Source organism: Bos mutus, chromosome 14, assembly GCF_027580195.1.
Source record: "Bos mutus isolate GX-2022 chromosome 14, NWIPB_WYAK_1.1, whole genome shotgun sequence".
In the NCBI taxonomy this organism is placed as follows: Eukaryota; Metazoa; Chordata; class Mammalia; order Artiodactyla; family Bovidae; genus Bos; species Bos mutus.
In genome coordinates, this window is record NC_091630.1 from 55644334 (window position 1) to 55889154 (window position 244821).

Consider the following 244821-nt stretch of genomic DNA (forward strand, 5'->3'; position numbering starts at 1 on the left):
GTGTATCCGACTCCAGGAACTCGGAGGCCACCTTCACCCCAAGGCCCAAAGCCCAGCCACAGGCCCGAGTTAAAAACCCTTGTTTTAAAGCTCAGTTTTCCTGAAAGCAGGCCATCATCACTATTGAATCCTAAAATCAATTTAGAGGGGCGTGATCATTTTTAATGAAATAGAATACAACCGAGAAGAGTGGATTAGAGGAAGGACATGTTTAACAGTGCGAAGCTCGGGAAAATATTCGCATCCAATCGTGGATCTGTCCAGGTCCTAGTGTGCCAGCCGTATTTCTCTCTCATGTCTCAGAGCCAGCAGCCTGGAAGCCTCACCCCCTGCCTGGACTGCCTCCTCCAGGCTCTGTACTATTCTCGCCTGATGAGAACGGACCAGTGTTTTCAGGACAGGCATCAGCCTCGTTTCTGTGGGACTTTCCTTGCAGACCAGTCACCCCAGCCACTTCCTCAGTGCTTTTCTTTTTTAAAAAAATAATTTTTATTTATTTTTGGCTGTGCTAGGTCTTCAGTGCTGTTTTCTCTAGTTGTTGTGAGCAGGGGCTACCCTCTAGTTGCGGTGCACAGGCTTCTCATTGCAGTGGCTTCTCCTGCTGCGGCTCCCGGGCCCTAGGGCTTCAGTAGTTGCAGCACAAGGGCTCCATAGTTGCGGCTGCTGGACTCTAGAGCACAGGCTCAATAGCTATGGCTTAGCTTAGCACGGGCTTCACTGCTCAGGGATTGAACCCACGTCTCCTGCATCGGCAGGCAGATTCTTCACCACTGAGCCCGCAGGGAAGCCGTCTCAGTGCGTTTCAACTGCACCTTCTGTGCCGCTTCGCTACATTTCTGAGGGTGGTCTTAAAGGCATCCTTTGCTGCTGCTGCTGCTGCTAAGTCGCTTCAGTCGTGTCCGACTCTGTGCGACCCCACAGACGGCAGCCCACCAGGCTCCGCCGTCCCTGGGATTCTCCAGGCAAGAACACTGGAGTGGGTTGCCATTTCCTTCTCCAATGCATGAAAGTGAAAAGTGAAAGTGAAGTCACTCAGTCGTGTCCGACTCTTCGCAACCCCATGGACTGCAGCCTACCAGGCTCCTCCATCCATGGGATTTTCTAGGCAAAAGTACTGGAGTGGGGTGCCATCCTTTATTGAGTGTCAATTCAATGACAGGCTCAAAAGACTCTGCACAGTCACCATTTCTAATCTTCACACAGCAGTACAAGGAAGGCATGATCGTTGTTGTTATTGTTTTTATTCCAGGTTTACAGATGAGGGTGGTAAGGCTCAGAGGGGAGCCGAGCTCTGGCTGAGCAGGGCGGCCACACTGTACAGAGTGGAGTTGCCTGTTGGCTGTCATAATGTGGTAGAAAGATCTCTGGGTTTACAGTCCAAACACTTGCCTGTAAGACCCAACTAAGCCACCTCCTACCTCTTGGGATGGCTGAGCCTTCATTTCAGTTCAGTTCAGCCACTCAGTCATGTCCAACTCTTTGCAACCCCATGGACTGCAGCATGCCAGGCTTCCCTGTCCATCACCAACTCCCAGAGCTTGCTCAAACTCATGTCCATCAAATCGGTGATGCCATCCAATCATCTCATCCTCCGTCATCCCCTTCTCCTCCTGCCTTCAGTCTTTCCCAGCATCAGGGTCTCTTCCCATCTCTAAAGTCACAACTAATTTGTGGTTTCAAAGTTTTCTCAGTTAAGATAATGCCTACATACATGCTTTAAAATCTGTAAGCTGCAAGCAGATATGTGCTATTTACACAAACTATATCAGCAACATGCTAAGGGCCCAGACAGCAAAGACCCTGACTACATTCTTTGTCCCTTGTCCCAACCTTAGGCATACCCTCCAGCTGCACATTAAATATTTTCCAACTGATGGCTCGTGCTCAGTCGCTAAGTCATGTCTTGCTCTTTGCAACCCCATGGACTGTAGCCCACAAGACTTTTCTATTCGTGGGATTTCGCAGGCAAGAATACTGGAGTGGGTGGCCATTTCCTTCTCTAACCGTAACTGACGGCTACTTAAGAACAAGAGTGATGCCTATTATTTCCTTTCTCTAGCAAGCTTTACATAAGTGTCTGACCTTCATACACAAAAAGACTCCATAACATTTGTCCTTGAGAGAGAGGAGGCTTCATATAGAAAGCCCAAGCACCGAATGGCTGCCTGAATCCATTGAACAGGGTGTCCAGGTCCAGGAAGAAGTCGGCTGTGGACACGGGCAGCAGGAATGTTGTTCTCAGCCTTGATTGCCATCACTTTCAGATCACTGCCAGTGTGCCAACAAGAGGATTGACATCATGACTGTGTTCATGCAGGAAGGGCTGATATGTGAGCCATTTAACTGAAGTCTCTATTTTTGGGTAGGGGGGGGGCACCTGATGCTTAGAAAGATTTAAGGCAGGAGGATAGCAAGGTGACAGAGGATGAGATGGTTGGATGGCATCATCGACTCAATGGACATGAGTTTGAGCAAACTCCAGGAGATAGTGAAGGACGGGGAAGCCTGGCGTGCTGTAGCCCATGGGGTTGCAAAGAGCTGGACATGACTGAGCAACTGAACAATAATAATTCAAAAGTCTAGATGGCCTTGCCTTCGAGTTAATCAAGATCAGCTTAAGCTGCTCATACTCTGGAAATGAGGTTGTCAGGTGCAGGGAGCTAAAACTAGCTGGAGCTGAGGACAACCCACCTTGTCACCTGCCTTACTCCAGGGTCTGTGGGCTTAGGCTCTCCTTAAATATTCAGTACACTTAAGAGTCAACACATTTACAGCTGTCAATCAACCAGCTAGAATATTTTGGCCTGGAACAGCTAGTAAAACTCTAAGTCCAGGACTTCCCTGGTGGTTCAGTGGTTAAGAATCCGCCTGCTAATGTAAGGGACACACGTTCGATGCCTGGTCCAGGAAGATTCCACATTCCACAGGGCAACTAAGCCCACATGCTCGAGGCCCATGGTCCTCAAAGAGAGAAGCCACCACCGCAAGAAGCCTGCACACCACACCTAGAGAGTAGCCCCCAGCAGCTGACACTGGAGGAAGCCCGAAAGCAGCAACAAAGACCCAGCACAGTAAAAAATAGACAAATAAAAATTTTAAAAAGCAAACGTAAGTCTGTCTAAACCCTCAACATACAGAGGATTCCCGTGTCTCCTTGAGGTCAGGGAGAGACGTTGGGCTCCTGTAACCCACGAGCCTCATCAGCAGCATTTTCGATGATGGGGGCAGGGCGATCAGCAGCGCACCCGCCTACCATGCACCCTGCTCCCTCGTGCCTCAGTGCTACAACATCTACAAAATAAAATCGTGCGCTTTCCAATGTACACAAATGTACATAGAGAAATAAGTTTGAGGATGTTGAGAACATGTCAATGGGGAGATGAGTTTTTGGTCATTTAGTCATTTGAGTTCCAAATACAAGGAGAAATTGGAGAAGGGCATGGCAACCTGCTCCAGTATTCTTGCCTGGAAACTTCCATGGACAGAGGAGCCTGGTGAGCTACGGACCAGGGGGTCGCAAGAGTCAGACGCGACTGACCACACAATAGCACAGAACAAGGAGACACACCGAATGAACTGCAAACTGCTTTCCCTCCTGAGTCTGTTTGTCTGTTTCACACCTTGGTCTGCCAGTGCCCTCTCACCTTTCACAGGTCAGAGCTGTTGTGCTCGGTTGGCCTGCTCCCAAACCACATTAAAGAAGCAACAAAAACATAAACACAGAAAGCTTTTATTTCCCTGACATCACAAATGGTATTCGGGGTTTTGCAGTGACTGTCCCCAGTAGGAAGATTTTAATGGTAATAAACAAGTAACACCTGAGCGTCTCCTAGCACTAGGCAGCTTTCCAGGTGAATGGTAAAGGCACCCTTTCTGCTTTAACTGCATCCAGCTGTCGTGATGCCAATGGTGTTTTTTCTCAAGAGCCGGTGGGAGGCCCAGGGGCAGAGCCCAGCACCTTGTCCTTGAATTGCTACTGCTATTCTACTCTCGGTTTTCTCGAAGAACACACAGGTGCTGCACAGAATGAGGCTCGAAAGAAAAAGGGTTTGGAGTTGGCCTGTAGCCTTACATTTTGGAGAGTGAGGGGGAAAGGGAGAATTTTCAATGGTTTTATGTAACTCTTTGGGCTCCTGAGTCACCCAGCAGCTCCCCAGGCTGAGGCAGCAGACACCTAGAGGCTGTGAAGCAGGCCAGCTCTGTCCAGGCAAGAACAATGCCTCTGCAGTCAGACACAGAGGCCGCTCTCATTTTCCAGGGACTCTTAAAATCATATGGAAAGGATCCTGGAGGTACCTCAAAGGGCTTCCAGCCTCGAGAGAGCGAGCAGGAGCTGGCAGCTATATTTATGCAAATCCATCCTGAGAGCCACAGTTGCCCAGAAAAGTCCTGTAAGTGGGGACTGGGGCCCGACCAAGCTGCTGGGGTCATATCCACCCTCACAGGGTCTGCAAGTCCTAGACTCAGCTGGGGCAGCTGGTTCTGGGCCATTCAGATACACGACTCACGATCCAAAATCTAGAGAAGCTTCAAGAATGCACAAAGATATGTAGCCTATCAGCTGCCTAGGTTATATTATCCAATCAGCAAGAATGTAAATAAAGCAAGCTTGCAATTGCACACTTTTTAAAACTTAAACACCTTTCAGTCCTGTCCTGGGGTACTTTTGTCTCGTAGCATGAGATTCTAGTACCTTCTGGCTTGTTCTTCAGATCATAGCATTAGTTGTTACTAAAAGAGTGTGTAGCTTATTCTACCTTAGGTTGGGGGATTTTGTTTAAGATTGTAGATGTGAATTAATGTGAATGTCAGGTTTATACATAAGATGGACACCCCACTGCTGGACACAGCTTACACTGGAGACGTCTGAATACTAATTCTTGTCACCACACTTGTTTCAGCTCTAGACTTGAGCAACTGATCCTATCTCACCCAGTAAACAGGTGGTGGCAAGAACTTGGAACTAACTAGGGTGTGGTGTGGATTAACTCACAAGTGCCTATTAACAAACAAAAATGCTGAATTCTAAAATGGTAAGCGCTTCCTGATTCCCAAAGAAACATGGGGAAACATGTTAAACCAGATGAATCTTCCATTCTCAAGTGTGATGTGTACTCCCCCAAACTGTTACATTTACAGCCAGGTTAGGTTTCAGTCATTTTCCTACATCTAAGTGGAAGTCTCTTTAACTGCAGCGGACAATTAGGAGATGGTTTGGGGCTGCAAAGGCTGCAAACGCTGCAATATCTGGCTTGAGTCACAGAAAAGAATCAGGTTTCTCTCATTGATTAACTTTGAAATTGAGCTTTCAGATCAAAATGCAGAGGCGGGCCAGGGACAATGAAAGAAGCCACCAAAAGTGGAGTATTAAGTGATTCCCAAACAATATTTTGACTTAGCGTTTCTCTTTATTATACCTTAGAAACCTATTATGCTGTCCTTCATCTATAACTCAAATTCACCCGTGATATATTTCTCTCAGAGCTCAGTAAAGAGTGAGGGAGAAAGATTCACAGGAAGAAACCTACCAGGAGATGCCACTACACTTAAATAACATGTCTGTAGTGCCTTTGGAGATGGGTTTTGCCATCTTTGTTCAACTGATGAACATTTATTTCAACTGGTTTTCGAGCTACACAAATGATAGGAGTCAGTTGTTCTGGAGAGAAAGATGTCAGATGAAACACTACTTGAAATTTTAATTGTCGTTACCCTATTCTTCAATTCCATTTAAATGACATAGTAACCATTCATTAAGAAGATGCAAATTAAAATTCAACCCTGCACTGGTAGACTCAGAATAAGATCTACCGACCAGCAAGCCCATAAGGAGGGTGGAGCTACATTGCCAAGGCATACACACAGACAGTGTTTTAGTTTTGGCTTAGAGACTCAAGAATGGGAGTATTAGGAAAGTTCAACAGAAACCTTAAACACAGAAATGACAGTCGTGTACAACTGTTTGCTACCCCATGGACCATACAGTCCATGGAATTCTCCAGGCCAGAATACTGGAGACGGTAGCCTTTCCCTTCTCCAGGGGATCTTCCCAACCCAGGGATTGAACTGGGGTCTCCTGCATTGCAGGTGGATCTTTATTAACTGAGCTAACAGGGAAGCCCCCAGAAATGACTGGGAGAGCCCCAAATACTTTGAAAGTCACCATTCTAACTCCTACAAGAAAAATCTCCAAATTAGGTAACTCTCCCAACAAAAAAATGCAACAATGAAATACTCCCACAGAAAGAAGTCTTACGTTAAATATTCCAAATGGTAATTTATTCATCTATTTTGTCAAATGTAGTTTACTTTGCCATAAAATGTCTATAAAACCATAGTAAATTTTACCTGTGCTAAGAAGATACATTAAATTGCTCATTAGAGAGCCAAATTGAATGAGTAAGATATATTTCTACTTTTAAGTGCTTGTTAGTAGAGGTCATTTACATTGTTTTGCTTCTTAATTTAAATTTATTGGTGGCTCTGGAGACACACTCATGTTCATTGCACACACACGTCACTTCAACAACACACACGTCCATACCTCCACTATCTGTTAGAAATCATTTCTAAAAACTTTTCTCAAAGATGATTAAATAATTTTCACTTAACTGAAAAGATAACTTTCTAAGAATATGAATGGGTTTCTGTTCTTTGGATCTTCTCTATTAACACTAATCCTGGAATTTAAAAACAAAAGCACTGTGTACATTCTTCATCTGTTGGTTTAACCTTTGGGTATAATCCAGTAGGAGCAATCCTGAAAAGTTAATTTGAGTTATTCATGTAACACAGATTGGAAGCTCTATTTCTTTAAAACATATCCCAAATCCATTTACTGCTTTCCATCCCCATGCTGGGCTTGTCAGGTGGCTCAGTGGTAAAGAACCTGCCTGCCCAGCAGGAGACATGGGTTCAGTCTCTGGGTCGGGAAGATCCCCTGGAGAAGGAAATGGCAACTCACTCCAGTATCCTTGCCTGGAGAATCCCATGGACAGAGGAGCCTGACAGGCTACAGTCCACCGGGTCACAAAGAGTCAGACATGACTTAACAACTAAACAATAGCATCTTCGTTGTTACTGACTGCCTTAACCCAAGGCTGCTCTAGTAGTCTCTCAGATGGAGTTCCTGATTCTTCTTTGCAAGCCATTTTTTTCCCACATTGCAGTCACAGTGATTATTAAAAACAAACAAAACAAAACATGAATATGATAGCACATCTCCGCATAAAACCTTCCAAGGACTTTCTACAGCACTTAGGAATCAAATCCTCCATGAAGATCGGTTTGGTCGCTCTCATCCATAACTTCCAGGCAGACAGCTCCCTGCCCCTGCTTCTTCCAAGCTGTCAACTGTGGACCTTTGCAGTGACTCTTTCATTTGCCTGGAACAGTCTCCAACCAGCTTTGGCCATGGCTTCTCATCGTCCAGCTGTAAACAGAGTCATCCCCTCCATAGTGAGCTCCTGCCTGACTATTTCCTATTTAACAGTATGCCTCCATCTACAAGATCAAACCAGTCACTCCTAAAGGAAATCAACCCTGAATACTCATTGGAAGGTCTGATGCTGAAGCTGAAACTCCAATACTTTGGCCACCAGATGTGAAGAACTGACTCACTGGAAAAGACCCTGATGCTAGGAAAGACTGAAGGCAAAAGGAGAATGGGGCAGCAGAGGATGAGATGGTTGGATGGCATCACTGACTCAATGGACATGAATTTGAGGAAATCTGGGAGACAGAGAAGGACAGTGAAGCCTGGAGTGCTGCAGTCTATGGGGTTGCAAAGAGTCAGACTTGACTTAGCGACTGAACAACTCCACCTACAAAAATTGTATTTGTATCTGTTTATCATCTTTCTTTTAGCATATTAGTGCAATGACAACACACCTCTAGTCTATTCTTATTCTGTTTTTCATTATATTCTTGCCACTAAAACAGTATCTAACAAACACCCAGTAAATGTTTGTGGATGAATGTTAATTACCCCAGCACACAGGTTAAGTGCTTGGGCTCTGGAGTTAGGTCAACCTGAGTTGAAATACCAGGTTTGCAATTTACTAGCTTTGATGCTCGGTCTTTTATAAAGACTTGATTTCTTCATAAAATAGAAATATTCACGGGGCAAGATAAATCCAAATTTAAGAGAGGTAACTGAGATTCAAGTTTCCCTAGTCAGAGCTCACAGTCTTCCAGGATCTGCTTCATACAGACTGTCTCTTAAATCCCAATCTGAGATTTAAGGTCCCTTATGAAGGGGCAGGGCTTCCCAGATGGCTCATCCAGTAAAGAATCTGCCTGAAATTCAGGAGATGCTGGTTCGATCCCTGGGTCAGGAAGATTCTCTGGAGAAGGGAATGGCTACCCACTCCAGTATTCTTGCCTGGAGAATCTCATGGACAGAGGAGCCTAGTGGGCTACAGTCCATGGGGTCACAGAGTCAGACACAACTGACCGACCAACACTTGCACTTCATGGAGGGGTAAGAGAGGGGATGTAAAAATACAAAGCCCTAAACACTTCATTTTCAGAAACCCGAATGTGGTATTTCAAGAAACTATTAAGGAGGCTCTACAATCGGCCTGCCTAGATTCAAACTCAGCTTCCTGTATTTACTGTTGGCCTGTTACTTAAAGAGTCTCCAGGTCTCATTTCCCTCATGGAAGAACAGGACTGCCTTCAGCAATGCCGTGGAAAACACTTAGCACCTTAGTTCTTAATTTATACAGGGCACCCAACCAACAGGAGTCATGAAGGATCAGACCAAATTTAAAATATTTCTTACTTAGATAAATTCGAGATCTCATATCAAGAATTCATTCCATTAAAGAGAGAGAGAGAAAAAAAAAAAAAGAAAGAAATGCATTTTTCCCAACATGGAACCTTGCATAACTTTAAGGTCACCTTCACAGATCAACCGCTGATGACTCAGAGCCAGCCGCTGACCTACCTATCATGGCAGGGTTTCTTCTGGCCACAAGCAGTTCATGCCTCTGCTTTGAAGATCATCACTGCTCTCAGCATCTTCCTACAACAGGACAGAGTCACATCGTGTGCTCTGTTTACCGGAGGTCATAGGAAAACTTCGAATGCTATAACGAATTTCCGAAGAAGACTCTTTGGGACTCATTTTATGAAACATTTTCTCCTTATCTAAGGGCCTAAGTTACAGCTTAAAAAATCTTCCAGTTAGTTAAGTATTTAAGTTCTCTATATTTAGTGCCGTTCTAGTCTTAGTATCCATGATTTAAGAACTCCGCTCCAGGAGCCATCCTCTTAGAGGCATTGATTGTCTTCCCGTGCACAACGCAGGCGCTTTCAAAAAAAACAGAAAAGTCCCAGTGATGGATGAAACCACCGTGGGGTCTCTAAGGTGGAGGCTTCACTAAGCTCTTTTTCCAGAATCATCACGGGAATATTTTCACCTTGGGATGAGAACCCACAGAACCTCATTGTCTAAAAAGAACTGGGACAGTCTGTCTCATTCCACGTGGGGCGGGGGATGAGCTGTGTGCGTCCTGCCGGAGGGCGTGGAGAGAAGCTACCCGCAGACAAACGCCACCCGCTCACCAACCCCACTCGCTCTTCCTCTGCTTTTTAATGGCAAGGACAAGGCGCTTTGCGTTTGCTCAAGTGACATAACAAGATGAAAACAGTGGATCTCAAACTTCGGTTTACCTGAAATATCAAAGGTCGTACAGAGGTGCACCAATCAGCAGCTCCCAGGCCCCGCGCGTGCGCCCGAGTGTGTGAGAGAATAGGCATGCGTGCGTGTACCTGTCAATATACCTGCGCACGCTCGCAGCACTTGCTGAAACGCGTCTGTGTTCATTCCACGTTGCCTCTCCACCGACCTGGCTCGCAGCCTGGGTCCGCGGGACACTGGGGAGCCTGCCTCTGCGTCCCTTGCTGATCCCACACCTTGTGTTTTTCCGCCCATTAACTGGGGATAAATGACCCAGATACCGTGCCTATTAAAAGCCTCATTTTTCTTTTGCCCTTTTGTTCCTCGGTGTACCACATTATCAGATGCTGCACACGTGTTTAAGTGTTCTCAGTCTTGGATGCCCTTTTGAGGACATAATGGGAGGTTTTTGCATGCGGTTCTATTGAGATATACGGAGTAGAATTATGTAAAGGCAACTGATGGTTTTTCTTCTCGTCTAGTCTGAAGACAATTACTAAGAGCTAATCTGGTATAGGAGGATATATCAAGAAACTATACAAAGGCCAGAATGCTGTATTTGCATCTATTGCGAATACAAAAAATAGAGTGACCAGTTCCCCTACCCTACTACATTCTATAATTACATCTCTGGATATCGTGGGTCACTTTTATTAAAAGCATCATTACTACAGTTGGCAGCAATTTACATTTTATCTTACATGATAGCAGTTTTCAAAGAAAAAAAAATAAAAGGACATCACAACAAAGAAAAACAATACATTTACAAAGTCATGTTTGTAAACTTCAAGGCTAGTTTAGAGCTGAGGTAACGCTGTTTTAGCTTTGTGGCTAAAGTAACAAAGTCCTTTAATTTAAAAAAGGTACCTGATTCTCTCTTCTTTCACTCTTTATTAATTTCATCTATTTATTTTGTTTATACCAGTGCATTACAAGACCACGAGACAATGGAACTGCAGTTCTGTCTGGCAAGAACCCTCCCAGTAGGTTAATTTCCAAAGGGACCCTTCACATTCAACAGCTGCCTTATTATTGCTGCGCCTCGGGACAGAGACGTTCACACTAAGGTGGAGATTGTCAGAGTGTATGGATGTGTGTGATGCGTGAGTGTGGGAACCCCCCCCCCCATCCCCGTACAGTCATAAAGGGAAACAAATGAGCAAGTATGATATGTATGGTAAATTTCATCTTGACCTTCACAGCAAAAAAAAAAAATTAAAATTAAAAAATTAAATATATAACTTCATACTTCCTTTGAGCAGCACTTCCTTCCATGAGTGCCACTCGGTTACAAATTGCTCTTTATTATAATACCAATGGTACCAAAAGAAAAAGTAGAGAACAAGGGAAAAAAAAAAAAAAAAAAGCAGAGCATTATGTAAGTTTCCTTAAAAAGACAGGATCACCTCTCAAATTTCATCTCTCCTAGGGATAATAAATAATGCACTGCACAATACTTAATGACCAAGATACCTTTTGACACACCTGTATAACATGACTTGAGACTTTTTTTTTTCTTTGCTACACTATGTTACAGAACAGCTTATAAAACTAGGTATGAACATTAACTGTGAGTGTAAACAGTAGGACTACCACTTGTCAAAAGTTTTTAAACACTTTAACTGGAAACTGGTACTGGTTATTCGTCATTTTCATTGTTTTCTATTTCGTCCCCGCCGTCGAGGGAGTCCAGCTCTTCGCCCTGGGCGATCTCGTCTTCCAGAACGGAGGACTCGGCCGTCTTGTCCAGGCTCTCCTCGGCGTCGCTGCCCTCGAGGGGCTCGTCTTCCTGAAATGCGGCCCCCTCGGCTTTGTCGGGGGCCTTGTCTTCGCCGGCACCCACGGCGCCCTGGAGCCCCGCAAGCGCGGGGAAGCCGGGCAGCGTCAATCCCCCCAGTCCTGGAGGTAGAAACATGGACGGGTAGAAGAGGCCGGGGGCCATGGTGGACAGCAGGAAGGGGTTGAAGGCCAGCGGGTTGGAGGGCAGGCCGGCCGGGCCGGTAGCAGCACCCACTGATCCGTTCGCGGAGTCTGGGCCCGGGGCGGCTTCTGTGCTTTTCTCCGGGTCCTTGCTCTCGTCCTCGTGCTCGCCACCCTTCTCCTCCGCCCTGGATGCACCGTCCTCAGGATCCGTGGGACCGGCCGTGGCCGCGGGGCTCCCGGCGGCAGCGGACAGCGGGGCATTGAGCAGCCCCCCGAGCCCGAACATGCTGGGCAGCCCGGCCACGCCCGGCAGCATCAGGGGCAGCACGGCCGCCGGGTTCTTGGCGTCGCCTCCGGCCGCCGCGGCCGTGGCCAGTCCCGGAGGGAAGCCCATGAGGCCCGCTAGCTGGAGCGACTGGAGGCTTTGGAGGTTCTGCAGGCTTGTCAGGTCCATCCCTGCGAACAGGCTGTTCACCAGCAGCGGGTTGATCCCCGACGTGGAGGCCACTGCTGCGGCTGCCGCGGCAGCCCGGGCGATTTCGCTCTTGGGCCTCCTTCCGCGCCGGCTCGCCCCTTCTCCCCGCACCACGGGTCCAGTGAGAAGCCGGTCAAACATTGACTCGGGAACGAAGCCCTGAAGGGAAGGGAGAGGCAAACAAGGGCTGTCAAAGTTGGGGGACAAAACCTCATTTCCACCTGGGCCTTTGTGATGAACTGAACACTGATGGTTCAGAATGGAAATACACAAGCAAATTATTCCCATTCAAAAAGCTCAAGGATAGAACCTATGAAAGCAAAGCTTCTCTCTTTTCGCATTATACAGCTCGTCAGATTATGCTGAATTGCAGGAAAAAAAAATGTGAAAGGGTACTCTATCAGTGGGGGTTTCCCTGGTGGCTCAGTGGTAAAGAATCCACCTGCCAATGCAGGAGACCTGGGTTTGACCCTTTGGGTGGGAAAAGGAAATGGCTACCTACTCCAGTATTCTTGCCTGGGAAATCCCATGGACAGAGAAGCCAGGTGGGCTATAGTCCATGGGGTCACAAAGAGCTGGACATGACTGAGTGACTAACACTTTTCACTTTCAAGTACTACTTTAGTATTTATCCTGGAGAAACAAAAACTCATCTTCACACCAAAATGTATACACAAGTGTTATACAGCAGTTCTGCTTGTAACTGTCACAGTCTGAAAACAGCCCAGAGTCCTTCCACGGGTGACAGGGAACCACACCCAGGGTTATATCCAAGCACAAGAGTGTATCAGCAGTGAAACTTCGGACACATGTAACCACTTGGATGAATTTCAGTATGATGAGTGAAGGAAGCCCTATCAAAAAGGTTATGTAGTTTACACTTCTGTATACCTGACATTCTCAAAAAGACAAAACTCTAGGAATGGAGAACAGATAAAGGAGTGAGTGCCCTGGGCTGGGGGTGGAGACAGAGAGCAATACAAGGAAATCTGGGGCAGTGATGCAACTGTCTATATTCTTCTGATTATGCTGGCTGTTTAAGAAACTATCCACGTGTGAAGATGAATAGAACTGTTCACCAAAAGAAAAATAAGCACTTTTACTGTATACTTTGGACAAATAAAAAGAATCAAGACTTTATTAACAAATTAATTGCAAAAAGAAATAGTGAAATAAATGTCTAGGCAGAATTGCTGTATTTTTCATTTATCTTAAAACCAGAAATCACAGTTAATCTCAAGGATCTTAACCACCATAAACTCCATTCCACCGATGCTGTTAACCAGGTTTACCTGGGGCCTTTCTCCCTGGAGTAAGTCTGCCTCTAATACCGTGAGTGTGTATTTCTATACAGTCCTTTAAATCACAGCTGTCAAATTAATCCACTTTGGATTAATGACATATGGATACAAGGAATGATGATGTATTAATTATCTATGGAAATGATGTACTGTATCAATTCTTTTAAGCCAAGAATAAATCATTGAATAAGTAATGACAAGCAGAAAATAAAGAAAAATTCAGGAAAACAATTTTGTACAGATACCTTCCTGGACAGAGAGGCAGAGTCTATACTTACAGACTGCTTGACTATGTCCGTCCAGTCTGGGGCCACTGCAAACTCGGGGTTTTCTTCCAGCCACCGGGGCAGATCCTTCATCGGAGGAGCCATAGCTCCACCCATCTGGGGAGAGGCATTTAGGAAAAGACTTAGAAACTGACAAGTTCTTCCCTTTTCCCCCCTCCCCATTTGTGTATCTACACAGATACATACACACATCACATGTATTCTGGAAGAAATATTAACTTATAAAAGAGGTTGGAATAAAACATTTCTTGCTGGGAAAAGACATTCCAGAGAGATCAATTCTCTTTCCCAGGGTTTACCTTCTTCCCATTTCGTTTGTTCACGACAGGCACCCTTTCTTCTCCTGTCAAAGTGTTTATATCCAATTTATTAGGGTTTCGACATCTGTGTCGTTTCTGTTTCGGTTTCTGAAATGAGGAAAACAGCACATCTGCGTTCTTCTGCAAAAAACACAAAAATACAAAAACAAATTGCATTTAGTAAAACCATAGTTAATACTTATTCTTTCCTATATGGATGATAAGCAGAACAGTCAGGCCATTTTTAACTACTATGGAAATTTCAACAATCATTTTAAGGATCAGAAACCCCAGTTTTCTTTGAAAGGAAAAACTATTCTCCTTCTCCTGTACTTAAAGAACAAACTTGAAAGCTGAGAATATGCTTTTCTTCTCATCTCCCAATAACCCGCTTCAAGTCTTGTCTTCAAACGTTTCACTGAGTCATGGTATTTTAAAAGAAAACTTTCTCTAGCTCCTTTGCTAATCTCTACTTGATGATGTGAACGGATACAGGGATGATCTCATGTCTACGCCATGAGACTGTGCACGAGGAGAAACAGCCCAAGGGATAAGAGAGTCTATGCAGGAGGGTGCATTCTGAGTGGCAGGAACTCACCAAAATGCAAACTCCCACACTTAAGTTTGAAAAAATTCAATCACATAAGTATAAGACATAAAACATGCACTGTTTAAAGCTAGCAGCAGCTTAAGTGACAAATCATCTAGGGTTCCTGTCTGATGTTTAATAAATGGCATTGAGTGTTAGTTGTTTAAGAAAGACGCCAATAAAGCCTCAGGCTGCGTTAGCTGCTCACATCTCTTCAGGAACAGCTTCCTAATATTCTGTGCTGGGCAGACTCAGTCCAGAGACCAATTAAAGTGTGTTGGCTGGGGGAGGGGTGTGTGTTTTTCTATTAATGGGACCACCTGGAAACCACACCATGTGAAGAGCAATGGAAAAAAATCACATCTATTTGGTGGGAGAAGGAAAAAACAAGGAAATGCGTCTTCAAATAGCTACAAGGCTGCTCTTCACACTGGACAGACCTGAAGTTAGTTTCTCTAATGTGGAATTTTTGATGTTTTTGTTTAGTCACTAAGCTGTGTCTGACTCTTTTGTGACCTCATGGAGTGCAACCTGCCAGGCTCCTCTGTCCATGGGATTTCCCAGGCAAGAATGCTGGAGTGGGTTGCCATTCCCTTCTCTAGAGGATCATCCCAACGATCCAGAGGATCGAATCCACGTCTCCCGAGTTGGCAGGTGGATTCTTTACCACTTGGGCCACCAGGAAAACCCCTAATGTAGAATACAGAGTGATGAAAGCTTGAAAACGTTCACACTGACAAGACAGACTGAGGGACCAGGGATTTCCATGTTGTACGGGAGAAGGAAAAGGACTGACTGGGCAAGAGTCCCCTGAAACAAGTCTCTACTCAGTGATACTCACTGGTACATAACTTGGCATATCAACAGTATAAGTGGGATGCAGCTTCAGCCATTCAACTAAATCCTTATTTTTAGGCGCCTCCTCCCCCACCAGCCTCGTCCCATCTTCGAGATTTATAACAGGGATCCGTGTGTCTGGGTCCAGGTGTCCAGGAGAAGGAATGTTTCTTGTAGGTGGGGTCTCTATATCCTCTTCAAAAGCTTTGGTCACTTCAGCATCCTCCTGCAGAAAGAAGACAATGTTCTCAATTCTTGAGTGGAGAGAGCGGTCCTGACTACGTCCTAGCCCAAGAAAACAGGAGCTTAGTGGGGTGGGTCTCAAAAGGGAAAAAGGCTACTTGAAACAGTGGCAGTTTGGGAACAGCAATTAAATCAGAAGATGTAACTTATTCTTCACACTGTATAATTAGTAATAAGGTAGAAAATTCAGTCCATCTCTGTTCCATGTTTGAGACCCACTAGGAACACGACACAGGCAGTGGAGTCTGAGCCTGGTATGCCCTCAAGGCGTGGGTAGCCTCTCAGTCTTTCTTGGGGATCCCTGGAGAGTGTCATTAAAGAAATGAAAATTAGGGGACTTCCCTACAGGTCCAGTGGTTAAGACTTCCAATGCAGGGGGCACAGGCTCAAATCCCTGGTTGGGAAACTAACATTCCACAGACGGCACAGTACAGCGGGAAAAAAAGAAATTATCGAAATTATAATTCACGGAATGTTCCAAAAGCCAGTTCATTGTAGCTTTTTGGCTTTCTGTGTTCAGTACAATTTTGTTGGTAGTACAATATTTCATATTAGGCATGTGTGGCAACACTGGAAAGATGAATTAGTTGAAGCCGAGACCTGACCATTGCCCAGCCACTGGTCCTCAAACTCTGCGTTTCAACCTGCAGACGTGGTTCACAGGCCCATCTGTCCAGCCATGCTCCTGCTTGGGTTCAGGTCTCCGTCACTGGCCCCTGCATCACTGAAGTACTCCTAAACGGGCCCTCTGATTCTACTTCCGCCCTCTTTAATCCAGTCTCCACTCTGTAAGGAGGCAATCTGCTGAAATGCACCCTTCCTAGTTCAAAGATTATGTTACATCACTTCCCCTAGTTAAGCTAATTTTGCAATTGAATTCCCATCACCTTCAGGATAAAATCCAAGTTCTTTAGGTCGCCTACCAAAGCCCTCTGTGGTTTACACCTCACCTTGTGCCCAAGCTCCTCTCTGCTGAAGCTGCCTCCTCATCAAACTCCCTGGCCAGTAACTTTCAGTTCATCGGACACAATGGGCTCTCCCTGGCCACGCTCCCTTTGCACATGCTCTCCCAGCCCCCTCTTTTCAAATGACTTACTCCCATACAACCTGCAAAATTTAACTGAGGTAAGACCACCCATAGGGAAACTTTCCCACTTGTTTCTGCCCACATTCTCCTCCTTCCATTCCCATTCTTCTTTTGGGTTCTCAAAATATCCCAGGGGCACCTCACGACAATGAGAGGTTGTTATTTATCTGTCGCCCATCTTAAACACTGAGTTCTCTGGTGTAAGCACCTGTCAGGCTTTTATTCTCTGCATCCCAGTACCTGGCACAGGGCATGGCTGACTCCCACTATGCTGCTGATTGCAGAACGGCTGCATCCTTACTTTTCACAACCGCACAGTGATCTCCAGCATGATGCCAACGTGAGATTTTAGGATTTGCCTCATTCCACACAAGTAACCTTGCTGACCTCTACAGCTCTTCACTACTCAGTTTATTTATAGATTCATTCTCCTCCTGTTTTATGTGCTCACACAAAACCCTCTATAACACCAAATGAGGAATGTGAAATTCCAACATTTAAAAGTAAAAAAAAATAATTAAAATAAACATACATTCTCTAATATCTGTTAAGAGTTTTGAGCTAGGTTGCTAATAGGATTTTAGGGGAAAAAAACTAATAAACTCTCAGAGATAGCTTAAAATACGTGAATGAATAAAGTCAGTCGTAAGTCTAATACGGGGTTTATAATTACAATAGGAAATTGTAATTGCTAATTCCTGATTCTGGGTCCACAAAATGAAATTCAAATGGAAAGATGATTTGTTGATGTTCCCGGAGAAAGGATTTTCAGTGAATAAAACCTATCAAAGCATTAGGGTGGTTCCCAGCAGGGGACCACACACCTAGCAATGGCCTTTCTTTAACTTGGGGAACAACTAGTCAAATTGATACACTGTACGGCGTATTTTTACAAGATGCTAAAAGTAAATCACATGATCCACAAAAATGACAGTTACTATGACTGGTACATTTACAATAAGTTTTGAAAATAAATTACCTTTTAACCACCTGGATGCTTCTGAAACTCAGACGCATGGCTAGCCCACTTCAGTGTGTCTACTCTTTGTGACCCTGTGGACTGCAGCCCGCCATGCTCTTCTGACAACAGGACTTCCCAGGGAATACTGGAGTGAGCTGGCATTTCCTGCTCCAGAACCAGACCCGACTAGGGGACAAGTTTCAATGGAAGCTTGTTTGTTGTCACTTCTAGACCCTAACTCCACCATGTCTCCCTACTCTTTTAGGTTATTACGCTTCCCTTAAAAATGGGGAAATAATAATAGGGATGAAATAAGGGAAACATATTTAAACAAACTTCTCCCCTTGGTGTTTCTTAAACTGTGTCTATCGCCTAGGGGATGGGCCCACCACCCGTGTGCCGGCTTATCAGGCACCTCTGTGCTGATTCGGGTTTTGAATCCACAGGCTCACTGTGGTGGTGTCGTTTAATCTCTTAAGTTGTGTCTGACTCTTATGTGACCCTATGGGCTGTATCCCGGTAGACTCCTCTGTCCATGGGACTTCCCAGACAAGAATATTGGAGCAGGTTGCTCTTTTGGTGCCTTGTACCAGTCTCAGTGCTTTAGAGGGGACTTCCTTCGTGTATTCTGGTTCCTGGGAGAAACTCTCTAATTCTTAATGGGGTGGCACAGTTTTAGGTGAGCAGTTGAGATGGACCAGGAAACAGAGATATTTTGATTACATTGCACTCATTTCCTTTGAATTGAAGAAATAAATGCCAAAATCCACTGACACATGTATTTCCTGCAAACCTAAACTAGCACAGACCTCAATTCAGTTGAGATTTTTAAAATATCCATTTACAGAGGTGGGAGAATTTGCAATCACTAGCTTTGCATATGAACACAAATCTTCAGTCTGAAGCTGAACAAATCTAATAAATGCTGGGCCCCAAACATATTGATACTTCTAAGAGCAGAAGTGTTTCCATTTCGAAGTTCACAGGTTATAGGCTCAGAAGAACACATGTTTGTTTGAGGCTAGTCTGCTGAGAGTAATCAATACATTAGGACCTTGGGAAGAATAAATCCTCAAGCTACATGTGGTTCAGGCTGAGTGATCTGTGCCAATGCTTAGCACAATATTCCGGCTCAGAACCACGGCTCTGTCCACTGTGGCTCCTTTGGTGGGAGGAGTGGCTTTCACACCACATCATGGAGGGGCACATGCCCCGGCCCGGGCAGCAGAGCCAGGCCTCGGCTGCCAGTATGAACACCTGGGTGGGGGTGGAGGGGCACCATCCCCTGGACTTACTGTACTCAGTGATGTCCGTTTGTGGCTCATAAACAGCAGGTCAAGGCCCTCCACGTTTTTCCTCCTTCCCCGCCTCCGCTTCATGGGGGGCTCTCCGTCCACGAGGGAGCCATTGAGCAGATGTCTGGTGGGCGTGCGGGACAGGCCGGCCTGGAGCAGTTCCATCTGAGTCTTAAAGGCATCAGACACCGGCGTGGAGACGTTGGGCAAGATCAACTTTGAAGTGAGAGATGAAAAGTTTGAGGTAGAGCTTGCTGCCTCTCTCGAGGCCTTTGATAAATCGACCACTTTCTCTTGTCCATTCTCTGAGACCACCTGAGACCCCCGCAGCTGCGCCACCATCTCCATGAGGTTTCGCCGCTTGGCAGCTCTCTCCGCCTCGATTTCGATCTTCCTCCTCCTCCTCCTCCGCTGGCGAGGCACGGAGAGGTTAAGGGCATCATCCTGTTGAAAAAATCCCCACAGAAACAGTGAGCCCAGCCTGCACCTGCCGCACAGCAGAAACCAGGGATGAGAAGTTTAAGGGATTAAACGTCTGAGGCCAGAGCAGCCTTCTTATTTCAAATGGGACCGGCCAACACGAGCTTCCGAACTGAGTCAGGAGAGCTTATCTCTAGGCTCCCCGGGTAGGGCGCTCTTACTGACCTTGGACAGCTGAGGGGAGGCGGTGAGTTCCTCGCTCCCGCTGATGCTGGCCTGGCCCACGGCAGACAGCTCGGCCAGGCTCCTCTTCTGCAGGGGACTGTCGGCGGTGGGGGGCGTGTAGCCGGGGATGAGGCCTTGGAAATCAAACATCTGGCGCCTATTTACCGGCCATTTGCCTTTCAATACTGCTTCACAGATGTTGTCTAATCGGTTTATCATTACTCGGTCCTAGAGAGAGAAGAAAAGTCACACGAAACCGTAACAAAGACCTGGTGAAAATGACGAGATGGATACATCCACCAAGATGCCAAAGAGTAGAAAAGGCTTAAAAGTAAGCAGAAAGCAAACAAGCGAGAGAAGAAACCAAACCCACCAGAACCGCTTTAGTCTGCTGCAAGGTTCGAAGGTGGCCACAACACAGACCACTCAGTATTTCTCAGTTATGAACACTGAGGCGCATAAATGAGAGGGCATTACATAACCACTACCTCTAAAACGTCCCCGAGCTTTACAAGTCACTGCTGTTCGGGCTACATATTGCTGGTGTGTGTCGGGAGGTGACCAGGGATGGAAGCCTGCACTCAGACTTCACCACGTGCTGGTGCTGCAGTCCTCGGGCTGGACCGCAGCCTCTCCCAGGAAGTGGGACATCATTAGCGTCACTATTAATAAAGTTCAGCATTACGAATGGGCACCAACCTAGGAACACCTAATGAGTGTCGATTTGCATCCTCTACCTATTATCACTTCAAGTTTCATTGAAGCGTGGACGTTAAAATTTTCTAATTACAGCTCTTAGACCCAGTTTCCACAGATTAAAAGGGCCTGCTACTAGGGGCCTTCTGGCTGATCTGGGAAGCTCTCTTCTAAACTCAGTAAGGGAGATGAGCAAAACAAGGGAGATAAGGGGAGTGGGGCCAGGGGACAGGGGGCAACGTCTCTGATAATACAGTCTTCAGTTAAAAATTTCACATTGTTTCTTTCCAACGGACACCATGTGAGACCAGCCTGGGGATGAGTCCATAGAGACCTTTTTTTGTGTTGTTTGTCTTAAACCAGACAGCCCTGTTATGGTGATTAGGAAGATTATTTCCCCACCCTGAAAAACAGACCCAAATTACACAGAGATTTATTATAAAATTATACTAGTTAGCCAAAAGAGTAATTTCCACTTTGCTTTTGGTTACAGATAACTACATTTGTGATTATCTCATAATGTATTTGAGCAAATGGGTCAGCAGCCCATCCTCTCCCCAGTTCCGAAGATTACAGGGTTCCAAATATATAGCAAGCTGTCTTAGATCTGAAAGTTCTGCTTCAGGATATTAAAAACAAAACAAAACACAGTTTTAAAAGTCCACACATATTCCCTTGTGCACTGTTGCTGGGATTGCAAAATGGTACATCTGCTGTGAAAAACAGTACAGAGGTTCCTCAAAAATTAAAAACAGAACTACCCTATGATCCAGCAATACTACTTGTATGTATATACCAAAAAAAAAAAAAAAAAGCAAGCCAGGTCTCAATGAGATATCAGTAATTCCCATTTATAGCAGCACCATGATAAGCTAAGAGAAGGAAGGAGGCCAAATGTCCCAACGATGGACAGATGCATAAGGAAAATATGGTACAGACACAATGGACTATTATTCAGCCTTAAAGAGGAAGGAAATTCTGTTACATGCTTTCCCAAAGATGGACCTTGAAGACATTATACTAAGTGAAACAGGCCAGTCACAAAAGAACAAGTACTGTATGATTCTACCTATGTGATTATGTCAAGTTCACAGAAACGGAGAGTAGTATAGTGGTTATCCAGGGGCAGAGAGGGAGGGGAGTTGGATAATGGGTATAGAGTCTCAATCCTATAAGATACAAAAGTCCTGGAGATCCTTTTACAGTGTGGAAAAAAAAAAAATATGTATATATATATGATGTGAATATATGAATGTATTTAACACTATCCAACTGCACACTTAAAGAATGGTGAAGACTGTAAATTTCATGGTGTGTTTTTTACCACAATAAAATTTTTTTCAAAAAATCCACACATTTCGTCAATGGGTGAGTCTTCTGAAGCAATAATCCATAGACTGTACTAGACAAATAACCTAAAAGACCTCAAGGAACCAAAGAGCCCTATAAACAGTTCTTTTTTCTTACTTTCTTTGCTTCTTGTCACCTTTCCTATCCTATATGAAAGCATTCTACAGAATTTTTTTCTTTGTGCTTTTCCAGATCATTCTTGTAAGAAAAAAAAAAAAATCTAGTATACAATCTTCATACACTATGTCAAAGTTCACCTGAAAATTATTTGAAAAATCAAGCTAGAATGATTTTCTTCACCCCATTTATTATTTTGGTCATCAAATAACAACAAAATCCCACCAACCTTAGGCCAAAATGAGAAGGCAAACGTCCTTTCATGAAGGAGCTGAGCTACAGATGGGTCACCATCCTCCATGTAGAATCCATCCCGGGTCTCATCCCTAGCAGTGCTCATAGAAGCATTGCTCTCTTCATCAAAATTCTTCCCTCTAGAGACAGCCCCTGCTGAGAAATGAGTTACTGTGCATCACCCACAACCAGAATCTTTCTGAAAAGAAGTGTAGAGGGGAATGGATTTAATGTCTGAATGCTGACGAGCTCCTCTGTATCTCGTATCTACTATGGCTAGAATGGTATCCGGGATTTTGCAAATTCTGTCACTCAAAGCTTGCAAGGGCCCTTGCACGTAGCTGGTGTTACTCCCGTTTAACAGATGAGGAAGCGGAGGCTTGGGGGGCTATGTCACTAGTCAGCAGGCATCCTGCTGCAGACAGGTCTCAGGGGACGGTGGTGACAGCCAAGCCTCTGACCCACAGGACCCTCTACTCCTCCATAAGAAAGAGGACTAACGTGTTGGCCACGATTCCGAGCTGAAGCTCAGGTAGAAAAGTGTAGCGCATGTTTAATTTTTGTTTCATGGCAGGTACGGCAACCTACCTGGGACTTAGGAAGACAACTGGTTCTTCCTAGATTCTACTCCCACTCTTTATTTCTGAATGGAAATTAAATTAAGCATCATCTGCCTTAAAATTGTTATTGACTGTAAAACCTGAGAAGCTGCTGAAGTAGTGCGTTCACAGGTCACAGCAGGGCAAAACACACATCTAAGCATTACCCGTTATCATCCTAATGAAAATGTACACTCATTACCCTTTAAAAACCCAAAGAGGACACGGATCACATGACATGAAGACAGCTGCTGGGGTGGGCCCAAGAGAGGCCTGAGGGTCAGTCAGGTCTTACCTTCAGGCTGGGAAGACTCTTCTGACTTGTCATCATCTTCCAGCTTTTCCTCTTCGTCCTCCTCAGAACCCTTCTCAGAAATGGACTTGGGCCCGGAGTCCACACCGACCTCCACCCCTCTGGGCTCGCTCTTCCCAGCCCCCAGCTCCGCCTCGCGGTCCTGCCTCTGGTCCTTCCCGCTGCCCTCGGCCTCCTCTTCCTCCTTCCCCTCGGGCTTCTCGGAGGCCTCCCTGGCCTTGGCCTCGGCTGCCCCGGCCTTGTCCTCCTGACCCGGGGCAGCTGGGGTGGCGGCGGGGGTCTGGCCAAAGCCCAGGGCCAGAGGGTTCAGGGCAGGGGCGCCGCCCGCCCCCCGGGCCTGGGCGAAGTTCTTGTGCGCGTCCAGGAAGGAGAGCTCGGGGTCGTTGAGGATGTGGTAGTCGGTGCGGCTGACGCCGTGCTTGGCGGCGCCCACCAGCAGGTCCCGGTCATGCCGGCCGCACTCCCACCACTCGGGCAGGTCCAGGCTGGGTTGGCAGAGCTTGAGCCGCTCAGCCAACTGTGGGTGGTGCAGCACCTGCTCGCGGATCCTGCGCAGCAGCTCGATGCGGTACAGCGTGCGGGAGGCGCGCTCCTCCGTGATGGGCTCGATGGCCGACGACAGGTCCGGTGGCTCTGCGCAGGAGGACCGCGTGTCATCGAGGGGAGCAGCGGGAGGTCCCCGAGCCCGCCCAGCCTCTCCCATCCCAGGCTGTCCACGCACGGCCTGCATCCCTGGGGAACCTTCCGCCCCTTCCGGTCCCCGCCACGCTCCCATCCCCACACCACCGGCATCCCTGGGGAACCTATGCCCGGCCCTCCCGCCTCTCTGCATCCCTGGGGACTTACCGTCATCCGGCTTGGCGGGCATGCGACACACCCGCCGGCACATGGCCACAAAGCAGCTGAAGTACTTCTCCAGACTCTCGTCGGACTTCTTGTCAAGCCTGGCAAAGGCTCGGAACTGGTTCCAGTCGAACTGCTGCTTCGCAGGGTCAAAAATGACCCCGAATGTGGACACCACTCGATAAAAGTCCGCCTCCTCCCGCCTCGTCCACCTGTCAGAGAGATCTTAGCTGTGGACTGGTACCCGAGTAAAAAGGCTTAAAGGTTACTGCTGCTTATCCTTTAAACTGAATCCATAGTGCTTTTTTCTGCTTTGTTTTGTTCTGGGGGGCGGCGGGTTGGTGAGGGGGCTGGGTTTGATGGCCATCCTCTTGGATGTGATTCCTGCCTCTGCAGGCCAGGAAGAGTGGAGGAGAGAGGAAGGTACCAGGGACTAAGGAAACCCTAAGACGCTCACTTCTGCCGCTTCTCCGATATGATAGCCTCCCTTTCGGCTTCCAGGGCCCGCACTTCCTCGCGAGGCCGCCGCCTCCGCCGGTCTGTCTTCATCAGCGCCTCCTGCCGCATCTGCTGCCGCTTGTAGCTGCGCTGGTAGGCAGTGATGAGCCTGCGTAGCCGGGTGGTCAGCGTGGAGGTGCTGGGCCAGTACAGCTGGCCTAGCTCAGTGCTGCCCTCGCTGTGCTTGCCTGGGGAGGCGGGGAGAACATTCCTGAATGAGAGAACATTCCTGAATATGTAGCTATGACCTTTGCCATAGGCAGGGTTTCCCATCCAAACAGGATGACTTGCTAACATTCAAATGATAGCCTGGGAAAAATGATGGTGGTGCTCTCTTAATACTTTCCTGTAGCCCAGATGGTAAAGAATCTGCCTGCAATGCAGAAGACCTGGGTTCGATCCCTGGGTCAGGAAGATCCCCTGGAAAAGGGAATGGCAACCCACTCCAGTATTCTTGCCTGGAGAATTCCATGAACAGAGGAGCCTGGTGGGCTACAGTCTGGTATATGGTGCCCAAAGAGTCAGACAAAACTGAGTGACTAACACTACTACTAAGGAAGTATGGAAGTTTCATATTAGTATGAACTTATAAACCATTCTTTCTCAACTCCTTAGGGGGGAAAAAAAAAGCCAAGTTCATATATCAATCATACATAAAGAAACATACTTTGTGCCACAAACTACATGGTGATAATGCAATACAATAATCTTGAACATAAAAACCAATCATATAATTGTTACCTAATGATTTTATATCAGGGAAAAAGTAGGGTAGTAGTCTCAATAAACTGGCAGTTATTTCAGATATTTAACAAATTTCCTGCTTCCATGAGCTATGTTTCTATAGATGCTTAAGAGCTTTCATTAACTGGTATAAATCATAAATATATAAATTGTCTTTGTCCAAAAAAAGTTATTTTATCAAAGAGATTGAACATAATGATTAACCAAGAATCAGCAGGAGTTCTTCACATCAGAGAGCAGTAGATGAAATGGCATTTGGAGACACCACCCTGGTGAAGGAACTGCAGCCTGGCCATGGGGCCTGGCCTGAGTCCCACTCCTCAGCTCTGCTCCCCCCAGCTTTCAGAGTTGTACCTGGGGCGCGTATTTCCATGGGCTCTTCCTTATCTTCCGGAGGAGAATTTGCAAATTCCTCAAAAGCAAAGCAAGAAAGACAAGTTATTTTAATTTGGGGTTCTATTTTGCTTTGTCTTTTAAAGGAAAGGCCGTTATCTATAAAGTTTAATAAGTCTTATATGGGCATATAATATTTTACTGGGGCCATAAAACTGAATGTACTCAAGTTCTTACATCTATTTCATCCTTGAACGGCGTTCTGGTTGGTTTATATTCTGGGTCTTCATCTTCTCTATCAAATTCTCCCCTGTATGAAATGTTTTTAAAAAATGTTTAAATCACACTGATTATCAAGACACCGAAGGAGCCTGATAAAAAGGAACAGCTCGCCTCATGCTGCTTTGAATTCTGAGCCTGACATCCAAAGCGACTCTGTCGGTATTTAAAATGTGCAGCCATGAGGGGCGGAGGATGTGTGTGCACGCAGTGGGGTGTGTTCGGGCGGGGGGGGGGGGTCATGATCATTTGAAAAAGACAAGTTACAGATTATCTAGATCCTATATTGTGTTTAAATAGTCATCATGATACATAAACAGACTATACTGGTAAACACCGCTCAAGTCCAAATCAGATGCAGCACAGCGCGTGGTGTTGTGTAAGGACTGAACCCTGCCAGTGGATCTGACACTCTGACACTGACATAAAGTTTATTAAAATTTTAAAGTGTCCTTCTTACCCGTCACCGCCATCTGCTAGCATGTCTGTTCCTCTCTGCTCGGCAGCGATGGCCTTGGCATCGGGCATACCAACTCGTTCCAGGAAGCACAGCGCGGGGTCAGCTCGCATGGAGTTGTACTTCTCGTACCCTGCGCCGTCCCCCCAGCCCAGAGAGGACACACACAGAGACCACGAAGGCCCGTCACTCACAGAACCACAGCATGGCTGCCTCACACCAAGGTCGTCTCTTTATAAGATGATGGTTTATGCCCTATTTAAACTAACCAGGCTATAGTAGCCCATTCTTGGAATGCTCTTCCCGGGGCAGATTTGGGGGAGGGGGAAGGCAGATTACATTTTCACGGATATTATCAGAATGACCTTAGTAAATACTAATGAAAACATAGGCTCAGGGTAACTGCAAGATGCCCGGGAAGAGGTCTGACCCTGTTGTCCCCAAGATCTAATTTTGCTTGGCATTTAAAAGGCCGCATAATGTTCTTCGATGACCTCTGCAGTGGTCCATCCCACCCTCCCTGTGAGCGGCTTCGGTCCTGCAGGAAGTCCACTGCCGGCTGATACATCCCTGTCTACGTCAGGCCAACGAACCTGTCTGATCAGGTTTAGGATGATGCGTGTCAGTAAGATGACACTGTTCCCTCTATGGTTTTCAAACTGCAATTTGCTTTTTGACTGCCCAGGTTGACTAGATGGGAAATGGCAGATCCCAACAGTGCACTGCGGGAAGATGGTTTTTGAGGCTGAGCTCACAAAACACGGCTGCAGTACACAAGCAGAACGGCACAATTCAATTAGGGTGTGTACGACAACACCCCGGCTCCTAACTGCTGTAGAGCCGCCAGCCAAACTGTAATCATGAAAGGTTTTATAAGCCATCATTCTCCCCCTTAGTCAGGCTGGGCTGCCGAGAATACCTCAGCGACCTCCAGAGACTCGGGATTATAATCAGGAATCGTTCACTGTATATATCATGCCAGTTCTGCATCCCCGGCCTTTCAAAGTTAACAAGGCTGCGTCCCACTCAGGGGAGCCGCGGGTTCTCGGCACTGACATTTGTGAAATATTGCTTGGAACAAAGCCCAGGAGGCACTTGTACAGATTAATAGCAGAGGTTAAGCCCACCGTCCACTTTGACATGGGCTGGCAGAGCGCGCAAGGGGAGCCGTGCTGGAAGTAAAGTTTCCGAAGAGCTATAGGACAACTTGGCTATTATTAAAACAAATATGGTTTGGGTTCTATTTACAGCCAAGGAAGAAATGTTTTCTTCTCAAATACTCAACAAACATTCAAAAACAGCATCTGATATTTACAGTTCATATTAGATTTTTTGTGCGGGGAAACCGTAGACGCCAAGAGTCCTTTGGAACTAGCCTCATTAATATTATGACTTTGGAAAGAGTGTGCAGAGAGCTCTAAATAAAGACAAAGACACATGGTCAAGATGGGGTCTGATGCAGACGCCCCTTACCGTGCTTGAACACGCCAATGAGGAGGGACTTGTCTGCTTCCTTATCCCACCAGTCTGTGGGGACTTCCGCGTGGAAAGGTTCAGGTATCCACACGTCAGCTTCACTGCAAAGACAACCCCTGACGTGATATTTACAATAGACCCCACTGTTGGAAAAGAATGCTAAGTGAGGAGCATGACACTCGCCCCCTTCCCACGACAAGCACCTGAGCATCGTGGAGTGGGGTGGGGATGCTGGGGCGGTGCGAGCCAAGGTTGCAGGAAAGGGCAGAAGTCGGCCGCCTTCTGCTGGGACCAGAAGTAAACTTTATTCCACAGGACCCTGTTTTAAAGGTCACCTCACAAACACGAGTCATTTAGTTCACACCTTTTTGTACGTCCACACAGACCTACAAACAGGCTTCTCCCGATTCTCCTCATGTCCCCAGGCTCGTAGGACAAACACTGCATTCGAGATGCAGAAAGAGAGATGTGCTGAGGATGCAGGAGGTTTGAAGCACGCCCCCCACCCGTGACGTGGACTCTGACTGCCTGGATGGTCACTGCGAGGAGGAACACAGGCGCGTACCCACCTGGAGTCGGCGCCCTCCAGGATCTTCTCTGCCTGGTCTCCTATCACTTCTTGTCTCAGGTAGTAGAGCATGCGGACACGCAGCAGGACCCTGGAGAGGGAGACGGGGGAGGTGGGGGGAAGTTCTTAACTTCGGGACTGTTTGCCAACAGTGGCTTTTGGCAGCTGCTGCTGTTCATCCATCATCCTGCCAAGGCTGATTAGCCATGCTGTATGGTAGGCTTGAAGCGTGACAGATGGTGCCACATAATCACCTCTGCGTGTGCTTTCTGCTGGCTTCCAACCGGCCTGCCTGGCAACCGCGCCCCCTGCACGGGAGGGCCGGCGCTCAGCCCGGCCCGGGCGCACTTCATTTAGTCCTACCTAGCGCAGCTTGTGAAGTTTAGACACGTAGCCCACCACTGCCTCTGAAGTATTGAAGCAAGTTTGTAAACAACTGAGCAGATGGCTTTCAGTAACTGTTCTGCTTCATTATCTCATAAAATTTCCTCAGCTGCTGCCTTAATACCATTTTTGGAAGCACATCACAAGTTGTAGGAATAAACGAGATATAAAATCTGGTTTTACTACCTGACAATAAACCCTCAATACAGAATGTCAGGTTTTCCAGATTATACAACTTTGCTTCCGAGGAAGGAAGATGGTGGTGGGGGTGGATCCTTGCCGGGCCACCCCTTAAGGGGCTGTACCCATGTTTTATTCCTTCTAGCTTACATAACCTGGAAGCCCAAGTTGTCACTTAACAAATAATAATACAACATCACAAAGGAGATTAAAGTGTGTCTGGTTTGCTGAAGTTCTGAGTCATTTTCAAGGAATTGGTTTTTAAAAACTCATGGAATTCTAGGAACCAAATTTTCAATCTCATGTGGATTTCTTCAATGGTGTAAACTAATTCTTTGGATAAAGCCCACCTGGTAAACACCCCAAGAACTCTCAAGCCTAGCGTCTCCTGGACCGGCCCTGGTGTGCATTCAGGACAGACACCTGAAGACCACCGCCTTGTCCACGAGTAGACAAAATCAAGTGCGATTCCCACCACACACTTGGAGAACACTTCTCAATCCGTGTGTCGCGTGTACTACCACTAGTTCATTTGATCCTCACAGTAACTCTAGGGCAAAGTAGGACAAGTTACGATTTCCATTTCCTAAGCTAACAGAAGACAAGCGACAGACTTCAAAGTCCCAGAGTCACTTTAAGCACGGATCACTCAGAATTAGGCCATCTGACTCCACCTCTTTGTACTGTCTCTAGGGATATGGACCCTGTCCTTGAACACATCAAAATGGCAAGTAGGGGTGGCTTCACCACGACAGACCACTCCTGATCACACACAGACATCCTGTGTACCACCTGCCCCTGATCGCACACAGACATCCCCTTTGTCACCCGCCCCCAGTCACACACAGACACCCCCTGTATCACCCACCGCCGATCACACAGACACCCCCTCTACCACCCGCCCCGATCACATACAGACACCTGGTGTACCACCTGCCCTGGATCACACACAGACACCCCATATACCACCTGCCCTGGATCACACACAGATACTCCCTGTATCACCCACCCTGGATCACACACTGACACCCCATGTACCACCTGCCCCTAATCACACAGAGACAACCCATGTACCACCCACCCCAGATCACACATAGACACCCCCTGTATCACCTGCCTGCCTGTCCAGCATGGGGGCTGCTCCTGGCCAGCCTGGGTTCTCAACAGGCAAAACACAAAGCTGTAAAGACCTGAATGTGCTCCAAGGTAAGAGATCTTTTTGGAAAACTGGTTTTTATTAAGATTTCTTTCTCTGGATAAGATTAAAAATTGACTGTGCCACACTGAACCTGCAGAAGCGAAGTCAACACTGTGGGCAGCCGTGCCCAGCATGAGCAGAGTCTGCAGCCCAGGTCTCCTCACAGAGGATGCTCAGCCAGGACGCACCTTCCACCTTTACCTGGATCTTCTTTTATGCACCAAACCTCAGTGCAGCATCAGTAACCCTAGCAGTTTCTCTCCCTTCAGGAGAAGACAAGGTTTTCTACCTCATGAGGAGTTTTAGTTTTGTGGATGGAGGCTTTAACGAATGATTGTAACTGTGAATGTCATCTTTCTTCTAGAGGAAAAAATTCAAACTCGTGTACAGGCAAGCTGAGTGCCCCTGAGGAATATATGGTGGGTCCTGGCAGGATAACGAGGTGATGGAAGGTGGCCTCGGACTCTAAGGGGTTTGCATGTGGTGAGTCAGGATGCCTCTCGAGTCCCCACTGTTAATCTTCATTCTGGTGGCTGGTCCCACTAGGGTCTGTTTTCTGGACGAGCATCCAGGTCAGGACCACAGGTGCACTGAACTGTCCCACCCCTTCCATCTCCTTCAACCCAAGACAGTTCCTGTCTTTGTCTCCTGAAACTTTTGAAGAGGACTGGCCGGATATTTTCCAGAAAATCTCACAATTTGGGTCTCGTTTTTCTCTCTGACTGCTCATCCCAGAGAGGAGGTGGAGACATGGCCAGTTCTCTCGAGACCCAGGTAAGATGTTAAGAGCATGAGTTATAGCTCACGTACTAACCAGGGAGGGTGCCCTATGGAAGTCTGTGATTGACGCGGGAAATTAAAAACTGCTGTCTCAGTGAGGCCTGGGAACAGAAGCCTGCCCCCACACTAAACCCCTTCGGTTACGGTTTGTCTGAATCCAGAACTCCTAAGGTTATGGACCCCAACTTCACAGAAACTACAAAGAAATAGAAGTTTTCTAATAGCTATGAGTGGGGCGGGACTTGAAGGAGGACCACTATGCTATGACAGTAACAGTGGTTTCTGAGGTGCTAAGATGGTTTGAGGTAATGGTTTTGAAGACTCAGAAAGGAAAATTTTTGTCAGTCAAAATTTAAGAATCGTGATCAAAGATGGTCCCTGAAAGTACCATTACATTTAAAAAGGGATGAAAACCATGAGTCAGGACAACCCAGGAGAAGCAGGTGTTCTCTGGGAAATTATTTCACTGAGGCTTTAGACAACTCTGAGGGAAGACAGGCTTCAGACATGGGCGGGGGTGGGAGGGTGGGGGGTGGTCGAGAGCAAGGGCGGTGTCCCTCGACTAGCTGAGGGACCCTGAGTATCCGAGACTTGGTTTCCTTGTCTGGTAAAGGGGGGATAAAAGAGCAAGATGACTCGTCTTAGACAATTCAAACAGAAAATCCATAGGAAGCGCTTGGCGTGCTGCCAGTAATAGGTACTCAGACTTTTGTTGCTGCGATATAGACAGACATTTATTGAAGTTCTATTTGACAAGTAAGGAAAGCGAGTCTGAGAGGATGAGAAGCTTGCCCCAGGTGGCCCCAATCAGGAAGGGTACAGATGTGCACTGGCTGTGCTGCTGAACCCCAGATACTGAAAACACACGCTCAGAGGAGGGGAAGCACCCACAGGTGGAGGTGCTCAGCAGCTCACAGAGCTCCGAGCAATGGAATTAATTCAGGTCCAGTTCCCTTCAGCTACGTATAATCAGGTTCTAGAAATAAAGGTGAGGAATAGGATTCTAAACCTCGCAGGTAAGAAAAAATGGACCCAACAACCGAGGAGTCGTGCGAGTGTGTGTGCACAGGTGCACATGTGCTAAGTCACTTCAGTCGCGTCAGACTCTTCACGAACCTACGGACTGTAGTCCACCAGGCGCCTCTGTTCATGGCATCACAAAGCAAAAAATATCATCTAAACTCCTCAGCCCCTTCATGGGAAGCAGTCAGTTGAAGGCAGGATTATATAAAGCTAACCACAATTCTCTAAACACGTTGGCTAAAACTCAGTTATCCACATGTCCACAGCACCATCATTCACAACAGCCAAAGACATCCATTAACCCAAGTGCCCATCGATGCATGGATGAATAAAATGTGGTCTATACACACAATGGAGTATTACACAGCCATAAAAGGGAACGAGCTTCTGTAGAAGCTACAACATGGATGAACCTTGAAAACATTATGTTCAGTAAAATAAACCAGCTACAACAAGGCAAATACTATAACAAGATACCTAGAATAAGCCAATTCTTAGAGACAGATGGTGGGACGGTGTTGTCAAGTGCCGAGGGCAGGAAGGGTGAGAAATCATTTAATAGGAACAGAAGTTATACTAAGGTCCATGAAAAGGTTTGGGTTCTAGACAGTGGTGATGGGCACACAGCAATCTGAATATAATTATTGCCAATGAACTGTATACTTACAAATAGTTAAAGTAGTAAAACTGTGTTTATGCATCTTTACTACTGCCCCCCTCCCCGCCAAAAATCAGCCCTCTAAAGTCAGGCTTCCACCTGACCTGACATCATGTTTCAAGAAAAAAAAACAGTAAAGCTGCGCCACAAGAGTGCACTAGTCTTACTGATGGATATCTGGTGTATACGCATACTTGAGTACACGTACAGTTAAGAACCAGAAGGGCTGCCCGCTCCCCGCACCCGCCCTCCCTGACGTACTTGTTGCAATGGTGCTTCAGGTGCTTCTTGTAACTGTCCTCCTGGAACAAGGCGTCCGGGTTGCAGCCAGCCAGCCAGTCGGCATCCTGCACCACTGGGTGTGAGCTCTGGGCTTTCACCTTCTTGCCCTTCCTCCCCCTGGGCACCGGGGCTGACAAACCTAGAACCAGAGCAGTCATGATGATAATAACAATAGACACTGTCCACGACCCCAGTGACCGTGTCAGGGTCAGGAGTCAGGGACACGCAGGGTCTGGGGTGCCTCCGAGCTCCCCGGAGGCTCCCAGGACCCCGAGAGGGAGGTGCAGACCCACCGGAATGGTTGACCAGGGCCCGCGTCTGGCCATCAGCCGTTGGTGTGATGAGATCCCAGATGAAGCTCTTGATGTTCTCGTCCCCCCGGTAGTGGTTGAGGCAGTACACAAGGATGGTCCTGCAGATGGTCTCCACGTCCTGCTCGCTGAGTGGGCGCTTGTAGCGACCATGGGAGAGGATGTCCGTCCACCGCCCCCAGCTGCAAAGCAAATGTCCACATGTGGACGGTGCCTCCGACCTGAGACCTGGGGCTCTGGTTTCAGAGGCAGGTGGCAGCCTTAGGAGGGCCTGGGTCAAAACTAGCGACAGCAACATCAGGCAGTGGAAAAGCAATCCAGGTGCAGTAGCTAAACACACACACACACACACACACAGCCGCAGGGTGGGAGCTGACACCGCGTTTCCAGCAGGGATCTGAAAGCCCTCTGCTTCCCCTCCTCGAGGGCGTGGTTTCCATGTTCTGATGCTGACCCGTCATCTGAGATGGAAGGTGACAAGTGGCAGGTGTGACCACCCCCACATCAGGAAGCTGGTGGCTGAGGGTGTGGCCACAGAAGCAGCTGAGCGTCGTCTCCCGATACCCAGACGTGAGGTGGTCTGCTGGCTCACATCGGACCCTCGGCCCGGAGTGAGGAAGATTAACGACCAACCACACAGGAAGTTATTAGAAGCATCATTCATTAGAAGCATCATCCATCAACTTGAAGAAAAAAGTTATATGTGATTTTCATTTTGGTAAGATGCTCTGTAATGTGTTAAAAGGAAATTATAAGCACACCTCAATAATTAATGGAAAGCCACAAAAGATCTCCCTCTGAAACCAAGTCCCAAATATAAGCACTTACGTGTCCTCCTGTGAAACAGGGAGAGAAAGGGCCGTGGACAGGCCCGCATATGCAGCCCACAGGCAGGTGCCATGTGAGCACACCTTCCCCAAACTGCAGGTGCTCAGGGCAGAAATCAGCCCAGGCGAGGGGCCCAGCCTCACCGGTGGCTTTGCCTCTGCCCCACCTGGTCCTCCAGCTTCCAGATTTGTTCTCCCAGTTCCATAAACCACAAGGTTGGCCCCTAGCCTTTGGGCCTTCGGACACACAGCTCTTCTTGCCAGAAACTCTCTTCTCCCTGTCCAACACCCCACCCTTACTCCTACTCCAGCTAATTCAAGATGTTTGTTCATGCCACCTCTGTGAAATGCCTTCTTTGATTCCCCCACTTAGAAGTAGGAAACAGCACCCGAGCTGCCTCTTAAAGGAGAGAGGACCTGTCTTCCTGGGGTGGGGGTGGGGGTGGGGGTGCCATGACCATCCTGCTCACAGTCGAGGAGGGAAGGGCTCTACAGAAAGACAGATAAGCATATCTTCCAGCTTCGGCAGAAATTAATATGCTCTGTCGCTAAAGTCAGCAGCAAAATTCTCAACTTTGACGGCTTAGATCATGGAAACAGGTGAAGTAGCAAAAGGGTCAGGTGGAGGGTCTCCACCTAGTAAAGACGGCCAGGAGTGAACCGCCGGCACGTGGAGATGACGAGGAGAGGGGACCCAGCTACCAGGACATGGGACGGGCTACAGTGCATCTGCCTTTACTGTAAGCAACCACTGACCCAGCGTGCACTGTGCCTGCTGGCATCACACTCTGCCCTGAGGACAAAGAAGGAGCCCTAGGCCTCAAGGAGTCCTTCACTGGGGCTCCAGCAGGAAGGGACCATTAAGAGCAATCACCTGACGAGCTGAGTGTGACAGCACGTGCAGGAGACCCTTAGGGGTGGGAGGTGGGACAGGAAGCTGAGGTGATGCCCACTAGGAGGTCAAGTGCGGGAGGTGGTAGGCAGATCAAGTCTGGGCTGGCGGAGTCGGGGCAGGGCTGCTTGTGGAAACAGGGTGGAAAGAGCAGCCCTGAGTGCCCATGGGAAGACCCACAGGACCGACAAGGGCCAGGTAAGATCCCTGTCGGCCACGTTAGCAGCATGTCTGTGTTTCTTCTGAAACTAATGATGATCTATTAGAAGAAAAAAATCACAGAGCAGAAGTCATCCGATCTATAGAAACACTGTTTTCGTGGCAGGTTTTTCATTTGAGCGGTATTTGCTTACAGTCCCACCAGGTACGAGAGCATGCTTGTTTAGGAATTCTGATTTATGCCGAGCACACTGCCTTTGGAAGCCCTGTGCCATGGAGTTTCAGAGATGGATTCAATGTGGATCCTGAGATTGAGCAGGAGAAATACGACCCATTTAGATGGCTGAAATGGCCTCCACATTTCAGACAGGCAGGAAGAGCTTTACAAATGAGACCACTGCCTTTAACAAATTTTTATAACAGGAAAATGATGAAAGAGTACCGAAAGTGATGACAGAGCGGTAATTTTACGTGAAGGAGCCCTAGAAAGACTTCTGAGACTTCCTTCTGAGTCCCAGTGATCAGCAAGCGAATCTGAGCCTGACGTGACCCCTCAAAGGACACACCCCCTTCAAACCTCTGAGGATCTGCACAGCTTTGAGTTCTTTAACCACCTGGGTTGTGCCAAAAGCATTTGTGTCCTGGGCAGTCACAGAAACCCAAACATAAATTAGAGTTTTTCCTATACCACTTGGAATTCTAACCATTTTTTGAATGAAATTCCATTTCTCACGTGAGCTTGACTCACCCATAGACGAGCAGGTTCTTCTCAACTCGGAAGCACTCGCTCCTGGCATAGCCCTGGGACCTGTCTGGTGGCCGCCGCGGCTTTGTGCAGGGCTTCTCCTCTGAGTCGCTCTCCAGGTCTGAAAATTCCATCAGCTCGTCCTCCTTCACCGCGCTGTACAGCCTGGTTTGCTTCCTCACTCTTGGAGTGTCAATAACCAGGTTGTTCTGAAAGACAGCAGATAATGTGAAACTTCTGAAAAGGAAGCCCTGGGAGAGGTCAGACAGGGAGTCAATGAGACCGCTCACTCACCCTTCCGTTTAAGGCATCGATATCCAATTCTGCCTTCTTCGCCCACTTTTGCCAGAAATTTGGATCATCCAAGGAAATATCTGTCCTATTTCCAGATGCAACAAAGCTGGCCTAAAGGAAAAAAATGTTCATTACTTTGCGATGGTTTTCTCAGTGAAATGCAAAGCAGCTTTCACTTTCATTCACCCAAACACACAGTCATCCTTCCACTGTGTGCATGGCAGGTGTTATGGTCAGTGGGACTGGGACGAAGGACTGTCCCTTAGGCAGCTCACTGTCCAGGGGTTGAGACAGATCAGGAAATAAAAAATGGCAGCACAGCCTAATAAATGACAGGTGACAGAGGTGTGTACAGGTGCAGCCAACGTACGGAGGGGAGCCCCAGCCAGGCTTAGGTGGGGTGGGGGTTCCTGCTGGGAAGAGAGAATATGTCCTCCAGAACACAGTGCCCAAACCAACCACAGAACAGGGCTCCCCTGGTGGTCCAGTGGTTAAGAATCCACCTTGCAATGCAGGGGATATTGGTTTGATCCCTGGTCCACAGAGATTCCACATGCCAAGGGGGCAATGAGCCCTCTGCACCACAACTACCAAGCCTGTGCTCTAGAGCCTGGGAGCTGCAACTGCTGAGACTCTGAGTCACAACTGCTGAAGCCTGTGTGCCTAGAGCCCGTGCTCCACAAACAAGAGAAGCCACCACAATGAGAAGCCTGAGCACCGCAACTAGAGAGCAGCCCCTGCTCGCTGCAACTAGAGAAAGCTCAAGTACAGCAATGAAGACCCAGCAGAGCCAAAAATTAATTAATTAATTAAAAAAAAAAGGCCACAGAACAAGAAAGCAAGTGGAAATGTCCAGGATGGAGCATGTGCAAAGGCACAAGGGCGAAGAAAGGTGATTGTGTCACGTAGCCGTAGCCGGGGCTTCGGGTGGCCAGGGGGGTGTTGCCCAAGGTCAAGCTGGTGAGGCAGGCAGAAGGCGGGGCCGGCAGGGCCTTGTGTGTCCTGTTAGCAGAGTCCAAATTCCATCCTCAGGCAGCAGGAAACTCTTTGAAAATGGAAATAATCTCAAGAGGAATGAGACCATACGCAAAGTCACCTGTCAGAGGGACCACACCAGTGTCCTGGAGCAGGGGCTGGGGTCGGGGGAGTGCAGAACAGAACAGAACAAGCTGCAGCCAGGGTTTAGGGAGGGAATGGGGAAGATCTGCAGAAATGAAGAAAAGGAGACAGGCTAGAAGGTGGTCTTTAAAAGGTAAAATTAAAGGGGTTAGACTGTGAGGGCATGTAAAGGCTGAAGGAGGAGGAAGCCATGAAAACCCCAGCTTCAATTCTGGCATCTGAGAGGTGTGACTCAGGTGAAGAAAACAGGGGTGTGTGCACGTGCACACACGCATGCACAGAGGTGGAGGGGCAGAGATAATGACCCTGTTTTGGTACCGAATGAATCTTAAGTATCTGTGGGGACGGAGGAAAGAACCTGAAAAGAAGCTGAAAGATGTGAGGGAGAAGGTGTTGGGTCACTGAGCCCAGACAAGGAGAACCTTTCAAGACTGGAGTAGCTGTGCGAAGTGGAGCAGCTGAGACAAGTGGAGTAGTTTCAACAAGTGGAGCAGGTGGGACAAGTGCAGTAGCTGGGATAACTGGATATCCATATGCAAAAGAAGGGAGCTGGACCTCCATCTCATCACACACAAAAATTCACTCAAAAAGGGATCGGAGACATAGAAGTTAAGAGTGAAAACTGTAAAACTCTTAGAAGAACGAACAGGAGCAAACCTTTGCAATCATAGGTTAAACGATGTATCAGAAGCACACATGATAAAAGAAAAACATGGGTAACCTGGGCTTCTTAAAATTAAGCATTACTTTGCCAACAAAGGTCCGTCTAGTCAAGGCTATGGTTTTTCCTGTGGTCATGTATGGATGTGAGAGCTGGACTGTGAAGAAAGCTGAGCACCGAAGAACTCATGCTTTTGAACTGTGGTGTTGGAGAAGACTCTTGACAGTCCCTTGGACTGCAAGGAGATCCAACCAGTCCATTCTGAAGGAGATCAGCCCTGGGATTTCTTTGGAAGGAATGATGCTAAAGCTGAAACTCCAGTACTTTGGCCACCTCATGCAAAGAGTTGACTCATTGGAAAAGACTCTGATGCTGGGAGGGATTGGGGGCAGGTGGAGAAGGGGACGACAGAGGATGAGATGGCTGGATGGCATCACTGACTCGATGGATGTGAGTCTGAGTGAACTCCGGGAGTTGGTGATGGACAGGGAGGCCTGGCATGCTGTGATTCATGGGGTCACAAAGAGTTGGACACAACTGAGTGACTGAACCGAACTGAACTGAAGAAAGGACTATGAGAAATATTTGCAAATTACCTAATGAGAAACTTATATTTGGAATACTTAAAACTCAATTAAAAAAAAAAAAAAAACATAACTAAAAAAGGTTCAAAGCTGTTCAGAATATCTGAAGAGACATCTCCCCAAAGATTATATGTATCAATACTCGGCCAACAAGCACATGAATAGATGTTAAATAGTATCAGAGAAAGGCAAATCAAACCAGAGTGGGCTATCATGTCATACTCGGTAATAGGGTGGTCATTAAAAAAGACAGACAACCAAAAGTGTTGGTGAAGATGTGGACAAATTAAAACCCTAACCACTGCTGGTGGGAAGGGGAAATGGTACAGTCACTTTAGAGAAGAGTCTGGCAGTTCCTCAAAGGGTTAAACACAGAGTTACACAAGACCCAGCAATTCCATTCCTGGTATATAAGCACGCGAGATGAAAACAGACGTCCACACAAAAACTTGTACATAAATGTTCGGAACACCATTCGTCATAACCCAAAATTGGAAACAATCCAAATTTCAGCACCAGCTAGTGGATGGGTCAACAACAATCCAGGTCTATATTCAAGTGGTAAATAAGGTGGAGCCATAGAGTGGGATGTGGTTCAGCAATAAAAGGAAAGAAATTAGTGATAACGTGCTACAACATGGATGAGCCCCCAAAACAGGCTAAGGGAGTGAGGCCAGACACAAAAGGCCACATGTTGTATGATTCCATTTATATGAACTGTCCAGAGTAGGCAAACCTAGCGAGACAGAAAGCAGAGGAGTGGTTGCTGGGACTTAGATGGGGAGGGGGTGGGGAGAACTGTTAAAGGGTGATGGAAATGTTCTAGACTTAGATGGTGGGATACTTGTACACTTCTATATATGGTAAAGGTGCTGGATGGTACACTTAAAATAGGTGGTTTTTATGGTAAGTAAACTACATTTCCATAAAGTTGCTCAAAATGAAAGTGGAAAGTGTGGCACTAGGCTTGGAGGTGGGTGGGTGAAGCCTCAGAAGGGGCAAGGAGGGAGCCGGGGAGTGGGGGAGGGGTAGAAGCTGGAAGTTAGGAAATGAGTAGAGTAAGGCAGTACAGCAGCAGGGTCAATAACGCTGTGTGGGTTGCTGGTGTGGTTTTTAGCTACAAAAGAAGTTATGGGGTTGCAGCCAGAGACGAAAGCAGATGGGGGACTTTTTCAAGATAGAAGTGAGATGATTGTTCTCAAGGCTTGATCAGGAATCAAGATCCCAGGAAAGGAGGAAGGTGATGACAAAGCAGAGGCTCAAGAAGTGGAAGGGAGGGGGGCCAGGACACAGAGAGAGGACGAGGCTGGGGAGCCCAGAAGCAGGGACGGGAAATGTGAGGGTGACTCCGATGCCAGACACGCTGAACATAAAGCACGTTTTGTGTGTCAGGGGCCCCAGGGGGATTAAATCACTAATTTCTTAACATGCGACATAAAGCAGCTGTTATGTGTGCTTCTCACGAGCGCATTACACAGCCTCTGTTCCGCTTCCCCAGAAGACCTGCCTCCTGGGTGGGTGCGCACCTTAGCAAACGTGGAGCCTTTGCCCTCGGACTCGATGGTGATGGTGTGGGTCCGCCGGAGCAGGATCTGATCGATGTCTTCTTCGCAGAACTTGGAGCCCTCGTCCTCCTCATCCATGAGCGCACCGTAGGCCCCCTTCCGGAGAAGATCCTCTATTTCTTTCTTAGAAAGCTGTTGTACCTGTGTTAGAGAAGTATTTGAAGTGATTTAGATAAAGGAAACCAACCCTGAATATTCATTGGAAAGACTGACGCTGAAGTTGAAGTTCCAATACTTTGGCCACCTGATGTGAAAAGCTGACTCACTGGAAAAGACCCTGATGCTGGGGAAGACTGAAGGCAGGAGGAGAAGGGGATGACAGAGGATGAGATGGTTGGATGGCATCACTGACTTGCAAACTCCAGGAGATGGTGAAGGACAGGGAAGCCTGGCGTGCTGCAGTTCACGGGGTTGCAAAGAGTCAGACACAACTGAGCTACTGAACAGTAACAAAGAACTGAAATGTCTGGAGACTGAACAAACGCTTACTTTTTTCTCCAAGACAGTAAACCTCAATTATGACGAAGTAAATGTGACCAAATATGCTTAAAATATTGAGGCCAAAGGATAACCAGATGCGGATGGTTTCTCACTGGGAGCTAAACGAAGCAAGGAGCAGGAGTGAAGCAAGCAGGGCGAGGACAGCACAGCTTACCCCGTTGGGAGCATTCTCCCGTCCGCTCATGGACTGCAGGACTGCCTTGTCCAGACCCAGCTTCAGGCTGGCCTTGTCAAACATTTCCCTTTCATAAGAATTCCTGGTAATCAGCCTGTATATCTTCACAGATTTGCTTTGTCCTATTCTGTGACATCTAGCCTGAGCCTGAAAGAAAAAGGAAATGCATGGCCACCAGAGAAAGAGAACACACCACTGCCAGTTACAAGAGCATCTGTTCTGATAAACAGGGGTACCATTCAACACTGGAGGGTTAACACGCCAAGAAATGACTTTCACATTATCCATCAATTGATTACCGGTTGGTTCATTTGCCCCAATCATGGGACACTGCCTGAGCGACGGCAGGATTTCAATTTATTGGTCTGATGTAGCGGAACGACTTTCTAAAGTGGGGGAGGGGGGTACCAGGAAGGTTTTCTTGCATGTTTACCTGGAGATCATTTTGGGGATTCCAGTCAGAATCGAAGATGATGCAGGTATCAGCAGCAGTGAGATTAATGCCTAGGCCTCCTGCCCTCGTACACAGGAGGAACACAAACCTATCGGAGTCAGGCTTGGAGAACCTGTCGATAGCTGCCTGACGGAGGTTGCCTCTGACCCGGCCGTCGATTCTCTCATACGGGTACCTGGAAGATGTCAGTGTCAACAAGGAGGCCTGGCAGATGGCCACAGGACATGTGTTCCTTTCCTGGTGCTTTTAAAAACGTACTACAACATGGGATATAAATTTACAGGATCGGGCTTCCCTGATGGCACAGTGGTAAAGAATCTGCCTGCAATGCAGGAGACACAAGAGACTTAGGTTCCATCCCTGGGTCGGGGAAGATCCTCTGGGGAAGGAAATGGCAACCCACTCCAGTATTCTTGCTGGAGAAATCCCAGGGACAAAGGAGTCTGGTGGGCTATAGTCCATGGGGGTCACAAAAGTGTCAGATGCTACTTCAACATCAAGAAAGAGCTGTCCTCCTCTAGCCCAGAGAAAGAACTGGAAAAATAGAACTGCCTGCAAAAGCTTGCGTCATACGGGACAACTGCCGTGCCCATCCACAGCTTTCAAGAAGAGCTAAGACACAAGCCCCCACCCATCCCCTTTATCATACAGGCCACTTGGAGATGAAGCGCGTGGAGCCCAGTCCCACACCCCCCACCCCCGACCCCCAGGGCCTGGCCCTCACCGTCTCTGAATGAGGTAGTCTTCCAGGATGTCCAGGCAGCGCACCATCTGGGAGAAAATGAGCACCCTATGGCCACCGGCCTTCAGCTTCGGCAGCAGCTTGTCAATCAGCACTAGCTTGCCAGCAGCCTGGATCATCGCCTGGAGCTGAAAATCTGGAGAGTCGGCATTGTGTGTTTCTTTAAACTCTTCCAAAATTTTCTCTTCAGCACCTGCGGAGATTGGACAGCATAACAGGAATACTGTAAAAGGTTTTTTTCTTTTATTACTGAAAACAACGAACCTGCTTTCAACACCCACTGCAAACAGCAGGGCCCAGAACAACGCATTCGCGTTCACGCACACACATCCGTCCACCGGCTCAGAGTGCGGTCTGCAGGAAACCAGGGAGGTAGAAAAGGGATCAGAGTTTTAAGCACAACACATTTTCAAGCGTTTGGGGGGGGGACCCCCACATTTTCCAACAAACAAATGTTTGCTGTCTGTAGAAACTGAATTTCAACAACAGACTGTCAGAGCTAGAAGTGGCAGAAACAAGCCAAGGGCCGGATACCTACAGAAAATTTGGAACCTAAAATGCTAAAGAAATGAAGAGCTGTTTACTCACGGAAGATAAACACACATAACAAAATCTGTTCTGAAACCAAGAGGCAAGGGAACAGAGTTCTAACAATTGCTGTGCAGGGGCAGTCGTCTGTGTATCTAAACTGCCTATTAATATGGCCAAAAGCACTGCAGCAAAAGGGAGTCCCGCTTCGAGGATAATATTTAGAGATTTTTTCAGGAGATCTGAGCACACACTTTCACTGCAACCTCTCCATCTCCCTCTACATTCATTTTCATCTGATTAATTTCCTAAAGTACAAAAGTTCTATCTTGAGTTATCCAAAGCTTTAAACAACCAACCTGTTTCATGAAAGACATCGATACCTAACCCTCTTTTCTATTAGTCCCACAGAGACTTCTGCTTCCTGAGGGTGCATCAGAGAGACTGTCACCTTCCTAGAGACCGAAACTCTTCCCACCTCCGCCCCTGACCCCAGACACACTTGTCCAGGGAGTAGCCGGCTAAGCTTCCTGCAGCTGCTTAGGTGGCTTAACTAGAATTAGACAGCAGGGGTCCGGGGTGGGGTGGGGAGGTTAATCAGGGTCCGGCCACTGTGCTCCACCCTTGCCCTGGGGATGCAGGGTAGTCACTTCTTTGGGAAATACAGACAGACAAATCCATCTGATAGGATTACTTCCCAGCCTTAAACCACACCAGGAACCTGACTTCTTAACCACTGGTTTTTAAACACGAAGGCACTGTACTGATGGGGATACGAGACCCAGGTCAGGTCACCTGGGCCATCAGAGCTGCCAGGACGGAATGGGGGCATGCAGCCACAGGCAGGACGGCAGTGCCCCCACTTCCCTTTTCAGAGCACCTGTGGAAATGAAGTCATGACCTGGTCATATGCAGAAATACTGCCTGTTTGTTATTAATCAACAAAGAATCTTCCTGAGACCGGATTACAGTCACTAATGCCTGGGCCAGGCCTGGAGGTCTATGCATAGCAAGCCACTGCTGTTTCTCAGGAATGGCCCGGCAGAAAATGCCAGTGGGCTGGAAACTGCCACTTCTCACTCCCTCTCTCACATGAATAAAAGGCTAGTATTCAGGATTTCAATCTGAAGGGAATGAAAGGCAAAGGTTTCGCTAGGAAAAGGTAAAAACCAAACTGCTGTTGAAGAGCATCAGCACAAATACCCTTGAATGAAGCACGGTCTTGAATAAATGTTCTTGCATCCTACATACTTGCTAAGTCGCTTCAGTCGTGTCCAACATTTTGTGACCCCATGGACTGTAGCCCACCAGGCTCCTCTGTCCATGGGATTCTCCAGGCAAGAATACTGGAGTGGGTAGACATTTCCTTCTCCAGGGGATCTTCCTGACCCAGGGATCGAACCTGCATTTGTTATATCTCCTGTGTTGGCAAGCAAGCTCTTCACCAAACATCCCTGTATAAAGTCAAATAACGTTTTCCAAAACAAAAAATTTAGAAATCTAGGTTCTAGATTCAGGACAAGAAGGTCCTCAGGAGACAGGGGGAACTGATCATATCCACATATTACATTAGGTTTTTTAAAAACATTTCTTCTTGTTGGATAATATACTACAAGCAATTCAGAACCACACTTCACTTATAATATCTAGGTAGTTATTTTTTGTTAAAATTAAGATATTAATATCAATCCATAATCAAAATACACTATTTTAGATATTTTAGTGAATAGTTTTCAAAAATGAAATAATCATTTTGACAAAATTAACATGTTTGAACTATTTTAGCAAAAAATTTGAAAATATAAATTCAGTCAAATCAGTGGAGAAATTTTTTTCATTTTAAACTTATTTAGATGAGAAAAGTAACTTTCCTGCCTTTTCAATTCTACCAATAATACATCATCAAAAACTGTCAGAATTAAAATATATTATTTCTTATCTGACAAAAGTTCTTACTGAATTAATTCAGCTCTTTGCTGTGAATTCAGGCTCTTAAAGTGGCAGCCAGTTGTCACTAGTAATGCTTCCTTTAAATATATCAGCAAACATGTTTCTTATGTGATGCTTTTAGCTATAATTATACTTTGTCCGGGCTTCCCCGGTTGCTCAGCAGTCAAGAATCTGCCAGCAATGCAAATCATATAGGACATGCGGGTTCTATTCCTGGGTTGGGAAGATCCCCTGGAGGAGGGAATGGCTACCCACTGCAGTATTCTTGTCTGGAAAATACCATGGACAGAGGAGCCTGGCGGGCTACAGTCCATGGGGTCGCAAAGAGTTGGACATGACTGAAGTGACTGAGCACATATTTTCCAGAAAAGCTGAAGAAAGAAGGGCAGGGAAGATGTCCAGGAGGAAAACTAAACTGACCTCTAAGCCATTAGAGGGCCAAATTCTCAAGGTTATCAATTAAAGATTTACCTTGATGCTAGATCTGTAAACATCAATCAGAAAATTAAAAATTGGAAATAGGCTATAAAAAGCCCAAATACTCCAATAGTGTTAGTCACTTAGTTGTGTGCGACTCTTTTGTGACCCCATGGTCTGTAGCCCATCAGGCTCCTCTGTCCATGGGATTCTCCAGGCAAGAATACTGGAGTGGGCTGCCATTTCCTTCTCCAGGGGATCTTCCTGATCCAGGGATCGAACCTGGGTCTCCTGCATTGCAGGCAGACTCTTTACCAACTGAGCTGCCAGGGGAGCCCAAAAAATACTTCAATGGCACTGCCCTAAATTAAAGTCCTGCATTTACACTTAAAAGTGTGTTTGTGCGCACACGTGTGTGTGTATGTAGCAGAGACAACTTAAAGGAAGTACGGAAGTCTGTTCCCTTAAACAGATGGTCACTGTGAGGGCAGGAGCTGCAATGTTATCTAGTTATAGTAGCCGCAAACAAATAAATTATTTCTTTTGAAGATTACCCTTTTGCTCTCTGAAATTCATTCCATCACAAGCTCAGCCTTGTCTTCTTTCTGCCCACTGTTCTCCACATCCCTTCTCCCCAACAACAAGGAGGACTCATAAGTCAACCCAAACCATCGGGGACCCCACCAAGTCTTCAACATCACCTTCACTCTCACATGTGCACATGTGCTCAGTCGCTTCAGTCACATCTGACTCTTGCAACCCCAGGGACCATCATCTGCCAGGCTCCTCTGTCCATGAGATTCTCCAAGAATACTGGAATGGAGCCTCTTGGAGGCTACTGTTCTCTTGTCACAGACATCAAATGAAAAAACTTTGTGTGTGTGTGTGTGTGTGTCTCTCAAATTACACACACACACACACACCCACACACACACACAGCTTTACTCATACCATTGACCACCTTCGGCTCAGCTCCATCTCCTTAGCTCAGGACCAGGCTGCAGACACCACAACGGCCTCACGGGCTCTTACACACATAAGGATGAGCAAGCTGCAGCACTGAACATACAACAGTCACGTGTGAGTCTCACTTTGGAAGACCAACCTACAAGCAGAAAGTCTGAAGCAGAAATGCACCAAGGTCACAGCACAGCCATAACCTCAGGTGCTCCGGTGAGGCGGCTCCAGGCAGGGACCGCTCTGGCATTAGTAACTGCAGATTCCAGAGGTGAGCTGGCCCAAGGAGTATAGATGACAAAACGGGGAGAGACCGGGAACTCCTGACATCAGCTGCATTTGAACCTCACGGATTGTGATAGTGACAAAACAAACAAACGAACCTGGCTTGGTCCCTTCTCCCCTGGAAGCACCCTAACTGCACTGCTGGCCAATCATAATTGCATGCAAACACCCCAATTTAGACCGCCACCACTTTTCTTTAACCCATATTAACTCCCGCCTGGATGACAGCAGTAGCCTCCTAGTGGGGCTTTCTGTTTGTATATCTTTCCCTGCTCCCATCTGTTTATTCATATGACGTTTCCAGATCAATCATCTTGAATCCCATGTCTAATCATTTCTTAGCTCCATCAAGATCCCACAAGCTGGCATCTAGGCTTCCCATAACCAGGTTCCACTATGTCTACGGTTCACTGTCCCATTGTTTCACACACCTACTTTATATCCTGGGCAGGTTCCACTTTGTTCTGCCTCCTTCTCTTGTCTCCTGTGGTTACATCAGCCTAAATGCCCCTTCCTTTTGTAACTCTGATGGCAAAAGCCTGTCTCACTGTCATCGCTTTTGAATGGCTTTCCTGCTCTTATGTCTCCGGAGTATCTTACATGTCACAGGCATGAATTCCTCTAATGATTTCTGGAAGAGTACAATACAGGTTCTTACCCATATCAGTTACATAACACTATCAATTTAGTTAAGAAAACAGGAAGATCATGAACCATGATCTTGATTATCAATGCTCGAGATAACCTCTCGCTCTTAGAGAATAGATGCTGGAGGCCTCCAGACTGAGAGAAGTTCTTTCCCATCAAAGTTTTGAGGCATCCAACAGCTGCCTCTCACCCCAAAGGTGCTCTTTAACTTCTCTGATCTAAACACACACAAACACACACACACACCCCATTGGGGTCTAATTTTTCTTTAACTGTTAGCACGTTTGATGACTTCCAGCCAGTGGGCACCGACACCTCCTTTCAAGGACTGAGATGCAGATGCAGGACAGGTGATGTGAGGTCCTGCTTCAGGGACCATCGGGGAAAAGATGTTGCACCTACAGCTTCACAGAGGAGGCTTTGTGAAGAAGAGGAAGATGATGAAACTCACATTGGGGCAACTACAAACCATACAATAACACGAGTGAAGGGAGGCAAGGATTTCTGGGGCTTTGACAACGACTGAAACAAGGTGCCAGGCTTACCGTTGATAAGGTAGGGGTGGTTGCAGCACTTCCGTAATTCCATCATAGTGTTTAAAAGGTTGGGCACGTTAGCTTGCCCACCACCTTTGGAAAGAAACGCGAAATTCTTCTCAAGGATGGCTCGGTAATATTTCTTCTGAATGTTTGTTAGCTCCACTTCAATGATAGTTTCTTCTTTGGGGGCCAAGTTCTTTTCCACGTCCTCCTTGAGACGTCTCAACATCATTGGCTTTAGAATAGCCTGGAGTTTTTGCACCTAAAAAAGGATCTTAAGTAAATACTGGTGTTGGGACTTGCTAGCATGGTAAAACATAGTCTAACATAAAAAACCAGGAGTCTCTTATTTATCTACCTTTCACTTTCATTTGTCGAAGGGTACGAGGGAATTATCTTACAGCTCTCATAACAGGAGCACATGAGGGTTGAATGTCCAGTTTCTGATGGGCTAGTTCACCTGGCCAGAGAGTCCTGAACAGCCAGGAGGCTTGAACAGAACACAGCAGAAAATAACCCTATTCATTCTGTTAGTTTTCCCTTCTGTTTGTCTTAAGCCTTCGGGATGATGAGGAAGGAAGGGAGAAAGTCGTAGGAATGATTTGCTTCAGTTCTCTTCCTTTCTAGAAAGAGCTGATAGAATGTGTGAGTAAGCCAGGAGCTCTCTGGTCCCTCTCTGTTCTCATCTCTGTTGACTGGCAATAGGACACTGCACACCAGACAGCTCTGATTTACTCTATGAAGGGCAAAACAAAACAGACTTCACTTGAACTAAGAGAAGAGGTTTAGATGGTAAATTAGGGGAGGGGGCACGTGAAGACTAAGATTTCAAGTGTCATATTTTGTTTCAAATAGAGCTTAATAACCAACACCTACGTAACTTGAACGATCTATAAGATAACTGGCACTTTTCATACCGGATACTGTATTTATTTCTCATAGAAATCCTGCAAGGTAGTTAGGAACCATGTTTCTAAATGAAATATGTAGACTCAAGAAGAGTAAGCAATGTGAGCAAGCAGGAACTAAGACTAGAACTTCGGATCTCCAGGACGGACACAGCTTGCGAAATTTCAGCCTCTCCTGACACTACCCCCAAAAGCACACAATGAAAAACCACTGAACTCAACAGGACAGCAGCTGAAAAGTAGGTGGACAGGTACGGAAACTCTGTAAATCTCAACAGCCCTTCAGGAGGGCAAAGAGACCAACCAACCAGCCAGAACATCACCTTAATGAAGACTCAGAACATCCAAGCAAAGGAGGTGTAAATCTCTCTTGTCTACTAGGTGGGGGATAATTGACATAATTTACATTTTTAAAAACAATTATATCAACACTTTGGCCCTTTGGGAGTTAATCCTCAATTCAACGACTGAAACACAAAAGGAGCCGTGGTAAGTACCTGCTCTTCAGTTTTCAGATCACCAAATTCTTGCATAAAGGTGGTTTCCGAAGGAAAGCGAGTGGGTTCTAAGAAGTGAAGCAAGCTGAAGAGCTCTTCCACCGTGTTCTGGAGCGGGGTCCCCGTCAGCAGCACTTTGTGTTCCTATGGGGATGCGAAGATAACTGAGCAAATCATAACAAAATCATAGCCATGCCAAAGCCTCTCTTGGGATCAGCATTTCCCCAATTCCACTCGTGGTCGCTGAAATTCAGCATCCACCCAGCATAAAACACAGGAATAAGATCCGAAAGCACAGATACAAGAAATGTGGTCTCTGTCTTAGATTCCAAGACCCTGTAAACGTGGTCTGCTATTTTGATTTTTCCTGGGATGTTTAGGTCAATGTTTTGGTGGTGTGGTTCTGCACTCTCCTACGTCTTGTGGCATCTTTTCCCACCAAAGTTCAAGTTCTGCCTAAGATCCCTAGCTCAGATGAAGCTCACGTGCTCCTTTTCTGCTCTCTACAGGGCTATGCCCTCCCCATCTGCTTCCTGCATGACTCACTTAAGAGACAAAAGGTTTTCTACAGGCAACAGCACATGAAAAACTATTTTGTTCAGCAAACATTTCAATCTAGCAAAGAGGTCAGCTTGGTTTTAAATGCCATAATCATGTTTTGTTGTTTTTTTTCCCCAATAGATGCTATTTCTTACTTTGTCTCTTTGAACCAAGGTAGGTATTTTCTTTAAGGCACTTCTTCCTGTTAACGAGCTTTTTCTTCAGCTTTCTTTATGGATCCATACCCTTGTCCTCTTATTGCTATATATCCAACATGGTGACCAGTCTTAATGAATTTATTGATCTTAAAGGCCTTATTATGTTCTACTTTGGCCTTCTAGGACACCGCACAGTTAATAAAACTATTTCCAAAAGTGGCTACACCTTCAAGGAGGTTCAAAACAGATATTCTGACTTTACTGGAAGTCTGACAAGGCTTGGTTGCTGAGCAGAGTCTGTGCTCAGTAGATACTGGATGGCGATTCGCCTGAAGGCATGCTCATTTTTTCAACATCTGTTGAGTCTTATCTGTCAATGAAGCTCTTCGAAAACACGGTGAAGCAGTTAGATTTGCTTTTATTCTTCCTTTGGTTCCTTTTGAATAAAGAGGGTTCTGATTCAGGAATATACATAGATCACTGTCATCTTCTAACTCATTAAATTCATAAAGAGTAAGGAACTTGCAAACCAATGCAAGATTTTCTAATGTATAAGCATACTGGTGGGTAACATGGGCCAACGCCCCAATTTGTTCAAGTCCTGAATTACTTTACCCAAGAATTTTAAAAAATATTGCCATAGATTCAGGAAAACTGTTACTGAAGTGGAAGAGCTGTATCAATACTAAAGATCGTCTCTCAGTTTTTTAAATATCTTTTATGATCAACTGAAATACTGAGCTGCTAACCAAAATACTTCAGCAAAAGTCTTTTAAGTTATTAATTTTAAAATTAACTTATTTGAAAAATAGGAAAAGAACTTTTTTACGCTGCTTCCGTTCAAGTTCTTTTTAAAGCCAGTTCTATCAGTTACACAGAGGACCCTTTGGTAAGGTTGCACAGGTAGCGAAATTAAACCAGGTTTCCCTTTGAAAGTCATTATTAACATAAATACAAATAATATACAGGTGTCACAAAATGTCAAGTAAGAGACGGGCTATCAGGCTTATCACATCCAAGCTCAACTTTGCCAGCAGCTAAGTTTTCGGCTTGAAAATGTTACCATTCCTTTTAGCTCTGATGGAGTGACATTCACTTAATTTCATTTCAGCAGAGTCTTTAATTTGTGTGAGGCCTCTTGACAATGAATGATGAGCTAACAGAATCCATGAAGACCCTCCACCACTTTCAGAGGGTCCCCTCCTGTCCATAAGGGACAAGGAGATGGCCCTGCCTCCTGCGCTCCCATGGAGGGGGCAGAGAACACAAATGCCCCTCAGCCCAGCAGCTTCTCGAGCGTCTCCTTGGTGACGGGAGAGTTGAAGACACTGCCTGGTCCTTGCTTTCTGAGAATCTACCACTTTGATCATAAGCGCATCCAGTGCAGGTAACAGCCATTCTCTGTGACCTGCTCTGTGTTGGGGTAGAATTATTATTTGCCATTTTCACCATGATTTATTCCAGGAAAGATGAACAGAGACTGGTCAGTAGATAAGTTCTTGTGATGTATATTTGAAGTATGGATTTAAAGACTAGGCAAAGAGCAGACCCCATGGACTATAGCCTGCCAGGCTCCTCTGTCCATGGAATTCTCCAGGTCAGAATACTGGAGTGGGTAGCCATTCCTTTCTCCAGGGGATCTTCCAACTCAGGGACTGAACCCAGGTCTCCCACACTGCAGGTGGATTCTTTACCATCTGAGCTACAGGGAAGCCCAAGAATACTGCAGTGGGTAGCCCATCCCTTCTCCAGCTGATCTTCCCAACCCAAGAATCTAACGGGGGTCTCCTGCATTGCAGGCATTTTCTTTACCAGCTGAGCTACCAGGGAAGCCCCAGTGAGCAGTTCAGAAGTGGACAAATGTAATTATATTCTAACTCTGAACAATGATATTGCATTCTATCAACAACTCTTGATCGTTGGAAAAAACAATTATTCATTTGCTAATCAGAGCTTTCCGTGGTGAGACATGAATGAGTTATAGGTATGCCAGGTCCTTGGGGCAGCTGACAGGCTGAGAGTCAGGATCCCAGGACTGGTCACCTGTGGCAGTGGCCAGCCTTCGTGGCTTACCCCAGTATGATACACAATTATTATCATTTTCTATACGTGCCATTGTGTGAAAATGGTTAGGGAACACTACCGTATATAACAGAAAAACTATCTGGATAACAGATTCTAACCCATTAATAAAGTGTTGTATAAACAACAGAAAATCCTTTGGAATCTCCCAGTGACAATTCGATTACTGGATGTTGACAGTTAAACAAACTGTACTCACCAATGAAGGGCTATTTTGTAGTAAGAATCCACTATCTGGGAGCACAGAAACTAATAACAGACAACTCAGATGAACGCAGATGACTACACCTTCAGGAAACGGTGCCATAAATGTCTCTTATATGGACCACTGTGGAGATGGGTCCCTACTCAGAAGGCACAATTACGTTTCATAAGAAAATTAGTGTTCACCTAAACCTGAATGGGTTTCTGAAAGTGTGTTAGTCATGCAGTCAGTCCCACTCTGTGACCTCATGGACTGTAGCCCAGCAGGCTCCTCTATACATGGAATTCTCCAGGCAAGAATACTGGAGTGGGTTGCCATTCTCTTTCTCCAGGATCTTTCTGACCCAGGGACTGAACCCAGGTCTACTGCATTGCAGGCAGAGCCTTTATCGTCTGAGCCATTTCTTTAATTTAAGACTAAAACTACCATCTGGAGAGACTAGTTACAGCCATAGTGTTTCTCTTCCTCATGTTTTCAAGATTATTCTAAGTGTTCCAATTTGTTTTGTGGATTGAACACCAAAATAGTACAAACTGCTCTGAGAAAGGTCTTAGGGATGGAAAACTCCACCCTAAATAGGATAATTCAGTCAGACTTTTTCCTTTAAACAGAACTAGATTTTGTTTGTTTTTAATTAAAAGAATAGCTGGCTAATCCAATCCCATTAATTTAGGAATAAAAGAAGCTAATTCAAAGAACCAGCTGCAACAGAAAGCTTTTAAGTGCTCTTTTTGTTGGTACCAGTCTTCAGTAAAAAAATTTACAGCCATGAACGTACAGAATATTCTTTTCCATCTCAAACTCTCAATTAATAAGAGATCAAATTAATCTATAGAAGTCAACATTAAAGGATTTAAAAAATCTTTTTGTACCTTTGAAAAACTCATCTAAACACCCAAGACATGCTGAATAACAATATCTTTGCTTCTTAAATGTACATTAAAAATAAAAACAAGTGATCAAAACCCATCTTGTAAACTACAGAGTGAACAGAGGCCTGAGGGTGACAGAGTCACGTCATGTCTGCTAGGAAACCATACAGCACTGTGGAGAGGAAAGCCAACCAAACTCCAACCACTGCTACAGTATGTTATCCCAAGATACTCCTACTGGGGGAAAAAAAAAAAATCTAAAAAAAATCACAAAGTCCTGACCATCTCTTGGGAAGAGTATGTAATAGACCTGGTCTAAAACTCCAGATCAAATTCAAGGCCTTATCATGCACTAAACTTCTAAGTGTCTGCACAAATTGGGCCAATTCCAGATATCCACTTAACTTAGTGAGAAAAACTGCACCTACAAGCCCTTGGAGGCAAAAACCTACAAACCCTGGAATATAACTGGATCATCATCATGGAGCTAAAGTTTGGCCCAACGGCTTACAACACGGCAGTACTTACAAACAAAAGGGAAAAGCAAACACTTGAAACTCAGTGCAAGTATCATGAACGTACTCTGCTGTGATAACAAAGACACCAGCCAACAACAGAAGAGTCAGGAAGATAGCAGCAACTTTTAAGTAAACTCAGGAGCAAACATGTCACAGGATTTGACAGGCTTTGCAAACACCCTTTAAAGGGATCTGCTGGACTCAGAGCATCAGGAATACTGAGTCGGTTAACAATTTTATCCAGGTTCAAGGTAAGCACCAATATGATCACTGACCAAGTCCATCATCTTGAGTCCCTCCAAGAGCTTGCAGTTCCTGTTCTTCAGCCTGTGGGCTTCATCGATGACTACACATCGCCAGGGAATATTCCGCAGCTCAGGACAATCGGTCAGAATCATCTCAAATGTAGTGATGATGGCGTGGAACTTATATGACCCCTTTATCACTCGACCCTATAATAAGGACTCTGTGTTACTGTTTAGCATTGAAGATTACGTTAATAACTTTAAGGATGAATAAACAGCATAAGATAGATAGATAGATAGATATGTTTATCCTTTTGGGAACATATTTATACTTTGTTTTCAAGTTATTTTTGGAGATTTTAAGCTCTCACGGTACAAGAGAGTTTTAAAATCTTTCCTTTTTTTAAGGAAGTTTGCAATTTGTTGGTAAAATTTCCAATTGAGTTTTTTATAGATAAGATGCAGTAAGTGCGCCTATTCTGGTTACATCCTATAGACTTCAACAAGCGAAAGGCCAGAGGGACTATGTACTAAGGCAACGGTTTTAAAAATGCTTTTACTTTTTAAACTTTTTTTTTTTTTTTCATTTTGTGACTTAGTTTTCACTTTTAACGTGCTAACATGAAAAAAGGATTCAACTCAGGACAGAACTTTCAACAACTTTCCAAATGTAAAGATAAACACCAAAACACATTTTAATATTCTTCTCCTTTAAGTAATTGTAGGTCAGATTTTACAGTCAAAGCAAATAAATATAGAACACAAAACTCTGTCCTATTTCCAGTTATAGGACTTGCATTTCACCTATTGCTTAAAACTATTTTATTATAGCACATACTATTTATTCTTCTTTCTCTGTCACTTATAATGCTTCAGGGTCAACATCAAAGATAATTTCATACAGATAACTAGAATTAGTTAAAAGTCATAGCAACTGGTACTAAGAGCCACAGTATAAATTATTCCCTCTGGGTATATTCAATGCACCAGTTAATGTTAGGTGCCTAATATTTTTCACTTCTAGAAACAATAAAGAACACAATATTCTTCCCATTCCCATTTAATAACTCTTTTTTGGTTTCACTTTCTTTTAGGGTTTAAAAAATAAACCAAATTAGGCTATCAATGCATTGAATGATTTTCAGCAGTCATCCAAGGTAAAAAAAATTTCACGTGTTCTAATAATTAGAAAGACCAAGGCTATAAAAAGAAAGACCTGTCATCATAAGATAAGGAATTATAGTCCAAACATAAATTGAGTAAGAAATCTAAACAAAATTTCTCTAGTTCTGCAAAATCTAGACGTTCCCCTAAAAGGTCTGAAAAGCATTTGAACATTCAATGTGTTAAAGCGCCCCTATGTGTAAGGGCGGTGCGCCTGAGACACTTTACCTGGGGATCTTTGAAGTACATTTCATACAACTGAATGGTCCGACGACTAGCTTGACTCCCATGGTACACAACCACGTTCAATTCTGTCCAGGTCCGGAATTCCCTTTCCCAGTTGGGGATTGTGGACAATGGGGCAATTACTAAAAAAGGGCCATGGATTCCTTTCAAATATATCTCATAGAGAAATGTAATGGACTGGATAGTTTTTCCCAAACCCATTTCATCTGCTAAAATGCAGTTTCGCCTTTGGGAGGGAAATAAAACAAGGAAACTTTCATGAGTACACATACAAGACAGCACTTTCTCGTCACAAGGTAAGTGTATATATCCATTAAACTCATAAATGCATGCCTTAAATGCTTCTTTAAATACAATGAAATACATTTTCAAACAAAATGTTCGGAGACACAGAAAATTACTTCTACATACTTCAATCAGTCTCTACATTAGTACATGCTACTTAGACAAACATTAAGCATACGTCCAGTGTTTGCTTTTTTAAATAATTTTTATTAGCAAGTTAAAATGTTGCTATATTTGATCAGTATTCTCAATAACTGCAGAAGAGCTATTATAGGCTTTCTTTAAAAGGTGAAGAAAAATGCATTTTACATACATGTTGTACCAATTGAAAAGTAGCCAGTTTACTCCCTCCAACTGGTATTCCCTGAGTTTGTTATTGTTTTTATACTCCCTGGAACTCTCCGATTTCTTCCAGTCATCAGCAGGGGGTCGCTCCTGTTTCAAATACAGGAAATCCCGTTAGTGGTTTCTCACAGACCACACCACCTGGCTGTGTGCAAATGCGACCCTCCGCCACCCGCCAGTCCTCACCACACGCTCTGTCTCTGGCTCCCGGGACATGAGCTTTTCAAACTCTTCGATCTTGGCTTGGTCTATGTCCTGCCTCAGCTCCCACGTGCTGTCTTCATAAGGCAGTGAGCACCACTTCACCAGATAGTGAGTCACAGGCTGGGCCGGGTTTAAACACAGCAGAATGATGTATGAAAAACACGCACTCTACTTCACTTACGGACAGACACTATCCCAGCAACAGCAAGACGGAGCTGGGAGATGTTTTAAAACAGTGACCGCTGAATGAGGAGCCCTTGGTTAGTGTCTAAAGGAACTAAAAATACAGGTAAGTCCCCACATATGAACGAGCTCTATTCCAAGAGTGCATTCATAAGTCCAACAAAGTTAGCCCAAGTACCCAACTTGTGTGTGTGTGTGTGTGTGTGTGTGTGTGCATCTACTCCACTGGCAGGTGGATTCTTTACCACTGCGCCACCTGGGAAGTAGACTAATACAATAAGCTGTATATACCTCTGCTTTTACACTTGCTTCCAAACATCCTGGGTTTGAAATAAAGATACTGTACTCTATAACAGTACTGTACAAAAGGTCAACCATTTGTCGAGGATGCACACACATGACAACATATGCCAGACACATGAACTAACCTATGTGACTGGACATGCAAACACACGTCCACACCTTTGAAAATTTGCAACTTGAAGGTTCGTATGTAGGGGACTTACTGTAATATTATTAAATATTGTCAGAACAAATTCATTTTTATCTAAGCCACTGGTTAAGTCATGTTCAAAAGCCAAAAAGTATATAGAAATAGCTAGTAAATAACAAAGCTGAATCTGAACCTTATTATTATTTGTGTGATCATTAGGCAACTGATTCAGACTCACAGGGTAACTCATCTTGGTGTGTTTACATATTTACCTAACCGGCTACTTTCTTAAACAATGAGAAACAGGCTTGAACTTATTAGAATTTCTTCCTTTTTCTTAAAGGGATACTGTCTGCATGCAATTGCTTTAAAGTAATGTGTCTGAGCTCTAGAAAACTGGAGAGCAAAATACCTTGGGTAATGCAGACCAAGAAGATCTCCTTTGCCTTTCTTCTAGAAAACATTTGGGTTTTTGGATCTTCATTTTAGGACAGAGGTACTGATTATTAAGCCCTAAAACTAATAGTAAATTGATAAATCTCAGCTAAATTTAGACCAAGGCTGTGACCTGGCTGTGATGTTACAAACATTTGCTGTACTATATAAATATAATATGGGGGAAAAAATTTTTTTTTAAGTACAGCTAAGCAAAACAGAAAGGTAAACATCGTATTACAGATATGGTCTTTGAAACATCATGGACCCTGTGATACAGAATTTGGAGTAAAAATGGGACTTCACTGCAGACTCTCACTAGACAAGCAAGATTCAAACATCCAAACACTATGCAGTTTAATTTACAAGAAGAAGCTAAGTGACAGACCTCATGGTGGGTAGGCATATCCTTACTAAGACACAATGCTCAGAAGTCACTAGACGCGTGTTTATTCTTATGCGATGAGTAGGGTGCCTACCCTTTACTGCCCTTTACAACCTCTTTGGGTTCTTCAAAGAAAAACGGGCATGCTGAGACTCAGATCTCACAAAAAGAAGGATTCTATAGCATCCTCCATGTACCATGTTAAATGAGGCCCATCAACTTCATTAGTGATGTCTTCTGTTACTTAACACTGAACTGTGTTTTTGCTACAAGAACACTCTTACAAGGGGAATTCGTGCTACATAACAGATTTACACCAAAATATAGTAAATTCCTTATTGATTGTATCTGGAACTGTGCAAAGTGTCAGTGCTCTCTGCTTCACATTGAAAACTGATTTCTTTTAAAAAGCTCTCAGACTAAAACAAACAACATTTTTACTGTGATTATTAAGTCCCAAAACTAATAGTAAGTATATTTCAGTTTGGTTTAGACCAAGTGTGTCATAATACAAGGCTGTGAGCAGGACCAGATCTTGGGAGTTCATGATGGTTCTCCATAAACACACGTAAGCCGTCTGAGCCACTGCCCCCTAAGACAAACGGTCCTCTGTTACCTCTCCCCGGTCATCTGTGCTACGTGCAAAGTCCATTATCCGGTCAACCTCCACATAATCTGGATTAAAAAGCTCATCTTCAATCTACACCAACGGAGAGAGAAAAAAAAAAAGTTAAAATGTTTATTTAACTCCTGAGAATAAACACTATTTCACTTTTCATCAGGCAGTACTATTTGGGGTCACAGCAATACAAAATTTATATTTGGCAAAGGTCTGTTATATTAATTGAAATGCTATAATTTAGCAAAATCACTCCCCATGAGGAAATCAAGAGTTCTCAGACTTTGTTAACTGGGTCTTTTAATTACTGTGTGAAACCTTTTTACTGTGAGAGAATGTTTAAGAATATTTTAAATCAAGTGTGAAATTACAATTCACTAATGAGCAATCCAAAAGGCTTATGGCACGCAATGCATGTAGCATTCGAGACTGTAGTTTGCAAAAGAGATCAGAACTGTGCACAGTAAGTGCTACCAGAGTCTTGTAACTGTCTGATGCCTTACAGCATCATTTGCAGAATGTTATTCAAAAGCTAAAAACACTGAGACCAGTGAACTCCACATTTAAGCATGAACGGAGTTTATGTTGTTTGGTCACCTTTGCCAATCAGTATTAGTACCTTATTTGAATATAATCTTGGCGTACATCGAAGTGTTCTCACATGATTTATTTGTATTGAACACAGAGCATTTGGCTAAAAGTATTGAGGATAAAGAAATGAGGCTTTAAACATTGGGTTCTCTAGCTGAGACATTAACAATCTTTACAGAAGTCAAGTAACGCTGCTTGTCTGCAAACTGATCTCACGTAAAAGAAGAGAATTTGGCTCAAAGGGAAGTTACAGACTAAGCCATACTTTAAAGAAGTCAGAGTCAGATAATTTAGAAAAAAAAAAAAAAGACACATTACTATGTGTTCCCAAAGATTAATTTATCAGCAACATAACTTCATTAAAATGCTTTGCAAAAACATTAGATACTGTCCACATCCCCAGAGCTGCAGGTCAAAGAGCCGCCTGGTTACAGTCAACTTCAGGATAACAAACTTCCTCTGGGGTCCTGTGCCCACACACGCAATTTGGATGCTGTGAACTGTGAATCATGAAACAAAACCCAGAAATACCAAGAGTGTGTTTCAACTGCCTCAGGTCTTTACCTGGAGTTCATGACTAAGGCAACAAAAACCTCTGAAACAGTTTGTTAATTTGAAGTGTTTATATATTAAATGCATTGGCTTGTCAAAGCTTCTAGATTTAGGTGCCCAATATCTACGTATTATTCATGTACAGCATAAACACTAAACCTTTCCACAAACTAGGATTTTATGATAAAAGCTCTAAGGCAACTTGTTCTTAAACAGAATCCTCTATTGAATCTGAATTAAAATCCTTAACTTTACTCCTAAACATATTTATCCTTCAAGCAAGTAATCAATGCCACCACACCTGTGATTTCCAGTCTTAATAATTTTTCTAAATAGAGAGTTATAGTTGCAGTGACTTAAAAGGAAGCCTAAGTAACCCCATGGATGGAGGAGCCTGGTGGGCTGCAGTCCATGGGGTCACTGAGAGTTGGACACGACTGAGCAATTTCACTTTCACTTTTCACTTTCATGCATTGGAGAAGGAAATAGCAACCCACTCCAGTGTTATTGCCTAGAGAATCCCAGGGACGGGGGAGCCTGGTGGGCTGTCGCCTATGGGGTCGCACAGAGTCGGACACAACTGAAGCGACTTAGCAGCAGCAGCAGCAAGGTGAATCAGAAAAGGCAAAAGTGGTCATGACTAAAAATCTCAAAGCAGCAGAACTGGTGCCTGAAGCCAGGACCATCTCTAGGACACGACAAACAGGTGAGTGAGTGAGTGAGTAAGTGAGTGAGTGTGTGTGTGTGTGTGTGTGTAAAGGATCCAGAATTGATATCCTTCTCTGTTAAACCTCAGATCCTCTTTTCAGACACAAGCTTATGCTCCTATTCAGGACAAAGCTTAAGATTTACCGTTACCAAGTTACCAGGAAGATAATATATTTCAACCTTGTAATTGTCCCGTCGCTAAATGTCTGATTATTTGCAACCCCAGGGACTGTAGCATACCAGGCTCCCCTGTCCTTCACTGTCTCTCGAGTTTGTGCAAACTCATGTCCATTGAGTCGGTGATACCATCCAACCATCTCATCCTCTGCTGCCCCCTTTTCCTCTTGCCCTCAATCTTTCCCAGCATCAGGGTCAGGTGGCCAAGTTTACACTACACCTTTGGGGGCATGGAGTTCAGATTCCAGGAGACCCCAGACTTGTCACCTGAGAGGATAAGTCTGGACTCTATGACGTAAAAGTACCGCACACTCATCTGTCTGTGACCCCCTCCCCCATCTCCAACAAGGGGTCAGGGTGTGAAGTTGGCCGTGAAACAGGTATGATTTTGCATCAAATTTCACACTTTTTTTTTAACAGTTTACATTCTGTTAAACTCCTTCATGGAGAGGAAAATGAATGAGTCAGCCAGGTTAGTCTTTCAATGTGAAGGTTTCTCTTTTTATCTGCTCGAGGCTATAAATGAAAGCAAACAGGTGATCATAGGTCTAGGGACCCCTGGAGGCAGCCCGCGAGAGTCTTGTTTATGTAACTGACTATGCTGGAAGAGAACCATGGCTCTTCCTAAACTATGCAGGCATTCTTTCCTGCCCTAGATATTAGTCAGCCAGTCAGTGTTCGTTGCTCAGTCGTATCCGACTCTTTCATGGGCTGTAGCCCTCCAGGCTCCTCTGTCCATGGGATTCTCCAGGCAAGAATACTGGAGTGGGTTGCCATTCTATTCTCCAGGGGATCCTCCTGACCCAGGGACTGAACCCGGGTCTCCCACACTGGGGGCAGATTCTTTACAGTCTGAGTTACCAGGGAAGCCCTAAGTATGGGTACCTTGTTATCTTAATTGATAATCTAGGATAAAGGGGAGGGAGGTAAAGATATTAGATATTGTATCAACTTCTGTACCACAGCGTATCATCTGTGAAAAGGTCAGCAAACTCTCTGACTTTAACAAGAGAAATGTCACACACCTTCCCCAATCGAAACAAACATTTACATCCTAGACCTTAATACTAATCGTAGAGTTTTTGAGTTTGTAATCTGCTAAACCTTTTTTTTTTTTTTTTAATTTTCTTCTGGATGTGGACCATTTTTAAAGTCTTTACTGAATTTGTCACCATATTGATTCTGTTGTTTATGTTCTGGTTTTTTCACCACAAGGCAGGTGGGATCTTAACTCCCTGACCAGGGATTGAACCTGTACCTCCCGCAGCAGAAAGCAAAGCCTTAACTGGACCGCTAAGGAAGCCCCTCACCTGCTACATCTTAGTAAGCCTTGTGTCTACTTATTTTTTCACTGTCTATTAAGTGTATTTTCATTACAAGATTGAATCATACCACCATATTTCCACATAATCTCAGAAGGACCAGTATCTTCTAGACTAAGCAACAGGAAGAATGAGAAATTTCCTGTTTACAAATTATTTTAGCAATAACCAGTTACCAATATGCAAGTAACAGCACCAAATGAGGCAAACTAGTTTCTCTTAATAATATGCTGACATGAAATTCAAAATTTAGAACACTTTAAAAATGTAAATATTTTAGGAAATTAACCAGGTTTTCCATACCTCTGACAGGAATTTGTTCTGGCCTTGCTTTGCCTTAAATCGCTTAATCTTTTGCTGAATTCTCTTATCTTTTTCCAGATCTTCTATGGACGCCCATTGACAATGAAGATAAGAGCTAAAAAAATAAAACGATATACTTGAAACAGAAAATAATTGATCTTTATGATACATGTTCATTATCATTCTCCCCACAAAATCAACTACATAAATGATTAACAGAATAACCTGTTTAATTACTTACTCATAGAGGCTGCTGAGGCACATTTCAATATAACTACTAATGGTTAAGAATAAGAGAAAATAATCAATAACAGATACTAAAATTTGCCTTCTGTGCTGGGTCTGCAGTTCTCTTACCCATTTCCCATTAAAAAGAAAGAAAGAAAGAAAAAGACCTAATAACAAGCTATTTTCATAAGTGAATGGATTTTACTCCAACACAAAACAATTAGCACTACAAGGTGGCTTTAATTATGGATTTGTTTTGAGCCTTTTATCATTAATTGAGAAATAAAAGGTTTCTGTCAAGTTTAAAGAATTCAAATTTAAAACAGCAAAGGTAAACCTCATTTCCTCCTTCTAAAACAACTGGGGAGAAAAGGACCCCCCAGCTCTAGAACACCAGTACCCCCAGCCCTCTCCTTGTTAGTCCTTCTGCCAGGACCTCTGAGATGATGCCCCTTGGGTCCCTTGTGAATTGTTCACTCTCCAGTGGCTACTCTCTTCTCTCACTGGTTAGTCTCCTCCTGTTCAGACTCACCACCAGCCTGCTCTGAGCAGGTGCTGGGTCTTCTCTAACCTGAACTTGAATACTCCCCACCCCACCTTTCCGTTTTCATCCCCAAGACTCACAGGTATACAGTTAATGTTGTATGGTACCTTTGACTTCTTTCATTTAGTTATTTCAATATCCTTTAGTACTATCATCCTCTCCCTACCCCACACCCCTATAACCTTGCCTGTCTCTTATTTCTCTTTTTAGTGATGACATTTTAAAAAATGAGGTGCTTTCAAAATCAAGATACTACTACTCTTAGAAATTATGTGGCCACTACAAAAGTCTTTCAAAAAATGATTAATGATATGGAAAAGGCTGATGACATTAAATATCATATCATTTTTATTTATATAACATCTAATATCCATTTTCATAGGTAGGACAGATTTAGTCCTACAGTGGACTGAGGGAGATAAGGATTTTAAATACATATGCCTTGTATAGATATGAATTGATAGACGCCCTGTATGCGCATGCACACACACACACACACACACACTCAGGGAAAAGACTCAATGAAAATGCATCAAAATGCTAGTAATGATCATTCTGGGTGGTAAGATTGTAAATATTTTTTACTTTTGACTTGTATTTTCCAAATTTTCAATAAATAATATGCAATACTGTTATAACCAAAACTAAATATTATAAACATCACCTAGTCTAGTTTCCTAATTATTGGATAGAAAAAGGTATTTGAGCACTCAGCACCTTTGTCCTGGCTGAGGTGTACATGCCTTTAAAAGCGCTGCCAGGCCAGCCACGAGGGAGATGCAGGCCCTTCAATAGCTCGTCCAGCCCTGCTCCCCCTCCGGCAAACTAAGCTGAAATTTTGGGCAGTGAAATCAGCTCCCACTAAATGGAGAAAAACCACAGGCTTCTCCACCAGGATCACAAACAAGGCAAAGATACCTATATGTCCTCTACTGTACAATATCACATTCTAGGCATTGGCCAATGCTTTTAGATGAGAGAAAATAAGAGGAGTGGTAATTGGAAAATAAGAACTCTATTTGCAGACAATATGACTGCATAACTGGAAAACCCTAGAGGATCAATTAGGAAACTAATTCAAATAATAAAATAAAATAATTCAGTTACATAGCAGAATATAAAATTAACAGACAGAAGTCAAATGCCCCCATTTACACAAATAAAACAGAAGAAATAATGACAGTGAAAACCTCTTTTACAGTATCAACAGAGAAAAAATACTTAGTAATAAATTTAATAAGGAACATGTGAAACTTGTATAAGGAAGCATTTAAGATCCTCCTAAAAGACACAGAAAGCAAGTTGAGCCAAGAAAGACATACTTGCTTTCAGATAGCAAGACTCAATATCGTAAGTCATAAATTTGTTATTTAACACAATGTAAATAAAAATATAAACAACTATTTTAATGGAGTTAGACAAGTGAATGCTGCATTTATATATAAAAATCAACATGCTAAACATCCAGAAAAACCATAAAAAGGAACTGTCTTAGGGGAAACTCCAATAAACTGGATAACAAAATACTTATAAAGCCTCTGTAAGTAAAATAGTATGCTATAATGTGTGAAGAGACAGATCAAAGGATTAAAGACAGACATGGACCCAATAAATATGTATCTTTAGTCCATGATAAAGGTTGCATCTCAATCACCAGGGCAAAGACGGACTTTTTAATAATGAGGCTGAAACAACAATATTTGGAAAAGAATAAAATTAGAGTTATGCTTTACACCATGTACCAAGTGAATCAAGAAACTAAACAGAGAAGATAAAAACATGCAAATATTACAGAAAAACACAGAAAATTCCTCTTTAGCCAGGGGTAGGGAAAGGATTTCCAACTATGATTCAAAAGTAAGATCTAATAAAAAGAAAGATGAACAAATCTGAATATAAAAAACTTTTTTAAAAAAAGTACAACAACAAATAAAGTCAAATGACAACTGAAACTGGGAAAAGATAGCTGCAATATACAATATAGATTAAGGACTAATACCGCATACATATAAAGAACTGTTAAAAACTGAAGGAAGCACAACAGAAAACTGGGCAAAAGATCTGAACACATAACTGACAGGACAAGGTACAAAAATGGTCATTAAACTTACGAAAAGATGTTCTAAATCACTCACAATCAAAGAAACTGCTACTTAAAACCACACTGAAATACAATTTCCCACAAAAAGTAAACACACACAAACACACACACTCTACATTGGAAATGTTGTGCGGAAATGCGTGATCTCACACTTAAAACCACACTGAAATACAATTTCCCACAAAAAGTAAACACACACACACACACACACACGCTACACTGGAAACGTTGTGCGGAAATGCGTGATCTCACACAGTATTGGTAGGAATGCAAACAGAACTATTAGACATTGCAAAATTCCCTAGGAGAACTGCATTTATGTTTGCCTTTTGATCTAGCAATCCCAGTTCTAAAAATTCACCCTGAAGCTATGCCTCCAACAATTCAAAAATATGTAGGCATGAAAATATATATTGCAGCATTATCTGTAACTATTACATATCAGAAGCCATTTACAAGCCAGCACACATGGGAGATTGGCTGGGTAAGTTATCACGCAGATGTGCAGGGGAGTACTAGGCAGCTGTAACAAAGAATGAGGAAGACCCTATGAACTGATGTTGAGTAACGCAGTACTCGTAGTATTGTGAAAAAAGCAAAGTGCCAATGTGTACTGATGCTATTCTTTTGTGCTTAAGAAAGAAAGGGAAATAACATATAAAATAAACCAACCTATCGATTTGCCTATCTCCATATTCATGCCACAAATTACAGGAAAGATAAATCTGAGATTAATGAGAAGGTAAGTAGGAATGGGGTGGCAAGGAAGGGAAGACGGCACTTCTTTGGGTATCGTCTTGTGTACAATTCTGACTACTGAACCGTGTTAGTATTTCATGAACTTGAAAAAAAAAAAAAAATCAAAGGATGGCTGCTGCTGCTGCTGCTATGTCACTTCAGTCATGTCCGACTCTGTGTGACCCCACAGAGGGGGTGGAGCCTAAAATGGATTACAAATACAAACAGAAACTAAGGAGCCAAAAGTAGTGTTAGTCACTCAGGTGTGTCCAACTCTTTGTGACCTCATGGACTGTAGCCCGCCTGGTTCCTCTGCCCATGGGATTCCCCAAGCAAGAATACTGGAGTGGGTTACCATCCCCTCCTCCAGAAGATCTTCCCGACCCAGGGATCGAACCTGGGTCTCCTGCATTGCAGGCAGATTCTTTATCGTCTGAGCTACCAGGGAAGACCATAATGAGAAAAACTGAGTATCAAATAAATAACATCCCACTGAAGCAGGGCAGGAAGGAGAAGGACTAATCTGACCGAAAAGCACTTAGACAAAGCACTTAGACAACAAAAAATGCTAACAAATACTGAACGAAGCTGCTGCTGCTGCTGCCGCCAAGTCACTTCAGTCGTGTCCAACTCTGTGTGACCCCACAGACAACAGCCCACCAGGCTCCCCCGTCCCTGGGATTCTCCAGGCAAGAACACTGGAGTGGGTTGCCATTTCCTTCTCCAATGCATGAAAGTAAAAAGTGAAAGGGAAGTCACTCAGTCGTGTCTGACTCTTTGTGACCCCATGGACTGCAGCCTTCCAGGGTCCTCTGTCCATGGGATTTGCCAGGTAAGAGTACTGGAGTGGGATGCCATCGCCAAAGCTAGCAGGCTTCATTTTCACATAAATATGGTCTAATAATTCTGAATCCATTTCTTATATATTCCAGGATTAACAAATAAGAAAAGGTATTATGGATCCTATGTCTACTGTGACAGGTTTCTCACAGTAAAAAACAGAGAGCTATTAATATTAGAAGGGGAAAGAACAGAATGAATCCCGTGGTATTGAAATAAAATTGGAACTATCACTATAAAGACACTGTTCTTCCTTGTTGGCAGGTAGGCAGGTAGACAGAAATGTGTGGGTACATACAATGAACATTTATGTGTGTAACATGTTATGTGTATATGTCATACACACACACATTACCATATACACACGCACGTGGATGCCCTTCCTAAGCCCAGAAGCAATGACTCCCCAGCAGCAGTGAACACACCTAGTTAAACCTTGGTTTCTACATGCTCTTCTCCAGTAAAAACAACCAAGGCACCTAAGAGAAAGGACCAATTCCAGGACTTGAACAGGAAGTTTCGAGATGCGTCAGGAACATCCTCTGGTGCCAGAAACTAAGGAAGTGCTCGAAGAAGGACAGGGACAAGGTAAGAAGGACAGGGACAAGGTAAGCGAGGGAAGAGACAGCCCGATGGGCTTCCACCGGCCAGGTCTGGGATCAAGTGAGCAAAGGAAATAATGCTATGACAGTAAGGGATTATGATCCCCTGAATAACATAAGACTCCACACAGGAATTTTGTACTGCTGTTGCAATTTTTCTGTAAATCTATTTCAAAATTATGTCAAAATGAAAGGTTAACAAAAAGTTTTCATTTTATGGAAATTTTAACTTCCTTTAGAGCTCTATAACATCAGAGAGGAAAGCTATTTTTTAGCACCACGCTGCTTCATCTCACATGACTGATGACTCATCTCCCTGGCTGGCGGCCACGGCGGCACCTGGGTGAGGCCCTACAGGGGCCGGGGTTGGTTACAGGCTGGTTGAGAGGATTTCTGAGAGCCAAACACCACGGGCCTCGGCACTCCACACTGACAGGGATGGGTGTCTATCCAGTGGAGCTGTTTCTTGGCAAAAGATACTTAAACTTCTTGACTTGGAGTGCGATTTGATAAATCCACCAGAGCGCCTTCTCTCTGGCTTACTTGGTTGTCCCCTCCTTATCTAGTCTTTCCACCCACCTGATAAGACTATATGAAGCCATGTCATGTGCATCCCCGGCATGTGTGTGAGCTTCTCACGCTCTGAGTATAAAATGATGACGGCATCTGATGTTTACTGGGCATTTTTCATTTCACTGAACTTTTACAGTAACACTGATAAGAGACTCCTTCATCTTTTTACCTGGCGGAAGGTTCTGCTCACAAACGTCAGAAAGATATCCATCCATTAACACAGTGCCAAATGCGACAGGGGGTGATGACAGAAACCATGGGGCCTGATGCTTTTTTGAGAGTAGGGTAGATTTTCTTAGGCTGTTTTGACAGCTCCCTGAAGCCTCTCTTGAAACCCCGGAATTCACTAATATGACCCTTGAGTTCCTGGCCTTAAAAAGTTTAAAGTACATTTAACATTTACATTATCAATAAATATTTTTTTCTTTATTCTGTGATTGTTATTTGCGTTAGAGAATGGCTGCGGTCTTTCCTCGGCAGGATGCATACTGATGCTTCAAACTAGGCTGTCCCATCAGAGTGTGCTTGGTCCTAGCACCCTGCCTCCATCTATTAGAATCAGAACAACAACTCACAGTGGTTTGTGACTCAGTTTTTTAAAAGTTAAGCAATTCAAATTCACTAAACACAAATCAGAAATAACAACAGGTCATCGAAACCATAGCTCACTACATTTCAAAACGTGAGATGATGTCACGATTTTTCTAGCACTTTCACCCAGGAGCGGAGTTCTCATTTGGGCACAGATGAAGGCAGGGTACCTGGCTTCACAGAGCAAAATTCATCCTCAGAGGTCAAGCAGGTATCACTTTCTCTGTTATTATATGAGTTTTCATCTCCTCTAAAAAGAACTTGGTTATGCACAAAAGCTAGTCAACCTTTACACCAATTATACATTTTACAGAAAAATAAAACTTATCAACTATTCAAGATACAAAAGTTAGGAGGCAATGGCCGCCACAGCACTGAATAAATCATACCAAAATTTTCCCACTGCCAATTAAAAAAAAAAATTCCTGATTACTTTTTAATTTGGTACCTTGAAAATATACTCCCCCATTCAAAAAAAAAAAGTCACAATTTACTTACAAGTTTTTATATTTCACGTAGAACTCCTCAACTTCTACCTCCTCTCCGGATTCCTTCTGCAACAGAGGAAAATTTCAGGCATATACTTGAAAGCATCTACTAGAATGCTCCGAAAGTAATGATTTACTCCCGTGTGGACACACATAAGGCATCGCAGAAGTGGCATGGGACGTTCCTGGAAGGATGAGCACGTGGTGAGCTGGTGGGAGGCAGTCGGATGAGGACGGGCCAGGCGCTACCCGACCGGCTCCGGCTTCTCAGACATGAATCACTTTAACTCCTCCCTAACCACATGCAGCTTCATTCACAACAACCTGACCCCAAATCTGGCTTTCTGCCAAACCCACAGTGTTAAGTAGACGCCAAGTGTACCATTTTCGCAGGCAGCAGCCAATTAGCAACTGCTCTCCTGAATGCCATATGTATTATTTTTGGCTGCCTCATGGCAACTTTACATTGTGGGTTTTGTAATGTTTTAAAATATTTAAAAGACATTTATTCGTCCATATAGTTAATAACTCTAAACAAGAAACCATATAAAACTAAACCTTGTTCCTAGGCTGTAATTTCAGTGCATCACTATTGAGGGTTTTAGTTTGACTCGATGGTACAATTAAAATCTCTCAGACAAGATGTCTCACACACGTAGCAGCCAAATAAAATTAACACTCCAAATACGACGTTGAGGTAAGGTTAACGTGGTGACCCGTCAGCCAGACCGAGAGTGCAGTGGGCAGATTATCTAGAATCTCTCCCTTGATCCTGCCTACCGTCATGTCTGCAGAAGACACCACGTGGATGATATTTTAAGCATCTCTTTCAATATTTTTTTTTTCCTTTTGGTTTTAGGCTGTTAAACAAGTCGTAATATGTAATTTTCTTCTGGAACATTTGATCAGATAAATCAGGGATGTAAAACATAAACACCACTTACAGATGTTCGAAGATTGCTTTTTACACTGTTACGAGAGCACCTGCCTGGAGGGTCGCATTTGGCTGCTAGGCGGCCTCAGAGATGCCGCGGAGAAAACTAAGGCAAGTCAGAGCATGACAGACGATGAACAAAGGAAAAGACACATTTACTGGGTGACAGACTGGCACCAGGTCCATTCAAAGACACTGGGCTCGCCCTCAATCCTTAGCCGCCTTCTTCAAAACTCTTACAAGTATCAGTTAAACTTAAATACCAAGCAGCTTTTCCAGCTGCCAAGAGATCCCCAATAAGGACACTGAGAAGTACGGCCAAAAGCCATTTACACGTGGTCCTACCCTCCCTATAGACTGTCATACTAAGTGAAGTAAGTCAGACAGAGAAGGAGAAATACTGGGTGACATCCCTTATATGTGGAATCTAAAAAGAAATAATATGCATGAACTTATTTACAAAACAGAAAGAGACTCACAGACTTAGAAAATGAACTTATGGTTGCCCGGGGAAAGACTGGGGGAAGGGAGAGTTAGGGAGTTTGGGATGGGTATGTACACAGTGCTATATTTAAAATGGATAACCAACAAGCACCTACTGTACAGCACAGGGAACTCTGCTCAATGTTATGTGGCAGCCTGGATGGGAGGGAAGTTTGGGGGAGAATGGATACGTGTTGATATGGCTGAGTCCCTTTGCTGTTCACCTGAAACTATCACAACACTGTTAATCAGCTACATCCCAAAACAAAAAGTTTTAAAAATTAATTAAAAAATTTAAAAACATCTGGTCCTGCCCTATCATCATCCTAAAACATTTTCTTTTTTTTTAAGTATCACCAATTTTATTTATTTATTTTAAAGATTGTTTAAAATGCACACTTATTTTTTAAATTTCTATTGAATTTGTTACAATATTGCTTCTGTTTTAGGTTTTGGGTTTTTTGGCCTCAAGGCCAGTGGGTTCTCAGCTCCCCGGCCAGCATGAAACTCGCATCCCTCACACTGAAGTCTTAGCCACTGGACCACCAGGGAAGTCCCTACAGCAATGGCAGTTTCTTTTTTCTAAAAAAAATAATAATAACTTTGTTTATTTACTGTTGGCTGTGTTCAGTCTGCATTGCTGCATGAGCTGTTCTCTAGTTACGGTGAGCAGGGGCTACTCTCCAAGTGTGGTGTGCAGGCTTCTCGCTGCAGCGGCTTCTCTTGCTGCAGAACACAGGCTCCAGGGTGCGTGGGCTCAGCAGTTGCACAGGTTCAATGGTTGTGGTGCATGGGCTTAGTGGCTCTGAGGCATGTGGAATCTTCCAGGATCAGGGATCAAACCTGTGTTTCCTGTGCTGGCAGGCAGATTCTTTACCAGTGAGCCACCAAGGATGCCCCTAGAGCAACTTTTTAACCGATCTGCACAGAAAACCATCTGTGTCCCAGATTTTATTTACTTTTATTATTTTTATATCAATTTTTATTGGAGTATAGCTGATTTACAATGTTGTGACGTGTCCCAGACATTTTAGTTGTCCAAAATGAAATGTTTGCTAGATGCCTTCAGTATACACCAGCAACTACTGTATCGATAAATTCTGGTTGCTTCGAGTCCGACCGTCCCGGACTCATCTTACATTTTCCTAGCCCTAGTATTACCCGGTTCCACGCCCACATTTCAGCAATCATTTCAAGACACATTATCTTGGCATACAACCGGAGATTTCAGTAGAAAGCCAAAGATAAGACAGGGGCCATCCAAGGAGAATGAGAAGCCAGGAAGAGCCTAGATCTCATGGTGCTTCTCATAGCATATCATGAAATTTAAACCTCGAATGGAATTCAAATGTCTGGCCTGCTGTTTTAACCTTTTGATGTTAACTCTATTTCTTTCAATTCTGAAAAAGGTTTCCAAAATTACATACCTTGGAGGTAGTAAAAAGACAAGCTTTGTCCCTTCCATGCTATGTCATTTCCTGACTTCATTCTTTCAGAGTCTTCCTCCTGTATTGTCATTCCCATCTTACTCTTAAGCGGTCTCACCAACTGGAACTGCTAAGAGGGTCTCAAAGCCCACAGGATGATCTCTTGAACAAAGAGGTCATTTTCATTCTGCCTCAGTTCTGCTCCAGAAGGCTCAGACTCTTAAAGGTGTCAACACTGTGTCCCTGACTGTCACATAGACCCATTTTCTTCTTGGGATCAGCAATGCTTCAAGGGGGCGTGCTGTGAAGATCTCAACAAGAGGGTCTCGAGCTCTCTGGGAGCAGGTGATCGGGTTCCAGACCTCACTGAGCAGCAGCTGGAGCAGGTGCAGAACTGTTCCAGGTCCTAGTTCTTTGGGATGTTCTGAACTAGAACTCTGTGCTCTGTTCAGTGACCATTCATGTTGGATCATCTTCCTGCTCCCAAAACTGTAGGTAGATCCTCTTCCCGCTCCCAGAACTGTAGGTAGATCCTTTTCCTGTTCCCAAAACTGTAGATAGATCCTCTTCCCGCTCCAGAACTGTAGGTGGATCCTCTTCCTGCTCCCAGAAATGTGGGTGGATCCTCTTCCCTCTCCCAGAACTGTAGGTAGATCCCTTTCCTGTTCCCAAAACTGTAGGTAGATCCTCTTCCCGCTCCAGAACTGTAGGTGGATCCTCTTCCTGCTCCCAGAAATGTGGGTGGATCCTCTTCCCGCTCCCAGAACTGTAGGTGGATCCTCCTCCCGCTCCAAAACTGTAGGTAGATCCTCTTCCTGTTCCCAAAACTGTAGGTAGATCCTCTTCCCTCTCCCAGAACTGTAGGTAGATCCTTTTCCTGTTCCCAAAACTGTAGGTAGATCCTCTTCCCGCTCCAGAACTGTAGGTGGATCCTCTTCCTGCTCCTAGAACTGTAGGTGAATGGCCTTCCCGCTCCCAGAACTATAAGTGGATTGTCTCCCTGCTCCAGAACTGTAGGTGGAGAGCTAGAGAACTGTTTTGCCCTTCATATCATATAAATATAATTACACTGGCCTCTTCTGTTTTACTTACAGCAAAACAATGAACAAAAGTGTGTGAATTCATCAGCCCTAAGGGGCATCCTTTTAATTATTCACTAAGTGGCAGTCAGTTTGACCAGACTCCTAAGACAGTTGAAAACAGCCCAGTCCCCTATCTTCACTCCGCATGTTCAAAACTCCTTCTTCAATGGGCATATCCAATGAACAACTGAGTCCAGGCACCACCACTGTGCATGCACACACACACACACACAAAACACTCAAATTGACCGGGTGAGTCCAAAGGGCCTTTGGGGTTTTTCCATAGTCTTATGATGGAAAACCCCCACCAACTTTCTGGCCAACCCATTATCTCTAGGACAGTTACCAGTAAATTTGAGAGTGCTCTGAAGTAATTTTACATACTCAGTAGACTAGTTTTGAGAAATATGTTTATCCTTTTATTAGACGCCTAGAGTAGTCTATCAAAATCTTTATTATTCACTTGAAATTGAAAGTTCCAAATATATTAAGTTATACTTGTCCCACTGTTGCCATGAAACAGAACCTTAACCAGGCATAAATCAACTCCTCGGCCACCTGGATTCTAAAACTGCCATTCAGCAAATGATAATCCAAGCCTGAAAGACCTTTCCCAAGTACCCTATTACTAAATTAAGCAGTTGCATTGAGGAAATAAAGCTAAACTTTAGGGTGAAAAGGTGAAAATCTTATTAAATAATGCAGAAAAGAATGAGAAAGTGCCTGGATAAAAGTAACAATAAATCCATTCTTACTTCTGGCCCAACCTACTGTGTACTCTATCAGAGGTATCAAATCATGGTTTACTTAGGAAAAAAATAGGACATCATAAATACAGAATTCACTTTCAAAACTGTTTTTGACCTGATACAAAAAGGATATGAATTGTTTTCCCCCAAGGACAGATGGCTCAAGGCAGAAAGGGCTATACTATGACTCACTGTGCAAAGAGCATTAACCTTTACACAATCCAAAAGTCCATTCTTAAACCTATCTCAATATCCAAATACAAGTACCACCTATGTTCCTTCTACTGGGTCTCACGCTTGTGCATTTGGGTTTGCTGTTGTTGTTTAGTAGCTTAGTCATGTCTAACACTTTTGCAACCCTGGACTGAGGCCTGCCAGGCTCCCCTGTCCATGGGATTTCCCAGGAGAATACTAGAGTGGGTTGCCATTTTCTTCTCCAGGAGTCTTCTCCACCCAGGGATTGAACCGGTGTCTCCTGCTTTAGCAGGTGAGTTCTTTACCACTGAGTCATCAGGGAAAACCCAATGTGGGTCCAGAACAACATAAATGCCTGAGCCATCCCCATGTAACACGAGGTGCTGAACTAAGGAAGTTCTGCCAGATGAGTTCTGTGCGTTTGTATGGCTCCATCATAAGGGATGATCCTTCAGAAGCTACAGGGATGAGGTCAGCGGATTGTAAAAACCATTACCTTAGTCCCCACTACGTGTCAGCAGCGCCCAGGGGCAGCTCTGCAGCCCTCACAGCTTCCATAGTGCTGCCAGGGGGAGACAAAGGCACCTTCTCACAGCCACATCCTCAATTATTCAAGGTAATAGGAAACAGACTGGCCGGGCCAGCTAGAATCCACAGGAAAATCTCAAATTTCCTTTTGTTTCTATTTGCCACACTTTCCTCCACTGTTACTAAGGCTGATAACCAAAGTAACTATTTCGAGAACATCAGCAGTTTAAAAAGTGAGTACCTGCTAATGTTTACAATTTTCTGATGGTTTTTTATTGCCCTTTATGAAATACCAGTAATCTACAGGTAAGTCAATGAGCTCCATATTTCTTATTTTAAATCATACCTCAAGGCATGTCTCTCCTTCCAGAGAAAATTTCCCATTACTTTTCTTCATCCTAAAATTCACCAATTCAACAAACACTCTACTACCCTCAAATACAATTACAGTGATTTTTAATCTCTGGTGATAAGATGAGCCTGGTCATCTCTAAATGGTAGTAATACCTATTCCTAAACTGGGGGTAGCTTTCTTTTAAGGGTAGGAAAGAAGGAAAAAACTAGCCCTATAGTGCGCAAGACAGAAAGAAAAAGCAATGCCCTCCATCATGTATAGTCTAAGTAGCTCTGAGTAATAGAGCTGATTATAATTTGCAACCCCCAAACCTGCTGACTATGCCTACCAAAGCACTATCAATTGAATGAAAATTAATATATCCCATGCAAACCACAGGTTATTTACTCAAAACAAGTCACTTCCATTCAGTGAAGGGGATTATGCTTTATAGTATGTCAAGCATTTACATTCTGCCATATATCTACAATTCACAAATTAACAATTCTAGAGTTATTAGAAGGACTAAAACACAACCTTTCTAATTAGGTTAATAGTGCTCGTTTCTGCTTGAACAGGAGTGAAATTTGGTTGAGATCTTATATTCATCAGAGAGGAAATTCTCAAGGTCAAAGAGTCACCAGGTAGGTAATTCCATATATCTTCATTCTCTACACTCATTTCGAAAATATCTTTTGTTTTAACTTTTTATTTTGTATTGGGATATAGCCAATGAACAATGTCGTGACAGTTTCAGGTGAAGAGCGAAGAGACTCAGCCACACACACACATTCTGTGCATGGGATTTTGATCCGATGACACCCTCGGTTGGTAATAAAATATCCGTTCCATTTCACTGCAGTGAGCTGGGCTTGTGTCTCCCTGTCTGACTGAATACTCTGGCTCAGCATCACCCAGCAGAGCTCTCTGCACCATCCTGAAAATATCCTGACATGTTGCTTTTATTTTCATATGAACCAGAATGCTATCTTCTGATAAAAGTCTATGCCTTGAATAACACAATAGAACAGCAAAACAGTACTGGAGCAAAGGCAAAGAAGAATTTACCACTGGCACAATACCATTTCAAGGATCTCTAGAAAGTATCTGAAGAGTTGTTGTTAAGTCACTAAGCTGTGTCTGACTCTTTGTGACCTCCTGAACTGTAGCATACCAGGCTTCCCTGTCCTTCACTATCTCCCTGAGTTTGCTCAAACTCATGTCAATTGAGTTGGTGATGCCATCCAACCATCTCATCCTTTGTCGCTCCCTTTTTATCCTGTCCTCAATCTTTCCCAGCATCAGGGTCTTTTCCAAAGAATCAGCTCTTCACATCAGGTGGTCAAAGTACTGGAGCTTCAGCTTTAGCAACAGTCCTTCCAATGAGCATTCAGGCTTGATCTTTAGGATTGACTGGTTTGATCTCCTTGCTGTCCAAGGTATTCTCAAGAGTCTTCTCCAGCAACACAATTTGAAAGCATCACTTCTTTGGTGCTCAGCCTTCCTTATGGTCCAACTCTCACATCTGTACATGCTTCCTGGAAAAAGCACAGCTTTGACTATACAGACCTTTGTTGGCAAAGGGGTATCTCTGCCTTTCAATATATTATCTAGGTTTGTCATAGCTTTTCTTCCAAGGTGCAAGCATCTTTTAATTTTGTGGCTGCAGTCATCATCAGCAGTGATTTTGGAGTCCAAGAAAATAAAATCTATTACTGTTTCCGCTTTTTCCCTATCTGTTTACCATGGATGCCATGATCTTCCGTTTTTGAATGCTGAACGATTTTTTGAATGCTGAGTTTTAAGCCAACATTTTCAAAGATTTCACCTTCATCAAGAGGCTCTTAAATATTTCCTATCTGATAAACCCAGGAGTTCACTTTAAATCTTGTAATTCCTCCACTCCTCATCTCTCTCACTGGAAGTTACACTTTGTATACACTTTACATTTTTTTTCCCCCCAGGAAAAAAAAAAGGCTTATTTTACATGTCAAAACAATGAGGCTATACTTCCACACACCTTGAAAGCGAAGAAAAAGAAATAACTGTGCACTTGATGATGATTCAAGCCGGAAGACAGACACTTATACCTAAAGGAGACCATCTCTAGAGACAAACAAACCAAACACCGTTTGCTAGAACATGTAAATGACCTGGATGCCTATGTACTCCTTCAGACTAAAGCATTTTCTCAAACTGATGGAAAACGGGAAAGGTTGACAGGGAGTCTCCCTCAGTAACAGGCGCAGTGTTCCTGGAATTCATTGTCACAGTGTGTGTGCCCCTCAGGGACAAGGGCACCAGGCTAACAGAGGATACTTAGGGCTCGCCTTCAGGAATCAACATGAATTTCAAACAATTTGGAAGGATAAGGTATATTATCTTCAAAAATTATACTGAAAATATTTCAGTATTTCACTTCTGCAGTAACAAAAAAGAAATACTAGGGAATATTTCAATTGCATATGAAAGGACTTTCCTGGCAGTCCAGTGCTTAAGACTCTGCTCTTTCACTCTAGGTGGTACAGGTTCGATCCCTAGTTAGGGAAACTAGGATCCCACGCACTGCAAGGCACGACTGAAACAAACAAACAAAATCCCCCATCAAACAAACAAGCAAAAAAAGAAATTAGAATTCAACTGCACATGAAAAAATACTGTGAAAAGTATGAGAAAACAGCTACTTGCTAAAATGATAAAGAGAGCTTCCAGGGTTGGGGAGTGGGAGTAGGGACCTTCCTAAGAGAGATGACAGATTGATGTCTATGATTTTTTTTGAATAATATTTATGAAATAGGCAGCCTATGAGTCCTATACATTTCTTTTGAGATGTTTTGAGTTCCTGCCTATTCTAAATGCGGTAGTAAAGCACTGACTGATACATCTTAATTTCATTTGGGGTTAAATATCCCAAAGATTGATATTGGACTAATATCAATTAGACAGGATTAGAACCACCAGCAGAAGTTTTATTTTACAATAGTGAAATTTTTAAAAGGAAAATGTAAAACAAAAAATAATTTTGAGTCACACGCACACCACAAGTTTTGATGACTCCACATGGCGCTTACCTGTTTTTTTACTGAACGACTGCTCATAATTTTTTCTACCACTGGACCATCTGCATCAACAGATTCCTAAAAAATAAAGCAGAAGGAATGACTGCAAACAGAGAGCATGTCATTCTAAGCTATAAAAGTGAGAAACCATTCCCTTTTGCATCTCCCTCCAAACCCTTTAAATTCATACCCTTTAAATCACTGGGCAGGATCGCCAGTGGGAAACACGATTGAAAAGAACAAAAATCTCCCTCTATAGAAAGGCAAAATGGAAGATCTGTGTTTATTACTTGCGATTATGTGGTTTAATTGCATGGACTAGCATGGGTCCCCAAAGCCAAGGAGCATTCAGAAACTCCAGCTGCCAAGAGAAATGATCTCTGCATGATGGCAAAGACCTGCCTTCTCCCTGTCTGGACCCATGGGGTAAATATACTCATCATTCTGTTATTGTAGGCAGCTTTGATCTACGGAGGTCACACAAAACGTTACAGAACAACCTGACAGAGTGCAAATTACCAAATGAATTACAAAACTGCATTTAATATATTTTTCAGTGGGTTACCAGTTTGTTAACTAAAGCACAGTGATGGTAGGAAGAGGACTTTGGGGGGGGGGGGCGGGAGATCTTCACAATAATCAATCCTCCATCACTACCCATATTTTACAAGCTCTTTTATCCATCATTTACATTGCATGGAGAATAAAGTATGCCCTGCTGGGTACTACATGGCAGTAATTTCATAAAGGGGTTCTTATGATGCTGAGCAGCAGGAGACAAGCCTGAGTGGCTTATTAAAGTCCCAGAAGCTATACAGCACTGAACTCTCGAAGGGAAATTCAGTCTCCCTGCAGCCCAGCTCTGACTCATCCTCAACAGGGACCATCAATTCTCCAAAGCGGTGTCAAATTGTGTATCACAGGCTCACACTAAAATAAATTTCAGTGAACAGAGTTTTTTAAAAAACCTACTTCTAAACCACTGATTTCCCAAAGTATGTTCACCAACACGAGACGGATGTCCAACACTTCAAATGAACTTCTCAGATACCAGCTATAAAATCTCCAGCCTATTCTTTGAAATGTACGCGGGAACCCCACACACCTGGTCGCTCACCTGTGGCTCTGACTGTGAGGTGGTGGAGGGGGAGTCTCTCCCAGCAGCATCTGCGTCATCGGCCTCCTCATCAGAGATCTTGAACTCCAAGTCCTCGGTGTATCGCTTTCTCTTCACTTGCCTGCTGGACCGTCGTTTCTAAAACAAAACCCACCCGGGAGGGCTTAGAAAGCTGATGCTTATTTCTGTTTCTTAGAATGGCAAGGGTATATTTATATTATAAAACAACAATGATCTTAAAGAAAAGTCAGTGACTATAACCTTGTAAATCACACAAGACATCACATTGGCAACAAATATGATGGGAAAGGGGTTAATCTGAAGTCAGACACCTGGCAGGTCAAGGTCCTGCCACTTCCGGCTACGTGGCCTTTAACTGCGCAACGGTAGTAACACCACATCTTCCTCCTCATTCAGGTGGTGAGTTGCTCAAAAGTGAAGGCAATACTGAAGCTGGGTGGTGGATATATAAGACTTCATTAGGCCATCCTATTTTTGTATATTTAAAAAAATTTTTTTTTCATGATAAAAAGTCTAAAAAAACTGAAGGCATTAGAAGATACTTTGTGAATTATAAAGTTCTATATAACTACAGTTAGGTTATTATCCAAGGTACCAATAAGATTTCAGAGGTCCATTTAAATAGAAGGTGTGCATTTTAATCTTGGTCCTAAAAGAACATTTCTGAAGAGATGAAGGACTGAATGGTAGAATTTATGAGCAACTATGATAAGGAACTTTACTTTTAAAAGTTTGGACTGCACTAATTAAAATGCAAAGGACTGTTAACAGTATTAGTAGGAACACTGGCAAGATGCTGTCTCATCCAGTGGTCAAAGTAGAACCTAATACACTTTTGCAGGACCAGTGTGGTCAAAATGTAAAATCTGCCCACTCATCCTGGCAAGCAAACTCCTAGGAAGCTACAGGATGCATCCAGAAGACAAATGATTAACTAAAAAGAAAAGCAAGTCACATAACAATTGGTTGCTTACAATTCTAAGATTAGAAAAACCTTGTGTATCTATCTGCATGTGTGGCCCATCAATATATTAACTCCTCCAGAGAAACACACTGCATATCTTGTTTACTTTCCTATGACCCAATGAATATTTGTTTAAAAAAAATTAATGTATATGTGCATGTTTTCAATAATAGGAAAAAAATCTGAAAAGACACAACACACTGTTAAAGCTATTAATTCTGGGGAGTGAAATAAATGCAGCAGAAGGAAAGATTCTGCACTTTTCGTTCAAAACAATTCTAGACTGCTTGACCTATTTGATATACAAATAGGTTTGTCTGTTAATTAAAAATGGAGATAAATAACTTTCTCATTAATGTGTGTATGTGATAAAATCTAAGCTAACTCTAAAATGACTTGTGTAAGTTTTAAATCACTGACCAAGACAAGACTATTACAGATGAGCTGGCAAAGCACACAGAATAAAAAGAATATGGAGAAAAGTAACACTGATACAAACTGCTTTCTAAGAGTTATGAAGAAAACTTTCTGAAGAGCCTTGTAAGGTTTTTAAAGTTGGGACAGTAAGGCAGAGAGAAGCAAATCACCCCACCACATGGACCTCAGGAGGTATGGGCCAGAGACCGACAGGGCCCAAGTCGGGACCACCAAGCTCCAACACCCTGTACCATAGAATGGGACCCACTGCATTTTACTGTATTAAGTCTGTGATTCCCTTGCTCTCAAAAGAGGGTGGGAGGCCGCTCACAATACAACTGGTACAACAGGAGCAACAGATGGGTCATTGGAGACTGTGAACTTTTAGCTCTACATCTAGGTATTGGGGGGAGTTGGGGGGGGCATCCAAATTCTGACTTTCCCCTTTGACCTCCCTCTCCTCTCCGGAATAACCAATTCCATGTGGAGGTGACACAGAGGCCAGCGGGGGTCCTGCCACAGCCCATCCTGCCCCACGTCACCTTGTGAGTCCTGGCACTGTGTGTCCCCATGAGAATGAGCCTGGTCCCTCACTGTGTGACCTTAAGTGCATTGTTTTAGGGACCTCAGTTTCCCGATCTGTAGAATAGGGGTAATGGTAGTAGCTGCCTCATAAGTATGCTGTGACGATCACAGAAGGAAATTCACTGGAAGCATTCAAAATGGTGCATTCAAAACATGCTAATGCTACATGCAATCAGTAGCATTACGGTCATCAGCAACTAGCTCCACTTTTGCAAGGAAAGTCAGGAAGCAGTGAGGCTCTAAAGCCAGGCTGCATTACACAGCCTCCTTCCTCTCTTCCCACAGCTCATCTGAAGTAACTCCTCTTCTGCCTCATTTTATCACCTCCCACTTCTGGCTGTCAATTTCTTTAAGATGCAAGAGCCTATTATCAGGAACAACATTTTAATTTGGTGAGATTTAGCATAATCTCTGTATTTCATTTGATGTATCAATTTCGCTAAATGGAAACGGATTAATCTTTATTTTCATCTTTATGTCATTACTGTAAGGAGAATGTGCTACGAATGACACATCTGTGATGCTTTATCAGGTTTCCGTGGCTGGGGCCATTCTGCCCCAGGATTCTTTCAGTGCAAGTAACTAAACGTCCTTAGTTTAGTTAGAGTCTAAGACAGAGTCTAAGACAAATCCACTTTAAACCCCACTTTGATAATGAAGAAATGTTCCAGTGCAATAAGACAGGGACTTTTTTTTTATATAGAAATGTATGTATGGTGAATATAACTTTTATAATCAAAGTTTCTCCTCATATCAACTTTGTCTTACATAAGGGTAAAAAATATACAGTTAGAACTCAATTTTCTCAACTGTTTAAATGTTATATGGCTTCTCTACCTTTTAAATAATAACTGATCTTAAGTTCATTTATTTTGGGTATCAAGGTTCCTTTTCCAATTTCCCAACATAAAATAATTTATTACATAATAGGCTTCTTTAAGATCTCTTAGATTATTATTTAAAAGATTTGGGGAGTATGGATAATTCAGTTGATGTTTGAGAGAAAACAACAAAATTCTGTAAAGCAATTATCCTTCAATTAAAAAAGAAAAAAAAAGATTGAGAGGGGATCAAAATAAAATGTAAGAATTGCACTTAAAGCTCAAAACTTTTGAATTAACACAAAAATAACTTGTTAAACTTGGATTGTTTTAAGAATTTTCTTATAGCTAAAATAGGTATACTGAAGAGGAGATTTAAATGTGTTGTCACAATCTCACTATGGCAGTACTTTGTGACAATTTTCAGTTGGGTAAAAGAAAAAATAAGACATGGCATTTACTGGAGTTTAAACAAATCAATCATAAAACTCAAGAACTACACGCCCTTTACTGAAGCGTGTGCGACAGGAAGAAACACAACAAACCAGCAGGCAGCATCACTTCCTGTGCGGAGACACAGGAGGGACACTGAGAAAGAGTGACTTGTGTAGTTACTGACTTCAGCTGTGCAGCCCAGGACAGTTCAGCACCAGCCAATGAGAAAGGATGCATCGATGTCCCTTTGCATTGATTAGCATTTTCTATAAGTGAAATGCAGAAGGGGAAAAAAAAAAACACAAAACACTGGTATTTCATAAAGCCCATTTGGGTCTGCATTAATACAAATGGATTTTTAAGATTCAGTAGTGTTTGTGAAAGAACTACAGAATTTTCTTGACCTGTGTGAAAGTCTTCTTCATATTGTCCAAATACTACTACATGAAGGTCCTAGTTTAAGCAAAGACAATTCGGGGGGAAAAAAACTACCTGTGAGCATAAAAATTAAACTCAAAATCATTAAAAATAGCTTAAAACTCCCTAAACAATTAAAATATCTACTCACCTCCCCCATATCCTTTCACTGACACACATTCATTCATTCATTCATTCATTCATTCTCTCTTTCCCCCTTTCAGGTCCTCTTAGGTTAGGTCATTCTGTGACTTTATCGGTAACAGGGAGTTCTAGTTAAACACACACACACAAACAAAAGCTATCTGAAATTCTTTAGCACAGAGCTGTATATTGCAAGTACTTTGTTTCTAACTTTGAAGCAAATTAGTAGGTACAAGGAGTACTAAATATGCACCAAACCATTAGAAAAGGTCAAACTTGCTTCCAGGGGCTGCTTTCTATCCTGGCAGGATGCTCAGTAACTGCTCCTTGACAGCGGAGATGTCATTCACAGAAGCCACGTTCCCAGGCACCCCAGAGGACCACGCTGGCATGCTTCCAGGGAACGTAACAAGGAAATAATGTTCAACAGTCACGTGGAGGGATCCCTTACTTACAGTCCTCTCAGTGGAGGCAGTATGCTTTATACGCAAGAACCTGAATTCCTGATGTTTATTTCAGGGCCAGTCTTTCGACTGATTCCTATAACACTGTCCAAAAGTCAGAAGAACCTAACACTGGACAATTGTGCAGAGCTGCCATCCAGAAAGTCACTCAGTTGGTTCACAGAAACTTTAGTATTACACAAACACATCTCGACTCTGACCGTCGGATGTCAGAAACCTTAAGATGAGGTACAGATTACATCTTCAACTTTGTTCTGCAATATAATTGACAGGGAACCAAACTTAGGAGAAATTTAGAAATGTGGATGAAGCTCTTAATGAACCAATGTATTAAGAATACATTAACACTAACATATACATAAACATCAAAAGATACCTTCACAGAAATAAATGTAAAGAGCCTGTTTTATTTATCATAGAGTCAAAGATGGCAAAAACATGAAGTCAGGAGTTTAATTTCGGGCAGGCCGCCCAGATCTCATCACAATGGATATAATGTTCCAGACAACAAAAACCCATCTTTACAGCAGCTCTATAACAAAGACAGGTAGGTCCAGTGCACTTGATATGCAGCTACAGTTACCCACGCTCAACAACCATGGCTCAGGATCAGAATAAAGGTATTACCTGAACACCTGGGTCTTCATCGTCTTCGGGAGGAGGGGATGGTGGGGGTGTTTTGTCCAAGTCTGAATTTTCAGAACCTTCTGTTTTTCCCTTGTTGACCTTTTTCTTCAAAGCACTTGCTTCTGCATCAGGTTTCTTGTTACTAGAATTCAAAGTGGATCACTTAGTGTTCACTTTTTCATGAGGTATCCACACGCCCCATGCCTCTGTTTCCCACACAAACATCCCCGAAGTATCAATAACCGTGGATAAATCAATGCATGTTGGCCATCGAGAGTTACAGTACTTACTCTCAATTAATTTTTACAGCAAAACCCCATACCCATGACCTTCGGCAAATATCTGACCTAATTAAAAAGCAACGGCATGCAAAAACTGCTAATAGTCACACAGAGTACATTTGTTCATCGAGACAATGAACAGTCTCTGCCAATACAGCAAGCCCTGATGAAAAATCAGATTAAGAAGTTGTTTTGCTATCAAGTTTTTAAGGCACCAGACTATGTTTTTAAAACTTTCAAGGAAAGCTAGAACATAATGATCATTTCTTCGTATCTCCTGCGGATAGCTTTAAATACTCCTAAGTCCTTTTCTTGACCAGTAGTATTGCATGTCCTCTTTTACATCATTCAGCTACATTTTAATCCAAGTTATAATCTTTTAAAATATAACAAAATATATAACAATTTCCTCTTCTACACAGTTTTATTTAATGCTGTGTTCTTAAGTAAATATAAGCTTTATTTTGGTGCTAGGCGTTTTTTTTAAGGTGTCACAATAGCCTGTTTTTCAAAAGCTAGGTCTCCAAAATACAAAAACATAGCAGAGTGACCCCAATAATTCAAGTTCACGATCCATAGCATGTTTCCATCAAAGGTTAACAGGATTTGAATGTTACCAAAGTCAAAAGACAAGAATGAACTGTAAGAAAAAGAAAAAAAAGATTTTAAATTTAAGTCTAACATCACGTTTAGAACCTTTATTTGCCATTCTTTTAGAATGCACTCTGAGTGCCACCTTTCACAGCAATTTCCAAACCAGCCTCAAGGTTTCCTAACATTGTTTATTATCATTTATTATCCAACATTTAAAACAATCCAACCTCAGTAACTATTACTTTTTACCATTGAAAACAAAAGATACATTTCAAAAACCTTTAAAAAGTTTGAGCTTGTAAATTCCTAAAAAAAATATGCTGCCAGAATGCATTAAGTAGCATTTCTATTTCAGTCCCAACTATTACAAAAGGAAAAGAGGCCAGGATACCTACATGCTTTAATTTCAGTAAAGCACATGTCATGTAAAATATTTCAAAAGTATGTGTTAATATAATTGCACACCTAAAAGGGATTTTTGTAACGAATAAATAAGATATTTGATAATACTAAAGTAGTCATTTTCAAATCCTCAGAGCTTGTTTTTTATTTTGTGGTGTTAATATCTTAGCCTAGTAAATAGCCACATAAGGAAAAAACTTACAACGATTCAAGATTATAGCAAACAGCAGTTAGGTTTACAGACTTATTTTTAATTAAAAAAAAAAAAAGGCAGTGTCCTAAAAACTTTAGGCCCCCGAAAGATCCACAGAAAGCATAACATTTTTTAAATTAAAAAAAAAAAAATCCATACAAGAGTTCCTCATCCAACTATCCCAGTGTTTATGCTACACATGGACAGCAGTCTCCCCTACTATGAGGCTCCATTCCCAGCATTTATTTCCGCTCTAACTGCCACAAATTATACAATACTACAGCTGAACGCTGGGCCCCTTTCCTTTCATCTGCACGCCAAGAGCAATCAGATTACCCTGGTAACCAGCGGTCACATGACCAGCACCTGCTCTTTTGGCTGGATGCCACTGACTAAAGCCATCTGCTTCCCTCAATCAGCTTTCAAACATTCTCAACACCTGCGCTGCAGTGTTTTGTGGTTTCTTTTATCAAATCAGTGCAAAACTGCTTCCAAAACTTTACATATTTCTCAAATTTGTTTAATCAGAGGTAGGCCTGTCACGGAGTTGAACAGCTGCCAGGTAAAGCAAGTTGGCGGCTTGTCCTCTGCCCGTGCCCTCTCCACCCTGGAGTGCAGGACACCATTTGATTTACTGGGGTTACTGCACCCAGGGTGAACCATCCTCCAGGAGAGAAAGGCTCGCTGTTCCGGAGCCTGCTGGAGCCCAGGTCTGAGGAGATGTCAATCTGCCGAAGAAGAGACATGCGCATGCTTTTCCATCTGTCCTTGGCTGGGGACGCGCCCCATGGAAGCTCTGAGACCACCCGAGGTCGGACAGGACCCCTCCAAGCGCATGGACAGATCGCCAGCAGCACAGGGAAGTGCCCACCCCAGCTCCGATGACTGGAGGATTTCTAATCTCAGTAGATCCTGTGTTGTTCATGCTGCTCAGAGGCAGCTAAGCGTTTCCTTGCTAACATCTTCTCATGACATCAACATATAAACCAGGAACACACGAAGAAGTCAAATGCTACAAAGTCTTCATGTCACCCCAACACACGACAATCAAGGACCAGATTGCCTTTGCCACTATTTTGCAGTAAGCTCACTTGGACTTTCAACTGTTACATTAAAACTGCTTTGCCCCCAAAAAACCAGAATCAGAATTTTTTTTTCCCCAGCCAATGAGGGTAATCAGAGCACTGATTTCAGACAGCCCTCAGTTCACGTTCCAACTTTGTCACTGCTAACCTGTCTGTGATCCTGGATACATCTTTAAATTTCCCTATGTCTTTCCCTGAGCTTCAGTTTACTCATCTACGAAATGAAGTTACTAATTACACCCTGCTCCAAGACTTGATCTTTCCAGCGCCTGGCACCCACGGCTGAGAACTGTTCTCTGACTGTGGCAGAATAAGCAGAGGACACTTAAGGACAAGCCACACCACATTGTGACCGCTTCATCTAAGCCACTTGAAGAGAAGGAACATCCCGTATCAACAGAGCTCAACACCAGCTCAAAGGACAAACGAGCAGACCAGCCCAGCAGCCACTGCTATAGTATAGACACATATCACATCCCACCGTGACTATCACAACACCCAGACTCCTGGAAAAAGGACACAAATCCCAGGGCCACAGCCGGGACTCAGATGTGTGAGGTTCAAAACTGATCTTTCGTGATGTCAAAACCAAAACATACACATTCCTCTTCCAAGTTATAATCCAGAGAGTTTGAGCGCATGGAGAGGGCAGCTCTTCTGGTAGGGGAGAAGGGAATGGTATTAACAAGGATGTTACACCCCTTGACCAGACACTATGAGGTGGGGGAAGAGACCCCTGGGCTACTTGGCGCAGATCTACAACCTTACGGCGCCTCCAACAGCTGCAGTGCTGGCCTTGGCCCGGTGCCCCATCAGCAAGGATGGTGAGGAAAACTGGGCTGCATGGGGTCCCCCTGAGTGGCCTCCATGGAGAAGCCACATCTGTCCTCAGGCCTACCCTAGACCAGCTCTGCCCACCTCCTTCCCCGAGCTCTGAGCTGCGGTCCTGCCACCTGAACAATACCTGCAAACCCATCCTCCGGGCACCACCAGGGCAGCTGGCTCACAGGCAAACCTGACCGAGTCATTCTGCTGAAGTCCAGTCCCACATGTATTGACGTCTGAGATTCTGCACGCAGCTTTTACAGTTGGCGACGTCAACTTTCTTTTTCTACACTTTCCCACATCCTAAACCCCCCATCCTCCACCCTATGGATACACAGAAGCACTTTTGAAATCATACACATGTCTCCTCAACCTCCACTGCCCCTCGCTTACTCATCCACAAGGCTCAGGTGGACATCACTCACTCAGAGAACCATTTTCTGGCCACCAAAGTCTGGATTAGTCAGATCGCACACCCTCTACATGCCACACGACACATCCCACACACAAGGGATATTTAAAACACAACCCTGGGGGCTAACATGACTGCAATGCAGGGAAACCGAGGCACTATGTGGGTATGTTTTTCTCCAAATATCCTGTAAGCTTGAGAAGGAGCTGTGTCTTATTTATCTCTGTACTCCTCATGTCTGGTCAGGTGAGGTTAGCTGAGTGATTTAACTAAACAGTAAAAGTAACAGGGAAAACAACAAACACCTACACAGTCCGGACTATTTGCAGCTCAAGCTCTCTGGTTGCCAACGCATTTACGATAACCCCACACAGATTCTATCTTTACGAAGCTCAGTAAAGAGAGGCTAAAGTACTGCCCAAATAGAGTGAAACCTAGCAATGCCTCAAACCCTGTACATCTTTATACTTCCCCTCTGTACTCACACAAGTTCTTTCATTTCCTGATCCTTATCGCCCATCATTACTGGTGTGGCCGAGATGTAGGGCCGCCCCTTCGTCAAGTTGGGCGGGCCCCTGTATTCTTGGAAAGGGGACTTCTTTCTGGGGATGCTGCTGGCGGTTGGCAGGGCCACTGTCCCTCCACCAGCTTTACTCACATGTCACGTTTCACCATGAGAGGCAGGTCATGGTGGTGGGCAGAAGGAAGTGCTCAGGGTCGATGGCTGAGTGACACTTTGGTCACCTTGACAGACTGAGCTCTAAAGTTCTGTTCCCCGCCCCACGTGATCAAAGCCTGTACCACCCTGATGAGAACTCCGAGAAACAAGTGGTGGGTTCAGAGAGGAGGAATTTACAAAAGAGGATCAGCCCCTCAGAAGGATGGTATTCAGCATGTGGCTGTAAGAGTTCACAGCCATGGGCCAAGGGATGGTCCCTGGAAAGGGGCTGGACACATAAATCCCAGCTCAGATCAGCACATGAACAATGAAGACTGTCTTTGGTGAGAAACAGTACAGGTTTTTTAAACAAAACTTTTATGCAAAGGACCAGGACTTATAGGAAAGCCAGCTAGCTGCCCTGGTTTGTTACAGAGTGTAAACATCGATTAACATTAGCCTAAGGATCTAAGTCCTCCAAGGAAAGAAAGTTTGAAAAGGAACAATATTGTGGAACCAAATGGGATCAGAGGAAGACAGTCAGCTAGTGAAGCGGCTGAACAGCAGCGGGGATTCACCACACAGACCCTCAGACAGGACACGCTGGCAAAGGTTCTCCTCACACTGGGAAAAATCAACCATGAGGTTTGTGAACATTAAACAGGCCTGTTTTCAGGAAATCAAGCCAAAGTGTCACACTACTACTGTCTTTTAGGAGAACAAAGAGTATTGAAACATATCCTTATATTTTACAGACTCAAAAGGCTTTTCCGTAAGAAACCAAATGTCATAGATGAGAAGTGAGCAATGTTCGTGGCACAGGAAGTGTGTGACTTGTCATGATTCAGAAAGATCACATATGATACAATCCCTGAGCCACTAGGGTTGCAGGCTCAAGGCTGCTGGGAGGAAAGTGTCTCGCCTCTCAGCCTCACGTTTTCCTCTGAGTTTTTAAACAATAAAAAAGAAAATTAAAAGATAAAGAGGAAAACTAAAAAAGGCAAGATAAAGGACTGAAAGTTCAAAAGGATCAATGAGGGCAACATAAAATATGATGTATCATGAAGTAAGGCCAACTCAATAAAATAAAAATGTTAAACTCCTAAGACGTTTAAAATTTTTTAATTTAATAGCTAAACTGGGATGTGATAAAAATGCAAGTGACAGAATAAATTAATGAGGTTAAGCGTGAAGACAAATTCTGCACGACAGACAAGAAAACCATACATCACCACTTTCATAAGAAGGCAATCAGGGTTCCCTGGACCAAGGGCTCAGTGGCGGTCAGCAGCCAGTCCAAATGCTTGAGACTCCCCCCCAAGGAGAGTACCAGGGTGGGATGGGAGGACTGGAGCAAGGACCCCTTTGCCCACAACCTCCCAGCAATCGGCCCTCAGGTGCTGAGCCACCCCTGACTACTCCTCAATGCCACCCACAAATTCTTCATCCCATGCTCCTGTTTGAGAAAGAGAAAGTTAGGAGAGCTGAGACGTGAACGAGAGAGGGAATTAGAAAAAGGAATTCTGTTTTACTTCTGAACAACAAACTTCAATGACAATCATAAACTTTTTTAAGTTATTGATTACTTATTTATTAACTTATTACTTTAAGTAGCTTTTAGAGCATCAACTACCCCCTAAGTACCTTAACTGTGCTAAGTTTCTAGAAAAGGAATAGCAAAGGAGGATGGGAAAGATACAGAAACCTAACCTGCTTTCATTTAAAATGTCTGTTTCAGACTCAATACCACTCACCCTCATATCTTACTACCAAACTGTAACAGTCAAAGCAGATACACGCTCAGCCTAGTAAGCAGCCATCCCAGGACCCGCCTGGCTCCAGAGCCCAGGTTCTGGGGAAAACCTCTCCTGGTGAATATCTTCTGTTACTTGGAATCATCCCTGGGCAGGTTCCAATAACATCAGAACTCTGCCCTAAGGAGGGGCTTCCCTGGTGGCTCAGATGGTTAAGAATCTGCCTGCAATGCAGGAGACCCGTCCTGGGTCAGGAAGACCCCCTGAAGAAGGCAATGGCTACCTACTCCAGTATCCTTACTTGGAGAATCCCATGGACTGAGAAGCCTGGTGGGCTATAGTCCATGGGGTTGCAAAGAGTTGGACACAACTGAGTAACTAACACTGCACTGTCCTGAGGAGAGCTCCACCTGACCATTTTATAAAGAATGTTGCAAAAAAAAAAAAAAAGAAATGAAACAGAAAGTACAGCAGAAAGTCCTCCTGAAAGAGCTAAACCCGTTTTTAATGTTGAATAGATTCCAGGTGTTGGGGGAAAAAAAAAAGACATCATGCAGTCACAAATTATCACCAAAAGACTAAAGGCTATTGAATTTTATGGACTGAATCAATAAGGGCTTCCCTGGTGGCTCAGTTAGTAAAGAGATCGCCTGCAAGGCAGAAGACCCAGGTTCGATCCCTGGGTCAGCAATATCCCCTGGAGAAGGAAATGGCAACCCACTCCAGTATTCTTGCCTGGTAATAATCCCACAGACAGAAGAGCCTGGCGGGCTATAATCCATGGGGTTGCAAAGAGTCAGACACAACTGAGGGACTAAACCACCATCAGAAGTAAGACGGAAGCAAAGTCTAGTAAGCTAACGTGTCATCGGATCCCAGAAGCTCAGCAAACATCAGCATCAGCCTGCGGCTCTGCCTGGCACTGAGATACAGCGGAAAGGATTGGGCACACCACCCATCATACAACAAGGGCAGAAAGCAGGCCTTTCACTGCCCTTCTACCATGGGATATTCTTCCAAGAGCCAAACAGCAGGGCCGATATTTGGCACCTTGTGCCAAATCCTAAGATGCTTGTCTGTTTCATGAGCAGCATTACCATGACCAGGACGGGGACAGTGTGGGTGGTGGTAGCAGCCAGAGCCCAACTCCCCAGATTTAAGAGCATCTTCTTTGATGCGCCAGGGTGGCTAAAATCAACCCGGGAGATGGGCAGCCCACTCTCGATGTAACTGGGTGAGGTCCAGAGGTGGAGAATTCGGCTCAGTAAATTTAAGGCCCATGAGGAAAAAAAAATAAATCTCACCACCCACCCAGACAGGAGAGGCAGAACTCCCACGACATTACACTGTTCCTACAGGAATCAGGGTACACATAAAATTAGTCATCTAATGGAAGTTCAAGGGTGTTGTTTTTCTAAAATTAAAAGACAGAGAGTGAGAAACAGAGAAAGCAGTGTCTTTTTTCTTAATCCTGTACCCTCCAGCTCCCTATTCAACAGTGAGAGCTCAGTCACACGGGCATCTATGGGGAGGAGAGCTGATGCAAAGACTGGCCTCTCACGTGCCTGATGCTCTCACAGTGGCCGCTGGGCAGAAAACAACTAGCAGGGAGAGCTTTACATATCACGTGATTACATATCTGCATTAGTACAAAACTTCATACTTCTCAAGAACGTTTTCATAACCATAGAAACCTTTTAACAATAATTTTGGCGCTAGTGGTAAAGAACCCGCCTGCCAATGCAGGAGACTTAAGAGATACCAAGTTTGATCCCTGGGTTGGAAAGAGCTTCTGGAGGAGGAAAAGGCAACACACTCCGGAATTCCCGCCTGGAGAATACCCACGGACAGAGGAGCCTGGAGGGCTACAGTCCATGGGGTCGCCAAGAGTCTGACACGACTGAAGCGACTTAGCATGCATGCGTGATTCCTCCTGCTCCTCATCTTCCAACTCCGACGTCACCACCATGTCTCCTATGCTCCACCCTAAAACCCCACTTAGAAAAGACTTCAAAGGAATGCATCCCCAGGAAAACCACCCTTCACAGCCATCCCTCTGCCTTCTAGGGCCTCCTCACCTCTCCTCTGATGGGTGCAGTGGGACCTACTTCACCTCCCCCACACAGACCACAATGCCAGCAGGCCTCCACTCTGAATTCCGCTGCAGCTCCCTGGACAGTCAGGGCCAAACCCCCAGCAGGCCCAGTGCGGTCCATGCCTGCACCAGCTCAGAGCATGAGTCAGTGGAACTTCTGTTAAGGGTCAGTGTTGCAGGGCCTCCCCTGTCCCCAGGAAGTGTAAACGGACTGAGGTACTGTCAGACGTCCGTCTGTACTGAAAAGCAGCTGACCACTCTCCCTCCCTGCTTGTCTTCATTTAAGATAAACCAGAAGGGGGAAATGTCCTAATGTGGCCTGTCACTGGCACAGGAAAGGCTCCCAGATGGTTCTACTGAAGGAAAGAAGGATTTGGGATTAAGGAGACCCCATGGACATGTTTGCTCTCTTCTCACTTCTGAGTCCTTTTGGCTTCCCAGGAGGCCTTACTTGCCTGCCAATGCAGGAGACATGAGATATGGGTTTGATATCTGGGTCGGAAAGATCCCCTGGAGGAGGAAATGGCAACCCATTCCAGTATTCTTGTCTGGAGAATCCCATGGACAGAGGAGCCTGGCCGGCTACAGTCCATGGGGTTGCAAAGAGTCGGGCATGACTGAGCGACTGAGCACATACATGGCCCGTTTATCAAAGAGAAGACAATCTTTGAGATCAGCAGGTAAGGGGGTACCTGGCTACACCCCTGGCCCAGAGCTTGGATGTACTGACCAGGAGCAGACAGTGCAGGCCCGTGGGCAGGCAGATGGCATGACATTCATGAGAAGTTCTCAATCCTCACCAACACCGAAAGGCTCAACAGCCCCTTTGTGACCACATGCTAGAGAAACCTGTACACACTTGAGGCACAGCATCTAAAACACCTAATTCCGTCTGTACAACTATTCAGTGTCTTAGGTCAAAACCAAGTCACAGCACGTGAGTAGAAGATCAAATAAAAAGAAGAAGAAGAGCTGCTGGCTTAATTCAGTTTATCTGATGGGGAGATACCTACTGAGGAACTCTGTACTTATTAGTAAAATGAGTTTAATTGCTTGTTTTTGTGTGCGAGTAATTTTACATGTTTAAGAGCACATTATAAAATATGTATTAGTTGGTTGAAATACACCACCACTGGGCTTGCTGACTGAATGACTGAATAAAAGTATTTCTCAGGTAAATGCTGCTACTCTCTAGGATCATAATTGAGAAGACAGTATCTTAAAAACTACAGTTGTTAGAAGAAAGTCACAACATAAATTTTAATCAAAGTGTGGTATGCAAAAAAATACACTTTACCTGTTTACTTAATATATCTTTCTAAAACAAGAACAGTATGGTTGCTTTCCACTTTAAAATATCTTCACTCTTAATTGAGAAGTAGTATTTTTAGCTTCCTACTAACTTTAATACTTGGTGGTGGAGTGAGGGGGAGCGGGGGCAAGGAGTCAGATGAATTCCTAGAAACTGCACCAGAAGTGAATCTCCATGGCTTCTTTGAACTGAAGCTTCAACAGTCAAGTCACACTCTTTGGCCAAGTTCCCTTCTTTATGTACATTCAAAGAATCTTTATATAGCTAAATGTACCACTAAATCCTTCAAAGTCATTCAAAGGAAGCACTTCCTCCAAATTCTCTCATTGCACAAGGCCAGGCACACACAACAGAAAACGCATTGAAGGGAAGGCCACAGATCCTCCAATTTCAGCGTCGTGACCCCTTCCGTATGCAAAAAAGTATCCTTTCCAAGCCACAAATGTCTTAGCCCTTATTTTCAATATTAACTGACAACATTAGAAGGCTATAAAGACACCTGGAGAGCTCACAGGAAAAACATGTGGAAAAATATATATTTAAGGTAAAATGGAAAGGGGGAAAAAAGATATAGCTCTAATTAGAAAAGAGGAATATGGCCCGTACTTTTTTTTTCCTATCATTAAGATATTAAGTGACTCTTTCTGAAATGCTGACACCTTTTTCTGTTTCACTACCGTTCTATTATGCAGGGTTTCCCTGATGACTCAGCAGTAAAAGAATATGCCTGCAATGCAGGAGACGCAGTTTCGATCCCTGGGTCGGGAAGATCCCCTGGAGAAGGAAGTGACAACCCATTCCAGTATTTTGCCTGGGAAATCTCATGAATAGAGGAGCCCAACGGGCTAAATTCCATGAGGTTGCAAAGAGTCAGACATGACGACCAAATAGCGACCACCACCATTATATGTAACAGCTCCTGGACAGTTGTTTTAGGTTCTCCTGCATAGGCAAGACAGATTCAATCATATGTTGTTGCCAAAAGGGCCAGTTTGCTGGGAATGGCCACAAATTTAAACCTCAACAGACTCAAAGGAACGAAGTGGGATGATAGGTTGAGAGAATGAAGCCGTGGAAGCACGCAGGAAAACTGGTCCCACTGAAGACAACCATCCTTTCTCACGTGCTATGTTAGCACGAGTGTGTCAATGACGCAAAGCCCGTTCTCTGCTGCCTGGACACAATGCAGACCGCTAACGGGTCACTGCTGTCACCAGACGCTCAGAGCCTGAGTTTGTTACCAGAAATCTTGTGAGTGACCCAGTAGAGAGGGCCAAACGGGAGAGATGTGAGCAGTTCTACAGTAACTGTTTCCTTCCATTTCTGTTTATCCCTTCTGTTCCAGCCCTCTGTAGGAGAATTATTTTCTGTATAAACAAATTCATCAAGTTAACTTATTCAAGGATGGAAATAACTGGTATCACATAACGTTCTGCAAAACAAAATTGCCACTGCTGTATTCCAGGGCTTACAGCAACCTGCTCCAGCAATTCAACCCCAGCACTGACATAACCCAAACCTCCCATTACCTTCATCACTGCATATTCAATTTACATAATTATTCTGCTATGCTATTCAGAATTTACATGCAGTTGTGTGCAATCTGCTTATCCTTGCTTGGGGGACACTTTTTCCTTCCTAGCCTTAAACGAGACCACAACTCGAGTGTGTCTGTTCACCTGGCCAGCAGAAACACTGCAGCTCAGCAAAACAATGGGTTGGCTTGTTAATTAAGCCAATGACAATCTCTGTTCGGTTACCATATTCTCAGACAGCCACGCTCATCAGACCATCAACAACAGGAAAACCTCTCTCAGGCACGTCCTCACCACACTTCATCCTAAGTCGGCAAGTGGCCGGTTAAGAAGTCAAGTCACTGGGACCAGCAAAGGCACCACCGACGATCTTGGTGGCCCTCCTGGTGGCCACCCATACCTCCAGGGCATGGCCCTCCCCACTGGCAATCTCCAGACACTACAGAAGGGCCCCCGCATCAGTTACTGTCACACCACTTGGGGGAGAACAATTGTCACCTATGGCAGCCATTGACAGAAACTACTAGTCACAAGAAGAAAAAAAAAATACTAAGCTTTCTTCTTGGGAGAAGATAATCACACACCTTCCTCCTGCTAAAAGCGTGTGACTCTAGGGCACGGCTGCCACTCAGTCTCAACCATGCTGACCTCTCCCCACACACGGACACACACATCAGGCTGCGTGGCCAAGGCCACAGATGAGCATCACCGAAGGGTCTTCTGAGGATAAAGGCAGAGTCTGTACCTGCACCAAGGAGGTGGGGGAGGGGCCTGGAAAGACTGAATTTGATGCTCCAGGCTCCTGAAGGTTGTTTATGGCAACTAGGGATATTTCAACAAGTTTCACTGTTAAAACAGGATAATTTAGTACCTTCCCCAACCTTGGAGAAGGAAACAGCAACCCACTTCAATAATCTTGCCAGAAACATCCCATGGACAGAGGAGCCTGGCAGGCTACAGTCCACGGGTTCGCAAGAGAGTAGGATATGACTTAGCAACTAAACAATGTATCCTACATGGCCTAAGGATGTGCTAAAGTCCATTTTTAAAGACAGGGTCCGTCTGAGGTAGACTGAGAGCTTCAAAGAATACAGCTGGGAATTGATGACCAGTATCCAAGATACAGTGGGGTTTTTACATCAATTATTACCACTAGGTAATAAACTCAAAACACTAAGATAAAAATTGAAGACAGATATATTTTGAGGCTAGTTTTGGTGATATATTTTCTGAATTCCAGAAAACTTCTTGAGACTATACACTCTTTCACATTTTAAGTTAAAAAAAAAAAATCATTCTTTTTAGATTTTGCAGAAATAAAGCACATGCCTCTTCCTACCAAAAGCACAACACTCAGATTTAAGCAACTGTGTATTTTTAAAACCTCCTTCATAAATCAGACCGAAATTCTAACAGCATCCTCTTGGCTCACATCCCTGTCTTAACACAGTATCTGCAAATAGTAAGCCCCCAATAAAATATTTCCTAAGTAAATGAAAACGAAACTTATAATGGATTGTGAGTTTAGAAGAGTGTTCGTATGGAGAGAAAAAATAAAGGCTTTCAATTAAGAAACCGTTACCGAGGCATCAAAGAATGCTCGTAAGTAAATGCAAACATCAAGTTACCTATTAGACCCAATTACTGAATATATGGTTCTCCGTATCTACAAGGAAGTGGGCCCAGGATCCCAGCATATACCAGAATCCGAGGATACTCAAGTCCCTTGTGGAGGGCCAACTGTAACTCAGTTATTTGGGCACCATATAAAGTACTGACAACAAAAGGTTTTCTTTTAATTACTATGATTCAAATTTTCAAAACACTACAGAATAATGCATTGGGTTGTTTAGATATTTTCAGTGGGAAGTTGAAAATCCCAGTTTGTCCTTCCGCTTTGCAGCATCTCTCCAGCCACAGAAACCACACCCTCTTTGTGTTCCTGCTCTTGATACACAGGATCGCCCACAAGCCCAAGGCTGCCTGGCCCGTAAGCTCGCAATGAGGGGATCCAGCGCTATCAACCTCAGGGCTGACTACACATGAGCGCCACACACGTGCACATTCACACGTGGGGGGTTATGGGGGGTGCGTGCTTTCTACACGAGTTTTGCAAACAGGTTCGGAGTAACCAAGTCTGACCATACTTCCATCTGGAAACTATATTTTATAACATGAGCCATATTCTGAAAAATAGATTCAGATGTTTGGAACTGGTTCAGAACAGTTGTAAGAAATGTTCAGTACAAATGAAAAAAATTAGTCTTCAATGTCTTTTCCTCTCAGTTTTTCTTACTGAATAAATATGCCTCCTGGGGGGTCAGAGAGTCGGTGGGGGAAGTACGGAGGGGAAGGAGGGCATGTAGGAGGTTTTTCCCCTAGAACCTAAACTACATGGTCTTATCCAAGGCATATCTAATGGGTAACTGCTCTTTGATTTGTCCCACGTCGCCCGCTAGGATCTCTACCCTGCCCCTGGAAGGCTCACTCTGCCTGCCAAATGGGGAGAATTAATTCTCCTGTTTCAACTTCTGGGAAGCAGGACTGAAAAGCCTGCTGAAATATAGTGACTCCCCTGGCTTCTATAATCCTTCTTACCCGGTTTGGCATTGCCGCTGAAAATGAGGTTGGTGGTCTAAGCTTACAAACAATTATGCTGGTAACCTGGTTCTATTTGTTAAACGCCAGGTTTTCACAAAAATATAAGACAGTGATTTTAAATAAGAAACTATTCTTCACCCAGCAACATTTCTAAAAATCTACCACCCAAATCAACAACTCATAATAATGGGAGTCCTAAATTTTACAATGCGTTAACACCTTCACTTGCTAGTTTGGGTGTGAGAGAAAGAAGCTTAACAGTGAGGACAAAAATCAGAGTGACCCCCACCCTTGAGCTGCCCCTCTCCCCCCAATTCCATAGGTTGTAACTGTTTGGTGCTTGTGTCTCTACTATTTGGTGGCGGGTGTTTCTGCCCGCAGCCTACCTTGACTTTTTGCTGGATTTGGGTTTTGGCGTGGCAGTTTTTACTTTCTTTTCCTTTGGCTCTTTGGGAATCTTAGGGGCTTTCGGGGTCTTGGGTTCCTTGGGCTCTTTTTTCTCCTTGGGTTCTTTCGGTTCCTTGGGATCTTTTTTTGCCTTCGGCCTTTTCTTTTTCTTTTTCTCTTCTTGGGACCCGTCTAGTGAGTTCCTGTTTAGTTCTTGGTTATCAACCCCACCAGGGAAGTCATCTTTACCAAAGTTTTTACTGGGATCCTCTGCAACAATGTGGTTGTTCTTCTTTTTCTTCTTCTTTTGCTGTGGCTGCTGTTCTATCGACGGCAGGTAATCATCACTCTTCACTAGCTGAGCGTTCGGCCCACTAACCTGAGTCATATCCGGCACTGGTTTCTCTAGAAAGGGCTCCGATGGAGAATGCTAAGAGACACAAATAGGAATTGAAATTAGTTTATCATTCTTCGTAGTTTAGAAAGGAACTGAAAGTTAGTGCTGATAGTTCTCAAACTTACTCTATACTCAAGGTAGCAAACTTCACCCACTATACAGTTGTGAAACTTATCATTTTGTCTCATCCAAAAAAATAGATTTCTTCAACAAGAAAGCTTTTAAATGAATAGAGTTAAAGAGAGCAACTTAGTAATACAGTTAAAAAAAAAAAAATCTGTTCAGGAGAAAGAAAATTTCTCATTCAATTTAAAGACATCTTCCATGTCCTTAGCACCTGTGTAGGAACTGAGGAAGGATGAAACAGCAGCAAAAGCTAAGCCACAAAGATGGAATTCAAGTGGAATTTTCCCCATATAGGAACGGGAAATTAAAGATGGATAATCAAGTCACTTTTAAAAACAGCAGGCAAACTGAGCACTGTAAGAATCAAATACTGTGAAAGTTTGAAGTCCGAGTATAAACACACAAATCTTATACAGTACAAGTCATTTCTAATTTAAATGACACTCAAATGTCAAATTAAAAGCATATATGCCAGCCTATATGCGGACAGGGCTTCCCTCATAGTTCAGTTGGTAAAGAATCTGCCTTTGCAGGAGACCCAGGTTCAATTCCTGGTTTGGGAAGATCCCCTGGAGAAGGAAATGGCAACTCACTCCAGTATTCTTGCTTGGAGAAACCCATGGACAGAGGAGCCTGGCAGGCTACAGTCTATAGGGTCTCAAGAGTCGAACACAACTGAGCAACTAAGCACACACATACCAGCTTAATGACTTTGGGTTGGTTAGGTTTCTGGTACTGATAGGAAAGGCAGATAATGTTTTTATTAAGTTATTAAAGCTTTACATTTCCAAATCTCACACAGAGGAAGGGAGGGAAGAAGGGAGGCGGAGGCAGAAAGAAAGAGATCCCCCCCAAACAGTCAATCTGACATGACTTGAAGATTTTTGACATCCTCTAGGACCGTATCCTGGAGAAGGCGATGGCACCCCACTCCAGGACTCTTGCCTGGAAAACCCTATGGACAGAAGAGCCTGGTGGGCTGCAGTCCATGGGGTCGCGAAGAGTCCGACATGACTGAGTGACTTCACTTTCACTTTTCACTTTCATGCATTGGAGAAGGAAATGGCAACCCACTCCAGTGTTCTTGCCTAGAGAATCCCAGGGACGGTGGAGCCTGGTGGGCTGCCGTCTATGGGTTCGCGAAGAGTCAGACATGACTGACGCGACTTAGCAGCAGCAGCAGCAGCAGCAGAACCGTATCCAGAGATGGTCATAAATATGGTGGAGAATACCAACACCTGGGACAGGATGCTAACAACAGGGATAGAGGACAACCTGTCTCCACTGTGAACTATGACATCTAATGCGCCTTTACATTTCAACGCAATCCTTGAAAATGTTGCATCTGCAAGCGTCATTCATTTTCTACCTTTTTCATATGCTTCTCCAGACACTGGATAGTAACTATAATATAAAGAGCAACAGTAGTAACAGGCACAAGTGTGCACAGAAAACTCCTACCACACGGTGGGCCTGTGCTAGGTAAGCACTGTAGTCTGGGACACCGTTCGATCCCTGCGCCAGCCTGGAGAGCTCTCTGTGGACACAGAGGCACTCATGTGATGCATGTGTCCAACAGCTACAGAGGCAAGTGACAGAACTGGAGCCTGTGCCCGCCCACACGATCCCCAAGAGAGGAGCCACCAGAGAGGCCAGGTCTGCAGAGGATGTAAGAGGAGCTCAGACTGCAATTCAGATTCCAATACAACCAAAATATGATCATTTACCCCTGTTTTTCAGAAAAGAAGTAGAATTTGAGGAGGCCGGGTGGCTACCCGAGGCCACAAGGGTGGGGGGGCTCGAGGTGTCATCTGAATCTAGGTTTCCTACTAAATCCAGTGCTCTTCTGCCTGGCTCCTGAAACCTCACTCAGAGGCATCCTCCTCATAGGAAAGGTACTGCAAGCTTCACTTTCTTTCCAGTGTTCAGTGACCCTCCAAAAATTCAAAGAAAAGAAACCACTGCCAGGAAAGAAACTGGTTGTTCTGTTCCCACTCAAAGCTACTACAGTACTCGAAGAGCCTACATTCAGTTCTACAGCTGCGCTGGTGTAAGAGAAAGAGCCAGGGTTAGAGTTGTGAGATGAGAGAGAACATTCTAATCCGAACCCTGCCATGAGGTATATTATCTGGGGGGAATCATGCCACTTTTTCTTCCTCGGCAAAAGGAAGCATTTATCCCAAAGTCTCTTCCAACATCCTACGATACTAGAAAATCTTCAAATACATATTGCTGTTTCTTGGTCAGAGCTGAGAGGGGAAGACCCTGAAGGACAGAGGGGAAGACCCTGAAGGAGAGTGGGGAAACCCTGCAGGAGAGAGGGGAAGACCCTGAAGGATGCACAGGAGGAGAGTGGAGCCAGGGCAAAAGAGTGGGGATGCACGCAGCTGCAGGGCATGCCCAGCGGTGACAAAATGAGCACGTCCTGGGAAACATCACCCACCTGCCCTAACAAACAAATGCTTTCAGCAAACACCAACCGAGGACCTAACCAAACGGTCAATGGCTGGCATTCGCAGCAACACGGATGAACCTTGAGATCATCATACTGAGTGAAGTAAGTCAGACAGAGGAGAAATATTGTATGACATCCCTTATATGCAGGATCTAAAAAGAAATTATACAAATGAACTTATTTACAAAACACAAGAGAGACTCACAGACTTAGAGAATAAACTTACGGTTGATGGGGAGAAGAATGGGGAGAAGGAATAGTTCGGGAGTTTGGGGTGAAGATGTACACACTGTTATATTTTAAATGGTTAACCAACAAGGACTTACTATTTATTTAGCGCAGGGAACTCTGCTCAATGCTATGTGGCAGCCTGGATGGGACGGGAGTTTGGGAGAGAATGGTGTCTATGGCTGAGTCCCTTTGTTATTCACCTGAAACTCACAACATTGTTTGTTTATCACCTATACCCCAATACAAAATTAAAAGTCTTTTTTAAATTTTATTATCTGAGAATTAATGGGATCTGATTCAACAGTTTTACTATATGTAAGTTGCTGGAGTAGAACTAATTGTTAAATATTATTTCCTCATGTAAATACAATGGAAAAAGCCAGATCTTTTCCTAAGACACATGGAGATCAAACTTATTTGGAACAAGCTGTTTGTCCAGAAATGGAAGACAAGGCATTTCCTGGAAGGGGAAAGAAAGAGGAAAGTCTCTGAGTAAACAGTGCTTACAGCTTAGAATGGTGAATTAATTCCGGGTATGTATACCTTTTTCTAATCTGCATGGCATTAACTCGGGTAACAAGATGCCAGCTTCTGATGAGAGATACCTGTTCCACGGATGCGAGTCAGAAAAAGCATATAACACATAATACCAGAAGTCGGAAAATTCATCTGCACTTTAGCATACAAATCATTTTGGACGCTCCCTTCAGTAACAAATGAAGCCATAAATTAGTATCCCTTAAAAATTTAATCTTCTGTAAGAAGAGGTAGGGGGGAATGTAAAGACCAAATACAAAAAAGATATGAAGGCTGTTTGATAGGCAGCAGAATTCTGTTTGAACACTGCTTGAAGTCGGGTGGGAAAGGTGCTCGGAAATATTATAGTGTTTACCAGACCCACATCTCCTTAAATCTTTTAGAGAAAAGCTGTTTTTGTAAACATTTAACAAAGAACAGATGGCCTGCCTTAATCATGCAGGGGAAAAAACCTGGAGCTCAGAGTAATACCCTGACAAAGTCTCCCAGGTCCAGCCCCCTCACCACCCCCCCAACCCAAACGCATGGTACAGTCTTCTCTAATGCTATTTAATTTTACAGCAGACATTTTCCCATCATTTCCCACTGCCTGACAGGTAATCAATGCCATTAACATCTGATATCACCATATAGGGCATTCCTAAAACCTCTCATTTATTAGGGCAAATGCAGAGAATGTTAGATACCAAAGGTATTTTGAAATACACCCTTTAGGACTTCCTGCTTGACGCATTTTCTATCATAGTTCCATGTGCCTGTTGGAGAATTATGGAACTTGTGAGGACTGTGCCATGCGCTTTCGGAACTGAAACAGAGTGACTGATATTTGAACAATAAATAAAAATCATCCAAGGTGTGTGCTATCCAAAAAAATTACCATAAACTAAAGATGATCATTTTTATCAACTCTATGTTTCATAAACATATAAATTAGGCAAACACATTAACAAGTTTCCTCATGTAAAACAGCTGAACAGACTGTAAATTTAACCAAAGAAGAGATGGGTGAAGGAGGCAAGGCCAACCCCTCTGTTACCTTTAAGCAAAGGTGGCCCCAAAGGCTCAGGAACCTTCAATAGAATGTTAAAAAAATGCACAAGGGACTTCCCTGTCGGTACCGTGGTTAAGATTCTGAACTTCCCTGCAGGGAGCCTGGGTTCTGGGTTCAATCCCTGGTCGGGAAACCAAGATCCCACATGCCACTCAGTGTAGGCAAAAAAAAAAACCCCAAGAAGACACTTTACATCCAACTCCGCCGTGTTTTCCCTCCAACATGAACCACCATTTTTTGACTTCAAAGCCTATCTTATTTAACCATGTTTTTTCTTAATTATAGTCTTGAAGCCTCAACTTGCTCTCAAGGCCGATGACCATGAGTCAGTAAATAGCATGCAATGTTTCCAACACAGACGATCCCTGCAAACCCAACACCATTAGTAATATCGGACGTCTGTGGGCAAACATTCTACTCAGCGAGTGACACGATACATATAAAATCAAAATGCTACTTTATAATAAACAGAAGATACTACCAACTAGATGAGAAGACACAGCGCTTCCGGGGGAAACATCCCGCCCCACAAAGTAGGCTGAAGGCAGGCAGGCACTTGGGTGCTCAGAGAAACTGAGATCCATGGGGAGAAGTGGCAGGAAAACTGAGCTGCATGTGACAACAGGTGCAAGCTCAAAACATTCAACTATGATTGCAATGGCTTGTAAAAATACAAATATTAAGTAGCCATTTAAGACTAAAAAGTACAGGGACTTCCCTGGCAGTCCAGTGGTTAGGACTGTGCACTTCCACTGCAGGGGCACAGGTTTGATCCTTGGTCAGGGAACTGCGGTACTGCAAGCCACATGGAGTGGCCAAGAGGGGGAAGAAAAAAGACTGAAAAGTACAATTTGGTTGTTGGAGATTTTTTAAATGGCTTTGGAGACATGTTCCCATTACTGGTTTTCTTCACTTCTACTTTTCCAGTATTCCACAGGCTCTCAGTCCTTCCACACTCTTAAAAATGAATTCTGGTATGAACACTACAGCTCAATCTCCAGTCTAAATGTACCAGGATTCAACAGAGCATTTAGCAAAGGTTTCGTAAATTCCACTGAGATTTAAACATCTTTTTCTGGTCAATGACATTGACAGAAAGACCATCTCAGTGATACCTGGTGCTCAAATCACTTATTCATCCAACAAACATTTGAGGCTGTAACAGTGAACCAGGGAGCCTGGGTGCCTGCTGAGGGAAGGCAGAGCACATCACCCAGCAGACACCAAGGAGGCTTCCAGGTAAAAACATGGTTCAGGGAGGCAAACACTGGCCAGGGGCTCCTTCCTCAGTGGACCAGCTGGAGCAACAAACCACGCCTAGGATGTGGTGGACTAAAGACACAAAAATGCCTCACAGGGAGCTTTCAAAACTTTCCAACAGTTTTCAAAACTGTTGGAGAGGAGATCAAGATGAACAGGTATTAGTCTGAATGGTCACCTGAAATAATTTTTAACTTTCATCCTTTGATATAAAATTACAAGGACAGGAACAATCTTAAGAATCAAGGATCGGAATATTTTCTGTTGGACCAAATTTGCTATCAAGAGTCAGGGACTCAAGCTCAAGCCTTTCCTATACCAGTTAGTTTTATTCAGCTCATTTAAAAAGAACATTTCTAGGGAAAAAAATATCAAATGAACACTTTTATGAACACAGACACAAAAATGAATAGTGTCACACTTGTTGGTCATATGACTTGAGAAGGCAAAAAGTATAGAAAAATTTTTTTCTAAGTTTGGGATTTTAAAAAGTGTTCCGAGAAAAGAAGACTCTAGTCATGGGAGTTTTGAGAATTCTGGGTTAAACAATGTTAAGCATTTTTCTTTACTGCAAAACTCTTCAAACCCTTACTACACTCTGAAGAGGGACGGGATACAGTGTACCATACAGATATTTAACCATGGCATTCTTTGTCCAAGAATATCTTGAATAAAAATGTTCTTTAAAATGTACTCTGGATTTAAGCAGCTAAAGCAGAGCAAATCCATCACCTCTGTGGGAGGAATGTGAGAGAGAAAAAGGGCTTGTCTTAAAGCAGTGGTTACCAAATATTTTAAAAGCTAGTATATGACTCTATGAATAAATACAATTTTATATAAATGCACTGAAAACTGCTTACTCAATTATGGTCATATGTAGGAATAAAACAGGGACATTAGTATAATCATATAATCAACTGACTTATACAATTTCCATTATAATATATATATGCAGAGAAGATAAGTTAAATAAAATTAATTTTAAAATATAATAACTTATCTTAGTGTGTCCCTCAGAATCATTAATTTTAGACTTGAAAAAGAAATTTAGTTACTGTGATGTATCTCATTTAAAAATAATCCGAAGGCATTTTGACAGCATCTACACTGTAAGTGCATTTTGAATGAGAAGAGTCCAAAACAATGAAAATGTTGAACCAACTGGGCGTGTGAAATTCAGTGTTAAATAACTTCCCATCACTCAGTGAATCCTGACCACCCTGCAGTGCTAAGGGTGAAACTGCATCACAGGCAGCGTCACTGGCCTCTGTAACGCGTGACAGGCTGTGCTGTGGTGTTTCTACGGTCAACTGGACCTCAACAGCCCAGCGGAGAGACTCCATCCATGCTGACCCCCTTCCTAAGCGTCTGAGAAGTTCTGAGTGGCGTGCACTCCCTTCCAGTGCGGGAGAACAGGGCGTCTGGCCACTGTTCCTCCCTGTCGCCGCCCTCTCTCCGTGTCCATGCGACCAGACTGTCACGCTGGGCTGGGTGCCGCCCTGCGGCTGAGCGAGGTGCCAGCCGGAGGGTGCGGCTCTGTGGCCACCATGCCAGTTGGGTAACAGGTCAATTCTACTGCTTAGAAAAAGCACCAGACCAAGTAATCACCTTACATTTAAAAAGCATATAGTGAGACAACATGTTTGCCCCATCCAAATCACACACACACACACACTGAGGGCACAGAGTTAAAGTGATGTTAAAGTTTCAAACTTTTGTTTTGTTTTGTTGTTTCTCCATTGCTTCACAAGTGCCTGGGAAAAATTAGCTTAGCTGTTTAGACAAGACTTGAATGTTGTGTTAACATGTGTCAGTTCACCAAAGAGCCAGTGCGCTCATCAGACCATGCCCCTAACCTTGAGAATCTCCTTCCCCAAAGCACTTGTAATAGAAGGGAGATGCAGAGGGGTTGAGAAGAGCCTCACTCCTCTGGGCAGGGGAGAGACAGAAACCAGCACAAACACAACACGATTCAAAGCCGTTGAGTGACTTCCTGGGTCGCCTGGACGGCACACAAGGGGACAGTCCCTGCAGGCAGCAGGCCCGCCCACCCACCCATAAGGATGACACCCACTCTCCTCCCACAGCTGCCGCACCATCCCCCCACCAAAAAGAAACAGGGTCTGCAACATCACAGTGTCTCTGACTTCCAGTAAGCAACCCAAACTCTGACCCCATTAGAGGAATCTGAGACAGGGCCAAACTTTCACCCTCTTGTTCCAAAGGTCTTGCTTCCTAAAAGCAGTAAATCCTCAAGTGTTATCTGTTACTGGACATTACTTCCTAGAAGTAAAAACAGGAAAGATAACTAATATGCTTGGGGTCCTTAACAAGGTCAACTCTACTGTCTCTCTTTTCCCTCCCGTTTCTTCCTTCACCACCTTACACAGGGCACCCTGCCCTTAACAGCCTCCACTCCACAATCACCAGAGAATGAGAATCTGTAGAACTAATCCTAGTTACAGGGGCGTTCCTCTTCCTTATTTCCAGTTATCTCTAAGGTCTGTAATGTTCTCAAAAGGCTGTCTGGATGCTTGAATTTGGCAGCAGACACCCAGAGCTGAAGCCACCAAGCTTACTAGGGCTCAGGCTCAGCAAAACACAGGACAACAGTGCTTCCGGGCTGGTGAACATGTTTTGCATAAATAGATCCTATTCAAGCCACTATGGACAAAGACCAAATTTACATACCAAAAATAGTTTAGTTCAATTCAATCGTTTGGTTTTTGTTTTTTTTTTTTACTGTACACTTTCATTGTTGTTTTCTTCTTCTTTTTTTTGGCTATCACTGGTATACCTAAAGTTAGTTGATCCTTGAGTTAGAAAGGGGGAATGTATGGAGTTTGGCTCTGGAAAAGCAATTCATTCCACACTTGCCCTTTATAGACTTCTACTAGCCTAAAAAGGTCAGTGTTAAAGGTAGCTTACAATGCTGCTCCTATGAACTTAAAAAGTCAAACCTCAATAGACTGAAAGGAGAGGGTGTCTTTACCCAACACAGAACAATCCCAGGGGTTTGTGTAGAAATGTGAATAGAACAGTCTTTAAGGGGGAAAAAAAATCCATTTGTAAGGAGCTCAGTAATAAAGCTAGTTTACACCCAGTAAGTTCTCCAGGACTCAGAGCTTGTGAGGCTAGCAAAAGATCTAGTTGGCAATAAATGCTTAATGATAGACTACTTTGGTTCTATTAAAAAAAAAATTGTTCACATCTTGTAGGAGGCAGAATTCTAAGGTGACCCCACAATCTCCACCTGCTAGCCACGAGGGAGACCCATGGCTGCTGGCCAGCAGACGTGGCCAAGCTGAGAGGGACTCGCAGGTACGATTAGAAACCCCAAATCAGTTGGCTTTGAGTTACTCAAAGGGGAGATGACTTCGGTGGGGCCTGACTTAATCAGAAAGCTTGTAAAGAGGGTATGGGTCCTCCCTTGAGGGCCAGACACTCCTTGCTGCCAGCTGGGAGGAACCCACCATGGTCAGGAGCCAAGGGCAGCCTCCAGGGGTCAAGGGCAACCCCAGGCTGAGGACCCGAGTCACACAGCTACCCAAAGTGAATTCGGCCCACAATCTCAGTGGACACAGAAGTCAATCCCTGCCCAGCCAAGACTCCAGATGTAAACACAATCCCGACTCCTGATGGTAGCCTGAAGAGGCCCCAAGCATAGGAGCCAGCTGAGCTGGGCTCAAATCCTGACTCACAGAAACAGGGGATAAGAACACAGTATTGTCTGAAGCCACAAAGTCTGTGGCGATTTGTTATGCAGCAACAATGCATACCTTAAAATCCCCAGCCACTCACATCTTTATTTTTTTTCAGTCTTTCCCCCTCCCCATCCCGGATCTCCCTTGCATGTAGACATCCTGCCGACCACAGGAGGACAGATAACACAACAGGACTTGTTCATCCCTTCGTGATGCTGCTCGGCTCCCATTGACACTGAGCTCTCCTGTGCCAAGCACCACTCCAGCCTCACAACCACCTGGGGAAATTATCTCCATTTGATAAATGGGAGGACTGAAGCACACAAAGAGGTGACTTTTGACTTGTCCAAAGTCACAAAAAGCTGGTTACAAGAGTCAAGATTCAAGCCAGGTCACCTCTCTGCAGAGCCCACATCTTAGCTACTACACCAACTGTCTAATCACTGCAGCTCACCCATTCCTGTGAAAATCGCTCAGTTGTATCTGACTCTGCGACCCCACAGACTGTAGCCCGCCAGGCTCCTGGAGTGGGTAGCCATTCCCTTCTCCAGCGATTGTCCCGATCCAGGGATCAAACCTGGACCTCCTGCACTGCAGGCAGATACTTTACCATCTGCGCCACCAGGGAAGCCCATTCCTGTTGATGTGTCTTCAGAGAGGAGGAAGGCGTAATGACACAGATAGCTGTGTGTGAGGTACCAGCTAGACAGAGGTGGGACCCACTCCGACAGGAAGAACCCAGATGAAATGAAAGGTGTAGGTGCTACAGGCAGGCTGGAGTCTGACACTCTGAGATAGTCAAGCAGCACTGAAACCATCACAGGGAGAAGTTTTTTTTTTTTTTTAAATCGCTTTGTTCAAATTTTAAAAAAGAAGGGAAAAAAAGAAAAGAAACTGCATTACAAGCAATATTAAAGATTCCTGATGTGTATTTTAACAGAAAAGTTTCCTGCACCTTAGGAACAGTCGGTTTAACACTTAAAGGGGATTGTGTCCCCATGACTCCTTCCAGCTGGAATTACACATGAAACAGAAGATACCAAAGCAATTAAGTATTTTATAAACACTGCTGAGGGGTCAAAAAGAGGGAGGTTCATTCACTGACTAATAACGCAGTAATAAACAAACAGCAATGTTATGCAACTGAGAAAATTATTATAATTGAATCTACACAGCTGGGCAAGAAGAGAAGGCTGGTTATGTATATCAGCTCACAATTGCTTTGTGTGGGTAGGTTTTAGTTTTAGAGCTGGTTCAGAATGGAGACCCTTCTACAGTCAAGATCTTTTTTTTCTCTCAACCAAACACGATTCCACAATTACACCTGCAGGAGGGAAAAGAACTCAATGAATTGCCCACCAATTATTTGCTCCCATTTGTACTACAGAGGGGTCCCTATGTACAGAGTGGGCAGGAGGTGAAGCTTTCTCGTGATGTGCTCATTTCAGATCTCTTCCAGAGACATTTTACCTTGTTTGTGCACGGCTGTATGAATAATGAATGACTGTGACTGGGGGCCACATTGAGGGAAAGCAGCAGAACAAAGTCGCTTCTCACATTTTAACATTTGGCTCCCACTGTGTTCTTGGAGCTCCCTTTCCACCTTGATATCTGCCCCTTTGCAGAAGACAGGCAGAGAAACACCACCAATTACTGCACTTAAGTGTACACAGGTGTGTCTAACAGGGTCGGAAGAGCGACTGGTACATTTCCCTTGAATTGTTGAAGTTTTAGCATCAGAATCAGAAAAGCATCATTATTCTCTTGGGTTCAAGAATGAGCTGAGTAAAAATCCACCGTCCATCAGTTAAATGCATTTAAAACACAAACCAAAGCAAAAACAAGCTTCTTTTCTGAGGATATTTCTAACTAGATGTTACCCTTTATTACTACATGAATTCTTTTCTTAATTAAGTGACTCCATCTCAACAAATCTGTGATCTATGTCAGGTTCCCATCTGCCTAAAACCTAACTCGCCTGAAGCTCGGAAGGATGATTAGCTAACCACCAGGGCAGAGGTACCAATGTATTTTCGACAGGCACACATTTTACATCGATGATATCTATTTTTATGAGACAAAAGTACTAAAGCTTTAATGGTGGCAATTAAAACAGCCAAGAGTTTGAGCAGCTCGATGGCTGAGTCACAGACCTTTTACCTATAATGGGATCCATTATATCCCTGAGCTCAGTTTGAGGGAGTAAAAGAGGAACGGATTTTTAAATGTGGTGATAAAACAGCAGTACCCTCTGAACTAAGCAGCTTTAGTTTAAACTGCTGCGTGACCTACCCTGCGCCTAATGTCAACATCCAGTCGAGCAGCCTTCTTCAAAGTTCTCAGATACTTCTGCCTGTTTGAAACTATTTGAACACGCTACAAAGATGCTGTTACATCATGATGAACATCTGAGTGTATCTGTTTCTATTTTAACTTATCTGTATTTAAAAACATCACTTTTTTGAAAATGCGTAACTTCAGATGACTTATGACAAAATATCAGTTATGTCTAAAATAATAAATATTTATATTGATATTCCCTTTTAAAATGTAATTTAGGGGTGTGAATAAGAATGTAATTATTCACAAGGAGATGGTGTAAAGTTTGAGCAGTATTTATGGATGAACATCAGCAAACAAAGGAGTGGGGTGTTTTTCATGGCATTTTAACATTATTTGAAAGTATTAGGATCATAAGCTCTGTACTTGCAAAAATGTAATAATCGCCCAACATCCAGTCCAACACTGACCACTTCTCTAATTCAAGAACCCTAAAGATTTTCTCTTTTGCTATTATAGCACATTCGGAAACAGAAATGGAAATTATCTTGGGAACAATCTCACTCACAAGTGTTTGTATCTGTTACTATCTTGATCCCTAGAGAGAGCAGGCAAACAGGAAACAACATGCAGAAGGGATTTACCCCTGACCAGAAAGGATCCAGCTAAGGCTGGGGCAGCCATGGAGCCACCCTGGCCCAGGTGGCCTGAAGGCAGTCAGCCCCCTGGGGGCTGATGAGGATCTGTGCCCCCACCAAATACTCCGGCATTAGCCAGGTGCTCACCTGGCCGTGTTCCTCTGGGTGCTGGCAGCTCTTTCAAGATAAATCATCTGAAGGAAGAACAGTAGGGTGGACTAGTGGGTTCACTATTAGGCTTGGTTTTGAGCATTTTTCTCTGTGGGGGCTTTATCAAGTGTGAAGACCGATTGTCTCAAGATGCCTCAGCTTCCTGTCTACAAGACGAAGAAGTGGAGGAACTGGTCTGTAATGGCTTCCAACTCTAAGACTCTCTAGTCTGATATTCTCTACTGTTAAAATCTGGCGTCAGCCCTGTTTAAACTACCACCCCACCTGTCTAACAAGAAATGAGCACTCATAAAGTGAAATGGGAAGTGAAGATCGTTTCAGAGGGAAGTATTAAGGAAGTTTTGTAGATAAACACAAAAAACAAGTAAGACATTTAAAAACCTACAATAGAAAGCCCAAATTAAATACGATATACCGGAATTAGAGATGCAAATGAAATCTTAACATAAACAATTTACTTTCCCCATTTATAAAAACGAGAACTTTCAGAACTTCACTGCAATAATTCGTAACTTCATTTCATAGATACCTAATATCTACAAGGTTTTCTCCCAGTAAGTTTAGTCTCTGCTCAATATAATGTGTTGCAATATTTATTCAATATCTTGTGCACGCATGCAAGCTCAGTTGCTCAGTTGCGTCGACTCTTTTGCAACCCTATAAACTGTAGTCCACCAGGCTCCTCTGTCCATGGGATTCTCCAGGCAAGAATACTGGAGTGGGTTGCCATGCCCGACTCCAGGGGATCTTCCCAACCCAGGGATCAAACCTTCGTCTCAAGTCTCCTGCACTGACAGCTGGATTCTTTGCCACTGAGCCACCGGGGTATGCACAAATAATACTACTCAAGTATAAAAGAATCATTCACGTTTGTGAATCCCTGAAGTCATAGATCCACACCAAATAAACCACGGGCAGGTGACGGGAAGGGGAAGAACAAAGAGGAGGTGGGGAGGACAGAACGTGTCGTTCACAGCAGCCACAGGACCTGGAGAGGAACACACACGAGGAGCACTGGGCAGGGACCTCTCCCAGCCCTGGAAGGTCCGCTGAGAACTTCTGAGGGGAGCACTGTTGACTTCAGGGAGGTGGGGACCCCCAATTCCTCACAACACAGCTGACTGCAGCGTGTAGCACAGATGCTCCTCACCCAGGGCCAGGCCACACCAGGGCTCCGATCACCCGCAACGAGAAAGCCTGGGAGCGACCCTCTTTAAAATCATCATTTATAAGAAGCAGGCCTCAGGAACGATTTAAACAGCGGCAGCCTCCAAACCTCCGTCCCTCCCCACTCTGTCCCAGCCTCCTGCCTCCCACATTGGTCTCTCCACCTTGACACCCTCCACCCCTCACCCTTGCTCAGGTTCTCAGTGACCTATTGAACCTTTCTGGATCCTCGTTTCCTCCAGCTTTGCCGCCTCTCTTTGCTCCCCTTTATGACAGAATGCTCCAGGGAATGACAGCATTTGCTGCCTTCCCCTGGTAGGCAGAGTTCACACTCATATTCCACCTGAACAGCCAGCCTTCCTCACCGGGAACCCCCTCCCCATGCTCCTGAACTGTCAGCAGGAGCTGACAGCCTTACCCCCAGCTTCTTCAGGGACCTCACAGACCTCACAACAGCCTCCCCACCCCTCATGAGCTCCTTCAGTGCTGGTTTCCCATGAACCTCTCGGCCCATAACTCCCAAGGTGCTCTGGACCCTCACGTCTGGATCTGAGATCTCTGCCTTCTCCCTCAGCAGGGGTCACGGCTCGAAACACCACCCACCCGTGGCTGATGGCTCCCAAGGTTCCTTTGAGAGTCCGGGCCCCTCCCCTGAATTCCATACGGCCCCATGCAACTGGCAACCTGACCTGGCCACCTGCACGCCCCCGACAGGCATCTCACACTCCATGAATTCTAAACCAAACTCCTGATTTCTTTACTGACTCCAGCTCCACCAGCAGCAGAAGCCAGATATGGGGAGTCTCCCCTGACCTCTGCTTAGTCTCACCCTCCACTTTCACTCCACTATGTGGTTCCTCCTGGCTCCACCTGCAACACAGACAGGACACACCCTCTGACGACCACCCCCTCCCCCACTCTACCCTGCTAAGCACCAGGAGACCTGCCTGGACCACTGTTGCCACAACCTCTGTAACTGACCCCTATCTCCCAGGCTTGCCATCCAGCCCAGTCTATTTCCTACACAGTCCCAGTGATCCTTTAAAGATGTAAATAGGACCACAACACACCTCTATTCAAAACCACTAAGACCTTCTCCTCTCATTCACAGTGAAATGGCAAGTCCTCAGCATGGTCCACAAGGCCTCAAATGGACCCCTGCCACCTCCAAACCTCATCTCCTGCAGACCCACCCCCCAACCTGCTCTAACTACGCTGATCCATTGTCGCTGTTCAGTCACTCAGTCAAGCTAGACTCTCTTGCAACCCATGGACTGTAGCCCGCCAGGCTCCTCCGTTCATGGGATTTCCCAGGCAAGACGACTGGAGTGGGTTGTCATTTCCCTCTCCAGGGGATTTTCTTGACCCAGGGATCGAACCCGCGTCTCCTGCATTGGCAGGTGGTGGGTTCTTTACCACTGAGCCACCAGGGAAGCCCACGCTGATCCCTTGCTTACTGTCAAAGAACAAAGGGCAAAAGCTCTCCACCTCAGGATCTTTGCACAGGCGGCCTCTGTCCTCGGAGGACTGTGAGGCTCTGATAGACTGTTTGTCTATATACATGTTACCCTTGACAACGTGGATTTGAAAAGTGGGGGTCCACTTACTCGAGGACTTTTTTCCAGCAGTGCACATCACAGTACTACATACACACTTGGGGTTGGTTGAATGTGCAGGTACAGAACCATGGATACAGAGGACCCGTGGACACAGGGAGGACAAACGATAAGTTATATTCAGATTCTCAAGTGTGTGAAAGGTCAGTGCCCCAACCACCGAGTTGTTCAAGGGTCAACTGTATACATAGGCATATATACAAGAATGCGTGCCTGTCTGTCTCTCTCTCCAACACCTAAAGCAGGAACTGACACATACCATAGGCCTAGTATTTACTGATTATGAAACCTTCCCCAAATGTTAACACAGACGTCACACTTCCAGCCTCTGTCTTGATTACATACATGCTCTGTGGGAGCTCCTGGTGACTGCTGTACCGCCAAGGTGCCCACAAGGGTATCCTAGGACACTGTGGACTAATAAATGTGTGAGTGAGTGAGTGCACATTCTTCTGCCTGGTCTGAGGCAATGTTGAAACATTTGATGGCCTTTGAAAGCCGCACCATCTGCCTGCTGTCTGCACAAATTTCTCCTTCATTTCTCCTCTTTCCCTGACTTAAGTACCCCCTTTCTTCCTGACCCTGAAACAATTAAGTTGCATATCTGCTCCCATGCAAGTCTGCGCTTCTCTCTTCTCATTGCAGGGACACCACTATTTAACTAGACTTCTTTTAAGGAGAGAATACTTTCTTTTTATATCTCCATGACCTCACGGAGTGACTGGCACGTTACAAATGCTCCAAAACGCTGCCTGATGAATAAATGGAGAGTGGATGGATGGGTCGACAGATGTATGAGGTTCTCACCCTATCTTTAAATAATATCTTTAAAGAAGTCTCAACAGGCCCCAAATGCTGTCCCTCTGCTATGAAAGGATCACCATCCCTCAGCTCATTTCCAACAAAAGCACTCCTGGGGAACAGACCTAGAAAGAGTTCTCAGAATCTGGCCTCCAAAAATAACGTTAGTAAGTGCTGAACTACATTGATTGTTTATTTTTATCTAAGACAGCGTATCATTTTCCTCTATGTACATGTTTAAAATAAACTTTAAAATTCTAATGACTCTGAGCTGTGAAATATTTCAGTTGCTTTAGGTGGAAGGTTAAGGCATGGTTGCAAATTTTGACACACGCGTGCTTCTCTTTTTTGCTCTGACCACAGCCCATCTCCTGAGGGGGTGGGGGAATGATCATGTACCTTCTGCTGAAGCCCAGGAGGAGAAGCCAGGAGGCTGAAGGAGGCGTTTGAGTTGGCTGGAGGGATGAAGGACCCAGGGTCTGCACTGGGTTTAAGGAGCTCTGGTCTAGTCCCCAACCACAAGGTCATGAAGCTCTAGACCAGGCTGTGTCACCACGAAGCCCAATGACCCACCTGGCCACAAACTCCACAACTTCACTCACCATCTCACCTCCTCCCCCTCCACTGCTGAAGCAAGACATACCCAAAAACACTGTGCTCTCTTTGCTGACTTCTTCCACCAACCTGTGAGGCCACCACCCACCTGGTTAAGCAAGTGAGCAATGCGGGAGCCCAATTCTCCCTCCCTGACCCCAACACGCACACTGCCGCGGTCCTGTTTCCAGGACTACCTCCCACCCACCTTGTCCTGAGGCCTGGGGTGTCCGAGGCAGCGGCCACCAGACACACGCGGCCTTGGAGCACTGGAATCATGGCAGGTTTGAGCTGAAAGGGGCTCCACGTGTAAATCACACCAGAGCTCAAAGGCTTAGGAGGAAAATATGTGGATGATCCTGTTAATATTTTTGTATTAAATATTATTTGTTGAAAGGATATTCAATTATTATATGCTGAAACCATATTTTGGGTATCTTACATTAAATATGGGCTTCCCCAGTAGCACTAATGGTAAAGAACATGCCTGCCAATGCAGGAGACATAAGATACACAGGTTTCATCCCTGGGTCAGGAAGGTCCCCTGGAGGAAGGCATGGCAACCCACTCCAGTATTCCTTCCTGGAGAATTCCATGGACAGAGGGGCTGGTTGGACTATAGTCCATGGGGTAGAAAAGAATCACACAAGTGAACCGACTTAAACACACATGCACATTAAATATACAAAAATGAACGTCGCTGTTTCTTTGTTTCAATGTGATGAGGAGGCAATTTTACTCAACACCTGGGGCTCACATCCAATTCCCCCCTGGGCAGCACTGCCCAGGGAAGTCCTCAGTTTCTCTGCTGCCCGCTCCCCTCATTTCCCCACCCAGGGCATCTGCTCTTTCCTGCCTGATAGCCCTCCCCGGAGTCCTCAGGTGAGTGCTCCATGACCCTCGGATCTGGCTGCCCTCCACCCAGCAGGGACGACTCAGCCCAGAAGGCACCTCCTCCCACAGGACGCCCTCCAATAGCATTCTCCCCATGCCCCTCATGGCCCCGCAGTGCCCCTCTCTCCCAGGCTCTGCCTTGGGTACGGAGCACTGCATGGGCACCTGCAGAACGAATGTGCCCTGCCCTGGGGATACGGCACAGAAGGTGATGGACAGGAACCCTCAACTCACGCCACTTAGAACACAGAGTGGGATACAGAGTATTTTAGCAACAATACAGTCACGGAAGTAGTAATAATATAATAATGAGGCATTAATGGCAGCACTAATTTTGAACTGTGGTGTTGGAGAAGACTCTTGAGAGTCCCTTGGACTGCAAGGAGATCCAACCAGTCCATTATGAAGGAGATCAGCCCTGGGTGTTCTTTGGAAGGAATGATGGCTAAAGCTGAAACTCCAGTACTTTGGCCACCTCATGCGAAGAGTTGACTCATTGGAAAAGACTCTGATGCTGGGAGGGATTGGGGGCAGGAGGAGAAGGGGACGAGAGAGGACGAGATGGCTAGATGGCATCACCGACTCAATGGACGTGAGTCTGAGTGAACTCCGGGACTTGGTGATGGACAGGGAGGCCTGGCGTGCTGCAATTCATGGGATCACAAAGAGTCAGACATGACTGAGTGACTGAACTGAACTGAATTTACAAACAACGTATCATTGTTTGTAGGCACAGTTCTAAGCACACTAGTGTATGATCTCAGTCCCCCTAACAACAGTATTTGTTAATGTTGTTAAGTCACTAAGTTGTGTCCAACCCTTTTGTGAGTCCACAGACTGTAGCCTGCCAACCTGTTCTGTCCATAGGATTTCCCAGGCGAGAATACTGGAGTGGGTAGGCATTTCCTTCTCCAGGGGATCTTCCCAACCCAGGGACCAAACCTGTGTCTCCTGCATTGCACGCAGATTCTTTACTGCTGAGCCACTAGAGAAGCCCCAACAACAGCATTAAACAGATATGATTCCTACTGTATAGATGAGAAAACTGAGGCCCAGAGAAGCTATGTGGTTCACCCACAGTCACACAGCTGATTCCATAGTGATGAAACCAGCACTCCAAGGCCATGCTCTTCCACGCTGCGCCTGCTGCCTTCCAAGACGAGTGATTGCAACGTAGAGAGAAAAGACGTTACAGAGCAAGTGATCTCTAAAACTACAGGTGAACATTCTGGACACAAGTCCGGGGTGAGAGGGTCTGGGAGAACTAGGATCAATTCACCTTCTCTGGGGAGGTGAGAAGGAGAGAAGGCAGAGGAAGATGGGGCTCTGCTCACTTGCAGCTGCAGAAGGAACTTTTCTATGGGACCTGCACAGGATCCCTGAAGACACGAGACAGGATGACCCAGAAGCCTGGCCCCTTGCATCGCCCCTGGACACAAGAGCAGGGGGCCTGTAGTGCTCACTCCTTGTCTGATGAGTCAGCCTGGACCTACTGTCCTGACCAACGAGAAACCCAGTCGCCCTGGGAGGAATTCTCGAGGCCCTGCCTAAGGGCTTCTCAATATTGTACTATCTTCATCCAATGGACAGATACACTTACCTAGACATTAAGGAAATTTCTGATGACAAAGTTACAGAGTAGATATGTTACAAAACCACGAGCCTATGAGTTTACCCAAGCGTACATGGCAAGTAGCCAACAGGGATCCAAAGTAACCCCAAAAGCACTCCGTCCTTAAGAATCAGAATCGCTGCTTAAGGGGTTGTGGCCAAGGGCGAGTTAAATGATCAAACAGCCAAGCAGACATGACATACTTGAGTAGACTGCAAAGTTCACATTCATTGTAAAGATGAAATGTGAGATTTACAAGAAATGCTTATCTTGTCAATTCAAACAACATCAAAGGACTTCCCTCCACTCTTAGGTTCTCTTTTTTCTTTTTCCTTTTAGTGACAGCAGACAGCAGGAAAGTGGGATGAGCAATAAGCAAAGATTTCCACTGGTTACCTGGGAAGAACAGTGATTTTGTTTTTCAAGTGCAAGTCCTCCCATAAGTGTCTTTGTAAACTTCAACACTGGATACTTTTTACAGTGTGAAGATGGCTCTCGGCGGAGGAAGGAAAGTAGAGACTGTATGTCAGGTGATTCCGGTCTCAGCACCACCTCACTGATCTGTCACTAGCTCCTCCACGGCACTCAATCCAGCCCCGAACAGTTATCACACCAAGCACGGCACTAAGATGCTCAGGTACCTTCTCTCCTAAGATTGCAAGTCCGAGAAGTTTACAGGGGCTTCTCTTATCCACCTTCGACCTCAGGAGCCAACAACACAGCCTGGTACATGGTAGCTGCTAAGTGTTGTTACAACCATCTCTGGGTGCACTGCAACATCCTATTCAGAAGTCCACTAAAATTTCACAACTTAACAATAGGAGTTATGTAGGTGAGAATTATATAAGGGTATGAGAAGAGTTAACCTTTGAGACTGAAGCTGGTAGGACTCAGTCCTCATCTTATGGGACACCTCACAGTAAGACCGTGTGACCCCATCAAAGGTTCCCTGCTGGCCACTCTCTCCTCGCCTGGGATCTAGGACGAATGCCTGGTGGTGGTCTCTCCTCACTGCAGGTCCTGGGACCCTCTAGCCTAGAGTACCAACGATGGGCTGTACAGGGGCCCTGGCCTCACCTTCCTCTTCTAACCCTGTCAAGGCCTATGGCAGAATATTATCTACGCAGGGCTTCTCAAGTGGCGCAGTGGTAAAGAATCCACCTGCCAATGTAGGAGACACAGGTTCGATCCTTGAGTCAGGAAGATCCCCTGAAGAAGGAAACGGCAACCCACTCTAGTATACTTGCCAGGATAATTCCATGGACCGAGGAGCCTGGTGGGCTACAGTCCTTGGGGTCGCAAGAGAGTCAGACACAACTTAGCGACTAAACAACAACAACATCTATACAATTATAACTGTTAAACTCATCCCCAAATTCCCGTATCCAACTACCTATCTGAACTGGAATCTAGGAGCACCTCCACATTAACATGTCCAAACTAAACCTGAGTTTCTTGCACTAACCTGGATCCTCAGATCCCCCAACTGCTCCAGTCAGAACCATGATGGCTCTCATTCTCTCAAATCCCATTTCCAATCCACTGGCACAATCTGTCACTTCCTACCGCCAACCCCCTAGTCCAGGCCACCACTGCATCTTGCCTGATTGACAGCCTCTTTGTGCGACCGAATTTGCCCTTCTACCTATTTCTCCTATTTCTTAGAGACGCACAGAGAGAGCCTGCTAACATACATAACACCTCGTACCACTCTCAAGCTCAAACCCTTTGACAGCTTTGCCATCTCACTCGTGGTAAAACTCAGAACTCCTCACCATAGCTCACAATACCCTGCTTGATCGAAAACCACCCAGTCCCCTAAAACCACCCCAACCCCTGCTTTATTTACTCTTCTAACCAAAGTTCCTATCCCTCCCTCCCTCCACTCCAAACACACTGGCTTCTTTGCTGCCCTCAAGCGTTCTAAGCACACTCCTGCCCCAGGGCCTCTGCACAGGCTATACTGGCTTCCGCCAGGCGTGTATAAGACTTGCTGCCTTTACTCTACTGGGGTGTTCTGCTCAGTGTCACCTCCAGGGCAGGAGAGTCTTGGCAGCAAAGAGTTCCACTAACAAATATCAAAGCGGGCAGCGCCGGGGTAAACGTCTGCTTAGTGGTGACAGTCATGCAGGCAAACACTTTTTAATGTATTTATTTGAACTTTAAAAAAAAAAAAAACTAGAATTTTTGAAAGTTTTTTGTTTCAAAATTCTTGTAGGGAACAAAACATTTGAATACTTCTGTCTTATCAATTACGACTCTACAATTGCTCTGTTGGATGCAGTAGTCACCAGCCGAATGTGGCATTTAAATTACTTAAAGTCAGAGAAGGCAATGGCACCCCACTCCAGTACTCTTGCCTGGAAAATCCCATGGATGGAGGAGCCTGAAAGGCTGCAGTCCATGAGGTCGCTAAGGGTCAGACACAACTGAGCGACTTCACTTTCACTTTTCACTTTCATGCATTGGAGAAGGAAATGGCAACCCACTCCAGTGTTCTTGCCTGGAGAATCCCAGGGACGGGGGAGCCTGGTGGGCTGCTGTCTATGGGGTCGCACAGAGTCGGACACGACTGAGGCGACTTAGCAGCAGCAGCAGCAGCAGATAAAATTTAACTGTTCAGTCACACCAGCCACGGTTTAAGTGTTTGTAACCAACATGTCTACAGGCTACCATAATGGACAGTGCATAAAACACTTTCATCCACCAGAAAATTCCACTGGGCAAAGCTGCTCTGGAGTCTTGACTGCTTAACTGACTTTGTTTCTAGAGGAAATTCTGGATTTTCCCACAACCATTTTTATGCTCCCAAATGCCAGGAGCAGGTGAGAGATTTCCATCCAGGTGACAACGCCTACTAGGAACCCAACTTTCAAGACATAATGTTCATCGGATAACCCTCTTATCTGGTTTCTAAAGAATAGGGCTCTGGCTTTCCACCATTAAGATACAAATTGGTGCTTTGGACTCTTTTTTTAAAAATTGAGTTGAGACTCATGCATATAAAATTCACTATTTAAAAATGAATAATTCAGGGACTTCCCTTTCAGTCCAGTGGTTAAGAACCTGCCTGCCAATGCAGAAGACATAGGTTTGATCTCTGGTCCGGGAGGATCCCACATGCCATGTAGCAACTAAGGCCGTGAGCCACAACTACTGAGGCTGTGTCCCGGAACCCAGGAACTACAACTACTGAGCCCATGAGCCACAACTATTGAGCCTGTGGGCCTAGAGCCTCTGCTTCGCAATAAAAGAAGCCAATGCAATGAGAAGCCTGCGCACTGCAACTAGAGAACAGACCCTGCACGCCACTAGAGAAAGCCCGACTGCAGCAACAAAGACCCAGCACAGCCAAAAACAAATGAATATAAAACAAATAATTCAGTGGCACTGAAGATATTGATAATAATTTAGATTCTTGATTACCTAAACAACTTAACAATCTTCTGTCAAAATAATCTGTCAAAAGCCTATCCATGACCTAATTAACAGACCAGAAGTCTCGAAATGTGGAGATACCTCAGATGTGCAACCCATCACCTCAGGCATCCTTGGTCCGTGTACACCTCTGGGAGTGTCCCCTGGGCCACAGCACCCAGCCTGCGCCGTGTGGTCCTGAGCGCCACCCCCGCGGGCGGAACCATCCAGGGTAAAGGGAGGAACCATTTTGGAAGATGAAAAACAACCAGAAAAACCAAAACTATCTCCACACTTGTTATAAGACTACTCTTGTCAAGAAAGTATTTGTGATGCCTGTCAACACCTCCTATGTATAAAATACACCAAGCAAAAAGTTTCTCTCAGGATTTCATGCCACCCAAAAAAAAAAATCTCTGAGGAAAAAAAATTTCCTTCTTTCTGATGATGAGAGTGATCACCTCTCCGGCTTCCCTCTGTCCGCTCACCAGGATGCCCAGCCCAGCAGCTGAGGCTGTAATTAGCACGCTTCCTTGGTCTCCATTTCAGAACCCAATTTCCTGTTTCTATTTCTCACACACACACACACACACACACACACACACACACACACACACATTTTGTCAAAATGTCTCAAATCCTTTTTGGAGAAATACTAACTAAGGACTATAGCCTAGATTTCTATTGATTCCATTTACCCTCTGCCACTAACCATACATTAGAAAATTTGAGAACAACAATATTAATCTTAGGATAGAACTAATGCACCCTAAAGTAACATCTTAAAACAACTCAAGTTTCTCTGTTTGTCTTCAGTGCCAAATGAAGGCCTAGGGTCTCTTGGATCAAGAGATCCACGCAGGTACACATGCCCACCCCGAGGCGTGAGTTCATACACCCTTCAGGGCTGATGGTCAAGACACAGCCAGCAGTCACAGCCCTGGAGAAAGCATTCTGAAATTTCTTCTTCCAGGAACCAGGAGACTGAAATTTTACAGTTCAATAATCACATTTAACATAAAATTGTAAAAAACCTTTTTCAAGGGAAAAAAACAATTTTACCAACTGTAAGAACAGCTTTTCAACCAACAGAACAAGTAACAGCACACATTTTATACAAAGTACTTTCGACTGGAATGTTTTGGGGAAGAAAATTTAAACAACAGCTTTCTAAAAGATCACTTATACTTGAAAACAAGATGCTCTCCTCACATTACTAAAGAGACCACATCATGTTAAGCGACAATTGGCAAGTACGAAGCGAAGATTTACGCCAAGGATCACGAGGTGAACCTCGTCGGCATCGCCTTGCGTGCGTGGCTCTCTCTCACCGTATCATCTCACCATCTAGCCAGGCCCACGTGGTGAGAGGTGAGACAACAGCAGCAGAAATTCAAAGCTGACACCAGCTACACACCCAACAAAACACTGCCCTTTCTAGGTCTACGCACTACATCTAATTTTCCTGTGATTTAAATAATTTGTCTTGTTTGGTTATATACACTGAGCTGTCCAACATGCCTGTCACTAGCCACATATGGCTATCTAGATTTAAATTAAATAAAATTAAATTAAAATGTCCGTGCCTGACTCTCACTCGCCTCTTTTCAGATGCTCAGGAGCCCTACATGGCTGGTGGCTTCTGTACCAGACAGAGCAGAGAGTGACAATTCTCAGCATCAAATCAAGTCCACAGACAGCACTAGGCTAGACATTTTCTACCAAAAGGTTACCGTGAAACATCCAAAAACATGGCAAACTTTCTTGCAAAAATAATTTGGAAAATACTACTTTCTGACAAACTTCGGTACACAGCTAAATATACTTAGAGACACCCCCCGCCTTAAACAATGAATTAAATGAAAGAATATGACATGCCTGGATTGCAGCCACTCTACAGTAAATATTTCCACAATGTGAAGGGAGGGCTTCGCAGGTGGCTAGGTGGTAAAGAATCTGCCAGCCAATTCAGGAGACGCAAGAGAAGTAGGTTCGATCCCTGGATTGGGAAGATCCCCTGGAGTAGGAAATGGCAACTCACTCCATTATTTTTGTCTGGGAAATCCCATGGATGGAGGAGCCTGGCCGGCTACAGTCCAAGGGGTCGCAAAAGTCGGACACAACTTAGCAACTAAACAACAACAAACAAATGTGAAGGGAGCACATCATTTTACACACAAGTTGTAGAATATGGATCAAAAAAGTAATATGTATACACACCCTGCACATGATACTGTAGAAACACATTATATCTGGACATTAGGTAATAACCAACAGGTTTTACATTTACTTTTTTCCTATCTCATTTTTCAACCAATACTTTTATAAAATGTAAAAAACTGTGGTGCATAAAGCTTGAATATGATAAGCCAAGGGCTTCTTCTTTATCTTCAAATGGGAGCTAAGATGCAGCTGTGATCTTTCCTGAAGAACAAGACTGGGGCTCCAGCCTCTTCGGGGCTCTAAAGTTTCACAGCTCAAAATAGCAAACTTCAAAAAGTGGCTGCAGTGTTAGGAGTTCCATAAAAACCGTCGCCAAAGTTGCAGACCTTACATACTCTAAAATGTGAATTACCTTCTTAGGCAAAGCTTTTAAAATCCAGCTACTAAGTCAAACTACAACAAATTATTTTGTGACTGTTTCACTGTAAAACATGAAGTCACGTTCAGAGCTTCAGACGGTGCTCCTCCTCGGCGACTGGTACACACTCACCAAATAAACTCAACACTGCAGCTCAAGGTGGGTCAGAGCCTAAGGTGGAGACGCAGCAAGATATGGGCCAGGGTGACAGGGTGAAGAGGATCGCTTCAAGTATGGTTAACAGCTGTAAGTTTACATTTGTATTTAACCAGGTCAAGACTTACTATATATAGGTGTAAACAGAGGTCAGGGTTAACCGCTTGGATGCTGGAGGGAACACTAGTCAACTTCCCTCACAACACAAAACAGGATACTGGCTTCACCCCAGCAGCCTCAAGGTGCTGATCGCCAAGTGATGGCTTTCACCTTGGTTACAACGGAGAAGAAATTCAACACTGAGAAAGCAGTCAGTCTTTTATCTACAGTATCCAATTTCCTGGGCTTTCCCAGGAGGCTCAGTGGTAAAGACTCTGCCTGCCAATGCAGGAGATGAGGGCTTGATCCCTGGGTCAGGAAGATCCCCTGGAAAAGGACATGGCAACCCACTTCAGTACTCTTGCCTGGGAAATCCCATGGACAAAAGAGCCTGGTGGGCTATAGAGTCCATGGGGTTGCAAGAGTCAGGTGAATTAGTGACTAAATGGCAACAACAATCCCATTTCCCTGAGATTCAATTAAAAACTGTAATGTGGTAGCAATTTTTGCCCCCTCCCCTTAAAAATATTATCAATTTGCATTTGCTTTATGGAGAATCTGATATCTTGGGTGTTAAGACACTGACACACAATGTTCTATTTTACAAAATAAGGGAACGGTTTTCTACTTTAAGATGAAAGAGTAGACAATGGGAGGAAAAATTCCAAGAGCTCATTCCAATGACTACATTTACAAAAGTTATAATAAAATAGTTAACACTCCTTGGGGACTTAACTGCATGCTGTGTACTGTGCTAAAAAGTTTCAGTTCAGTTCAGTCGCTCAGTCGTGTCCGACTCTTTGGGACACCATGAATCGCAGCACGCCAGGCCTCTCTGTCCAGCACCAACTCCCGGAGTTCACTCAGACTCACGTCCATCGAGTCAGTGATGCCATCCAGCCATCTCATCCTCTGTCGTCCCCTTCTCCTCCTGCCCCCTATCCCTCCCAGCATCAGAGTCTTTTCCAATGAGTCAACTCTTCACATGAGGTGGCCAAAGTACTGGAGTTTCAGCTCTAGCATCATTCCTTCCAAAGAAATCCCAGGGCTGATCTCCTTCAGAATGGACCGGTTGGATCTTCTTGCAGTCCAAGGGACTCTCAAGAGTCTTCTCCAACACCACAGTTCAAAAGCATCAATTCTTCGGCACTCAGCCTTCTTCACAGTCCAACTCTCACATCCATACATGACCAGAGGAAAAACCATAGCCTTGACTAGACAGACCTTTGTTGGCAAAGTAATGTCTCTGCTTTTGAATATGCTATCTAGGTTGGTCATAACTTTTCTTCCAAGAAGTAAGCGTCTTTTAATTTCATGGCTGCAGTCACCATCTGCAGTGATTTTGGAGCCCAAAAAAACAAAGTCTGACACCGTTTCCACTGTTTCCCCATCTATTTCCCATGAAGTGATGGGACCGGATGCCATGATCTTCGTTTTCTGAATGTTGGGTTTTAAGCCAACTTTTTCACTCTCCTCTTTCACCTTCATCAAGAGGCTTTTTAGTTCCTCTTCACTTTCTGCCGTAAGGGTGGTGTCATCTGCATATCTGAGGTTATTGATATTTCTCCTGGCATTCTTGATTCCAGCTACAGCCATAATTTTCTTTAATCCTCACAATAATCTTATGCAATTGGTACAAATATTATCCTCAGGAAACTAATGTTTAGGGACGTGTCCAATTTTAGGCTAAGTCAAAATTTTACTAAGCAAAACACTGGAGAAGCAAGATTCAAATGCAACTCCTGTGTCCTGAAGCCCATGGTCTTCAGAGCTCCTCGTCCCTGTATGTCACCTTCCCCCCTCCGCAGCCCCCACCACCACCTCCTCCCACCCCAGCACCCTCTCCCCACCAGGTAGCCTGGTGGGGCCATGAGACCCAAGAGCAGGTGTGAAGCGTCTAAACAATGAGGAGGTAAACTCTGGATGAAACAAGTAAGCTGACGCCTCTTCCCATTAACTTAGTCTTGGAACTATATTTATGTTTAATATGAATTATTATTCTAGCAGCTAACGCGGCACAGCATGGAAAGGATGACCACTCAAGTCTGCAACAAAGGAAACACGAGGTTTGTCACATTTGGCTCATTTTTGCTCTATAAATGACTAGTTTCTTACTGGGTTTTTTGGTTATTTTTTCCTTCACCAATGACACCCTAGCTTAGAGACCTTATTTATGAGAAGTTATCAGTCATTCAGTCATATCTGACTCTTTGCGACCTCATGGACTGCAGCCCACCAGGCTCCTCTGTCCATGTGATTCCCCAGGCAAGAATACTGGAGTGGGTTGCTGTTTCCTTCTCTAGGGGACCTCCCCAATCCAGGGATCAAACAGGGCTCTCCCCAATTGCAGGCAGATTCTTTACCGTCTGAGCCACCAGGGAAGCACACTATTTGTAAGAAAGTACTGGTTTTCAAATTGCTTGCAAAAACTAAATCTGTGAGCTTTATGCTCAGCTCTACTAAGAACAGACCTTTTCCAAAATCAGACCCTGGGATGTTTCCTTCCCTAGGCTAGGTCTCCTACCATCATTTCCAAGGCAGACAGATGCCAGGCGGAGTCAGAGACTGAGTCTAAGACGCTGAGTATACCAACCACTGTGGCCTCTGACCCCAGCACGGAGGATGAGGGCGCCCTGTTAGCACCGTCAGAGTCTGAGGTAATGCGGTTACAGTGAAAAGGATCTCAGTCATTTGGAGGAATAGCTGATAAAGATAAAATGCTACCGAAGTTTTCACCAAATCACCACACTTTTTCCCTAAAGAACTCTTGCTTATCTCCTTTAATCCCTGGCACGCCTCCATGCATCTCATGGGTTCTCCTTCGTGAAAATGTCCTTGCAGCATGAGGAGAGCCAGAAACAGAGTGAGCTTAGCAAGGGGTCGATTTAAAGCAGCAGCAGCAGCAGCAGCACATTATAGCGGTAACTGTCCCAGAGCCCCTGCTGCCCACGGCCACTCCCAGGTCATCCGGAGGCTTACAGCCTGGAGCTGCAGAGGGGCACAGTAATGGCAAAATGCCAGGATGAAGGTAAATTCTCCATAAGTTCCCACCGTCCATTTCTAGCCACTTCTACAGTGCAACTCAAGTTTGGCCACTTCACACTGACATTTTGAGGGGTTTTTTTTGTTTGTTTGTTCTTTTTTTAAGATTTTTTGACGTGGACCACTTTTTAAGTGTTACAGTATTACTTCTATTTTATGTTTTGGGTTGTTTTTTTTTTTTTGCCAAAGGCACGTGGGATGTTAGCGCCCCCACCGGGGATTGAACCTGCGCCCTCTGCACTGGAAGGTGACATCTCAACCACTGGCCTGCCAGGGAAATCCCTTGAGGTGTTTTTTGCATTAACAGTGAAAACAGATACATCATGTGCTCAGTAATGTCTGACTTTGCGATCCTGTGGACTGTAGCCTCCCAGGTTCCTCTGTCCATGGGGATTCTCCAGGCAAGAATACTGGAATGAGTTGCTATGCCCTCCTCCAGGGGATCTTCCTAATGCAGGGATCGAACCCAGGTCTCCCACACTGCAGGCAGATTCTTTACCATCTGAACCACCAGGGAAGTGCACATCTGAATAATCTCACAATTTTATATAATTTTTTTCTTAAAGAGAATGTTCACATTGTACAAGTCCATCTAGGAGCCTGACCTAAAAAATGAACTTTAACTTCAAGTATTCCTATTTTCGATAAGAACTTTAAGTCTACATACCATCCCTTCATTAAAAAGTACATCCAGAAATACCATTTCCTTAACATCTGGGGAAAGGATGATCTGAAAAGTCACTGCCTATTCACTAGTAGGGAAGATCCCCTGGAGAAGAGCATGACAACTCACTCCAGTATTCTTGCCTGGAGAATCCCATGGACACAGGAGATTGGCAGGCCACAGTCCACGGGGTTGCAAAGTCTGAGATGACTGAAGCGACTTAACACACACACACACACACACACACACACACACACACACACACAGAGTCAGTCATAGGGAGATCCACCCTGCGATGCTCGTAACACTCTACAGTAAGCATGAGGCAGGGGCTTCATAGCCTATCTCAGGGAGAGAGGATGGGATTCTTTTTTTCTTTTCCCTGGGGGTGGGATTCTTATGCTAACGCTGCCCACCTGTCCAGCCAGACCATGGCCAGGGAGGCAAGCGTAAGTGAAAAGCATTAAAGGAACTCTTAACCAGGTTTTTCCACCACCACCACTTGCACCGCCTTCAATATTCTCCAGCACTTGATACCCATGGCCAAAGCAAACAAACAGAACAAAACAGCTCTCAAGATTAATACCTCTTCCTTACAACTTAAAACAACTGATTTTGCTTCCACCCGGTTAGCATTCAAGTCTAAGAATTCTCTTGCAATCAGTGGTACAAAATTGTCTAGAGTTAAACACAGTAGGCAACAAAGAGACCAAAAACACTATAAAAGCAGATCACGAACACCATGCTCTTCACAAATGGGCATCGACATGACGTGTTTCCTTCAAGTGACTGCCAGGGTGCTGATTTTAATTCAATCACTGAAAGAAGAATTAAGGATAGGGGGTCTCATAGAGTCGGACACGACTGAAGCGACTTTGCAGCAGCACCCAGTCTTACAAGATCATCATTCTCATCACTCAACCCAAACCAGAGCGCAAGCTAGTAGAACCATAGGCGCCTCTGTGCTGACTTTCAGCTTTTTAAAGTGCTGCTGACAGCTTAGCGTTTTGCCAACTTCCTTTAAGTTTGCCACCAGGACCTGGACCTAGTGCCATGGCCCAGGCCCTAGAAGGTCCTCTGTTTTTTTGTTTTTTGTTTTTAACAGTAAGTGAAGAAAAAAATGAAACCTCCCTCATGGTGATGCACCATCACCTACTAAGGTTTCGCAAGGCAAAAGCACAAGTTTGCTACTGACTTCCTTCGCTGATAAAGAGCTGCAGCCAGTAACAAGGGCAGAATAAGGGTCAGCTCCCCGTGGTTACCTAGAGATTATCTGCAGACTGACAGCTGTAACTGCAGAGGACAGAGACTGATATTGAGATGTCAAGATTAAGGTAAATTCTCCAAGTCAGGACCAGCAATGCTGTTTTCCTAATTGTCCCCCTGAGCCTTCTCCCAGCTCTCCTTCCCTGGCCAACTACCTCTCTGCAGTGCCAGAGACTGCCTTTCTGAACAAATGATAAAACGAAGAAGAAAGAGCAGCAGAGAAGAAAAGGTGAAAGGAAAAAAAGAGTGGGGGTAGAAGAGTGGCAGTGCATGCGTAATAGTGAAAACGAAGGACCAATTTCATAAAGAAACAAGCATTAGACACAGAGGGGCAAAGAAAAGTTAAAGGGGAAGGGAGGAGAGAATAACTATGAAAAGTATCCCCAAACCACTTGAAACTAAAATCTTAAAAATGGCTATAATTCATCTTTCTGAGAAAAAATGTTATTTTTACATTATTTTAAAATAAAGTAGAAAGATAGCTTTCTCTGAAGTCCAAATAAAGGAAATTTCACTTTGATAATCTATCTTTTTAGGAACTGATACTAATACTACACACAAACACATATACACACACACACACACCCCCCTGCAACAATAACACGTACTGTTTATACCTTTAAAAAAGTTACTAATTTCCCAACTTTACGAGGAGGGTGCTGACACCTGTACTGGAGGCTGACTCATTATTAGACTGAACAATTTTAAGTTTATTTATATGTGCATTAGTTTTTTACACTCTTGTTTTCCAAGATAACCGGAAGCAGCTGCTGTAGAAAGAATATAGTGCTGCAGTGTTCAATATGGCGGCTACCATCCACATGGACTACTGGTTTGCTTTATGCAGATACAAATGCAGATGGGCTCTGCCTGTAAATACATCCTAGATCTCAAATAGTCTGTAAAATACCCCGTTAGTAATTATTTATGCGTTGGAATAATATCCTGGATATATCTGGTTAATTAAATACATAATACTAATATATCATTTCTTTTTTTAATGTAGTGACTAGAAAATTTAAAATAACACATGTGGCTAGCATTCACTGCTCCTATTGTATTTCAGTTGGACAGCACTGGTCTAGAACATAGTAAGTACACAAAGAAATGATGGCCAGGAGATTGCACCTCAATGACAAAACTCCTATCCACCTCAGTGAAGGCCTTGGCCTTCTCCCTGCCTCCCGCCACACCACCAACCTTGTCCTTAAATAGGGCGTGGCACCTAAGAAGCACTCAATAAATATTTCTTTGATGGAGCTGAATGAAGGCAACCACGGTACATCGTAAAAAAGCAGTATCTAAAAGTGACTTCTTAAAAGTTAAGAAAATTCACTGGCTGCTTGGGACAGTTAGCAGATGGATCATATGCAGGCTGATCCATAAAGTCAATTTAAAAATGAACTTCTCGTTATCTATGATGGTTTTGAGAGTCGCAGAAAACAATACCCCTGTAGAAAATAAAAGCCGCTCAGAGGCAAGGCTACCTACCATTTAGAATTCGGCTCATTTCATGCTTTCAGAGTGTGGGGTAAAAGGACAGATGGGGTAGAATGTTTTCTTTGCTCTAAGTCTACACTTGGCATTTTCCATTTTAACCCCCTGAATCGCTGGCCTCTGGAATAAACCAGCTGTGCTCAGGGGAAATGCAGGCGGTGCTCACTGAGCAGTAAAATATACGGATAGGAGTGGTCAGAAGAGACACCTTCAGTCTTCATGAAAGACAGGGGGTTACCAGGAACAACTGGGGAGGGGATGGCTGCCCTAACCCCAGGTGTCTGAAGACCAGTGCCTGGGGGAGCGGGTGGGCTCCCTCTGAATTCCTCTGTGGGCTCAGCAGGGCCGCTACTCCAGCAGGCCTGACCCTGCGTGCCTCTCAGTGTGGACACACTGACCATAGCCCCCGGGCGCCACTCAGGTCAAATACACGTTTTCTTCGGAGCTGATCTGTTTCCCCATCTCCACCAGACGTCATTAGGGGTGTCAAAGTGTAAGTCTGTCCAGAGTGGTATTCACAGAGACACATCCACTCTCAATGAAAAAGGTCCTTTTCTCTACCCCTGACCACAATTTTCATAAATGAGGTAAAAGATGCAGGTTCACTTTTTCTATGACATGTATTTAGTAGTTGCCAATTACTCTGCTTGTGTCTGCAATTCTGTTATTTACCGGGTGAACTGAGAGGATTTCTCTATTTGACATTTACCAGGAAAAGGGTTTCCCAGAAAGGCTATTTTTTTTTTAAGCTATTCATAACACATCACGGAAAGACAGAATGGGAAAAGCTGCAACACTGATTCTTTTGGATCATTTTAAATCTCCCATGGGAAAATTAGGACACAGGAGTTATTATCCATCACCTCAATCTAAGTGGTCCTTTAAAGATGCATTCTGCTTCTGTCCTCCTTTACCATGACTGTATTTCAGGACAAATTAATGAGAGAAGCACAAACGCATCCAAAACATACTTGTTCTAAGGGCACAGTGGGGCTTCCTAGGTGGCACAGTGGTAAAGAACCCGCCTGCCAATGCAGAAGATGCAAGAGATACAGGTTCAATCAGTGGGTCAGGAAGATTCCCCTGGAGGAGGAAATGGCAACCCACTCTAGTACTCTTGCCTGGAGAATCTCATGGACAGAGGAGCCTGATGGGGTCACAGACTCAGACATGACTGAGCGTACACACACAAACACATAGGGATCCTAAAACTCTCACAAGGACTTGCCCACCTCAGAGTATAGTCAATGAATCTACACCTTTGTAGATTTGAGCAGGATGAGTCATTCAGAAACTCGGAAGTTCACCTGTGACCTGTAGGACAACCCACAAGCTCTTCAAGAGAAAAATGATATCCGGAGCTTTCCCTCTGGGTAGTTCTCACTGGCGTCCACCTGGCCCCATTCTCCGCTCTCTCCCTCCTCCCAAGGATGGTGCTGGGTCCCTCTGCACCTTCCCAGTGCACCCGTGGACACGGAGCCTGGTCTGAGGGTCATGCTGGAGAGAGGGGAGCCCCCTGGCCCTGGTCCCACCGTCCAGCAACACTGAGGGACATGCAGAGCCCTGGGCTCACTCTCTCTCTCTCTCTCTCTCTCTGCCCTCATGTCTCCTAGGCTTCCAACTCTCACCTTGCCTGCGTTTTCCCACCCTCCACTCAACTCAGTTGATGCTTCACAGCTCAGCAGACACAGCACCTGCCCAGAACACCCTCCCAGGCCCCTAGCTCGCCTCCTAAGACTGGGTGCCAAGCTGCCCCCCAGCACACAAGCTCACCACCGCAGCGTGCCTTCCAGAGGCAGCCCGCACCCCCCTCCACCCAACAAGCCCTTTTCCTCTTCCCCAGGGAGCAGCATGGGGAGCCTGGGCGTCTGTGAACTGCTCCAAGGAACCAAGGGAAGGGATCCAACAGTTCTGACCACACACAACCCTAGAATGAACGCTTGGCGTCATCCCCCAATTCCACAGCAAGCAATTCTAATGCCTGCCTGATGACAAAGGGTCACTTTTGAGTCCCTACCGTGCGTCTGACACCAGGTTAGATTCTAATGGATGCTACCACTCCTCTCCCTGTGCCTCTAACCAAGAGGGTGGGTCACCCCTCATTCTGGAGAGAAGGCAAGGGGCCCTGAGGTGGAGTCCCCTGGGGTCGTGGGGTCAGGAATCAGTTGGTAGTTCTCCTACCAAGAAACTGTAGACTCCAAGGTCTACACTCCCGCCTCCACACGGCTGGTTCTCAGAGCGGGGCTCCAGGAGCTCGGGGTGTTTTTTTAGGTGACACTGAGATGTCACCAAGCCTCTCACACTTGTTCTCTCCGAATGCACATGGACTTGGCCAGAGGCTCATGACTTGCCTGCAGACTGCACGAGGAAACAGCTGTTAGAACGCAACATCTCAGAAAAGGTAAAACAATGCCACTGAGGTTTTGTTCTCTTGGAACACAGCTGCTTCTCAGTTACAGATGTGATGAACATTAACACATAATGGTTTACTATTTTTACTCGTTTTACAAAGAAGTAACAAATATTTCAAACTGTCCTCGCTTTGAATTTCCAAAACAACAAATATTAACACATAAAACTCACGTAAAGAATCTTGAGAGTCAACTATATACGGCTGAGTCCCTTTGCTGCTGCTCACCTCAAACTATCACAACATTGTTAATTGGCTATATCCCAGTATAAAATGTTCTTGGTGTTAAAAACAATAAAAATAGAAAGAATCCTAGAGTCACCAACAATTTTAAGGAGCGTAAAAGGGACTGAGATGCAGAGAAAGACAAATCCTATATGATTTCACTTACATGTGAAATCTAAAAAAGCCAAACCAATGAACAAACACAACAAAACAGGAACAGAGTCACAGACACAGAGAACGCACAGGTGTCTGCTGGAATGAAGGGGGTGGAGGGGAAGAGAAATAGGTGAGGGTGACTGAGAGGGACAAACTCCCAGTTACAAAACAAATGAGCCACAGCTGTGAAACGTACAGTGTGGCGGATACAGCCCACGATTACCTAACATCTTTGCGTGGTGACATATTGTAACCGGACTTACTGTGGTGATCAGTTTGAAATGCACAGATATTTCAAAGCACCGTGTCGTGTAACAGAAACTAACACTACAGTGCTATAGGTCAATTACACTTGAAATACAAACAAAAATTCATAGAAAAAGAGATGAGATTTGTGGTTACCAGAGGCAGGGGCTAGAGGAGAAGGAATTGGAGGAAGGTGGTGAAAGGTACAAGCTTCCAGTTATAAGATAAATAAGTACCAGGGGTACAGTGTACAACATAATAAACATAATGAACACTGCTGTATATCATACGTAAAAGGTGATACGAGGGGAGAGCCTAAGAGGCCTCATCACAAGAAAAAAAATTTTTTTCTGTTTCTTTAATTTTGGACTTAGATGATGGGTGCTCACAAAATTTATTCTGACAATCACTTCATAACATATGTAAATCAAATCATTATACCATACTCCTTGTACACTTTATACAGGGCTGTAAGTCAACTATATCTCAACAAAACTGGAAGAAAAAAATTAAAATATAAATAAACTATTTAACGATTGATAGGAAGGAAGGAAGGAGGGAGTGTGGTCTGAGATGAAGAGGGAAACTACTGTCCTAAGCAGCTGTTGAAAAGAAAGAGAAGCTAGGTTTTCTCTTTCCCTCTAAGTTGTATCATCAAATCATCAAGCTAGTCTGGAGCTAACATTAAAGACTGCGTCCACACAATGAACATATGGCCCGATGAACTATGGTGTCTGTTCTAATATTCTCCTTTGCTGACTCTTCATTATAAAGTGACTTATCTTCAAAGATACTTAAACATGTGATAGAATTTTTAAAATATCTGTTCACTACCCATGAAACATCCAAAAAGCATAACTTCTATTAAAATGTAAAAAAAAAAAAAAAAAAAAACACTCAAGATAAAAAAGTCAATAATCCTATCTGAATGTGCTAATTCAGCAAATTACATCAATATTTCAACTTAATTTGGTAATTTCCCTGCTACACAGCACAGTTTTGAACGGCCATTGTGTCATATACGAAGTGTAAAATAATTTTAGTAGTTCTAAAGCAAAACATAATCAGACAGATGATTTGCTTGAAACGTGTGAGTCAGTCCCGGGGAGAGAGAGGTGTTGAGGTTACTGAACGATCCACTCCATTAAACTCACCACACCCAGAAACACGGGCTAAAAGGGGGGTGATATTTGCACAAGTCAAATTTAATGTTTCATAACTAAGGCCATATTTCATAACATGTAACCTGTTCCTTAAAAACAAAAGTGACTTTTTACTGTATTTAGTACACGTGAAATGACACGAATTACAAAGTAAGGTTCTCACTGCAGCAGATCAGAAAGTAGAACCTAGAAGAAAATTGACATGTACAGGTTTCCCTGATATATCGCTCAGATGGTAAAGAAGCCGCCTGCAATGCAGATGACCTGGGTTCAATCCCTGGGCTGGGAAGATTCCCTGGAGGAGGGCACGGCCACTCACTCCAGTGTTCTTGCCTGGAGAATCCCATGGACAGACGAGCCTGGAGGGCTAGTCCATGGAGTCACAAAGAGTCGGACACAACTGAGCAACTAAGCACAACAAGCATGCCCCATAAGCTAGAGATCACACTCTCACGATATGAGTATATTACCCTACTTGACCTCAAGGCCCTTTGAGATGGGCACTTTTTCCTCTCTTACTGATGATGAATCTGAGGTTCAGAGAGGGTAAGAAATTATCTCAGGTCACCAAGCAAATAAGGAGAGCTGTAATTCAAACACTCTTCTGATTTCAAAGTCCACGGTCATCTTGAGACTTTACGCCAGTATGATTTTCAGAACTGAGTGCTTCAAAAGCTGAAGAGGTTCTGTAAAGTTGAGGAGAAAGAAAGAAGCAAATACCATGCAAAAATGTTCAAAAAGGCAACTAAACTTAGATAATAAAAATACCTCAAATCTACTTGTTTAATATACCTCATAAACAGTTCCAGGTTAGTCTACGATGCTGTGCTCGAGAGGATGGAGCTGGAGATAAAGAGAAATGCATTTGGTGGCCACGGTTATCTACCAGGGCACAGACCCCAGGCACTAGGAGACTCAGAGCCCACATACTCATCTATGTCCTCTGAACCTCTGTTAAAACATCTGAGCTCTTAAAATGAGGGAAAGCTGGAGGAGATCAGCAGTTTCCACCCAGGGATGGGATTACTGTGCTTGTCCTCCAGGGAGGAGAGAAGATGCTGGGACCAGGAGGTGTCTAAGGGCCACTGCTCTCAGAAGATCCCATGTTCTGTAAGAAACTTTGGGGGAACAAGAAAGGACTACTCCCTGGAAACTAAGTCAAGCTCCTTTCTGCCCTAGGAGCCACCCAGGTGGGCCAAGGCCCCAGCAGCTGGTGGACAGCCCTCCTGCCCTCCCTCCATGCTGTCCACGGTCTCCGGAGCCCGTTGCCATCACTGCAGGTGAGGCTCCAGGATGGGAAGTGGCTCTCTCTGGGGGAGCACAGGTCAGGTAGCTGAGACCCTTGTGGCCCCCCAACCTCAGGACCCGTCCTGAGAATCCCCAAGTGCATCGGGCCTGTAAGCACAGCTTCCCCAAACCCCCACTGTGTCCTAAGGTCCCCCAGAGACTTCCTGATCTTCACTTCCCTAGTCCCACCAAGGCAGAAGCGTCTGAGTCTCTGATCTAAATGCCTCTCCACCCACAATGCCCCCTAAAAGGCTCTGTTTCCAGACCCCACCCTTTTACATGCATGTAGCTTCATTCTCTCCCATTCCCATTCCCCAATCCCTGGTCACACTGTCCTCACAAGGCCTGGGCTCCAGACTCACAGCTCATTTCCAGGTTCCCCCACCAGCCCAGGCACTGTCTAGTCCATTATCACTGGTGAAGTCCAAATTCTTTAAGCATAATATAGACCTCTATGCCCAGGCCCTGCCGGCAGCAAACTCAACAACCCATGCCCCCTCTGATGTACTTGCAATGCATCCTCAGTTCACACCCCTGGCTAAGTCCTAACCAGGTTCCAAGCACCCTCACCAACAGGCACTGCCTCTCTCTGGACACCTGTCACATAACCATGCATGGTCTTTCCCTCTGATTTATACTTTCACATATCAGTCATGGTTTCCCAAATTGATTACAAGTTCATTAGGAACGAGCATTGTGCCTTACAGCTCTAAAACCACATTGTGCCATCTACGCTCAGGGCTGCAATCACAGTGGAAGATCAATACATATTTCTGAACAGTACTCCAAATACTCTGTACGTACAGACATTAATTTATTTTTCCTAGACCCAGGGCACAAACACCAACACTGATAATGGAAAGATGTCTTTGGGAATACTAGAGCTTAAAACCTAAATCTGTCTGCTTATAAATTCTGTAAGATGAAATCCCAGCTGATAAAAAGGAAGACCTCTGCATTCAGTGCTAGGTATCCCAATCTGTTAAGAGACTGAACACTTTCTGTGGATTGTCGTTTCCTATGATTTTCTTCAGGGTGCAAGTTAAGTTCACACTAACATTCAACAACTGGTTCAGAAGACCACATGTTGTAAGGAAAATAACAATAAAATAAAATTTAATGTTTATTAAAAATATGATTTTTAATTTTTAATTAAATCATCACCAACTCAATGAACATGAGTCTGGGTAAACTCTGGGAGTTGGTGATGGACAGGGAGGCCTGGCCTGCTGCAGTCCATGGGGTTACAAAGAGTCTGACATGACTGAGCAACTGAACTGAAAATATGATTGATAAAAATTATTTTAAAATAATGATTTCCTAAGAGGTGGGAGGCACTACCACAAATACATGAAACATTGCTGGAAACCAAGGCTCAGTGTATTTTTAAATCGGAGAGAGGGGTAGAGAGAACAGCATAGAAAAATAAAGAGAAGGGAAAAACACTTGGGTCCAATATCCACCTCCCTGCTGGCAATGACAACAGAGCTCCTTGCAAGCAGGACCTGGGTTTGGCTTTTCTATGCACTCTTAGCTCCAGCACAAGTCCTCGGGCAGGGGAATTCAATATTTTTTATTTTTTTGAAAAAGTGGATAAATGCACAAGCAACTAAGTGAGAGAGTAAGTTAAGGAACTAATAGAAGGATGGTGACTGCAGCCATGAAATCAGAAAACGATTACTTCTTGGTAGGAAAGCGATAACAAACCTAGACAATATGTTGAAAAGCAGACACATTACTCTGCTGACAAAGGTCCGTATAGTCAAGGCTATGGTCTTCCCAGTGGTCACATACAGTTGTGATAGCTGGACCAGTAAAGAAGGCAGAACGCCAAAGAATTAATGCCTTCAAACTGGTGTTGGAGAAGACTCCTGAAAGTCCCTTGGACCATAAGATCAAACCAGTCAATCTTAAGGGAAATCAACTCTGAATATTCACTGGAAGGACTGATGCTGAAGCTGATGTTCCAATATTTTGGTCACCTGACGCAGACAGACAACTCATTGGAGAAGTCCCTTATGTTGGGAAAGATTGAGGGCAGAAAGTGAAGAGTGTGTCAGAGAATGAGACGTCTGGATGGCATCATTGATGCAATGAACATGAACTTGGGCAAACTCCAGGAGATGGTGTAGGGAAGCCTGACGTGCGACAGTCCATGGGGTCACAAAGAGTCGGATACGTCTGGGCTACGTACGTTCAGTCGGACACGACTGAACAACAAATAGTAGAGGGAAAAAAAAAGATTCCGGAGCAGGTTTCAAGAAAACAAAGGACCTGGAGTGAAGCAGCGTTCCCCCAAGTTAATGAGAAACCTCGCGAGAGCAGTGCATCACCGCGAGGCTGCAGGCCCCGCCCCCTCTTACCTGAGGCACAGGCACTTTCTGCGGGGTGCTCTGGGGCGAGGGGTGGAGCTGCGCCCAAGGCTGGTGGTGCGGGTGCGGGGGTGAAGACTGGTGGTGCAGGCCCGGGTGGGGCTGCAGCGGAGGGCAGCTGGGCAGCTGCTGGAAGGCCGGCTGCGGCCCGGGGTGCTGCTGGCCGGGGAGCAGGCGGTCCTGGACGGCCTGCGGGTCGGCGAGAGTCACACCGGGGCAGCCGTTGGGCCTCAGGTGAGGGGCCGGGGACATCCCCAGGAATGGGCGCGCCGGCGGCAGGCTCCGCGGGCCCAAGCTCCTCGGTCCGAGCCCCAGGGCGCCGCCGGGCGGCTGGTGAGCTGGCTGCGGGTGCGGCATGCTCGGGTAGCCGCCCACGTCCATGGGGGCGCTGCCGGGCCGCACCTGCGGGGGAGGCGTACCCGCCGCGCTGCTGCTCATCGCTTTCAGGGGTGACATGGGAGGCGGGGAGGCGTACGATCCCTGAGGCTGCGAAGGGTGCATAGTTTGCGCGTTCATTTGGTTCAGTGAGCCGCTGGGGTGGACGGGCTGCTGGTGCAGGAGTCCTGGGGCGCTGCCGGGCGGGAATCCCACCGCGCTGGGGTACCTCGGGACGGACTGGTTCAGGGGAGCGCTATTGGTAAGGCCTAGGTTCTGGTTCATCCCTGTACTGTTAACTAATCCCTGATTTAGGTTGCTGTAAGGATAGCGGGAGTACTGCCCTGAGTTGTTTATAGTGGGTGAGGGGACTGTCTGGCTCCGAGAACTAAAGGTGAGGGTCTGCGGCCTCACGGCCCCTTGCGGAGCAGGGTTGGGGGAGAACCGGGGGCTGTGGGCCACCGAGTCCCCGTGGAGAGCGGTGGGAGGGTGGTGGTGGAAGGGCTGCACCGCGTGGCGCAGGCTCGGGGCCACCCCGGGGCTCTGTGGGGGGCCGTGCGACAGGTGGCCCGGCCCGGGGCCAGCGATGAAAGGGTTTCCCTGACTCAGGCCCTCTTGGCCCGGGGGAAACTGGCCCATCCTCGGCTGTGGCTGGCCATGCTGCGGCATGGAGAAGTCCCCCCGGGCCAGGTAACCGCCTAGCTGCTGCAGGTGTGGGGGGTGGCCCTGCCCGGGGGGTCCCGATGGGGCCGGCTGGGGCTGCGGAGGAGGCGGCGGCGGCGGCGGCTGGTAGGGGGCTCGGATCTGCTCGGGCACCTGCACGGCCCGGGGGCCCCACATGGAGCCGCCGTCCACAAAGGACTGGCCCCCGTGCCTCTCGTTCTGCAGGCCCGGGTAGACGCCCATCTGGCCGCCGCCGCCGCCGCCCCCGCCGCCTCCATGAGGGACCTGGGGGACAGGAGGGGTGTGGTACTGCGAGTGAGGAGACGCCAGTCCGTTCCCGGGGGCATTGCTCAGCATTCTGTTGGGCTGGTCCATCAGGTGCATCTTCTGCGGCTCGTACTGGTTATAGTGATCGAAGTGGGTCAGCTTGCTTTGATTCTGGTTGGTGGAGGGATGGTGGAGGGAAGGCTGCAGGGAGGCGAAGCCTTGGTCTATAGGCATCTGCTGACCCATGGGGTTCACGGGGTTTTCAGGGTAACCACATTCGCCCAGGCCTTCCAGGCCCTCATTGAAAATATTCCCGTCCTCGCCAAAAAGACTCATCATTCCTGGATCCGCCATCTTCTCCCAGCACACGGCTGGCTCCTCCAGACCAGAGCGCGGGAGCTCGTCTGTGCTTCACTTCACTGAGGGCTTGTCCTCAGAGCCTATAATCCTGACTAATCTTCTTCATGTCACTCCATATTTCTTTAATTCTCTTGGACCCTGCAGTGTCAGGCAAAGTCTGGATCGAGGTCCTGGAAGGGATCGGGAGGTAGTGGGGAGGAAGGAAGAAAACAAAGAATTAGGGACAAATGATTAAAACAAAAACAAAAACCTGCCAGCATTTTACACGTTTGAATTTGGTCTCCACCAACAATACTAATCTAGCCCCCTCACTGAGCCATATTTTATAAATCTAGTTCACTTTAAGAGAAACTCATTAGCTTCTACCAAAAGCATTGTTATGATCGGTTACTTAGAAAGCAAGCAAAACACTAACCTTAACCTTAAATTAATCCATTCACTACACTTCCTCGCGTTCCATTCTTGGATGGAACAGAACAAAAGAACACAACATGAAGCAGCAGCAGCTGCCACAGCAGGCCAGCAGATGCATGACTATCGCCAAGCAGCCCATCTGCTGCACTAAAGCCCTGGAAATGCTCCGGTTACCAACAGCCCGCCCTTAACCTTATTCCCCTGAGCGGTGTAATCAGATGAGCAGCCGCTGCACCGAGGGCTGTGAAAAGCTCAACTTAGTTAAATTGACTAGAGGATTATACAAATACCAAAATCAGTCATTTCGTACAAATTGGATATTTACGGCCCACATACAACCAACAAGGAAATGGCAACAGGGGTGTCGAAGGAGACAGCAGCGGCAAAAATACTGGAAGGCCCACTTGCAAGTGGTGTGACCACTCATCACTTCCTTAAATCTGATGGCAGGAACAGACGAGGCCAGAGAGACCCTGGAAGGAAGACTTTCATTCTCCAGCATCCTCCACTCACCCCCACCAGAGGAAGACCTATCAGAGGTTCATCGCTCACCCACCAGCCCTGGGCTCTAGGAATGGGCCACTGTGTGACTGCTTGGACAAACTCTAGTTGGATGGACAGTTTCTAGATAATAACCGTTCTCCTTGGTAGAGACAGAAAACCTTTACCCAAACCGTTCAAAACTGAAACTTTTAACAGAATAAAGTTCAAAATGTCCCTGCAGCCCTCTCCCTCGCCCTGACCTCTTCTGGGACCAGGCAGGCCAGAGCAGGTGAGGGAACAGGGAGCAGGCCCACCCATCTGCATCCCAGGTTTACAGCACGTGATGGATACCAAGTAACACTCTGCTTTATGCAAACACTTCCTAAGGATTCTGTATCAGATGAAAATAACCAATTTAAACAATGTTTCCACAATCAAAACAGGAAAGTTTTTTTTTTCAATGCTAATTAAATCAACAGGCCTAATAAAGAACTAATTCACATAGGAAAAATGTCCAAAATCTTAAACATCTTTGGAATTTAACTCATTTTTTCCCCTCTTTCATAAGCACACGAAGCATTGTGTGATACTGCCCAACTTGAAAAAACAGTATCTTCTTGAAGAATTTCAAAAAGGATGTTATAAACAGGCCCGGCCATAAATCCTACTGACACCCGTCCACATAAGCATGGGAAAGGGGCCGGCTGGAGGGCTGGCCAGCACCTCCAGCACCGTTGAGAACTCACCCCAAGACAGATCGAAATTCAGATTCCACCCGTCCTATTCTAACACACCCCCAACAAGGGGGCGATCTTTGCCTACAGAAAATGTAAACAGCATTCCTGCTTGCTGTCAGAGCTATAGACAGAACACCTGAGAGGGTCTCCGGGTCGGCTGTGCTCAGGTGACAGCTGTCAGCTGAAGCCAAAGGTCTCTTCACTTGGCCGCTAACTGCCGTGAATTTTCTGATCTACTTTCTCCAAAAACAGGGGTCAGACGGGTGGAAATAAGGTGAGCGTGAAAGCCATTTTATTTACAGACACGCTGCTTCACTACACAGCTGCTTTAAAATTCAAACTCAGGAGCAGTCGAAATCTCCAGTGCCAAATGAAACAAATATTTATAAATTGAATTTACTCCTAAAAAGCCTACGCAGTCAGTCTTCATTTATTCAAGGCTCATTCTGGCTTTCAAGGAAATAAATACAGGGATGGACTTGATAATAGCTTAAACCAGCCGTGCAGACTAACCACTTACCAAAATAACCTTTCAAATTAGCTTAAGGAAGGTAGCATCTAAGTTGCATGTCCTGGATGGCCTTATTTTATAGGATAATGGCTTCATCCTCCCAGGCCCTCCACGTGTCACAGGAGGGCTATATGGGGTTCTCAGCCAGCCTCTAGGGAAAAACAGTCCCGAGGAGTGGATGACCTGGGACACCACACTCGAAGCACTGCTGGCCTGGAGAGGCAGCCGGGAGCTGGCATTCACTTTAGAAGGCTAAGGAGAAAGGGAAAGAGAACTTGCCTCCAGGCCAGGGAAGCGACAAAACAGAACACACACTGCGAGTAATCCTAGCCAACACTTGGGTCTCCGGTTCCCTGAGCCTCCCACCCAGGGGCCACCTCCCAGCAGTAGGGAAAACGGCAGTTACGGGACACAGTGAATGTGCCACCTACCAGAGCTGCGGCCCCAGGAAGGTGAAGTCCAGGCAGGGGAGCCCAAACACTAGGCTCCAGTCTGCCGCTGGTAACCACTCGCGCTTGCTGGGGCAGCCACCACCCAGCCTGCCCCTTTCCTGACCTCGAGACTCACTCTGCTGGCGACTATGCGAGGAATCCATCTGGTAGCTGGACTTCATATTTCTGATCTGAGCTAATCTAATTAATTTATTTTGGTCTTTTTTTTTTTTTTTTAATTTGATCAAGACCATTTGAATGCCCACTTTTCCCAAGTCACAGCTGCAACACTTAATTTTGTTCCTATCAAAGATATTCATATAAGCTTCCTTTCCGGAGGGCTGGCCCTTGTCTCCATTCACAGTCAAGTTTTCTGTGTCTACACCGGCACTGTCCAACGAAGCCACATAGGTGATTTTGAATTTTATAGTACTCACATTTAAAAAGTAGCCCCCAAAAGAGTGAAATTAATTTTAATAATTTTTATTTATCCCAACATATGCAAAATATGATCACTTCAACATGTAACTGATATGAATGAGAGGGTTTATATTTTCAGTACTGAGTCCTTGAAACCCAATATGTACTTCACACATACAGTATATCTTAATTCCTACTAGAGCCACATTTCAAGTCAGAAAGGTACATGTGGGAGCAATAGCTACCCTATAAGATGGCACAGGTATAGATTATTAAAAATAAGAAACAGAAATACAAGTTATCAGTGTTATCAAATAATTCTCATCATTATCACTTCGGAAGTAAATTTTCAAGTTGTATTTACATTTCATTTGGCTTTAAGTAAATATCAAGCTAAATCTCAAATCGCGTTTATGTATTCGAAACAGATTTACTGAGTCCCTACTGTGATCCAGGCAACTCATCACAATTGCCAGAGATGTATCAGTGAATAAAAACAAAGTTCCAGGACTTCCTTGGTGGTCCAGTGGCTAAGACTCCGTTCCGTGCTCCCAGTGCTGGGGGCTAGGGTTCGATGCCTGGTCAGGAGAACTGGATACCACATGCTGCAACTAACAGTTTGCCCACTGCAACTAAAAGACCTTGCACACTGCAACTAAGACCTGAAGCTGTCAAATAATAATAATAATTTTTTTTTAAAGTTCCCTTTTGTCCTCTTGGAGGTTACATTCATCTGTAGTTTAAAAGTTTATTTAAAACTTTTTAAATAAAAATTAAGATTCATGGGTTATGGTATAAAATTTAGGATACCATTTTACAAAATATTTCTTGGTAATTCATGATGACAAGTGCTTTAACTGTCTGATAGTTATTTACATTTTAGTACAGACACCTATAATGACACAATTACGTCCTTCTGCTCAGCACTCTACTTGCAAGTATTTCTGAGTTCAGAAGGCATCTGGAGGTGTGTTTGGAGTAAAGAGAGGCACAAGGAGACAGCCCTGCTGAGGGCGTCACAGACACCGGACCAGAGGCTCGCTGTGCAGCCAGCAATGAAAAGTTAGAGCTGGCCAGTGCTTTGCAGACCTCCTAATCCAAGCCCCTCTTCATTTTACAGATGAAGAACACTTCTATGGACTGAGAAGAGTAAACCTCTGATACAAAATATTTTAATGACAAACAGTTCCCAAAGACCAAAGAGAAATGTACAGATGAAATGTCAACTCGCCAGTGAGGGCAAAAGATTAAAGGTCTTAGACAGGGTCCTATTTATTCAGAGATTGGTCACTAAAATAACTGCTGAAACCACTAAACAGAAGAGAGTTTCCTCTCAAGAAAATTTTCACTTATACTCTCTGTTACGTTTAGGAAGCAAGCCCATACTAGCACTGTATTGAGGCTATTGGTTAATATTTTGGGGAGTAAGTAGGATGCAAACTAGCAACTCCAAAAAGCAAGTAAACAGCACCCAGAAAAGAGGGGTGGGCAAAAGCAGGGAGTAAGACACACCAGAATGAAAGAAACAAGCTGTCTGAAAATACACATTAATATTTTGAAGGGAATCTCTGACTTTCCAAAGCTTACATAAGCAACAATTTACTGCCATGCTCTGGTTCAAGGAGGATGGCGTCTGTGTCGTCAGGTGTTAATTTGGTGTCTCAGTGACCTGGAAAGCCAGACAGGAGAGAGGTGAACACAGAACACCTTTCATTTCCCCGGACAAAATACTCACTGCAGCTCAACCACTCTGTATCCGGCTGTGGCAGTCAAATGCCATCCGGGTGCCACCCACTTTTTCATAAAAATCCAACCCATGGGGCAAGTGTGAAGTCAGAGGCAGCTGCCCTGTAGAGGCCAGCGACCACCTTAGTGTAATGTGGCTTGATTCGCTTCCTTCTCTCTGCATTTCTCTCCCCCACCTCTCAGGAGCCTGGGGTTTGCAACATAACTTGATTGCTGTTCTCAGGACTCGGGCAAGCATGTGCCAGCATTTCCAAGGGAGTGTGGAGCAGCAGGAAAAAAGGCACCTCCCCACCCTCAGCACAGCCAGGGAGATACCTCAGACCACCAAGGCCACAGATCACACCAGAGGAGGGAAGGACCCCCGGCCAACAGCAGGGATGCACAGAAGAGAAAAGGCTCCAAATGGCTGGGCTGCTCCTCACAGAGAATCCTTCCAGCTCCATCACCAGGTCTGTGGATGGTGATCCCTGCACCCCACTATGGGCCCCCAACAACCACCAGGGAAAGCAGGGGCCTGCCCAGGCCGCCACTCGATGTGGGAGGAGGCACTGAGCCCACACACAGAGACCCAGAGGGAGCGGCAGGAAGACCTCTAAGTGACCAGCATCAGCTCCCCGCCAGTCAGCTCCAGGTTTGCCTCCTGGCTGGACCAAAGGATACCGTTCCTGGAGCCCCCACCCCCGTGGCAAGACCACATTTTCTCCCTTATTCGTGTGTCCAGGCCATGACTGTGCTGAGCCACACGGCAGCTACTGGCCACATGTTGCTATTTAAATGAATAAAAACTAAAGAAAATTCTAAATTCAGCTACTCGGTTGCACAAGCTGCCTTTCAAGTGCTCAACAGGCCGGCGTGGCTGGTGGCTGCAGTACACACGTGGAACGTTTATATCAGGGCAAAAAATTCTATGGGCGGCAATGCTACAGAGTTTTCTTCCTAGAGGTAATGTTCTTAGACGAAGACCATATTAAATAGTAGCAAATCTCTTTGATGAAAAAATATTTTCTACTGCTCAGAGATTAGTGTTCTTTCAAAGGTCCATACCTATCCCTTGTGATGAAATTCATAGTATTCTTTCCATATATCATATTCTATGCTAATTAACTCTTTTAACTATACAATTTACCCTTTCTGTAATATATACCAACATATATTTCTATTTCTTAATAACTCGGCTACACAAAATTCATACACTTAGGAATAATTAATTTCAAAGCCCTTTTCACTTATAGCTGTGCTTACATAAAGTATTTGCAAGCTTAATTTTAACAACCAAAAATCTAAGCCACTCCCTTTCTTTGTGTATTATGTATTGTGTATTATTTCATGAACTATTGTAAGAAAAAGATGCAGAAAGAATGAAAAAGGATGTGAAGTCTATGTTAGTCCAAGAACCACATGAAAAATAAAACCAAAACCAGGAAATAAGAGCTGTGTTTAGATCCATTTATATCACTAGGTAGCCTCCAACACTGCTGATAATAGCTGAAGAGACACATTTTTCGTTGTGTGGCTCAGCTCCCTCCACCCACCTCTTCCACCCCGCCAGATGATGGAAATCCACCCTCGATCCTTCCCAGCATTCATTCATTTAAAAAATATCTAATGAGGACCTACTTTGAATAAACATTTAATAGACACTGGGTAACAGAGTTGAATGAGCAGACGTGGCCCCTGTTCCAGGTAGCCTGCTGTTCTAATAAAAGCCCCGTGGACACCCTGCCCATCCATCCCCATCCAGCCTGGGGATGCTCCTCTCAAACACCGGACAGTCTACTGCCTCCTCCGGTTCACTGTCTCTGATGTAATCAGGCATGGTGGTTTGGTGAAGGATAAAACCTTAAAGGCTGAGGGTTCTCTGGAGTCAGGTCTCAATACGCTCACATGCCTGACTGAAGGATCTTCGAGGCCACGCCATGAGTCCTCTCTCGCCCCGGTTAAAATCCTTAAAGCAGTTCCCCAGCTCCCGGGATGGAACCCAAAGGCTCCAGCAGATTGCATGGCACTCTGTGATCAGACCCCATTGGCCTCCCCGTCCTCTGCTCCCCAGTTCCCTTCCCTTCGCCCCTGAAACCTTCACCAGCACCCAGGCCGGGTCCCTCAAAGCACTGCCAGTGCTGTGTTTTACTTTACTGGCCACCTCCTCACACCTGCCTCACCTCCACACCTGCCTCCTCACCCACCGGCTGTGACCGCCTACCTGGGAAGTGTCCTGCCCTTCAGCCCTCCCTAGAACTCCCACCACACTGGGGCAGGAGCTACAAAAGCACCAAACACACCTTGCTCTGGTTTCTCTACCTGCCTCTCTCCCTGCAGACTGCAGCCTTGCCATTGAAGCAGGGTGCTGAGACATGTGGAATCCTGAGCCCACTCTGACCTCCTGCCCCAGGGTCTGCATGTTATTAAGTGATTTCTGCACTTGTGGAAGTTTGGTAAGTCCGGCTCACAGACCCTGAGTGCCTCTTGAGCTACAGCTGTGATTCTCCTCAATTAACATAAGAAGGAACCACAAACAGGTTGTTGTTGTTTAGTCACTAAGTCATGTCTGACTCTTTGGCTACCCCGTGGACTGTAGCCAGGCTCCTCTGTCCATGGGATTCTCCAGGCAAGAATATTGGACTGGGTTGCCACTTCCTTCTCCAGAGGATCTTCCAGACTGTGCTGATGGAATCTGCATCTCCTGCATTGGCAGGTGGATTCTTTACCACTGAGCCACCTGGGAAGCCCTCAACAACAGGTAACAGGTCTCAAAGAATTACCACGCAAGTAAAACAAAGACATGCCGTCTTACATTTAAGGGAAGCATGTCCTGGCATTCATGACACACCAAGAAGCAAGACTGACCTCACCCAAAGGACTAGGAACAACCCTTAGTGACAAGTCTTAATCTGTAAGGGTTTACAAACAGTGGACACCCAAAAGTGGTTTAATTTTCAAGATATATCCATCCACCTGGTTGACAATCATTTTTGCAAGACAAAGAAAAAGTGCAGTTAACATTAATATCTAATGCTATGTTACATAACACACTATTTCACAGGTTTCTTGCAGAAATACTTCAGTTATTTCTACATAACTTTGAGGAGTCTGGACATTCTGAGCTGCCTTTCAGATAAAGGTAGGTTTTTTTCTATGTAAGAGTCCTGGGGCTAATAAATTTTCTTTCAAGGCAAGTAATTAAATAGCACTCATCTCACAGTTTATACTAAGTGCCCGGTCTCAGCACTTTTTTTTTTCTTTTCTAAATTGGTCAAAAGATGCACAGTATCCTATACGTAAGCTGCCCACTAAAGCACAAGAATCAGTGTCCTTTAGAGAGCAACCTTTACTACCTGTGATTCAACATTGAAACATCACCCCCTGAAATTAATCCCTTCCAAGACTAAGGCCACTGAGAAGACAGCTGAGCTGCTTGTCTCGCTGCAGACACTAGAACACATTCAGCGTGATCTTCCCACATACAGCTCAGAGTGCCCCGAGACAGAGCAGTTCACATTCCAGTAACACTTCAGATAAGCAGCATTATATGCAGACAAGGGGTGAGGACAGTGCTCAAACACAGAGCTGCACACTCCATGTCCACACAGGCAGACATCCATGTGAAAGAAGTATGTCGATCCATCCCTTATCTTTTTAATGCTACCTTAATTGTATTGTAGATAAAGGGGAAAACAAGAGAAGAGAAACCAGGTCCAGAAATAAGAAAATGGAAGTTCTGTGTGTGATTTATTTGGGATGGGGAAAAGGTCAACTTCAGAAACGTACTTCAACCCATTTGGCAAGGATGTGCGTGGGGCAGACTAGGGAAAGAGTAACACAAATTTTATGAAATGTGGTGACCGCTTACTGTGCCTTGCTGAATACTGTAAAAGAACCTGGGATAGTTTAGACAAAATCTGACTGGTGTATAAAGGTAATGATGCCATGTGCTTATTAAATTATTAACCCACTTTAAAAAAAATGGCATTTGAAAATGTATCTCCCCACTCACTCTAGACCTATTTCAAGCTACTGACTTGGCACGCACAGGTGTGCACACACAGACACACACATCTGGGTGGGGCCAAGCCTACAAGGAGTGAGAATAGGAGAGAAGGAAGGAAGGAAGGGGCTCCCGGGGACCACCTGATCCAGGGTTGCCCCAGTAAAGAGACCCTGAGTCACAGGAGGACGCCAAAGGCAACATGCTGAGCGGCTGGCTGAGAGGACAGTGCACGCCAACTGCTCTTGGAAGAATATTCGTGTATTCTTCCTGCAGTTGCCACTGATTAACTAACTGACCTGGCAATTCCCTGCATGCTTTTGCATTTTAAAAAGTTCTGGAAAGCTGTAAGGGGGATCCTGTTTCAGAGAGTTTAAAACTGTACCCCAGTTCAGCCTGGTTGAAAGGTAGGGAGACAGAGTGTGGTTAAACAACCTCCTCTGACACACACCTCCAACGTTCTTTTCCTTCAAGGAAAAGAAGGAAAAAAAAAAAAAAACTTCAGCAATACCGCAGCTGAAAATAATTTTTCTATTTTCCTGCGAGAACAGAGCACATGTGATGAGCAGGGAGTCTTATCCATCAACCTGAGCTCAGAGCCAGGCCGGGCTTCCTGGTGGCTCAGAGGGTAAAGAATGCAGGAGACACAAATTTGATCCCTGGGTTGGGAAGATCTCCTGGAGAAGGAAATGGCAACGCACTCCAGTATTCTTGCCTGAGAAATCCCACAGACATGGAATCTCAAAGAGTCGGACATAACTGAGCAACTAAACAACACAGCCAGGCCAACTGTCACAGGACACTAAGGGCAGAGGTCTCAGGGTAGCCTGGAGGGCGCCCTAAGGTGCCAAATTGAAACGGAGCAGCGCCATATAGTCCTTGCCCCTCAACCATGTCCTCTGCGTGCCTTTCGCCTGTGAAAAACTTTAGTCAAAGAGGAAGTTTAATCAGAAAAATGAAAAATGTGGGAACAAAAAAAAAACTGTCTAAGGACTAAATAATAATAATATAGGCATCAAGCATAGTCAAGGACCTTTAGTTCTTTCTCAAGGGCTATAGATAATATTCTGAGCCATATCCTGTGAGTTGTCTTGTAGAAATTAAAGTACCAGAAGTTAACTACATGATGACCAGACTGTACCCAGGACATGAGCTGCCACAATTCCAAGAACTGACCCCCCCCCCAAAAAATGGAAACAAGTGCATCCCAGAACTGAAAATTAACTGAACCTAAAACAACCAAGATGATGCTAGTCACACAACTCACGGCCAATCGAAGATGGTTAGAGATGACTGTACTATTTCTGCATGGACCCCCCACCCCCACCCCATTATGTCTATAAAAGCTCTCATACCCTGCTTGTCAGGGCAGGAGTAGGCCTTCGGACAATGTCCACCACCCTCCCCCCAGTTGACAGCATCTGAAATAAAGCAATCTTTCCTTTCCACCAACCTAGCCTGTTTATTGGCTTTTGAACCAGAGGCCCTCCCCATTCCCCGCTGTGCCCCGCCACACACACACACACCTCCTTTTGGTAACAATATTACAAACAAAAGAGAAATACAAAGGAATTACATAAATTCAAATTTCCATCTTGGAAATGAACAATATTAAAGGGAAACAGAACTGTTAAGGTTGAGAAGGGCTTTGGAAGAGCATTACAGAGAGTATTTGGGGAAACTACACATTGTTTCAAAAAGGTAAATCTACAGACAGAAAAATGGGACCAAACAAACTTTACTTACTCCGTGACTACAGTATTAAATTACTCTTTTAACAGATTATATGTGATGAAGGAAATGGAATTAAGGCTGGAATATACAGCAAACAGTTTGCATTCATTATTTCATAATTATTCTGACTTACATAACAAAGTTGGAAACTTTTTTCCATAAGTACACTTATGAATACAGATTCTATCAACACAATGCTACCATAAAACTATTTGCCAATCAAAACTATTATCAAAAACTATTACAATAAAATAACTATTGTTTATGGAGAAGGAAATGGCAACCCACTCCATTATTCTTGCCTGGAGAATCACATGGATGGAGGAGACGCGGGCAATACCCCATGGGGTCACAAAGAGGCAGACACAACTGAGCAACTAACACACACAACTACTGTTTAAACTATCCACTGTGTACAGCTAAATAAAGCTAATACCTCTTCTAGCCAATTAAATGTCTTCACTCATATTTGCATATAATAAAAGATGAAAGCTTTATCCATAAACTCTGCATGTGTGTATCTCCCGCACTCAGAGCAAAGGCTCAGCCCTAACTTGACCCCTCTCCTCATTACCCTGAAACCTTCTGAGCCTTTTCCCCAGTGAGCTGTGTGCCATGGGGAAAACTCACTTTCTGAAATACTTTTCATATTATTCTTAGTAAATTAATTCACACCTTATATCTGTTTACAAAAAGATTACAATATGCTCATAGCACATTCCTTTTATGGTCTGACTGTACCACCAAACTCTTCAGTGTCATTGACAGCCACCTGTAAAGATCTGCCTCACATATTTCCCCCCCCAGAAAATCAAAATCAATCAAAAGTACTAGCTTTAAGTACTTCTTACCTGAGCTTCCCTGGTGGCTCAATGGTCAAGATTATCTGCCTGCAATGCAGGAGACCCAGGTGCAATCCCTGGGTTGAGAAGATCCCCTGGGGAAAGGAATGGCTACCCACATCCAGCATTCTTGCCTGGAGAATCCCATGCACAGAGGAGCCTTGCAGGCCACAGTCCATGGGGTCGCAAAGAGTCAGACACAATTGAGTGACTACCTGAGTACTCTTTCACTTTCACACTTTCACTACCTCAGTGTGCAAGATCCCTCACAAGAGGACCTCATTCTAACTTGCAGGTAAACCTTACATTTCAGTTTGAAAGGGGATCCTATTATATAGTTATAAATTTCAAAACTGTGTCCACTTCGATCACAGATCGATAATAAGTTCACCCCAAACCAGCAAGCAGACTGTAATGGGCAAAGTGGGAAAATGAGCTACGACCAGGTGTGACGTTTGTTTCACATAATGAGGACAACTGAGATAATTTAAGGCTACCGATGACGCCTTATAACTGAATTTTGTAGATGGTTTAATCCAAGAATACAAAAACGACCAGACACCTACCCTGCTTTAAAAAGAGTCTACTGAAGCATCCACCTATCTGTACGGCTTTCATGAGCTTAACTCCTCGACATCAGTTGCTAATAAAATGATGATTCCGATGAGGAATCTGCGTGATTACGTTTCATGATGGTGTTCAGATCCATGGAGCCCACCCTGCACTGCTCAGGCTTCTGTCCCATGTCTAGGAGGCCTCCAAACACACCAAATTCTCTACTCATGCCTAGTTCTCAGAGATGGTTTGAAAATCTTCAAAATTTTTCCTATAAAATAATTCTGAAGAATAAGAAAGGTTTTAAACTATGCTACCACCGAGAATTTAGTGTCTTTAAAGATCAGCGGCTATGACAAAAAAGACGGCAGATTTTCTAAAACAGCCTTCTAGATTCTGAATGTAAATCTGAGTGCCCCATTAAATTGAAAACTGCCTACACTGTACTTTGCAGACTGCACCGCACACCTAGAAAGAGCAGAAAATGTTCTGACAGACCACATACCTCTTGCTTCTACTTCAGAACTACCCTCACAAGCCCTCGGTGCTCTGGTCTGGTCACTTGTCAAGTGCTCTGCACGTTCAGTTGCCAAGGATGCTTTGTCCTGGAACAGTGAGGACAAAGGGATTTTCTGACCACAGTAAAGGAGAAAATCTTCACCGACAATAAACTGCTTAGATCATCAATATCCAGTTAATTTTTATGGGTTGCCTATCAATTTGGTAGTTAAGTTTTTAACCTACCGGAATCATTTATCTCTTTTTTTATATTTTACCTTTTTTTGTGAAATGAATTTAAATGCTGCTACTTTACCATTAGAAGAATTCTTTCTGCTTTTCCCTATTTTTCTCTGAATAAACAGTGTCCTGCTGAGCGCCTTCACTTTCACTTTTCACTTTCATGCATTGGAGAAGGAAATGGCAACCCACTCCAGTGTTTTTGCCTGGAGAATCCCAGGGACGGGGGAGCCTGGTGGGCTGCCGTCTATGGGGTCACACAGAGTCGGAGACTACTGAAGCGACTTAGTAGCAGCAGCAGCTAAAAGGTTAACTCATGAATACAGACTGTATTTCAGTGTTTCTTTCATCATAAAACATCTAACTGTTGCCCTGTTGACTATAAATATGCCCAGCAATGCCCACAGAGGTGAGTGCCTCAAACAGGACTCTGCATTTTACATCTGTCATTTTACACCCCCAATGCCACACCAGGTGCCCCCAAAGTGTTTAAGGAATTAGCTCTTATGTGTAACATCCCAGTATATTCCTAACACCCCCTCCTCCCCACAAACTTTATAGGGAGAAGTCACCACGCAGCACTGCTTCCCAAGGTTCTGTTCACACAAGGGAGGCTAGAGGCTTGGGCTGGGGCAGGAAATGAGAGCACCTTCCGTCTCTCCACGGATGCTGTGCCATTTAAAAGGAGAACCACAAGCTACTGACAACTGTCTAGCTTTACAACTCCCCGTTTGTGTAAGGACCTGCTGCAGCCTTCAGACTGACCCTCCCAGAGCAACGTGACCTGGTGTGTTTCCCATCAACAGAGCCCAGAGGACCCACAGTTTCTTCCCCCTGCTTTAGGTGCTACCTGTGTGCTGTGCGCCCAAGAAAGGAGTGCATTAACCGCTGCTGTAGTGCTTATCGTAGGTGAAACACCTTTTCTCCAAAAGTCCAAAGTCCACACACTGCCTTCTCACCCATTTTAAGTTCCATCGATATATGCTAACAATCCACTATCAAGTACCATTAAAACCTATAATGTTACCTGGCACCCCAAAGCAAAATGTTTGAAAGAAATTATGATTATTTATTTCACCTGGCCTCTTTGGTCCGCAGCTTCTGTATAAGCAGTTCAGATGTAAATCTAGTATTTAAAAAGTAACCACGGGGACTTCCCTGGTGGTCCAGTGGCTAAGACTCTGTGCTCCCAGTGCAGGGGGCCTGGGTTTGATCCCTGGTCAGGGAATTAGAGCCCACATGCCTCAACTAAGAGTTTGCATGCCTCAAGGAAGACCCAGCACAGCCAAATAAATATTTTTTCTTTAAGTAACCCTGTGAACATGCTAAAAATAACTGGTACTGGATAAATCACTTTTCATAAAATTATTTTGCTGCATTATAATATTCTTGTGTGCTCATACAAATACTTTGGATTCTTGAGCCTGTTTTCAGTGAGTTTCTTCCAACCCCTCCAAGACTATCAGCAATTGTGCTGCTGCTGGAGAGGTGTTTTGGTGGAGATGAGCAGGAAGATCAAATACCACTCAGCTGCCCCTCCTAATGGTCCCTGTATTTCCAGTATAGGAGCCAGAAGCCCCATGTACCTGTGTAAATTTAAACTAAAATTACATAAAATTTAAAATCCAGCTCCTCTGTCACCCCAGTCACATTCAACTGCTCAGCAACCACGTGGGGAGCTACATGGAACTGGGCACAGCAAACACGGAGCTCGGGGGACTTGTCATCATGCCAGAAAAGTGACAGGAACTGAGACTGAGACCTAAAGGGCAAATGGGAGGGTGACAAGTGGAGGATCTGGCAAGAGGGAGGCAGAGAGGCCCAGAGGGTCCATGCCCGAGGCTCAGGGAAGAGAACACACACGGAGGTGTCTGCAAGTACCTCGATGTGGCTCAAGTGGAGGCCAGATTGTGAAGGGTCTTGTAATCATTCTGAGTTTGTGGAGAAGTCAGTCTAATGTTTTAAGCAATACTGTTTAGAAAGATGCACATTTTTTTAATTGAAATATAATGTATAATACTGTTAGTTTCTGTTATGCAGCAGTGATTCAGTTATATAAATGTGCGTGTGTGTGTGTGTGTGTGTGTGTGCGCGCGCGCGCGCATGCACTACTCAGTCATGTCCTACTCTTTGAGACCCCATGGACTATAGTCCACCAGGCTCCTCTGTCCATGGGATTCTCCAGGCAAGAATACTCACATGGGTAGCCATTTCCTTCTCCAGGGGATCTTCCTAATCCAGGGACTGAACCCAAGTCTCCTGCACTGCAGGCAGATTCTTTACCATCTGAGCCACCAGGGACGCTCCATACAGGAGGTACAGTTGTTGCTTATTTTACATACAGCAGTGTATGTCTATTAACTCCCAAATCCTAATCTGTCCCTCCTCCACTTCCTTTCCCCTTTGGTAACTATAAGTCTGTTTCCTTCCTGTGCCTGTGAGTCTGTTTCTACTTTATATATACATTTGTGTGTATTATTTTTTAGATTCCACATGTAAGTGATAGAATATTTGTCTTTCTCTGACATACTTCACTTAGTATGATAAACTCTAGGTCCATCCATGTTACTGCAAATGGCATTATTCCAGTTCTTTTTTACAGTTGAACAATATTCCGCTCTGTGTGTGTGTGCGCGTGCACACATCACATCTTCTTTACCCATTCAAAAAAATGTACATTTTAGAGAAAGAAAAAAAAAAACCTTACTAAAATACGGATCACATATTGGGAAGGTGGGACTAGGGCCAAGAGGACCAGTTCGAAGGCTCTTACAGGAACTGAGGTAAGAGTTGCTGCTACAGAAAAGAGGGAGATGGAGCTACCTGAGATAGGACTACCCATCAGCCAGCTGACCTGGCTTCTGCCTGGATGCTGGAGGATGAACAAGAGTCTGGGAGGACAGCTCTGACCTGGGTACCTGAGCAGACGGTAATACCGTGCACTGACATGTAGGGGACAGAAGAGAAAGAGAGTTTTGTATAGGGTGGGGGCAGGTGGAGAAAGTCCACCAGGAGCTGCGCAGTTAGCAACTCAATAAATATGAGTGCAAAGAGCACCCTAGGGAGAAAGCAGAGCCAAGGATATGACAACTCAAGTCACTGACAGACAGAAGAAAGGCAAAGTCTAGGAGCAGATGAGATTCCCCGGAAAGAATGACCAGAAACATTCTAAAGGAACCAGAGAAAAGACCCATGGCAAAATCCTGCAGAACACCAACACCAATAGAGCGGAGAGAAGAGCCAGCTAGTGAGATGGAAGCAGACACCCTGAAAAAGCTGCAAGGAGGAAGTGACGACAAAGTTCAAATGCTACAGAGAAAGAAGTGGCCACCAGACTCTATCAGTAGGAGGTTAGTCACTGTTAAGAGTGTTTCTACGAAATAGTGGAGGCAGAAGCTCAAGCACTCGGTCACAGCGATGACGGGAGGAGGGAACCAGTGCAGAGGCTCCCAGCTGTGGACTGAGAAGCTGGAGACCAAGTCAGGCAGTTGTGGAAGTGGACGGATCAAGGACGAGAATCTGTCTCCCTGGTGTGAGAAAAATGGTGCTGTGTTCCATCACAGGTCAGGTAACCCTTAGTCTCTCTGTGCCTCAGTATGGAAGAGGGATAATAAGGGTATTTATGTGATGGTGGGGGGTGCGGGGGGGGGTGTCTTAGAATTAAGTACATGAATATTTGCAAAGCACGTAGAACAGTGCCTGCTGCTCAGTAAAACACAAATGCTAACAGGAGGCGGCATGGAGAGTAAAGGGGCTGAGGAGAAGCACACGGAAGGGGAGATGCTAGGGCGAGGTCCAGAGCACCGGAGACAAGACCTGCCTCCTCTGCCAGGACAGTGAGGGGAGGGTGTGAGGCTGAGAAGTAAACGAGACAACGTGGTCTCATCCCCGTGGCCTCAACTGGCTTGAGTTCGGAGGGAGGCAGTGGTTGTGAAAAAAGAAACTGAAGAAGACACAATAAATGGGAAGCCAATCTGTGCTCATGGATCGGATGTATAGCTGAGATCCTTTGCTGTTCACCTGAAACTATCACAACATTGTTGACTGGCTAAACCCCAATATAAATAAAAAGTTAAAAAATAAAACAGATAACCAAAAGGACCTACTGTACAGCTCAGGGAACTCTGCTCAAGGTCATACGGCAGCCTGGATAGGAGGAGAGTTTTGGAGAATGGATACATGTATATGTATGGTTGAGTCCCTTCACTGTTCACCTGAAACATCACAACATAGTTAATCAGCTCTTCAGTTCAGTCCTCAGTCGCGTCTGACTCTTCGCGACCTCACGGACTGCAGCACGCCAGGCTTCCCTGTCCATCACCAACTCCCAGAGCTTGCTCAAACTCATGTCCATCGAGTCAGTGATGGCATCCAACCATCTCATCCTCTGTCACCCCTTCTCCTGTCTTCAGTATTTCCCAGCATCAGGGTCTTTTCCAATGAGTCTGTTCTTCACATCAGGTGGCCAAATTGTTGGAGCATCAGCTTCAGCATCAATCCTTCCAATGAATATTCAGAACTGATTTCTTTTAGGATTGACTGGTTTGATCTCCCTGCAGTCCAAGGGACTCTCAAGTGTCTTCTCCAACACCACAGTTCAAAAGCATCAATTCTTCAATTCAGCTATAATTGAATAGCTGATTCTATTATCAGCTACACCCCAATACAAAATAGAAAGCTCAAAAGAAAAAAAATACTGTTAAACTGTTCAGTTTGCCCAAAGCAATCTACAAATTACACAGTCCTTCTCAAAATTCCAATGGCAGTTTTCAAAGAAACAAACAACCCTAAAATCCGTATGGAACCATAGGAAACCCCAAGAATTGACAGAACCAAGGGGCAGGGTCAGAGGGCACTGTGAACCTGAGGTCTGAAGCCAGCTGTGAAATGACATCCTGTTCTCGAGCTTCCTTTTCTCATCTGTAAAGCACAGATGAGACCACCAACTCTAATTCATCAAGACTGGAGTGTATACGTAAAGCGCCTGGCACTGCATCTGGCACACAATACATTATGCACATGAGAAATTTCAGATACACAGACTATGTTGACCAGGCTGAGTGACCTTGACCCAGTTACTCAGCCTCTCTGTTCCGGTTTCTCACCTGTGGGGGCGGGGTGGAAAGGGGGCCCTCCATTCGAAGACACTAACCTACGTAGCTTTGCAATGAGACTCATGTCTGTACTTAGAGTTAGCTATGCTTAAAGTACAGCCGTCCTCTTCTGAAACTCACACTTTTAATGGGAGAAAAACAATCAAAATTTCAAGAAGCACAGATAATTGATAAAAAGCGATTACAAAGATAAATCAAACACACATATACTATGTAAATAATTCAGTGAAGCTTCAGTTCTCAATGTGAAATTGCCTGGACTCACTAGTAATCCTAAAGCAACTGCTCCCCAAAGATAAACCAGCACCAGTTTACACGGGACTGTAAATTTCTCAGAACATGCTCACTCGTCATGCCATGCAGGGGCATCACAGGCAATCCCTCAGCCTCAGCCCCCCTGGAGAAAGGCAGCGGGGGCTGCAGGGCACCAGCCGGCACCACCTCCACGAGAACAACCTCAGACAACCCCTGGATCTTTCCTAAATGTGAGGAGCCCCCGCAGCCACTGGAAGTGAATTTTCTAGAAGAAGGAAACCTTGCACTTCCTCTTCTCCACAGGACCAGAGGCGCACTCTCCAGGCTGAGCACCACCACCAGACAAAACTGCCCACACAACTGCAGCCTTCCCACTGAATTACCAACCCAAGGGCCCAGAACACAGCTTCGAGGCACCAGAGAGCTCTGATCTAAGAACCGGGCGCTGGAATATTGTATTTCCCATTCATCTGCTGAACAAACCAATACGAAGTGAACTAAACTTCTTTAAAAACCTCCTTTTCCAGTAACAAGGCACATTACCGTCAAATGTCTTCTTCAGGGATGCCATGAGGGTGACTTAGCCAATAACACATTTCATTGTACAGAAACTGTACTAAAATGCTTATTCTCCACTCGGATTCATCTCAGAGGTCTAACCTGGGATGCTTCTTTCCTCTGATGCCCTGACCACGCAGGTGGGAAGCCTCCCTCGTCAAGAAGCCATAGGAGATGAGATGTCAACTTCAAACCATCCTTGACCTCAGCTTCCACTCTTGTAACACAGAAGAGATCACAGAACATTTCTTTAGAGCATCTCCTTCCCTAATGACCCACGATGACCAGATGTTTCCCCAAGTCTAGAGTCCAGAGCAGGTCACCTCTGCTTGATGGGTCCCTGCATGGATCAACCCCTCCCAAGGAGCTGGGAGACCCCGGGCATGGCCCCCAGAGCCCCGCACAAGACTTGTCTCCAAGCTCATACTCAGTTTTCTGTGTCTAATCATCCTGGGTGGACCCCATTTCAGCACAAACTAAGTCATGTACAGATGTAAGAGTTGGACCATAAAGAAAGCTAAGCACGGAACAATTGATGCTTTCGAACTGTGGTGTTGGAGAAGACTCTTTAAGAGTCCCTTGGACTGCGAGGAAATCAAACCAGTCAATCCTAAAGGAAATCAACCCTGAATGTTCATTGGAAAGACTGCTGCTAAAGCTGAGGCACCAATACTTTAGCCACCTGATGCGAAGAGCTGCCTCACTGGAAAAGACCCTGATGGTGGGAAAGATTGAGGGCAGGAGAAGGTGGTGCCAAAAGAAGATGAGATGGCTAGATGGCATCAATGACTCAATGCAAATGAGTTTGAGCAACTCCTAGAGACAGTACAGGACAGGGAAGCCTGATGCACTGCAGTTTATGGGGTCGCAGAGTCAGACACGACTTAGCAACTGAACAACAACGGGTTCACACAAACATTTACCATCTTTAACTTCTACTGACTATTCTCAAACTTAAAGGTCGTTTGTAAAATTACCACCTCTCATCAAAGATGAACGATGCCCAATAGTGACATCTCTCTACACGTTAGAAAAGCCAAGAGAAACAGTCACAGAGAAATGAAGGAAGAAACGTTGGGGCCAAGGTGGGGAGGCAGAAAAGCAGCATCAAGAAATCTGGGGAAAACCAGCTTCCTCCGGCCCCCGACACTCTCTCTGCCCCAGGTAACTTAAAGCAGCTCTCTGGACCTCAGCTTCCTCCTCCAGGAGAGCATGACCATAACCATGCCCTCACTGCCGTCAAAGGGCTGCTTAAACATGATCTTGTTTACCTGCCGCAAGTGGCTCTTCGCAGACTGCCTGGCATGCGCTGGACGGACACTGACACCGGCTGTCCCCCAAACACAGGCACCCACCTTAACCTGCAACTTCCAGGAGGCAGACACAGGGCTGGCGGGAAGGGACAGGAGGGCTGCAGACGAGCCCCGCAACAGGCCACTTTCCCAGAAAGGCGAGGGGATGGAAATCTTGCTTTCACGTCTCCAGAACCTGGGAAACCCCAAATGGGAGCACTGAAAGACTGGAGCCCTAGTCCGATTGCTTGACCCTACACAGCAGCGGTGAGGAGGCACCTGCTTTGTTCAAGGTCACCCAGCTAGTCAAGGTCAGAATGAAGACTCGGCCTAGTGCTCAGACCCCTAGACTGGGTCTGGTGCTGTTGTAATGTATACCCCATAGGGCAGAAGAGCGAGCCCCCCATTCTCAGACTAGACAAGCAGTATTTGTAACACCATCGGGCCAATGTTAACAGGCAGGGGAAGCAATCCGGTTTTAAAACAGGACATCCAGACACAACCTGTGGCGTGAGCGCTACTTATAACTTGCAGCAACTCCAAATAAGGCGGCTTCTCAACGTCCTGGCCATCCTGTTATCACTGACCGCAGCGTTCTCTCTCCAAGGTCACTAAGCTGAAGGAAGGAACGTTCATTTGCATAATGTCTGGTGTATTGAGTCAACTGTGTTAGGAGGATTTTTTTCTTTTAACCAGCAGCGTATACTTGCTTCTCCAGAATGCTTCTGGGAAGCCCTTTATACACACACAGACACCTGCTCTCTGCACCACCGCTCCTGAACCCCTGCACCCCTCCAGAGGGTGCCCGGAACCACCAAAGCTTCCCTGGTGGCCCAGATAATAAAGAAAACATCTAATTCAGGGCAGATACAGAAAGAGGTCGTACAACCAAGTTGCAAGCTTTTTTTCAAAGAGCACCATTTTGACTTGGAGTGGAAAGGAAACTGTCAAACTATAGCTATTCAGGCATTTGGCAGGCGTTCTTCTCAAAAGTGAACAAAATAAGTCTGTCACTTCAAGGAAAACAATTGACAGTTTTGTTGCCAATGATAAAATCTGAGCTTCCAAAGCAAAAGCCATAATTTTGGAAAATCTCTATCTACCATGATGAACTTGACAGCCTCCCAGAACTTAAAAGACTTTCCTGATTAAATGGGTACTGATATTAACAAATGTGATTTTTAAAAAATACTGTCTAATAAAATGTGTTGACATATGAAAGATTTGTGTAATTCACTGAACCAATATTTTCCAAATTACCAACACATGATGTTACAAAACCACGCACAGATAAAAGGCCCATTCAAAGCGCAAAACACACCAACGAATTTTAATGAAACCAGAAACAAAAATTTCACTCATATGATTTCCGAGTCCACACTGCAACTAACCTTTAAGAAACTACTCCTTTTGGTTTTAGTGTAGTATCAAATTATCTGAAAAGGCTATTCAAATATTCCTCCCTTTTCAATTACAAATCTGCATACCAGATTTTCTTCATGTTCTTCAACCAAAACAGCATATTACAACAGATGGAATGTACAGCAGCTATCAGACTCTGTCTTGTCTTGAACCAGACATTAAAAGAGATTTACAAAAATATAAAGTAATTGGGGTAGGGGCAACATACCAGGCAGAGGACTAAGAGGTGTAAACCATTAGGTATAAGATAAGCTACAAGGATATACTGTACACTGAGCCATAAAGAAAAAAGGAAATAATGTCATTTGCAGAAACACGGATGAACCTAGAAATGACCATTCTAAGCACAGTGAGCCAGACAGAGAAAGATAAATATCATACGATATCTGTTATATGTGGAATCAAAAAAAACCACCACCAGAAAACAGGAACAAACTTATGGCTACCAAAGGGGAAAGTGGGTGGGGGAAGGATAAATTAGGAAGTTGCAATTAACATATCACACTACTGTATATAAAATAGATAATCAACAAGGGCTTACTGTATAGCACAGGAAACTATATTCAACATTTTCTAATAACCTATAAAGAAAGAAAACCTGAAGAAATATATATGTGTGTTGGTGTTGTCTAGTCACCAAGTCACACCCGACTCTCTTGTGATCCCATGAACTGTAGCCCACCAGGCTTTTCTGTCCACGGGATTTCCCAGGCAAGAATACCAGAGTGGGTTGCCATTTCCTTCTCTCTATATGTATAAACAATTTCTGTGCTATACACCTGAAGCTAACATACTAGTAAGATATGTAAAGCAAAACTATATACTTCAATTAAAAATAAAGGATTTTTTATAGAGGATATAACATACAACATAGGGAATATAGCCAACATTTTATAATAACTATAAATGGAGAATAATCTAAAAATTGTGAATCACTCTATTGTACACCTGTGACTTATACTGTACAGCAACTATACTTCAATTTAAAATATATTTAAGTAAATATAAAGTAAAGCCCTTCATTCTCACTAAACTTCTGTTTGGGAAAATAATTATTTTTCATAAAAATTATGTTGTTTATATTAACATGCCATGGATTTAATGTTATTTTAAATTAAATAAAATGTTTAAGCAGTTTTCATTTCAAATACAGTAACTACCAATAGATATAACCTACGTAAACAGCAGCTCTTTGGGGTTCTCAATAAGAGTGTAAAGTGGCCGCAAAACCACAAAACTTGAGAACCACAGCTCTAACTTGATGATGGAGACCCTCATCACTAGTCACTGCTCAAAATGCCACATACCAATAACCATATACACACCTGAAACTTTTATACCATGACACATTTTAAACATGGCAAAACAAAAAACACCTTTCAAATACAATACCTGGCCATGGAAAGCAAGACTTCTCCGTGGAGAACTAGAAACTCAGTAGTTTCCGATGCTATAATTGCCAAAAGGACCAGACGTCCTCAACAAGAGAGAATCAGACTGTCTGACCCAAGCCGCTTGCTTGGCTGGGCTGCCTGGCTGTCAAGGGAGGTTGGGTGAGAGATGCACAGAAGAGAAGTGGGAGAAGAGACAGTCCCCACAGCCAGCAAAGCAAATGCCAGGGCGGTGTCCAGGGTGTAAAAGGAGAGTTTACTATTAACATCCTCAGGCCTCCATCCACCTGCTCTTCTCTTTTTACAGGAATGTGACACTTCCTGCTCCCACCTTCTTGTCTGAAAATCGGGAGGACCCGAAGCTCTGATTCATGTGTCTTAGCATCCGTAGGCCTATGAGATGAGTGATGTAAATATTATCCCCATTTCACAAACAGCAGAACTGAGTTTAAAAGGACTTCTGTAACTGGGTGGGAGCACCCACACCCCAACCTCAAGTCTCTTGGGGTCTTGTCTGAAAGCCTTCCACACACTGCTTAATGGTTCTCAAGTGTGGTTCTACTCCAGAAGCCCCAACACCACTGGGAACTTATAGAAACTTGACCTCCCAGACCAACCAAACCTATTCAGTTCTAAGTTCTCAGCAGAGCCCAGGAGTCCGGGTTTCACCAAGCCCTCCAGGTGGTTCCAACGTCTGGACTAAAGGCCAAGAAACCACGATGCCACAGGCAGACACCCACTGGCCAGGACAGTGATCTCAGGTGTTAGAACTGCTACCGTCAAGTATCAATGCCACAGGCTGGGGGCCGGCACTCCAGGCAGACGGCTCACAGCTCTGAGGGCCAGAAGCCCAAGACTGGGGAACTGGCAAGGCAGGCTGCATCCTCAGGCTTCTTCCCTGGGCCTGTAAGCGGGTGTCATCACGTTGTGTGCTCACGTGACCTCTTTGTGCAAAAGAAGGGAGAGGGAGAAATAGTTCTTCTTATGAACCACTGATTCTACTGGATTAAGGCCCCAGCCTTGTGACTTCATTTAACTCTAACTACCGTCATGAAGGCCCATCTCCAGTCACACTGGGATTGGGGGTGGCCCTCAGCACACTGATGTGGAGGGACACAATGCAGTCTGGGGCTGACTTCAGAAGGAAGAATGCTCAGGCCCCAAGTGAGGCTGGTACTGCTGATCCAGGCCCTTGGCCTCAGAGCCTGCAACATGCCAGGACGAGGAGAAAGGGGTCACTTGCAGCTGCAGCACCTGCCGAGGGAACCCCAGCCCTGCGGGGACCCAGAGTGGCTGAGCAGGACACGGCTCCCCCGGGAGGCGACGAGGGAAGGAAAGGCACCCCTACACTGGTTCCTGATGCTGACGGTGGGCATCCACTCAGGTGCCAGGCCCTGTGGGAAGGCCAAGATGCCCTCGCTTGTTTCATCCTTGTCACCCCGTTACAGGAAGGAAATGGGTGGCTTAGAGATCAAGCAGCCTGCCAAGGCCACTGTAGAGGCACCAGCAGTGTCAACAATCGTGAGGCTGCTCTCAGAGCCACGGCCTTAACCTCTGTCTCCCCTAGAAGGGAGAAAAGGGTTCCAGCTCACTGATGATCTTCAATCAGAGAGGGCCTCTAGGCACCAGAGGCCACACAGCACAGGGTGCCAGGGACAGGCGCTAAGGCAACACAAAAGACCGAGCCACACAAGGAAAATACCTGACTTCACTGACAATGGAAGAAGTGCACCAAACTGGCAAAGGACAAGAAGTCCCACGATGGCAAAGGCAGAAACAATGGACAACCCCACACCACGGAAAGGACTGAGCTTGGAGGCCAGGCACCCTGCAGAAAACTGGCAGCCTGGGACCCCCCTCCAAGAATATGCCCTAAAGGGACATGGAGGTGGACGAGAAGGGCGCATCCTCACAGCCGCATGATTTCAACAGGGAACACGGGAAATGACCTAGATGTCTGTTAAAGGAGGATGGGCAGGTGAAGCGGCATGGCACAGGATGCCGCTGTCTGAGCTCTTTGAAAAGATGAAATAGAGCTGTATGTGTTGATATGAAAAGATCAGCCACCGTACTGTGAGAAAAGGGAGTTACAATGTGTCTGCACTGTGATAACCTTCCTCCCGCTAAAAACCAGAGGAATAATTTGTGGACCGGAGTTTACTGGGGTGGGGGCTTTCACCTTCTACCTTATACATGTTTTATGGTGTGAATATTTTGGAATGAGCACACTTACAATTAGGCAGATGGTAGAAAAATAGTTTATTAAAATTCTTTTTCCTATGTCAAATTGATCTAGCTTCCCTCCAAGTTCTTCAAACTAGTGATGATGTTGGCTAAACCTCACAAAGCCCTGTAGTCCTCACAGGTCAGCAGGGGCACCTGTGCTCTGCACTCAGCGCCCCCTGCTTCCCTTCACTGCACTTACACGCTGTGCAGGGTGACGAAGGTCTGTGGGCAGGGAGTCCCCTGAGCGCAGACCTGAGTATACAGTGGGTGTTAGTCGCTCAGTCCTGTCCGACTCTATGCAACCCTATGGACTGAAGTTTGCCAGGCTCCTCTGTCCATGGAATTCTTCAGGCAAGAATACTAGAGTGGGTTGCCATTCCTTTCTCCAGGGGATCTTCCCGACCCAGGGATCAAACCTGGGTCTCTCGCATCACAGGCAGGTTCTTTACCATCTGAGCCACCAGGGAAGCCCAGTGCCCCTCTGTTATCCCAGGGCTCCCTGAGTGCCTAGCACAAAAAGTTGATCAAGTGAACAAGGCAATCTACAGCTAGCATATCAAATCAATACTAGTGATATAAGAACATGTCAATCCAAGGCAGAAACACATTTCACTTTCAAGGGAATTTTGGAGAAAAAGGTTTATGAATCTCTGAAATGGCCACACACACTCCAAACATTCTAAAGGTACAAAACCGATCCATCTGTCTAAATTTCTTAACAACAAATGATAGATGTCCAAATTTTCTACATTCCTGCTCTGGAAACTTAGAAAATATTTTCAGTCTACTCATCTGAAATCATAAATCAGGCTTAATTGAATCAAAAAAGAAGTCCATCAACTCCAAAGCTTCCTACCGTGACTAATTCTTTCCCAAATACAAAGTGTTACGCATTTCTCGAGGGATGGTCCAGAATGTGAGGCATTGTCCGTGAACCTATAATCAGACTTCCAACTCATACAGTTAGTCAATTCTCACTTTGCAAGTCCTCCCACCCACCCAGCCCTGCACAGCTAAGGTCTAATTGCAGAAGCAGTCACATGACAGTGAGACCAGAGACAAGTGCCAGGGAGGACACTGCAGCCACTTACTGAACCATCACTAAGGCCTCATCCACATCAAGACCCCAGCCGCTCTCTCTCCAGATGAACCAAACATACAGTGAAATAACAAATGCAAAATTCTTTTGAGTTTTTAGAGGAGAGGTTCTCCACAAAGGCATCAGTCACCAAGTCCAGGAACTAACCAAAGTGTTTATATTATAACCAACAGCAAGTAACTAAATGAAAACACTACAAGGACACACTTGCCTTCATTTTCAAGCAGGCAAATCACTATAATTCTAATTTGACCATAAACTAAGGCTGTGTATGGAATTCTAATAACCTTCTTTTCAAGGCAGAGTGATCAAATGATCAAATCAAACATCAGCAGTAAATGGGACAAGAGATATCATGTTCCCTGACACAATGCCCTGAAGACCGACACACCATTGCTCAAAGGTTACTCTGACCAAAAAAAAGCCTTAACCTAAGTCTAAACAGGGTGGGTGTGTGTTCCCAAAGTGTGTTAGTTGCTCAGTCGTGTCCAACTCTTTGCAACCCCATAGACTGTAGCCTGCCAGGCTCCTCAGTCCACGAAATTCTCCAGGCAAGAATACTGGAGTGGGTAGACATTCCCTTCTCCAGGGAATCTTCCCGACCCAGGGACTGAACCTGGGCCTCCTGCATTGCAGGTGGATTCTTTACCATCTGAGCCACCAGGGAAGTTCCAATGTCAGGAGTATAATTTGTTAATCAGGTTGCTATTAATAAGTTGACTTATCACAAAGAGAAGAAATTCCTGATTTCTGAAAGTCACCACATCGTAACTTCCATGAAGTTTCACCTGCTGCACATGCCAAAAACATGACCCACAGAGCGGCACACTGATGACCTCGTTCCCTCCAGTGATGAACTCCCGTGAACTTTTATGCAGAGCCATGTCCAGAGTGCCTGCCCCAGGCGTAGCACTGTCCCTAGCGCTGGAAGACAGCAACTTCCTTCGTGGAGCTCAGCTGCAGTCCAGCAAGGAGTCAGAGTCAACTAGTAAAATACAAGTAAAATAAGTGAAAAGAAAAACAAGAGAATAACTACAGCACCAGAAGGGAGACAGGCAATTTGGAGGAAAGGGCACGATCTTAAAGTGGGGATGGGGAAGCCCCCAGAAGAGGACTCTGAAGGTCTGAAGTAGAATGAGGGGTGGGGGGTCAGTGGGCAGAGGGTGCAGGGACTGAAAGCTAGGTCCTCTGCAGTTTCAAAACAGTCCAGAGGAGGCAGGCGGATGCGGAGTCCAGGCAGGGAGCTGCTGCAGGAATTCCTGCAGGAAGAACAGCCACGTGGGCTGGTGGCAGAAGAAGAGCCAGGCGGTGTCGGACTCTGCACATAGTTCTGACGGCAGAGCCGAAAGGCTCTGAGGACACATCTGATGCAGTGAGAGAAGGGGGAGCAGGGGAGGAGTCAAAGAGCATCCCCAGGCTTCCATCTCAGACAGCTACTGCCTCCGAGAGCAGCCCAGCTCTGGCCGCACACAGGACGCACAGTCTCGGGAAGCAGGCTGTGAGGGTGGTGTTCCCTCCCTTTATCACCGCAGGGAAGAAGCCTGAACTGGGAAAGGTTTTGTCTGTATAAGGTAGTGCTGGAAACAAAACAGGAGCCTGGATTTCCTTCCCAAGTGTAGGGTTTTTTCCACTATGTCATGTGGCTTTTTTTGGTCTTCCGTTTTGTTTCTTTAAGGTAGAGTGTTACCATATATGGAAGATGGAGAAGCCTTGTTCCGAGGCATCTCCGAAGCTGGCCTGGACCCACAAGCCGCCTCACCTGAGCTCACCTGCAGCTGGCTCTCAGGCAGCTCCCTGTACTGGGCACAGGTGGGCCCTCTGTATGCTCGCCTCGCGCAGGGGAGGACCGGCGATTCTGAAAGGGAGCCACATAACTAGGAGGACAACGACGGCCCATCCAGCCCTGGGAACCGGAACACGCTCCAGGGCTGAGACTCGGGCATCGGCTCCCAGCTCTGCGCTCCCTGAGGAGGCCGGTCTTTCTCACCATCACCTATGAAATCCTCACATCCTTCCCCAGACACGTTTCTCACCCCAGGAGACATGCACTCAGCTAATCCGTAAACTCGAAAAGCAAATGTTTCAGACAGGATGTTTCTCTTTCTCATTTGCTGCTGCCAGAAGGGTGTCCTTCCTTCTCCCTCCCTTCTGTGTCACCTGCACCCTCCACGCTCCACCACCGCCCTGCTGGGCTGGTCAGTCCCTCAGTCCATCTGCTCACCCGGACAGAGAGGCCAGTTCTGCCTAGCGCTAAGCCACTCTAGTCACTGGTATGTCCATCTCCATGTGGGTAATTAGAGCACAATGGTGGCTAGGAAGGCAGATTAGGGTACTGAGGCCAAGAGGAGGGGGCCTAAGCAGGGCGACAGACAGCCAGGGTAGGTCTCAGGAGCAAAGACTGTGGCTGGAGGCAAAGGAGGGGCAGAACCAGCAGGGAAGCCAAGGCAGGTGGGCGGGGCTCCGGTAGAGGGCGTGGCCTGCACAGCAGCTGGAGCAGAAAGCAGGCAGAGGGTTCAAGGCCAAGGCAGAAAAACCAGGGTCCTGGAGGGGCTGAAGGATGAGAAAGTCTTAAGAATCACGCCCGAAGCCCTGGCCTGTGTGAAGACAATGAGAAGCCAATAGAGGGTATTCAGCAAAGAAGTGACAAGATGGGGCTTTGCAGGGAAAGGTCACTTTGAGCGCAGTGCGAGGCTTACTCCTGATTCCTTCTCTGGGAACCTCTGCTGTGGTTGCCCCCGAGAGAGCAACTGCTGCAGAAAAGGTCTCATCAGCTGTGCCCAGCTCCCTCAAAGCCTCTGGGCTCCAAACGGTCTTGACACCCTTGTAAACAAAACAGCATTCTGATCCCATTGTTCTCATTTCAGACAGAATTGCGGCAGCTCCTGAAATCAAACGAAACCTACTGCTCCTAATGGTGTCACAACTGCCAGTCACCCACTCTGTTCCAGTACAAGGAAAAAAAAAAGGTGTTTGTACACTCTTCCTGAAGTGCAGGATGGTCTTTGAATTAAAATGAGAAAAACTTTCTTAAAATGTCCACACGAGCTTCTACAGTAATTTAGAAAGAATTATTTCCTTTCAGTGATGCATACTGAAATACTTTAAAATAAAATACTGTGCTGTCTGGGATCTGTTTCTAAATAATACAGAGCACAGGGCAAGCTGGTGAGTGTGAATGAAATAAGACCAGCCTCGAGTTAATAATGAAGCTGGCGGAGGGTCTGTGATGGCTCACATGAGCCTTCTGTCTACTTTCATGTGTTAGAAAGGCTCTACTGCTTAGGCGTCCCAAAGTGTTCAGACTTCATACAAATCCGTCTTCATTTGTTCTGTTACTTTTCCCTATAAAAGATGATGACACCAAACATTACCCTCAGAGGTTAAGCTACAGTGATACACCAACACATGCTTCAAAAAGGAAAACTGACTTTAGAGCAAGTTGCTCAATGGTGTTTTTGTATCTTCAACACCGAAAAGAAACTATTTCAGTCAAACAGTTCTACTCAGCACTGCCAGGTGTGCAAAGCTAGAGGTGATTGTATTAACACGTATTACAGCGTCTCCAAACCACCTCCTTACATTCAGAATACATCTTCTGCTTCATTTGTTAACTCCCAACTCTACATAGGAAACATGTTCAGTAAACGTGACGCTATGACTTTCAGAGTCATTACTTTCAAGGTTGCAAAGGACACTGGAGGTTCAAGTCAGTCAGCCATTTGAGGTTTTTGTCTCTAGATAAATGTGCATGTGTAACCTGCCAGGATTTAGATGGTAATCTAGTGGCTCAGAAGGTAAAGACTCCAGCTGCAATGCAAGAGGCCAGGGTTCAATCCCTGGGTGGGGAAGATCCCCTGGAGAAGGAAATGGCTACCTACTCCTTATTCTTGCCTGGAGAATCCCATGGACCGAGGAGCCTGGCAGGCTACTGGGAGGGGTTGTAAACAGTCAGACATAACTGAGTGACTTTCACTTTTCATTGCTGCCTATACCACACACAGTAGAAAATGGGAAGACCCTTCCTAGTATCACTCTGAAGAAGCATCACTTTAGAAATTAAAACATTAGTATCTCCATGTTGTGTTAGAGCTTCTATCATAGACAATCACAGAATGCAACAAAATTCTGTGCGCAACACTTTTCGAAAAGCAAACTTCCCCATTTTGCACTTCCCCACGATGCGTGTGCAGTGTTACTCCTCACTCAATGTTTAAAGTCAAAGTCATCAAATAACGAGAGATTTCATTACCACCCTGCACTGACAGAGACCAATATTAATTATTGTTTGAATTAACCTCTGAGCCGTGGTTTTCATCAGCACTCAGAAAAGACAGGGACGATTTCTAATTACACGCCACCCTCATTATAAGTCACCAGGCCGCAAAGCTGTATCTGATGAGGCTGCCACACTTTTGCCTTGAGACTGCTTTGGACTCCATTATAACCTTCTCCCTGAAATGGAATTTGAAATGGGATTTGGCGAGCCTCAGAGATGCTCTCCCCAGGGGTGACCATGTTCGTCCCTTAGGACTGGGATGTGGGACTGCATGGGAGTCTATGAGTAAAAGTCCTATGCTGTGCTAAGTCGCTTCAGTCACGTCTGACTCTTTGAGACCCCACGGACTGTAGCCCGCCAGGCTGCTCTGTCCATGGGATCCTCCAGGCAAGAATACTGGAGTGGGTTGCCATGCCCTCCTCCAACTCACGTTTACACTTTGCCATAAAGATGGGCAGCAGTGTCTTCTCATAGCACCACGTGGACAAGACTTTGTGGGTCCAATAAGTGGAACAGAACTGAAGGGACCATTGCTGTATCACACTGATTGTTTCTCCAAATGTTAACTGGCTCTGGTTGATTTTGTGTGAAAATAACCTGACGTGACAAGGGAAAAAAATCCAACAAGAGAGAAGATATGTGGTGTGTGCACTCACATCTGGTGCATGCACATACATACATCAGAAGAGTATGACCTAATTTATTTTTTGGCTACACCGAGTGGCATATAGGATCTTAGTTCCCAGATCAGGGATCGAACCTGTGGCCCCTGCAATGGAAGTGTGGAGTCTTAACTGCCAGACCACCAAGGAAGTCCCAAGAGGAATAAAAATTGAAAAATGAGTTTCAGTTCTCTCTCCCACCGCCAACCCTGATCTCATCCCCCAAAGACAATTCAGTTTCTTGTGTACCCTTTCCTGCCTATGTGAGCACACAGATGTGAGTGCACACACCACATATCTTTCTAGCCTTTTCTCAGGTGGGAATCTGGGAGGCAGACATCCAAGCTGCCGGTCAGCATGCCAGCTGCAGCCACTCCACAAGGCAGATTCAGTGCTGCCTCTGGCAACCATGCCGCTCTCTGAGGGACACATTTCATTCCATTCTCAGAAAACTGCATCGTCTTTAAATCCTAAAGGTGTCAGGCTCGTCATCCATGACATAGATATGCACACCTAGAACACCTGGAGATTAACGACTCAGGTACGGCCTTGTACGATTGCTAAGACGAGGTCAAGAGCAGTAGAGGGCAGATAAAAACAGACCTGCGAGCTCAACCCAAGAAGACATCGAGTTTCCTAATCTTGATTAGAACTGGATTTTAAATTTGATGAAGTCAACGCTCCGTTAGCATGGCAGTTTACCAGCAGTAGCACAGGTGGCCCATTAGAGACACACAGAATGTTATCTCCCACAAGGCAGGCGGAGAGAGCTGAACGGCATGCACACCACTCGGCCGTCCACATGGTGGTCACAGAATCTGTCCCCCATCAGGCATGCATTCGGGGTTTTGTTACTGAAAAGAACACTGCTGCTGGGACTGCCATCGTCAGGGAGATAGTGACAAGGTTTTTAAAACTGAAAAGCCTACACGAGAATCACAATGAATTAAGAACATGTATTTTGGGACTTTCCTGGTGGTCCAGTGGCTAAGACTCTGAGCTCCCAGTGCAGGGGGCCCAGGTTCGATCCCTGGTCAGGGAGCTAGATCCCACATGCTACAACTAAGACCCAGAGCAGCCAAATAAATAAATAAAATTAAAAAAAAAAAAAAACATGTATTTTGATATCTCAAATGTATTCAAATTTTGAAACACTGTAAGAGAACCCTTCAGGGACTTCCCTGGAGAAACAGCAGGTAAGACTCTGCACTTCCAACACAAGGGGTTCGGGTTCGATCCCTGGGCGGGGAACTAAGATCCCACATGCTGCACGGCCAAAAACAACAACATGAGAACCTTTCATCTACACAAAATATAAAGAAGAAACTGGTATCTGGAGAATTCTTTCCCCAAAACTAAGAGTGAATTTTTTAAAGCCTTTAAGAACAACAAGCATGAACAATATTACTAAGGGAATTAAGACTGCACATTTAAAAGAATTTCTCAAACTACTCCTACCAACCTGGATGTGTGAATCTCCAGTCTTAAATACTCCAATGCTAATAACAAATTTAAAATATTTGAGTTGATGCAAAGTATTACTAAAAGACACTTTTAAACTCCTCTATAAGAAAATTCTTATCTTTAGATGTCAATCTCTATATTGCTGCTATTAGAACTAAAGTTTCCTTTCACCCTTAAACACAGTTTCAATTTCTATTTAGAAACCTAATAGTGTACAGGATGTGAGAGACATCATGCTTGGTCCTGGGAATAAAAAGTAAACAAGAAATTCCTGATGAACCCTAACAGGACACAAGACGATTTGGCACTCTAATAACTCAGTTACAAAATAACAGCGTTTACCTGAGTTGTTGTTTCTGTTTTGTTTTGTTTTTTTTTTTCAATTAAATCAAAACCTGTAAACCTACTCCTATAGGTTGTCTGCTATGGGATACAAAAATAAGATGAAGATGAAACTTACTGATTTCAACTTATTGATGATGAATGCTTTTTATACTATACTTATCTTCGCCACCTTCTTCTAACTTCACGCTGAATTCTATCAATTCTAGACACAGGACTGACCCCTCTAAAGGAATCCACCATTTCACAAAGTTAATCAAAATATCGCAAGCTATACAAAAACATCTTGGTTGCATCTTAGGGAATGTACAATTCAACTACCTATTTTAGAAATCAAACCTAACCCTTAATAGGCACAATCAGGAAAGTATTAATAAAAAAATACTAAAATAGACGTAGACCGTCTTCAAAGAACTTATAAAACAGGACTCTAGATCTATCAGGGCAATGTCATCTTAAAAACTGTGCAAAAGCAGCATGCTGCAGGCAGAGCCCAGCACCAAGGAGAGAGAGGTGGTCCTCCAGGGGAAGGATCAGGCAGCGAGGACCCCATGGGGGCCTTTCGAGCGACTAGAAGGCAAGATGATGCTACGTCTCACCTGTGTGTTTACTGACTGAGTCATCTACAAGTGGACGTGAGCACCAACAACTAGATAGAAGATGATATAAGGGAAGGACACTGGATTCTTTTGCTAAGAATCAGAAATGGCTTTACAGAAGTAGCACTTGAAACAGAACCTGAAGACAAACAGGATTTTGACAGGCGAAGGGGGAGGGGCGGTGGAATGGATGCAGGGCAAAAGAGCACAGAGGCACGGAGGCCAGAAGCTGCTGGGTGTTCATGGACCAGGCGAGCCTGGTCACAAGACCTGTTTAAGAACAGCAAATACCACACCCACAAAGCCAGGCTGGCATTAAGAACGAAAGACCTGAGTCTCCTGAGGGCAGTCTCCTGAGTCTCCTGGGTGGCCTCCTGAGACTTCACATCTCCTCTAAATTCACCCACACCACTCTCTTCCTACTTCCCAAATTCACAGCTTTGTTTTACTCCCTCCCCTCTCTCGGACCACTCTACTTCAATCCTGCGTGAAAACTATTGCCTCCAGGAACTCTCCAGATCTTAATGGTAAACAATGTTTAAAAGAACTTCCCTCTTCTTCACATATGAAAATTAACTTTCAGCATGTTCACTTTTTCTCACGACAAAATATCTTCACTGACAGATTTAAGATATCTTAAATCAGCAAAGCATAATGAAATTACTATACTTTTGTCCTCGTAATGTAAAGATACATGTGTGACTCTCTAATTCATCTTTTTGTGTGTTACAACTCTAATTCTTACTTTTTAAATGACTCTTCAAAAGTTAGAGCAAGACCCGCCATGAACAAGGCCTGTAACATGCGATTACGTAACACGTGGCCCAGGATAACCCACGCGGTCCTTCCATCACCCAGGCTGCTCAGACCCGGTTTCGGCGTATGGTTTACATTGTTCCTACTTAACCAGAAGTGGAATTCCAGTCAAGCATAAAAATACTCCCTGGCCTCATAAAATTCACTATTTTATCAAATGTTTAAAAATATTATGTACTGTAAATAAGTGCCATACTAAATTATTCCCGTCTACTTCATGAATGTCACACCAACTTAAGCAATTCAAAATGACTCAACTACCTAATCCACATTCAAATTTGAACCATTTTAAATAATTCTGCACAGAGGTAATTAGAAAACAAATAAAAGATTAATCAGAAAACTTGCTACATCACCCAACAACAATCAGATGGAATGAGTATAATCACCACATAAAAGTCTGTGGGTTTGTATTAAATACTCTGCTCTGTTTGGAACTGCAGAGCTGGAGTCTGCTGACAAAATGGGATTCATCCTTTCAGGATGCTCACAGTGAGGAGGCACCTGACTGTTTTGGAGTCAAGAATGTCTCCTTAGGACTTCTCTCCTGGTCCAGTGGCTAAGACTGCGCTCCCAATGCAGGGGGCCTGGGTTTGATCCCTGGTCAGGGAAAAAAAGGGGTGAGGGGGAGAGCTCACGCGCCACAAGGAAGATGGAAAGTCCGTGTGCCAAACAAAACTAAGACCCGGTATCGCCAAAACAATAAAAATAAATATTAAAAAAAAGTCTCATCTACCCACTGTGTGTGTGGCTCTGGGTAAGTCCTAAATTTCTTCATCTATAAAATGTCATATGGATCACAATGCCAGTGTTAAGGCGCCTGATAAGCAATAAAACACAGTACAAATGTGACTCACTCTATTACATTAACGCTGATCAATGCACACGAGTTGACGTAAAGAACCATGTGGTTTTCCTCCCTGTTTCCTACGCGTGTCATCTTCGTCCTTGTACTTTAGCTCGACACCTCAGTGAGGGGGTGGCGTGCATTTCTCTGAAGCCCATGGATCAAACCATTAGGAAGAATCCTGCCATTTTCACTCCATGAGGTTTATTTATGGATACCTCACCATAAATTAAGTCGGTAACACTCAGGAAGTAGTTAGGAATAATGGAGTATGGCTTACATTAACAGCACTTAATATTTTTTGCAAACTTGGTAAAACAGCAAGTTATCCTGAACATGTAAATTTTGTGTGTAAGCCCAAGTCTAAACTTTCAATGAGCCCAATTTCTCAATGAAGCCCAGCAATTCAGTAACCATCGATCTAGAGCTATGAAAGAAACAAATAAGCATGTTTACACCTATACACCTCTTCGTCCCCAGTGAATTTATGCTCTGGTTGAATGGGCAAGGCCTAAACAGGTAACCTCACTTCCTACTCTGTGGGGCAAACAGACGCCCCCTCCCATCTGCCCCCATCCACTGCTCCTGCCCGCCTGTCACCACAGGATGGCTGGGCAGGGCCCAGGTCGGGCTGGTCCCCCACTCCTGGCCTGCGTCCCTTCCCCACTCTCGGGAATCTTGCCCTTTGCTCTCCCATACTGTCCTATACAATCTCACAAATGGATCTTTCCCAACTGTTAAGTCTCTGCCATCTGATTCTAGAAAAAGGAGAGAGAAACGTCGCCTGGTTTGGAAGCAAAGGGAGAACACACTGGTGAGCCTGCCCCACGGTGACTGCTACAGCCAGTGTGTGACTGTGCGGACCCTTCACAACCCAGGCGGCTGCAGGAACAAGTGGGCCTGGACATCAAGCCGGTACTCCACCAGCCCAGGCATGCACCCTAGAGAAAAGGCCTCTCGTTAACATCACAGGCACCCCAGGTGCCCGGGTGGCCCCAAGGCTGTCAGTCCCCAAGTAAGTTGGCCAGGCCCAGAAGCTGGACCAGATGGACCAGAAGCCCGGGAGTCACCCAAGACACCTTCCTCTGACATCTCCCACCCAACTACCAAGGTAACCTGTGAAATCCACCTCAGCCCACCCACCTCTGTCCACATCCACACCCACCACTCGAGGCGGGATCACCACTTCCTCTCATGACTAGGCAGTGGTTTCCCCAGCCCCTCGAACCCTGCCAACCTGTGTGCAGCAGAGTGACTGTGGGCTCAGGCCAAGCAGGAGGACCCCAGCTCATGCTCAGCTTCCTCAGGTGAGCCAGTCATGCATCTCACTCAAGCACCCACTACCTGCCCCGCAGCACCATGCACTCCTCTTTTTTTTTTTAAACAATTGTTACAGTTGCAGTGTTACATGTGTGTGCCGCTATCTGCTTAATATCCATCCATTCCACTGGCTGTGGGCACCTGGTATACTTCTGCCCACCTCTGTATGCCCAGCATTTGGCACGGAGCCCTGACAACAAACAGTGTAACTACTCTTCTGTATCAGTCAATGAAACAACTAAAAGAAACAACTAATTCTATGGCCAATACTTTAGGGAGGGTGAGATAAAATACATGATCAAGCATATGAGCACTGTGGAAACTCAAACAAGGGAAAAACTTCACAATGAGTGGTGTAATAAGTTTTAAAAAGCGGAGGGGACCTACACTATTGGTGGGAATGTAAGCTGCTGCAGCCACTGTGGAAAACAGTATGGGGAGGTTCCTCAGAAAACTAGACACAGAATCACCACACGATCCAGCAATCCCACTCCGAAGCATATATACAGACAAAACCATAATTCAAAAGATATCTGCACCCCCATGTTCTTAAGAGTACTAGTCACAACAGCCAAGACAAGGAAGCAATCTAAATGTCCAACAGATGAATGAATAAAGATGTGATACATATACACAATGGAATACTACTCAGCCACAGGAAAAAGGAAGAATGCTATTTGCAGCAACATGGACACAACTAGAGATTATCATACTAAGTGAAATAAATCAGAAAGAGAAAGACAAATACCATAGGATATCATTTATATACGGAATCTAAAATATTACACAAATGAACCTATTTATGAAACAGAAATACAACTGGGGACACCGAGAACAGACTGACAGTTGCTAACGGGGAGGAGCAGGGGAGAGGACTGGATTGGGATTTGGGGATTAGGAAATGCAAACCGGTATATACAGAATGGAAAAAAAACAAGGTCCTGATGTAAGCACAGCAAACTATATTCAATATCCTGTAATAAACCACTATGGAAAAGAATATAAAAAAGAATGTATATATTTATGTATAACTGGGACTTCCCTGATGGCTCAGATGGTAAAGAATCTGCCTGCAATGTGGGAGACCTGGGTTCGACCCCTGAATTGGGAAGGGCCCCTGGAAGAGGGCATGGCAGGCCACTCCAGTATTCTTACCTGGAGAATCCCCAGGGACACAGGAGCCTAGCAGGCTACAGTCCATGGGGTCACAGAGTTGGACACGACTGAGCACAGCACATATGTATAACTGAGTCACTTCGCTGTACAGTAATCCTTAACACAACATTGTAATTCAACTATACTTCAATTTTAAAAAAAGCAGAGGGGAGAACCAGGAGGAAAGCGGGCCTAAGACTACACCAATCAGAGAGCAGCAGGAGATCAGTAGTGGTGATGAGCTCATGCGAGCGGAGGAGAGTCAGGTAAGGGGAGGGTGGGTGGCGAGAGTCTTCAAAGGTAAGTGGAAATTTCACACTGTCGACCCAGGAGCTGAGACAGACTGAGATCAAGATGAATCTGGCAGAATGAAGTCAGATGCAGGAAGAGGCAGGGGTCATGGGCTGTTTCAGAGAGGAGACAGAGCAGGAGCTGGAGAACTGACTCAATGCGGGGGAGGAGGAGGGTCTGGGAGACTGCAACCAAGGTGGCACCAGGTGGCAGGAACACAGGCAGGACGGCCCTTCCAGGAGGGGCCAGCAAGGCAGGCTTCAGCTCGCGGAAGACAGGAACACAGAGTGAGCTTGACGATGCAGCTAAACAAACACCACAAGGGCCAAGGCCCTGCTTCAGTCACTGGGGCGTCCTGAGTCTGTCTCTGACCTGGGGTGATGCCAACGGGGTAGAGACTGTCATTTCAATGGTCAGAGTTTTAACCAAATAGGATTTCAAAAACTTATCCTGAAACGGTATCCAAGATTCAAGTACTATAATGGGGAAACTGAAAGCACAAATTTTTGTTTTTATTTCCTTGTCTTCTTTTGTTTCTTACCCATAACCCCACCTTGATCAATGGGAGAGGAAGGGAAGCGTCCTGGAGTTTCAGCACCATCACCAGTCCACTGGCCAAAGACATTTCACAGCAGAATTAGGGGACAGCACATCCTCTGCGGAAACTGCAGTATACCCCCGTCTCACCTGAGCACCCCTGTCCATCACCGGCCAGGTGAGCAGGTAACTGGACTCACCATGAAGCTCCAGGTCCTAAGAGAACGAGCTGATCTCTGGCAACTGCAAAGCTGTGATGGGGAGGGGCTGGGGTGAGAGACTTTGTTTTTAAGTTTACACTGAAACCACAGTCTCCTCCTCCCCATGTGCTTGTCACTGGGAGATCTTAATATAAAAAGCTTTATTTAGTTAGTGGACTCAATAGATTCCAGTTGGTCTAAGAAGTTGGAAGGGACAGCTAAGTTGAAGAGGAAACCACAATTAGAGCTAAAAGAGGCAAGGTGTGATGTGAATACAGCAACCTATGGTGGACACCACAGGGGAGACCCAGTTTAAAGTGTAATATTTGGAAAAAGAAAATCCCGTATCTTTGAGATTATATACCCAACACATACAGAAAATTAGCATTAAAACGGGAAGAGTAACTAACATTTTACAAAGTGCTCACTATAGACTGAGCACTGGGCTTTTCACACACACACAATCCCCACAACAATCCCTGAGGCAGTACCTGCCCACATTTTGTAGATGAGGAAGAGGACATTAAAGCCATCGAGCAACTCTCTGAATCACAAAAGTGGTAAGTGGAGGAGCTGGGTTTTTCTTTTTCTTTTGGCCTGGTCTCCAAAACCCAACACTGTAAGGGAGAAAACATAGGCCTCCTCCCACCAACCCTGCACAGAGCCCGACCAGGGGCGGAAGGATTTGCTCAAGAGGCAGAAACAGCCTCTGCCTGCAGCAGGTAGCCATCCTCTGCAGAGAAATCAAACAACCCTCGGTGGTGATGCTGCCTGCCCCAAGAAAGAGTGGGGGAGACGCTTGTAAAAATCCCCAGGAAGGTTAAAAATATCTTCTAAATTCACATACAGCTGTTACCTAACCAGATACCTTTCAAACAATAAGAGGTGTTTTGTGTGTGTCTTTTTTTTCCCTCACCAAATCCACCTCTCCTAATAAAGTTCTTTTTAAAAATTGCAATTACTTGATAAAAAGCTATTCCCAGTGAGTCATATTAAGATATACTCCCATTATACAGTATAGACATCTATGCCAGGAAGAACCCTGGTACAATCAGACAGTCAGTGCTTTGTGGAGAAGCCACAGTGTCACCTTTGAGTAAGAAACACCCTCTCCATTACAACGAGTAAGCCCCATCCACTCCCAAATACAGGGCCAAGTTTATGTAGAAAAAGGGGAGGAGGAACAAGGACCTGCTTCGCCTGAAGGGACTCACACTTCTTTGGAGAAATGAAGATGCTGAGGATGGAACGTCAGACTTTCTGCAGGTGACACCCACGACTGAAGGCCTACTCTATGTCCGTGATCTTGTCTGTCACGACAACCCTTCACTGGCACTTCCTCACACTCAGGGCTGTCTCACAAGACGGAGACTAACCCTGTACCACTGCTGCTGCGCATAAAGACATGTGCACCACGACTCTACATCTGACTCTTGGTCTGCAGACCCAGCCAAGATGCAGTCACCTGCCTGTTCCACCACGCGGGACGCCCTGAACCACCTTGGGGTGATGACTGCATGCGGCCTTACTTTCCATCAGATTATTTTCTGGCCCAAAAAGACATCATCCACCAACCTCACTCAGCTCACAAGTCACATGAACACCCTGTTCCAAACTGAGGCCAGCCCCCTGCTTCTGGAAGGTCCTCGCCACCCTCCCCGCCCCCAGGCCTCAGGTTCTGCTTGGTGCGCCCCGGCACTGGCTCCCTCGGGAACCGAGCCTGCAGAGTTCAAGGCACTTTCCCAGGGCCACGTGAGAACCAGGTTCTGACTCCAGAACCCACGCCCCCACCTGTAAGGTGACACTGCCTCCAATGGTCACCATCAGCAGAGCTGGCGGTGGCTGCACCTCCCCTGTGTGTAGACCCCTTCCATTGGGTTAAGCAGGACCTCGTCACTAACCCCGGAGCCGACCACGTGCTAAGTCTCCATAACTATTTCACCACCCGATGTGGTGTAATCTCATCTTGTGACGTCATGCACAGCGGTCTCCTCATTCTGTGGTCCTTATTCCTTTGGGTTTCCGCTGGTTTTCATCCAGGTTGGGTTGAGACACACACAATCTGTGGTTTCCATCAGGTCAATGCACTGTGTCAGCCAAGCATCAAAGGACAAGGCCCGTGTACCTCCTACAGCACAGCGGTGCTGTCATTGCTGTGACGTGGTAAGCTTCTAGAAACGTCCTAGACACAGTCTGTGAAGGTGAAAGCTGCCAATACAGTTGGAAAGAGCCTAAGGCCAGCAATCACCAAATATCAATTCAGTCTTTAGTTTTACTCCTAATGACATAGCTACAGCATGTGGGATCTAGTTCCCTGACCAGGGATCAAAACCTGGCCCCCAGCACTGGGAGCACAAGAGTCATAGCCACTGGACCACCAGGGAAGTCCCCCGAATGATATTTTGTAACTTGGATGTTTGGAATCTAAAATAATTCTAAGGCTTCCCTGATGGCTCAGTGGTAAAGAATCTGCCTGCCATCCCAGGAGACACAGGTTCAACCCTGGTCTGTGAAGATCCCACATGCCTTGGAACAACTAAGCCCATGCACCCCAACTGCTGAGTCTGTGCTCTAGAGCCCAGGAGCCGCAAATACTGAGCCCACGTGCTGCAACGAGAATCCACACACTTGAGGGCCTGTGCTCCACAACAAGAGAAACCACTGCAAGGAGAAGCCCATGCATTGCAACTGGAGAGGAGCCCCCGCTCACCACAACTAGAGAAAAGCCTGCAGCAACGAAGACCCAGCACAGGAAATAAATAAATAAAATTATAAAATAATTTCACAAAAACAAGCTCTGTGAAACAATAACAACAATAAACAATGGGGGAGGGGTGGAGAACCCAGTTCAACTAACACGATGCACTAAGAGCAGAAAGTGAAGGACGACCCTAGAAGATGACGCTGCCTTACAGTCCTGCCCGAGTTCCTATGCCCCCACCCCTACCCCATCCAACAGCAGAGAGAGGGCTCTCAGGAAGGAAGCAGGGAAGTGGGACATACTTCATAGCCATGAGGGAGATGCAAGGCCAGCTGCAGCTGAACAGGTTATCCTAGTTTTTTGTTTTTTTTTTTTAAGGTAACATGTAATAAAACAGATCTCTCACATGCCCCTGACTCTCCTCTGGGTGACCAGCAACAAACCAGTTAAAATATCAACATTTGGCAATTACGAAATCATCTCAGTCCTTCTTGGTCATCATTCTTTGGTGACATTAAAGTAATTGTTCGTATCACCCAAGAGAGAAGAATCTATGGTGTAAGACAGAGCCCTGTCCTGTTGCCCTCTTCGTTATAACCCAAGTCCACACTGCCTTGTTAAAACCACTCCTTATTCAACCACAAGACACGGGGGAAATCCAGAAAACCCCGACCGAGTATCAGAAGAAAATGCTCTACAGGTAAGTCACCACAATCGTACCCTTAGTGTTTCCTTCATAACTAGCTGCTCTCAAGTTGTCTGCTGCTCGCTGCAGCACCCAGAAGGGCGTTATCTCTCACCTTCATCTGAAACCTCTACAGTCATACTAATAGACGCCGAGGCTCTTAAATCTTTACACCTCTCACTTTCACATTCTCTTTCCTAAGAAGCAAAGCAAGCCATGACAGTGTAAATAACTGCTGGTCTTAATCAGTGGCCGGTATTGAAGCAGGGGCTATTCTAACCCATCTCATCAACAGGAAACTGACGCTGGGGGTTAAGCAACTTGCCCAAAGTTCCAAAGGTAGTTAAACCCAGGCTGACTCCAGAGCTTTGACCTTTCCATCATATTGCTTATCTGACCTCCAATTAGGCATTTAAAGAATCTGTACATTGTGATAAATTCCTTGGAGATCTTTGTTTCTTATGACTGGTGGACAGCAAATCTCTGACTTTGTCATACTGGGTCCCCTTTAGGATCTATATTCATTCTCTTCATTCTAGCTTCACACCACCTGATGCAAAATCCTCTCAAATTATCCTAGATACAAAAAAAGAAGAAAGAGGCCCTTCCCTTGCTTTGTATCACTGAATAATTAGATTTTTAAACTCATAAGCAAAATCCATTCATTCTACATTTGCAGCACGTGGGCACTAACCCAGCACTAAACACGGAATCTATACCCAAATACTTGATTGTTTGTCAAGGCAGGCTTTCAGTGGTTAAGCAGCACATTTCTTGTTTTACTGGGAGTTTTAATAGATTTTGGCATCACCCTTGTGGAATAGCCTTGGTGACTCTGTTTTATGGTACCCAATGTGTTGACAGCAGTCTGGCAGATTAACGCTATAAAAAGTGGCCCACTGTCTGCTTACATTAGGTCCGGTAGCCAAGCAGGTTCATGTTGAAATGCCTGATTCATGAGCCCATCTAGGCTGTGCCGTACGTGCCGTTCACAAGGAGCACAGCAAGGTGTGCAGAGGATGGCTCCAGGTGTGATTAAAGTGACTGGCGGCTATGAAATCTTTCTGCTAAAGATTAGAGGCTTAAGTTTCTACTCCTGATGCATTCAGGTGACTTTCCTTTTTGTTCAGTAAACAAAATTGAAAAGTACGAGTGACTGCAAAGTGGACGTGTCCTCATTTTTCACTCATTACTATATTTCACTGATTCTAACTCCTACTTCTATTTCACATTCCCATAGGTCAGAAATAGGACCTGTCTTACAACCGGTACCATCTTAGCGTGATGAAACACAATAATACAATGTGGTTGTGTGTATTTCGGATTCTATTGTTTAAGTCTTACCATCAACCCATTTATTCATAATTAAGTTAGGAGACAGTGTTAAAAATCTGGTTTTGTTTTTCTTATTCCTCTCTTTCCCATAGAAGATATAATAAAGAATGTTTGAGATAAATGAAAGGTAACATAACTTCAAGGAAATGAAAGCTTTGAAGCTATTTTATTATAAGCGCAAAGCTGTTACCCTCCTTCGAAGATAATAGAGCCTGAAGGCTTCTCCTGGTTGCATGCAACCTCAATGTGCTTCTTTAGTGAGAAAGACACAGTTCCAAGGTAGAAGGGTTCCAGATGCTTAAGACTTCCCACCTGCACACATCGACTCACTCCAAGACACAGCAAGCCTTTTAACTCAAGCTCAAGCACTTTCAGAAGGTTGGTTTCTCCTCCACCTCCTCAATATCAAAATCATGCTCACATATTTAAACAATTAGGTGAGATGTTCAGAAGCTAGCACTGTAATCCGAATGCTAAAGGCACAGTAAATACTAACCAAACTCAGATCTCATCTACAGGAGTTTTTTTTTTCAAAGATGATTCTTGTTTTCCTGGATTTCAGAAAACTTAAAAAAAAAAAAAAAAAAAGAGGCAAGGGTCTCTTAAATTCAACTTACTACAGAACAAAATTTCTTTGAGATAGAAAAAAATAATTCAAATACTACTCAGAGCTTCCCTGGTGGCTCAGACAGTAAAGCGTCTGCCTGCAATGCGGGAGACCCGGGTTAGATTCCTCGGTCGGAAGATCCCCTGAAGAAGGAAATAGCAATCCACTCCAGCACTCTTGCCTGGAAAATCCCATGGACGGAGGAGCCTGATAGGCTACAGTCCATGGGGTCGAAAAGAGTCGGACACGACTGAGCGACTTCAAGGGGAAGAGGCAAATTTGGGGGTAATCATTTCAGAAAAACAAGTAGTTGAAATTACTTCATAAAGATTTTCCTGTCTATACCAGAAAACACTGAGAACTGTCGGGCTTCCTGGTTCCCCCTCAGGAGTAAGAGATGCTCCCCGGGATGGTGACGGCTGTTTTTCTTGATTATGCAAAGTGCCTTTCAGTACAAAATTAAGAAAATATTTAAGAATGTAAAGATGAATCAAAATATATTTAAAATAAATTTTAAATGCAAATTAAAATAAACACAACCCTCAATCGACATTCATGGAGAACAAACAACGCAGTAACCACCGTGTGAGGTAGTTCAGACATCACTGCATGAATAAAAACAGGCCAACCCACTCCAGTGTTCTTGCCTGGAGAATCCCAGGGACAAGGGAGCCTGGTGGGCTGCAGTCTATGGGGTCGCACAGAGTCAGACACGACTGAAGCGACTTAGCAGCAGCAGCAGGAGCAGGAGCTGAGCACTGCCGCCACCCCTCCCAGCCTCAGCTGCAGGAACTGAGGCTCAGGTAAGTTTAAACTTGCCTGTGGTCACTGAGCTACGAATCCACCTATTCAAGTTCATACAGCCAGTAAACGGCCAGGCAAGGATTCAAACCTGACCTGTGTAACTCTGCAATCGGAGCTTTTAACTAAGTGAAACTGTCAATCCCTGAAACTACTCATTTTTTAAAACTGATGTATTTTCCCTAGTTTTTTTTTTTTTTTTTTTTTCCTTAGGCTTGTGGTAATAATTTGCATCAAGCTGGAGCCAGACTTAATATATTATTTTGTGCTCTACTCTTTGAGGCTCTATGGTTTTCAAAAACACGATCTGTAACGCATGCATCACACTTAAGCTTATGAACACAGTGCCAATCTAACCATTCCCGACTTCTCACTGTCAGAACAAAATGCTGTGACCTCTTACTTATCACAGCTGATTGGGCTGCAGATCTTTCCTTCGGATGGACGACGGATATGACTGGCATGGCTGTTCCTAAAGGTCTGGAAACATGGAATCTCCAGCTACTTTCCAAAATGTTTGTACTCACCGAACCCCAGACAGCGGTGAGCCTGCAAGTCTCACCAGATTCTGTCAACATCAAGACTGTTTTTTAAATCCTTGCTAATTTGATAAGGAGGGAAAGTTATCTCACTTTAATTTGCATTTTTATTACTCCATAACTGGGAAAATTTTCGTGTTTTTGGCAGTTAAATTTTCTATGAATTATCTGCTACATACTTTACTGCTTTCCTATGGGCTAGAGCAGTTTCTCTACTGTATTTGCTGATGTGTCTTTTTAATAGATCCACACGCACCCATCAGAGCAGGTGAAGTACACACGGTGAGGCAGGTCTTCCAAATGTCAGAACGCACACTCAGAAGAAAGCATGACCCAGTGAACAGATCAACATCCGTGTGTAACAACTAGGTAGACTTTTACAAATTCCCTAACTACCAACGTGCCATTTTGATTCTGAAAGAGCAATATGAACAATCCTACAGAACTCTTTCACCTTATGCTGTGCCCAAGCAGTAAGGACATTTAAAGAAATAAAGTCAAACTACATGTGAAAACAGTTCCAAAATCATTTTCATAAGACACTGACTTTAATTAAAAAATCCGGGGAGGGGGGTTACTATTTTGATTTTTTTTTGGCTTGCTGGTTGCACAACTTCACGAGCGATGTAGCTTTATTTTTGGAAGCTTTCTAAAGTGATCTTTTTATCTTTTCATACATCTCACCCTCCTCAAATGTTTCCTATTTCTGGGTCTAATCTAAGTTCAAAACATCAAACCTTGGTTCTCCTGAAAAGAGGCTTCCAAGCTATTCTCAGGTGGGCGCTGGCCCCTGGCAGGACCAGTCCTCTCCTCACTTCCCACTGGTTTCACCCCCCTCCACCTCTTCAATCCCCCTGCCCTGGTGGAGCTCCATGCTGACTTTTCCCCTCCAGTCCCTCTTCAACCACCAACCCTAACACATTGCCAAACTAACCATGCCATTTCCATCACTTAGTGCAAATGCACGTCACCAATTTCACCACAATTTCAATTTCACCAATTTCACCACAGCCCACCCTCAACCCTGTCTGTCCACCCCCTGCCCTCTCCTCCCAGCAACCTCTGACCCTCTCTGAGCGTGGGAGGAGGACGGGTGTGCAGCAGGGTGCCCCTCTCCCTGGGGGTGCAATCCCTGCCCAGCCCTGCAGCGTGCTCTGGGGGCCTGGCCTCGCCGTGTCTCCGTGATTCTGCTCCTGTCATTTCTCAGTCCTCCCAGCCTATCACGAGGCAGCACGGGTCACATCTGCTGATGTCCTCCTCCACTATCAGCCCTCCACTGAGAGCACCACACCTCCTCAGCGCCTGACTACACACGGTGCTGACCTGCTCCACGTCCCAGGTGCGCGACTCGGCATCTCGGAGCCACGGTCGGCATTTTTAGATCTCCTGCAGAACTCGGCACAGTTACAATTTTCCATGAGCACCACTTCGCAAACATTAGTGTCATCCCCAAAAGTCAGCAAGAATATTAAATTTGCGTGCTTGTAATTCTTACCGATCTTTTGAAAGGTGTTAATAAAAGAACAGCTTTTACCAGACACATCCACGTTTCCAAAACCCAAGAAGACCTCACAGTCAACCTCACACAGAAATCACCGTTTACCCTATAGAGGTGGGAACTGGAAACACCGCTGAATATTCCCTGCCCTTACAGGCCATGTCTTTGCATTCACTAAAGTCCTTCCTACAGCCGACTTGGGGAAGGCCTGTATGGTAAGTTCACTGTCATGAACTTGGTGGTCCATTTCTGAAAGCCCCCAGTCCCTCAGGCCATGCTCAAGCACAGCTGACTCCCCATAAAAGGATTTCAGTTGCCAGTTTAATAGTTTTTCCTCAACACAAGATTATATCTTATGGACATTCCTGGGCTAACCTAAAGATCATGAGACAGACCAAAGGGCATCTTAAGTACCTAATCAGAACACAGCAACCAGGGAAGAGGCCCTCCGATTGGACACCAGGGACATGGGAATGGGGTCTGAGGAGGAATTCTCACCTCCTCTTCCCACTCACGTTCTGAACCTGCTGGGGGACAGCCAGGTACGGCTGGAACCGCTTGTCACTGGGGAGGGGGCAGCGGGGACAGGAACAGGGAAACCTCACCCGCCCACACACAATAGTCTTGACTTTAAACCCATCAGGCCCACTGAACTCGAAGGTGATGAGCAGGACCCTTCTGCGGGAGCCTGGGAGCTTCCAGACCCGCAACCAGGGCGCCCGCTACCCCGGGAATGAATGAAGGAGAACGCTGGGAGCAGAGAGGGCAGGTGGCAGTCTCCTCCAGTGCAAAGGACAAGGACAAGGACGGCCAGGGCTCAGCAGGCCTGGCGCTGTGTGCTAACAGGCAGGCGAGTGTCGTGAGGATGCAATGCGGTCAAAGAAACCAGGACGTCAGGACCCAAGGGTGTGGAGGCCCCTGAACTCGGAGGAGACTGCAGAGGTTGAGAGGTGGCTGGGATGTGGGGTGGCACAGAGCGCAACGTGAGGCTGAGAGGCCAGGGCTTCATGCAGGAAGGAGGCGGTGTTGGGAAGACTTCGGGTTCAGACAGGTTGGGAAGATGAAGAACAGAAGCTTGGGGGAAGACACTGGGAATAAAAATAAAGTTTTAGGACCTAATCACCTGGAAACAGGATCTGGAGCTGTGGGTCTGAGCTGGGCCCTAGAGGAGCCGAGATGGGCGCTTTCAGGACAGTGGCTGTGTTCAGGGAGCAGCAGGAGGAGCAAGGAGCCGGGGGAGGCCCAGGACCCTGACGGAGCCTCCCACCCAGGTCCAGGGAGATGGTGGGGCAAGAAGATGGGGCAGGCAGTGAGGAAGAAATCGGAAAGGAAGGGAGGAGAAGGGCTGAGAAAAAAGCCGGGAGCCGCTTCCCATCACCTCCCGTAGGAGTACCGGGGTCCCACAGAGATGGACGCTGCCAAGTCCAGCCGCCAGACGACCTGCCACCCGACTCTCACCGTTCACGTCTGAGCTGCTCTTGGAAATAACACCATCTTGGAACGGGCTGCCCCCAAATAGTGATAATCCATTCACTTTTTTTGTTAATACTTTTTTAATTTAATTTTTTTTTTTTTGGCCATGCCACATGCAGGATCTTAGTTCCCCAGCCAGGGACTGAACCCAACCCCCTCTGCATTGGAAAGGCAGAGTCATAACCACTGGACCGCTGGTGAAGTCCCCTAAATCCACCCACTAATCATACCATGTAAGCTGGAACTACACATAAAACAAGTTTTTAATTATTCTGTGGCAGAAATGAAAATACAATTTAATGAGTAAACACAACACATGTTGTTCTCCATCCCTTTTACTGCCTTTAAGGTAGACTATGCTCCCAAGCTCAACCATGTGTCCATCTTTGCCCTTTATATAGTTGGAATCCCACACAGCAGCTACATTTCACTCACTCACATATAAGAGAATAACATTACCTGCAAAGCTCCAAAAAATACTGTAAAAATATATGCTACCATTTTTCTGAATTGTTCTGTATTTCCATGGTACGTTCACTGTATAACTAACATACTGGTCTAAACGTGAGGCCTTTTAGAGTATTTCAAAAGCACCGAGATAAAAATTCAGATTCTAGATGGCCCATAGAGATTTTAATCCAGGAATAAAACCAATGTAGGGTTGAAGAATCTGCATTTTGCTGTTGTTATTGTTGTTGCTGTAACATGCCACAAGGCTTGTGGGATCTTAGTTCCCTGACCAGGGATCGAACCTGAGACCTGGCAGTGAAAGTGAAGAGGGCTAATCACTGGACTCCCAGAACCTGCATCTTTAACAAGCAGCACAGGTGACTGTGGGGCTTTCCAGGTGGCTCAGTGGTAAAGGGTCCGCCTGCCAATGCAGGAAATGTGGGTTTGATCCCTGGGTGGCGAAGATCCCCTGGAGAAGTAAATGGCAGCCTACTCTAGTATTCTTGCCTGGAAAATCCCATGGACAGAGAAGCCTGGCAGGCTACAGTCCAAGGAGTCGCAAAGAGTCGGACACGACTGAGCAACTAATTACGCACATACCACCAGGTAACTGTGTTCATTCTAAGGCCCAATAGATATCTACTGTGCCCGTCACTTTTTACCAGATGAACTTTTGAAATAATTATATAAGAGCCTCAAGATCATGTGAACAGACCCATTCTACAGGTCACTTGGAGAAAACAGATGAAAAAGCGACCTCAGTCCCGCTCATCACCTCCTCTTCCTTAAAGACCAATGGATATATTATTTCTGCAAAACCACCTTGTACCTGTGAATCCTGGAGGGTAGAAGGGAGGGGAGGACATTGCTGAGAAGGTGCAAGATGGAGCAGCATGCCACTGCTCCCTCCTCCCTAAAATCCACCACGTACTTTGTTAGCTTTTCTGCCTGGGAATGAGGGACCTGAGTCTTCTATGCACCTGTCTCACAACGGTAAGGAAAGGAAAAGCGGGGGTTCCTTTCACACAACAGAATATTGGAAGAGTTAAGAGACACACAAGAAAATCTCATAAGGATATGAGTGAATGCTATAATGCTTTGAATAAACAGACCCATTTTCTCACCCCTAGCCTGGAGCTGCTGGGTGACACAAATCAGATTACGTTCCAAATTCAACAGCTGGCTCAAGCCGTCTTGTTTAGAGAAGGCACAGGTAGTCGAGTCATTTTCAGGTTTGCCCAGTGAGGATATTCTTCTTCTTAATGTTATTATTACGGTGGTAGTGATCCGTAAAGGATAACACCGGTGATATGGGCATTTCTTCAAGTTCTGAAAAGCCTGAGCTACATACAGTCAGAGACTGACCGTCGGTCCCCAATGTCACCATGCCATCAGCAAAAGCCAGGCTTCTGTGAGGATCTTCAGGCAGTACATCTCCTTCTGTTCACACGGAGACAAACACCGGATTTCTCAGCTAGTCTATGATGACAATGCGTGCCTGCTAGCAATCCAGGCACAGCTGTGTCACCACCCACAGGGTGAACCATGTGGGAAATTACCTGACTGCGTCACAGCGGTGCATCCCTACTAAGCATCTGACGGACATCAGACAGTTCTCCTTTCCTGCCAGACCTCGGCAGCTAAACAGAATGGCTCTCACCGGCCCACAGTAGCCACGAAGTTCCTTATGAGCGTGAAATCTGCTTCCAATACCAACTTGGATTTTGTTCAAGTGTCTTCTAATGAGAGGGGGAAATGGAAACCTTAAAATGCTAATTCTGGTGATAAACCTAGCTCTATAAAACAAAACACAATTAAAAAAAAAAAAAACCCAAAACTGAATTTTTAAGTGCACCAAAAATAGTAAAACTTCCCAAGTTTTAACTGGAGGTTTGTGGTAAAGAACCTGCCTGCCAACGCAGGAGACATGAGATAAGGGTTCAATCCCTGGGTCAGAAAGATCCCCTAGACGAGGGCATGGTAATCCACTTCACTGTCCTTGCTTGAAGAATCCCATGGACAGAGGAGCCTGGTGGGCTACAGTCTACAGGGTGGCAAAGAATCAGAAATGACTGAAGCAACTTAGCACGCGTGCACACATGCATGTCTCTTTGTGACCAGATGGACCACGTGGACCACCAGGCTCCTCTGTCCATGAAGTTTCCCAGGCAAGAATACTGGAGTGAGTTGCCATTTCTTCTTCCAGGAGATCGTCCCAACACAGGGATGGAACCTGTGTTTCTAAAATCTCCTGGATTGGCAAGTGGGTTCTCTACCACTGCGCCACCTGGGAAGTCCATGTGAATGAATACATCTTGGATAAACACTGGAAAAAAACAGCCAGTTCTGTAGCAAGCTGAATACTCTGTGGTTGGTCACGTTTTGGACCGATAAACAAAAACAGGGTGGAATACTAGTGAGTCTCACAATAAGTGAGTGTCTTTTAGGTGGAAAGTGTTCGCAATTGATAAGATATGACTTGTGAGGAGGAAAAGACAACCCCCTGACTATAAGCCATTCATGCGCAGCTCTGGGCCTCTTAGTGTGGCTCGGGGAGCTGGGCCTCGAAAGCACAGGTGTGCTCATCTTGATAGATGTTGGTCCTGCCCTTCTCAGGCTGAGGTCATTCCATTGTGACCACCCATCCCAAGCACTTTCTGCAGAGAGGTTCACACTACAGGCTCTTAAATGAACCTGTCCTGATTTGAGTCCCAACTGCACCATGTATTAAACAAATACATGTTTAATTCTCTAAGTCTCCATTTTGTAACCTACAAAATGACAATTACTGTTCCCACCTCACCGTTTTGATTAATCCTACTTCCATCATTGGGGACAACAGTTCAGGTAAGTACACAGGTTGTTAGCAAAATGCAAACTCACATGAAGCCCACGCTCCATAGATGGTAGCTGTGGAGGTCGAGCTCTTAAAAGGCCATGTGACTCAAGAGGCTTCTACAAGTTTTCAACCCTGTAGTAGGGACCAAAGAATACAGGAAACTTCCACACACCCATGTCTGCCAACTCTTTCCACTCTGCCCCATTTCATTTTCCCTTAAGAGTCACTTTTAAGTGAAAATAAAATGGAATAAAGTAAAACGAAAGCCGTCGATGCACCACCTCACCCACCGTCGTGCCAGTCCTGACAGCAGTGGGATACCAAGGAAGCCGCCTCCAGGGGCCTCATGTTTCCAGAGGCAAGGAACCTTCTCATTTTCTGTTAACAGTGGCTACTCTTCTCCCAGACCCCACCGCAAATCTACTCTCAGTTTAGATCCTTTCTTGTCTCCTTCTTAAGCAAGAGACGGAATCTGAGGCAGGGGAGGGCTAACTCCAACGTTCAGAGACTCAAGGATCTAGAGTTACAGATTCTGAGAACACCCTGTGCCTCTCTGGTCTACACTGGAAGGTTCGTCCACACCAGAGCCGATGGAATATGCCCACCACTGGTGACATCCCCACTGTCTTTGGAGAACTGCAGGTTTGGGGAAAAGAAGAAATGACTGGTTCTCTGGCGAGACAGCCAAGGCTCAGCCAGCAAAAGGAATCCCCAGGGCTAGGAAGAGACTGCTCCCTCAAAGGCAGCATCGTTAGCACCTGGGATATCCAAGTCCCCTCTGTGTAGGGGAACAATAACTAGTTCTGTACCTGGACACAGGCACACACCTGTGAAATCTGATGTCGACTCCTGAGGCAAACCAGGCAGCTGGACTCCACAGTGGGCTTCTCATGACTCAGGATTATGGGGACTTTTTTAAGTGAAAAATAAAACCAAGGCACATGGTTTGATAAATTCAATGACCAAGAGTCAGCTAATGCTACCAGTAACTCCTCAATAAATATGCCATAAGCTATACTGAGTGCCTGAAGCTGAAGCATCTCATGCCACCTTCCGCCCTAACCCTGGCTGGTGGAGAGTATTATTATTCCCAGTTTCATGATTCACTTAGCTGATCTGTCTGATGCCACAACTCAAGTTCTCAGCCACCACAGAATAAAACTTGCTGGAGAACAACTCCTCTCGGTGTCTTCATGGGACAGGAAGGGTATGATGCTGAAAGGCATAGAACCCAGTCATCTTGGGAGTCAAGACATCCCAAGATATTAACATACGGCGCCGCCCGCCCCCACCCCCCACCCCAAGTACAGCAGGCACAAAAAGAGCAAATGTGACCGGAAAAGCCTGAGCAGACAGGAGACACAGGATTACAGGGCGTTGCTGGCATTTCTAATGCACTTTTACCTATTAAGGCAGCAGTGGTACGAACCTGGTGATGGATCACGAATACAGATTCTGGAGACTGGTGAACTTCAAAATCCTCCTCCAGGGACTTCCCTGGAGGTCCAGTGGCCAAGTCTCCATGCTCCCAAAATAGGGATCCTGGGTTCGACCCCTGGTCAGGGAACTTGATCCCACATGCTGCAACTGAGAGTTTGCAAGCTGTAACTAAAGATCCCGCGTGTGGCAATGAGGTTCAAAGATCCATGTACTGCGACGAAGACCCAGCATGGCCAAATAAAAATAAATATATAAAAACAAAATCCTCCTCCAGCATGCACTAGAGTTATGTGTGGTCCTGGACACTTTAACCCCTCAGTCCAAGTCTCTGAATCTGTAAAACGGGAGTAAACACTCTATTTCCTAGAGCAGTGGTCCCCAGCCTTTTTGGCACCAGGGACTGGTTCCATAGAGGATAGTTTTTCCACGGACCTTGGGCGGAGAGTGAGGGTGATGGCTCAGCAGCAATGCAGGTGATGGAGAGCAACATGTTAAGCTTTGCTGGCTGGCCCACTACTCACTTCCCGCTATGTGGCCCGGATCCTAACAAGCCAAGGACCAGAGGGGTTGGGGACCCCTGTCCTAGAGTTGTTCTAATGAGTAACCAAAACACTTAGCAAATGCCTATCTGACATGCACGTTCAGTCGCATCCAACTCTGTGACCCCATGGACTACAGCCCACCAGGCTTCTCCGTCTGGGGATTTCCCAGGCAAGAGTACTGGAGTGGGTTGCCACTTGCTCCTCCAGCGGATCTTCTTGATCCAGGAGTCGAATTCATGTCTCCTGCATTGGCAGGAGGATTCTTTACCACTGTGCCACCGGGGAAGCCCTACGTGATTGGAAATGCTCAAAAATCAACTGCTAGTTAGTTGTTATGGTGATTAATGATATCTTTAATGCTGCTGGGTTATTTCTGCACTATTTCAGTTGATCACACAGCTAACAGAGAAAATAGACAGTTTCCTAATTTAATCAAAATTTTTACATTCTCCAGATGAGTCTGCATGATTTTTCTGACAAGATCAATACACCTGCAATTGGCCAAAGCAAAATCCCAAGCACAAACAAGGTCAAGAATACAAGAACATAAAACACAGTGAGAGAGATGTTTAAAACAGAAAAGTTCACCTTGAAGATCCAGGCTTAACAGTTACAATCCATTATTAGTCCTATCCATAAATAAAGTAATTTCTAGACCCACAGGCTTTAAAATACATCACAACTAAGGCATACGCTGATTGCACACCTGTGTTCCCATTGATTTTATTCTTCACCTAGTGCCAGGACAGGCCTGGCTTGGAAAACAAGGGAGGCTTGTAATTCTGTAAGAAGCTTCTTGCTACTTGCTGGCTTAGAATCATGGTAGAGAGGATCATTCTTTTTACGTGTGTTAAAATAATATGTACTTTTGCTAATTATGTTTTAAATATCAAGAGGACCAACTCTGAAGTGTTTATGGCTTCTTTCAGAAGGACAAAAAGAGAACAAAGTGGACTCTTTAATCATTTAAAGCAGTCTCTAACTTGCCAAAGAACGAGGGGAAAATTAATTACTGAGGAACCATGTACCGTTTTATCAGATGAACCACAAATACGGTGTAGAGATCTCTGACGTGTGAGTGGAGGATCCCAGGGAGAGTCCCTGACATGTCAGAACTGCACACATGTTATCTCCCTGCCTTTCCCTGCACAAAGGCTTGGTGTGGCTGCCCAGGCCCCGTGCAGTGGCTGCAGCTCTCTGCCCGCCCCATGCTGAGGACAGACAGGCTAAAGCTGGGGTGGGGGTTGGGAGTGGGGAATAACGTCCCCTTTATTCCTCCACTGGAGGCCACATGGCACAACCCTACATTCAGTGTCACGGATGCACCTCTAGAAAGGCCAACAGTTTCTTAAACCAATATACCATTGATGGGAACAAGCCAGACAATGTATTTTTAAAGGTTTTTTGAAATGTTTGAAACTAACCAGGGGAAGAACTAGGGTTAGAAATAAAAACTGTTGTAGGGTCGCCAGCCAAGTCTACCTGAAGTCAGCATGCCCAGCATTTCTATATTATTTCACCACGTGGGAACATTACTGCCCCTGAAGTTTAAACGTATCCTAACAATCCCTAAAGACTGCTAGAGGAGAGAGCAAAACCTGCAGATGGAGCAGCCCCTACAGCTAAGGCAAGCCCCTGAAAATCCTGCAAAGGACAATCATGCCCACCCCAGAGGAGGCGGGGCGGGCCCTGGTGAAGCTGGGATGGAGTCACAATGGTACCAAAAGGCTTGTGAGGACCAGCGTCAGGCAGAGCATCTTTGAAATGAACCCCAACCAAAGACAACGAGGCCCAGGAAGGACCTCTTTCCACATCAAGACCAAAGCTGGACCTGTAACAGAAATAAACGGGTGACACTGGACTTGCAGGAGACTCGGGTTTGATCCCTGGTCAGGAAGATCCCCTGGAGAAGAGAATGGCAATCCACTCCAGTATTCTTGCCTGGAAAATCCCATGGACAGAGGAGCCTGGTGGGCTACAGTCCATGGGGTCACAAAAGAGTCAGACACAACTTAAGAGACTAAACAACAATATCACTACTCTATAAACTGGTGTGCACACACACATATAAAATACAAACAATCCCCTCAAAAAAAAAATAAAAAAACTGTTTCAAGATAAATGTTCAGGCTTTTCATACTTTTTCCCAGAAACTTCAAAACATGTCTGGATTTATTAATTAGTACCTCTTTCCTGGTGGCTCAGATGGTAAAGAATCTGCCTGTAATGCAGGAGGCCCAGTATCAATCCCTGGGTTGGGAAGATCCCCTGGAGAAGGAAATGGCCTTCTCACTTGCTACCAATCATGCTAGTTTGAGCAAACTCCGGGAAACGCTAAAGAACAGGGAAGCCCGGCAAGCTGCAGTCCACAGGATCGCGAAGACTTAGACACAATTGAGAGACTGAACAACAACTTTTTATAATAATTGAGCAAAGTGACTTTTAAGATACATTAAACTAGTTTATGTATACTCCTTCCTTCCCCACCCAGAGCAGGTTAAGGGTTCAGACCAAGGATGGTATTTCCCTCCACAATTATCTGAGCAATGTATTCATTTCTACCACACCCATGTGTGGCTGCAACCAGCTCCTAAAATTCAACCAGAGCTAACTATGAGACCCACCAGCTACTGCTGGGAGACCAAGGACCTCATCCCAAGACATAACTAGCAACACAAAGCAGCCACCGGAATGTGGAGACAGAAGAACAAAATGCGGCAAAGTCTGCTTACTGGAGGGTTCTCCTCTCTGAATAAGCAAAGTCCTTTTCAACAAGGAACAAGCAGAGTGCCATACAGGAGGCAAGTAACAAAGTTCCCCTTCTCTGTCAGGTCTCCTGGTGGGCTCACCGTGTACCTCCATCTTTGGGGGGAAGCTAGCAGACTGCTTTGGAAAGTTTTAGAATGCCGCTAGCAATGGAAAGAAGGCTGAGACGGCGGTTTCATGGTCCATTATTGGCCACCTCAGTCACACGCTATGAGAACCCATGAACTTCCTCCTCAGACCTGGCCCCACCAGGTGCCCCCCACCTCAGTGAGCAGCATCACCAGCCAGCCAGCCACGCCTGGAACACACCAGAAAACCTACATTCCCTGACCCGTTCCTCTGCCTGAGAACAAATCTACCTTCACGTCCAATCCAGCGAGCCTCCTAAATAGTTCTCCCGCCTCTCCGCTTCCCCCTCCCTACGGTCACCAGTCCAGTCCAAACCACTGCTCCTTCACCACCAGGGGAATATCCTGAGTCTCCCTCCAGCGCCGCACCCGCCAATTCGGTGTGCAGAACACAAGCCTGCTCATGTCAAGCACTGCTCTGCGCTCATCAGTGGCTCTGTTGCTTTTTTTTCTTCCTAATCCCAAATTCCAGATCCCATAAGCCCCACCCAAGATGGCCTCTGCCTACCTCTTAGGCGTCATCTGGCCGCTCTCCGTAGACCTCAGACATGCTGCCACCCTCCAGGTGAGCCCCCTTCGTCTACCACCACTTGGACAGCAGTGCTGAGGCCACTCCTAAGAGCTAACAAGTGATCTTCCCTCCTACCGGTATCCAGCACATAGCACCTATGACACCGCGGCAGTTCTATTTCTTTTTCACATGGGTCTCCTATGTCTTCTTGTGTATTATATTCCTAACTCAGGTACAGCCCAGTGCCTTGTAGGTAACAGGTACCCAATAAATACTTCAATCGATGAACAAGAAAACAGATGAAACAGAAAACCGATCACAGTCCCAGCCACCAGCCACTCGAGCCAAGCCTGGCGCAGTACAGCCTACAGCAGTAGTGAGAGGCCAAAAGGCCCATGGAAGACAGCAAGCATCTCTGATTCCACGTGGTCACAAGCAAACGGGCCAAGGGACCAGTCAGCCTCCTCCTACCCAGTAATCCTTCTTCATTACTGTTCTATGCTATTTTCATTTTTAACAAGATAGTTTTTACTTTTCGAAGTAAAAACAAGACAAAATCCTCCAAAAATACTTCACTAAGAAAAACACAATCATGTTTGCAGTCACCTAACATGAGTTAAAAGGTATAGGAATCTAATTATGATAAGGAATACATGCTTCTTAAGGGAAAACAGTAATCAAATCTTGGGATAATTTTTCTGTACCTTTCTCTAGATACGTAATCATACCTCCCCCCACCCAACACCCCAAAAACCTCCAAATCACTACACAATAGAGACAAACACAACATTGACGATATAGGAACACCTTTAAAGGCTACTGTAGCGTGGGTTACAGGGTTAAGCCAAAAGGTGCTTCTGAGTCAGATCTAAGTAGGAAGAGAGCTAGACCCTTCTAGAACCAGCTCTGTTATCCAGCAAGGACCAACCCAGCATCCCCCTGCAGCAGCACCCAGCTAGGCGCCAGCAAGACAACCGTGACCGAGACTGCCCGGCAGTAAGCGGGTGGCCAGCCAGAGGCGGCTCCTTTAATTAATCTCTCTGGGCTTCAGTTTCTTAATCTGTAAAATGAGAAAGTTCGACTAGCTCTCCAAGGTCCTCATGCTCTAAATATCCAAAGATTCACTAATGATCACAAGATGAATTTCTACTTGACAATATCATTGTGCTTTCCTGTTTATTATTTTTATCACACAGGTGTGGTTTCATTTAAGAGTTTTAATATACTGATAGAATTTAAATATAAAAGAATGGCAGTAGTGTTTTTAATTACTTTCCCCACTCTTAACTACCACCAAGATCAGCTATGGGCTTCTGCCATAATTGCAACCCAATCTGAGTAATACCCAGATTAAATCACTACATCGTCATTTTTTTTTTTTTGGTAGAAAAATTAAGTGATCATTTATTCCCAATTTCTTTTATATTTTAACATCATCCATTATCTTTGAAAATCAGATTTTAAAAAAAAAACAAAAAACAAAAAACTAAGAATAATAAAGTTTTCCAGAGAAAAAGGAAAATTTTATCTTCCAGACTGCTAAAACCATAATGGTTTGAGAAACCTGGTAAGATACAACGCAAAATTCTCAGTTTCTAAAAAGGCATAAAAAGAATACCCTTTTAAAGATATACAAATGTTTCCTTGTGAATGAAAAAGACGATTAAAGAATCACATATGGCCAGTACGTTCCTAACATCATCCCCAAATGTCCCTTCCTACCTCCAGTGAATTTAGCTATGTGATCTATCCAAGTGATAGTTTGTTTACATCACAAACCATCTGAATACTGGAATCATTTTATTTCAAAGCTGAAATCTTAAGGGTCATTTTTTGAAGTCAGTCATTTTTGAAATGCTCAGCCCTGACTAAGCATTTTTATTCTTGTGATGCCTTATTTAGATGTTTATAAGATGGCCATGTATGGATAATAAAAGATGAATAACTATTACCTCCAAAGTTGACCTTAAAAGTTAAATGTGAGTATCTGTGTACCTTTAAAAGGCTCTCTCCTACTAAATGGTGAACCCTCTGAGAAAGCATTGCCTTTTATTTGTCTTTTTACACACTGAAAACTCACTAGTGATTGCTGAATCCAAAGTAACCAAACGAATGGTGGCCGTATGACAAGCCAACTTTCTTAAGCACAGGGAATAAAATGCTTTCCATCAAGGTTTGAAATGCCTACTCTAACCTTGGCACTGAGATTGCTCTCACGGGTTACATGGCATGTATACCTAAATACTCTGACTATATTTTCTCATAGATGAAAATGCGTTTTTTTCTTTTGACCTAATGGCTTAAAAAATATACTATAGGTAATAAATTATTGACTGCATCTGTATGAAGAAAAACTTGTAACATTTCTTTGATACAGTTTTATACACATACTCCCCATGGTATTCATTTTAACTCAATACTCTGCTGGAAAAGTTTTGGAAATAGTCCTGTAAGCCAAAATGATTAACAACTAGACCAAGTACAGGAGAATCTATGAAAGTACTGTTTTAAAACCAAGTTACAAGATCTGCTATTTTAAACTCAACTTATATATTCTCAACTTGGAGAAAAAGTGTTATTTTTTTCCTCGAAAGAGGAAAATAATGTTTGAGTTTTTAACTATCACCATCACCTATAAATGACTTCTCTATCCTTACTTCCATCTTAAGACATAGAAAAGGAAGCAATTATTTTAACTGACTTAAAAATAATTTCACTGATTAAACCAATATAATTAGAGTTTAAAATTCATATACTAGTCCCTTTATTATTATTCTTTTCTTACCAAGAAACTCATTTGAATCCTGAAAAACCTAGAATTCACCAAGCTTCAATTTACTGACTTGCGCAGAGGGAGAAAAAAAAAAAAGAAAATATCAGCAGACTATAAATAATGAAGTCTAAAGTACTAGAAAACAATTCTTGGGTGTTATAGTGATGAAATTCACCTGTTACAAGCCTCACAAAAATTCATTACCTCCCTTGATCTGGTTACCAAGGGGTAAGGGAGGATGTCATAATTTCACCATTTGGTGAAACAAGAAAACTTAAGTTCCTAAAATTTGCTACAAGTCCCTTTCTACTTCCATTTGTAACTTTTTTCCACAGTCCAGATTTTTCAGGAAAAAGAAACTTTTCCTGAGCAAATCTGGAAGACATAAAATGTCTCCCACTTACTAGCACCTAGAAAGGCAAACCCAGTCCTGCTCCGTGCCCCAAGCATCTAGCTTTCAGCCTCTTTATTATCATTGTCAATGAATGGGCCCCAGTCGAATGAAAGCTGCCATTTTAGGGTAAAGACTGGAGGGCTTCTGTTGTGCAACAGCAAGACAAAAACACTCCGCGACAGATGTCGCACTCCGGGGGCTGGGAGGAGGGTTCAACTTCGGAGAATCACTGCTCGAGTTATCTCTGAAATAAGAATTACATACGATCATACGTTGCTACTACCTAAATGGAATTTTAACAGGAATAAATCGGGTTCCCATGCTGCTAAGATCACAGTCACTACGATTTTTATTTTTTATTTATTTTTTGCCATCGTCAGAATAGATCTGTGAGGAAATAAAGAGAAGTTTGTTTGGTTTTGCCTTTTTTTTTTTTTTTTTTAAACTATTTGATTACTACGTTTAGGGAGTACTCCCCCCTCCCCTTACCGGGAGAGAATTGGGGGGATGGTGTGTGTGTGTGGCGGGGGGGAGCACACACTCCACCTCTTTGAAAGGTGCTGCCCACTGCAAAGACAGCGTGAATTACAATTTTCTGAAAATAAAAATCAGGGCCTTCACATAATCCTTTAGAAATAAATGAAAACATTTAATATAGCTGAGAAATCAAGCCCAGAGGATGGACACATTTCAAGATGAGTTCTTTAAATCGACGGCGAGGTAATATACAATGGGAAACTAGAAAGTATACTTAGCAAGTGGCGAGCTGGATAGTGTATCTAATTCTAGCAATTCAAAAGGAAACTCTCTCCATGTGGGTTGCCACTTTTCTTTTGTCCATTGTCTGTTCAGAAGAGGGGGGAAAAAAAAACTAGTTTAAAATCGAGGCGTGAATAGTCTCTAAAAGTGACCTCCGGGAAAACCGGCCGCCGGGTAGCAGAGGCACTCCCCGCCCGGCCGCTCCCCGGGGGCGCTCACAAAGCGGGCGGCCGGCCGGGAGTTCGGGGTGCGCTCCCACGGCGCGGGGCTCCTCGAGGCGCAGCCATCCGGAGAAAGGCGGCTCGGTAATGATGGCTGCTCGGGGCCGGCGGCTCCTTCCCCGGAGCCTCCCGACCTCCCCCCCCTCCACCCCCGCGCCCGGGATCGCCGCCCTCCCCCCTCCCCCGGGCGGCGCTCGCCCCGCGCCGACGCGGCCGCCCCGCACGGCAGCCCACCGGGTGCCCGCGCCCCTGCACCCCCGGCGAGCCCCGTCCCCGGTGCCGACCAAACAAACAACGCGTCCCCCGCCGCCCTCCTTCCTCTCCCCGCTGACCGCTTGGCCTCCAGCCACCTCGACCATTCACGCTCCGAGCCGCGGATCTCTGCGGGGGCAGAGGCACCCGAGCCACCTCGGGGGCCACCTAGTGACCCCCCCCCCCGCGGGCGCTGACCCCCGGAGGCTCAGGGGTGGGGGAGCCGAGTTGCCTCCGGGGGCTTAAAGTCGCTATTATGCAGCCGCCGCCGCCGCCGTTGGCCCGGCCAGCTCGGCAAGGTGGGGTCCCCTCCTCGCCGCGCCGCCCCGCGCCCGCCCCAGCCCCGCTCCCTTTCTTCTCCTCCTCGCGAACTTGGGGAGCCCCGGGAGCCCCCCGGCTCCGGGCTCGCAACTCCGCGCCCGCGGGCGGCACGGGCCGGGCTCGGGACGCCCCCCGAGCCGCGTGTTCGCGCCGCCCCCGCCCCACGCGGCGCCCCGCGCACTTTCCCCGCCGCCGACCCACCTCGCCCGGTGGCCGTCCCCGCGCGGGCCGGCGCCGCCGCCGCCGGGAGGGACGCACTTTGTTCGCACCGGTGCGGCCGCCGCTCCCGGCGAGCGCGGCGTGGTCGGTCCCGGGCGGGGGGCGGGGGTCGCCGCCGTCCCCGAGCCGCCGCCGCTCAGCCGCCCCGCGCCCGCGCGCCCATCGCCCACTCGCACTGGAGTTGCAGCCCAACTTTTCCTCCTTCCTTTTTCTTCCGAATGGAGCCGGCAACTCGTGCTCGGCGCCGGCGGGAGGAAACGCGCTCGCGCTCCCCCGCGCGCAGACACGCTCCCTCCTGTCCCCCGTCCCCCCCCCACGGCCGGCAGCACAACAAAAAGCCATTTACATGCGAGGAAGTGACCCTCGGCCGGACCGCGCGCCCCCGCCGCCGCCAGCCCCGCGGACGCAGGCAAAAGTTGGGGCGCCGGGCGGCGCTCGGGGCGCGGGTTCGGGCCCCGCGGCGGCGGCGCTGCGCTCCTGCGCCCGGCCCCGGCCCCCGCCCGCCCTCGCCCCTCGCCCCGCACACGCCCAACTCCTCGCTCCCAACTCCTCGCGCGGCCCCGGCCCCCGCCCGGAGCGATTTCCTGCCGCTGCCGCCCCTCCCGGAGGCGCCCGGCGAACTCTCGCGCTTACCGGGGCGGGCGGGCGGGCTCCTCCGCCGCCCGGTGCCGAGGGGGGGACAAAACGCAGAGCGGGCTCCGGAGTTGGCTCGGCGGCCGCGGCCAGGGGGCTGGATCCTCGGGCGCGGAGTTGGCCGGGGGCGAACGGGGCTCTGGCGAGTTTCAGGGTCTCCGGGTCCCCGGGCCGCCTCCTCCGCGGCGCTCCTTTGTGTAATTTCACTCGATTCAAGTTTAATCCGATAGTTCCCGAGCACGAGCGCGTCCGCACTACCGCGGCTCAACCCCCGCGCCGCCGCCGCCGCCACCGCTGCCGCCGCCGCCGCCGCCGCCGCGGCCCCAGCACGCCAGCGCCTGCGCGCGCCCGGCACGCCGCGCGCGCCCGAGGCCGCGGGGCCGCGCGCGCCCGCCGCCGGCTCCCTCCGCGCCGCGCCGGGCCCGCGCGCCGCCACCTGACGTCAGGCGCGCCTGGCATAATTTATGCAAGAATTCGGCCGGGGTGGCGGAGGCCGAGGGAGAGGCCGAGAGAAAGGGGGCGGCGCGGGGCTGCGGGGCCGCGGGCCGCGAGGGCGGGCCGGGCGCCACTTCCCGTCCCCGGGCGGGCGCCGGCGCTCCGGGCGGCTTTCCCCGCGGGCCCGTGCGCGGCTGCCGTGCAGCCCTCCCGGCCGGGCTCCCCGAGCGGTCGCTCCGCGCTGTGCGGCAGCGCCGGGGACGCGGGCTGGAGACGGTGCCACGTTTCCCCGCGCGGCACCTTCCCGGAGTTCGGGTGCGCCGCCCGCGGCAGGAAGGGCGGCCCGGCGGCGGCGGGGCCGCGGGGAAGGCTTGCGACGCTGCGCGGACGGACCGCAGCGACTCGGAGGGTTGGGACGTCTCTCCTGTAATTATCCTTCAACTTGGAACGATTTTCCCACAGGAAATTATTTAGAATGGGCACGTTTCTGTCCATTTCAGATAAATTTCTCTTGCCTCTGCACACTGCTTGTTTTACCTCCTCGTTGACAAGACAGCCGGATCCACCGCTAAATCAAAAAGTTTAACTACATGGCGTTGATTTTGTTGAATTTGTTGCTTTGCCAAAAATAGGGAGAGAGCGCGCAATGGTTATGAAACAAAGAAATAGGTTGTGTGCCCATTATTAAACGTGTCAGGACTAGAGTGTTTTAATCATTCTTTGGCCAAAATGGCACTTTTATATGATCGCCTAGCCTTAAATACCCAATTCTCTTATTGTTTCCCTTCCGGGTACAAAATGAATATTAAACCAGGAGAAATTTATCTTTTACTAATTTTCCTTTCAGGAAATAGATCTACCAACCTTTATCAAGTACCTTTAATCTGCAAAATACCAAGCAATTATAAATGTTTTAAACCGTCAACACTTGTACACATTAAGAGGACTTTATTGGGTTAAAATTACATTTATTTTCACATCAAGAAAGGAACTTATATCAACCAAATAGGGACCTGTAACAGATACAGAGGAAAGCCAGTTGCTATTAATGACTCCAAAACAAACTCAGAAAATATAATTTCTCTTCATTCAGATCCTGTAGTGCTAAGGCTATCCTTTGAAGCAAGGATTAATCAAAACTCTTTTGTTACATTACTACTACAACTCTTCAATAACTTAAGTTTGATTATCCTAGATGTAATCACTCAAACATTTCCTAACAGTAATGATTTTCTAAATATGTGTTATACTGCCATTTATTGAAATGCACTGGTTTGGGCTTTTTCTATCACACATTTAAATGGTCTTTTGAAAGAGGTAAATGTTTCATTCAAGAAAATTCTGATGTTAAAAAATTAGGAAACACTAACGTCAACTTCTGTCTTTTTTTATAGTTCATTTCATAAACCAAGAATCAGAATTCTGAGGTCAGGTTTACATTTCCATTATGTTTGCATCTCTCAGAGAAAGCATATGGGGGATGCTTGGGGTGTGGTGGGTGGGTAAGGGTGGGGGTGGGGTTAAAGACAGGACACATGTCTGCAGAGAAATCACTAGTAACAGATCATGTTAGAGGACTCAAAACTGGCATAAAAGGGTTTATCTCTATCCTTTACAGTATACCCAGCTCTCTGTCAGATGTGGGTATATTTCAAGTCAATTTACCAACTTAAAAAAAAATGATATCTACATAAAGTAAAAGTATACTGTGCTGTGCTTAGTCCTATACAACTCTTTGCAGCTCCATGGACTGTAGCCCACCAGGCTCCCCTGTCCATGGAATTCTCCAGGCAAGAAAATTGGAACAGGTTGCCATTTTGTACTCCAGCGGGTCTTCCAGACCCAGGGACTGAACCTGTGTCTCCTGTGTCTCCAGCATTGGCAGGTGGGTTCTTTACCACTAGCACCACCTGGGAAGCCCAAAAAATATATTAGTTAACCTTTAATTAACAAATAGGTTTGACTGGGAGGAGGTCCCCCGTGCCCTTGTATATTTAACCAGAAAATGAGGACACTTCCCTTTGAAATATATGAGAGACTGTAATATAGTACAACCAAAGCTCAAGGTGGAGACCAGCAGCCCTACAGCCCCTCCCTGTTTAATCTCCCTCCTGGTTCCCACAGGACAGAGGAGTCTCTAAGTTCTCCCAAGTGATTAACAGTGCAGAGCTGTTGGGCCTTGGAAAGCGAAAGGCCTCAGGGTCAGACTCCTAGGCAGCCCTCGTTGGGAGTCATAACCTCTCCACCCCCTCCCCAGCCCTACCCTTTACCCTCCAATGTTTTCTCTCCATTTGCTTCACTATTGAAGTTTTCCCATTGAGAATAATTTGAATTCACAAGCTTTCCCTTTGAGTATGCAAATACCTTAGGGACAGATAAGGGACTCCTGGTCATTCACAGATGAGTGCAAATTAGTTCAATGGGTTGTTCTCCCAACACCTAGCTGGGACTAACAAATTTAGAGATTTCTTCCTTCATTCAGCATTGAGTGTCTGAGAAGTTCCAGGCCTTGTGCTAGGCGCTGGAGATACAGTAAGAACAGAGCGGACCAAGGTTCCTGCCGTCTTGGAGTGTAGGATCTAATGGGCTGGTGGTTTTGATTTAGTGCTAAGAGAAAATGGTAACTTCAGAGTCTCAGCGCCTAGGGAATAGGACAGGCTTGAGTTCACTGTAGCCACAGGGCAGTGGAAAGGTACAAGAGGCCTGGAGGTGGGCCCCCAGAAAACTGTTGAGAAAAATTCCAGGGACAACTTGACCTGTTACAAAAAGGTTTTCTAGGCCCCATGAAATGAATGAAAACAGTCTCTTCCAAGAACTCAAACTAATGCTACCTGACCTACAGTTTGTCTGCCTTACTGCTTAGACAAATAAATATTTGTCTCTGGGAACATAATCATAATGTAACAATCTCTAATACCCAAATTTTATTTAGAACACACTCAGTTGAAAGCTGTCTGCTTTTCCCTATCCGTTCTTCTGAATTGTTAAAATCAATTACACTAATCAATTACACCAATCCCAGTGCTGAGGACTTACTCTGATGCACTTTTGGAACTCATCTGTTGAAACTGTGTTCAGAGCCAATTAGTAGGTCATAGAAAATAACTCTTTTTAGTGCCCAATTTCTTTTTTCCACTAAAAAGTTTATTATTCTACTTTATCATTGATCAAATTTGGTTCCAAATGATTTTGGCAAGCTCCAGAAGGATATTTTGTCATTAAATAATGATTTACTGTCATTGGAACTATATAGAATTTAAATAGTATATATGATAGCTATTCACAAAGTTTTAAAAACTTGACTATAATAAATTCTGACTGAATATGTTTAATCCATTAAATGTTTTAAAAAGAAAAGATAGAGAAAAATAAAGCTATAGGTATCTAGAGGGCTATAAATGCTGAAGAAAGCACCAAAAAGAGAAGTCTGAAAAGCATTTCCTGCATCACTGGAAGGACAGCATAACCTTCCTAGCTGATGCTTTTTATGGGGGAAAGAATCTGGTTGGATGTGTAAGTTCAGCCTCCATATTCCACTGGTCATGGGCCTGGCTGCTACTGCCTTTGCTAGCAACCATCAAGATTGGAATGGTGAAGAGACCAGGCGAAAAGAAGCCACCAGGGCTGCAATCAGGCCACTGCTGGCTCCCTAATAGAATCATCAGTAGTTTTAGCTAACGCTGATCCAATGCCTACTATGTGGCAGTACTGGAGGTCACAGCGAGCTCCCTGTTGACATGGAGTTCATGCTCGGTGGCAGCAGAAAGAAGGGAGTGGTTCTGGCTGCTGGGACAGCAGAACAGGCTTCCTAGAAGAAATGGGGCTTGAGGATTTCCTTGGAACAAAGAGAGCAGGATGGATGACCACAAGGTTCAGAGGTTTCAAAGCCTGGTGAGCACAGGTCACTACAAGTGGTTCCATACGAAGTGGCACATGGAGGGCAGGTCCTGCTTGGTCTTCTCTGAGCCCCCAAGATGGCTGGCTGTCCTCTCATCCATTTAATACTTGTCCCCATTAATATTGGTTTACATTAAATTACAATTCATTCTTGTCTTATCTCCTCACTGGATTGTGAGCTACTTGGGGACAATGGCTATGCTTTGTCCTTTGGCATCCCCAAGTGGCACAGAGCCTTCACACAAAGGTACCCAGTGAGTGCTTACCTGCTTACAGAAATGGTAGAGTCAGGGGATGGCAGATTAGACTGGAGAAGTAGGCAGGACCAAGGAGAGCCCTTGATTGAACCCCAAAAGCACTGGGGGTAGGTGGGGCTCACTGAAGACTTCAGACAGTCACAAGTCAGATCTTTCCTTTGAAAGACCTCTGTGATGGGGTGCAGACGGTGGGAAATGGTACCTGAAGCAGGGAGAAAAAGAGAAGAAACCCTCATAAGACAAGAAAAGGGAAGAAATAAAATCAATTCCACACTTCCTGTGTTATTGTTCAGACTCAAGGTGTTCCTAAATGCTTGTCACATGGGCCGTCATCCCACAGGAAAACAGAGCAGCATGATGGACCACTCCCCCTGTGATGGAAGAAGGTGGTCTCAGTCTGAAAGGAACACTGCTGGGGGTGTGGAGGCAGTGGTTCCAACATAGCCCCACCGCCCACCTGGAACAAGGCATTTGCCTCTTCTCCCCTCAGTTACCAGCTCCAACTTCTGTGACTTATCACCAGACTTATCCTAAGTCACGTTCAAAAACACTTAAAGTCTCCCATCTCTATTTCGAGACTAATAAATGGAAATCCAAGGTGCTAACTTAGCCAATTACAAGGCACTTTAACAAAACGTTACAAGTGGGAAAATACAGTGTCTTATTTATTCAGGAATTATTGAACGCTTGCCACATATCAGACACTGTGCTGGGCACTATGAAAACAAAAATAAAGCCACTCCTACCCCAGAGGAGCTCTCTGACTCTATCAGGGGTGATAGATATTCAAGCGCATCACCACAATTTAAAAAATGTATACAGTCATAGAACTACTGGGTACTTGATTGCTCAGAAGAGATGCCTCATTTTGCTTCTGCCCAGAGAGGCAGGGAGGCTTCACAGAGGATGTGACATTTAATCTGAGTCTTCAAGGACTCTGCAGATGGCAGGGGAGGGGAGGTACCAGGCAGGAAAACTGTCTGAGACATCCATGGGGCAGATGGCTAGTGTCGGCACTGTGAGTAATTTGGCTCAGATCACAGTATACACAGGGAAAGAGCAGAAAATGACAGTGGAAATGTGAGGAAGGCCAGGTCAGAAAGGGTTTAGTAGCATATTAAGAAATATTTACCTTATTCCATAGGTGAAGTGAAGTGAAGTGAAGTGAGGTTGCTCATTTGTGTCCGACTCTTTGCGACCCCATGGACTGTAGCCTATCAGGCTCTTCCGTCCATGGGATTTTCCAGGCAAGAGTGCTGGAGTGGATTGCCATTTCCTTCTCCAGGGGATCTTCCCAACACAGGAATCGAACCTGGGTCTCCCGTATTGCAGGCAGACACTTTACCAAGCCACAAAAGGATTGTCAGCTGGAAAATGATCAGAACAAACCTCAGAGCAGGGAGACAGTAGAGGTTTTTGATAAAGTACAACATGTTGAGGTCCTAGACCAGGGAGGCATTCGAGGTGTTGGAGATAAAGGGATAAATGTGAGAGAGAGTTAGGTGACATACTTGATAAGATTTGGTGAACAACTGATTGTTGATAAGTGAATGAAAGGGAGGGGTTGAAGATTCACTTCTAAGTTCTCTCCTTGAGTGACTGGTAAGTAGATGTATCACTAACCAAGATAAGTAATAAGCGGGAAGAAGTTTGTGGAAGAACCTGATGCTTTGGTGTGGGAATTCAGAGTGGTCTGTGGAATATTCAAGTGGGGATGTCCAGGAAGTAAGAGATAGGAATTTAGAAGACTGACCTGGTCTAGAAACATAAGTTTAAGAATTATGACACATGAATGGTACCATTGGAATGGATGTCCGGAAAAATATGCAACATTAGAGGAATGCAGGACAACAATAGGAATCATTAAAACACCAGGTCTTCTCGGTTGTTTATTACTGTATATCAAGCCATCCCAGACCTTAGTGGCTTGAACCAAAAAAAAGGTATGATTCATCTGGTGGGTGAGCTGGCTTTGGACTCAGTTGGAAATATCTGGTATTTTTGACATTCCCTCTCTCCTTTCTTCTTGGCCTTTCATCTTAGTCATCCAGAAGACACGGAAGTTTCTGAGGAGTGTTTCAAGAAGGCAAGTGCCAAGACACAAGTCCTTGTCAAGACTCTGCTGACTTCATGTTCACTGATGTTTCATTGACCAAAGCAAGTCATGTGGTCCCGGATTCAACACCAGGCGAGCCCAGAGTGGGGAGTGATTCATTGGGAACATTACTTATCCACGTAAAACACATGCTAAGAGATAGGCAGGAAAAGAGAAGCCACTGGAGAAAGACACATGAATCACTGTCCGAAAGAAACAGTAAGACATCAAGGAAGCAGAGTTTCCAGAAGGGAAGGGGCAACAGTGCCAAGTGTCACAGAGAGAACAAGAATGGAAGGAATAACAAGTGTTCATGAACTTGGTCTTTGTTAACCTTTGCAGTTTCAAGAGTTGAGAGTAAAAACTGAATCACAGAGGGGAGAGACAGTGAATGGGTGTTGAGGAAGTGTAGGCAGATGGTGCAGATTTCTTTTCTTAGAAAGTCAGAAACAAAATGAAGAGATGGAGTAGCATCTACAGGAGAACTCCCACTAAAGGGGGAGTAATAGTTGTTTTTTTTTTTTTTTTAAATGACAGTGATGTGCATTACGTTAGAGTAAGAGACAAGAGCCAGGAGGTAGAGGGGAAATGACATAGGAGAGTCAGGCCCATTGAGAGGAAGAAGCGTCCAGCAGAGGGTTGATGGGAAGAGCAACACCGGGCTTTTTCAAACCAAAGAAAGGCTGGCAGCAATGGCAGTATGTTTACAGGCTGGGGTAGAGAGAGATGTCAGAAAGTTAAGCAAATTCATTTATAAAAGCTTCTTCCCCGCCCCCTCAATTCAGCGGTTAATCATCTCCTGAGATTCAAATGTTCACGGAGGGTCAGGAGATTTGAGACAAGGATTCAAGTCTTGGAACAGTCTCTACGGGGAAAAAAGAAGCTGTGAAAACGAAGTGAAAGGACCTTCCTGGAATCCTAGGACTCCCCGAGTCCTGAGCTGGGACTGCAAAGGCATCAGGTTGTTGCAACTTCCTTGAGTGATGTTCAACCCTGGGGAAAAGGAGTCGGACTGGAGAACTGCCCGGTTCACACGGGGGAGTCATTGCCATCTGCAGAGACCAAAGAGGATAGTTGGTCACATCACCAGAGCAGGTTCCCAGGGACCAGGCAAGATCACCTTCTATGGTTCATGAAGTAGCCACAATCACGTGTGCTTTCTTTGAATCACACACATATCATCACACACAACTCGTGACTGTATGTGATTATATTATGCAGAGATTACTGGCCATCTCAAATCCCCTTTGGGGAAAGAAAGATGTTAACAACAACAGAGAAATAACTGAGTATGTCTCCTCTTCCTTCTATTCCCTTAAGTTCCAGGGTGGCTGGTTGGCTCATCTGGTTGGATTCCAATGATAACCAGGTCAAGGCCATGGGTGCTGTTTTTGTTCCAGTGATCTCAGCAGTGTCAGTATCATACAGGGGACATAAAAGGACATAATATTATCATTGCAAGTTCTTGGACAGTTCTAGGCTGAACTGTGTCAAACTCAAAGTTGTACTCTGATACGTAAAATGAGAACAGGTCATAATTTAAGGTTGCCTAATTCCATACCGCGTGTGTCAGACCTCATGATGCACCTACATTTAACTCTGGTTTAGGTATTTGCCAATAACTCTTGCTAGCACATCGTGCACCAGCCCTCTTCCTCCTTGGTCAAAATATTCCCAGTAGAAAAAAATATTAGATTTGGCTTTTGCAGATCATGCTCATACAACAGATGAGGCATCTGCATCGTGAGAGACTGCCCTGCTGTGAATGAAAAAGCGGGATCCAAACCCAGGTCTTCTCAACGCCAAAGAGAAATCCAGTAACGGTGGAAAGACGCCATGCCTTCCTCACGATCCGCTGTGAACTGAACTCCTTTACGTCCATTTGTGTACACTCACCTCTGCTCTAAAAGGGAAAAAGACATTTGACAGATGAGTCCGCACCCTGATTTTCACAGGATCTTCTTCAGGTTGCAGCTCTGGGTAAGACGGACTTGAGAATGATGCTATGAATCATGCCTCTCCTGGATGGAGACACAAACACCTCTCTGCTCACTGCTGCACGGTGAAATATGGTTGTGGGAATGCACGCATCCAGTACCACACTCAGATCTGTGAAAGCTTAGTTCAAGACCAGCACCTAGCAGGGTGCCTGACAGAGAGGAGGCACGTGACAAATGTTTATGGAATGAGCGTTGCATTTAAGGCGCGAGGATGGCTGGATACAGAAAGGAATCATTTTAAAACTATACATATCCTGTGCACTTGAATCTGAAAGGAGAAGTATTCCTAATTTTATCTTAATTTGTAATTTAACAGAGTTAACTTCCTCCAAAGTAATTACTTGTTAATACGTTTCTAATGTGTTTCTAATGTGGTGGAGCTACTATGCTGGGGCTTTTCATTTAGAAAGCTAGCAAGACTCCGAATTAACCTGTCTCCTAAGCCTTCCTCTTGGTAGTTTCCCTGAATGTCATTCTGCGGGCTGACTCTGGTTCCTGGGAAAGCACAGCTTCCTGAGATGTCAGCAGTGGGAGTTGAGTGGACCCAGGGCTCTGTCCCACCCACTGGGTCCCCGTCCTGTCCTCCCAGAGCTGCGGTGGGGCCACTGCCCTCAGGTCACATCTAAGTTACCTAGGTTGAAAGTCGCAGAAGCACAGCTACCCGTACTTCCCCCCAAACCTGTTTCTTGATTACCTCTCTCAAGAAGAGAAAATGTAATATTAGCACATGTCTCCCACCAAGAGTCAAATAGTACATGTGGGCTCAGAGAGGGTACAGATCAAGACAGTGGAATGAGAATAAATTGGGGGAAATGATACCATGTTCTATAATCACATGCATTTCCTTTGCCTCAAACCTTGATTTATTTATTTTGGCTATGCTGGGTCTTCATTGCTGCAAGGGCTTTTCTCTAGTTGCAGAGAGCAGGGGCTACTCTCTTCTTGCGGTGCTCAGGCTTCTCATTGCAGTGGCTTCTCTTGTATAGCACAGGTTCTAGGGCACTTGGGCTTCAGTGGTTGCAGCTCCTGGGCTCGAGAACACAAGCTCAGTAGTTGTGGCACCCAGGCTTAGTTGCTCCGAGGCATGAGGGATCTTCCCAGATCAGGGATGGAACCTGTGTCTCCTGCGTTGGCTGGAGGATTCTTTACCACTGAGCCACCAGGGAAGCTCGGACTGCTTCTCTCAGTCCTGCAGATTCCGTGCTCCTGACGCTGAAGGCGGGAACTTGGCTGGACCCAGTGCGTCCCCTGGGAGCCCTGCCCCAGGCTTGGGCCCCCTCAGCGCTCTCTTCATGAGCTGAGATACAGTACACCTCAAGGTCAAGCCCAGACCACAGACAATATCACTGAAAGATAGCCATAGTTGAAAGGCTGATGTTGTAAGACTTTCTCAAGTTACTCCTAAAACATTTGTATAAAGTAGAATTACTTTCTGTTTGACTATTTACTGATAAAAGTTGACCATCAGTTATTTATTAAGCTTTTCCTATGTGGAAGATACCATACCCTGGATTTGTGGAGGACAATACTAGTTGTGGTTATATTCGCTGCATTGCCCTCAGAAAGAGTACATTAAGCCAGAAAGAGACCAACCATGATGTATAACTAATCAAATAAATTAAGGTTTATCTTTTCAACAGAAGCTGCACAGGTATCATAGAGAATGAGGTGGATATTTGCGCACTGATGTGCTGTCATCGCCAAGTCATACTGTTGTATTGATAAAAAAATGTCTAGGGACCTCCTTGGTGGTCCAGCAGTTGGGACTCTGTGCTTCCACTTCAAGGGTGCACGTTCCATCTCTGGTGGGGGAACTAAAATCCCACAAACTGCACAGTGCAGCCAAAAAAAAGTCGAGATGCAGAAGAATGTATGTGTTATGTTCATAGCTGTGGGAAAAAGGACAGAGGAATTTGTAAGAAAACGTATGTTTTCTTACACACATATATACATATATGTACATATATGTATGCATATGCCTATATCCATATGTTTGTAAATGCATAGATGTGTCTGGAATGATACAAAAGGACTAGCAATAGTGACTGCCTCTAAGGCAGTTGTGGATGGCAGATACTTTTTCCTGTGCAAGCTGTCTCGTACAGTTTCAATTTTCTACTATATGTACAAATTACTTTTAATTTAAAAAATAGCTTATAAAACTAACAATAAAAGATAGTGCATGGGAAGTGGTGGACGAATAGTGTACAAACAACGTGAAAGGCCCTCAGAGGAGGGCAAGCTTGCTCCAGGCTGGGGGGTCAGGATGGCTCATGGAGAGATGAGGACATCTGAACTGAGGTACCTGGGGTGGGTGGGCTTTGGGGTGCTGCTGGGGACCATAGAACAGGGCAGTGTCCCCATCAGAAGGTACAGAATAGGTAAACTTGGAGTCAGATGAGGTAAATCAATGAACCTTTGCCTGGGTGGAGGAATGCAGTGGCATTTTATTCACTTAATGCACGCACGGGATCATTCTAAAATGCATTTTAAGATGCTTATGAGATAACAACAGAAAATTATTAAAGGAGAAATACAAATGGAAGTCAGGACCTTGGAGAAAATATAAAATTTCTAATGAAAAGGATTAAGCCAATACTGGACTTTGCAATTTTATCTGAGCCTCTTGATAACCAGCATAAAAAGGGAAACTATAAACTCATAGCTTTTTCTATGGAAAGGATGGTATACCAGCTCTGTGAATACCAGTTCTTTCTGTTGAATTTTACAAGAAAGTGTCACATGGGAATTCTCACAGATGGTGAGTTGTGGGCAGGAGCAGTATCAGCAGGATAATGTTCAAAGTCTCTTGGTTGAAGGGCATCCAGGATGCAGAGGGTCACTGGTTAACTCAATGAAGTTCTTGGAAGAGTGGACAGATAGCATGTCTCTGAGGGAGTTTTCTCTGAACGTCCCTCTCTGGGCTGGGAGTTCTTTGTGTTGTTGGGTGTTTGTGTGCTTGGCTTGTAATTAGAGCCAGCCAGCGGGTGACGTGAGAGCAGGGCCGAGGTGGCTGCCAATCTGTATTACTGGTCGACAGCCAGGCACATGTTTTAGGACCAGACAAACACAAGTGTTTGAAACTCTTGAGAGTCCCTGGACAGCAAGGAGATCAAACCAGTCAATCCTAAAGGAAATCAACCCTGAATATTCATTGGAAGGACTGATGCTGAATCTGCAATACTTTTGTCAGCTGATGCGAAGAGCCGGCTCATTGGAAAAGACCCTGCTGTTTAGAAAGATTGAAGGCAGGAGGAGAAGGGGGTGACAGAGGATGAGATGGTTTGATGGCATCACTGACTCAATGGATATAAGTTTGAGCAAACTCTGGGAGATAGTGGACAGGGAAGCCTGGCGTGCTGCAGTCCACGGGGTTGCCAAGAGTCAGACACAACTTAGTGACTGAACAACAACAAACAGAAGTGTGAACGTCCTACCAGGAAAGCAGAGAAAGCTGCTAACAAGTAGAGTTTCACCAGGATGACAGGCAACTCTGCCTTTCCCCTAGTGTGGGGCCACGGGTGTCCCTTGAGACAAATCCAGGATTATCCTCAGAGAGAAGCTTTGCCTATTCCAGAGCTCGAGTAATTGTTTATCTGATGCTCCAATATTCAACACTGAAGGAAGATGTCAGGTATGACCTTGGTCCAATGGCAGTTTATGGAATGGAACTGAGGAAAGAGAGACCAGTGGGGTGGGGGGCAGGTATTATAATAGTTTGAAAGCCTGGACAAGGGCAATGGGTGTGAGATGCAAGGGGAAAGGGTTCTAACGCCCTAGAGAGAGAGAGAACTGGCAGGTCTTTGCGACTGAATATGGGAGCCAAGGGAGAGTGAAGTTTGGCCCTGAGACTGGGAGCCCAAGACATTTACAAGGACAGCAGAAATGGCAGAAACAGAGAAGGTGTCAAGAGGGAAAGCTTGTGTGGGGGAAGATACATTTGTTTTTAGACATGCTGATTTTGAGATAATGGCGAATATCAGTTAGCCTAAGATAAAGGAATGAAGCTGGATTCACACTTGGAAGCCACCTAAATAAAGAAGATTCCTGATGGAAGTACATCGTTTCACCTACAGAATCATCTTGCTGAAAAATAAACTTGAATCAGCTCACACCTCTCCATCTGACCATAGTTTAGTGGAAATTTGGATGGGTGGAGGGATCGATGTGTTAAACAACCCTAGGGGGATGTGATCAGCAAAATTCACAGGGTGGATTTTGGGCACCAAGGAATGGGTGTTTTCTACAAATAAATTGTGGGAGCTGGGGGTGTAGGAAAAGAAAAAAGAGGAATCAAATGATTAAGGGAGATTTATTAAAGAGTGACGTGTGTGGACCTTATTTGGATCCCGATCTGAACAAAGAACAAACCAACTCTTTAAAAACTTTATGAGACAACTGAGGAAATGTGACTGCTTGGATATTTGCTGATATTATGGGATTCTTCTTCATTTTTAGACATATTAATGTTTTCATGGTTAAGGCTTTTTAAAGGGCCCTTACATTTTAAAAGGGCTGCTCTGGTGGCTCAGTGGTAAAGAAACTGCCTGCTAGCGCAGGAGACATGGATTCAATCCCTGGGATGGGAAGATCCCCTGGAGAAGGGAATGGCAACCCACTCCAGTATTCTTGCCTGGAAAATCTCACAGACAGAAGGAGCATGGTGGGCTACAGTCCATGGGGTCACAAAAGAGTCGAACATGACTTGGAGACCAAACAACAACAACATTTTAAAAATACACTGGAATATTTACAGATGAACTGATATGATTTCTGAGATTTGCTGCAAAATAATCTGGTGGGGGGCATGGGGAATGGTGGGGTACAGACAAAACAAGAGTGGCCATCAGTGAATGACTGTTGGACTTGGGTGGTGTTACCTGGGGACAGGGTAAGGGGTCATTACACCATTCTGTCTCTCTCTGTGTTTAAACATTCCATAATAATAGGGTAAAAACAAATGGAGTGCTCACTCTGTGGAAGTACATTTCCTTTTAAAAGTAAGTGTCTATACCCAGGGGAGCAGGTAACCCAGAACAGAAAAGCCTGGGAAAGTCTCATATTTAAGGTGAAATCAGGAAATGAGGGACAATAGGTGGAACAGAACCAGAGCGTCCTCCTGGTTTGGAATTCAGCAAACTAGGGTTTGAGTTTAGCTCTAACTCTTACTAACTTTGTCATTGTGAGCACATCGTTGACCTTTGTAGGCCTATGAGCCTCAGTTTCCTTATCTGTAAAGTGGGGGTAATAACTGCATCTCCTCCACAGAGTCAATACAAGCTTTAGAGGAAATGATGTGTGTAAACCATCTGACCTGCCTGACACAAAATAAGTGCTCATAAACATTAGTTGTTAGCACTGATGTTTTATCACTGATCAGTGTGGTCAGAAAACTGGAAGTGTTACTGTCATGTCCGACTCTTTGCCACCCCATGGACTGTAGCCCACCAGGCTCCTCTGTCCATGGGGATTCTCCAGGCAAGAATACTGGAGTGGGTTGTCATGCCCTCCTCCAGGGGATCATCCCGACCCAAGGATCAAACCCAGGTCTCCCACATTGCAGGCAGATTATTTACCATCCAAGCCACCAAGGAAGCAGTGATGTTTTACCACTGATCAGAACGGTCATGAAATGTGAGAAAACAGCCAGAGCATGTAGTGTGATGGAAGGCAAGAGAAAATTGTAATGAAAGGGCAGTGATGTTAGTGTCATGTTACAATCAAGGAATCTGTTACTTTCATTGGATGATGTAATTTGGAGCTCACCGGGGACCACAAAGAGGTGGCGTGTGCCACCTGATGACAAGGAACTGGGTTAGGAGAGGTGATGAATCACTGGGAGCAATGGCTAAGTGAAGTGTTTTTCCTTATTTGGCGATGAAAGAAAGAAAACGGATGGAGCAGCAAAAAAAGGGGGGCTTTTCTCACAGTAAAAGGGGCTCTCGGGGAGAGGAAGAAGCCTGTGGAAAAGGAGGGAGGAGGATGCTGAGCCTGGAGCAGAGTCCTCAGCTACAGAGAAGAGATGGAGGTTAGAGATTCAGGGGAGGAGACTGACAGTGAGTTAGGTGGAGAATGAAAGCCGGACAAAGCCATGAGAGCAATCAGGGTTTCTGAGGACCCCGAAAGGCACTGGGAGGGAGGAAAAATAGTGGAAGGGAAAAGATCAGAAGGAGACGCTTGGAGAGTGACAGTGAGAACAGGGAGTGGGGGCATGCCATCAGGGCTGGTGGCTGAGGCTATGAGGCTGGTGACAAGCGAGAGCAGGTTTGTGGTGCAGACTGGGGTCCCCTGCAGGCAACATCTGCACCTGGCCTGGTGGCAGAGACTGTGGCCTCCGATGACTCATCTAGGGTGACTGGAGCATCCACAGTGGCCCGTGGAGGAGCAGAGACCTCCAGCTTCCCGGGGTGGAACTGCAGGTGCTGGAGGTCGGGAATTGCTGGGAACACATCCTGGAGAGCCGAGCCAGGGAAAAACAGGACAAAGCCAAGCCGGCCTGGGAGACACAGGGGCCAGACCAGACGTGTTGAAACGTGACATCCTGCCTTTGTTACTACTGCGCCCTTTCTCCACTGGTAGTCCTCAGCTCCACCTCCCTCTGCCCCATCTCTGAGCCCCATATGAAGGACAAGAGGACAGCATATTACCTGGTAAAAGGAGAAAACCTGGAAATTTAGGGCTTTGCTTAGTGTGAAAACTCCCGAGTCTAAATGTTATGACCTTTCAACAAAGGAGATTAGGAGCTGGGAAGAATATATCTGAAATCTAGATTAAACTGGATTATGGTATTGACATGTTTGTATCTTTTTTATACTCAGGTCTGGCCTCCCCTTCTTTTTGTCCCCCGATATTCATTGCTCCTCTTCCACACCAGTGGGATTTTAGCTGGGGACATGTCTGCTCGGAATACAGACTGTGTATCTCAGCCTCCCTTGCAGCTACGTGTGATTAAGCTGCCCGGCAGTATGTGAGCAAGAATGCTGTATGTGAGCATCTGAGGAGCTTCCAGAAAGATAGCTGCTGTACACCCTACACCCTTTCTTGATTCCTTCCTGGAATTCCAGCCCGGCCTCCGTCTTGAAGCACAAAGACAGCCTCAGGATGGCCAAGTGAAGCTGAAAGAGAATTAATCCCTGAAGATTTGGAGTGAAATGGGTATCAGCCCAACACTGTCTGTACTTGAACTTCTGCAGAATTGGGATCAAACTTGTATTTTGTTTATGCTAATGTTATCTGAGAATTTTTTGTTATGTGCTGCCAAGCCTGACTCTACTGACATGTCAAGTATTAAAATTAGTAGGTAAAAAAAAAGATAACATAAAAGATAAAGACATGATATTTATAAGAAGAGAATAAAATTACAGAAATAAAATTATAAGCCAAATTGTCATCGATTAGACCAACCTATAACAATGAGTACTTTTTTTTTTTTAAACAATGTGTTCTTAAGAATATTCAGGGGGAGACTTCCCTTCTGGTCCAGTGGCTAAGACTCTGCTCTCTCCATGCAGGGGACCCAGGTTTGATCCCTGATCAGGGGACGCAAAGCCACATGTCACAGCTAAGGATCCTGCATGCCAAAACAAAGACCTGGCACAGCCAAATAAAGCAATAAATCAAAAATAAGGATGAGATGGTTGGATGGCATCACCAACTTGACGGACATGAGTTTGAGTAAGCTCTGGGAGTTGGTGATGGACAGGCAAGCCTGGTGTGCTGCAATCCATGGGGTCGCAAAGAGTTGGACATGACTGAGCAACTGAACTGAAGCATTTTTTAAAAGTATATTCAGTGACTTATTCAACAGGTTTATTGTGTCAGGCCTTCATCAGATTGGGAGCATGCCATAAAGAGGCCAAAATCCCTGACCTTTTGTGGGAAAATCATAATACACATATGATGGGAGGAATAAGCAGGGGGTGCCATGGGCACATAGGCTCCTCCTACAGCCTGAGGGAGGGGTCAGCACCAGCTTTCTCAGAGCTGAGCCCTTAGGAACACGTAGGATCTGTTAGACAAAGAAGAGGGAAGAAGTAGGGTGCCAGGCAGCAGGATCTGCTGTGCAAACACTTGGACTTGAGGGAGTATAGCGCTTTTGGAGGGCTGCAAAAACAGCAGTTAAAAATGAGGTTTGTTCATGCAGAACAAGGCTGAGACATGACAAAACAGAGCCCCAAAACATGCATTAGCAGAGGCCTCCAGTGAAATGGAATGAGACATTACTCAGCATAACGTCTTCAAGTTTCATCTATGCGGTAGCACGGGTCAGAATTTCCTTCCTCTTTAAGGCTGAGTAATATTCCATTGTATGTAGAGACCACATTTGTTCATCCACACATCCCCGGACATTCGGGTTGTTTCCACCTTTTAGGAGCTACCACATTTGTTTTGTTTTGTTTGTTACCACCTGTGGTGGAGGCTTAGTTACAGTAAAAAGAGTTGGGAGAGAAGTCTGCAGGGAGAGGATGAAACCCAGAGCAGAATAGGAACAGAATCCATTCCTTCTTTTTTGCAAATGTGGCAACTGAAGTCTGAATAGCTCAAAGTCCCAAAGAACTAGGGTCTTCTGACCTTCAGACTGCTTTTTCTTCTAGTGCCATTTTTACCACAAAGCTAATCTGAATCCAGCTGAACCTCATGACAGTCGAGAGCTATGGGTACTGCCAGATGCAGAGATCTGAAAGCTTGAGGGCAGAGGTCGGAACCCCATGGCAGGATGTCACACCTGCACAGAAACAGAGCTGGAGGGACTGTCCCAGTAAAACTGTCAGCGTGCTTCGGTCTCCTCTCTGTGGGACCTTCCTCTCCACCTTGGCTGTTCACATGCTCTCATGTGTCCATCTTCTTCCCTTCCTTGCTCTCAGCAGGATAAGAACCATCTCTGCTGAGCAGGTAAAAGATTATGTAGGTGTTAGCTCCCAGTTCCAGTGACACCCCTCTCAGGGAGATTTATATTTTAACAGGCAACTTCAGAAAATGGATAGTGTTAGGACCCAAGAGAATGAGACTCTGAGGGTGGAACAATACAGGGCGAGTGTAGGGTATTCATGTAGGAGATGCCTCCTCTGCTTGGTCGGGGCGGGGGGTGGGGGGGGTGGGGGGGTGGGGTGGGAGCTCCGTTAGAAGCAGCGGGAAGTTGCCCACCCAGCCTCCTTCCCAGGCAGAGTGCAGGCTCATTCACAAACATCTTAGGTCTCTGTTTCTTTTCTTTCTCAGAATTCTTCCTTGAGAGAAAATACATCTTGTGTTTATTTAACCACCCACATCACGTGCACTATAGCTTTCTGCATGAAAGTTTTCAGTCAAACCTAGGATAATTAACTACTGGCCAAATATTTCAAACTTGGGTGAAGGAGTCAAGGATATAGAAGTGTTTTGGTTGCCATTTTGCTACTTTATTCTCCAGGTTTATCATGGGTAAATAATAATAAATAAATACTGTCATTGAAGAATATCTTCCTTCTCTAGCCTTTGACAGTGAACACCAGACAAGATATAGCTTCACTGGGGCTTCCCTGGTTGTCCAGTGGTTAAGACTTCATGCTTCCATTGCAGTGACCCTGGGTTCAATCCCTGGTCAGGGAACTAGAACTCACATGAGACAACTAAGACCCAGTGCAGCCAAATAAATACTTTTTTTTTTTTTTCAAAAGAAAAAAAAAAGAGAGAGAGATAAAATCAGTCCTGAATATTCATTAGAAGGACTGATGCTGAAGCTGAAGCTCCGATATTTTGGCCACCTGATGTGAAGAACTGATTCATTAGAAAAGACCTGATGCTGGGAAAGAGTGAAGGCAGAAGAAGAAGGGGACGACAGAGAATGAGATGGTTGGATGGCATCACTAATTCGATGAACGTGAGTTTGAGCAAGCTCCAGGAGTTGGTGAAGGACAGGGAAGCCTGGCATGCTGCAATCCATGGGGTCACAGAGAGTCAGACACGACTGAGGAAGTGAGCTGAACTGAACTTAATTAATAATCTGCCTTATTTTCCTTTGTCCATTTTTATTAGTTTCACACACACATATCACCTTGCTCCTGCATTCTACATAGAGTACCACAAATTCTAGACACACCAGCATCCTCTGTACCTTACTACAAGGATTGTTTTTTATACAGGGTATCCCAATTGTCTCTGATATCAGCTATTACCCACAGATAAATGCAAGCATATACAAATCCTCCTTGAGGAGTCATAGTTTATGAAAAAGTAACTTATTTCCTTTATATATATATACACATATATATGTATATACATGCATTATATATATATATAGATAGAGAGAGAGACAGAGAGAGAGGGGCTTCCCAGGTAGCGCTAGCAGTAAAGAACCTGCCTGTCAATGCAAGAGCCATAAGAGATATGGGTTCAATCCCTGGGTCGGGAAGATCCCCTGGAGGAAGGCATGGCAACCCACTCCAGTATTCTTGCCTAGAGAATCCCATGGATAGAGGAGCCTGGTGGGCTACTGTCCACTGTCACAAAGTCAGACACGACTGGAGTGACTTAACATGCAACATATATATATAGGCTTCCCTGGTGGCTCAGATGGTAAAAAATCTGCCTGCAACATGGGAGACCCGGGTTCAGTCCCTGAGTTGGAAAGATCCCCTGGAGGAGGAAATGGCAACCCACTCCAGCATTCTTGCCTGGAGAATCCAATGGACAGAGGAGCCTGGTGGGCTACAGTCCATGAGGTCGTTCCATGGACTAACATTTTCACTTTCATACACACACATACATAATTCATATATAATTTTATTATTTCCGTGAAAATCAAATGTCTCCAATGACAAAACAGAATGTATAGGACAGTAGCAGGAACTATGAGTTATCTAGTACTTCAAGGCTGGCAGGATACATTATCCTCACATGATCCTCACAGACACAGTGGTCAAAATGACAAATAGTTGCTTAATTTATAAATGTAGACCCTTGGTCTCAGATGTAACTTGCAGAAGGTACAAGGCTATCTGATTTAGACCTGAGTCTTTTCATTCCAAATCCCACCCTCTCTCCTCTTTGCTACCTGTTGGTCATCACTGTCTGCATATCTCTGCTGAGCTGACTGCCCAATCAGCTTGAAATCTCTGCTAAAACCAACAAATGTAGCAAATGGCAATCTTAGATCTCAGCCTCAATGTGTGATTCTCTCAAGGCGTCACTTAATCAGGCTTGACATTTTTAAATAAGGCTGAAATGTATGTTGTTGTAGATATGTTCTTTATATTTATTTATTTACTTTTGTTAGGTCATGCTGTGCAGGTTTCAGGATCTTAGTTCCCCAACCAGGGATTGAACCCTCACCCTCAGCAGTGAAAATGCAGAACCTTTAACCACTGGACCACTGCAGGGAATCCCCTCTTAAAAGTAGCTATTTGTAAAAAATGTTTCACTATAAACCGTTTCTTAATAATCCTTTACCATTCTATAGTTTGGAAATAAGATTTTTTTTTAAGGTTTAAAAACTGAAAAACAGAACTAAAATGTAAGTAAAATATAGGATTTTTACTAAATCACAGTAAATAAAATGTTTTCTAAACTCAAAATTACCCAAGCTGACATATGCAAAAGAAGCCATTTCTCTCACATTTTTTAAACCCTTATCATTTGTTTATAATAATTATTTGGTGAGTCCCATAAACAGATCTGATACATGCTGAGAGAATACTTTTGTGTAGAAATAGTAAATAATTATAATACATGTTTTTTCTCCTTTAAATACTTTAAATACATTACTTTTATTTTTATATAATTTCATTGATTTTTTGTTGTTATTTTATTAAAGAAATAAGCTTACCCTCCCTTCTTTTGAAAAATGTTTATTTCTTACTGAACGCCCCTCCCTCCCACCAAGGTGTAACAGAATCAACAGACTAGTTGTACAGTAATGAGAAAACCAACAAGGATCTCCTTCAGAGTAAGGCTGCAGGGAAACAATCTGCAGTACTTAAGATTTATTCCCCTATCCTCCCCTCCAAATATTACATCTCTCAACAAAGAATTCTTGTTGAGCTTTATTGGAAAGTGTGTGGCAGGGCGGGGTTCAGAAATACTACATATCTAAACATACATATGTTAGTATTGTGAGCTTCAAGCACAAGGAAATGAGAATTTCAGTTTCTTATGAGGACATTTCTTGTAAGCAAAAGAAAAATATTAGGTGTATCGGGAGTTGTTTTTTTTAAAGTCAGTATCAGTAATTTCTTAATATATGGCTAATGGTATTTTTTTTTAATTAATAATAATAAACAAGGAACCAAAACTCTCAGCTTAATACTCTTTCTTTCCATGCCTTCCCTCAATCATTACTGGGGCATTACTTTCAGCTTAGATTCAGAGTCTGAGTGTAAAATGAGTCCATTTAACCCATTTCTGCCTATTTGCATTGAACGGCAGCCACTGGCCATGAATTTCATTTCATAAACCACACACACTATTTCTGCTGAAAGAGATTTATTGTTGTGACAAAAAAATCACGGTTTAAGTAAAATCTATTGTTTTTTTAAAATGTTACTCTTATAAAGAAACCTTTAACTAAGAGAAGAGGAATTCAAAACTGAAAAACTCAGCAATATAAAATGAATCAGTCAGTAGACACCTAAGGCTATCGGCTTCCTGTGCCCCTCACTGTGTGTTCTAAAAGGGTCACTGGCTCCGACCACTACTGCCAGGATCTTCCTAGGAACTGGAAACAGTGTTGAGCACCACACAGCCCCTGCTCTGAAGGGCAGGACGACAAGCCACCACAGGAAAGGGCTATAGTTTGTTGCAGAGACAGGGGTGCAGTGGGCGCCCCTAATTATTTCACACTTTGGGGAAGGAGGTGAGGGAAAGGCAGGAAGCCAGCTCTCAGAAAAGAAGGAAACTAGGGAGGGCTGCAGAAACCAGAGCAGACTGGGCACATTTAGAGAATTTGAAAGCAGTTCAGGTAGGCTGGAACTGGGGACGGGTGGGAAGAGTGGCCGGTGGTGAGAGATCTAGCAGGAGACAGGATTAGGAGGGCCTTATAAAGAGAAGTTAAGGAGATAGGACTTTATCCTGAGGGTGACAAACATCCCCTAAGAGATTACACGTGGCACTTTACAATAAAACATCTATGTGGCTGCAATATCGAGATGTGGGTGGGGCAAAACCACCGGACAGGAAAATGAGTGAGCAGGTAACTACGGTAACCCAGGTGGGAGACGCCGGTGGCCTGCGTGGAGGAAGCCAGAGCAGGGCAGCAGCGACAAACAGGCGTCAAGAAGTACGGAAGTAAAGCGGGCCCAGGGGTTTAATGACTCGCCGATGGGGTGAGGGGCTGACGACCGAGCTGCAGCGATGCAGCTGCTGAGATGGGAGACGCGGCATGTTTGGAGGGGAGATGCCGAGTTCTTTGTAGGACACCCAGATGACGTTTCTGAGGCTCCCAGATTACCCACACCTGGACCTCAGGACGAGGTGGGCTGGAGCAGGACGACGCTCTGCGAGGGGACGAGACCATCTGGGGGGAGAAGGTGGCCTGGGACAGCTGCCCAGGGCGGTCCCTCCAGTGCGACCGGACAAAATTCCACTTTTCCTCGATCGCATCGAACGACAAAACATCTACGAGATTAAGTAGAGGTCATGGCTTTCATTTTGCAGGTGAGGAAAATGAGACTTCGAGGTGTGGGTTTGTTCATGTCGGCATACACCCCCTATTTTACCCTAAAAACTAACTCAGTGTGTCTTGACTGCAGAAACATACATTCTTTCTCAAATTTTCGGTAGAAGAGATTGCAGAAATTAGTTTTAAAATGCCTTTTGTTCTTTTTCCCCGCCCCCAACTCCCATGATAAAATAGTGATCAACTTTCAATTTTAATAAACTTTACCAGATATCAAAAATCTGTACCCACTTTAGAAAAACGCGGACAGAGGAAAATCTTAGGACGCATCTCACCAGTGAGTGCACAACTTCTTCAAGTTCTCCGTGCTGCATAAATAAGCCCTGACAGATTCTGGCTTCACGCTCATTAACTCTGCACGTCCATCCCTAGTTCTCTATCTCTGGGACTTGCTTGCTCGCCCCCGCGCCCGCCCTCTCCTCCCCCGCCTCCGGCTGCACCACCTGCTCCCGGCACCGCCCCCCTCCTCCCGCCCGCGCCGGTTCTCACGCGCCGCCCGCGCCCCTCCCCGCCGCTCCCTCCCTTTCACTTCCGCGGAGCTGCCGAGTTGGAGCCGGTAGGCTCGGTGTCCGGCTCCTCCGCCAGACCGCACTCCCGGGTCGCCCGCCAGCCGCCCCGCGCCGCGCCCCCCATGAAGTTCTGCCTCCCGCACCGCCCCCCGCGAGGACTCCAGGGGCGGTCCCGGGTCGGCCGCCGCTGATTGGCTGACTTCTCGGCGCCCCGCCCCCCGTGCACGCGCAGGAGGTGGGGCGGGCCCGACGTGGGCGCGCGAAGCGCGGCCCCGAGGGCGAAGCGTCCGTGACCCGCGTGCCGGGCCCCGGCGTCCAAGCTCCGGCGACCGCGAGGTGGGGGCGGGCGGCGGCGAGGCTCACCCGGGCCGGGGCCTTACGTGGCGCTGAAGCCCGCCCCTCCCTCCCCGGCAGCGCCCCCCCCCCCCAGCCGCGGCAAGCCGGGCGTCCCGCAGAGGCTGGGAGCTGCTCGAGGGGCCGTCGTCGTCGCCAACCCGGTAGCCCGGATGTCGCTGCCCCCCGCGGCAGGGCCGCAGACGCGCTCCTCGGCCCGGGAGGAGGCTCGTCTTAAAGGGACAGCACCGCGTTCGAGCCGGAGGGGGAGGCGCGTCCTGCGCTCCGAGTGCGACCCCTGCCCCGGGGTCCGCCGCCCCGGGCCCGCTGCTCCAGGCCGGGGCGCAGGCGGGGCACGGCGTCCGGCCCCAGGATGGCCGCAGATGGCCGCCCGGAGGCCAGGTTTTCCTCCGGCCCGAGCGTGGCCGGTGGCGCCGCGCGGGGCCGGGAGGCGCCGGCCTGTGATTGGCCGAGGCCGCAGTGAATGCAGGACATTGTCTGGTCGCGGCGGTCGCTGTCCCCGCCGCCGCCCGGGCACTGGGCAAGATGGGTGCGAGCGGGGCCTGGGCGGCCCGCAGTCCCCGCCCGGGGGGGAACTCGGGTGGGAAACCGAACTTATACGAGGTCACGGCATCTGAATCTGGAGTAAAGGCGCTGTTTCAAAACACAAAATCATCTCCTCTAGGAAATAAAATCATTTGTGTTGCCATAAAGATTTCCTTTAAGATTAAAAATATTAATTGAAAAGGGCCAAATGTTATAAAAAAAAACCGCTTAGTTTTGTCTTCAAGATCCCCTTAATTAGTATCTATGACGATTCATGTGATATTCTTTATAAAAATGTAAGCAGTATAGATGATATATACACATATATTTGTGAAATAATTCTTTTCTACGCAGTACAACTTCTCTGGGTCTTAGTTTCCTTACACGTTAAAAAGAGGATATGGGGCTGGTAGATTTCCAAGTTTGCTTCCATTGTTAAAATAACTGATTTCAGGCGTAAAATCCTGATATATTCTATGTACTGGAACATATTTCAAGGCCTGGGAATAGACTAGACCTTTTGAAGAATCCTTGAGAAGATTATAGTTCTCCTCGGACTGTCTATGAAAATAAGTGGGAGTTATTTAAGTGGAGCTGTAATCTTTTAGTGTGTAATTTTGACATCAAGGAAAATGAGCAGTAGAGAAATGTATGGAGATGAGTCAGTTATTAGCCAACGTGAAGAGCAGGGTTTCCTTTCATTCTCCGTAAGTTTTCTGGGCAATGAATATTATAGTAGGGAACAACCATCTTTCCTATTTTGTTTTCAGTATCAAAACAGTCAGAAGAAGGCAAAAGAAAGAAGACACACATGAAAAAATCAATGCAGAAAAGAAAACATTTGGAGAGTTTTGAATAAAATCAGTATTTGCTTTTAAAAAAAACTGGATAGGAAATACTATTGCAGAGTTAAAAGCAGATACGTTGATACAAATAATATTTTGTAGCTTGAGTTTCATGCCCTTTTCAAAACTAAAAAAAAAAAAAAATCAGTGCTTCCATTTAATTGAGCAATCAACAAGAATTAGAGACTTGGAAATAACAAAATGAAGAAAGGAAGGTATCCAGAAAAGAAGATAAATTTAATGGGCATGATTCATTGCAAGAGACATGACCTCATTCCTTAATAGAGGGATTTCCACTAAACCAGATTTGATGTTAAATAAATTTAGTTTACAGACTTTCCTCAAAATTATATTAATTTGATATTGCCCTCCCTTTTGGTATGGAAAAGGGAAGAAATATTAAGAAAGGAAGAAATAAAAGCAAGATATTGAAACATTGTTGCAGCTTCCTCAAATGACAATTATTGCAGGCTCCTCACCCTCACCCATGGTAAAAAAGAAATGAAAAAGCAAAAATCATCAGTATAAAGACTCTAGCTGTCTCTAGAAGTTAAACATGAATAACTGTGTGGATGTCTGTCAGTGAAGCAAATTTACATTTGATCATTTAAACTTCTAGCATTTGTTGATTTTTCTAATTAAATGAATTTTACTTAACAGTTACTAAATTTTACTAGATATTATCATACAGATTGTAGTAAGTTAGAAAAGAGGAAAACAAATATATATATTAATGCATATATGTGGAATCTAGAAAAATGGTATAGATGATCTTATTTGCAAAGCAGACACAGAGATACAGGCATGGAGAGAACAAATGTATGGATACCAAGGGGGAAGAGGTGGCTGGAAGAACTGGGGGACTGGGATTGACATACACTATTGATACTAGGAATAAAACATAACCAATGAGAACATACTGTGTAGCACAGGGACCTCTGCTCTGTGGTGAGTTAAATGGGAAGGAAAACTAAAAAAGAGGGGAGATATATACATATGCATAGCTGATTTATTTTGCTGCATTGCAGAAACTAACATTATAAAGCAACTACACTCCAATAATTTTTAAAAGTTATTAAAATTTAAAGGTTAAACTGAGTGCAACACAAGCAGCAAATAATATGATACAGTCTATAAGGCATGAAATGTTTTACCAAAGATGTTTGAGACTCTTCCAGCAAGTTTCTTCCTTCAGAGTTTTGCTTTGATATTTGATGTGTAACTATAGGCTCGTCTGTATAGAGCGGTAATGTTTATGGAACACTTGGTCTATGCCAAACCTGTCCTAAATATCTTCTTTCCTCTTCACAAAAACCTTGGGAGCAGGTATAATTACCCCCATTTTAAAGATTTGGAAACTGAAGCTCTAGAGGTAGGGTAGCTTGTCCAAAGTCAGGTAGTTGGTGGGTGTAGAGCTGGGACTCAGGCCTAAAATCCTGAGTCTGCTCAAAGCTGCTGGCTCTGTCACTCACTAGATAGGCTTAATTATTTCTATGAATATTATTATTCATTTTTTATCAGTTCTTTTTGACAGTTATACATTTAAATACTTTTTCTTTAGCCCTTTCATTCATCTTTTGGGTGGCCATGTAGATACAACATTGCCACCCGTATTTACTTTGCTACCGAAAGTCAAGCATCCCTGTCATTTTTAAAGAGAAAACTTCACTCAGATTTCCATCTCCTGTTCTCTTACAGACAGACACGGACATAGCACATGAGCAAGCCCCCTCACCCTCTTGCTTTTCTGTCTTTTGCTTTTTCTTCTCTCTTTCTTCTTTCAGACATACTGCTTCTCATGCTGTGTGCTAAATGGCTTCAGTCATGTCTGACTCTTTGCAACCCCATGGACTATAGCCCACCAGGCTCCTCTGTCCATTGGATTCTCCAGGCAAGAATACTGGAGTGGGTTGCCATTTTCTCCTCCAGGGGATATTCCCAACCCAGGGATCGAACTGGCATCTCCTGCATCTCCTGCATTGGCAGGTGAATTCTTTGAGGACCCCCTTAATACCTATTGGCTGTGTTAGCTACATCTAACTGGTCAGTCTCAGAATAGATCTAGGGTGTTCAGTCATTCAGTTAGTGTCTGAATGCTTACAAATCAGCCAGTCCTTCAGAAGATAGTGAAGGGAGAAGGAATCAAGAATGCAACACAGGGACTTCCCTGGTGGTCCAGCGAAGAGTCCACCTTCCAATACAGGGGATGCAGGTTCGATTCCTGGTCGGGGAACTGAGAGCCACATGCCACGGGACAACTAAGCCCCTGTGCTGTGATGAAGAGCCTGAGTGCTGCAACTTACACTCGATGCAGCCAAAAGTAAGAAGTAGAAACATATTTTAAATAAAAAGAATGCAAGACAGGAATGTGGGGGATTCAGTAGCATAAAGCTGAAGCAAAGGGCTGTACCTTTAAGACTTTTTTTCCCTGCCTTTTTTCTTCAGTCTGTACCTTTAGCTGAAAAGTGGCATATCCTTAATGACAATCAAGGATGCAGAAGACAATCAAATGTCCTCACATTTACCTTGCTCTGTGGAGGCACTGGTTCCATGGTTAGTGGCCATTGCTATCTTCAGCTGTAGCTCTGCCCAGGACGGGGAGAGTGGGCAGCCTGCCTCAATTCTGGCCATCACTCCTTCCAAGGGCTTGTATCAGGAGGGTTAAGAAATTAGCAATAAAATTATTCTGAAGGGGATCATTTGTGGTTCATTAATCCATGTGATTTCTGATGCTCATTATCACAGGAAATTGAGTTGGCTAAGTCTGTTTAACTTTTGTGATGAAGGATCAGTGTTAGGATTTGATGTACCTGGGGGCTGAGCGGCATAAAAAAGATTGCATTCAGCTGTCCTCCACTCCCCCCCAGCACCCGTGGCAGCACTCCCCACTCTTCGTCCTTGGTCACCAGGCCTCCTTTGTCTCCAGCGAAATGCTGGCAGGGAAGCCCCCCAAGTGAGCAGCATGCAGGGCAGCACAGTGCCCGACAAGCCCAACCCACTGAGTCTCACTGCCACCAGCGGGTGACAGGCACGGCCACCATCAGTGTCTCAACAGCTCAGGTGCCCAGAGAGGCAGGGGAGACCCTCTGCAGGCCCCACAGAGATCATCTGGCTTCTTATTAGCCAGTGCTTGTCTTTTTATTTACGTTTTTTTTTTTTAACAAACGTCCATAATTAAGCTATTACTGTCTGATATTTCTCAAATCCAAGTATTAAGAAAAATATTTTACACATTACAATTGTTGTTAGATAACTAACAAGTCCCTGTGCTGTGCTTAGTCGTGTCCAACTCTTTGCAGCCCTATTGACGGCAGACTGCCAGGCTCCTTTGTCCGTGGGGATTCTCCAGGCAAGAATACTGGAGTGGGTTGCCATGCCCTCCTCCAGGGGATCTTCCCAACCCAGGGATCCAACCCAGGTCTCCAGCATTGCAGGCAGATCCTTTACTGTCTGAGCTGCCAAGGCAGCCCAAGAATACTGGAGTAGGTAACCTATTCCTTCTACAGGGATAGAAGGAAGTTCCCTACGGAGGAACTTCCTGACCCAGGAATCGAACCGGGCTTTCCTTCATTGCAGCAGGATACTTTACCAGCTGAGCTACCAGGGAAGCCCTACCTACTTTCTCATTTCTTCCTGTCCTAGTACTTCTTAGCATTCCACATATGGCCACTGTCTCTTCCTGGGCTCCAGCGCACAGCCAGATTCTGGAAATGCCGCCTTCTCCCTGGGACCCGCAGCCTACACGGGGATGCTAGTCCCCGGGTGCCTTTCCTTGTCGGCAAGTCCTTTCAGTCAGCCCACACTTCTTTTTATTTGTTTATTTATTTATTCTTGGCTGTGCTGGGTCTTCATTCCTGCATGCAGGCTTTCTCTAGTTGGAGTGAGAGGAGGCTACTCTTTAGTTGCGGTGCACGGGCTTCTCTTTGCGGTGACTTCTCTTGTTGCGGAGTGTGGGGTCTAGACGGTGTGGGCGCAACAGTTGTGGCACACAGGCTTAGTTGCTCCACAGCATGAAGGGTCTTCCCGGATCAGGGATTGAACCCGTGTCCCTCGCATTGCAAGGCGGCTTTTTAACTGTTGGACCACCAGGGAAGCCCCCTGCACGTACTTCTTAAAAGTCTTTCCAAAAAGCCCAAATGAGTGTGCTTCTTTTTCCCTCCATTCTCTCCCGCCTCCCACATCCATCAGGACCTGGCCCCAACCCACTCCTCCAGTGTAGCCTGTACCTGGCCCTTTCTGTATCCTTTCTCTCTCCCACAGTAAACTCCTCCTCCTCCTCTTCCCCACATACTTGGACCCTCAAGTCCACCGCTCTGTCCCAAAGACACTATGAATACATTCTGGGTGCCTTCCACATGGGCTGTCTCTCCTGTTCACTGACTGCATCACGTTTGAATTAATGTCCTACCATTCCAAGATGGAGGTTCCCTGAAATCAAGAGACCACGTTTTATTCACCTGTGTACCTTGGAGCTTAGCAGAGTGTGGAACGCATGAAGAACATCAAGAAACTGCTGCTAGATCCCAGATGAAAAGGTTTTGTCTCCTTGATTGATCCATTCGGGATATCAGCTTTCTAGCTCTTCAAATTTTAATCAATTCAAAATTGAAGAATCATTTATTTCAAGTATAAGTATGTGTGCATGCGTACTAAGTCGCTTCAGTCGTGTCTGACTCTGTGTGACCCCATGGGCTGCCAGATTCCTCTGTCCATGAGATTCTCCAGGCAAGAATCCTGGAGCGGGTTGCCATGCCTTCCTCCAGGGGATCTTCCCCACCCAGGGATTGATCCCGCATCTCTTTTGTCTCCTACATTGGCAGGTGGGTTCTTTACCACTAGCGCCACCTGGGAAGCCCAATTATATCTTACAATTAATATTCACATGATAGCATGCTCACACTGTATACAACAGACATGCTCTCAAAACTTGAGTAAATTAATATTTCTAATTCAAACGTTTAAAATTTAAGATAATTTGATTTATTAGTGGTGAGGCTTTTTATTTTTCTTTTGTAGAGCAAATAGTCATACTCTAGTTATTTATTTCAGAAACACTACTTCTCTTACATCAGATTTACCTTAAGAAAAGTAACTGTATGTGATACTCTACAACACTACAAGTAGATTGAACTGAGAAGTGTCATTTTACTGTAAATGTAAAAGTAAAGGCAACGACGTAACAGTTGTATTTTCTCTCAAGACACCGCATCATCTGTGTGTGTTGAGCAGTTGGAGAAGGGCGGGGGCACGTGTTCCTCTGTCCCTCCCTGTGCTTCTCCATCTCCAGCAGAGACGTTTTCTGTAATTGGTTTTCCACATTTGCCAAGAGTCTGTTTCCTCTTAACATTTAACATGTTTAACAGAAGTCTTGTAATAGTTCCAAAAACAATAAAACCGGTCCCAGCCATACAAATGATACACATACACAACACATTGGGTTGTTTTTTTTTTTCATCATGGCTTTGGTTTTGTTCTTTTCAATAATTTTCAGTGTCAAATCATGCGACAGAAGTAAAAAGGCTTCCTTCACAGTAACAAAAGCCCCAAAAGAAATGCCATCCGAGGGCTGTCTGCACAGAGGCCGTCCGGGACAGAAGGGCCTCTCACTGTTCTGCCCTTCTTCGTAATGATGAAGCGGGGTTACGGTTCAATTTAATGCTGTGTCATCAGAAGGAACTAAAACTTGTTTGAGATGCATGCTTCTGATGCATTGGTAAGGCAGTCCTTAATTTGACAAAGTCCATTTCTCACACTGTCAAATGTTAACATAAAAAAGCAACGCTGTCTTCTATTTGATCCCACCCACCATCACTCCTAAGAAGGGAGTTCAAACGTCCCTACAACAAGTAGATGTTGGACAGGTGAAAACAATGTAGATTTCTTTATCAATTATGACTTGATTGAAATATTGCAAGTTGTATTATTATTAAAGCATCTTTATTTTAAGTGCTCCAAGGAGCTGGATTTAGGAAGGGCTTTGAAATCCCAGAGAGGAATCAGAGGTAATGACAAGCTGGAAACTGTGGTGCTGATAACAAAATCTCCTCCATCTCATGCAAGGGATTCTAACTCTGTCTTCATCAGTAAACTGGAATCTAAAAGATAAGACTGGCAATAAAGATAAATAACCCTGGAGAAGGGACGTTGTCCCCTGTCACTGAGGCAGGGAGTGTCCCAGAGCTGGCAGGGTACTGTACCCCCTGACCCAATGCATGTCAGGGAAGCCTGTTCATACATTCCTCCATCCAGCCTGGCTGTTCTCAAAGGAGCCCAAAGTTTCCTGTTTGACCCCAATGGGCCAGGAACTAAAAGCCCTCTGGTACTCCAGGCCTGTTGGGAGTGACCAACAGTAGAGCATCGGGGTGATCAGTGACCTCACTGGAAATGCAGAGGCTCAGGTGCCCCGACCTGCGGAATCCGAGCCTGCATCTGAACCTGGTCTGCGGGGTACCCCCCACCTCCCAGTTGAAGACCAAGAAAGAGCTGGTCAATTGGGAACCACCCCACCCCCACCCCCGCCTTAGATCCTGTGGGTGTCATGTGAGCAGCCGTGGCCCAGGAGTGGGAGATTTCAGAGGGAATAATAAAGCATAGCAATAAAGGGATACTTACCTCACAGCGCCCCATCAATACATGGAGTTCACATTATATCATCACCCGCAAGGTCAAAAATAAGACAAAACAAAGAATTGGCAGGCTCGCTTGTCAGCCAGTGGAGAAATCTAACATTTCAAACCTGCACCCATTTCTTAGAGTTGCTGTTTTAACAAAGAACTGGGTGACCCAGCAAGCCCAGCTTCTTTCCTGAAGCCGAGGCGCTGGTGGGCGGGGCCGCTCCGCCCTGGGCCCTGGGCGCATGCGCGCGGCCTGGCCCAGCACAGTGGTGCCGGCGGTCCTTGGCTCGCTGCCCCAGCGCTCACCGCTCGGTCCTGGCTGGCACGTAGCCTCTCCTGGGGGTGTGCTTCTTCACAGGGTGTTTTCATCCTCTGGAAAAAAACAGTCGTGTTGGATTAAGCTCCCCTCCCGACCCCCCAACCCTAGTGTGACCTCACGTGAAAATATGTCATTTCTAAATAAGGTCACCCTCTGCCAGCCTCGGGGATGCGTAGGTGAGAATACAGGGGAGGGGGTTGTGGGGGAGAGGGCAGAGCAGCCTGAAAGTCTCGCAGAATGTCTTTCCAGCCGGACTCTATGATACCCCCCCAACCCCAACTTCAATCCCGTGGCCCTGGAACAAGCCCCAAGCGACCCTGACGCAGACACAGCCTCACTTGCCACCCAGCGCCATGGGCTCCAGGATCCTGGCAGGGGGCCCACCTTGCCAGCCAGCACTGCCCCCCAGCTGGGGAGGCCCCAGGGGTGCAGGGGCACTGCCTCGTGGGGAATCATTAGAGTATAGCGCCAGCGACAAGGTTGCTTAACCGCATCACGACGCACATTTTCATTGTTCTGAGGTCCCTACACCAACCTCAGGAGTTTCAAGCTAGAGGCTATTCACTCACTCATCAAATATTTTTCTTTTTCTTGGCCTCTCCATGTCACATGTGGGATGTATTTTCCCGACCAGAGATGGAACCCGTGACCCTGCATTGGGATTGCACTGGACCGCCAGGAATTCCCACACTCATCAAATATTTGATGCCGAGTTGGTGCAAAGCCTTGTATTCAGTGCTGCGGGATTCGAGGGTTTTGCTATTAAAAACAAACATCAAATTACATAAATTTGGGAAATTAATCCAAGGTTGCAAATAATTTTTTTAATTTTGGCAATTATATTTAAAAATTGCCATCATAAAAGCAAGGACTTCAATTACTTTATTTTTATTTAAAATTTGCATTTCTTTGAACAGTTCAGTTCAGTTCAGTTCAGTCCTTCAGTTGTGTCCGACTCTTTTCGACCCCATGAATCGCAGCACACCAGGCCTCCCTGTCCATCACCAACTCCCGGAGTTCACTCACACTCATGTCCATCGAGTCAGTGATGCCATCCAGCCATCTCATCCTCTGTCGTCCCCTTCTCCTCCTGCCTCCAATCTCTTTGAACAGGTGATAGGAAAAAGTACTAAGGATGATCATGAAAAATAAATGTACCTCCCCACAGGGGCAAACACTATTTCTTGAAAAAAGCCATTTCAACAGCAAAGAGATAGGAAGAAAATAATCTTAGAGAAAAAGAGATTTTTCAAAAAAGAAACAGTTGGAAAAAATATATGGATGAATAAAAATATAAGTGGATGAATAAAAAAGGGAAAAATATATTTTCAATATATATTTATTTTTACAATATATTTGTGAATTATTATTTTTACAACATACTTGTATATATACAAAATATATATTTCAATACATGTTTTTACAATAGGTATATGTATACATATATATTTTTTCCTTTTTTCTTCATCCATTTTTTTTTACAAATATTTTTTACACTCCTCTTATGAATGAGGCATTGTTTTAGATGCAGGAGATACATCAGGGATTAAAACAGTTAAAATAGCATTCCCTGCCCTCTTGGACTTTATGTTTTGGTGAAAACTGAATCTGAAATTGAGACACAGAAGTTCAGGTAGATGAGGCTATAGAAAGAGTGTGTCTTTGTGGCCAAAAGCTGCCTGGTGTCCTGCGGGCCCACGTGACATGAGGACAGTGCGAGTGTAGAAGTGGCCCCCCTGCCTTGCCCAGAACGGGTCAGCGCCGGGCCAGGTGGGCCAGCTGAGGGTCTTCATGTGTGGTGCTGAACAGACTCGAGGAACAGCGTCTGGCAATAGCATCGGTCCAGGTGAGTGAAGATGCAGGGTGTCGAGGCGGGGGTTGGAGTGATATTATGGGGCCGAGAAGAAAGTGATGTTTAATGTTTTGATGGGGTTTCTGCTCATGCAAAGAAACCAGCTAAATCTGTCTGCCATTTGCATGCTTCCTTCTTCCTTCTTCAAGCATCTGGGTGGGGCTCTAATCTAGGGAGCATTTGAACTGTGATGATTACTAGGCTCTGCCTGTGATTCTCCCATCAGGAGATCTGGTGAGAAGCATGCACCTCACTCTCCACATTTAAAAAAATTAATAGACTTAAAAATATTTTGATTGGAGGCTAATTATAATATTACAGTGGTTTTTGCCATACATTGACATGAATCAGCCATGGGTGTACATGTGTTCCCCATCCTGAACCCCCCTCCCACCTCCCTCCCCATCCATCCCTCAGGGTCATCCCAGTGCACCAGCCCTGAGCGCCCTGTCTCATGCATCGAACCTGGACTGGCGATCTGTTTCACATATGATAATAAACATGTTTCAGTGCTGTTCTCTCAAATCATCCCACCCTTGCCTTCTCCCACAGAGTCCAAAAGTCTGTTCTTTACATCTGTGTCTCTTTTGCTGTCTCACATATAGGGTCATCATTACCATCCTTCTAAATTCTGTATATATGCATTAATATACTGTATTGGTGTTTTTCTTTCTGTCTTACTTCGCTCTGTATAATAGGCTCCAGTTTCATCCACCTCATTAGAACTGATTCAAATGCATTCTTTTTAATAGCTGAGTAACATTCCATTGTGTATATGTACCACAGCTTTCTTATCCATTCGTCTGCTGATGGACATCTAGGTTGCTTCCATGTCCTGGCTATTATAAACAGTGCTGTGATGAACATTGGGATACCTGTGTCTCTTTCAATTCTGGTTTCCTCGGTGTGTATGCCTAGCAGTGGGATTGCTGGGTCATATGGCAGTTCTATTTCCATTTTTTAAAGGAAATAGACTTTTTTTTTTAAATAGCAATTTTAGGTTTATAGAGAAGTTTCCATGTACTTCCTCAGCCATCTCCATATACCCTATTAGCATCTTGCATTAGTGTGGTAAGTTGTTACAACTGAAAAATGCATACTGATATATTTATCATTAACTAAAGTCAGTGTATTGGGGGCTTCCCTGGTGGCTCAGATAGTAAAGAGTCTGCCTGCAATGTGGGAGACACAAGCTCGATCCTTGGATTGGGAAGATCCCCTGGAAAAGGGAATGGAAACCCACTTCAGTATTCTTGTCTGGAGAATTCCATGGACAGAGGAGTGTGGCAGGCTACAGTCCATGGGGTCAAAAAGAATTGGACATGACTGAGTAACTACTGCTACTTCAAAGTCAGTGGATTACATCAGGGTTCACTCTTTGTATTGTACATTCTATGGGTTCTGATGAATGTGTAACATGTATCCAACATGGTAGTGTCATACAGAATAATTTTCCTGCCCTAAAAATCCCCTGTGCTCCACCCATTCATCCTTCCCTCCCCAAACCGCTGGCAATCAGTGATCTTTCCACTGGCTCTGTAGTTTTTGCTTTTTCCGTAATGTCTTATAGTTGGGACCATCCAGATATGTGGCTTTGCAGATTGTCTTCTTGCACTTAGCAATACGCATTGAAAATTCTTCCAGTGTTTCCCATGCTTAATAGCTCATTTCTTTTTAGCATTGAATAGTCTTCCATTGTCTGGATGTCTCATGGTTTGCATTTCCATTAATCTATTAAAGGACATGTTGGTTGCTTCTGTGTGTGTGTGTGTGTGTGTGTGTGTGTAGGTCACTCGCTGTATCCAACTCTTTGCGACCCCATGGACTGTGGTTCACCAGGCTTCTCTGTGCAGAGGATTTCCCAGGCAAGAATACTGGAGTGGGTTGCTATTTCCTTTTCCAGGGGATCTTCCCAACCCAGGGAGCGAACCCTGCATTGGCAGGCCAGCTTTTTACCCGCTTTGCAGGCAGATTCTTTACTGTCTGAGCCACCAGGGAAGCCTGGTTGCTTCTAAGTTCATGCATTTATGAATAAAGCTGCTCTGAATATTTGTGTAGGGTATTTGTATGAACGTAAGTTTTCAACTTATATGGGTAAATACTAAGGAGAGTTATTGCAGGATCATATGATCAGGTTATGTTTCACCATTATGTTTTTCTTTCAAGAAATTTTTTCCTTTATATAAAATTTCAAATGCCCAAAAAAAGCAGCATCACATTTTTATCTTAAAATATTATGTTGCATGCAATCTCTTCCTTGATATGAGTGTGTCAGTATTTGATATCACAACATAAAGCTAGAAATAAAATTTCCTCCTTCATCATTTTATGAACAAGTAAATCTTTAATTGTAGATGTTACTAAGAAATTAAATTTGTATTTAATTTCTGCTGCACCATGCATCATTCAGGATCTTAGTTCCCTGACCAGGGATCGAACCTATGCCCCTGCAGTGGGAGCATGGAGTCTTAACCACTGGACTGCGAGGGAAGTCCCAAGAGAACCCATCTTTACATTGTCTCTAAGGTAGAAGGATGGGCCATGGAACCAATCAGTGCAATTTGTCTTGGTGACAGAACTAAAAAAGCCCACCTGCTGGGCAGGACACCATGTGGAAAACTCAATTAGGCCATAAGCAAGGACTCCCATAGTCATTATTTTTCAATGATTTGGATGCTAAATATGAAAGAATATCTCATTATATTATCTAGTAGCACATTCATATGATTCACTCTATTTACTTGGCAAATACCCAGTATTTGCTGCATGTTCATTTACATTGAATTGAATCAGGTGCACACTGAGTGAATATCTGCTGTTTATTCCTGGATGACATTTCATAGCTAAAAAAAAAATGAAAGGCTGTTTTTTAGGATCATGAACCAAAAGAAGAATAGAAGAGAAAACAAATAGTCAAAAAATAAACATAAATGAGAAATGATTAAAATAAGTGGAAATCATAAAATGCCTAAGATTTGGTCAAATAAAAAGCAAAATGAGCAGAAATTTCCTCCCTAAAATGCACTGAATTAAAAAATGCAGAAGTCAGATTAATTTTAGATTTTTGAAAACAAACTGAGCTCCTTAAACTTCTGTTTCTGGAATGAATGTCATTATCATAAAAGTCGTTGCTGCACAGATAGACATATCTTGTTCCCGGATGACAGCATTTAATATCATAACAATGTGGATTTCTCCCCAAATTAAACTGTACATTTAAAATAATTTAAAAAAAATTAAAAATTCCCCATAGAATTTTGGGAGGTTTTGAGAGATGGTGCAAACACAGAAATGTAGTCATCTGTGACATGATAAAAATGTCAGAAACAAGTCAAATATGCACATAAAAACTTTTGTCTGAAGTCAAAGCAGTTAAATGGAGTGAGAGAAAGAAGAACTGCTTAATAAATAACACTGAAACTAGAGATTTTAAGTTGCCAAAAGTGTATTTTTTAAATGAAAGTTCCCACTGTCAGTAACTGAGTTCAGGAAACAGAGAGCTCTCATGGTCTGGTGGGAATACGAATTGGTACATTTCTGGAAGGAAATTATTTATAGAAAAGCTTTAACAAAATCTATACTATTGTTGAGTCAATGGGCAAGAGTTTGAGCAAACTCCCGGAGACAGTGAAGGACAAGGAAACCTGGTGTGCTGCAGTCCATGGGGTCACAAATAGTCGGACACGACTGAGCAACTGAACAACGAGAATTTCTGCCTAAGGGACGAGAGTGTGCCTCGTCCAGGGCAGTCCTGGGAGCTGAGGTCCTGGGAGCAGTGCTCATCTGTGAAGGAGGGGCCCTTGGATGGGGCGTGTGCTTCTGTTTCTCAGAGGGTCCCGGGTGGGCAACAAGCCTGGGGCACCTACAGCAGCAACACCTCTGATATCGCTGCCCATCGCAGGCATGGTGTCCTCTCCCCTTCGATTCTGCAGGTCTTCACTGTACTCCTGACATCCTCTTCCTTAAAACTCTCTTGTACCCAAATCTCTTCTTTGTGGGGTATCCAAACTTGGAGAATAGTTTCACAATTTTCTTCTTTTGTTTACATTCTCTGCAGCAAATAGATTGCACTTTAACAAGTTATAAAGGAAGGCAAAGGTTTTTGAAAAAAAGGAATTCACTGGGGACTTCCCTGGTGGTCCAGGTGTTAAGGACTTCACCTTCCAGGAATGCAGGGGGTGTGGGTTTGATCCTTAGTTGGGAAACTGAGATCCCACATACCTCGAGGTCAAAAAACAACCTGTAACACATTCAATAAAGACTTGGTCCACATCAAAAAAAAAAAAATCTTAAAAGGAATTCACTGGACTTCTAGTCAAATGAGATAGATTGAATATATGCATTTACCTCCTCCCCAGTTAGTTAAGTCGCTCAGTCATGTCTGACTCTTTGCAACCCCGTGGACTGTAGCCCACCAAGAATCCATGGGATTCTCCAGGCAAGAATACTGGAGTGGGTTGCATTTCCTTCTCCGGGGGATCTTCCCGACCCAGGGATCGAACCCAGGTCTCTGGCATTGCAGGCAGACGCTTTAACCTCTGAGCCACCAGGGAAGCCTTACCTCCTCCCCAAGGTCTCAGCAAATCGCATTAAAGATAAATGGACAAGCACACAGGGCAAAGAGGAAAGGAGAGGAAATTGGCCGTGTACAAAAAATGTCCATAGTACTCTCACTGAGTAGAGGGAATGTCTGTGAGCAGGGAGCCAGTCACTGGGGAAGGGGAGCTGGAGGCACGAGGCTGGCTCCCATCATCTCCCACTGATGCTGAGCCAGGGTGCCCATCTCCATCCCTCTGAGCACAGGACCTGGAGATTGACAGGGATGCCAGGCACCACAGAGCAGGCGAGGAGCAGGGCTGCGAGCTCCAGGGAGGGGATTATCAGAAGGGGACGGGTGGGATGAAGGATGGTTGTTTTTACCTTACGCCTTCTAATACTATTCGTCTTCCTTTTTAATTAATTTATTTTTGGCTGTGTTGGGTCTTCATTGCTGCACGGGCTTTTCTCTAGCTGCAGCAAGTGGGGGCTGCTCCAGCTGCGGTGCTCAGGCTTCTCATTGCAGTGGCTTCTCTTTTTGCGGAGCACAAGTCCTAGGCATGTGGGCTTCAGTGGTTGCGGCACATGTGCTCAGTAGCTGTGGCTTTCCGGTTCTAGAGCACAGACTCAGTAGCTGTGGTTCATGGCTTAGTTGCTCTGCAGCATATGAAATCTTCCCAGACCAGGGATCAAACCCGTGTCCCCTGAATTGGCAGGCGGATTCTTATCCACTGAGCCACCAGGGTAGTCTGACTATTCATCTTTTTAAAAATCTATATGCAAGCATCATTTTAATACTTAATAAAATGTTGAAGCCATGTTTTTGTTATTTAAATGCAGGAAAATCAGAACCAGGTTGGCGCCAAGGACTATCAGATCATCAGACTGATTCACACACACACTTGTCCATCGTAGATGTCGTCACAACAGCCACAAGGTGGAAACCGGCCAAATGCCCACCAGTGACTGAATGGACAAGCAAACTGTGGTTGAGCCACTCGATGGAACAGTATTCAATCACAACCAGGAATGAAGTACTGATGCATATTACAACATGTGTGAACCTCAAAAACACGCTTAGTGAAAAAATTGGACACAGATGGCCACATATCATATGATTCCGTTTATATGAACTGTCCAGAATAGGTAGATCCACAGCCATAGGACACAGATTAAACGGTCACCAGGGGATGGGTGGAGAGGTAAGGGAGAATAACAGATGAATAGGTATAGGGTATCCTTTGGGGATCGTACTGGCCTGTTCACGCCCCATGTGACGGTCAAAGCCTAGCTTCATCATAAACACAGGCGAGGCTTATTAAAGGGCCAATTGGCTCCCTTTCTTATTATCTAAAATTCACAATCCAAAACCACATTGGTTATGGACTTAATTGTGTAGCTCCCCTCCCAAATTCGTGTTGAAATCTTAAACCCCAGTGTTTTAAGATTGGGTGTGACCTCATTTGGAGATACAATCTTTACAGAAGCCATCCAGTTACAATGAGGTCATTAGGGTGGGCCTCAATCCATAAGACTGGTGTGTCTTATGGACTCCTTGTGCAAGGAGGAAGTTTGGATTCGAAGAAAAACACAACGCAATGATGATGCGAAGAGATACAGGGATGACAAGGCCATCTACAAGCCAAGGAGAGAGGCCTAGAACAACCTTCCCTCACAATCCTCAAAGGGGACTAGCTCTGCTGACACCTTGACGTTGGATTTTTAAGCCTCCAGAACTGTGAGATAATACATTTCTGTCATTTAAGCCCCCCAGTTTACAATACTTTGTTATGGCAGCCCTAGCAAACTAACAAAACATTGTATAATAATCCTTTTTACCTTAAAAGGCACATTAGTTGCATAAATATGTCACCTATCATGTAATGGCTGGTTGCATGGAATAAACTCATGGTCCCCTGAGACAGTAAGTTTCCAGTGGACAGGTCCCATGAACAGGTAGCTTTGTGGCTAAAGCCCCTGACAGAACCGTCTCTGACTGCAGTCCTTAGCAAAGGCTTTCATAATTCTGATTGCAAAGATGATGCTGCATTTCAGTGCTTTAATATAAACCACCACCAGCTTGAAAGCCAGGTATGACACGAGGTATGTATATTTGTATTGGCCACTCCCAACACACACACAGGTGCATGAAAAGACACAGCCAAGGGCTCACTCTGCGGCCAGTTTCCACGTTCTTATGTGAATTCGGTATAGTAGCTCCTGGGGACTGGAACATGGCAATTTGAATGCAAAATCGATTGTCAAATACAAGACTGCAGCGGTCTTCTCCCTAGTGACCACCTCGCCCTCCAGCTAGCTGTCTTCACTCTTGCTCTGGATGCCCTGTATCTTGTTGGCAATATTCAAATGGTCAAAACTGATTCCAGAATCTCAAACAACCCCTCTTGATCGGCTTGCACCCCCCTTTTAATTTGTTCTCCCTTGCTTATTTTCACAACAGGAAGGATGTCATTGCTGAACTTGTTTTATCTCCACTTCCAGCGTCAGCATCACACTCGTAAGATCACTCTTATACACATTTGACACCTACTTCAATTTTAAACTGAATTCTGGGCTTAAGTAACATTAAAAACTGTATCTTTAACACTGTATCAAGGAAGTCCTGCGTTGTATCTGATTTTTCATGCAATCTCTATGTACAAATGTTTCATATTTTGAATGAAGCTGGATGCGTAAATTATTCCAAAGCAGCAAAATGTAAAAATATTCTGGTTCTCTCAGGATGACTTCCACATGTGCCACACAGTGAAGCAGGTGGTACATTTCCATGAATCCAAAGCCTCAACATCAACTTTCACCGAAGGGACACAGACAACCCGTCAAAAAATGTCTTTATTCATCGGATATAAGGGATGTATTAATTTCCTAGGGCAGCCGTAACAGAGTGCCGCTGAGTGACTTGAAATAGCAGGAACTTATTCCTTCACAACTGTGGAGGCTCAACCCCTGAAGTCAGGAGTGGACAGGGCTGTAACCCCTCTGAAGCCACAGGGGACTCATCTGGGCTGCCAGTGGCTTGGTGGCCATCTCTCGGGCTCCTGGGTTTGAGGCTGTCTCATCACACAGCCTTCTCCCTGTGTCTTCACATGGCCACAGTTCTGCTTTAGTATGACTTCATGTTAACTCATCAGATCTACAGCCATCCCATTTCCAGAAAAAGACAAATTCTGAGGGACTAGGGGCTAGAACTTCAGTATATTATGCGGGCAGGGATAGGGAGCATGATTCAACCCATTGAAAGGGGATAGAGTAAACTTCACATATGTAACTTTTGAGGGCAACTCATAAGGCAGCATGTTTGTTTGATGGATACAAATTCTTATCGACAAGAAAGGGCACCCTGCACACTGTTGTTTAGTCGCTAAGTCGTGCCTGACTCCTTGCGACCCCATGGACTGCAGCCCGCCAGGCTCCTCTGTCCATGGGATTCTCCAGGCAAGAATACTGGAGTGGGTTGCCATTTCCTTCTCCAGGGGGTCTTTCTGACCCAGGAATCGAACCTATGTCTCCTGCATTGCAGGTGGATTCTTTACCACTGAGCAACCAGGTCAGCCCATACTGCACACAGGCACAAAGAATTATAAACCAAGTACCCCTGTAACTCCCTTTCAGGCCAAGAAACAGAACACTGCTACACCAGAGATGCCCCGCACACCCCTCCTTCATCAACATCCCGTCTAGGACTCATCCGGCACCCCACACTGCATCTAGTTGTCATGTTCGTCTCCTCCAATCTGTGACTGTTTCTTATCTTTCACAGCCCTGAATTTTTTCTTTGGCTATGCCACATGGCATGTGGGATCTTCCTAGACCAGGGATCAAACCTGCACCCCCTGAAGCACAAGTATGGAGTTTTATAAATCAGTGTACCACAAGGAAAGTCCACAGCCTTGATAGTTTTGAAGCGTATTGGCCACTTACTTTGTAAGGTTTTCCTCAATTTGGGTTTGTCTGAGGTTTCCCCATGGCTGAGGTTATACATTTTGGGAAAGGATTCCACAGCATTGCACCGGTGGTCATGTCACTTTTTCATACTATAGAGAGGTCCAATCATTACTTTTTATTTCGGGTTCCTGGTACATTATGCTTGATTTTGGTTATTTTCAGAGTATGCAAAATATTACTATAGTTTTGAGTCAAACAAAAATGTATATTGAAAGGTGCTACTTGTCCCAAATACCCCATTCCCATTCCTCCTTACTTTTTACTCTGAACTCAGCCATTCTCCAGTCTCTTTAGTTTTGAGTTTATCCTTGTATTTCTTCTGCACAGACGAGCAAGTACATACGTATTTTCTTCTACTGCCTTTCTTATTAAAGGATGGCAAACTGCAGACATGCATACATGTTGCTTTTCTCACTTAACAATATATCCTGGGAATGACGACGTGAGTGCGTACAGCTCTCCCACACACTTTATACAGCTGAGGACTGTATCGTGTGATGTTCCAGTTCACTGAATCACTATGTGTAGACATTTAGGTCATTTTCAATTATCTTGTCATTACAGCCAATGCTGCATTGAGCAACCTTGTGCACATGGGCTTTTGCACTGCTGGAAGGTATCATCCAGTATTTTCCTAGAAGTGCGAAGGCCAGGTCAACAGCTAAGTTTCTCCTGGTTCCATAGGGATTGCCAAGTTCCTCTCCAGAAAGGGAACGTTAAGTCTGCACTTTAACCAGGAACACGACATTTCACTGACAAAATGTGTTGTCATACTTGTATATTAAACTTCTTCCAATCTCATAGGAGAGAAATGGTATGTTTTAATTTGCATTTCTCTAATTGTTTGAAGTTTATTTTTTGGCAGCACCATGCAGCATGTGGGACCTTAGTTCTCTGACCAGGGGTCAAGCCTGTGTCCCCTACAGTGGAAGCGTGGTCTTTTTTAATTTGGCTACGATGCTTCGACACAATGGGTCTTCACTGAGGCACATGGGATTTAGTTCCCTGACCAGGGATCAAACCCGGGCCCCCTGTGTTGGGAGCAGAGAGTCTTAACCAACGACCACCAAGGAAGTTATAAGTTGTTTTAATTTTGAAATACATTTTAGGGGCACTTCTGTTTATCTTTTTTTAGTGCACTTTTCCTAGCAGGTTTTTGCCTCTTGTCTTTCAGTTTTTAAGAGCTGCCTGATGATTTTTCCAAAGCTAATGAATGAACACTAAGTATATACACTGGCACCTTGTTCCCTATCCTGACTCCAAGCCAGTGAGCCCTGTTGTCTAGTATATGCCAACACAACATGATAAACTCTGCTTCTGGGGTTAGGCTCTATTCTCTTTGAACACCAAAGCAAATGTGAACGCTTTCTAAGAAACACAGGGAGGTATAGTCAATTACATATCATGGAAGAGGGTCATCTTTTCCATTATTACGGTTTCCTTTTTGTATTATTTTTTAGTTCACAAACCTTGGGCTGCCAACCTTAGTACTGTGCTTAGATGAGGCTTCACTAGCTACGAGAAAATAAATGTTTAATGTTTTCCAAAGCCAAACAGAATTTTTGGAGTGATTAGATATTTTAGTATCATATACATTCCTACTCTATTAGAAGAAAATTATGGACTATTTTCCTGTGACTACTAAGCTACTTTAAAAAGTATATATACACACGTATATATAACCAAATCATTTTGCTGCACACCTGAAACTAAAACGATATTCTAAATCAACTATACATCAATAAAAAATTAGTAAGGGAATGAAGATATACTTTTGCTTTCACGTATTGTTTGAATTGTGTATCTAATTATATGCTACTCTTTCAAAACTTTGGTCTTAATTCAGTTTTGTTAAATCCAGAAGGCAAATTATAATGCTGTCTTTATGAAGATTCCCACTTTGTGATGTTACATGTTGAGACATTAAAAGTTATATTTTTTAGCGATTTATTTTCTAGCACTTAAAACATGTCCATGGATGCTACAAAAATTGATCAAAGATCATTTGAAGACTCAAAGTTTTAAAAGGTTCGGTTCCAGGCATCAGGATTACATTATTTGTGAAACAGGAGAGCAGAAGCCAGACAGGAATGCTGCTTTGTCAATTGAAGTAAAGGATTCACCACACGTTTCTTAATGGCAGGTGAGGTGTGCAGACAAAGTGGTGTTAACTACAGAGAAGCCCCTATATGCCCCTGCTGCCCAAGTCCCGAGGCAGGGAAGGCTGTGCAT

At 45.1% G+C, this 244821-nt stretch overlaps 1 protein-coding gene and 1 long non-coding RNA gene across 8 annotated transcripts; one reads left to right on the forward strand and one right to left on the reverse strand.

Annotated features, from left to right (window-relative positions):
- Nucleotides 1-10320: 10320 nt before the first annotated feature.
- CHD7 (chromodomain helicase DNA binding protein 7) lies at nucleotides 10321-201074 on the reverse strand. Of its 7 annotated transcripts, none has more exons than XM_070382360.1 (38): nucleotides 200738-201074; nucleotides 136718-138561; nucleotides 96611-97041; nucleotides 82478-82619; nucleotides 77583-77720; nucleotides 76478-76543; nucleotides 67685-67737; nucleotides 60970-61084; nucleotides 57314-57397; nucleotides 55244-55381; nucleotides 55026-55147; nucleotides 54410-54653; nucleotides 53048-53224; nucleotides 48398-48541; nucleotides 46999-47254; nucleotides 41651-41861; nucleotides 40906-41101; nucleotides 40452-40619; nucleotides 39758-39937; nucleotides 35868-35978; nucleotides 35577-35782; nucleotides 32933-33132; nucleotides 32619-32778; nucleotides 28136-28225; nucleotides 27564-27667; nucleotides 26094-26223; nucleotides 25592-25664; nucleotides 25376-25433; nucleotides 24237-24465; nucleotides 23783-23991; nucleotides 22919-23569; nucleotides 22020-22180; nucleotides 19628-19855; nucleotides 18983-19426; nucleotides 15401-15622; nucleotides 13971-14111; nucleotides 13663-13767; nucleotides 10321-12242 (listed from the first exon to the last, which is right to left on the reverse strand). In XM_070382360.1, the coding sequence occupies exons 2-38, from the start codon at nucleotides 138383-138385 to the stop codon at nucleotides 11325-11327; spliced, it is 8973 nt and encodes a 2990-aa protein (XP_070238461.1). In that variant the 5' UTR covers nucleotides 138386-138561; nucleotides 200738-201074; the 3' UTR covers nucleotides 10321-11324. The 7 variants fall into 7 exon arrangements, with proteins under 7 accessions (XP_070238461.1, XP_070238460.1, XP_070238456.1 ...); XM_070382359.1 differs by having other exon boundaries at nucleotides 22020-22177; nucleotides 67685-67740; XM_070382355.1 differs by having other exon boundaries at nucleotides 67685-67740.
- A 10702-nt stretch (nucleotides 201075-211776) lies between these two features.
- LOC138990703 (uncharacterized) lies at nucleotides 211777-216834 on the forward strand. The gene is made up of 2 exons (XR_011466779.1): nucleotides 211777-213055; nucleotides 216240-216834. It is a non-coding gene; the product is annotated as an uncharacterized lncRNA (long non-coding RNA).
- The last annotated feature ends 27987 nt before the right edge of the window (nucleotides 216835-244821 follow it).

Bases quoted from the DNA above. Each gene is read 5' to 3' on its own strand.
- CHD7 (XM_070382355.1), bottom strand. From the start codon at position 138,385: ATGGCGGATCCAGGAATGATGAGTCTTTTTGGCGAGGACGGGAATATT. The intron at 48,542-53,047 runs GTCAGTGATCAT...GCATCCCCATAG, and splicing joins GACTCAAGATGATGGACTTG to GAACACAAAGTGCTGCTGAC. The intron at 12,243-13,662 runs GTAAGTATAGAC...CCTTCCCTTCAG, and splicing joins CGGACATAGTCAAGCAGTCT to GGCTTCGTTCCCGAGTCAAT.